The sequence below is a fragment of the Abramis brama genome, assembly GCF_963993115.1.
Source record: "Abramis brama genome assembly, chromosome: 4".
Lineage (NCBI taxonomy): Eukaryota > Metazoa > Chordata > Actinopteri > Cypriniformes > Leuciscidae > Abramis > Abramis brama.
In genome coordinates, this window is record NC_139966.1 from 41392552 (window position 1) to 41680909 (window position 288358).

Consider the following 288358-nt stretch of genomic DNA (forward strand, 5'->3'; position numbering starts at 1 on the left):
TTACCTGAAAATGTTTACTGAAGCCTGTATGATTATAACAGTATTCATACATACTATTAAAAAAAAAAATAATTATATACTGTAGGCCTATATATATATGGATGTGGTGTAGCCTATGAAAGTGCTGATGAAATAGAGATTTCTGGCACAGTGCTTGAGAAAAAAAACTGATTTTGAGAAAATAACCTTTAAATATATGTATTTTAATTGAAAATAGGAAATGTGTATCACTTCAATGTGTATTTTGGAAGTTTTCTTTCCACTAGTGAATGTTTTTGCCTTTAAGTTACCATGAAATCAAAATTGACCATTCTTATAATGGAATGCTGCAGTATTTATTGTAAATTATTTGTCTGTGCACATGTTCTCTCATAATCTTTAAGTAAATTAACTTCCCCTCACTACATTTTCAAGCCACTTCTTACATTTTTTTTTCTTGCTCGAGAAGCCATTTCACTTGGATCACAAAAGGGAACTTCCAAAACATTCAGTTTATTTCCAAGTTTAAATGAACAAAGAAATTCCATTATTTTCAGACTTTTGGACTCCACTGTATGTCCCTAAACCATAGGAACAGATATTGTTATTTAGAAGGTATATGGGATTACAATGGTCATGAATGTGAACTTGAATCTTAAGGTCTAATTTTTCCCCTCCCTGCTCTGCCTTATGCCTTACCTTATCTGCCATCCAGGGCCCGTATTCATAAAGAATCTTAATGCAAAGAGTAGCTCCTAGTGACAAAATTCTAAGAAAATTCTTAGAAATGTGGGCGTTTACTCTTAAAATTGAAGAAAAAATCCTAGTAAAGAAAAAAGTAATTCAGAAAGCATCTTAACCCTTAAAAGAGGTCTTAAGTTCAAAAATGTTAGGAGCATGGATGAGGACTTTTAAGAGGCTTAAGAGTTTCTTTAGCAGAGGAGAAAATTACAGAAAGACAAAGAAGGAGAAGAAATGTGTTGCAGACAATGGATGACAGTGAGTTAATAAGAAGCTATATATTAGATCGTGCAGGGATTATGTTTGTGACTGATCTTATTAGAGACACGCTAACATCTCCGACACAGCGCAGAAATGCCATAGCGCCAGAAATGAAAGTAATCACTACATTACGATATTTGGCAACTGGGAAAATTCCATGTTTGATACATTAAAACCAACATTCAAACCACCACTTAAATAGACATGCCAGTAATCAGTGTAATTGGAAAGAGTGGAACAATTTTTTATCATTCTAAGCCAATCAAATACCTTATAGGAAATTAACAGCATGGTAAATAAAAAAAAAGGATTTATATACACATATATAATGTGTGTGTGTGTGTGTGTGTGTGTGTGTGTGTGTGTGTGTGTGTGTGTGAGAACGGTCAAATAGGAAAAATTACGCATGTAATTTCAAAGTGAAGGCTTAGAATAGACCCTATACTTAAAATCACTCTTTTTTTCCTTCTTGGTCAACCAACCAATCACAGTCGTCAAAAGATAGTGTCATACATAGCAACGTGGTCAACCCCGCCTCCTTACTAAGATAAAAGTTTTTGTATTTTCCTTACTCAGAGTTGCTCTCAGATCGGTCCCGAATTGCTCTTAAGCTAAGACTCCTACGTAAAAGTTTTTAAGCTAAATTAAGAGTTTTCTGAGAGGATTCTTAGAATCTTTATGAATACGGGCCCAGATTCTCAACCATCTTATCTCTCTTCTTGAGCTTGGAGCCCCTCTGAGACCATTGGAAGATGAACCAGAGGCATGCGATTTCACATAATGCAGTATATAATGTCTTTGACCTGAACCTGTGCAAACACTGAACAGACCTGCCTGACAGCAATACACACTCAGGGGTCGTTTGCCTGTTCGAGGCCCGTTCACCCCTAGTGTATGTACTTGGCGGACTCAGAGTTTTGTTGGAAGAGAAAATGACACTTTAATGTACACTACAGTCAGTAAGTTGTTTTTTTTTTTAATTAAAACTTTTATTCAGCCTGGATGCATTCAATTGATCAAAAGTGACACTATAGACTTTCAAAAAGTTTCAAAAGATTTCTATTTCAAGTAAATTCTTTATCACTTTCTATTCATCAAAGTATCCTGACCTGAAGAAACATTATATCACGGTTTCCATTAGTAAAATTGGTTTCCAATTTTTATGTTTCTTGAGGAGCAAATGATTTCTGAAGGATCATGTGACATTGAAGACTGCAATGGCTGTTGAAAATTCATTTTATAACATAAAAATTCACTTATGCATTAAATATAAAATGATTAAAAAAATAAAACTGTAAAACAATAAAATAAACCTCTTACTGCCCTCACTTATGTAAGTAGAGACTACTCATTTTAAATAGCCTTTTCACAAAAGCAAGCCACAAAAATCTATTTCTATTGAAACATTGTATTCAGAAAGCAGGATTCTCAGACACCTACTACCTGATAAAAGCTTGACTGATGGGAAGCTGATATAATTAATGTGGGTGTTTTAGAGAAACTCACTGAAATGGCTGACACCCTGTAATTTCCACCGACCGCTCAAGCTATAATTTACCTCATTATACCACACAAAGGCACTTTTTATTATTTCTGAAAAGTTGTTATTTTATTTTTTTATTTGTCGTTTTCATGAAAGCACTGCATGTTGTTGTTCATTTTAGATGATCTCATGGGTCTTTGTACATTATAATTATGAGCAACTGACCTCCCCGTCCCACAGCCCACTGGAAATGAGGGATTTAAAATGTTCTTGAATTATTTAGCATTTGATTAGCTCAACACACAGGAAAGTCGTGATCGTGAACTTTTTTATTATTATAATTTAATTTTTTTTGCATGGAGTTCGACTCTTGAGACTCAAAACTTTATGTGCAAGTAGTTTAAAAAAGAGCTTGTCTAGTTCGATCAGAGATGATCACTGGAAGCACTATGAAGTGCTATGAATGAAGAAAAACTGAAATATAAATAGGCCTATGTATTTTTAAGCAAACCTTACTACTATGTCCTGTTGTTCAGAAATAACAGGACATTTTTATTTAAATTATGTAATGGATTAAAAATACACTTTGTAATAAAGTTTCTCGGCTGTGTCCCTAGTTTTGTCTTCGTATTAAAAGGTCTCTTCCTATATTTGACTATTTTATAGTCCAAAATCCAATCATTTTAAATAACTGTGCTTTCACAACCTTATGTAAACTCCTATTCCAATTCTTAGTTAGCAACACCAAAATCAAAATTTCTAGCAAATTTAATACATGAAATGAATAATACTGTTATTTTATCACAGCAGGATTTTTTGTCTGACTGTGATGAAAATGATTTGCCAAATCTAGCGTATTTGTATCAGTATTGTGACATTCTGTGTATCTGAGATATACGGCTTCTCAAACAGGATAAATTGTACCGCCCTTGCACCAGTAAACACATGAACAGAGAAGAGAAGAGAAGAGAAGAGAAGAGAAGAGAAGAGAAGAGAAGAGAAGAGAAGAGAAGAGAAGAGAAGAGAAGAGAAGAGAAGAGAAGAGAAGAGAAGAGAAGAGAAGAGAAGAGAAGAGAAGAGAAGAGAAGAGAAGAGAAGAGGGGAAGTTGATTAATGTGCATGGATAAATAATAATAAATACTAATATTACATAAAAAGATAAGAATTGTCAATTTTGATCATGACGACTTTACAGGGTGGTTTGTAGGTTAATTATTCCTTATACATAAACTTTTTTCCCCCCTGTAGCTTATTTCCAGTACCAATTTGATACCAGGAAATTGCCTTACTGAAAACAGGTGTTTTGCTGATGGAATTACTTTTTATTCAAACATAAATTTTGTTTTTCAGCATTTTCAACATTTCAACATTCAACATTTTCTGTGTAGTCTATTTGAAGCAAGCAGGTAAGATGTTCTAACTAATCAAATCAGCGTATGCCATCAACATGGAGAGAGTTTTAATCTACTGAAAATTCCTCATCCGCCGGAGGGCACGAATCTACTGACGTCTTTTGTGAACCAGAGAGAATGATTCACTGTGAGGTCGTCTCTTTTCCCAGCACTCTGAGACACAATGTTCCAGACTCATTTCAATTACACTGCCAACTCATGCAGATCAATAATCAGCTATTATGAAATTAGACACTGATAAGCCATTTATTTATCTGACAAGTGAAAGCCCAGAGAGACTGAAGCTCAGAGTGATGCTGGGAAAAGATCGGAGAGCATCAATCAGCACTACACCAGTTACACACTTACGTTTTCCATGACTTTTTCCATCAGTGTACTGTCCTGAAATGGAATCAAGTGGGATCTTGCCTCCTGAATAAGACATTTTATCTACTAGCCTGTTTGTATTAATGTCAGGAGAAGAGTACATTATGGACATTTACTCATGCAAAAGAAGTTAAACTCATACTTATGTAAGTAGTTAACCCTAAAGCAGGGGTTCTCAACTTTGGCCCTCGAGGTCCATTTAGGTCCAACCTTGATCAAACTTACATAGCTTTCTTGTAATCCTGAAGACCTTGATTAGCTTGCACATGTGCGTCCGAAATCACATACTGTCTGAGTATAACTACATTTGAATTTGAACTTACTTTGCAATAAAAAAAGTATCTTCTATGAATATAGGTAGAATGAATTAAATTAGGACGTACTACATCTGCCATGTTGTAACTTTCATGTGACCTACTAGCATCAGTTGCAGTTGCTTCACTGCCATTAAAAAATCCTCTCCCATGGCCTCATGGGATATTAAAGTGTCCATCTGACTGAAATCACTCTTTTGAGTTGGCACTTATTTTGAATAAGTACTTGGGCTACTTCACGATCGCTAAAAAAGTAAGCTCTATATAGTATGAATGTAATCTGGACGTACAACATTCACCATGTTGCGTCGCGTCTTCACAAATCCTCTCCCGAGGCCTCATGGGATAGTAAAGTGTCCATCATATGCACACTTCAGGATCTCGCTGGGAAGAAGTGTGTCATCCGGGTACTTTTTTGCCTATATGAGTACTGTGAATTCAGACATTCTTCTTTTGTCACTGTTTTTCACCTAGGGAAGTATGCGATTTCGGATGCAGCCAGAATCTCAGCATAAGTAGTAGGTCATCCGGATGCTTTTCACACTACTCTACTGTGGTGTATGTTTTTCGCATACTATAGTAGGGAAGTATTCAGTTTCAGACGCAGTGAAAGATTTCCTCACTGCAGTCTGTAGCACAATGATATACTGGATTAAACCCAATACATAGAGATTTTTTAGTCCCAAACCAAGGGGGTTAAAGGGGTTAGTATTTGTTGTAGCAGTGAGTAGGCAATCAAGACTGTGATTAACTTAGTAATGAAATCTTTATAATCGTCTGCGGGGTGGAGTTTGGGGAATAAATCATATATCCAGTATATTGTGTTTATTCCAGTGTGTCATTGTGCTACAGGCTACAGGGAGAGCAGAGTCCTAAACTCAGGAAAAAGACCTTGAGAGCCAGAGTTGAGAACCCCTGCTTTCTACACTGAACAAAATTATAAATGCAACACTTTTGTTTTTGCCCCCATTTTCATGAGCTGAACTCAAAGATCTAAGACATTTTCTATGTACACAAAAGGCCTATTTCTCTCAAATATTGTTCACAAATCTGTCTAAATCTGTGTTAATGAGCACTTCTCCTTTGCTGAGATAATCCTTAATCCTTAAATTATCATACTGCAACATAAGGTGATGGTCGTGGATGAATGGCACAACAATGGGACTCAGGATCTCGTCACGGTATCTCTGTGCATTCAAAATGCCATCAATAAAATGCACCTGTGTTCGTTGTCCATAACATACGCCTGCCCATACCATAACCCCACCGCCACCATGGGCCACTCGATCCACAACGTTGACATCAGCAAACCGCTCAACCACACGACACCATACACGCTATCTGCCACTGAAAACCGGGATTCATCCGTGAAGAGAACACCTCTCCAAAGTGCCAGACGCCATCGAATGTGAGCATTTGCCCACTCAAGTCGGTTACGACGACAAACTGCAGTCAGGTCGAGACCCTGATGAGGATGACGAGCATGCAGATGAGCTTCTCTGAGACGTTTCTGACAGTTTGTGCAGAAATTCTTTGATTATGCAAACAATTGTTGCAGCAGCTGTCCAGGTGGCTGGTCTCAGACGATCTTGGAGGTGAAGATGCTGGATGTGGAGGTCCTGGGCTGGTGTGGTTACACGTGGTCTGCGGTTGTGTGGCCGGTTGGATGTACTGCCAAATTCTCTGAAACGCCTTTGGAGACGGCTTATGGTAGAGAAATGAACATTAAATTCACGGGCAACAGCTCTGGTGGACATTTCTGCGGTCAGCAAGCCAATTGCACGCTCCCTCAAAACTTGCGACATCTGTGGCATTGTGCTGTGTGATAAAACTGCACATTTTAGAGTGGCCTTTTATTGTGGCCAGCCTAAGGCACACCTGTGCAAAAATCATGCTGTCTAATCAGCATCTTGATATGCCACACCTGTGAGGTGGATGGATTTTCTCGGCAAAGCAGAAGTGCTCACTAACACAGATTTAATAAAAATAAATATTTTTTTTTAATAAAAAATAAATAAAAGTGTCGCGTTTATAAATTTGTTCAGTGTATATCATATTTGATACATGAATTTCTAAGGCCTCTAAATTCATTAACACAAACATGATCAAAACTTTGCTGAAAAACCTGTTGCACACAATCTCCTACTTGTCTTCTGTTCATACTTTTTAGAAAAAGGCCTTTTTAATATAATTCTGTAAACATCACCCTTCAGCTTGTGGTAGATGTGCGTTTTTGCGGTGAAATCTTGAATGAATTTTATAGCAAGCATTTTAAAATAACTCCAAATAATTTGGCGAAGTGATACATGATAATGCAGAATGGGAACTACTTTATTGCCATGTGATAATAAATAATAATTAAAAAAATAATAATAAAAAACTGAGCATATGGCACTGTCAACCAATCAGATTTAAGCTTTTAACAAGCAGTATAAAATGTAATATAATTTATTTAGTATTTTTTTAGTATTCAGCTAGAAGCAAAATTTTGTAGCCTATATACTGTATATTTAAAAAAATTATTTCAAATTAAAATCATTGTAGGCCCAGTTTTGCTGCCAAAAGAAACAAACCCCTAACTAATAGTGTATTTGTTTTTTATGCAAGAAAAGGTAAATCAGGTAAATATTGCTTACTTAATGCGTGCAGTAGAGTTATTACAAATCTGACACCCTGAGACTTGATCACAAGTATAAAGATGCATTGAAAAGTACTGTGGACTGCTATTGCTTCCAGAACCACAAGAGGGCACAACGAGGTTCATGAGTCAATCATTTATTGATCAAACTGAACTGAATTTCAAATTGTACTTTGCAACAGACAAAATATATAAGACAAATATATACATATAAGACAAAACATAATTATAAAATAATTTATTTGATAAATGTATAAATAATGAATCGACACTCAATGGTCAGGTGACACCAAATACCATTTATTAGGGCTTTACAAAGACTACAAAATCCCCCAGATGAATTAAATTTGTGGTCTCTTTCTATTTACATGATATGTTACTTACAAATGTACAAAATATAAAACATCTACCAACAAATGTTCCACCTGAAAAGAAACATTTTCAAAGTAGTTCAATGTTATGCGCTCACCGAGAGATGTGTTTGCCATAACACGAAGAAAATTAAAAGAATATTTCCGATGTACCATGGACAATCACTATTTGTGTTTGAGGTTAGGGAGCATTAGGCAGTTTGAAACCTTTACTGCACTTCTTATAAATGTTTCTGTTGAGTACTTTTACACTGAACAATGGTTGACAAGCAAAGCATCAGGCACAGAGTCACAGAGTTTGGAGGTTACATACATATCGTAGCACCACTGTAGTGCTGAGGAATCAAAAAGAAACCGTTTCCTGAATCAACAAAAAGGTAGATTGGAAAGAATCAAAGGTTAAAGCCTGGCAGTGAGAATGAGTTACTTAGTTTGAGTCAGAAGGTGAAGCTGGATGTGGTAAAGGCCTGATCAAATAAGACGTAAAGCTTTTCAATGGTTCACCTATAGCACCTCGTATGAAACACCTTGTACCTCCTGACCATGTACATCAAGCTAACAGATTCAGTTACTGTAAACATGTGCAAACTCTGGAAAGTGAAAAGTCTTTCACAGTAACATTTCTGGGAAGTCGTGAGTGATTTATTCAGACACTTTAGTCACACTTTTATGTATGAATGCCATTGCATTAGACTTGCATCTTGATAATAAATTATGCTAGATCTTCAACTAACTTCAGTTTTCTGAGCCATTTTTTGCATTGATTTTTTTTTTTACATACATGTTCCACACTTATCTTTTTTTCACACAGAAGTCCTAGCAGAGTAACCACAGGTGTAGTTCGACAACTGGAAAGTATCCTGATATTTTTTGGGCAACACTTTATTTTATAATGTCCTTGTAACACGTCACATGTACTTACTATAGTAATAACAGTAAATTATGCATAATTACAAGCAACAAGCCCTAAACCAAACCCTAACCCTATAGTAAGTACATGTTGTCAATTAATATTACTCAGTTCTTAATTGTATTTTTACACTGTAACAAGGACACCTTAAAATAACCGTTATTTCCAAAATATATGCATGTTGTGTGATTTTGTTATCTAGTGCAATGACATTCACGCATTTTTAAAAGTCCACTGAATTCAAAATTAAGCGTTTTGTGGCTTTTGTCTATGTCTGCTAGTTTTGAGGTCATTTATATGCTCTTGTACTCCTTAAAGAACTTTATGCAGATATACACATTTAGAATTTACAGTATTTCTCTTTTAAACATATTGCAATCATAATGGACTATAAATATTAATGGCTTATCCTGCATTTAAGGGCGTATAAACATTTCTGTCCAATCAAATGCTCTTTAGAATGAAAACATCAGCTATTTTCGGCAGTCAGATTCTGCAATAACTTTTGGTTGTCAGAAAACATTCATGGGGTCTTTAAGCGTGGCTTACGTCCAAAGGGGCCAGTGTATCTGAAAACTGCAAGACAGGACCTGTAACAGTGTGATGCAAGTTAGAAATGGTTGATGCATTGCAAAGATAAAACAGGGAATCGCTTTGGATGATTTTGCGCCCTTGAACAGTAAACTGACACTAAAGTTTTCTGAAATTGAAAAACACTTCACCTCTCACTGTACAGTTCAGAGTTCTGTATAATAACCAGTTATTACAAGACATATAAGGTTTGGACAGGTTGCTGGTTTGCTTTTTTTTTTTTTTTTTTCAGTAAATCACGAGAGCGTAATGCTAGACAAGAAGAGCAGAAACGCAATACCGAGCGGGCAGAGTGCATCTTTAAGAGGCTGTGCAAGACTTGGATGTATTTACAATCACCTTTTCAACTGTGCAAAACCCACATAGCAAACCAAAGTAAAGGATGAATGAACCTCGACTACACGAACACTGGCGCACGGGAGCGAAAAAACGTTTCCGGCGTGCACGTACACACATATAGCAAAGAAAAAACAGCATGCTAGCGAAGCGACGCATCAGATTTGTGCTCTCGATTCAAGTGATCCCAGCTCAGCTGGGATTACATAAAGATCTTTTTTACTTTTATACATTTGGACCGTTTTATAATGGCATGTTTTGCACTAAAACACTAATTGTAACAAAAATAAAATATGTGGACGTGGCATTTTTAGGAAAATGGTTGATCGGTTCTGTCCTAAGCCATCGTTTCAGCGAAAAAGGACAGCGGCACCACATTTAAATGTCTTCAGAGCTCAGCACATTTAAGGCAGCGAGAAAGCACCATTTTCTGGTAATTTTCACAAAGCTGGTACACTCTCCTACAAGCAGTTGCCTCGTACCTGCGGTGAGGAGAAAACAACTACGCGCGCGGCCGTGGACTCGAACGAAAGAGGTCTGTGGTGCAGGAGTGCTGCAGGTCACTATACGCTTGGCAGTGAAACGAGTGGTGGACTTTTGCGAATGATTTCACAGTAGCGGTAATGACACGTTGCACGTTTTGTGCTTGTTGGCTAGAAGCGTTTCATGAATGGTGCCGGCGAGATGAGTGTAAACCACATGTTGGTTCTGGCACCACAGCAGCACCAGTTTGTTGACTGAGGTCAGAATTCAGAATGTTGCCCTTTAGGTTTTTAAACCTCAGTGAATTTCAGCTAAACACTCGCCTCTGTAAACATGTTTAACTTACGAATCACCTCCAACAAATTCAAATTCCAGTTGTTTTTTTAATAATTAAGTAAGCACACACACTTTTCCCCAGTGTCGTGTGTGCCACCAGCACCTTTTCATTCGCTGCATACTGGACAATCCACCGGAGGCGTCGGGCGTTTCATAAGCCTGTCTCATTAGCACAAGTCCTGTGGGCCCTTTGCTTTTTAAACCAATCAGAAGACTTCCTCTTCGAATGGGGCGGGGCTTAGAGGGCAGACTCCAATGAGGAGTCCAGCAGGTCGTCGTGGTGACTGGCGCTGTCGCTGTCACAGCTCTGGGCACTGGAGTAGTTTGCAGCTTCCTGTAGCCTCATCAGCATATTCATCTAATGGACAGAGAAGGACAAACACACATGTTTGCGATGCGGAAGATGTTACTCAATATCGCTGTGTAACAGTCAGTGCCAGGGTTACATGTTACAAGTAACAAATTGATGTAATTAAGTTACTTTTCAAGAGTAACAAGTTCGTAATTTGTTTTACCACCATTTTTTTCCACCATTATCCAAGTATACTTCCGTATTTATTTACTGACAAATACAATTTAAATGTATTCATGTTCTAGATCACTAGATCGTTGTAAACAATACAATTAAACAATGTTGTAAACTATAAAAAAATAGCCAAGAATAGTTTTACTGTTCTGAAAGAAACGGTGTCAGGCAGTGACTAACATCACAAAAGTTGCTGAGACGTTAAAGGGATACTCCACTTTTTTTGGAAATAGGCTCATTTTACAACTCCCCCAGAGTTAAACAGTTGAGGCGTAATGATATGACGCAGCGCCTGAAAATAGTCCCCAGTAACTTCCAACGTGACCGGGACTTAATTTGTCTAACCTATTAGACCTATTTTCAGGCGCTGCATCATATCATTACGCCTGCTGGACTCATGGTACGGCAGCAAAGTTTCTTGATTATTACGCAGGAATAAGAGTATAGTTCCTAGCCATATCAGCCTAGAAAATCGCAACTTTTCATTTTGTGTCGGTCTTAGTACACGATGTAACTACAGAAGAGTCAAGTTTTAAATAGGAAAAATATTGAAACTCTTTGGTCATTTTTTTTGAGAGAGATGCTAATGGTCCTGTCCGATTCAATGATCTATGCTAAGCTATGCTAAAAGTGGTACAGCCAGACCCGGAGATCGGCTGAATGGATTCGAAAAAGGTAAAACTCAACTGTTTAACTCTGGGGGAGTTGTAAAATGAGCCTATTTCCAAAAAAAGTGGAGTATCCCTTTAAGGTGTGTCACATTCGCAAAATTTCGCAGACAAAAAGCTCCATTGTTTATTGCCAATAGTATAGCGATAAATGAAGCTCAGCTCAAACAGAAGCCACTTTCAAACCAAGCAGCGTTCTGTTAGTCATCATGGCGAATTTGCCTGATCAACTTGAACGGGTTGCGAAATCTGTGAGGGAAATGTTTGCCCTCATACAATGGAATCTCGCTTGCGCTGATGCGACTGGATTTCGCTCGCGAAAATTCCCCGAACAATGGTAAATATGACGGCACCTTTCCACACAAAAGTAACACTGAATGTTTTTGAAATAAGTCCTTTTGATTAGGGCACATGCAATAGTTTACCATGTTACTTTGAAATGTAACATTCCCCAACACTGGTCTGTGCTGAACAAACAAACAAACAAACAAACAAACAAACAAACAAACAAACAAACAAACAAACAAACACACTACTACAGTTGTAATGAACTCAAACAACCACACTAGTGATGTTCAAAAACACAGCCACGAAGCACGAAACTAATGGTGTTTACACAACACTCATTTGACATCAATGACCACTGTAACACTAGTTGAACAGACAGACATTGGAACAAACACAGATAGAAGGAAACGTTTGTACCTCATCATTCACATAGACACAATAGAGAGAAACACTACAACATTAAAACCCTTAAATCTATAAACACAAGCGTTATCATACTGAACTAGATCAAACTAATCACTGATATTTAAACAAAATTATGTCACCTTATAATCTCTGAACGTCTGTTCTCAGAAAAAAAAAAAAAAGAAATGAGAGGAGACAGCAAGATGAGACAGTGCAATAATTGTGCATTTGTTTAACTTTTGACCTCAGGGAACCACAGTCATTATTATAATATTATGACAATGAAATTAGCACTAATAAATATGTGTAAAATGGCTTTTTGAGATTGGGCCTTATTTATGAAATACGAACAGAACAAAATTCTGTGTATAAGTGTTCCTAAAGCCATTCTCAGCTGAACTGAATGCAAGAAGTTACATACAAATGGTTTTATGTATTATTTACAAAGACTTTTGTTCTGCCCATGTGCACAGTAGGTCACATTGCATGTATTAAGTGCTGCCACCTAGAGGACGTTTATTTCGTATTGCTCATTCAGACTCTTGCATTACAGTTACGTCCACAGGAGGGTGGGAGAGGGCTGTTTTGTTTTAATTCTCTCTCTTTTTGTCACACACGTCTGGTTTACTATCTTTGTGGGGACTCTTCATAGACATAATGTTTTTTTATACTGTACAAACTGTATATTCTGTCCCCTTACACTAACCCTACCCCTAAACCTTTCAAAAACTCATTCTGTATGATTTATAAGCTTGTTTCCTCATGGGGACCAAAACAATTTCCCCACAAGGACAAGGATTTTGGATATTGCCATCTTTGTCCCCACAACTTAGGTTACATCTGCAGGGCTGCCAACTTTTGAGTTTAGCTTGGAGTGAGATTTTTTTTCTGTAAAAACAAATATTGCATCACAATAAGTGTAATTGTGATTGTCAAAACATTTGGTAACTAAATAGAATTTTATGCAGTTTAGTGACAACATGTTACAATGTTTATGACTGGTAGGATACAGTTTTTATTATTGCTTGACAAAAATTTCAAGATTTCAATTCCATTCTTATTGCTTGACAAAAATTTCAAGATTTAAATTCCATTCTTGTGATTTGATTCCGATTTTGATTCAATATTGACTAATTTGGATACATGTTTATTTTAAATTTTATTTAAAAAAATAATCTCATCTAATGCTGTACACATAGAGGGCCCAATCTGCTGGTATTTTTAAAGGTAAAAAATAACAAATTAAATTAAATATAATGCAGTTTTTGTTATAATAACAATTATTTAATGACATAAGTAAAAATATAATAAAAATGTAATATAGTGCTCAGCAAAATCTCCTCTCTAGCTATTTTTTCTATTCAATTAACATGCTATGGTCATTAAATGGCTTTCTTGAGGTAAATGTAACGTTATGTGACATAATTGTTCTCCTGCTGTTATATTGACCTCTTTCCGTGGTTGAAAAACACTAATTGGTCGATATTATGTATACTTTCGGTAAGTTGTACTGCATCTTTAAATAAAAAAGTAACAGATGATCGGTTCACGTGCACTTGAACTGAGGCGCTCAGCGATCTGTCACGTCACATTTACAAGCGCCAAACGTATTTTTTTCGTAATAAAATTGACGGAATCTAAGAGCTGAGAATTAGTTTAATATTAAAAGTACCTCTTTGCTCCGCAATTTTTCTGTGCGTGAGAAAATGGATGTGTGGCGTGAGAGCGTGTGAAAAGTGTCAATTGCGTGAGTCTCACGCTCAATGCGTGAGAGTTGGCAGCCCTGCATCTGAACACCCACCCCCACACACACTTTTCACTACCAGACAGGTTATCTGAGCCACTGTTTGTTTATGTTTACCAAGTCTTTATTATTCATGGACATTTTGGAAATATATGTGAGCATTTGATCTAGATAGCACTGTAAACTTTATCATTTCTATGCAGAATTTTTCAGTTCTCCTTTTTGAATGTGTATACATATGGATACATGTCAGCTATCCTTACAAATACACATATAAACGGTAACCTGAAAAATCAGCATACATTTCCCCCTACTCAAATATTGCCCATGTTTCACCTTGCTGCTCTTGGGCAGTTCCTAGTCTAGAAAAAGAGCTAGTTATTTTGCATGACTAGTGATTTAGTACTGTAGTTCTTATTATCTTATAACTTACAGTATACAATACCATTCAAAAGTTTGGAGTATGTTTAAAAAAAAAATACTTTTATTCAGCAAGGATGCATTAAATTGATCAAAAGTGACAGTAAAGACATTTATAACCTGTCAAAAGATTTACATTTCAAATAAATGCTGTACTTATGAACTTTATATTATCAAAGAATTCTGGGTGGAAACAAGTATCATAGTTTCCACAAAAAAAATATTAAAATAAGTTCTGAAGCATCATGTGACACTGCAGACTTTGAGTAATGGCTGCTGAAAATTTAGCTTTGCCATCACAAGAATGAATTATTAAATTAAGTTAGAACAGTAATATTACTGTATGTTTAATACCAACCAGACCCCAAACTTTTGAACTTTTGAATCTAAATGAACTGTGTTTTATGAAGCTATCTTTACCAGTGGGTCTCCCTCTGTGTCACTCTGAGATACTTGTTTGGAGGCGGCTCCGTCTTTAGAGGAAGTGTAGCCATCATAGCCCACGTCCTCGGGCCGCAGCTGCAGCAGAGACTGGCCTTCATGCTGCAGGGAGGCCGAGCTCCAAGGGTAGGTGTCAATCACCCATTTGGAAGGGTCCTCCCATGCCGCCCTCTTACCATACAGCTGGAGTGATAAACAAAAAAATGGTTTTAGGTATAAATTGTGAGAAATACCCATAATACATGAGTGTGTGTGGTTAAATGTGTACCTGCAGTCCTTCTCGTACTGCTTCCAGTAGATATGGCACTAGAGAATAGTTCCACAGGTCAGTAAACCACACACGTGAGCCGTCCGCATCCATTGGACAGGACAGGAACAGCCGAGGACCTGGAAGCAACATGATTTAACATCTCTGGGCAAACAACCAAATCAAATATGTTAATTGGCTTGTGTGTTGTCTTTATTACCGATAGTGACGTCTGAGGAGCTGTGAGCCTCTAAGAAGGAATTGAGGTGTTGCCAGGTTTTGGGGATCCAGTCGATGATTTTGATGAGGTCGTTGCTGCGCATGTTCTTATCAATCTCAGTTTCAATCAATTTTCTTTTCAGGAATCGGCCCAGGAAGCCCTTTACTGGCTCAGTGTGGTTGGCACACAGCACCCACCTGAGGGGTTGATGGTCGGATATTGCATTGAGAACATGACTGGAAAGATTTGTGTACTGTATGTGTGTATGTGTGCAAGTGACAAATGTAAAATATGATCACTTATGGCCCCCATGTGGAGAAAAGCTAGAATAACAATCATCAGATGCTGTGTGTCTTGTTCAAAACCATCTGCTACATTGACATTGAACACAGTACCTGAAGTTGTGATGCAACTCCAAGTTTGGAGATGAGGACACACCCTGGTTCATAGTTCCTATGACATACGGGCTGTGGAAGGGACAGATGCACATAATTAGATGCAATTCATCTGCTCAGTTTCAGAAACACAAGGAAAATCCACTATAATGGGTGTCAAACTGTGGTATAAAATAAACAGTTCCAGTAAGAAATGCTGATTGGGCAATACAGCTAAAATACATATAGGAAACAGTATTTACAGTAATATTGTGAAATATTGTGATCCTTCAGAAATCATTCTAAAAGGCTGATTTGGTACTCAAGAAACATTTCTTCTTATTATTAATGCTGACAACAGTTGAAATCAGATTCTTTGTTGAACAAAAAGTTAAAAGGAACAGCATTTTTTCTAAACAGAAATATTTTGTAACATTATAAATGTCTTTACTTTCATTTTTGATCAATTCAATATGTCCTTGCTGAACAAAAGTATTCATTTCTTTAAAAAAAAAAAACATTTGGAAAGTGCATATTTACAATATTGATGATCTCTTGTATTTTATTGCTTAAAAGCTAAATAAATATATTTAAAAAGTTTGGGGTAACAATAGGAATCATCACCATTTGTGGTATTTGCAGTTGAGGAATCCATTGAAGATGTCACTGAGGGAACCAATATGATGGAGGTTATCCAGAATAACTACGGTGGGGAGCTCGATCTCACACTCCTCTGTGTTGCACTGCTCGGCCAAGCTGGAGAGGTACTGCCGAAGATCCTGGTTTGAGCAAACACAAAGCACATATGTATTACACATCTGTAAACTTTGTCATTACATTCAAAGGTAACAATAAGTAAGTCATTCACAGGTTGATTTCCCCAAAATGTGTAAGTCTGTGGCGCTTTCGAAACATTGCTTTTTTATTTTGAGCATATTGACGAATGGTGTGGGATTATACATTCTACCAATAGCAAATGGGGAGAATCTTTGGAAAGACTTTTATAAAACAATTATTTTAGCAATTTTTCACTACATCGCACTTCTTCCGGATCTTGTGAACCTAAATGAGTACAATGCCGAATACGCACAAAAGCTTCTCCTGAGAGACGGAGCAATTACCATTTTACCATTATGGTCAGGGGCATGACATTTCCGTAACACGCTCTAAGCGGTTCGCCAATCATAACATGCTGGGCCAGCTGACCAATCAGAGCATATTTTCTATTTCAGAAGGAGGGGCTTCTTGAAACAGGAACTAAACGGGCATTTGAGTCACACTGGGAAGAGAGGAGCTGCAGTAATGTAAAATATGTGAAAAATAATTAGTTTTTTGACCAATCAAGCATGAAAACCTATTCTAGTATACCCCCAAAACAAAATCAAGACTTTGTATAGGGCATAATAGGAACCATTTATAATGAACGCCTCCCAGAATGTAAATACATACCTTGCTGGATTTCTGGTCCACGTTGAAGCTCGCCAAATTAGTGTCGGTTACCTCTCGACCAGTCTTGGAGAGGATGAAGTAAGCCAGTTTAGTGGCTAGGTAAGATTTGCCAGTTCCACTCGGACCGGACAAAATTATTCTACGGTGCTCCATCAGCAGGTTCAAATAGCGTTGAATGATGGGTTTAGGGATCAATGTATCAAACACCAAGTCATCAATACTACCCTCCTTCACACCTACAGTACATAAACAGAAAGACATTTGACTTACTTCAAATCTTTGCTGCACATTTGACCTCTTTTGAGGACCCTACAAGAATCTTTTGAGGTTCCTCACCTTTGAGGGTGACTGTGATGACGTTGTTGTCGCCCACCAGATATCCACAGGGCAACAGTTCAGGCACCTCAGAAGCATGAGATCGGACCACATCCCCCATCCTGTAGCACACTATACTATCCGAATTCAGGCCCAGACTGGTCAACGGGTCCACACGGAACACATACTCCTTAATGCAAGAAAATTAATCTGTTAGATCAGAAATATTGGAACTGAAATATATTTGCAAAAGGCTAAACTGGCACCTTAAACAAGCGTCGTATTACACCATCCAACACGTCCCACTTGGTCTTTCCACTGACGCCAATGGAGCCAATCAGATACACCTTCTTCTGCATAGCCTTAGATGACGAGATGATATGAAATGATGCTCATGAGGTATTGTTTATTAGTAGTTTCATTTCAAAACAGCTTCTGAAATTAAAACAGGATAGTTAAAATCACTCTATACCTTGGTCTTGTTGAAGTCGCTCTTGATCATGACCACTATACGGACGCTCCTGCCCTCTTTGCGTAGGTTGCCCTCATAGCCGTCATCCAGCAGAATATCTGTGCACACAAACACAAACTTCAAACTCACTGCATGACAAAAATATCAAAGCCTGAACAACTCAAAAGACTTATCGCCAAATGAGTCATTGAATCTGGGGGAGAAGAACCTTTTCAGCGCTGACAAATTCGGCAAGCAGAGACACTAAAGTGTAGTTTTGACTGTAGTTAAACGCCGACCGCTTTAAGCTTTGTTGTCTGCAGGGCTGAGCTGGATTTAAATAAAGGAAGAGGGCTGTTAGTGGAGGAGTGCGGCTTTGATGGGCCTTGTACGAGGAGCTTGGTGAATGGGCAGAAGGGGGGCGCTTTGTATTCATCCTGCACGAGGTTCTGCAGAGGAGTGATAACGTTCCTTCCACCACACGTCCACCCACGCTCTAGTGCTCCTCCACACATCTCTCCATCAATTAAGCAGCCCAAAGTCCTGAGAGAGAAGGAAGTCGCTACTTTTAATTAGCCGGAGAGCAAGCGAGTCCATGCCATCCCACCCCAAAACGTGGCCACAGGCACACTGTTCAAATCCTCCCTTAGAGAAAAGAGGCCATTTCACTCTTCGCTGCGTTCTTTCTCTTCCCGCACAGCTGTGAAATAGTCTTTCCCATGCCAGAGTTTTCATTAACGCCACACCAGAATCATCAATAACACAGACATATGCAAATCTACACTGCAGTCCATGAGCTGAGCACACTGGTGGAAAACGAAATCATCCGATTGAAAAATAACTTTCCGGACACTGTTGGCGAGATGCTTATATGTATCAAGTTTGCTTGCAACGGTTTTAATTGTGACCTCATATCCCAAATAGCATCAAGTCTCACAAGGAAACACCAATTTAACACAGTCTACCCATGTATCATCAAAACATTGAGCCATAAAAATAATCAATACCAGGATTCCAGAAAGGTTTGGATATTTTGAATGTCTTTGACAGGTTGTGTTGTGATTTGGTTGTATTTGTCTTAAGAAATTGCAGTTCTAAATGACTGTTCTCAAACTCTCTCAAACTCTAACAGAGAGAACAGAACATTTTCTTTTCAGTTAATGAGCTATAAAAACGAACCTGAGTATATGTACACTACAGTATATGTTGTTATATTGGACTGAGTTGAGAACAGCAATCAAACAAATTTATGTAATACATAAATGTCATCATATTGTCATGCTAGCTACTTTTATAACATATTAACATCTGAAGACAATCCAAATACTTTTCACAATCCCCAAAACGAGGTAACAATGGCTAAAGTGTCATTTTGATAGTGCATACTGGAAATAAACATTGTTAGACCCAAATAACAGCATAGCCTGACCTGACATAATGGTGTCTGTGATGTTGAGGTTGTTCAGCGACAGCCCCAGAGATTGGCGTGAGGACGAGGACGACGTGCTGGAGGTTTCTGAAGGTGGACGGGCTGTTTTGGCAGGTGTGGCCGCAGGTGTGGTGTTGCCACTGGACTTGAGTCTGTCATTCTCCGCCTTCAGCAGCTCAATCTCATTCTGCACATAAAAAACAGGTCATTTCAAAACTACAATGATAGCTACAATAAAACTACATTTCTCTAACTGGACATATATACAGTATGCAGTCAACAAATACTTTTATGTGACTAGAAAAAAAGGAACTTTCCCACACACTTCAAAACTGAAATACGCTTTTGTGACATACTAAGAAGATTAGGACTTGCTCTTTGTTGTCTAAGTTTCTAAACTGTTTCTAAGGCTTTTACTGACTGTGAGAAGTTAGTTTAAAGATTTTGTTAATCTTTAGATTAGACTTGTGTGCCATGCTCAGCAAACCAGTGCTATAAGGAAAAGCTCAGACAGATATTTCAAGAGTATGAACAACACAGTCTGGTTGTTTTATCTTGGAATTAGAGCAATTTGGCCCTTTTATCAACATTTACTTTGATCTTAGTCATTCAGTCACCTGGTTTCAGACTTTAAATGATTCAGTCCAAATGTTTTATGCAGTATAAGTGTTTGCTGGCAAAGAGTTCCTTAAACAAATCAACTTTGTGGGATTCTTTAAACTTCTGCCATGAGTGTTCTGTGTGGGTCCTAACAGAGTACTTTGATATAATATATATATATTTATTTTATTTATACAATATTGTTCGAAAGTTTAGGGTACACAGCACAACTGTTTTCAACATTGATAGTTATAAAAAAGGTTTCTTGAGCACCAAATCAGCATATTAGGATAATTACTGAAGGATCATGTGACATTGAAGACTGGAGTAATTGCTGCTAAACATTCAACTTTGCATCACAAGAATAAATAACATTTTAATATAATACTCTAATATTTTAATATAATACATAGATCACTGAATTGCACTAAGACACTGGAGTGTGTGTGTGTACCTGCATGCGATTCATGGCTTCTCGTATCTGGTCAAGGTGGTGGGCGGAGCTTAACGCCTCCAATCTGATATCAGTCAGCTTCAGCTCCTTCTCTCTCAGTTCGTTCTTCAGCTGTAGGATAATCTCGGCCTCGGCCTCTGTACATTCACACAGTCTGCACAAACACACACCGTACAGGGAGGAGGTGGGTCACAACACTGTTACACATCACAGAGAGCTACAAAACACAGGCGGGTTTAATGCACAACAAACTCCTGGAGAATTAGATGTGGTCAGAATATTTATATGCACAAACACTTTGATGCACACAAATTCACACACTGGGCTTTGTGTTTTATATTTGTGAGGGGCGTTTGCTGCATTCCATTCAAAGTTGGACGTGAGATATTCGTTCTTGTAGCATTCTATTGTTCACAAGTGTTCATCATTAACTGTATAAAGCTCCCTGGGTACCGCCATGTTAGCCTGACATACTTCTCCACACCTTGGTGAAACTCGAGTTGTGAATTTATGCATGGTAAGAAGTCAGACTTTTAGTGGAATTCTATTGCGTCGAAAAATTCTAAGTAGGAAATTCCAACATTTCGAGCTGAATGGAATGCGGCATTAGAGATCACACTCATGGTCAACACAAACAGGAAGTGGGAATCCGTCATGTCCATTATTAAGGCTTGTTCAAACCAAGAACGATAACTATAATGATATAATGATAACTTCACTAGCGTCCAGCCCACTGCACAATATCTTTCTGTTTATGACAAGCTCACTGCAGTTAGGTAATCTGCTGCTTTAAATGCTCAAGCTCTTTAAAGCAGGATGGATTCTGATTAGCTGTCATTGTTTTTATCATTCATAAGCTGTAAAAAAATCGTTATGACAGTGATTCCAACAATATCGTTCCTCTATGTTGTTACCGTTATAGTTGTGGTGTAAAATTCTCTGTTCTCTTAGAATTAGAACGATTATTAAAACTTAAGTTATCATTATCATCATCATTATCATTATAGTTTATCATCCTTGGTGTGAAAGGGCCTTTAAGCACAGGCAAATTATTGAAGTTAAAGCAACATATAGTAAGTAATATTTTAATAAATAGTGAACTATAATTTGATTCCTAAACGATTATAGACAAGTTTGACTTTTTTTTGTTAGCATATATTGAAATCTTTGTTTATTTTATTTAATTTGTTTTGTTTTTACAAAAATCTCCTTAATAAAATTTCCATTTTTTGAGCACATCTCCCATTACAAATTAAATTCAAATATATTGTTTATATATTTTTCTCAAATGAAATGTTTTGCAACTGAAATATAGGGGAAGGGATCTTTTGTAATGATTTTAGTCACTGCACACTCTCAATCCTTCCCAGCATGCCACACTGTGCCCGTTACCGAGATCTGTGCTTGTAGACCACATGACCGTTTGACTTTTTCTTTGGCATCCAAATGGGGGAGGACTTGCTATCACAAAAACACTTTCTGAAGACACATGAAATTGAGGAACAAGGACAGAATACAGATATGATTAAGGGGAAGGATGAAATATAAGTAAGATTATCAAAAAAAAAAAAAAAAAGAGAGCAAAAATAAATAAATAAATAAATAAACAAAACAAGCAATAAAAATCACTGAAACACAAGTGGAAGTTACTGGTGATAAATGTGTTGAATGTGTTATGGCCCATTATATGCAAGAGTGTAACTGAAACAGAAACAAATGACATTAAAACATAACAAATATGTGCATGTTTAAGCATCTACTGTATTTCATAGAGATGTATATGCATGTGCTGTATGTGTGTCTGTACTCACTCTGTGGTGGACGGTGATGAGAGCAGTGGTTGGATGGTGCTGGTCTGTCTGTTGGTGTGTTGTAGTTTGGGTGAAGAAGGAAGGGATGAGTCGGTCATCTCTTCAAACTCATCGTGAGGTGATTGGGTCTTGTTGGTCTTTTTCTTGCTGAAGGCCTGCTTAAAGGAGCTCCGCAACTGTAAGAAAAACCCCCACAAATTGTTTTCTGTGCTAACCAAATGCATGCCACATTTTCTGAACGTAGCCTGAAACATTCATTCAACAAATATTATTGCATTATATAATGCTTAAAAGATCATTAGGTAAGACATTCAAATAGCCTGGTAAACATCACATGGTTATTTTCAGTCAGCTTATGATAAAGGTTAAAAATAAGGTTAATGTAACATTTTGAGAGGGTAAATACCAGCCTGCTTGTGCAATTCACTGTGCAGAACTAATAAAGCAGCAGAAACATACAGTACTGGCAGTCAGTGGGACTGGGGGAAGCTGGTGGCATGCACATATTTCTATGAAAACACCTAGGATTTGGGGGGGGGGGGCAGTTGGTGGGGGAAGGGGGGGCAGTTGGTGGGGGAAGGGGGGTTGTTTGAGGTTATCAGAGGCAAATGGCCGCAGTGGTGTGGGACGTGAAAACACTAACCTGGGCGGGGATGGAATCAGCCACCTATGGATAAAACACACTCACTGTTACTATTGACTGAAACGTTCACTGCTGGACCAGAATGTTCAGGAACAGCAGCATCATTTATTCATTGTTCATTTGATTAGATTAGATCTGAATGGAGGCTGTGTCTGTCAGCATGGAACTAGTTAATTCCACATAACAGCATTTGATTGGAACTCTATTTCCTCAACTTCCTTTGACATCAGTGCACTCAACAATAAGGACATTTTTTCTGACCTGCTACTATTTGCACTTGTTCAGCTACTGCACTCACAACAAGCATATTACTTATGCATATTTTATATGTATTTTTATGCGATTTTCATTATTTTTTGTACATATACGCACAAATATGTATTATATATAAATTATGTATTAAAATATTTCATTAAAAGCTATCATACAGTATATAGGTCTATTATAAGACAAAAAACAACAACATACAAATGGTGAAGGAATTTCCATGTGTTAGAAACTACCCATCCATCCATCCATCCATCCATCCATCCATCCATCCATCCATCCATCCATCCATCCATCCATCCAACTAATTAAACTTAGAAAATACAGAAGGCAGAAAATACGGATTCTGCATTAATTGTGTTAAATATTTTTACGCGTTAAACTGGACAAAAATTAATCGATTTATATATATATATATATATATTTGTCAATATTTTTTTATTTTCTTCTCTTCTAATTAATTTCTTTTTTATAATTTTCCTTAAGCATTTTCATTTTCTATATGTGTATTAAATTATATTTAACAGAAGGCAAAACAAAACTGTCCCGCAACTCTCTCTCACAATGCATCCTTATTGTTGAGCCCTGCTGTGAATGTATTATTTTGCAACCCTCATCTCACTCGTTTTCTTTTTAGTTTGCTTTCTCACTGTCTTTCATCTTTGAGCAGCGTTTCCAGACTGTCTGAATCCAGAGACCACACTGCCTCAAACTGTGCTGATGAATAATTAATAGGCGCATAAATAAAGAGGTGATTGGTATTTATGAGCTCGGTTTGAGCTTTGCTCTCATTACAAGAGTCCAGGGCAGCTCGAGGAAAAGTTGCAATAACTGCTGCACACAATGCCAATGTTATTTCTCAAACAGCTGTTTACCTCAAGTGCTCTTGACTTAATGTACACCCTAAATGAGAATAAACAACAGCCCACAAGCGTTAGGAGATAATAAATCTGTAAAATTGCTGCGAGTGAACTAGAACAGCTGACTAGGAGTAAAACATGCAAAACTGCATCTTAATAACATAAATATATCACCGGTAATGTCTGCAACCTGAGCGAGATGTTCTTAATTAGTGCATTCTTCAAAGAAGATATAAAGATATGTTTTTTTAAAGGGCAAGAACAGAAGGGTGAGGAAGTTTAGGGGTTTGAAGGGCCACTGAGGGGAAAAAATGGGACGAGCATGTCGGATCCTCCATACGGGCATGCAGGAGAGTTTGAGGGGGTGTTATAGTCACCTTGTGTCCTCTATCCTTTCCCTGGTGGTGTGGTGAGGAAGTGAAAGACAGAGAAAGTGTGAGAGAGGGCGTAAAAGAGGGCGAGACAGCCGGAGGGGGGTGAAATGACAGAAATGTTTGTGCTACGTGTTCTTGATGTTCCCAAAGTAGAAACCGAGTTAGAGAGGATGCCACTACTAGAATGATGACTAACTAAAAATCACTTTATCATAGAAGAATTTGAAAAATGCATTATAGAATACGATAAAGACACCTTTCTTTCCTCTTACAATGTTAGTCAAGGTTTCACAGTTGCTAAATATGGAAAAGGCATTAATATCTAGATGCTAAGAATGTAAAGGTAATGAGTTCGATTCCCATGGAAAGCAAGAACTAATAAAATGTAAATATGTACATTGAAAATGTTCATTACATTGTCACTTTGAATAAAAGCGTCAGCCAAATGCAAATGTAAAATATAATGAATTTGTAATATACTAAACATAAAACTGTAAGATGCAGCCATTTATGCAGCCATTTATGCAACCGTCAAGCCGAACAGTTCTAAGAACGTTAAGGAACGGTTACGGTTATATTTCCACTTGAGCTTGGATCGGTACGGCAAGATTATAAACTGTTCTCAGCTCTATAAGCTCTTTAAACATTGACTGCAGTCGTAAATTTTTTTATATTTTGTCATCTAATGCAGTGATTCATATATTTCATATATATATATATATATATATTTTTTTTTTTTTTCACAGTTGTAGTCATCATTCTACAAGCGGACAAGCCTGTGAGGCTGAAGCCTTGTGCAATGACTCACCCAGCTTTTCTTCTTTTTCTTCTTGTCATCTGCGTCTTTAGCGCTACCCATACTGGAATGGCTGGCTGCACTGTTAATACTAGACATACTTTCTGACGAGTGCTGTCGACGGATCCTCAGGTCTGCCACACACACACACACACACACACACACACACACAAACAGTCATCATCACATAACAAACATTCGTGAGTTACAGTGGAACTTACAATGGACCAATTTTAAAAGCAGAACATTTTACAAAAGCACTTACATTTATTCTTCTGTTAAAACTGTAACAGTCTGTGTATTATTTATTATTTAGTTGTTTAAATTGTTATTTTATGGTTGTTTTAGGGCTTTAGGTCTTACGACGTCATGGGATTGAAGTAAAATGACATATACAGTACCTTTACACAGAAAATGTTAGTAAGTGTTTTATTTTTTTCATTCTTAAATCATGTTTAAAAAAATAAAAACTTTCAATTTTGTGGTAATTGATTATACCACAAGTACTGTCGATTGAGTTTAAAAGGTGCTGTCACATGAAATATGGTGGGCAAAAAAAGATTCATTGTTTATCATCAATAGTCTAAGGTATGATGCACAGCTCACATAGAAGTCACTTTCAAACCAAGTAGTGTTTTGTTAGTCAACACATCGAATTTGCTGTGTGACCAACTTGATATCATTGCGAAATCAGTGTGGGGGAATCTTTTGCACGCTCTATGCAGGGATTGCAAGGATTCTTACTAAAATGAATGGATTTCAACGGTAAAAGTGACTGCACCTTAACTTGAACCTGAAATATTCCTTTAATAATTGCGAAACAGAATGATTTTGAAGTAGCTACACAAGCAGCACCTTTATGAACGTGATCAGGGCCGTTGAGGGCCACTTGAATGGCCGTCTGAGCATCTGTGTTCTGAGTTTTCAATGCTTCAATGGTCTCTCTCAACTCCGCCAGCTCTGACTCCTACAACACACACAGTTACATTGAATATAAACACAACTGATTTCCCCATATCGCTTAGAAAAGTAAAAGCACACCTCCCCCCAACAAGCCACATGATTATGATTAATGTCTGTTGCTCAAATGATGCAGACAAGAGTTGCGCAACAAAGTTGAACACTTATGTTCAGAGGTTTGTTTAAATCCCAAACCCTAAATATGCACAAAAAGAATTGTGATGCTAGCAAGCATTGCTAATTAAAATATCAAATCAGCATTACATCTGAATCGCTAGAAAGAAAGTAAGCCGCATGGCACTTTCGGTTTTTGACCCTACACAAACTCTTTTGTAGGCAAAGCACAAACTCCCTCTCGTACCACCAGCTGTCTTATTCCTCTATCAGATGTTTCCTGCCAAAAAAGCACATGTGGAGATAAGCGCCCCGCTGATCCGAGGAACCGAGCATGTGTTCCAGCCCCGTATTCCATCACAATACAGTCTCTCTGTCGATCCAGAGCTCAAGATTCTAGTGCTCACGATAGGGTTTCAGCTTTAATTGAAATTGTCCCATCTTAACAAAGACGTCCCTCTGTAATCTCTGATGGTTTATTCAAGAGGGATTAACAGAGGCAGGAACTCATTAAGTCGATGATGGTGCTTTGTGCAAATTAAGGAAGTAGTTTCACATTTTAACCTGAAGGTTACATTTACATGATGACTGGATGGTTTTATTGGGTGGAACTGCTTAGACTGCTCAGTCCTCCCCCTAGAAAACGGTACAAATATCTCTTGATTGGTAGAATATGTGCTATTAAGTCTCAACAAACACGGAAAACATTCAAATATTTAAGTTATTGTTCACATTTGTGTGTGTGTATGTCCTTTCCTACCTTTTGCTCCGCTGTCATTGTTAGACTCTGCAGGCGACAGGTCATGTTCGTCAGACTCTTCTCAAACGCAGCCACCAGGTGTGCCTGTCAAAACACACACACACGCAGATTTCAACACAAGGTTCTAATAAGATACTTGACCAAATCCACAGGGAAATTGAGAAAGAATCGAAAAATTAAACTTCTCTGGGTTCGAGGCTATCAAAGCTCAGTCGCTGAACATCTAGAGGTACATGGATAAATAATAGTTATGCTAATAGTTTGTATGCTAACGTTCAAAAGTTTGGGGGTCAATAGGATTTGTTAATGTATTTAAAAAAAATATTATTTTATATTCACCAAGGCTGCATTTATTTGATCAAATATGGTAAAAACAGTAATATTGATATATATTATATATTTTTAAATGACAGTTTTCTGTTGTAATATATTTTAAAATTGTATTCTTATGATGCAAAGCTGAATTTTCAGCATCATTACTCCAGTCTTCAGTGTCACATGATCCTTCAGAAATCATTCTAATATGCTTATTTGATGCTCAAGAAAATTTTCTTCTTATTATTATCAATGTTGAAAACTGTTGTGCTGCTTGATATTTTTGGGTAAACGTCATACGTTTTTTTAGAATTCTTTGATGAATAAAAGGTTCAAAAGAACAGAATTTATTTGAAATAGAAATCTTTTGTGACATCACAAACGTCTTTACTGTCACTTTTGATCAATTTAATGCGTCCTTGCTGACGCTTGTTTTTCATACAACACAAAACCTGCTTTGCTTTCGGCAACACAAACCGATGAAGCCAATAATGTGAATGCAGTGGGTGTAAAACAAATATAAGTACACGGTGAGACCCACAGTATAGAATTTCAGATCTATTAAGTTTATCCTTCTGTGCATAAAAACTTACAGCACACTCTGGGCATCTGAGCTGGAAAAACTATCAACAACTATCTTGTATCCACCCAGTCTGAGCCTCTGGAGGATTCCTCCTAGGAATCTATCCTGCACAGGCAAGCTAAACAGTGCTGTGAACTCCTCAACAGTCACCAAGGGCTTTGAATCATGTTTCAGGTTTAAGCTCATGAGAAGGAGTTCAAAGGAAACACAATGTCTAAGGCTTGTCTGAACATAAGGCCCAGGGCTTTGGTGGAAGAGCCGTCTGTCCTGACCTCAGCTACACTGAAAAGACTTCTGAAGTCTGTGAATGAATATATATTCACACAACGAAGTTACGATAGTAACGAACGTACGTACATCCAAAATATATTTAATACATCCAAAACATCTTTTGGCCATATAAATGACCCAGTTTAACATCTGACCTTAGACTCATAGTGTTTTTAAAAACTAAGGGACAGAACAAAAAACAAACAATACAGTACGATAGTCAAACCTAGAAATAATAAAATAAAAAAATATTTTATTTTATTTATAATGCTTTTCTAAAACTCAAAGTGCTATGACAGAGTAATAATAATAAACAGTAATAATACAAAAATAATACAAACAATAAAATTAAATTAAATTAAAAAACCACAGATTTGAAAAGATGAGTCTTTAGAGATTTCTCAGAACAGTCCAGTTTTGGGGAATTTCTTATCACCAAAAGTAGAGCATTTCATAACCGTGGAGCTGAAACAGAGAATGCTCAGAGGCTGCTGAACAGTACAAGAACCAGAAGAGAGCAGAGAAAGGGTTGGCGTATAAGGAGTGACAAGGTTAAAATTGATGCGTGCCTGTATGGGAAGCCAATGTAATTTATAAAGTACAGGGGAAACATGCTGGCGAAGAGTTGTATGAGTCAGGAGCTGGGTGGATGAATTCTAAATATACTGCAGTTTCTTAATAGATTTATCAGGGAGACCAGAATAAAGTGCATTACAATAATCAAGCCTAGACATAATAAAGGCATGATTAAGCCTTTCTGCATCAGGCAAGGAAAGAGAAGGTCTAAGTCTGGAAATATCTCTGAGTTGTAAAAAAGCAGTTTTCGAGACAGTTTTGATATGGGCATTGAATGTGAACTGCGCATCAAAAAAAAAAAAAAGAAAGAAAAAAACCCCACCAAGGTTGCACACTTGAAGCAATCCAGATACTGAACGGCAATCAGTTAACAAATTGAAATTATCCCATTTATGCAGAGCTGTTGGCAAACCACCAAGCAGCATTTCAGTTTTTGACTAATTGAGAAAGTTGTCTTGCATCCACACTGGTAATAGATAAGAAGATAGAATGCATGGGTCCTAACACAGACCCCTGAGGGACACCCTGATGAATTAAAGTTGGTTTGGATTTATTTTTCACCAAACATACATACTGGAAACGATCAGTGAAATAAGATTTTAACCACTCAAACACATCACCAGAGATGCCTAGCCACCCACACATCCTTTCAAGAAGGATGGTATGGCATACTGTGTCAAAAGCAGCACTGATGTCTAACAAAACTAAACTGCTACAAGCACCAGAGTAGAAGTGAGAAAGTCATTCGTGACCCAGACAAGAGCGGTCTCTGTGCTGTGTCCTGATCTAAATCCAGACTGAAACTGTTCTAATAGATTATTTGTGGACATCATTTGTTGTAACTGACCAACAACCCATTCGAGGACCTAAGCTGATATCTATAGTCCTGTTGTTATAAATAAAATAAAAACATTTTAAATTCTAATATTTTAAGTTAAATATCACTGTTTTATAAAAGAAGTGTATTCAAAAGGTTCTTGGTATATACTATTTAAAATGCCTGCCAGGAAGTGAAGCCAAGCGAATACTGAGAGGCACAATGCCAAATGCTTGAGTGACTCTAATGGGAGAGTGCCTCTATAAACACACTTTTACGACATGCCCTGCCCTGACCTGTTTGTCCATCCATTTATATTCCTTCAACAATCTGTCCACACTGAGTCCCTCAGCCCAGTCAAGCACACCTGAAACAGGCAGCATTTCCACAAATCTTACACAAAGGAGCCTGACACATGAATCCCGCCAAGCAAACTCTTACCTATTAAAACCTCAAGGTGGACATTATGACATTCAAATTATTTTAAACTATGATATGCATACAAATGAAAGCCACATATTAGCTGTTTAAGCAACATAAAGCAACCACATATCTAAAGCTACATCTTGTGTTATCACCTTACCTGGTGTGGTTGTGATGAAATCCAGATGTTTTGCTGCTGTAATGACAATATCTGAGCAAAATGGTCTTGTCTCTTTGACCTTTCTTTACGCGGATAACGGTTCAGTTGTGGCCAAAACAGTGAACTAGCTAAAGCAGTACCCCTATTAGTCACAGCCATCCTTAAGCTCTCTCACACCTTAATACAAAACTACACAGACTCTCTAATACAAATGCACATGATACTGAAGGATTAACCAATGGGTGGGCAGGAAGTTTTGAATGGAAGAACAAGAGAAACTTTGAGGGTTCATACCTAATTTGGAAACTTAACCTACACTTAAATGGAAATTATAGACTTTCTGATTGTAATTGTAAGTTCAAACTGGTGTCAATGTTTTTAGTTTTTTTTTTTTAAATACTTGTGCTAATTTTTAAATAAATGCCACTAGGTTTGACATTGTGATACTGGTTTGATAACTAATGCAAAAGGATTCAGACATTTGTCGTAAGTGTCCAAATAATTTTTGGGTCCAGATATCAGGAAATATTTCAGGAAGTACAATATAATCTTAACACAAAGTGTCTGTGTTGCTGTGGGGCATCAGAATTCAACAGAAACAAAGATGCCCTCTTTCATCCCTGAAAACTGAACACCAACTGTCAAAAGTTGTTCTGACACTGAGAAGTTCAAAAACATCCAGCTGGAGAGCAGACATTTCAATCCACTCAAGTATTGTACGACTTGAATAGATTTAGTTCGCAGGCGTTCTCCCATACACGAATCCTGTCAAACACAAATCACAGAGGAGGTCGAGTGAAGAGACAGGAACTGTCTCATGCCCTGTCACACTTCTCACTAAACTGTCAGAGAGCAAAGCCCTTCATCACACCTGCCCTCATCACTCCCGGGACAGGACAAGTGAATAGAGTTCAGCCCGGTCCAAACTCTGCTCTCTTCCTGCAGTGCCTTCACACAGAAATCTAATGTGACACTGTGAAACAATGTGCCCTAGTTTGACAATGCAGGGACACAAACTAAAACTTCTCAGAATATCACAGAATACCTCAGAATCTGGGATTTTGAGATGCTTTCAATGCAAATTCCCAAACATGCTGACTGTTAACAGTTTATATTTTAGAAGCCACTCCTGTGCAGTTTAATTTTTTTTCTTATATCATTTTAATATGATAAAATAATAATAATTACATGATATTATATTATATTAATTCTATTGTAAAATCTGTTATTTTCAAAATAAAGATGATTAAATCTTCTTGGACCTTGCAATTCATCTTAATTTTACTGCAGCACAGGCATTATTATGTGTACTAAATTTAAAACACTAGATGAGATGCATTTTGATGCCTTTCTTTGTTTTAGCATCTAACTCACATTGGCCGCCAGCTGAGAGGTCAGGGTTGCCACTTTCTCCTGAGAAGCGTCCAGCTCTCTTCGCAGTTTTCTGATTTGCTGTAGGAAAAGAAGTGGTTTCTCATTACAAACCTCAATGAGCCGTGCACTCAAACACTGGAGAATAAACTGCTTTCATTTTCTTTGCTTAACAGTAACAAAAGAACCTAGAGATATCAATCAGTGGCCTCAGGTAAGCACTCTAGCATGTAAGACTTTGAAGTGCTTTCTCTTGTATTATACCAGAAGAGAGTGTATGTAAAATGGGAAATTACCGTTGTATTTTGGACTGTTTGGCCCTTGATTGAGAAAAGAAAAGTACAATTAACTCTATGTTGCATGTTCGTACAAAATGCAGCCATAACCATGAGACAGGAATACATTAGTCTTTAGTAGTTAGATGAAAAGTTTAGCTGTTCGTTACATGTTAAGCATTACATGACACATCATATATAGACGTCTGCAGTCTTGGACAAATATGACAACAGGAGAGAGAATATTAATGGCACACAAACACAAAATAAAGTGAAATCAAAGGAAAATCAGTGATCAAACGAACAAGAGTCCAAATAAAACCAAACCTGGGAAATTATGGATGTGAATTTTAAAGATGTTTGTCCATGACTGTATGTGAGCCAGTGAATACAAGTGAATAACAGATATTGATACCATAAGAGTGTTTCATAAAATGATGCAACATAGCGTTAAATTTTCATTTTTGAAATGTGTGCTGTTGGTAAATGTATTGGGGTGTGGTTGTCCGATTCAAAGACCCAACTGATTTTGGACTTTGTGAAAGTGTATCACTGTTTGACCTTTTATTGCTTTTACATATTACCAAAATTACAAATATAACTAGAACAAGATATTCTTACCTCAGAGTGGGCCTTCTCCTCCGTCTGTGGGAGAAAACAACAGTTAAAGAACACGAAAATAACCCGAATACAATATTATCAACATCCCAATAGTCTTTTTTTTTTTTGCATTCATAAAAATCTACAATCAGTGTTTCCTATTATATCCAAAAAGAAGAAATAATTAAGAAGCCAAAATCCACACCAGCTCTTTGCAAACACTTAAAGGTAAACCACAAAGCCATACAAATTAACCAAAGATCAGAATTTTGCCATTTGGATCAGATTTATGGTTACCCGTTAGTAGCAGCTGATTTGAAGCAAAACGTTAGACTGTTAGGGTTTGCATTTATCAAAAAATATGAAGTGAATACAAGCAGACTTTTCTGTATGACAAATTATTACCTTGTCTAAAAAGGCCAGCACCTGAAAGTGAGAAAATGTGTGTTCAAATAGTGGCAAAGTCACAATACTGAGCCACCATGAGCCTCTGAGATGAGTCTACCACCTCTCTAAATCTCGTCATTAGTCTTCATTTATAGCCTTGGTGAATAGTGGAGGTTACATATTCAACTTTGACGACTTCTCAAAGAAATTACTCTTTAAAGTTATTAGTTTGTCAAGCTCAGGCAAATGGAAACAGCATGTATGATGTTACAGTTATTCAGAGACTAGCAGTTAATACGAGTGATCTAAAATTACTTTTAATATAGAAAGTGAGACTCAGGCAAGGAAAATAATGTGTATCTATTATATTTTCAAAGGAAACCCAGCTCTAAAATAGAAAAAAAAAAGAATAAATATCAAATAAAAAACTAAAAAGGTATACAGGCAAAATGAAAGCACAAATTAGTTAAAATAAATAATAGCATGCGATAAAATCAATAGAAAAAATACACTTAAACAGAGTTTTTATCATCATTGGGTACACTGGGCGAAAGGCACATAGTAAGGAAAATCAGTTTTTCACTACTCCACTAGTATGATTGCAGAAAAATATATATTTTTGCGGTCCCTCTAGGGACGTCCAGGGACATGGTCCCCTGTCAGAAAACTTTACATTTTAAAAGTTCTAGGCATCAATATGGTGCATTTTAAGAGTTATACTAATAAGTATATTATTTTTGTATATAACTTTTGTTTTAATTTCTTCACCTGCAAGAGTTAAACCCTTAAACTTTTATTTTGGTGGAAGACTGTAGTCTCTGTAAAAACTCAAAAATGTTGGAAAATGTTGGTTTCATTATAAATATGGTGATTATCTCTAAGGTGGATAAACAGCTTAATAAATTATTTTGACCTTTTAAATCTAACCATGTCATGTCAACAATTGTAAAAGTCCACCAGTTATTTGCACATTAAATATTGTGCCATTAGTACTCAAATACCAATATTTTACTTATTCTTCAGTTTTTGAAAAAACGTTGATTTAATCAATTTGAATGGAAATATAAATCATTAATAATACTTTTGTCGGGAAATATATTTGGTAATTTTAATGTTTTGCATTTGCTACATAAATCTATAACTTAAAAAAACAAAACATTATTATTATATTAGATCAACTTAGCACAGAATTGACTTTGCATTGATGCGATCGCATCAAGGATCAGACAAAGTTGCACTTGCATAGTGAAACGTAGATGTTTAGAAAACTCTTGTGGTTTCGAGATGAATATAATAAAAATAAAATATGTGCCTTTAGCCCAGCTGTTCCATAAATATATATATATATATATATATATTATTATTTTTTTGAAAAGTACTATTGATTTATTTTTGTAAAACATTTTAAATGAAGAAAAACAATACTGGGTGCAAGACTGGCTACTTCTTTTGCAAAACTGAAATCTGACTGATTAGTCAATCACAAGATTATGTAGAAAGACTATAGCGTTACTCACCGCAGAATACAAAGATGATGTGCTCGAGACCAAAGACAGAGAAGAACCATGAACTGTAGACAGAGCAGAGCAACATAACGATATACATATTTCTGCTAAAGGAAACCAAAAGTTTTCAAACAGACATGCACACATACAGGTACATGCACAACTATATAGAAAAGGCATATCTATCAATGGTACGGATGTAAATAAATAAATGAATTCTTCTAAAGGAAGTAACGTCAATGCTAACCTTCATCTGTGCTGTCTCGGAAAGAACCGGACCGGCTCATCCCGCGTGGCCGTTCCTCCAGCGAGGTGGCACTGCCGCCCAAAGTGTGTCCCTCCCCGTACAGCTCGAATGAATCCTGTGCTGGAATACTGTTGGAACGGCTCATACTGGTGCTGGGAAGATTATACTGTGACATACTGGTGGGACTCACTGCAACACATATGTCATGATGTCACAAAATTATAATTTATCCCAATATCTGTTTATGGTGTAATGAGAAATCCAGAAATTATAGTTGTGTTCTATTGTAAAGTGTAAATCAGATATGATATGTGTTGACATACGCAGGTTTGAGTAGTGGTATTTGCCAGCGTTGGTGCTGGTTGTGCCCGGTGGTGAAAGTGGACTTCCTGTGTCCTGCAGACCTCCAGTGGAGTGAGAACGCAACCATTCCTTTCCTTCCTCATGGGATGTCTGTCTGGAGGATGGAGGGTACCTGATTGGAGGTAAATAGACAGTTTTAGCTATTCCATAAGGATGTACTTTCCCAAAATGCAGTATTTTTTTAATATTTATAAATAAATGCAACTGTTCCAATTATTGAGTCTATTAAACTAAAATCATTAAATCTTCAGCAGTGATAGGGCTTAACATGATTTATACAATAAAACTAGATAATAACAGCCCACACAGTCTCACATCCATTGTTCTGCAGTAATAGCTTTAGGCAGTGGGCAGATTTAGTGTGCGTCAAAGACGGTTTCCATAAACGAATGGAGACGAATGGAGATCACGTGGATCTTCCTGACTGGACTATCTTCAGTGCACACATCACTGCCTACCTGAGCCTTTAAAATTAAAATACCATATTGTGGCCTAAATGATTTGCTCACATTGCGATTTAACTCCAAATAGAAGGTCACACACGCATGTAGCATTTCCACAGTTTATCTTTCATCCTGACTGCACATTGATGGCTCTTTTATAGTGGTTTGGACACAGTCTGATTTCATGTAAATGCTGTGCTTATCTCTGTGAATATTTAATTGCTTCTTAAGAGCATGTTACTTTTTTCTGTGGTTGTCTCTTGCTAAAAGTGTTAATAAATGAGTGTTTAACAAATCAGTGAGTCACAGCTTGACAAGCCACTGTGGATATGTAAAACATTTTGCCAACACTAACATTGCTGAAGGTTGTTGTCTGTGTGTTGCTATGCAGTTGCTAAAGTGTTCTAAAATAATGGTTTTCTATCTTAAAATATTTTAAAATGTAATTGATTACTGTGATGGCAAAGTTGAATTTTTAGCAGCTATTACTCGTAATTTGCACAGCTCTCATCAAAAAGCCACATGATTTAAGGAATCATTTGTGTCTGTACTAGCACAAACTGTACAGGATGATGTGCTAAAGTTCAATATTTAGGGTTGGGGTTTTCAATTGCTAACTGTAATATGAGTATGAGTAATAATAGTAATGCTTTACATAGATGCACACATGTACTGGGTAAGTGACACAAATTCAAAAGCAGTTGATGAGAATATTAATGCTAGTTACTTGATGGAGGTGACAACATAAACAAAAACATATTTGTGAGGACGATTACATGGATGGTGGTTATATTAGTACCTTAATCCCTTTTTGGGGAGAGTGTTTCTGTCAAGAGGCATGCTATTAAAACAGAAGAAAAATAAAAGAGTTATCTAGTTAGGTAGTTTGATCATATCACGGCTAACAGATTTCAACAACAAACTAATGCTCCATTATTTCATTAAACATATCATGTAATAAGCAATACATTGTCATCTTATCATTTAATTAATACCATATGGATATCTGCACTTACCCCTCAGACAGGGTGGACTTGACACTGCCCGTGCGGGTGACCTTTGGCCCATGGTGATGTGGGAGCGGCAGGTCTATGGACTCTGAGCTTGTGTGTAAACTGGTCATACTGTGGCAGCTCAATGTATCTTTACTGCCCGCAGACGAACTGCTGAGGTTCGGGGGCCAAGGCCGGGCATTAGAGGGCAGAGAGAGGCCTGACGCCGGACTAGAGGCGGGGGAGTCAGTGCCCAGGTCGGGCGTTTTGCCATACAACGGGCTGCTGCCTCCGCTTTGCCCACCCATGCTGCCCAGACTACCTGTTCCTGAGGAGGGTGAATCCAGGCTGGCCTGCCGTGCCAATGTGCCATGAGGACTGCCCAGTGCCGATGGGCATTTACCAGAGTCAGGGGTGCCAGGGGAACTTGGTTTACTGCTAGTCTTGCTGCCAAACAACCTGGGCAAAGTGAAAACAAGACAACAAATTGTTCGTAAACCTTGCTTATGTAAACTGTCGCAATGAATTGAGTTGATTTCAGAAACAGTTTACACACATTTGCTCTTTCATGAAAGAGCAATGGATGTAGATGTAACCATGCAATCTCATTAAAAAACAAAGTATCATCACACAGTTTCCAGCATAACTTAATTGCTCAGCTTCAACTCCTTGTATATAATCAAATATGCTTTCAGTGGTGGATCTGCCCATGGTTCTCACTGTATGTCTCCAGCAATAACAGCCTGAGGCAAGCAAATCCAGCTATTACACTTCAGCTTCATGGAGCAGAGCAGCACACCATGTAGACATGTTTTTAAATGGACACGCCTACTAATAAAGAGATCAGTGTGCTGGAAATCCGCTCACTCCATCTGCTTTCATCAATGCTGAATTGAGTCTGATCAGAATGGCAAATCATGCTCCCTGAGGAGTGTTTCCATATATGCACTTACATTCCACAACCACCAGGTGGCAATCTGACCCTAATCAGTCTAGTGTGCAACTGTCCTCTGATGTGGGAGAGAGGTGCTAAGACAGACTGCTAAAGCTGCAATGTGATTTCGATTCTCAAAAATGGGTCGCAAGCTGTTATGAGACTCACAGACAACAGGGAGACAAATTCAAACTAACTGTATAATTGTGCAAATTAAACAGGCTTAACTTTTTAAAGGCTTCTCACATCTTTTGTTATTGATGTGAAGGTTGTGTCCGATCAAAGTTTACAGTGTTTTGGCAAAAAAGCAAAAACAAAAAATGGCTGTTTCTTAGTATAAGCTAACAAAATTAGTAAGTAAATATGGGCAGGTATCATAACAAGACCCCATCCTCGAAAACAATGAACAAACTACAAAAAGTATAAGAAAATATGAGCCAGACTACATTAAACATACAAACTTAACATACTGCAGAGGACAGACATAAGCTAATTTTTTATCGTCGGGCCAAACCGTTCTCTCCATTCCATGCAATTATGGTTTCATATAGGCTATGGTACGAAAACGGCTGATAACTGTAATATCACTTTGGAATGTAATACGAATGTGTCAGTCATTCCCTTGGTAACAAGACTTTACAGACAATAAAAAAAATTAAATAGTGACTGCATTATGGAGGATGATCGGATATTTCTTATAATTTTATTATTAATTTGTGTTTACGTCAAATAGCATGCTTAGCCAGCTACAGAGAAACTGGTAATCAGACAATAGACAAGTGACCAATCCCGAGTTGCGACATCAATACACGCATCTACCAGCACAGGAATTCCGGGTCGAGAACGGTTTGTAATTGGGCCGTACCAGGCTCAAGTGGAAATACAACTGGAATCGTTCCTTACTATTCTCAGAACCGTTCAGCCCGACGGTGGAAAAGCGGCTATAGATTGTTCTGACCACAATTTTGTTTTGTGCGGTATATCACTGCTTGTCAAGAAACCATCAGGATTCAGGAGACATTTAGAAACCCAAACTATTATAATAAACTTGCGATTTTTTTTGGCCAATGTCAGAATTCTTTCTTTTGCTACTACATAGGTCATCCCTTGATGTTCATTGTGAAATCTGGTTCTGTATAAAAACCAGTTGAGAACTAGTGATTTAGATTACATCCTTCTCTATTCATCAGAGCATCTGTGGGCTGCTGACAAGATTTCAGGTCATCTAATGGTGGCTGGGGGAAATACAAGAGTGAGACAGAAGGCTATGGCTATGACTCAATCAGCTCCGTAATCCATCACAACATTTCCTGGATCTTTGAGGCAAGCCTAAACTCATTGGTGGATCAAATCAGCAGTGCAGCGCAGCCTAAAGCAGCTCACGTTCATCTCACATACTTACTGAGGAAACATGCTGGAACGCTCCTCCATGCTGGCCAAGAGGTCATGTCATCGCAGGAGAGAGCCAAACCACAAAAAGCAATTGTTCTTTCTTACTGTCTGCTTGTGTCCATTTGTCTCAAGCTAACGGCCTATTTTGCTTTCATATTTTAGTCTTATCTCTGCTTATGTCTGCCTTGTGTCATCTTTGTCTAACTTTTCTTGTCCTCCCTTTACCCCAGTCATTTTATTCAGAAAGAAAGTCGGTTACCTGCGGAATGTGGGGGATGCAATGTCTGGGTATTTGGAGCCTGGCTGTCTGAGTCCCGATTGGGTGGAAGTGGGACTGGATTTGGGGGAGGTGGACAACCCCGTTCCCTCTTGATCCGACCCTGCCACTTTCTCTTTATCCGTTTGGTTGATGGTAATGGGACTAGAGCGTCCTGACCCCACTTTCCCGGGGTCTCTTCTCTTTGTGCTGGTTGGGGTTCCTACCACCCCTCCACTACCTCCAGCAGACTTCCCGCTGACATTAGAATCAATGCTGCTAGAGCTGGAACGATGCCCGCTGCGGCCCACCACGCTGCTTCCCCCACTAGATGACTTTGCCGGTCTAGGTAGGGAGCGATACTGGAGTGGAACCTTGGAGCCTCCACAGCCTAACAAAACGGCATCATCCTGGTGTTGAGCACCATCGAGACTTGTCTTCCGCTCATTGCCGATACCTGCACCCTTCCCAATGCCTGCAGACTTTGGTACCTTGCCTAGAGTCGCAGAACCACTGGTCAGAGTGGCCCCGCTGGCTGTGATAAGGGCTCCGGCGGAACCCGGAATCTTCTTAAAGCCGAAGGAGCTTGTGGTAGGTGGACGACCGATGCCTGAGGGTGGCTTCTTCCCTTCATCTCCGCTGCTCTTGCCTGCATCCGATGGTGAGCGCTGGATGCTTGGGCTCTTAGATGGGGCCTTGCCCTTCTCAGATGCCTTGGCATCGTCTGTTTTACCTGTCAGCACAAAGATGTTTGTTATGGCACTAGTACCTTCTGCTCAATCATTCAATACTGCTGGCTAGTTTTTTGCAAATAATTTCACAACCCAATCCATCATCACCAATGCAACGCAATGGCTGTTGTGTTCTAGCCAACTGCCCTTTTTTGCACAACTCAGCAAACAGCACAGATAAGGTACTCTAAGCCAAAATAACTTGTTCCTGCTGAGTGTCCCAAAAGAGCTTCAGCTGCAAAAGTTGGCTGAGATAAAGAAAAAGACAAAGACTCAAAGTTGTCAAAAAGCCTCATCTCTTTTTGATTATACCTTCTCTTTGAAGCTACAGTAAGCAATTATTTTGAATACCATGCATAAAATGTCCCTACTGACAGATATCACTGTATCACTGATATGCCCTTGGTTTTGACAACCAAACCAAACAACCAAAAAGGCATCTGTATCTTTCATGCTTTCTTACAAAAAATTGTGGGTTCCATTTTGAAAGTTCCTCCAGAGAACTGGCATTTTTGAAAAGGGTACCTAAAGGTTTTCTACAGGATTCTGACAGTGTCTCTCTCAGTGAAATCACAAATGGTGCTCCATGTATCTTTTCATATTTACAAAGTACCACTGTATGAGATTTTGATACCTGGTGATTTGAGAGAGGTGGATGAGCCTTTGGTCCGTGGTGGTGTGATGCCAACCTGGGCACTCATGCCCCTCCTCCAGGAGCCTGTTTGAGACATGGGCAAAGCTGTCTTCTGGCCAACGTCCTCAACCTGACATGAAGAGGAAGGGGATGAAGACTTCCACTTGCAGGAAGGGTCCATACCTGGCTCCATCTCTTCATCAACCTTCTTCAGATCCTCAGCACCAGCCCAGCTGCTACCATCCTGCTCGGTATGACTGTGCGTATCTTTATTTGACTGTGAATCACACAGACACACAAAATATAGTGCAAACACAGTAATCTCACATTGGCAATCCGTCTGACAGATGGCCAAACTTTTTTTACTAGCCAAAGCAAAATGTCCAAAACTCTCAGTCTGTTCAATTTGCTGTGGCCTACTGACAGACTGCTGATATAAAGCTATTTATAAAAATGTGTGTGTGAGGAGAAAAAATACATAAGACTAGAGCGTATGCACACCTGTGCTGCTTTGCTCTTGCGAGATGAGATGCCGGAATATGTGGGTGGATTCAGATCGTCAGTGCCGATGTTATCTAAAGTATCACTCAAACCACTGCTGACCGAACTACTGTCATCCCAGCTGTAGAGACAGAAAGAGAAAAGAATAAAATAAAATTATAAGCAGAAACAAAAACACCCAAAACTTTGGGGGCTTCCTTACTTATCGTGCCTGGTGACAGGAAATAGTGTATCATTTTTATCATTTTATGAAAAAAAGAAATTCCCTTGTGGAGATGGACCATTTGATTGTTTTTTTCAAGGTTTTATCTTCTGGAAATATTTAGAGAAAGTTTGTCTTTTATTAGACCTTTCCAAACATTCATCACAAGAACCAGAACTGAAAATATGATTGCAGTACACCTTCATTCATATTTCAAAGCCCATTATTGTTGACTCTCTGTCACCATCTTATTCATATTATTTCTCTTAATTAGTGTTCTCCGTGTCTTGCCACTTCAATTCTCATTAACTATTGACAATATTTCTCTTTTCTCCACAGTCCTTACGTTATCATTCTTCTCAATTTACCAGATCATGTCTAATTAATAAAGGTTATTAAACAGTAGCTTTGACACCCTCGACTTTGTTGACCCAGTTGAAAATCCAAGAGGAAAGCCAGGTGTGAATGCATATGAAGTTATTACTACTGCCAAAGCAGAATTGTACAGGCTTGCAAACTAATTTTATGTCTATTACACAAGATAAATCGTATACTGATATTTATCATCTACTGTCTTTCTCTTGTGTTGCTAAGCGAACTCTGTCATGTTTGTGTACGCATATGTCCTCAAATTAAATAAGCTCTTCAGATCTGATCATATTGTATTCAACTCTCTGATGACTGTTGGCTATTTGTTGTTCGGCTCTACAGACTAAATTGACAGCTATACCGACATGAAATCCATTTAGACAAGAGAAAGAGAGACATCCTGGCATTTACAGACATCTGACATAAAAAGAGATTGAAATATTCAAACCTCTTTTCTGATGTCAATATCTGCAGTTCAATTATTCATATCGATTCTAAGATTCTGAGTAATGCTTGCAGAACTACATTGGCATCTAAAATTCAATATATTCAAGTCTACCCAGGAGACATTCATGTCTAGGACATTTGGTCTTCTTCTTGAAATGTTTGACGAGCTAGTACATATTCTCTCTTCACTTTTATAATGTATGCAGGGCAGAGCGAGAAGGAAAGAAAACTTTGAGAGGCTGAAAGTGACTGGATAATAATTGTGAGAGACCCCGCAGGGCTCTTAACACCAGCATGTGGGTGTTTCTGAAGATTCTTGCATTAGAAATAGGCTTGGTGGGTGCGAGTATGTGCGCAATCACACTAAAAATATCATTATTGATTTTTCAACATCCTTGTTTTTCCCTTATTTAACTCCAGGAGCACTTGACACATTTAGCTTGAGATCTGATACTGTTATACAATAATGTAAATTAAAGATTAGAGATGACACAACGTCTATTACACAACAGAACTTTTCTAAAGTCTGATTGGATGAGCATTTGAAGCCACTGTAAAAAGTTGATATACTGTATGCATACATTTCACTGCAGAAATTCTATAGTAATACAGCAAGCTGCTACACAACATTAAACACCCAAAAGTAAGACAAATTAACTATACTTGGCAGAAAATTATTTCTTTTGATTATATTGCTGATGCCACCACTTCTACTTAAAGGGATAGTTCACTCAAAAATGAAAATTCTGTCTTCATTTACTCACCCTCGTGTCGTTCCAAACCCTTAAGCCTTTCGTTGAAAATATTTATGATCTGACAGCCACGCAACTGACACTTCAAAAAGTTCATAAAGAGATCGTAAAACTAATCCATATGAATTTAGTGGTTTTTCTGCTCAGCAACAATTTTCATTTTATTGAACACTTTTATAATATTAAATTACAAGAAGAAATTGCACTTTTATTGGGAAAAGTGAATTTAATAAGAATTTAGCTATGTGATTAAAACTGATAGCATTCTGGTATCCATTCTCTTTCTCCCTTAGTATCCTACTGAAACAAATACCATTAATTAAATTATTAATAATTTCTCAAGAATCATACCAATGCAAGATATATCTCATCCACAAAGTGCTATTCATCTTCTAATCATTGAACTATTATAGGAAATTACTATATCTAATGACCACAAATGTGATTCCGTCATTTAAAGGTCTCATATTGTACACCTTTCTGAAGTTTGATTTTAGGTTTTGATGTCCTTAAGAATATATATTTGCGGTATAAGTAGTACCAAAAACCATCTCAATATATTTTTACAGCTCCTTTCTCAGAAGCTCTGCCAATAAAAGGCTGATTTTGGCCTGTCTACTTAATATTCATGAGCCTCTCTTCTGATTGGCCTGTTGTTTTCTGAGTGACGCACGACCAGGCCAACCACAGGTAACTAGGGTCATGTATGCTGTAGCCTGCTGTGGCTTGGTGATGCTCACACGTAAGGTAAATAAAACACCTGTAATGATGGTGATAAATTATTTGTTATTAGAGCATAAACATTCACAAACCACTGTTAATTTAACATAAAAGCAAGCATAGGCTCAGTTCATCGCAATCTCACAAAGCTCCGTTATTATCAATGAAGCTGACTGCACAATAAATCTTTCATAATGTCAACACTTTGTTTGTTATAATCAGAGGATTAGCCACATGCAGAATTCAGCACTGAACAAAAACTCAGTTTTGAGCGGTGAGTGGATTCTATCTTAAATGCATCTCATTGGCCATTGCATTCAAGAAATCAACACATATGTCTGTGATTGGCTACATTGCTCAACGCTACAAACATGTTATAAATAGAACCTCGGTGACTGAGTAGTTCTGACGTCACATTTTTACAGAAGTCACAACGGCTTGTGAAAAGGCACAGCTACTTTATGCAGGCTGTGTGCATTTGTCTGTGGATTGACTGTTTTGAAACTTATATGGTAGTTACATAGCCCCTAGACCTCATGAAAAGCCAGGAAATTTCATTTTTGACAATATGGGACCTTTATGGGAGCAGATACAATTAACTGAAATTGTGATGTCAAGCATGAGATATATTAAAATCTATAAATAACATCAACAATGGTTGTGCTTGTCTAAACTACACATTAAGTGACACTTTTCAAGAGTAAAATGACTGCAGTATCCAGTGAGTATACACACATTAGCAGCTAATGCTTTAACACCTGGGTAGAGTTATTGACTTGTTGGTGCTATGATGTGCTGGTAGTCTTGAGTTCAGACGAATGTGAAATGAAGCTGTAAGTGGACCACAAACACAAATCAATAAGCAGGCCAGTTGACAATTTCCCTTAATATGCACTCTGCTGAAACCTTACCTGCCTGAGAGATTTCTAGGGCTTCCTGCTTTCTGTGCATTTGCCCTCCCACAATGCAACAGTAAACATCTGAAACTGTGGTACTCAATCTTAGTTGGGCATCCTTTGCCAGTTGGACACTTTTTGGCATGGGCTCACTGGTTAAGGTCACCTTGATAGTCTTGTTTCCACACACCTATGTCCCCGCTGAGTGTGCCCACTGCTTTGAGAGAGTGATTTCAGCAGGAATGTCACTGGTATACAGCCAGAATGGTGACTAAACCTTCACTTCTTGTGACTTCACAGGATGCCGAAAGTAGGAAATACATGATCTAATTTTGGGTGTTGGTGTTAAAAACCTTTGGGGTTTGAATGTTTCATATACTCAATATCTTGAGTATTAATACCATTAACATGGGCACCATTTCTCAAATATATATTTCTGTTAATTGACCATGAGAAATGAAATGTGACAAATTTTATATATTGAAGCACAATGTCGATGGAAGAATGAGCTGGGAATGAGTTCCCCTCTAGTGCAGTTTGAGATTACATGACTTTGAAGTCAGATTTAAACAATTTGACTGTTTAACAGCATACCTTTTTCTTCACTTAGAAGCAAATGCTGTCTTCTTATGCATAACAATTATAATGATATATAATAATATCAATTAATGCTTTCATGAATAGGGAATAATTAGCTCAACATTTGTTTTTTAAGATTGAAATTTGTCACAGTTAATTCAGCAGAACAGTCTTAGGGTGGGTGGTACATTATTCTTGAGAAATGCAATGCTCTACAGACAGTGGTGGATCCTGGAATAGGCAATATACAGTAGGCAGGTTAGTTGGTTAGGGTGGCTACATTCTCTGCATATAGTGAGACAAATACTTCTTACTTAACCACTGCTGTTTTACAGGGCCACGCATGTTGTTAGTTCCAATCATTCTTATTTAAACTGAATTGTGACTTAGTAGATACCTAGCAGATTTTCTGAGCATTGCCCTGTGCTTTACTTCACTGTCCTGTCCCGCATATAGGACACTATCTCTATGCATAATATATCTATGAAAAAAGTCTCTTTACCTGTTAAGAGTTAGTCCAAGTTAACAAATTAAATCAAGCACTAAATTGTGGAGGAGGCAGCAGACTACCACAATATGGCATACTTTATTGGGACTATACAACAAGATTCCATTGTGATTCAGTATAGTTTTTATAACAACAGTCAGAAATAATGCTGCTAGCAGGATAAAGACCCCAGAGAGCTGCCCTAAAAGCTTGCCCATATGGGTTGAATATTTTATTCTTTTCTGTGCTGTCATATCTGTGATGTGTCTGACGGTCGGACCATGTCCTTAGACACCGGTCCATTTATGACAGCAATACTAGTCAAAACGCCTACACTTGAATCACTTGTATATGTAAAACATGTTTCATGACTGTTGATTTTAGAACCTGTGATTGGCTGGCTGAATATCTTCCATGGATTGTTGTTTTTTTAATAAAAACGCCTCACAATATGAGTGGCGGCATTCGCTTGACTTTCACTCGATGTTCAGTGCAAACGTCCATTCAGGCATACAGTAACATTCTCATGAAATATTCAGTGTTGAAAGAACCATGAAACAATAACACTTAATAAAGCCAGATTTTGCATTCTACGTGGATCAAAACAAATCAATTTCTTTATCACTAGCTGTGTCTATTGGTCTGTTAAATATGTTTCATGCTGTGGCTTAATTATGGCAAAGCAACATATTTCCAGAGGAAATTAACCATCGTCTGTATGGTTGCATAACAGTCCTATGTAGCAACCTCAACTGAGTCCATTCAAATGCAGTTTTTTAAGAGCATGTAGCCATCAGCCATTCATTTTCTTCGTTTCTTCACCCAAACACTTAAGTACAAGAATTCAAAGATTAGCATAAGAAGTCTTAAGGCCACAACATGCAAATTCTTTTTATGACTTTCATTGCAAAGAAAATCATTTACAGAGACAATCTGCTATCCAATGGTCCCCAAAGGGAAAATTTACAACAATTAGCATTCTGTGAATGTTGACACTTATATAAAGACACAATATAAAGAATGATCCAATTTAACCCAGTAAGTCTTATCAACATACATTTGTAATGAAAACAGTATTCTGTACTAACCTAAAGTTCATATCTAGAACCTTAGCTGTATATTAAAACAAACGGTGACCAGCCTGTTAGAGTCACCAACATACCAAAGTATGTCCCAAAACCAGTGATTGATGACTCCCGAGTGAGCCGAAAGGGTGAACACTAACTCACCACCCTGCGATTGATGCTGTCTGGATTTCAGCAAGCTGCCCGTGTCATGCTGTAGCTCCAGGGGAGGAAGAAAAAGCAGAGGAGAGAGAAAAAAAGGAGGGGAAGAAGATGGAGGAAGAATGCAACCCACCTGCTTGGTTGCGAAACACGGGCTGGAGGCAAGAGAGCGACATCTCGCCACTTCTTACAGCTCCACCCCACCCCCCACACCTCACTCCTCCCCAGGGCCCATCATGCACTCTGAGAAATGCTTCAGACATCCTCAACCAACTGGGGCGTTGCCAGAAGACACAGACTCCAATCAAAGTCAGAGTCAGGGTCAAACTTGAAGTTGCATGCTGGGTAACACAAGGGAAATGATGCACAATGACCTTTATGTGCTGAACCTTTGGAAACTAGACATATCTGACTCATATTAATACATTCTTAATGTTCTTGATTAAATAAATGCATAGTGGCCTTAATATGCGTCATTCAAAGTAAAAAAAATGTGAAATGTTCTTCAGCTGTTGTATTTGTTCAGCTTAATCAAATCAGTTTGAATAAAATGACCTTGTGGAGGCAGAGTATGACAATGCCATCTTTTATGAAAGCAGGGACAGTCAAACGTCACTCCACTGGCTTGAGTGAAAAAAAAAATGTGTTTGACTTCTGCATTGCAGAGGAAACCGACAACCAGCCGCCACCGAAATCTGCAGAACTGAGCTGCAGATACACCCCTTTACTTCTGGAAATCAATACACTGGCACCACTGAGGGATGTAGAGGCTCTATTTCTCAAACAGACAAACCCACAATCAGGCATTCAACTGCATTCTTCATTGTGTGACATAAAATGTGTGGATAGGACAGTTAATGAACATAATGAGTGTGGTGACTGTGAGAATCACCACAGACATAGACAAACACACACACACACACGTTGGGTTTCCATGTTTTATGGGGACATTCCATAGACAAAATGATTTTTATACTGTACACACTGTATATTCTATCAGCTAACCCTAAACCTATCCATCACAGAAATGTCATTACAAAAACCATCACTTAGTCTGATTTATAAGCTGTTTTCCTCATGGGGACCAAAAATTCTCCCCACAAAGACAAGGATTTCGGATATTGCCATCTTTTGCGACACACACACACTCAGTATATATAAATGCGCAATGTGAATTATTAACAATTAGTGTGAATTAGTAATTAATAATTGCATTTGACTTTCTACAATAACATCACACATTTTTTAATATCACACTTACTACTTTTTTTTACACAGCATAAATGAGTATATAGCTGACTTTATACTGTAGGAGTCCTTCGCAAGAGGATTTTCATATTTAGGAACTTTGGCACTGAGAAGTTTGAAAACCCTTGAGTTAGGCATTATATAATGTAGTAATGCTGGTCGGTTTTCTGCCTGGACACTAATGAAACCTCTTGTTTGTTTATGTGGACAGTGTTTCTGTTTACATCCCCAGAGCAATGATCAGTCCTAATACTCAATTACTTACTGACTTTGAGCAGTGTTTGTCACTAGCAGAGTATTCCTATTAAATCCATTATCTGAACAGATGCACACTTTCTGCATGAAGAAGTCAGTATGAATCCCCAAAATTCAGACATTCTACAACCTGAGGAAGAATGGCTTAATTCTTTTATCATTTGTTCTAGAAAAACATGCCAATTGTTTTGGCATAGATGGAGCAGCAATGGCTCCTCAACCATGCTCCTGTATTGATCAGGACCAGCACATCAGAAACATCTAATGGTGTTAAAAATGACCTTGTCAGAGTTGCCATATCTGATTCATATCTAATTTCCAACGCTGTACAAAGGCAGTATACTTCAACGTAGAATTGACTCACAATTGATTCCAGTGGAGTTGCGAAGCTAAATTTATCCAAAGCGCTTTATAAATAAGGAAGTACAAAAAATACACAGATTACAAATCTTAAAAGGTGGCATAATTTTGCCTAAAAGTGCTGTCTAGGTAGGCATCTCACTAAGTTTTGAAGTAGAGCTAATGTGTCCACATCAAGTTTAAAGGCCCATTACACATCAAGAACGATAACTATAAAGATAACTATAACAATAAATATATTAGCGTCCACACCAACACGTGATAACATACTGTTTATGATAAGTGCACTAAAGTTATTGTCTGCTGCTTGTTTATGCTCTTTAAAGCAGGATGGATTCTGATTGGCTGTCAATGTTTCATTCATCAGCTGGAAGAAAAATACTCAAAGTGATTCCAACGATATTGTTTCTCTGTGCCGTCACAGTTATAGTTGTGGCGTGGAATCTGCTATTCTTTTACATTTAGCCTTAAGTCTTACAGTACTACAGAAACTTAGAATTAAAGACACATAAAGGACAAAAAGGAATATTGAAATACTGAGGCAGCACTCTTCAGGGTTTATCCCAGGTGAACACGCAGTAATTACTCTACTCTTCTGTAAATGCTTGTGGCTTGAAGTTCAAAACTTAAAAGTGCTGAACAACAAAATCAGTATCTGAGCAGCTTTCTCTATTTAGTTACTATTTAACATCCCTGGGGAGTTAGAAGAGAGGAGATTTACATAGGCACACCAACAAATGAGGATGGATTAGTCAGAAAATGCTCAAGAGTAAACTAAATGTTATTAACCTGTTACTACTGAGGAAAGAAACCATGTTGGTTGACCTCAAACTGTCTAGAGTCAGATTATAGTGGATTTGGTGGACTTTGATGGATGGTTTGACTGCAGCAGGAAGGAAAGACAACCCAGAAGGTTGGCAGGGGGGCTGAGTACGGGGAGTCGTGACATGGGATATTGTCGGATATTGCAAAGTGTTACTGGAGACTTCAAATACAGAGACAAACATACTCCCGGAAAAAGGGTATCAAAAGCACCTATCAACTTTTTAATCAGCAATTGACCTCTTTCATAAAATTAAACACACCTTATATAGTTGATGTATTTTCTACACAAATAAATGTTTTTGACCCATGTTTTGAAAAACTTCTTTGAGCTAATCCATCAGATGGATTCTGAAGGTGAAAATATTACCAATCCCTCATATGAATTTTTGAATCAAAACAGGCTAAATCTACAGCTTGATAGAATTGACTACTAACACTGAGTTTTGTGACACATTTTTGTCAAACAAAAACTTTTTTCCAGTTAGGTATATCTTCAATGTGCTCCAGGTATCTAGTTGACTAAACGCCACTCAGAATGAGTGTCCACAGGAAGATTTAAAAATCTGGACATTAAGAATTTTCCAAACTCAACGGAACATTTTTATTTGCAATCCTTTTTTATCACTCAAATTCATTTAAAAATGTAAACAGGTAATGAACTATGATCAGTAAGATGAGAATACGAGCACTGGACTGCAGCAGGTTAGTGGAGAAATAGATTTTTTCTCCACTAAAAGTTGGAAAGAAAATATATTTATAGGAACATCTCAGCAGGTTCAAGATAATTCATGTTAACACGCAGAGAACATGATTAATTGTTTTAATCAAGTGTCAGCCATAAAACGCAGTAATGATCTGCGTTCTCGTGAGTAACCGTCTGTACTGCGCTGAACGCTGTAACCGGAAACTCACGAGTAGTAATAAGAAGAACGCGGAAATAGTTGTACAAGTAGTCTATTACATTTTACAGAAGACAGTAAACAAACAATGCATCTTGTGCATAAGACAACACAAACTAGGGATGTCCCGATCAGGTTTTTTTGCCCTCGAGTCCGAGTCCGAGTCATTTGATTTTAAGTATCTGCCGATACCGAGTCCCGATCCGATACTTCTATAATGCAAAAAAAAAAAAGAATAAAGAAGAGCGAAAAAAACAGATCCAGGATGTTCCTTATTTTTTATTTAATTCACCTTATTTTAACATTCAACAACTCTGTTAACAAACAGAGCACTTCTGTGAGGTAGCTTGAACAATCAAGTAATAAATAAATTCTTCACTTTTGGACTTTAGTGCAACAGTAAATATTAAAAAAAAGTCTAATATATAAACAAATAGCACCTCAACTTAAAATATCCGGTAGGCATGTAAACAAATAAAAAATAAAAGTGCCAGTGTTTGCAAAGCCAGTAATGTGCTTTTAGGAACTGCACTCCTAACTCTTACGCCGGTTTCACACTGCACTGTTAGCAGAGCGTGCAGCGCGTATTTTTTTCGCCGCCCATGTTAACAGATTAAACCAGGCTTTAGAGCATTCACACCGCACGCAGAGGCGGCGCGGCAGTGCGTAGCAGGAGCAGAGCAGGAGTGCCGTGATCGTTTCGGCGCCGAGTCTATTTTTGCTGCGCCGCTTTTGCTGAATTAAAGTGACAATACATTGATCATGGCCAAAATACACCGCAGTTTTATCCAAAAAGTGCATTGATGATATCTATTGTGTTTTAAACAGTCAATCAAATGACCAACAGCAATTTAAAAAGAAAACAAATGTCCAAAAACAAACTTGTTGCCATAACAATAAAAACAAAGATGAACCAAAAGTTATATAAATGAAATTATTAATAAAATAAGCTTCTTGACAAGTCTTTTCTCTTAAATGTATTTGAAAACGAAAAAAAGCAATGCCAACTTATCCATTATAGACTCTGTCTGTACACAACCCGCGGTTCAGCCGCGCGTGACAAACGCTGCCAGTATGAAAGCAAAACGCGCGTGTCCTGCTCCTGCTCACCATACGCACTGCTCCTGCGCTGCTTACACTCTAATAACGCGTGCAGTGTGAAACCGCCGTAACTCTGTGTCACCGCATAATAGAGGTGTTAAAAAATAATGAGAATATAAATACATATATATCCGAGTCCTGATCGGGAGGTAACGTCCGATTCCGATCGAGTCTGAAAACACGCGATCGGGCCCGATTTCCGATCACATGATCGGATCGGGACATCCCTAACACAAACACAAGCATTTAGCACAATCAATGCAGTCCGATTCATGAACAAATCATCTTTTGAGATGCTTTGTCTAGTGAATCAGTCAAAAATACTAAAAAACTTGCATCAGATCAACTTAGGAATGACTTACTGAAACAGAGCAGTTACTGAACTACCATCTGATAGTTTCTATGTAATAAAAGAGGGGTTTAAATATAAAAACATTTCCTTTTTAATCTAATGGTAAAGAATCAATAATGAGTTAAAGAAGCAGCTTTTGGGAACAGGGCAAGAACAGTCATCCATGGAAAGCGGGCAAATGAATTTCAATTAGTGAGTGATTTCCTGCACCAAATGAGATAGTAAGGTGTTCATCTATAACCTGAAAGAACTCCATGACTCCATTTTATTGTGATGAATGAAGGCGCAGGAGTCTGACTCATGTCTTCAAATACGGAATCAGTCACAAAACCTCTTCTGTCTAATAGGAATCTTTGTCAATGACTGTAAAATCAAATCACTACAAAATCCTCCCGCTGTTTACCACAGAATAACAAAACCACAGATCATTTTAGCATCAGTCCTTCAAACAGACACAAACCCTTTGCTCTCACTCCCTTCTCACGAATAAACACAAACCGATCCCCAAAGCGTTCCTTTCAAGTACAAAAATGCAGAGCAAGCTGTCATAAGAAGCCAACCTCTTTCTCTTTCTCTGAGTCTGAAAGTGAAGGGTTTTACTTATTCATGTCTGCGCGCCGTCGTACTGGTCCTGCTTTCTCACAGAGCTGCCGCTAGCCATGCCTCATCTATGTTGCATGATGGGTGTATTTATAGCCAAAGACTTTTAGCAACCATTGGATTAATCGCATGGCAACTGACATCACCACAATGAGACGTACAGTATATAACTTTTTGTTAGACAAGCAATAAATTCCCACAACATTCAGCCTGCAATGGCTTTATGACAGTAATGTGACCTGTTTCCTGCAAGTCAACGCAATCTTTTGTCTTTTTAATGAATATTATTACAGGATTACTAAAAACAACACTGTGAGATTAAGATTTAGTAGCAGCAGTAGCCCACTTTTGTACTTCAGACCGGATTTCTACGACGCAAAATGATTGCCATTATACGGGAGACGTGTTGCTGTTGGCCGGGCTGCGTCGCTGCTTATTCAGCAGTCAGGGTTTTAAAAGGGCAACAGCAGATTGAAATAATCTAATTTTCCCCAGCCTGAGGGATTCAAACTGAGCTACACGCCACAGCAGGAGAGAGATGGAGTGAGCTTTGTTTAAATGCCCAAATCTCAGCAGTCACACTCTTTGAGGTACTACACACAGATGGCCGCTCAAAGCATATGACAGCCCCAATTACGCTACTACACACTGCCAATACGCAAACACGCTACTGACTGGCTTTTTTATTCAAACAGATGAAAGTTAGTGAGCTTCCAGCATGTGAAGCAATGATATTAGTTGCTAATATCAATTGCATATGTCGACAATTCAGCCTTGATGCTCGTGTAGGGCGATGCTAGTTCAAGTCTGAAACGAGGCTTACATATAACTCCTTATAATATAATATAATGTAATAGGATAGGATAGATGATTAAGGGTCTGTTCAAATCCCAAACCCATAATCCTTAGCAACACTACTGATATATCAAAAACAGCATATATTTTCACATCATTTTTTATTAATTAACAGTATTATTCAGATTTCTGCAGCCAAAATCAGAGTGATGGGTTTAGCTGTAGATTTTAAGTGCATTGCAAGGAAGAGTCAGAGACGGACTGGAACGACATTAAGCAGCAACTGTAATGAGTCCCTCTGGAACCTCCTGCTCTCTCCACCCTATAACATCACATCGCACAGAGAACAAGCGCACCGGGATCATGTTTACATTCCCAATTAGAGCTGGTAATTGGTCAGGGAATCAGGGGTCGGTGAAATACTAACCATAAAACACACAGGTACTGACTACTAAACATTCAGTAATCATTCAGAGCAATAGAATATGTGAGCTGCTATTAAAATAAACTGCTTAAAGAGTGAAAGCTATACGAATAGGAGAGAAAGAGAGAGAGTAACTTTCCAGTGCCAATCCAGAGTAGCAGGGGCCCTGAGCTGACAATTTTTCTCAATCACATCCCCTCTGGACAGGTAGGGTTCATTAGTCTGGGGACCGAGGTTCAGTCTGGGGACCTTCAGCACAGCTGATCCTTATCAACAGAGTAACTGACTGTTACCGGAGGCAAGACTAAAATACAGTGCCTCCCTGAGGCTTGAGACTGTGCCGTTGTACTGAATTTTTTGGTTGTGAATAACACTTGACACTGATGAGGAAAGGAAACAGCTCAAAAATTCCAAACCAAGAAGCAGGTACTGTAGTCTCAGGCCATACTGGTTATTGTGTATGGAAATAAATAAATAAATAAATACAAAATGTTTACATCGGGGCTTCTCATTGAAAATATATTGAAGGAACCACTTTTGAGGAACTACTAGGGACAAGTAAACATATTGTTTAGCACACCTATATTTCATCTAGTTCTCAGAATTAATTACGACTTTACATGTACAACCCTAAACGACTTGTAAAATATCTACTATTCTGATATCTTCATTTACAAAATTTAGAGTTGCCCATCCAAAACTTAACCATATATACAGTATATACATCATGGTCTGTCAGAATACTCGATTCTCATTGGCTGTAGTTCCAGTCAGCTTAATCACCGTTCTATATTAATGCGCTGCACACACACATACATCACTCACACACAGAGATCACTCACACACAGAGATCGGAGATTGCGCTGCGCACACACAGAAACATTCAGGAGCACAGACATGTATCAATGCTGCCACACTACTTTTGTTAATAAAAGTCTATACTGAATCACTACATTATATTTTTCAGCAAAAGAGGGGATAACATTGCTCTTTTTGACGTAATTAAACTCACAGCTTCAGAGTGTGAGAGTAGAGAGATGCTGAAGACACAGATAATTCACACACGCATCTCTCTCTCTCTCTCTCAATATCAATATTAATTCAAAGAAATGCAATAATTAATTCATTAAAATAAATGTAATGTTACCACGCTAATTTATCTCTGTGTCTGATTCAAAGTTGGGAGAATGGTAGATCTAACGAGCAGTAACTGATGGAAATATCAGTTATTATCCTTCCGGTCAAAAATTGCGCAGCAAACAATAATAACAGCTTTAACTTGTCAGTGCAGGCAAATGACCATGGTATAATCAGGATAATTAATGGCTAGCTGTGCATTAAACAATTTGAATGTACTATGTGTCGGGTGGTTCTTTGCCTCCACATCGTGCATTAAAATCGTTTCATGCACAGCTAGCCATGGATGATCCCTATATATATATATATATATATATATATATATATATATAGATATAGATATATATATAGATATATATATCGGTATTTATTTATTTTTGTACTTTTTTTATTATTACTATTATACATAATATAATAATAAAAAGGCTGAAATAATTTAAATCTGCTTGACGGCAGACAAGATGTAGGTTTTGATGTGATTGGCAGGCCGCTATGATACCGTCTGGACCTCATCAGTTAGAATCACTCCCAGTCATTATTAATATCTGCTCTCATCCAGCACAGGAAGCAGCTCATTGATCAAAGAAAAGTGGTATCAGGTCCGTCAATCGCTGAATCTCATTCATCACCTGATCTGAACTCTGCTAAAGTCCTCAAAGAGTTACATTCATATAAATCACTTGGATTAGAGCTTCTGCTAAAACATTTTTATGGGTTCTATTATCAAATGACACGGTGAAGGAGACCAGCAATGTAATGAACTCCATTTTCTAACATTTTGCCAATTTTCCACAGTTACGGAAAATGTCACACGTTCATTTAAATCTTGTCACAACTTCTTACTTTCTTAAATGAGCTTTCCCCTCAACCGGTCAGCACTTGGCTGCTTCATAGTCTGTCAGAGACCTTAAATGTGTGGAAATCCACTATCTCTAATGCTGAATCACACAGTACAGCTAGTTTTGTGAATGTACACATTTAAGATATTACAGGAAATATCTACAAAAAAAATATTGATGAATGATTACTATTTGTTTGATTCATAACAGGAAGTCTTACCTGTCTTCCCCTTGCATCTCTTTGACTCCTTTTTGAACAACCTCTCGAGCTGGCGTCATCTCAGGTGGGCGACCAACATTTCGAGAGTAAAGGTCGACATTCCGAGAGTAAAGACCTCCGTCTGTGTGATACCTTAATGGTTAAACAACAAATGCACAGTGAACTATTATCTGTGAGCCTTTGGGGGTTAATATAAGTGAGGTTCATTTTTCATCATTTACTCAACTTTGTTGCTAGATTTGACCATGTTTGTTAGAGTTATGCTATTGGTTCTTGCAAGTTTATGCAGTAGCACAAATGATATTTGAGAGCTAAAGACTTCAAATACAATGCATGAGCATTATGAACTACTTTTGTTGTCATTTCTGAAGCTTGATGGCTGCTTGACATCAGCTTTCATTATATGGAAAAGAGCAGCATTAACATTCTTCAAAATTTCTCCTGTTCCACAGAATGTAAGAATAAATACTGTATAATTTAATTTTAGGGGAAATTTAATTTTAGGCCTTTTATTACAGCAATAGTATATATATAACAAATATTTTATTATTATTTAACATGACAAAATTACTAAAAATGTTGCGTTGTGCATCTATGCAAGCATAATTTTACTTACAGTATGTAATACTATTTGATGAGAATCAGTGAATTAAAAACATGCCACAGATTAGAGAGTACAAAATATTAGCGTTCCGATAATAAGTGTAATACTTCAGCTAAATGCTGTTTTAAGCAGACGCACTGCCTGCAGGTTTGAGCTTCAATGTGTTTAGTATCCCCAAATCCATTACTTTCATGCGAGTTTCTTCAGGTTCAGGTACATACTTTGGTTCCCGTGTGAATCAGTCTCTTATAGACTTCATTTCTAGTGTTATTTTTCTCTCTCCGTCTATTTATAAGCATAGAGACAGCAAGGGCAAAAAGCAATAGTGCATCACACAGTGATGTATATGTGACCCTGAGCTATTCCTCCAAACAGAGACATATGGTGGTGTATAAGTGTTTCTCACCCATATAAGGATATTGAGAAACAGCTGTACTCCCTCTCTGCTTTGATGGAATGAACATCAATGTTATAAATCGATCATATTTTTTTTAAACAGCCTTCTGTTTATGAACACTGCATACAGCAACAGAAAAAGTGATCGATTGTTTGACTGGTCTGCTTAAACTATGAGAATATCATTGTTTAGTTTATGTATGTAGAAAAAAAAACTATATTTTTCATGATTTTTTCATGATTATAAAGAATAACATTAAATGTCTTTACTGTCACTTTTGTCCTTGCAGAGTACCAATTAAGCATTAATTTCTTGAAAAACACCCCCAAAAAGATGCTGTTTCTTCATGGTTTGTAATCCAATGTGGTTTCTAATTTCGTAGTTTCTTACCCACTGATATCGTCTGCATGTACATTCTTGGCGAGTATGTCCCCATCGCTCCCGTATCCGGTCACGTCCACCTCTGGTCCTGCCTCAGAAACCCCACCTTTCTCCCCCGGCTCTGACCCTCGAACCCCTGAGGCCGCCGCTCTCCTCAGGGGGGCAGTGTATAACAACCTCGATGAGTCACCATAGCGACCAGTGGTGCCAGCACTGGATCTGGGCGGGGTGAAGCTAGGAGCATCGCCGGCCTGAAGACGAGGATTGGACCCTTGGGCGAGACGCCAAGACATGGGGGAAGAGCGGCTCGAGAGGGCGGGGAGGCCACGACCGTTCACTTCTGTAGTTACAGTGGTGTCGAATGTTGTCTCAAGGGTACTACAAAGAAAAAAATGAGGAAGAGAAGGAGATTAGAGGAGAGATTTTGGGGACTGCAGACGGATTTGGGTAATTAGATCAATATCCTGCTTCTGAAACAGCTGACTTGCCTTTTAAAGGCGTACATATCTAACACCTGTGCCAAGGTGAGGAGTTTGCTTGACAGTTTGAGGACCAATCTGTACCCTGCAATGCAGCACTGTTTCTAAAGCAAAGTTTGGAGTTTAAAATATCCACCTACTCTCTTGAATATTGGCATGGTGCAAAAAACTTTCAAACTGGCTGACTTACACAAATGTGTTTGACAAGATGATTTGCTCCACAACTATTGTGCCTATGAGGAAAGATGGCAGATTTCAAATTACACTCATGGGGTCCAAAGTTTAGGGTTGGTAAGATTTTTTATGTTTTTTAAAGAAAATCTGCTCACTCAGCCAGATTTATTTGATAAAAAATTGTGAAATAATATTATGATTTAAAATAATAGTTTTCTATTTAAATATATTTTAAAATGTAATTTATTCCTGTGATGGCAAAGCTGACTTTCCAGCATCATTACTCCTGTCTTCGGTGCATGATCCTTCAAAAATCATTCTAATATGATGATTTGCTGCTCAAGAAGCATTTCTTAATATTATCAACGGTTGTTTTTGTGGAAACCGTGCTTTTTTTTTCAGGATTCTTCAATAAATAGAAGGTTAAAAAAAGAACAGCATTTATTTGAAATAGAAATCTTTTGCAACATTATAAATGTCTTTACTGCCACTTTTCATCAATTTAATGCATCCTTATGAGTAAAAGTATATATATATATATATTTAAGTCTGAGTGACCCCAAACCTTTAAATTGTAGTAAATACTAGGAGAGCAAATGCCATTGAGGTGAATAGAAATGCTAATGGATAGCGTTCTTCTCCAATACACAGAAGAAAGCTCCAATCCACAGATTCCAATTCAGTTTGGCTCCACAATGGTGAATAAATTACACTTCACCTTTAATGGTTCCAATACTTTTATATTTTGAGTCTACCCTGTGGTAGTACCATTGTTATCAGAAAGTAATACCATTCTGCATTGATGTTGATCCTTCATTGTCATATTCATAACTAGTATGATTTGGAAAACTGATATTAAACAAAAATAAATAGCTAATAATATATGTGGTATTAGTCAATTATTTTAGTTTATTTCCAGTTTTACCAATCATTAGTTTTTATTTCAGCGATTCCAAAACAAACTAAAATAAAAATGATCTTCAATATGAAGCTACAGTATGAAGTTTTTGGAAAAAACAATATATTGTACAGATTTTTTAATTTATAACCTACATGAAGATAGATGGATAGATAGATAGATAGATAGATAGATAGATAGATAGATAGATAGATAGATAGATAGATAGATAGATAGATAGATAGATAGATAGATAGATAGATAGATAGATAGATAGATAGAGTCTCTCTCCACAGCAGGTCTTCTATCTGTAGGTTGTGAGTGTTCAGCGTGGTGTGAAGGACCCAGCTGAAGCAGAAAGATTGCCAATGTGGTTGTGCTTGATTTCTGCTCTCCATAAAATGGAAGCTATTCTCATCTTTCACTTCAACTAGCATCAGCCCATCAACAAGCGTGTTACCGCGAGCAAAACTTCAGTCTGACCTCCTGACCTTTGTTAAGTGCTCCATGTATGTCTTTGATTGTGTGAATATAAATGTGTGAACTGATGTGTGTATAGGTGTCTCCACACATTCACAAGCTTGTTGATGCGGGAACGAGTGAGAAAACAACATATGGACAAATGCTCAAATGCAGACGCCCATAATGACACACCCGTCATACAAGAAGACAGTCCTGCAACAGCTCTCTCTAGTGGTGAGACAATCACATTACGGGCATATTTTCAATTTCTAGGGTACATTTTCAGGTTCTATTCAATTTTAGATTACACATAAATATCATTAAATATACAAATTCATGAATATGAAATAGCTTGTTTAAATAATGTCTACAAGCATATACCCAAAAAATCCCCAATAAAATGACAGTTATTCGCATGAAGGGACAACAGCAGGGGGTCAAAAACAAGTGTCACTTAACAAATAAGTCATCAGCGCCAAGGCGACGTTGTCATGACTACAGCACCGGCATATTAATATCCTCTCCATCAAAGTCCATTCAGAACGAATCTCATTAGTGGTTAGCCAGCATGTAAGCTGGTTAACAACATCCTTCGAAAGAGATACACTTTCATGTACTGTGAAAAAGCTAACTACAGTAGTATTAGTAGACCAAAGATACATGTATTGATTTGTATTGAAAAATCCAAGGGTCTAATTTACAGAAACAGCGTTCCCGCCTAGTGTTATTCTGTTGTGCTGTGGTATATTTAAAACCAGCATTAAGTGTGTAGATGCTCTTGTTATGAAATACACCAGAGAATTGTGACTCAGCAGTAATGAAGGGTGGATACCAAGCCAGGGATGGTCACGCTCATGGCTGACCGGTGTTTTTTATAGATAGGAAACAAACACGTACATATTTGAACAGTAATATTGAATTTCACAGTCAGAATACATTAGGTCGGTTTATTGGGTTGTTGTTGTTTATAAATGGTGCAAATCTGTGGACAAGACAAATACAAATGAGAAGCATGTATGTACAAATACACAAGCAAAAAAAACAAACAGAAGAGGGCCTTGACTTGGTAGTACTGAACAAAAAAATGGATTAGATGGATTTACGCAGGAGGGCAGGGATACTTCAAGTTTTGCAGTTCATATTTCTTGTGTAATTACTGTGGTACTTTATAATAAGGTTTGAATTGTCGACATGAATTTATGCATTAGATATCCTGAACTAACAATTAACATTTTTACAGCATTTATTAATCTACAGTAAATTCATGTGCCTGTATAATACATCAAATATGGCCACTTATACCAGCATTGTCTTCATCAACTAAAACTAGTGCTGTCAAACGATTAAAATATTTAATCGCGATTAATCGCATTAATGTCATAGTTAACTCGCGATTAATCGCAATTAATCGCACATTTTTATCTATTCTAAATGTCTCTTGATTTCTTTTTGTCCCATTATTTTTTCTCATTTTAATGCTCTTATCAACATGGAAAAGTGGATCGGCTTGCTTTGAGCAAATGTTTCTTTTTGAAATCAACATTGGCATACTGTAGTGTTCAATTTCACACTAACATTCTCACTTGGAGCAAATAATCTCTCACACAATGTAACACTGTCCATCAATAAAAGGGTGAAAGAAATACTGACGAGGTCCTAATATTGACGAGGGGGTGGAGAATTCGCATCAGCGAATCAGTGTGCTTGGCCATCAAGTAGTAGGCCATTTCAGACTGGACGTGCTGCAATGATAGCTCAGTTCACAATGACAAAACACACAGATTACTTTGGTCTTGTCAACTGAAACATTTTGGCCACTTTTTTAAAATTAAACTTTCCATTCAGAATCTTATTGGCATCCATTTCGGCGTCTCGCGCTCATCATTCATCCACTCAAAACATAATGTTAAAGGGGGTCGCACACTGGACGAGAAGCGAAGCGCAGCGCCTCGTATTTAAAATTCGAACACATTATTCTCTATGAGTGTACACACACCTTTTATTGCTGGCCATAAACTGAGAAAGTACGCGTCCGATGTGCGATACAAGTTGTCCATAGACGCGGCTTCTCGTCCACTCTTTGGCCGGCTCGCAAGCCCAAACAAGTGTGTGCGGCGTGCCTGTTGTTTTGTTTCCGGTCTAGCTAGATCCGGTGGTGTTGTACTAACGTTACTAGTTGTTGCAAAAGCATGTCAAAAAAAAAAAAAAACTACAAAGTTTGCTAGGCGTTAATCGCGGGATAAAAAAATTGACGCCGTTAAAATGGGTTTGCGTTAACGCCGTTAATAACGCGTTTAACTGACAGCCCTAACTAAAACTATAAAATAATTTTTTATTTTTTTAAAAAAACCCTAAAAATAATTTTGGGTAATCGAAATAAAGCTGAAATAAAATAAAATATTTGATTGAAAAATAAACTTAAAAAATGAAATAAATAAGTGTAAGCTGAAGTACTAAAATAACTGAAGTACTAATGGGGGAAAAACATGCTGTTTTTGTGCATGTATCTTTAAATGCAAATGAGATTCTGCTCCCCACCCTGCTTTCAGAAGAGGGCAGAGCCTTTACAGCTCTTGCCTCGGATACTCTGCGACAAACTAAAAAAATCTCTTTGTTTTTGATTATCATCTCTATCGCGGTCACTCTCACGTGACATTGCAGTTCTCACGTGACATTGAAAGTTCTCTTTCACGTCTTATTGTGCTTAAACTCTCAAATACACTCAAAGTTATGTCAAAAACACACAAAGTTCACATAAACACTGTCAATTACGTCTGTAAACGTAAACAGCAAGTAAATAAATTGCATGTGTATTTTAGATCTGTGTATTAAAGTGAAAGCAGTGTAATATACAGTACCTAGTGCTATTTGCTGTTAATATGAATCAAACAACAAAAGGAAAACAGAAAATCACTCACTGCTCTTGACTGAATAACTTTAATAAGAATACATTTCTTACATGAATGCTGCTGTTAAATGCTCTGGCGAGGAGATAAACATGGCGGACTTGTGTAAAGCTCACTTTAGACAGGCGGGGTCTAGCCTGGCTAACGTCAGACCTTGTCTCATTGAGATGTGGTCTGGGAACCACATGTTAATTTTCTCGTATTTGAGGCGTGGTTTACGAATGCCCAGAGCCGTTTATTGGGTGCTACGAATGTCTATCAAATGCGCCTGTACGTAGCTCATAGCCAATCGTTTCAATTATACCAGATGACGCATGTAGAGTGACAGAAATTCGACGAGGAAGAAGACGATGGGTCAGAGATTTATGTGTACACGATGGCGTTCAGCGACTAAACTACTTAGAACACTATCTAAGGCTGCATCGAAAGGTAACTTCGCGTCTGCTGCCATGTTGGATCCATAGATATAAACAAACTGCTTCGGTGTGTCGCATAGACGTCGTCATCGTCTTGCTGCTCCCTCCCCGTTCTGTGATTGGTTCCCTTTTTGAGGGGAAAATCTGGTCCATGGTGTCCAGGCTGCCTAGCAGCGTGAATAAAATCGCACTGCGCGCAAGGCAGCATGGGGAAACCCAGGCTAGGCGGGGTCTATGCTAATAGGGCAGAGTCCGTCAGCATGGGCGGGGCCTAAACAATGTGATGTCACATTGCATAGAAACTGCAAATGGCTTATTCTAAAACACTGATTATGATTTATGGGTATTAAAAAGTGAGTGGTGAGTGGACTTTTACCATTATAGTGTGGTTGTGTACACACTGCCGACACACATTTATGTTCAAACACCATGTAATAATGAATTTTGCATAATAGGTCCCCTTTAAAATAACGCTAATTGAAAATATTAATAACTACTATAATAGTATATAAATAATTCTAAAATAACACTGATTTATATCATTCTAAATATAAAATAAAAAATACACGCTGTCAAAGTATTGTTTATTGTTAGTTCATCACACCTAATATTAATTAATTAAATTTTATTGTAAAGTATTCCCATAATCAAGAAGCAAAACATAATAATATGGAAATACCATCATCATCATCACTGACTGGTGTGCAGTAACAGACTTTTTGGTCATTTTAAAGTCATTTTATTCACTGCCCTCTAGTCACCCAGTATTTTCTAAAAGTGGCTGCTGAACTGTGTAATGTGAGCGTCCCTGCAGTACGGTACACGTGTACTACTCCCAATAGTGTTGAATAAAGAACCCAGACCAACTAAGAAACAATGACTTCCTTTTTCGTCTACAAATCCAAGCCAACAGGAAGTGTATGAGCTGAGGTTTATGGCTCGCTAAGAACATAAATCATGAATCTCGAGTTAGTAAACGTCACTGGATGCAGCACATTTCGGCAGGTTGCTCTGTATAATCTATTGATCTCTCGAATCACCCTCTGGCCAAGTCACCAGCATTTATCTTCCTCTCTGATGTCACTCCTCATGACAGCTGACAGTTCCTCTATATATATTCCTGATGTCTCGTCTTTTCGACAACCCCTGTCTCTTAGCAACATGCTACCGCTACTGGGTAAGGGTAAGACTGCAGCATTATTCTGAGTCTGCCATCCTCCTCTGCTATACCTTGAACGAGCGGCTTGAAATCAAATGGCCTGATGAAATGGAAACACGATTATAAAAGCTACCGGTGAGAAAGTGCTAGAGCTTATTTCAACATCCTCTTACATCAGGAAGTATAATCATGCACGCTTGCTAATTAACAGGAGCTGTTCTGAAATCTTTTGACATTTTTTATCAATTCATAATGCACATGTTTTAGTGAATTTTAGGCAAACACTGTGTAAAATATGCAATAAATTAATTTCAGCAGTTTTATGTAGCCTACATCTTATTTGTTATAATTACATTGCATTAATATATACAGTGGTACCCAAAGGTCTGAGACTACAATGAAAATATGGGATAATTTTTTCACATAGTGTACAGACTTAGTCTGCCTATACAGTATATTGTATAGTATTTATAATGAGTTTCCATCAAATAAATCCCCATGAAGTCTGGATGGGATTTTCATTTTCTTTGAGATGCTGTATTGACCTTGAAGATCCCAAACTCATATACTGAGGATTTATTTTTTATTTTATTTTTTTAACATCAATCAATACAATATTTAAGGTCTGAGAACCTTCCAAACACAAACACAGGTTCAGATCAATAGAGCTTTGTGGCGTTCCCAGCACTGCAGTGAATACGTGTGTGCAGGAGTTTCTGAAAGAACATGGATACTCTATACTCTTCTGTATACCAACCATATGGTACTGTATGTTTAGAGATAAATGGAAGTCAATTTCAAAAGCTCCTGCGAGATGTATGATGTTTGATGGAATGCACATAGTGGGTCAACGTCTCAGAAAACGGCAGGTCAAATTCCTGACGACCGAACGATGTCACAATGGAGAAAATGGAGCTCTTCCCTACAATTAGCTGGATCGCTATCTTTCAGTCTTTGCAAGTCTGTTGTTTCTATAAAGTCTGTTGTCTTGCCCTGAATTACTTTGTTCAGTTTGTCACAGTGATTAATAGTTTTTTCCTCATCTTCATTCATCGAGTACACAGCCTGACAGCCGTGCATCAACAACATATACATCTAAGCATTATGAACTCCATACAAAGAAAGGTTGGAGTTTTTTGATTCATGGGCTCTTTACTGGTTAGGCTTACGGTGAGGGAGTGTGAGGAAGTGTCTAACGCCTTTTTGGCTCCTTTGAGAAGCAATGTGCTGTGAAAAAAAACAAAAAGGCCAAGCATTGATTTCCAAAGAAGATGCTCCCCATGAGGGAAAGAGAGAATGGGCCAACACCATCTGTCATGTCAGAGCGCTGCCTCTGAACCACTTTCCTGTGAAATTACGTTCACATTGTGAGTGAGATAAAGAGAGAGTCGCAGAAATAGGCCATCCCAGAGCCGGACAAATGTGGTTACGCTTAAGTATTTTCTTCAGTAATTGTGTGTTTGGGAATTTGGGTCTTACAGGCAATATGGTTTTAATAAATGATTATCTCGTCAAAAATAGAGAGCAGTTTTCATTTCACAATGAGATTGGTGAGCGTCTTTGTTAGCAAAGATGTTGGCACAGTGAGGGTTTGCATTGTTTGTGAGTGCCAAGCTGAGCTCTATCTTTAAAGAAATTAAATTGGCAAAAGAGTCCCAGTTTTTCAAAAGTGCAGCTGTCACTTTTTGGAACTAATGAACTTACTTTTATTATGTTTTACTCAACTGATATATATATCTTAATGGATAAGGCTCATTGCAAAAAGCTTCCCAAGTAAGACCATACTGGTCCACCAGCTTCACCACCAATATTTTGAATGATGAACTAACTAATGATGAACTAACACTCACCTGTGGCTTATCTGCGTCCCACGTAAACTGGACATGGTTTCTTCGAGATTCTGTCTCAGATCGGCGATGTTCTTCACTGTACGCATCCGTCTAGCCTCTGGATCCTCCCCTGGTGGACAAAGAAAAGAAAACATTGGTTACCCTGTTACAGACGCTTGCTAGTAAATAGTCTGGAAGGCAAAACAGATTCGGCATATGAACCAGTCAAACATGCTGTGGCCAGCGGTTAGTGAGAGGAGGCTGTCTGCTCTTGCATGTCAACTTAGATGCTGAAGTTACAGCCTGCTGTGCAGCTGATGGGATAAAGGGACAGATTTCACGGTCATCACTTTTTCGCGGAGCACAGAGTAATCCATGCGCTATGACACCACTTCTTAACCCCTAAGCCAGGCTCAAAGTTTGGCTGTAGCATGATTTGCCTATAAAGCAGAAATCTGTCAAATTCGAACAGGCCGAGTCATTTAACTGCACATATTTTCATCCTCATTTTCTGGACAGAAGTGAAGAAAATTCAGTATGAGCTCAATAGAGGTGTACATTTTAAATTGTCTCAATGGTTTAAATGATTTTAATCTGTTCCCCCAAAAAGATTCTTTCAGATTCATTCACTGATTCATTCAGTGAACCTTTTCTGCAGGTTACAGCATTATTGTTATCGACCAAAGAGTGTCTTTTCGTGTGTTGTGAATGCGTCATTGAATTATTCACTCAACTGATTCATTTAAAAATCTACTAAGAGACTCCAGCGAGACTGTTTAAACATAAGGGTTTTCCCCACTAATGTCAACAAAGCATTTTTATTAGTGCTGTCAAACGATTAAAATATTGAATCGCGATTAATCGCATTAATGTCATAGTTAACTCGTGATTAATCGCAATTAATCGCACATTTGTATCTATTCTAAATGTCTCTTGATTTCTTTTTGTCCCATTATTTTTCTCATTTTAATGCTCTTATCAACATGGAAAAGTGGATCGGCTTGCTTTGTCCGATCAGATGTGCGATACAAGTTGTCCTAGACGCGGCTTCTAGTCCACTCTTTGGCTGGCTCGCAAGCCCAAACAAGAGTGTGCGGCGTGCCTGTTGTTTTGTTTCCGGTCTAGCTAGATCCGGTGGTGTTGTAGTTTTACTAACGGTACTAGTTGTTGTAAAAGCATGTGAAAAAAAACTACAAAGTTTGCTAGGTGTTAATCCTGCGATAAAAAAATTGACGCCGTTAAAATGGGTTTGCGTTAACGCCGTTAATAACGCATTTAACTGACAGCCCTAATTTTTATTTATTTTTTTATAATAATAAATCAATCAATGTTAAATTGCAAAAACATCATTATGAAGCCAGGAAAAGACATCAAAGGCATTCATGCACTTTACAAGAAAGAAAACTTGAAATATTTTTCATTTGTTCATGGCCACAACACCACTAGAACTCAGACTCTGGATCTGGATCTGCAGAGGTTCAGTTAAGTGCTTCTTTTCCACTGCATTAAACTCATTGAACAAATAGACACTCATACAAGCTGATGATGGCAGTAAGAGGTTTAACAGCAGGTCTGCATGACTCCCACATCACATCAGAGACCTGCTTATTTGATCCAGTCATGTCTGGCTTTATCACACCCTGACTGTAAAATACTGTGTCCATTGTCAATGAGCTATGATATGAAACACTAATTAATAATAATAAAACTTATATCACTAAATAATAATAAAAAAATCTGCTATCGTACAGTATATGGTGCACTGATCTTAAGTGTGTTGCTCATGTGTTGAAGTTGCAGAAAAACTCATCAGTCATAATGTGGGCATTTAAAATTACAGTGCTATGCATAAGTTTAGACACCCATGCTAAAGTTGACTAAAAAGAGGAATAAAAAATCATCTTTTGGAAATTGAACTTAATGCCTTAATTTAAAAAAATTGGAAAAATCCAACCTTTAAGGACACCAATTTTCTTTGTGAATGAATAATGTATCGTAAATAAATAAATGTTCTTCCTTAAAATACAGGGTGCATAAGTTTGGACACCCCTATGTTAAATTCCCATAGAGACAGGCAGATTTTTATTTTTAAGTATTTTTTTTTTATTTTATTTTTAGGATACTATGCATCCTGATAAAGTTCCCTTGGCCTTTGGAATTAAAATAGCCCCACATCATCACATAGCCTTCACCATACCTAGAGATTGGCATGGGGTACTTTCCATAAGATCATCTCTCAATGCAAATCAAACTAGCTATTAGGCTAACTGAAATAAAACCATGCCAATCTCTAGGTATGGTGAAGGCTATGTGATGATGTGGGGCTATTTTAATTCCAAAGGCCAAGGGAACTTTATCTTTGCCTGCCTCTATGGGAATTTAACATAGGGGTGTCCAAACTTATGCACCCTGTATTTTAAGGAAGAACATTTATTTGTTTACGATACATTATTCATTCACAAAGAAAATTGGTGTCCTTAAAGGTTGGATTTTTCATAATTTTTTAAATTAAGGCATTAAGTTCAGTTTCCAAAAGATGATTTTTTATTCCTCTTTTTAGTCAACTTTAGTATGGGTGTCTAAACTTATGCATAGCACTGTAGCTTTAAATCAAAACTGATTGTATTATTTTCACAGTGTCTGGAAAAGTATTTAGCAAAAAAACAAGAAATATAAAAGGTGATTTCCCATGTGAACCATAATTTACACCAAGAACTATTTTCAACAGCCTTTCTCACTTCTCAAACACTTCCAGGTCAAACCTTATTTCTCTCCTGTGTTATTAAATGCCACCTCATATTTTGTTTCAGCATGTCTGTGCTGTTGCTTAGAGAGCTGGACTCTATACACAGATATTGTCAATCAATATTGTTTGGAAGGCAAACCATCTGACAAACAGAAGCAATCATGTAAGTGGGCCTGACTCAAAAGTCATCTGAGTGGAAGTTCTGTCCGAGAGGATTGAAGACATGATGAGAAGCACAACCACGTACTGTATGAGGTTGTCATGACTGACCATCAATACAGAGCCAGAGTGCAAACTTAGAGCGATATCAAAGATGCATATTCTGCCACAGGAAATAACTGACGAGATTTCTATGGATGTAACATTCTGGGTTGTAAAGATCCGACACTGCGTGCAAACCAACATACTTTCATATACGAAAAAGCTGACAAGCTGGTCTTGAGCAATGGAGCACATGTTTGCATGGGTTGCATTATTATGTTAAAAAACAGTTTAAAAATAATTGAAGGGTTTTGAGATGCATTTTAAAAAGTCAAACTGTTTTAGATACGGCATCTTAAAAACTAAAAGTTCACAGTGCAAAACACTGCAAGACATCTGTTTTAATGTGTACATAGACCAACATTCCAAAAATATCTGTAACTTTGTTCAAAACTATATTCCTTGCAGCTGACAATTTGATTCGTTACAAAAGATGACTGTGGCGGCAATTATGTAAAGAGAATGACTTTGAGAGATGCAACGGTTCTGAGACAGATTACCGTGTTGACATTTTTAGTCACAGTACCATGCTAAAATCCTCTTTGAAAGGGTGTATCTCAAAGTTCATCCCTTTAAAGCACACTACATAAAATATTAAGTCTCAAACAACTAAACAGAAAAAAAAACAGAACACTAAACCTCACTAATTAAACTAGTCGACCATCCTGATCCCTACAGCCCAGAGAGGCATAGCTCTGGAGCACATACAGTCACTGTGAATATATCAGGCCCTCTATTACCCAGAATGCTTATTTTATAGCATTGTAATGGACCATTCAGCCAACCTGCGTAAGGCAAATAAAGTCATTTCTCTTTCCTGCACTACTTCACATATAGAGCAAAGGGCAATTTAAAACCCACACACATATAGCAGGTGCACGGTGCATTCTCAATGTATGTGAATCCTAGAAATGAACAAACAATATAAGAGCTTCTGGCTCGGGTATTTGATGATCAAGAGGGCTCTGGGTGGTATAACTGCACTTGTTGCCCTCTGGGCGAGCAGACACATTTCTGTAAGCACCATTTGAGCCTGTCAGCAGCAAAGGAAGGGTGTGAGGACACACCGCTGGCTCTGTCTGATCAGATGTTAGCTGAGAATTTGCTTTGATTTAACCTAATTGTGCCAGTGTGAAAGCTAACCTCAGAGTCTACAGCTACAAACTGGATTCTTTGCAGAATGCATTGTTCTGCTTGTGTTTTGCATAATTCAGAGCTGTGTTGTACCGTATCACTCATTTCAAGGCAAAAAGGGTGACACAGCAGATTTCTGCGCCCTAATAGCAAAGAGTTTAGCCAATTAAATATACTGTAGTATTAAAGGTACAGTGGCAAAAACCTGCTTAAAGGGACCATGACATGAGAAATCAAATTTGCCTTCATCATATACAGTAAGAGGTCTTTGTACCATTAAAACATCCTGCAAGTTTCACAGCTTAAAACAACCTCCTCATTATAAACAAAGCATTTATTTATTCAAGCTCTAAAAACAGCTTGTTGTGATATCGGGTGACTTGTGATGTCACACGGGAAAACACATTTGCATATGACTGCCTGCAGAGCAAGACAGCGACAAATAGTTATACATCATCGCACCACTACTGGCTTTCAGTCGCTTAACTGCTCACATTTGCCTACACTGGATGGGAGCATTGTGTTGCATATATATATATCTATTTTATTTTATTTTTATTTTTTTTGAGGTACTATTGTCCGTAGAAAAAAAAAAAAAAACTGTGTAGACTGAGTTATGCTGGAGTTTATTACTTAGGCTTAGAGATTTGAACAAATCCCTTACTTAGAAGGGATAGTTCACCAATAAACTTAAAGTTCTCACTTCCATGTATTTTCTTGTATGCATTTCACTCTTTTGAAGATATTTCGAAGACTGTTGGGGTCTAAACAACATTGGACTCTAACTGACTTTTAATGTATGGCCAAAAAAGCACAGAATTTTTCCTCTAAATATCTATTTTTTGTTTCACAGAAGAAAGAAATGCTCATAGGTTTGGAATGACATCAAGTAAATGATTTTCAGACATAATTTGCAATTTTATGTGAACAATCCCTTTAAGAATTAGCACTAGTAACAGTGTCCACTAAAAGAAGTAAGAAATAACCCCTCTAAAACATTTCCTCAGTTAACTCAAATGCTGTGTGAAAGAATGCTGCGATCACACTGAACTACGGGGAACTGAATTACTTCAATAAGATGAGGTGGTGGGCTTGCGAACAAACAGCCCAGTGGTTGGCGGTTAATATTAGATGGGTGAGGAATAAAAGCATGGATCACACCGACGGGAGGGTAAATAGAGCTATTGATCAGAGCAGCAGACAGCATGGCAATGCTTCCACAGCCGGCAGGTGAATGTGGCTTCTAAATGTTCTCCTATAGCACAATCAGAGAACCATAATTCAACCTGACATCCCCAAGAACCGTTTCTAATGCAGTCACACACACGCTCGACTCGGAGTACAGGGATAAATATGACCATTACCACAGCAACTCACAAGCAAGGCACAAAGACTGTTACAGTATGTTACTGATGAGTTTGAGTGACTCTGTGTAGCTATACGGCATGGCACTTACGGCGTGTCTGCGGGTTTAAAACCTGCTCCAGGTCTCCCAGCATAGTGAGTATAACCTCTTTATCCAGCTGTGCCTGCTCATCTCTGGCACTCTCAAGCTCCCAGTCTCCCCCAGTGCCTGCTAGACCTGCCCGGGTGTCCTCATCTGATCTTCTACTGCTGCCCGCTTTATCCACCAACTCCGGCCGCTGCAGCTGATGCGCAGGTGCCATCCGGCTGGACTTCCGACCCCAGGGCACAGGTATAAGGGAGTGTTCGGACTGGGAGAGCATCTTGGTGAGGGACAGCGAGAGCGACCGAGCTCGGGTGCTGCTTTCGGGGTGTCTACGAGCGCTGGATCGGCCGTGTTGGGGCGAGGGTGATGAAGACGACATCCCGGATGCTGATGAAGGTGGGCATGGCGGTTCGTCCAGCTCAAAGGTGTAAACCCTCTGCTCCCCATCACTAAGCAGCACGAGGTTGCCGAGAGAACGTTGCTTGCGGAGGTTTAGATTGTCTGGGAGAGACTGCGGTGACTTGCGAGGTGGGCTGCCGCCCTGGAACACAGAAAAGTCAGCTCCCCGCTTCATATTTTCACACGTTCTTTAGGATCCCTCGCACTTTTTCTACCTTATCTCGAAGTTTGTTTCTCCTCACATGATCTGCGTGCCTCAGGTGGTAGCTGGCACACAAGCTCAGTCGCAAAACTGCCCCTTGCACCAGGGAGCTTCAAATATCATCCTGCCCACACACACGCTCGCTCGCCGCAGCCAATAACCAGCATCTAGGTGCACGTGCTGAGAGCACACTCCTCCTTGTCTTCCTCCTCTCTTCCTCTTCTATCACTTCTTTCCTTCAATGCAGCACAGAGGCTCGCGGGAAGCAGATCTGCACCAGATTACGGTTAAATTGTGATACATATCCTTCACGGCGTTTCCCTCTCTTCCTGTTTCTCTCCCAGCAACCGAGGACTCTTCACACACTCTGTCTATTAATTACCGGCTGGAGTGAGCGCATGTGGCTCGCTCCAAGGGACAGGAGCAGAGACTGAGTATGTGTGTGCGCGCTACGAGGTGCGAGCTCAGGGTCCGCCTGCTCCTTTTAACATGCTGTGAGCTGCTTCATTCTCTTTATCTATCTCCTCCTTTCCTCTCTCTGTGTTTCTCTTTGCAGCAATGATGGCTGGTTTCCTGTTGCTGTTAGCTACCGAGTCAGCACAGGTATTTGTGTGTGTGTGTGTGTGTGTTGTGGGAATAGCGCAAGACAAAACTGGCTTGTAACACTGTGATTTCTCTCCCTTCATACTGGCGAAGGGTGTTAAGATGATGCATTTGGAAATGCCGCAGCACACAGCTCAACTGGAAAAGGAAAGGAAATCATACAAAAAAAGCTGAACTAAGACCATAATATATCCCAAAACAGAGATTTTCAACCTTTATAGGTCTGACTCAGGGACCCCCAAAATAAAAAGCTAGATTTTAACATTAAAATTAATATCTTTCATCAAAAAAATTCTTATTATGCATTCAAAAATTAAAATCATCATTAAAAAATTACTAGCATGATTTTATAATGATGTAAGACAGATAATATAATATAATATAATATAATATAATATAATATAATATAATATAATAATACATTTATGAATTAAATATTTCATATAGACAATTGTCTGTATTATTATATATGATATTCTATTATTAATAATTTATATATATATATATATATATATATATTTTTTTTTTTTTTTTTATCCGTTTATGGACTCCGACAAGATATATTCACAAAAGTGCTTGCCTGATGTTTCAGAATTAACCAACAGAGATAGTTACCATAAACATAAATTCCGGATAATTCAACAAATGTAAGGAAGTTATTTTTTTCTTCTTTCTTTTTTTAATCAAACAGTGGTATAAACTTTACCAACTATCTGCATACCTCCAAACCAACCAGACATCTAAATGTGCAAAAACAAAGCAGGTGCATGCATAGATTTTGTTCTTGTCCTTGCATGGAGTAAAACAAATTTTACAACAGGGTGGAACCCACAATGCACTTTAACAGGAAGTGAGTTCTGAGGTTCACATCTATAAGTAGTCCATGTGAGGGTTTCCCTGACGCATCACTGGACAAACCACAGCATTTCAAGCATGCCCAGATGTAGAAGAAACAGCCTGTAGACATGCTATCCAAGAGGAAAAATGTTTTTTTTTTTTCTTCTCACATGCTCCCCTTACATAGCTCAAGAGAATTTTATGGAGTTCTAATTTCTGTTTAAAACAAAGTATCATCCTGTGCATACAGTAGGAATATAGAGCAATAAAATAAAAGGAACATTGGAGTTCATAACAAAAATTCTGACTTTAGATTTTAGCATTTTGGCAAATCAGAGCACAGTTTGAGACATGGATCTGAGATAAAGTCTAATCATCTTAAATTATTGTATATATTTGTATTTATTTTCTTAATTTGTTTTCAACAGCTCAGGGTACAATTACAATTGTATGCTTTCCTAAGTCTCATCAGCCATAAACTGTCCCAAACTCTCCCAATGAGTCACAATGTTATTGCTGCTTCAAGATCCATTTGCAAACAACAATGTCCCTCACCTTCAAAATGACCACAGCAGGGCTGCATTCTTATTGACATACAACGACTGACCACTTTGTGCTTATGTGTTCGTCTGCAGTTTATTCACTTTAATTTGACATTCCAGGCATTTTTGTGCAAGCTGGAGCACTCATTTATATCTCATTAAAGAAGAGGGGGCTGGTTTGAGAAAATATTTTTTGTTTTTAGCTTTTTTAGATGGTTAATTACGAACAAAATGTATTAAAATAACAACAGGGAACCTCAGGGATGCACACATGCGACCAGATCGCAAACCGATTAAATCTCATCTCGTACAGAATTAATGAAATAAACCCAAGCGTTTGCAGAGAGCTGTAACAACAGTGGCTGTGATAAATATTCACACAGGAAATGAACAACTAGGAACGTATGTCATAGTGCACCCTCCATTTCCAGTAACTGCAGCGCAGGTAAATGCAGCATTTGGGCACAATTTGCATTTATTTCTCACAGACTGGCTGTTAAAATATGTGTGCGAGCAGAGCCTGAGTCACAGGCACCTATCTTCAGCTATCAGCTGTCACATCATAGTCCCACACATGGAGAAATACACAGAAGCGCAAATAAACACATTCTGCTGCTTGGCCTCCCAAACAAGGCTAGCCTTTGTCCACCTGTCATATCTGACCTTTTTCTTGCTGCGATAGCAACATGGAACTAGAGGCCTGCAGAGAGAATCTGTGCCTGTGTGAGTGTATGTGTGTTGGGTGTGTTGAGTGTGTTTGACTGTGTGTAGGTGTGTATGTGCACATGTGGCGGCACTCATCCTACCTGAGATCTCCTCCAGGCACTGTTTGGCGGTCTTGCTGTAGACCAGGTCTTTTGTGGGACTGAGACATGGTTCAGTGGGGACCACGGTAGTGCAGTCATTCTCTGAATACGTCCTGAGTGAAGCAAAAGGAAAAATTGCATATGAATTATTAGTATTTTTACACAGAGAAGATCATGTTTTTTGTATGCCTGCATATCATCCTAACAATGAATGGAAACCACCAGTTGCAAGATAAAACCACTGGTTTAATGAAAAAGTGGCAAATGTTTTGGTCACATGTGACCTTTCTCAATATTTCTGTTTTCAATTTCATTTTAGTAAAAATTTTAGTCATTTTTATTAGTTTTCTGTAATTAGTATTTTATTTTCTTCAATTTAATTTTAAACTAAACAAAAATGAAAATGTTGCCTTGGCAACTATCTGAAATTTAATAAGTTTATTTATTTATTTATTTTTTAGTTCATATTTATTTTATGTCAAGTAATGCATTTTTATTTTATTTTATGGTTTTAGTTTTAGGTATTTAACAATAATACCCTGCCATTAATAATAACAATAACAATTAAATAATATATTATTAAATAATAAAATATAATTAACACCAAATACTAAATACCATTAATATATATATTTTTTTATTATTTTTTTATTATTATTTTTTTATTAAATTTTAAAATGAATGGCAAGTACTATAGACTAACTGTACTACTGTAGTCAAACCCTAAAATAAAGGGAAGACATTTTTACCTATAGAAAACTATAAACTAACCTATAGACACCTGGTACCCAAAAATATAGCAAAACCTGACAAACACATGCACATACGACGCTGTTCAGACTGGAACAGTTGGAACAGTCTGGGAGAAACTCTATGACTGTATGTATGCATAACAACCACATCTACAACAAAGTTGTCCCAGGATACCTGCACTCGCCCAGATAAACATTCCCTTCTCTCTCTCACACACACACACAGTCACACACATCCAATTCACCAGCCAAATATTTCAGTGGCATATCACACTGTTAGTTTCACCACGTGTTCCTGTGTTACCTGAGACAACAAACACTCACCCACGTACACACAAACTCTGCCTGAGAATGCAAATAAGCAAATGATGCAGAAAGGAAGAGGGCTTAAACTGTCAGGTAGGTGAACTGAATGAACAGACAGTTTCAACAGAAGGTCGGGTAAGGACACATACAGAGATTTCATGGGCATCAGACACATCATTTCATCGTTTTAATATAGTTTTCATGCAACATCATTGAAGCTTAGAGTGTTGATGGGAAGAGAGGCAATAAGGCACTGTTCTCCATGCCAGTGGAAAAAATATTTTAATCAAATAAATGTTGCTTTGTTGAGAGACTAGTGTATACATATTGACATTTACACAAAAATATAGTTTTGAGGCTGGTAATGCAACTTCATCAACTCACCCACCTTTGCCAAACATGTCAAAAAGTTTGACCCTATGTAAGTGTAGTTTTAAAGAGCATGGTCACCATGTGGACCCATTCACAATGCAGTGTACCATCTTGCAGCACCATTGAGTACTGTCGCAGCCCTGCAGGTTTTACAGTGCCAAGCAAAGCTCTCAAGAGGAAGATCTGCGGTGGTGGAGTGCGATAAAGGCTTCAGTTTAAAATTCCATTAAGTCTTTAGGTTATAATCCTTATGAGACGACACTGAGAATGCCAAACACAGCTTTAAGAAAACGCCATCATCTTCCTGTGAATAATGAACCTGTGGCAGGCCGGTAAGGTGGTGAGTGTGTTTTTATGAGAGCCGTTGAGCTCTAAAGGTTCAGTTTGTGCAGGCATGTCAGACGGGGGTCATCAGGTTTGAGAGCTCTTTATCAAGAGAAGGATTAAACGTTACTGAACATACACAATCGCTCAAGGACAATACTCTTCCTCTCTCGCTTTTAACACTCTCATCTTTGTCTTCCATGTCATAGGACCATTAACACCCCTCTTTGTCTTTTTAACAAGCTGACTCAAACTGTTATGAATGCCCTCTGCCCATCAATCACATATTCTCTTTTCTGTTCCCACTTCTTCTTCCTCCACTCTACCCTATTCACCCTCATTAGTCATCATTTGTGATGTCACTGGTCTCTTGGTGAGGACTGAGGGAAGCCACGCCCCTCTAACGAGGCGGTCTGGCAAACGTCTCAGCGGTTCCCACTCGGGCTATTAATACTGTCGAGATGAGACGTTTACCCACTGTTTTTTCTTACAAAGCTTTGCGCGAAGTGATGCAATGGACAGATGATCAGTGGGTGTGGGTGTGTGTTTGTGGGTTTAAAAGCTGGTTTGATAAACTGTGTATATAGATGATTAGTTCAACATTTATTTGTCTGTAATTAATGATGCTTTATGTTGCTCTGTTAGCCTATGTGTGTGAGAGGGGTCTCACCCCGTCTGGTCAATACAGGACTCTTGTCTAGACAATCTATAATGAAAAGAGATCCATCCTGCTAACATCACCCCCCACAGTCAGATTTAACAAGACATCCTCCAGATTTCTTTCTGCCTTTACTCTGACAGGAGAGTGAAGAAATGATTGATTTGAAAATGACTAAAACTCGGGTTGCCTGCACAGAAAAACCACTGTGCAACATGTCGGAACATGTGCACTTCCCACCAGGCCAACTCTATAACATTCAGATCTTTCATGCAGATATTACTTTCCACATCTAAACAAAAACTGGATTTTGCTGTACTTTGTATATAGTTAATGGTGTATCTTGTGAACAACTAGTGATTACGAATACTGCCCTACAAAGGCAAAAGACCTTAAGTCGCTAGAGTGTGGAACTGAGAAAAATGACTTTAAAGATTTTTAGTTGTCCCGTCAAATTAATTATAGGTAGGACACTGGAAATCTGGCAAATAGATGTTTTAGTAATGAAAATTATATGCATAAAAAAATCTTGAGCTCAAACTTGACTTTTGACCACTATTTTAAAGTTACTGTACTCTGCCTTTGTATTGTCAGCAAAAAGTGAGAAGTCATGCCAAGGCAAAAGGCAGTAACTTCCACATTATCAATATTTGGTTGCTGATCACCATTAACAAAATCATTATAGTAACACCTGTATAAAATCTAGTGATCATGGCATTTATTTTGTATGATTTACAATTATTTATAGCCATCTACTTATTGCTATCCTGTGCTTTGGTTGCATTCTGATGGCATTATTAATACATTTGACATGACAAAATACCTCCATAGATATATTAGTCCAGCGTTGGCTCGACCGCGTTTAGGGCGGGGCTGAAGGTGCCAGCGAAGTTTTGGCACTCTGCCAGCTAGATGCATGAGTGTTTCAACCAGGTCCAGTACCCGAACTGAGTGAGGCGGGGCTTTAATTCTTGGTTGTATTCATCTGATACGGCAATGTGTAACGTTTTTCTGTCAACTCTGCATAATCCTTCGCGATCGCTATCGCACGTTTGTCGACGGCGGGTTCAGACCATATACTAAATGTTCTGACCACAGGACAAAGCTCTGAGGACATCAGAAGTTAGAGGGACTGATGGCAGCTGTACAAAGTACACAGGCTACACCGTAATTTTAATTTTAATGGACATTAAAACAAAGGCAGAACCGTACAATCTGTTAGGTAGCATTATTTGATAGAACACCGGCACAGTAACTTCATATTGACGCTCAGCTAAACAAAGGCAGAGTACCGTAACTCAATTTTGAGCGTTCCAAAACAAAGCCAAAGAACGGTAACTGATGTTACGGTGTTCTGCCTTTGTTTCTCATGGGCTTTTGGAAGTTACTGTTAAGACAACTCATTATTTTCTCGAAAAAACAACGGAATTGATTCAAGATACTTATCCACATGATAAAGGAGGTCTTGAATGTGCCAAAAATATAAATAACTCATTTTCGACCAAAAACGAAGTTACGGTCTTTTGCCTTTGCACGGCAGAATAGTACCTGTTACATTTGGCAAAAGCCACACAACTGGTTATCAGTGTGCAGAATGAGTAAAAGATGAGGTAATTATTCTGGACCTCCTGGGGATGAGGGTTTCATCTTTGCCTGTCTATTGAGGGTAATTACAGAGACATGGTCCTGCTGTCTCATGGATAATGATAATGATTTTACAACCCAGAATAGAACCAAGGAACCCAGATCTGTCTGTTTATCTGAGCCTTACACTTTAATGTCTCTAAGCGTCATCAGATGTATAGACCCCAGTAGCCCTGCCAGGACTAGAAGCCAGAAGGGTCTATGATGAGGACATAGTAAGTTTGAAAAATGTTGACATCTGTTTTTCCTACTGAGGGATTTCTGTCTAATTTTATCCAAAGAGACAAAGTACACTGATCACAAGCAAAGCCCACCTGCTCTTAATTAATTCGCTAGGGGTATAATGGTAAATGTAATATGACAGAGGTGGACTCTTCTGTGACTGAACAGGACAGATCCAGATCCTTAATCATTAAGCAGGTACCCGTAACTTCGGAAACCATCATTCACAATATGCAAAGCAAGATATTTAAAAAATGTAACAATCAAGTCCAACTGTGTTTGAGAATCACTCACCGGTACATGAAGGGGGCGACGGTTGCTGTGTTGGGATGGTTGTATTGCTGCTGCTGGGGAAGTTGTACTACGCCATTGCCTCCTAGAGCTCCTCCACCACCTAGCCCTGAAGTGGCGGATCCAGAAAGTGCTGAGGTACTGGTTGATGACACCATGCTGGTCTTACGATTCTCCAAACCTCCCAAAGATTTCTGCATATATATAGACTGACTGCCTTTACTATGTTTGGTCTTCTCACTTGTAGCAGGTACACTAGTTGCAGGTACACTAGGCTGAGTTGCTGCAGGCTTGGCGGTCGCCGCCGGAGCCTTCAGACCAGGCTTGGGGATGCCGCTGGAGGCGGGGATTGCACTTTCTTTCTTCACAGAGGCTGCAGATGTTTTGCTTCCTTTGGGGATGAAGCTGGCGATCTTTGAGCCTTTCTTAGAGGGCTCCACTATTACTGGCTCCTCTTTGGGTGGTGTGGTGGCTTTGCTCTTTGTCTTGTTCTTCTCCTCTTTGTCTTTGGGGTGCGGCAAGGACTTATTGTTGTGGTTCTTGCAGTTGTTGGTCTTGTTTGGGGGTGCAAAGGAGGATGCAGGGGTCTTCCCCTGCTGTTTCGAGATCCCGCAGGGTGGTGTGGGACTGCAGGTCCCCTCATCTCCAAACTCCGACAAGTCGTCCTCCTCCTGAAGAGCCATTTCGGCCACCGAGGGCGAGGTTCTGGATGCAGAGCGAGGGTTGATGAGCCGGAACTTCTCCAACATGGAGCGCTGGTTGCCGGGGGCTGATTTGGAGGCATCTGTGATTGGGGGCCGGAGGCGATCAGATGATAAGGGAGGAGTCGGGGAAGCGGTTGGGCTAGGCGGCTTGGTGGCCAGCATGGACGAGGTGGCACTGTGCTTTATGTTCATGGATTTGCTGCGCCAGGACTTTCCAGCTGTGGGAGAGGGGATGGCAGAGGCCAGCTGCTGCCCGCTGGTGCTTGAGGGCACCGAGCCACTGCCGTTCATGCTGCCTGGCAGAGGGATGCCCTTCACCGACTCTGTGCCAGAGAAACAGACCACACAGTGGACACATCTGTTAGACTGATAAAACTACACCCTAGAAGCAATACGAAGTTTGTGTTGTGAAAATTGTAAAAAAAATGATGACTGCGGCAATAATCAAATATTAAGAGGAAAGGGATTGTGGGAAAGGAATGGTAGAGAAATAGATAGTGCTCCAACCAAATCTTTACTCTGCAACCACCGCATACTAAAAATCCCAAGCAATGCTGCGATGCACTCAGGCAGAAAATTGGCTCCTAAATTGATTTTGTGGGATTTCAAATACTTTGTTGTTGCCAGACACTCTCTTGTTCTTTGTAAATGCAGTGATGTTTTGCAGAGAATCAACATGGCTCACAGAATTATATATATATATATATATATATATATATATATATATATAAACATACTTAATCCAATACAAATACATCATGTCCACAGATCTACATATATCAAGCCTTTTAGATCATGACATTGCACAAATGTAACATCATTTAAAATGCACTGACTATCAGTCCAATAATGATAACTTCCCATTGCAAGGCTCAGGGCACAGACTCAAAATGCTTTACAATGTAAGTGTATATAAATCAGATTACTTTGACTAGATTTCTGTCGATTGTACATTACTGACAAAAAAGTACCATTGTATTACCATGCTGTTTTTTCCTTCTTTATCTATGATGAATGACATTCTTTCTAGCACCATATGAATATGGTATATGAATACAGTAATCATAATCATGCAGTACCAACATACATACCAAATTACCATGGTTTTACCATCTGATTCTACCAATGTACTCAAGTACTTCTTTGTAAGGATATGTTTTACATTTTAAGAGTGAATCCCATGCAACCAGACAAAGGCATATTTTTTCACTTGGGTCATTTGTACTAAAAATAAAATTAAAATAAATAAAATAAAATAAATTTTGTTGAAAAGTAATTTCTTCACATATTTGAAAAATATAAATTAAAAAAAATAATATATATATATACACACTCACCTAAAGGATTATTAGGAACACCATACTAATACTGTGTTTGACCCCCTTTCGCCTTCAGAACTGCCTTAATCCTACGTGGCATTGATTCAACAAGGTGCTGAAAGCATTCTTTAGAAATGTTGGCCCATATTGATAGGATAGCATCTTGCAGTTGATGGAGATTTGTGGGATGCACATCCAGGGCACGAAGCTCCCGTTCCACCACATCCCAAAGATGCTCTATTGGGTTGAGATCTGGTGACTGTGGGGGCCATTTTAGTACAGTGAACTCATTATCATGTTCAAGAAACCAATTTGAAATGATTCGAGCTTTTTGACATGGTGCATTATCCTGCTGGAAGTAGCCATCAGAGGATGGGTACATGGTGGTCATAAAGGGATGGACATGGTCAGAAACAATGCTCTGGTAGGCCGTGGCATTTAAACAATGCCCAATTGGCACTAAGGGGCCTAAAGTGTGCCAAGAAAACATCCCCCACACCATTACACCACCACCACCAGCCTGCACAGTGGTAACAAGGCATGATGGATCCATGTTCTCATTCTGTTTACGCCAAATTCTGACTCTACCATCTGAATGTCTCAACAGAAATCGAGACTCATCAGACCAGGCAACATTTTTCCAGTCTTCAACTGTCCAATTTTGGTGAGTTCGTGCAAATTGTAGCCTCTTTTTCCTATTTGTAGTGGAGATGAGTGGTACCCAGTGGGGTCTTCTGCTGTTGTAGCCCATCCGCCTCAAGGTTGTGCGTGTTGTGGCTTCACAAATGCTTTGCTGCATACCTCGGTTGTAACAAGTGGTTATTTCAGTTAAAGTTGCTCTTCTATCAGCTTGAATCAGTCGGCCCATTCTCCTCTGACCTCTAGCATCAACAAGGCATTTTCGCCCACAGGACTGCCGCATACTGGATGTTTTTCCCTTTTCACACCATTCTTTGTAAACCCTAGAAATGGTTGTGCGTGAAAATCCCAGTAACTGAGCAGATTGTGAAATACTCAGACCGGCCCGTCTGGCACCAACAACCATGCCACGCTCAAAATTGCTTAAATCACCTTTCTTTCCCATTCTGACATTCAGTTTGGAGTTCAGGAGATTGTCTTGACCAGGACCACACCCCTAAATGCATTGAAGCCACTGCCATGTGATTGGTTGATTAGATAATTGCATTAATGAGAAATTGAACAGGTGTTCCTAATAATCCTTTAGGTGAGTGTATATATATAGCATTAATGAGAATCTAATGAGAATTCCAATTGAGAATTATGGTCCAAAATTCCAAAAAAGGAAGTAAAAATAAAACATTTAACTGTCATGAAAATAATATTAGAATGAAAAAAAGAAGAAAAAAAAAGCCAAATAAAACTTGTTTTTTATTTCGTTTTGTGAGATTCACTCTCAAGTGTTTTTAAATCAGATCGCTTTCTCTGAACTTCAATGGATTATACATGAAAATAACATACCATTTTAATGAGTTTCTGTGAATTTAAAAAGATCAGTAATACACCAATGCTTCAGCTGCCTTATAACACAACAAACTGCAAGTAAATCTGCTTAATCTCAGGCTGTCCCTAACTTTGATTTGCATCCAGATATATCAAAGTCTCAAGCTGAAAAATTCTAAACATAAAGGAAGAGAGGAGGAGATGGGACTTCAATTGGTTCCATTGAAAATCATGTAGAAGGAACAGTGATTGGACTATGAATGAGCGTTGTGTGGATCGGGCTTCAGTGCATGTGTCAGCTAAATTAACCCCGTCTTTGGAGATAACAGCAGCTTAAATAACAGCCTCTCTCTCGCACGTACACACACACCAGACCATCGAAACGTGGTTACCATAGCTACCCGTCTTTTCGCCACAACACTTTATACAGTATGTTGAAAGTGAAATTCCACTTTGGTCTGGGAATTCTGGTAGGATGCCATACACATTCCAAAACAAACATATTAACAGGTGTACTGACAGCAACTCTGTAATGAAAATACTTAATTCACTACTGTCTAATCCAGAATGGATCACATTAGCCATTTCATTTGCCTCTGGCTTTCTTTGTTATCTCTTCTGTCCAGTTCTGATATATCTCCACCGTCACAGGTGCTATTGTATGAAGCTATGCCAGAAGTTCATTGAGTCCACTATATAACAATGATTTCCTTCAAACTAATCCAGGAAGTGGACATGAGCTAAACATGCTGATTCACTCCTGCAGCCAGTGTGAATGGAGAAATTAGCTTTGTTATACAAGAGTCAAGACTACTTAACATGCAAGTGTTTGTGCCTACTAACTTGGCATAGGGTTTATAAACAGTGTGAGATTTGCATCCACAGAGAGGCTTTGTGCTAAGACACGCAGGTGACGGTAGCACTGGGTGCTGACAGATTTTGAGGTTAAGGATTAAATCAGTTAAAGGTCAAACTCCGGATTATGAAATTTGTATTCAAGCCTGCCATAAAATGAAAGACTACATGCTAGCTCTGTTCCAGAACCTAGCGAGCTGCCTAAAGGGCTACAAAAGCAGCATCCCAACCGTCATAAGTGCCTGATTTGGAACACTATGTAGGCAGCATAGAGTGCAAATAAAACTCATCTCACATCTTAATCTCATCTCACATCTTAATTAATTGATTGAACTCATCTCACATCTTAATTAGCAATTGGATGTTGCTAAGCTAACAAAGTTTATACAATATGCATAATAGATACATAACATACACAAGCTATTTCTGGCCATTTCTTGATCTATTTATATTTTACCAATATTATATAATATATATTTTATATTTAATTTCAGGGTTCCCCAACTAATATTTGTGAACCCCTGGGGGTACGTGAGGGAACTGCAGGGGTTTGTGAGCCGAAAAGCGTTTCATTAATTAATAATTTATAAAAATGTAAAAAAAAAATATTTTTATGAAAACATGAAAAATAAAACACTAACTAAAAAAAACTAAAAACATTTAGTTTACCTGCATCTCATGTAACCCTTACAAACTTCACAGAACCGTGAACACGCGAATGTGTTGTTCAATTATTGAAATATGGATTTAAAATCTAATGGGGTACTAAGGGGACAACATAGTTTGGAAATTCCTGATCTATTTGAATGTGGACCAAAATCTAAGTAACTGTCGTTTGAAATTATGCTTTAACAACACATTTCAAATCAGGAACAGAATTACACTACAATGGTGTCATAAACATAATGAAAGTTAGAATTTTTTTCAGGCTGGTCCAACTACTACACAATTTGCTCTTTTAACTGTATAGTGTGACTACAGTTACAATTTTTCCAATTCATAAATGTACCAGACCATTCCTGCCGCTTTTTCAGCTTCTCGTTTGGCAAAATGCATTCTGGGATAACCTCCCCTATGAAGGTCCAGCCATATTTACCATTTTATGACAAATTTTCACAGGTAAAATAGTCATTTCAATCAGGAAATATTCGTTTAGTGAAAGATTTCCCCAACTGGTTCAAGTTGGACACATGGATTCACCACATTGACCAAAATAAAGCTGTGTGAACTGCTTTATATATCGCTACACTATTGACAATCCACAATGGACCTGGTTTCATTAATGTGACCATACCTTTACAATTTGGCCAAAACATTAAGTCTCAAAAGGCAGCATCATTGTTCTGCCTATTGTTTGGAACAGCTTTCGTGTCAACAGTGCACCTATGGTGTCCTAAAATGCTAGGTAGGCAGCTCACTAGTTTTTGGAACAGAGCTCATTTTCTCCCTACCAGCCCCTCCCATGGTTCCTCCAGTGCAGCAGACTCTTTGGACAGAAGAAAAAGGAAGATGAGGAAAAAAAGGCAGATGGGAGTTTGCTTTTCTCATCTGTGGAGGTATTAGCGCAGTAGCCCTGTAAATCAAGGTTTTGAGTAATGTTAGGCCCGATGGAAAAGGGCAGCCATGGGTTTCAAGAGAGACGTCGCCTATTAGGACTCTTTGATTCATCAAAGCTCCGTCTGCCATGTGAGACCCTGGCTTTGTGTGTGCCGTCTCGCCCTCTCCATACCCAGTGTCTGGGAACACCAGCATCTGTGCTAACGGTGAACAAGGACCAGTAAAGTCCAGTATAAATCTAATCGGGCAGCACAGCCAAAACAAACAGTCTGCGAGGGAAATCAGTTGCGTTTTGTTCACCGATCGCCATGGATCCTTGCTGTGAAGGGTGAAGTAGGGGCGAAATACAGGTCACACGCCTTTGAACTCCCAATCCGACTTCAATCGACACACTCCATCAGGTCTAGTGCAGATTTATGAAGTAACCAACTAGCCTGTGGAGATTTACACACTGGTGGCTGAATGGCCGTGTGGTTTTATGAAGTCGGCTTTGAATGATGGTTCGGCTCTGACAGGAAGATGAAATCTGAAGTGAACCCTGAATAGGCTGGTTATGTGGAAGAAGCAAAAATATAACATTAACGTCATCTCTAAATATGTAGGAGGAGGACAGTGAATGCCTAGGGCAGATCACCTTTTCAGATGTGAATAACACACCACAAAGGAACCGCAGTGCAATATTATACTTCAGGTCCCGAAATTTTCCTCAGGAAATGTGTTTTTCTGCAGATTTATTTACATCATTATGAAAATGTAATAAGAAATGCATTTTTTTTACTGGGGGAACCAGCTTAGAGCATCTTGCCCGGTCTCACAGCTCTATTGTTTCTTAGATAGTGGCACCATCTAGTGGATAACATGATATAGCTGCTGCTGTTTCATGTTAGTGACATGCAGAAACCTTGATTTTAATATTAAGATAGAGATTGTAAAGTCTGTAAATTACTCACCTCTGTCGTTGCCGCTAGCATACTGCAGTGGTTTGCTCTTGTCAATACTGTTGAAGCTCTGGCTCCTTCGGTTCAGGTTTGAGGAGCCGTGGGCTTTACTGCTGCTACTGCCGCTGCCTGCAGCGGGGACTCTGGAGGGACCTGGTAACCTGTAACACACAACACTAACACATTAGTTTGGTCTTCAATCACTGGATATGAGCTGTATGAGATTACATATAACTATGACAGACAGACACACACACACGCACGTACGCACACACACACACACACATTCTTGTACATCTATCTTTGTGAGGACATTCATTGACACAATTCAATCTCTATCTTCTTGCCCTAACCCTACCATTACAACTAACTGCCTAACCCAAACCCCTACCCTAAACCTATCCTTAACGTAATTATAACCTGATAGTCTTGACCCTCAAACAGGCCTTTAAAGGGCTCTCAGAAAGTGAGGACCGTCCAAAATGTCCTCACTTTACTCTCTTTGTCCTCACTTTGATGGTCTAAAACTCAGACAGATAGATAGACAGACAGACAGACAGACAGACAGAGACAGACAGACAGACAGACAGACAGACAGACAGACAGACAGACAGACAGACAGACAGACAGATAGATAGATAGATAGATAGATAGATAGATAGATAGATAGATAGATAGATAATTTTACATTGCTCCGTTCTAAGGACAATTTATTCTTAAACTATAGGTAAGTAAACCCATACAAACATATGCATGCATTCCATTGAAATATTGTGAAGGTTTACTTCCAATGGAGGGTAGACATATATTTCCAACTGTTTATAAGCTCTAATAACATAGAGCTCTGGTAATGCCTTTTGAGTCAATAAATGAATGCCATTTAGGAATAAAACGGCTCATTCCTCAACATGTCAGCATAATAAACAGCTCTTAATTGCTCTAAAATCTGCAATGAAACTAGCCTGGAGTGTGTATGTGTGTTTTTTCTTTGCATTGCCCTGTGCTGTATCCACATTATTGATGATTTACTCCTGCACAAAGCTTGTTAATGACTCACGAGTGGTAGTTTTTAATTGGGAAACACAATCCCGTGGCACATCAGCCTAACAACATCTCATAAACATGTCGTGTGAGAACAGAAAAGGCAGGAATTTACAGGGACTTTGACATTGACAAATATATATTTAGAGCCGATTCATTTCTCACCAAAAAGAAATGTTCGACGTTACTCAAATCTGATTACGGCAAAAGTCAATTGATTTTAACAAACCAAATTGATAAACTAATAAAAGCATTTTAAATTTCCATCATTATTTGAAGCTCAACGCTGATCAAATATGTAAGTATTATTATAAAGAATCAGAGAAAATAGCTTTATCATGATGGATTGGAAACCAATGATTCAGGCAGATGAGGTGCATGTCTCATCAAGTATCTAATGACACTGCTTCATCACTCGCTCATTTCCCATCAGGAACTTCTGCTTTTCCCTATTAACCTGTTATGCAGGCCACCATTGCCAGCTATGATAATACACAAGAGTGAAAAGTGGCTCTGAAAAAACATATCTCAAGTTATTTCGCAGAGAGGTTATTTCTGTGAAAATCGGGGTGGATAGCAGTCTGAATTGAGATAAGCCTTTGAACGAAAGAGTTTTAGAAGTCTTCGTTATAACAGGCCCACATGGAATTGATGTCTATTGAGAGCTCAGCAGATTCACATCAGCCCTCATGTGTTTGTTTATTAAATATGTCGACTAATTGTATCATGCTTTCAGCTACCAATACAACCGTAGCTGAGCGTAACGCATTTTATCATGTTGAAATCTGCAGATTTTTCCCCTGAATTTGCAAAGCAAACACATCAAAAGTGAGCAGATTCAGTTCGCCCTGGTTCAGAGATGCAGACAACATCTGACATCAGCATTTATAAGACATTTGGGTTTCTAATTTGGTCTTGAAATGTTCCTTAGACTATGATTTGCATAAATATGTATCATGTATACATAAACACAAATATGCCTGAAGAGGATAGATTTGGTGCTTACCAGGCATTTGAAGATAGAGAACGTCGCTAAAATAGACCTGAATTAAAGCTGTGGTGCATAATTTTTTTTCTGCATGTGCGAAAATACTTTATCCTATCCTGACAAATATGACATTCATAGGCTCTGGGAAAAAAAATCGGAGGTATTTTTAAAGCATTACTCTTTTTAAGCATCCCAAAACACGCCGACACAGCCACACACTGGCTCAACCAAGTTGAGGAAGGACTATCTGATTGTTTGACCAATGGCAGGGAAGCAGGGAAACTTGTTTGAAATATTATATTTTTTATGTGGGATGGGGGTTGTTAAATGATGCTAAAGAAATGGCATATTCTGCTTTAGGGGCTGATATTGAAAAATCTATACCTGAAGCTGAAATGGTCAGCTGGAAAATCAGGTCTCCGGATCTGCTCCTGATTATTTTAGGGTAACAATTAAAGTGTCAATGGGGCTCAGATGAAAACCGTGAGCGTTTACGGGGTTATATGCACTGCTAAATAATAACTGGATTTTATTAAAATGTCACATCTTTTACAAACTGTGTCCTTCATACATAAAAGGCCTTATGGAAGATAAAAATCTTTCAAATTATGCCTATTAAAATTTAGAGCAGGGTGTTTCAGGATCAAATAAGACTGCTTCTGTCATCTCCGGTGAATCGTAATCTTTCCGACTGAAGTGCTTTGGATTGAGGTGGAAGTTTTGGATTCTAGAGGACAGCTAATTTATGCACTATTATCTATTCTGGTTTCCCCTTTTAAAAAAAACAGGATCATAGATTATTAAATTGGTCTCTCTAACCCAAATTACTACACAATAATCCTGTTTAATTAATCACACATAACATTTAATTAAGACACAAACAGGAGAAAGTGTGTACTTAGAGATACTTATATAGATCATTATATATATCTATATATACACAATTCATCATTTTTATAGTTTTTTTCTTTCTCTTTGGAGATATTTGATACAAGATTTTTTTTTCCAGTGCATTTGACCAGGCGTTCTCACTTACGACCACCAATAAATCTCATATCTGATCAGATTTTCAAAAGCTATTGCCAGTAGCCCACTGATAACATTAGGCGTGAACAGCCCTCTACATCTTAACAGACTATTTAAAAGTCTATACAATAAAATATACAGTACATCTGAACTTAGGACGAGGGCAGAGTCCAGTATGAAAAAAAGTTGCTTCAGGACACATTTTATATCAGTGCTGTGAGAGAAGATCCCAGACCTCATATAAGTCTGCAGCGTCTCCATTCCTGTCCCTTTCCCTGCAGGCACATATTGTCTTTGAGCAAATAATGCCATCAGTTGAACCTAAGCCATCAGGCTGTCAGTGGAGTAAGCACTATATCACACATAGTGTCCATCACATATCTCACATAGTTTGGCCAGGGGCTGCTTGAAATGCTTCGCCAGCACTCAGCTTCCCATCAGCTCTGAGATGAAGCAAATGCTTTCAGGGCCAGACAACTGCTGCCGAAGCTTCAAACTACAAAAACCTCCGGCTAAAGTGGTCAGAGATAAACAGCGTTCAAGATCTAGGGATGATCCAGGACGTTCTGCATCTGCTCACCTCGGCTAAACCAAGATATTCAGCTCAAAGCCCTTAGAAAAGCAACAGCAAGATTTTATAAAAAAAATCTAGACTACAGTTGAAGAACCAGCATGCGTATATATCATCTACCACTTCCATCACCCAGATCTGTTGCTACAGCTTTGAACATCAGTGGATCAGCTTTCCCAGTCTCTAGCCTGAAGGTCTGCGGAGAGTTTCAGGTGTCAGAACAGAGCGAGAGCAGGCAGATACTGTAAAGACTCTACCTTGTGTTTTTCTTCTGAGGGGCTGCTATTCCACTGTGACCTGGTGGACTTGTATATCGTGCGGTGAGACTGTAAAGAGGTAGTGGGAGAGAACGAGAGAGAAACGGGAGAGAAAAAGAGGGAGGGAGAGAGAGAAAGGAATGAGGTTAATGATTGGATTGAATTTTTTTTTTTTTTAAACTGTGGCATCTTTCTCTCTAATGCAATAAGGGCGGCACTTAGCGAGCCACAATCAGGGCTGGGCGCTTACGTGCAAACGCAAACAGCATGGCCTCTGTGTGCGACTATTCAGATTCACATGACATGTCACTCGTCTCCGACCACAAGTATGTGTACTTCCTCCAACCGTCCTACTGTTCTAGTAGCCATTGAATGCTGTAGATCTAAAGTTAAAAGCCAAATCACACTCTTTATAAACCTGTATCTTAAACTATGCGTGTGTGCGAATACAGTACGAGATTTATTCTTCGTAATGCTGAATCACTGATCCATTGAGAATGACCTCTATAACAACATATAACTCAAAGAAAGTAATCCCACATGACAGAGATGATATTCATGTAGGTCCAGTCACAAAAACAACAACAACAACAACAACAAAACTTCACACACTCACTCTCTCACACAAACACATACCTCTTCCAGGAACACTTTTACTGTGTGTATAAATAATTCATAAATATACACACCATTCAAAAGTTTGGGGTAAGTAAGATTTTAACTGGAAGCTTTAATACCAAGGTAAATTCCTTGGCAATAAAGCTCTTTCTGATCCTGATTTTGAATAGAGGAAGTAAATAGTTTTATTTAGGAAGAATGCAGTAGATTTGATCGAAAGTGACAGTAAAGACTTTTACACTTTACATGCACTTACTTTCTATTCATCAAAGAAAAAACGGTTTCAAGAAAAAACGGTACCATGGTTTGTACCTAAAAATATTACTGTTTTCAACTGTGATAGTAATAATAATAAATGTTTCTTGAGCACCAAATCAAGCATATTAGAATGAATTCTGAAGGATTATGTAACAATGAAGACAAATCTGAAAATGTAGCTTTGCCATCACAGAAATAAATTACATTTTTAAAATACATCAACATAGAAAACAGTCATTTTAAATTATAATAATATTTCACAATATAACTGCTTTGACTATTTTTGAACGAATAAATACAGCCTTTGAGAGCTTAACATTCTTTCAAAAATATAAAAAAACTTGCCAACTCTGACCGAACTTTATAACATTAGTGTACATATTATAATGAAAACTGTAAGTATAATAATAAATATAACTGAACTGATCTCTATAAGGACAGAGAAGACCCTTACCGAGGTTTGGATGAAGGAATACATTGTCAGATGGAATAAATGATAGATGGAGGTCCAGCCAGTAGGAGCTGTACTTACAGCACACACATTTAAAACAAAACCCAAACACCTCAAGCCAAACACAAAACACAGAACAGTTGGCTGTATAGGTCTCAAATCTCTCTCTCTCTCTCTCTATCCCCTGACAGCTGACTGACACTGCCTTTGTTCGTTCTGGGTGTGCATTTTTGTTTGTATATGTTTGTATATGCTGTGTCTAAGCGGTAAATGTGCCTTGACAAGTTTTTGCGTTTAGCAGGTTTGTGAGCGCTGCGTGATGGAACGAGAATGTCAATGGATGGATGAAAATTGCTGAAAGTTGAAAGATGAGAGAGAATGAGAAAGAGGGAATGTCCAGTTCACAACGGTTCAACAGTTACAGTAAGAAGACATCTATCTAAACAGCACCTAGTTGCTATCAACATCTGCCATGCTGGAAAATAACAGCTCATATCAGAAAAAGGTCGTCAATATGGTTTGTGGCTGGTCCAAAGTAGTTTACCACGACCAATCAGAATGGTTCACAATGTCAAAACCAGGTGGTAATAGAGCTGATCAACCATCTACACCATCTTGGATCATGAATGACCAATTTAGACCAGAACTTATCTTAACGTAACAAGTGTTCAGTCATTTGATTTATGTTTCTTTAGTGTTCCGTGATAGGCAACCCTGCCCACAGTGAAATTTCATTGGTTCAAAAACCTGTTCCACAAAATTAAATATCAAATATGTTCTGATTGGCTGTGATTGTGTCATGTCACGCCCATTTATACATAAGGTAAAACCAGCTTTATATTGTCGGATATCGTGTTGGATATCAACTATATCTATTCAGAGCAACATCAAAAAAGGACTTTCAATTCCATTCTTCCAAAAGTTGCCCAAAGTGACTAAGAAGGTGGAGTGTCTGCTCAGAAAGAGATCATTATGACCACCATGAATGTTTCTACGGTGAGTGCGTGACAAGGAGCTGGCTTGAGTCTAGCTGGCTAGACTACCACAGGTAAAACCCTGAGGAGCAACAAAGACTTCACCAGACTGAGAGAACGAGAGGAAGACAGTAAAAGAAGGAGGCAAGACAGCAGGTTAACAAGCATTGTAACCAAAGACAGCTCCAGTGAGACACTAACACTGTCTTTCACTCTCTCATTCACTCTCTCTCTCTTGAGAATGTGATCATGTCCACATGATTAATGAGGCCCACCGTTTCTCCTCCAGCTCAAAGAGGAACTCAGCTGGGACAGTTGCTCTACAAGCTTCTTTCTTTCTTTTTCCTTCACTTCTAAAAGCGTTCAGCCAAGCAGTATGAAAGTACGACAGTGGTGAGTCTGACAGTCTCAAGGATAAATCTTTTGCCGTGGGCCATTTAGACACACTTCACAGTGAGAAATCAAACACAGACAAAATCCGCCAAGGTCACTATTCTGAAAATCTTAAATTGAATCTAAACAATTAGGTTTAGTGAGGATTACAAAACCATTCACTATAGTTTGTCTAATGGGAATCATTAAATCTCAAGATTAGCCTACCTACTCAAATGTAAAAGCATCAAAATGATAAGTATGCATATGAAACATCTTAAATGTTGTGCAGTTTTCCAGTCATATAAGCAAAGGTGACCACGTCACATGGAATACATCCATGCCAATTGACTTCAAGACAACCGTCGTATCGACCAGAGAAATAAGACACATTACAAAAGCATAAATTATAAATCAAAACTTTCCAACTGACAGTAAAAATCTATCAAACAACATAGAACCACTGCAGATGTAACATTTGCGTTGTAACAAACTAATCAATGTCTATTCTGATAAATACCCCCATTGCATTTTAACATATAGTACATTTGATTATTAATTTAGATTAAGTTTCAGATGTTATGTACAGTTTTAGTTAATATTTTTTGACAATCCTACCTTTAAAATAAAAACTCTTAACTAGCAGTACTTTACAAGTTCTAATGCAATAATACTAGATGACTTTCAACAGCAAAAGACAGGAAGCAAAGAATGACCAACCTGCAGAAAAGTTTTAAACTGATAGAAGTGCAACAACCCATAAAAAGAGTTTCAACTTACCTCCCGAGAGAGAAACATCTCATTTTTCAAAGCAGAACAGACAACTTCCAAAAAAGGAACTAACACCTAAATATAAAATGTCACACTGTAGACCCAGAATAATTATCAAATCTGGAGGGACACAATAGCCTGAATACAACAGAACAGGACAGTCCAAAATCGCACCATAAACGATTAATAAACTACCACAAATTTAACAACAACCATGTTGCTTCCAGTCAAAGGACCTCTGTAACCCAGATCCGTGACACGATCAATTCTACTGTACCTATTGCTGTCAGACTTTCTCCCATAGGACAGTCGGCTCTTCCTGTCCCGTGAGCTGGGGGCAGGCAATCGTGAGCATGAGACAACCGAGTCGAGTTGTTCATCTCGGGACATGGTGCGCTGAGAGGGAGGGATGACACTTCACCCCCCATATCTTCCCCAGACCTAAAGGCACCGCGATGTCCAGCTATCCCCCCCTCTCTCTCTCTCTGTCTCTCTCTCTCGCTCTCTCTCTCTCTCTGACCAACACTCCAGCAGGTGTTGGCTATAGAAAGCCTGGATCTCTAAAACTGTAAATGGTAGCAGTGCCTGTGAGTAAAACCAGCCAGAGTGCATTATAAAAAGCCCCCCCCTCATTCCCAGGGATCTCAGACAGTGTTGTATTATGGTATTTACATCTTTAAAACAAAACAGATATCCAGCTGACTTGGTGTCAAAAGTGTTAAAAGTCAATTTCCCTTTTTAAAGCAACAGCAACAGAATTTTATATAATGTCCTTACCAGTAAAACGTGATAAAAGTTACTGTGTGTAAATCTATGTATTAGCACTAAATGCAGCAGTCTCATTGAAACAGGAAGATGGGGTGGAACTTATCGAAGGGTTTGTTCTTTTTGGTAAATAGTCAATAGTCTTTAGTTTAAGTCATGATTTAACTTTAGTTTAACCATGATGCTTTTGCTGGAACATAGCAAGTATGGTTAAGAGAAGGCATGCTTATTCTAGAAAACAATTGATTGGTTAAAAATTCAGGTATGCCCCTGAGTGCAAGATGAGTCATCATTATTTTTTTAATGCATATATCAGCTAAAATATAATGTTAACTTTTAGCAATACAATACAATATAGAGTATAGATGCACTCAAAGCTAAAAATAGCTAAAAATGAAGCCACTAAAAACTTAAATTGGGATTTTATAAGCATTTACACTGACAGTGTAATATAATGTAATTAATTAAATTTTATTATATCATTAAAAAAAGAAATGATCAAAAATGGGAGTAAATATAGTGCTGAGTAGCTGAAATTTAATTGCTCCACAAGTTGCTGTACTGTATATAACATGAAATATCTTCTGACTGGCTTCTAAATAAAATGTCTTGTTAGGCAGAAAATTTAAGTATGAAGTATGAACAGAAAAAATATTTAGCACCAGCAACTTGACGAATGGCGCTTGCTCAGGTCAGTGTATGGAAGACCGTTTTACACATTGAATTAAACATAATGAGTTTATTCACTGAGTATGTGATACGCTTCTGCCAGTAAGCTAAAATGCTTTAAGAAACTCCCAGGAGTCTGTTTAAGTGTTTCTGTGCTGTTGGCCAAAGACCAGAGTTGATGAATCACCAAGACCCCTGTGACTGATACAACACACACACACACACACACACACACACACACACACACACACACACACACACACACACACACACACACACACACACACACACACACACACACACACACACACACACACACACACACAATCAACCAGCCACCCATTTTAACACCTGTAACCCCAAGCCAGTAAACGTTTGAAGAAACATTTCCTAAACGCAATACAATAGCTTCCTTTTTACCAGACTGTCTGGACAGAACTGTGATAGTTATCTGAGGGGACTGTGTTTACAACATCCTCAAGGAGTACGGCCAATCTACAGCCCTCCTGGCCCAATTCTGCTCACTGATGTCATTTGGTGTGTGTGGAATTCTAAAGCTGTGTGTGTGTGGCAGGCTGGCAGTCCAATGCCCTCTGAACACCTGTCACTGCTGGATCTGAGTTGAGAGAGATCCCACGGGCCCCGGACAAGAATGAGGGGCAGCTGTTGTCTTTCTCTCACTCTCTTCCTCTCTCTCTCCCTCTTCTCTTTGCACTTGTGAATGCTGACAGCACAGAGAAGCACTACAAAACGCACACTCGTGCTTTTCTGCCTGTCCCACACACACACACAAATGCATTCTAGGCCAGGTAACGTGAGCCAGGCTGTGTAACGCCACTCATTTGCGGCATCTCCTCTCTGTAGCTGCTGCTAAGATTACTCATCTATTTACATCACAGTTATGGCCTTCCTTTTTTACCCACACACGCACACACACACACGTGCACACACACACAGTTCTATTATTCTGTTTAACTATAACTAGTTACTAACCATTTTAAATTTCAGTTCAAATAGTGTATACATATGACTTGTATATTTATATATATAGCCTACAGTATATACGTGTGTGTGTGTGTGTGTGTGTGTATGTGTGTGTGTATGTGTTTCTAGGTGATTCTTGGCTTATATACATAATGGTTACAACCCAAGTGTCTTTAGTGAAAAAGTCAACTTTTTATGTAAGGGATAATGTGGAGCGAGACGGTTGTTATAGCGAATACAACCCCGACAGGCTGTTATCAAGAAATAACAGACCGCATTCTACATTAGAATTCAACCAAGCCATGTAATAAATTATCATATTTCATTTTAATTGTATATAAGTATATAACTGTATATTTATTCAATTGTACTGTATTATATGATATTATATCAATTTACTTTATTTATTATCTTTACTAAAAATAATACATGTGATATTTATAAATTACTAAGAATTTTTTCTTTTTTTCAGAAGAACTCAACTAGTTTTGATCTAGCGATCTAACACATTGTATGCTACCAGTGTATAAACTATCTTAGTTACTGTAGAAGCCATATTTAATTTTATGTGAACAACTGTTTTGGTAATTATTTGTACCTTTATGTTGATTGTTAAGTAGACGAAACACAGAAAATACTTTGCAAAACATCTTCAGAATAAGCTCCAGAAAACATGGGTTGTGAAATTTTTTACGGCCGTTAGACGTTAAGAAAGTATAATATAAGTCTTACAAGGTCTATGAACATATAATTCAACTATAGCCAGCATTTTTTCCATTTATTTATTTAGCCATATATTTCATGACGAAAGATGCAGAACTCAAATAGAGGAGCGACAGAGAAAGGTCTCATCAGACGTGTCCTACCTGGACTGCATGTCTTGTGTTTTGTGCTGGCTCGCTGGCGCCGCCCCTGTGCTCTGATGCGTGACGTGTTGTTGAAGCTCCACCAGTGACTGCAGGTACTGCTGCTGGTGCTGCTGTTGCTGCTTGTAGCGGGACAGGATGAAGAACAAACCCAGGATGCTCTTCAGATTCCCATTACACACCTCTGAGGATCAAACACACCAGATTTAGAAAGTACCACAGGAAGAGCTCTTAAATCCTGTGAACGACTGCATTCCACTGATGCGCCCAAACCTTAAACGCATCATGTTTTTAGTACAGGATCAAGTCAGAAGAAACGGCCGTTGAGTCATATGGTAGCTAGCCTCATTATAAGGAAGTTCGAGTAGAGTTTACAATCAGTTGAGAATGTGGGGGAGATAAGTTCTGTTCTCTGAATGAGGAAGTAATACACAGCATGACAATATACAACTGTCTGGAGGATCCAAGTTTAGCATTGTCATTTGACTGTCTAGTCTTGTGCGTCATAAATTAGACGCTAACATTTGTAAACAGTCGCTGTAACGACTGGATCTGACTTTTAATTGAGACCTTTTACAAGGAGATACTGATTCAATAAGCAAAACGTTGAGGTGCCGGATGGAGTTTAGAAGCCCAAACGCTATTATCCTATGCACATTAGCGCTGTGAGGTGTGCTACGAGGAATTTGGAACTTTTTCCAAATTGAGGATGTGAGTTTGAATAAGTGCTAGCATGGCGTTGCTCTGATCACAGAGATAAAGGACTGAAGATGAAGGGAAGAGCATCGATTGTCTGCGCTCTGCCTGCCAGAGACGCTTTTCTCTCTTGTGCCCATTTATGAAATGGTCTTCATTCATAGTCACACACTGCTAATGGCTGGTGCAGAAAGCGACTGAAGGATGGCAGTGCTGAGGCAGCGCTAAAGAGAAGAATCCAGTTTATTTCTGACAGCCCGCCTGTTTGTTCTGCCTGTCAGCGATGTTTGGGGTTATCAATCTTCTCCCGGTTCAATTTGGGACCGTGCAGTGCTGTAATTTGTATTCCACATTATAAAGCACTTAGATGGTATGTTTTCATTGAACATACTTTTTGAGTCAGGCGACAGAAATTTGGCACTATTTGGTGTTGTTGCACTTCAGGTCAGTGCGGAAAATGAAAAACTAGCAGGCTAATTTGTAAATGCATTTTTGTTTGCATTAATGGAGGGAATTGGAGTAATGGAGTATTTTTCCTCACAACTGCTTTGTGCAATAGCATATGGAGAGCATTTAGATTTCATCTAGGGGGCTACATTGATTCACATTAAGCCATTAACGATTTCCACGAACACCAGTGAATTGAACATTGCTTATGAGATGTTACCATAAGGATTTCACTATAGAAAATAACATAGTTACTAGTATTACTAGTACTGTAAAATCATAATAAATTATTATGACATTTACTTCAAACAGTTGATGGGACCCATCAACATACTATGAAAGTCAATGGGACTTCCAATACTATGGAAGTCAATGGGGCCCATCAAGTGTTTGGTTACCGACATTTTTCAAAATACATTATTTTGTGTTAAGCAGAAGAAAGAAATTCATTCAGATTTGGAATAACTTGAGGGTGATGGTGATAGAATTTTCCTTTTTGAGGTGAACTATCCCTTTAAGTTTTACATTTTACACATAACATGCTGCATATTCAGTCTATGAAGATTAATGATACTTAAAATTGTGTGGCTAGTATACATTTATAAGCAATCATATGAACAGATTTTGCATTACAAATGATAAAATGGGTGAAAATCCCACAGATTTTCATGGAAATAGGGGCCCAAGACATATCTAATGACTAGAATATAATAAAGAAATGGTTCTCAACCACAGGTTAATTTTAAATAATTTAAACTATGTTAAAAATAAATCAATAAAATGCTATTAAAAAAATAACATTGAGATATGAATTTAAACTATATTAAAAATAAATCAATAAAATGCTATTAAAAAAATCAAGATGTAAACTGAAATTTACTGTAAAATATATTTTAATTGTCCCCCACCCCCCAAAAAACTCTTTTCAAAAAAACTCCAAAAACATTTTTTCATGACAGTACTGCCCCAAACCATGTAAACAAACACCAGTGAGTTAGGATGTACATTGGAAACTTGAAGTAAAAGTTGTATGCTAATGAACACACTTTAAGCAGAAGTTTAAATGTGGAGTCATCAGGCTCTTTCTGTCACTAGCCGCACAAGGTCATAGGCGTATCTGTTCAGCCGGGTTCATTAAGGGAAGCGAGGACAGGGAAGTGTGAATACATTATCTATTTACAGTGATGTGACCTTGACCACTTCCTCTGTATACAGTAGCGTTCTATCATTGCCTAGCCAAAAGTACCAGTAAACATGTAATACTTTGTACAGAATTACAAAGTGGATTGGATGTATATACACTACCGTTCAAAAGTTTGGAGTCGGTAAGATATTTCATCACCAAGGCTGAATTAATTTGATCAAAAATACAGTAAAACAATAATATTGTGAAACATTACAATTTAACAAAAATTACAGTTTAATATATTTTAAAATGCGATAGAAAATCTGAATTATCATCAGTCCTTACACCAGTCTGCACTGTCAACTGATCTTTCAGAAATCATTCTAATTTACTGTAGTGCTCAAGAAACGTTATTTTATTATTCATATTATTATCAATATTGAAAACAGTTGCGTAGTTTGGTCATTTCTGGAGTTTAACAGCCCCCATGCCTCTATTTCTGTGTTTCACAGAAGAAAGAAAGTCATTACAGGTTTGCAACCACGTGAGGGTGAATAAATGATGAGAATTTTCATTTTGAGTGAACTATACCTTTAGCCCAGCTGAGATTAGGAAAAGTGATTTCTATGAAAACAGGCTTCCTGTATTTTACATTTTAATGAGTGTCTTTCAGTTTGAATACCTCAGAAGGTCATGCTTGATCTCTTTTGTATGACTTGTGAGGATTTTTGATTTGAGCAGAGGGATTAAACAGCTCAGAGGAAGCGCCTCTTCAGTTATGCTGACGTCAGTTGTCTTAATACACGTGTGTGTTTCTTGTCATGGTGGGTTTCACGGTCAGGTCACCGGAGAAGGTGCCCCCTTTGACCCTATGAGAAGTCTTTAGGACTAACCTGCTCTTTAACGAACTGCAACTTTTCACCAGATCCTCACAGCCAATGAGATCAAAGCTCAGGTCATGGTGTGCCCTGCACTTAAAGCACTTAAAACCGGAATCCCGCTGTGCGTTCTGATACCCTACACACCGTGAACAGAGAGTCATGGCCAGTGCAGCAGGAAAAGGGATATTGAGATCTTGCACCTCTCATTATTGGACTGTTCTGGGGAAAGAGGGCTAGGATAACACTCAGCAGGGGTCGAGAGGAAACTTTCCCTGAGGACAGTTTTATTGCACAGATGATGCACTTTCATAGCGAAGGAGGTTGGGTTTCATTTAAGAGTCAACTTTGTCTCAGATGTTTCTCTTAAAATTCCACGAAGAGATAGAAATAGAAACAAATGTGACAACTGTACACATACAGTTAGAGTGGTATTCTATTAAACTACTGCCTTTTTAAATTTGGAATGGTGATTTGTTTTAAAGTACATTAAACATTCTGTCAGACAAAGAATGACATTAAGTGCTAATAGAATGGATTGAGTCTCGGAGTGTCTGAAAACCTGAATGTTGTTACTTCCTTTTCAAAAGAAGAGGTTCCATCTTAAAATTACAGTTTTCTATCATTTTGAGGTAAATAAGCCATGCGTTGTGGGAATTGGGATACATAGACATATTAATTAATTAGTTATTAATTAGACTGTGAATGCAGACTACAATGGCAATAATACTAACAATAATGATAATGGTATTTTTAATCGTATGTTTTTAAATACTTTTTAATTTATATATTTAAACTTGCAAAACAAAATTGTACTCTTTTTTTTTAATGACTTGCAGTATAGTGCTATTAAACTAAATAGCATAAGTGAATGCATTTTATTTAAGAAATTGAGGATACTTCAGGAGGAGTGAAATCTAATTCGCTCTGAATTTAATCTCGTTGTTTAGGAGAAATAATTTAATACATTCAAAAATAAATAAATTCAAAACTGACAGAAAAAGAGAAATACTATATGACATAGTGTCTGTGGTTGAGACATTATTACATTTATTTTCCTAGGAAAACTCCTACACAGTCAAGCACATCAAACAAAAAAACAACTTATTTTATAAAGGTCTCGAGTCGGCATGCCTCATAAAGTACTAAACACAAGCGTATGCAAGCCTTCAAAACCCAAACTCTGAAACCTTAGCTAATTTAATTAAGACAACTACTCACAGCTTTAGGAAAGATGCTCAACACACACACACACACACACACACACACACACACGCTCACTCGCTCACTCACTCACACACATACTCACTCACTAACTCACACACACATACACACACCCTCCATCACTCACTCACTCACTCACTCACTCACTCACTCACTCACTCACTCACTCACTCACTCACACATACACACACCCTCCATCACTCACTCACTCACTCACTCACTCACTCACTCACTCACTCACTCACTCACTCACTCACTCACTCACTCACACCCTCCATCACTCACTCACTCACTTACTCACTCACTCACACACACCCTCCATCACTCACTCACTCACTCACACACACACACCCTCCATCACTCACTCACTCACTCACTCACACACACCCTCCATCACTCACTCACTCACTCACTCACTCACTCACTCACTCACACATACACACACCCTCCATCACTCACTCACTCACTCACTCACTCACTCACTCACTCACTCACTCACACATACACACACCCTCCATCACTCACTCACTCACTCACTCACTCACTCACTGACTCACTCACTCACACCCTCCATCACTCACTCACTCACTTACTCACTCACTCACACACACCCTCCATCACTCACTCACTCACTCACTCACACACACCCTCCATCACTCACTCACTCACTTACTCACACACACCCTCCATCACTCACTCACTCACTCACTCACTCACTCACTCACTCACTCACTCACACATACACACACCCTCCATCACTCACTCACTCACTCACTCACTCACTCACTCACTCACTCACTCACTCACTCACACATACACACACCCTCCATCACTCACTCACTCACTCACTCACTCACACACACACACACACACACACACACACACACACACACACACACACACACACACACACACACACACACACACACACACACACTAAAAGTAGGGGATGAGTGTGTGATGAAAGCTTGAGAAACCCTATACACTGTATATTTATGGACCCTGTGCACTCATGGTGCTGAATTTAGCGGGACAGTGAATACAGTATCCAAGCTGCTTTAGGTTAATGATATCATTCCACACAGAATTTAGTACACTTGAGCTCAGACTGAAAAAGAATATCAAGGATCTTTGTGGTTTGTCAGTGCAGCCGTTCTAAAAAACCTAAAATTATTTTAAAATAAGGTTCAAATATCAACTAGTATCTATGGGCTCAAACACTCTGCCACCAATGTATATATATAAATATATATATTTCACAGTAAATTTCAGTTTACATTTAGATTTTTATAAAATTGTATAGATTTATTTGTAATATAGTTTAAATTATTTAAAATCATCCTGTTGCCCCATGGTTGAGAACCACTTCTTTATGATATTCTAGTCATTAGATATGTCTTGGGCCCTTATTTCAATACAAATCTGTGGGATTTTCACCCATTTTATCCTTTGTACTGCAAAATCTGTTCATATGATTGCTTATAAATGTAAACTAGCCACACAATTTGAGGTATCATTAAACTTCATAGCCTGCATATGCAGTATATTATGTTTAAAATGTAATACTTAATGTTGGTGATAATGAAAAGCCATTAATTCTATATATAAGCAGTAATGTAGCAATAATACTGATGCAAACACCACCAATCATAAAAATAGCAGGCCTATTTGTGTATATGAAGGAATTTAACAGTTGTTATTTAGTTTCAAGCAGACAGAGGGGTCTTACCTTCAGCAGAGAGCCCTTGAACACTGACTCCTCTGGCCCCTAAGAAATTCAGACAAGCCTCCACATTCTCAATCTGAAAGACAAAAACAAAGAGATTAGCCATAGAGCAAACTCACCAGCACATGGCCATTACACTGAGGATGTGGACGGTTAATGTGAGTGACCAGTGGTGTCAGAGAGGCGGCTATTGAACCTCACACACATTCCTTTCAGTATTAAAAATTCAACAAAGCCTTTGACTGCGATGGTTTCTTCTGAAGGTCGCCTTCAGTAATAGCATACTTCAGTATGTATGACAGCTCAACTGGTGTCCGTGTAGCTGACGTGCGCATGTCGATGTTGTGTGGGGACACGTCCACGGATTTATTCCCACAAAGGCTCTATTGTCGGGAGTCAGACAGTGTCATGACCCCTGGCTAACCTTTGTGGGTCGGACCCGGAGTGTGACTCTGGGACGGCAGTGTGTCACACCTACACACACGCTGACAGACGGACCAGGCATGACGTTGCGGGCTGTAATAATACAGCACTTGACTGAAAGTGTGGTATTATCATGGCGCCTCCACTCATGGGCACACAAAGGGACTTTAGCCATGTGATACAAATGGCTTGCATATTTTGCACTAGTATAGGGCAGAATGCTGAAGAAGTTGTACAGTAGGGTCAGATATAGTCAATGGGCCAGACCGCACTATATTATTATGCGACAAGCTCAATACTATGTGGAATGCATTGTGCTGTGTGCTGGACCCTTGTGACAGAAGCGAAGACAGTTGACTCAGCTCATACATGAGACCCTGAGGGGTTGCCCTTGTGCACATTTATTAATGCGGTCTATAATACACAGTCTCACAAGGAAATGTCACTCTAGTGGTGATTTCCACTATTTTATTACTGTTTTTAATGCTGTTTTGAAGGGTATTGTAAAGAATCCTCAGTTTTCACTTTAGATGACTGTGTAATATAGAAAGTGTTTATATGTCATGCTGATACATAAAGAACTAAAACAATCTAAGTCACATAAATAATAAAAAATAATATTTAACGGTTATATCAAATGATTAAATTGTATAATTAATTCAAATGATTTTGTTGAAAATAAATACTGCAATACAGATAAAATGAGAAAAAGTATCGTAATACGATACTGAGAAGTTAAGAAAAATGTTAAGAAAAGTTAAAAACTGTTACTCCTGTCACATTATAATATGAATGTTAGCTAATGTGTGTGTTTCATTAAGCATGTTCAAATTAAATTCAAGCATTCAGAGTGAACAGAAATCGAACAAATTAATTCATGCAGTGCTTTCATTAAAAAATCTGACCTTATCACACGGCGAACACTATTCTAATTGGTCAATCACAGCATTTTATGGTTAAAGATTTATGTGTGTGTGTGTGTGTGTGTGTGTTTTTTGCGTGTGTGTGTACAGTATAATAAACACTGTAATGTTGTCACCTAATTACCTAGTTTCTAGTTTCATGTCACTCATATTTTGTCTCGCATTTTTTCAAGTAGCCATAATACATTGGATAATATACAGTCAGTGAGTCCTAAAATGCTGTAGTTCTGCTGTGAAGGCTGAAAGGAACACGATTTAATGTCATTCTCACAGCTGTCACAGATTTACAATCTTTCACGCAACTCCATCCATCCATCCTCTGACCTCAGTGCCCCACAGCATCCAGCATGGAGCCAGAAAGATCCACACAGATCACATACAGTATTAACTCCCACACACACTCGCAAACACACAGAATGACGAATGAATGAGCAATTGTTAATGCGATCCGTATCGACAGCATCTTGTTTCTTCTTACATCTGTCCCGATGGCAAGTAGCCTGTTTTTTATATGACACACATCCCACACACAGCCGCACACACAAAGAGCCTAATGCGCTTTGATTATCTTCTCTCATAAACCTCTTCTAATGGCAACACAGTGCAGAACATGTGTGGTGCACCAGAGATGGGCTGTTTTTCATTGCAGTCTCATTCAGACGACGGCACCCGTGCACATGGGCACCCGACTGTGAGTCCTGACCAAAAACTGATTCAGACATTCTCAACGAAGATGAAACGTACTTAACACTAATGCGGTCAAACGCTAAACGCTTGCCTGGTATTTCAACCGCATCGTTTAATGCTTTTCTGGAGTGTTTACGATATACGATAGCTTATAATGTCTCAGCAATGGACTGGACATTTGTTGCCGTCACCAAAAGCGCGAGTGGATGCTGTTGATTGACAGACGTGCACGAACAGACATATGGATGGGGTTTGCGCTCTAAAAGCGAGAAGATCATCAAGTTTGGTGTCCGTTACGGATATAATCCCATAAGTACGGTTGGAAATTCCACCCTCCTTTTAATAGCAGTCCCATCAACCCATCCCTCTGTTTATTTTTAGTCTGTCTTTCAGCCTACAGTGATGTACACATACAGAAACCGTGATTCTATACGCTAATGGCGAGCAGAGCTCTCGCCAGCTTTAGATGCCGAACCGCGCTTGCCGAGCGGTTTTTCAAACCATGTGGGATTTTAACAACTCTCCGGGAAAGTCAGATCATCTGTTTTTCCGACATAAACAGACATTTTCCAGCACCAGATATGCCATTAAACGCAATTAGGGAGGAGAATGTTTTGATGAGGTATATTTTCACAAAATAATATTGAGAAATTTATAAGCAAGCACTTTTCAGGGCTGACACGGATGCAAACGGGATGGAAAATTACCACGAGTCGGCTTACATCCCTTGCTCGAAATGACAACGGCGAGCTGTTTAAGTTTACTGTCTCTGCGAGCTGCAACCGTCATAAATCTGATCATGTTTAATCTATACAACACACTTATCAGAGCGAGGCTTTAATGCAGAGTAAATGTTTGCACTTGGGTCCGGCTGTGTGGATCCAGATGCTGAGGGGCCCAAGCTAGCTGCGCGGGGACCGACTCCAAGCATATCAGATAACCGTGGGGTGAGCGCTGGCTCTGGAAAGTGTTGCTGCTCCAACACTACTATGAAATACAAATGGTCTTTTGCCTTAATTATATGGTTTTCACTTAAAAACCACTCAGAGCAAAAAGAACAGATAAATGCTGTTTTCTCCGGCACTTCTGTTTTTTCCAGGGAGACAGCTGCAGTCGTTTTGTACCATTTAATTTCCTCTGATCATAGTGACCACATACACATGAATTTGATGAGCTGCCCATAGGTACAATTATAATAAGGTTGGCTATAATAGCCAACAAAACATTGTATGGGTCAAAATTATCGATTTTTCTTTTATGCCAAAAATCATTAGGATATTAAGTAAAGATAATGTTCCATGAAGATATTATGTAAATTTCCCACCTTAAATATATATTAAAAAAATATTTTTGTGAGTGGATGGGTCAAAATTATCGATTTTTCTTTTATGCCAAAAATCATTAGGATATTAAGTAAAGATAATGTTCCATGAAGATATTTTGTAAATTTCCCACCTTAAATATATATAAAAAAAATATTTTTGTGAGTGGATGCAGCACAATCGCCAATAGAAATGGACAACTTTAAAGGCGATTTTCTCAATATTTCGATTTTTCTGCACCCTCAGATTCCAGATTTTCAAATAGTTGTATCTCGGCCAAATGTTGTCCTATCCTAACAAACCATACATGGTAAGATTATGTATTCAGCTTTCAGATGATGTATGTGTTTTAAATGTCATAAATGTATGCAGTTAATTAAAAATATTTCAGCCAAACAACCGCTCTATTTTTTCCATACAAATTTTTTTTTTCTCTTTCTTTATTCTTATAATAAGTTTACTATCAGTTTTGCTGATAAAGCTGTTTAATGGCAGGTTCCTGTCGTGACAACTTACACCATAAAGTGTGTTAAATAAACTGTATCTTAATACAAACAACAATAGCTAAGATGAAAAATTGACTAGGAGAATCCCCCCTTAAAAATGTATTTACTGGAGTAAAAAGTGTGACAACTAGTCCCATTCCCCCTACATAATATGACTGGTTATTTACCAACAAATTATACTACAGATTTGCCATTAGGCCTGTGTATAATTGAAATTACAAACCAAGTGAAAATAATTTAGTGCTACTTTTTTCACTTTGCTCTTCAGGACTTTTATTAATAACTTTTATTAATTGTTTTAATTCATGCAATATGACAGTTATGTCTGCACTAATAGTGTTATGGTAATGCTTGGCAGGTCCATTTGTTAAAACCATCTCAGTGCCAACTTCAGCATGCCATTCTCTGTGCCCAGTGGCATTGAGACAAACAACCGTAGCTGAGCTATTATGATGCCAGCCAATGAAGACAGCCGTTAAATTCCTGTGGCCTCCTCTATCTAATTAGCAGCTAAATGGATCAGGCTGCAGCCGCTGCCCTGCACAAGACTGGTGGAGGTACGGCACCAGCAGGATCGACCGCCTGCAACATGTGCTTTGAAGAGTCTGCTCTCTCAAAACATCTGAGAATGCCAAGATTTCATACTGCAGGTCCACCATTTATTTTCTTCCTTGAAACTTAAAAAAATAACCCAAAAGCACCAGAAAATATCATAAAATTGGTCCATGTGACGTGGGCACTATATTTCCAAGTCCATGGTTTGTTGTTTTGTCAGTGAGAGATACAGTATTACTCAAGAAATAACTCAATAAATAAGAGATCAGTTTGATTCATAAAAAATGTGAACTGTAACAACTAAATAATAGAAAAGATCGGAGTCAGAGAATTCGTTTTTTTCCTGAACAAGCAATAGAGCAAATGTCAATGTTTACAGTAAATAATGACTTAAATTTTAGATGACTTGGGATGTAGCGCACAAGCTGTTTACTTTAATGATACTTTTTTCATTTTGAAAGCTCTAGTACGCTTTCATTGTAAATGCATTGTAAATTCTCTCCTTTTGCGTTTAACATAAGCATGTCATATTGGTTTGGAATGACATGAGGGTGACAGAATTTCTATCAATTTAAGGCCATCATCTCATAAATTAATAAATCAAAAATTATCTCATGAATACTCATGTATTTTTGAATAATGTTTTGGTTGACAGATTTGCTCTTTTAGTCACGTCACACAACCGGTTCTTTCATGTTACCACCGGAAACCTCTTTGCTGTAGTTATCCTCTTCACAGTCTGTTTTATGTTTGATCTTTGTAGATTTCTACAAATTGCTCTGGGATTTAACAGGCTTACTTTCATAGTTTCCTCTGTGTAGAATTATTAAGCTTATTGTTGCCGAGCAGAAAAGCATTCAATGAGATGTAATCAGAGGATTAGACTCTCTGTTTTTCACTCTGGGAGACCGGATATTTGGAGGTCCATTAAAATGTCTGTCAAATATGTTTGTTGTCGCCATAATGAATGAACATTTCCTTTATTCATAACTGTGAAAATGTCTTCGAAGACATGATTACAACAGGACAGGGAAATTAGATTTTGAAAGCATGTCAAACATGTCTGAGGAAGGAAAAAGACATCAGGGCCCGCCAACCTCAAGGTAATTTCTAAGCGGATTGAAATCTTTATAATTACTAAAATGACTCCCTGTCAAAAGTATAAAGCAGAAAAGCCATCAATCCAAAAACAGATCCTCACACAGCAGAGGTCAAAGCACAATCACAGTCCAGTGGGAGTAAACATTTCAGATAGGAAACATTCAGAACCATTTGTGTTATGTCTACAAGCCCAAGTGGAAAGGTCATCACTAATGTCAAACGCTAAACGTCACAAATCAAATGTGAACGTAGAGTGTCACTACAGTATGTGGCGTTAAACACACGAAAAGACAAGGTGAGAAATGTCCTATGATTCTGTGCAAGAGGCACTCAGTCATTAAACTTCTCAACCCCTCTGAGCAGGCTAAGCACAGAAAGAGAGTGAGACACAAAAAAACAAGTCTGCAGAAAAAAATCCATCTTAAATAAACCTAAGCTATTTTTTCTTAAATGGTCCAAAAATACTACAGTACACTATGCTATGCTAACAGGAAAAACAAAATAGAAATATATACCCATTTCAAATACAAAATAATACTCATTTGTGAGTTACTTTAGATAAAAAAGTGTCTGCTGAACGATTAGATGCAAACGTGTTCTGTTCAGAGAACACTTCTTTATATTTACTTAGTTATTCACTAACCAAACTAACTCAATCAAGATCCAATGTCCAGCCTCTTAATAAACCAACTCACCAACCAAACTGAATTAATCAAGACCATCTTAATAACTCACTAACTTTCTAAATAACTAACTCTAAATTACCAAACCAAGTCAATCAAGACCCAATGTCATGCTTCTCAATGAACTAACTCATTAACCAGAATAACTAAATCAACACCAAAAGCCCATTCTTTTGATGAACTAACTCGCAAACCAAACTAGCAAAAAAAAATTCCAAAATTTTTACCTAAAAATCCAAAGTGTATTAACTCATTAACAAGCCAAATTAACTCCACCAAGATCCAAAGGCCACCCTCTAAACTAACTTACAAACTAACCAAACACATTTTTATCAATTCCAAAAGACCATCCCCTTGATGAACTGACTAACTAATCAAACTTAATCAAGACCCAAAGTCCACCCTCTCAATGATCTACTTACTAAACAACAAAACCAACTCAATCAGGACCCATTGCCATGCTTCACGATGAACTAACATACTAACCAAACTAACAAAATCAACACCAAAAGTCCATTCTTTTGATGAACTAACTTGCTAACTAACCAAACTAACACAATAAAGTTCTAAAACAAACTCAATAAAGACCCAAAGTCCATCTTTTCAATGATCTACTGTAACTCACTAAACAACAAAACCAACTCAAACAAGACCCATTGCCATGCTTCACAATGAACTAACATACTAACAAAACTAAAAAAATCAACACCAAAAGCCCATCCTTTTGATGAACTAACCTACAAACTAACGCAATAAAATTCCAAAACTTATTTTCGAGGAACTAACTCACTAATTAACTAACTAAACTAACTCGATTAAGTCGCACAGTCCATCCTCTTGACGAATTAATTTTCTAACTAACCAAACTAACTCTGTAAAAACCCAAAGTTCATCCTCAATAAATGGTTCATTGATCCTGACATGTGGACGAGCTGACATCCAGAAGGGTAAACCAGCTGAGCATCTGAGGTCTCTCTAACGACCAGTTGGGTAGATGCTGTATTAATCATATAAAGATGAATGCGGTGTGCCATCAGAGGGATATGCTGATGTCTGCGTACGCAGCGAGGAGCGAATCTCTCAGCTGTCAGCTAACAGATGGAGCCCAGATGATGCAGCCACTTTACAAGCCCTAACACACTTAACTGCACTGGTCCTCCCACAAGACCTGGAGAGGTAACCAATCAGTCAGCCTCTCTTGATGGCCACAAAATCAAACCTGCAAGAGACACTGACAGCAACTCATATGTGTATAGACAGACTTGAAGTTTATGTGGTGCATTCTGGGAATTGCAGTCCAATTGTGTGCCTAGTCATCTGTAGCCTTTTGAAGTGCAATGTGGTTTATTATTGATGTTTTTTTATTATATAGATTAGTAATGCAACACTTTCAGTTGAATGGCTTTTTATGGCACTGTTTGGATTTCTTTCTGTCTTCTTCTGAGCTGGAGGGCGTCTGGTTGTGTTCAACGGCGCGCTCTGCATGCACAGTTCCTGTGGTTTCCAGTTTTAGGGATGAGACAACACTGTCAGACTGAATTTGTCCCAACAATGCCTGATAGGAGAGGAAAGAGGTGCAAACAGGGATTTGATGAAGCAGCCGTCAGCCACAAAACATCCACTAAGAAGCCAACAGTCTCCTCAGTGATAGCTTAATGTTTATACTAAATGAGATCACAAAACTGCATATTAAATTTTAAATTTTGAATTTTCCAATATGTTGCCTCTGATGATCTTCAGGATCTGTCTGTGCAAAATAATTTGTGTACATGCCTCGGGGATGGCTTCAAATGTTGCAATCCCTGAATCTGCTAAGAAAGCCAGGCTAATGGGATATGCTTGTGTACAGGGGAACTCCCATTCTGATGCATAACCTCCCGAAATAGCTGTCTCTCACTGACTACGCTGCGAATGGCAGAGAGGGCTCATTTGGTATACCAACATGTTCAGAATTCCAGACTAATCCGAATACCAGCCTTGGGATCATAGCCATTCCTTATGGGAAAAGTGGGTCCTAAGTGGGTCCTACCTTTTTAGCTTCTTGTGCAATTGCGGTTCAAAAGACAAACGTTTCCATACGGGTCAGTGAATGAACAGACAGCCTGTAGCAACGATTTATCTGCCTCTCTTCATGCCAGTTTAATTAAGCCCCGAGAGACCAATCAGATCAATGAGAGAGAGTTTATTACGCATGTAATTTAGCAACCATCTTCACTGCCTGGGAAAGCACCCAACAGTACACTCATTTAACTGAAGCTGAGTCACTTTTAACAGGTGCTTTTAATGGACACGAGCAAGTGGTTTTTTTTTTTTGCTAATGCCAAAGTTGTAAAGTTTTATTGGTTCACAGCGGAAAATGCATGGAGGGCTATCTAATCCTAATCGATAAGGAATTTCCTTTCTGAATGATAGTTATAATTGATTATTCCTCAATGGCAGATTGCCGACTCCCTGAGCAATGAGGCTTGACATGATTTACTGTTTAATATTAACTGCCACACAGTAACAAATACAGGAAAAGGGGCACAATAGATTAGCTTCCTGACTTATTCCTGAATACGTTAACCAGGCTGAGGGCAGGATATTTCTTATCCTCTCATTTAACACACATAAATGACCCCGTCCTACACAACTCCCAGAAAAGACCATCTTAAACTAGCATGGATTTTTGATGGTGAACCAGCAAAAAATGCTAGTTTCCCATACAATGACGTTACTCGCTGCATAACTACCATAATATGGTGCATCGGTGAAGAAATCAACTAGCTAGTCACAACTTTTTCCCTAAATCGTATTGTCACAAATTTGACGTTCAACCACGCTTGTTAATGATATCATGCATTTGAGATTGAATTAATGCCAGATTTTTTGCTATGAATTAAAGACGTGGCATCAGAGGACTATATCTCCTTTTTTCTCAGTTATCTTGCTTTCTTTCCTTCCAGATTCAATCAGTCAATTCAATTCACCTTTATTTATATAGCGCTTTTTACAATATCGATTTTTTCAAAGCAGCTTTACAGTTATAAATGGAAAATAATGCAAATAAGTTTGTTTCGGCTGTACAGATCTAGAAGAAAATAGTGTCATAGTCCAGCTGATGTTCAGTGATGGTTCATTTTTGTTATAAAAAAAGTTATTAATTTAGTTCATTTATATATATCTATAGTCGCTCTGGAGAAAACAGTAATGTCATTGTCCAGCTCAGTTCAGCTCTCATATAATGGGGTCAATGCAGGAAGATCAATAATATTGTTGAATATTAAGCGTCCCCAACTAAGCAAGCCAAAAGCCAAAGGCGACAGTGACAAGGAACCAAAACTCCATCAGGTGACAGAATGAAGAAGAAAAACCTTGGGAGAAACCAGGTAATTGTGTGCAAAAGTTAAAAAAGGACATATATGTATCATAAAAGTAATCCAACTCCAGTGGTTTAATCACCCTTCTGATTACTTTGAATGTATGCATCTCACATGACTTATAAGCACCAATGAGGTTTGATATTCCTGACATGTGGCCAAATTGACTTTCACTGCATAGACAAAAACAACATTTTCATTTCATTCACTACTCGTTTAAGATAGGTAAGAACCCTGTACACCAGCATCCCATTTATAAAAAAGGCATGCTGCTTTAGCACAATAACCTGTTCCTATCAATCAAACACTGACAAAAACCTTAGCAATTACAGACAAGTTTCCCAGCAATCTGCAACATTGTGCTGATAGGTTACTCTTGTGAAGCTTGGCTGTGATACAGTATGTGTATATCAGATTCCTCTATAACCTCAACTTCCCGTAAACAGTTTTATAAACAGGCACGCTTCCTCAGTGTAAAACCTCTACATATGTGTGCACACACATGCTGGCCGCAGGTGCAAGATCAATGGCCATTGAATGAAACCTCCTACAACTCCCCAAAACACTCAGCCTTGAACTTAAAACTAAATCTTTTACTGCAGTCTTTGTGCTCTTCCAATTTGACAAGCATACCTACATGGGAGTTGTCAGGAAAAGTCCACAGCAACTATCCTAGCATTCTCTGCTATACTCATTGACATGCAGAGAGTTATAGCCCAGTGCCCGGTCGGTCCATTCTACTGCAGAAAAGACCTGTGAGGCCATTAAAGCCTTTACTGTATTACAGCTTAGCAAGAGTTTAATCACTGCAATGCCACAGCAGAAACACAACATAAGCATAGAGGATCTTACTTACATGTATAACAACAAAGAATCATTAGTTTGCAAAATCATCAGCAAAAACATTATCATTTCATGAGACTGGTTTATTTTATAGTGACATGCGCTGTTTATCATAGAAATGCAATGACAAAATAGCTATATAATACTGTTGTGACAATAAATAAATAAATACCAGTCTAAGGTTTGGACACATTTTATAATAATATATAACAGTTATGTCATCATAACTACGTAATAACATATAGGAAAGTATGTGAATTACGTGAAGATCTAAAAAATGTTAAACAAGCATTCTCTCAACCAACTTCATGAAAAGCATCCTAGCATGATTTGTAAATACTACTGAAGAAGTTTTCATGTAATACTGGACACTTGTTTCCTTTACTATCAGTTTCAGTTAATGTAATTGTTTAAACTTATACGTAGATACAATTTATGTTTGTCTACTAAACAAATTTAAAGTATTTTCACCTTCTGATCAAAAGTTCTGTAAGAATTATTTATAGCTGCTAAAGTAAAAAAAAAAACCTTAATATGTCAGGACTTTGTATCAATCATCATGCTATTACTCTATTTACATTGCATAATCACAAATGGACTAATTTAACCAATGAAGCAATGAATATTAAAGCATTATTGATGAAAAAAGACACTTACCATTTGAGAGTGAGTCTTGGGGCAGATGTTAATATCTTCTACCTTTTCATTAGCTGCAAAAGAGATATTTCTTGATTAAACCTCTGCAGCACACTGGTACACAACAAAAAAGCATACCATAACCTCTGGCCTTTCCATCCACGGGTTACCGTCATGAGGCAAGAAAGTTTGCCTTTGCAGTTTGTGAGAATTTGTGATTGAATGGGCATATGTATGTTCGAAGTGTGGGAGAAAATGCTGAGAAAATGAACGGCTGTTAATTCATCAGCTGTTGGTAGCGAGTTTGTGACATAAGATCTGCCATTGTATGCTGGAGGTTCATAATAACGTTTCAGGACAGCCCAGAGGAGGGGAAAATGGGATGGGGGTGAAGAAAGAAGGAAAAATAAAAAAGACAGACTGACACACATGCACACAACGCAAACCACTCTGGGCTCACTAAAGTGAACACATGGGAGACACATGCTTTAATAGTGCAGAAATAGAATTCAATTCTCATGTGACTGATTTTCTACGGCTTCTAATCCAGTTTAACGTGAGCAGAATAACTTAAAGATGAAACACTGTAAGTGTAGTTATGTTTTACACAAATAATTTTATCACTCAAATGAGCTGTGAAGATTTATTAGCCTGCACTGTGTGTCTGTGTGTGCATGCTCTCACCTATTATCTGGATGATTTCTGCCAGCAGAACTCCATCGGGTATGTCCTGAGTCAGGTCCTTAATAAGCCTTGGACAACCGGACTTGGCCAAATAATGGTTCGCCCAATCAGTGTAGATCTATAGGGAATGAGAATTTTGTTTGATAAGTAACAGAAGATGGATAAATAAAAAAAAAGAGAGAAAAAACCTTCTAGACTACAAATTAATGAAGATTTCTATCCAAGAGGACCTAAGCAGGTAAAACGTGTTACTATAAGAGATAGAGATTGAGAAAAACACAAAACACATCTTTAATATGGACAAGTTGAGTTCAAATTAATCAAAACTATCAATGAGGCTTCAGCAATTAAAGGAGACATATCATGCTTTTAAATTGTTCCTTTTTACATATAAATCATATATTTGTAGTCTATATAAAGCGGAACTGCAATGCTTGGGTCTGAATTCCTCATTATTATAGCTCCACAGGCCCCTTTTCTACCCTTTTTCTGATGTGCGTCTGAGAGCAACTCGTTTTGGTGCGGTCTCTTTAAATACAATTGAGACACTTCATACCCCGCCCACACTCGGTTCAACTCCACCCCGTTCGGCCATTTTTGTAGTTTGATAGCAGAGATACGATAATCTAGCGGCACCGAAACTTTTTATTCACACGTTATTAACAAAATGTCAACAACGGAAGACTTGTCCAGCCAGCCTTACATGTTCGAGCCAGAGTCGGAGCAGGAGCGAGATGAAAATGAAGACGACGAACCTGTTAGAACAACGTCTTCATATGGATGTATCGCAATGGTGTGTACTGTATTTACACATGAAACTTTGGTCTTCCAACCTTTTACCACCGTGTCGATTTATTTTGATTAATATGTGCAAGGGAGAGAGAGCAAGACAGCGTCTAGTTTGGAGACGGTGATGTCTTGTTTACACTGTCGCCTGGCTCTGAAGAGAGGCAGTGAGCGCGCGCGCGACCAGGTCGCGATATTTTTTTTCCCAGGATGGTAGGGGAAGACTCATGAATATTAATTAGGGAAGTCATCCCTGATTGGTCTGATGACCTACCCCTAACCCCACCCCTAAACCTACCCGCCACTGGGGGTCTGATGATCTACCGCTAACCCCGCCCTAAACCTACCCGTCACTGGGGTTAAGACCAATCAGGGATGACTTCCCTAATTAATATTCATGAGTCTTCCCCTACCATCCTGGGAAAAAAAATATCGCGACCGGGTCTCTCTCTCTGCTCGTTCTTTCAGTTAAACATGCGTCCTGTAACAAGCGCGGCAGTTCATCTACATTAAACGGTGTAATGAAGCGTGTGGGTTACTACATCCAACAACCGAACATTTTAACTTACCCTCTCGTAACTTCTGCATCCTTTAGCTTGGACTACAAAATTGCAGCGAGAAATAAAAATGGCGGATTGCTCGAAGTGTTGGGCCGGAAGTCAATGTCCTTATTTGGCAGTTCCGCTGCAAATACTGTGACGTAATAGGTCAAAAAACGTCATAGATAACAGAAAAATCGGAACAGGTTGAAAAATATGACCAAAACAGAATATAAAGATATCAACGAAGCACCTGAAGAGAATAATTTCAAATTTTCTGTACTTCTAAACACTCCAAATATACAACAAAATGCATTTAAGGGCTAAAAAAGTGCATTTGGCATGATATGTCCCCTTTAACAGCTTATCTGGATTTTCTACTGGATAGAATCCAGCCCTAGCATGACATTGTGACACAGCTGATCCGTTTAATCAGATGTGGATTACACAGATAACGGGTAGCTACTTACAACAAATTAACTTTTCAAAATGTACAGTGAGGAAAATAAGTATTTGAACACCCTGCTATTTTGCAAGTTCTCACACTTAGAAATCATGGAGGGGTCTGAAATTGTCATCGTAGGTGCATGTCCACTGTGAGAGACATAATCTAAAAAAAAAAATCTAGAAATCACAATGTATGATTTTTTAACTATTTATTTGTATGATACAGCTGCAAATAAGTATTTGAACACCTGAGAAAATCAATGTTAATATTTGGTACAGTAGCCTTTGTTTGCAATTACAGAGGTCAAACATTTCCTGTAGTTTTTCACCAGGTTTGCACACACTTCAGGAGGGATTTTGGCCCACTCCTCCACACAGATCTTCTCTAGATCAGTCAGGTTTCTCGGCTGTCGCTGAGAAACACGGAGTTTGAGCTCCCTCCAAAGATTCTCTATTGGGTTTAGGTCTGGAGACTGGCTAGGCCACGCCAGAACCTTGATATGCTTCTTACAGAGCCACTCCTTGGTTATCCTGGCTGTGTGCTTCGGGTCATTGTCATGTTGGAAGACCCAGCCTCAACCCATCTTCAATGCTCTAACTGAGGGAAGGAGGTTGTTCCCCAAAATCTCGCAATACATGGCCCCGGTCATCCTCTCCTTAATACAGTGCAGTCGCCCTGTCCCATGTGAAGAAAAACACCCCCAAAGCATGATGCTACCACCCCCATGCTTCACAGTAGGGATGGTGTTCTTGGGATGGTACTCATCATTCTTCTTCCTCCAAACACGTTTAGTGGAATTATGACCAAAAAGTTATATTTTGGTCTCATCTGACCACATGACTTTCTCCCATGACTCCTCTGGATCATCCAAATGGTCATTGGCAAACTTAAGACGGGCCTTGACATGTGCTGATTTAAGCAGGGGAACCTTCCGTGCCATGCATGATTTCAAACCATGACGTCTTAGTGTATTACCAACAGTAACCTTGGAAACGGTGGTCCCAGCTCTTTTTAGGTCATTGACCAGCTCCTCCCGTGTAGTTCTGGGCTGATTTCTCACCTTTCTTAGGATCATTGAGACCCCACGAGGTGAGATCTTGCATGGAGCCCCAGTCCGAGGGAGATTGACAGTCATGTTTAGCTTCTTCCATTTTCTAATGATTGCTCCAACAGTGGACCTTTTTTCACCAAGCTGCTTGGCAATTTCCCCGTAGCCCTTTCCAGCCTTGTGGAGGTGTACAATTTTGTCTCTAGTGTCTTTGGACAGCTCTTTGGTCTTGGCCATGTTAGTAGTTGGATTCTTACTGATTGTATGGGGTGGACAGGTGTCTTTATGCAGCTAACGACCTCAAACAGGTGCATATAATTTAGGATAATAAATGGAGTGGAGGTGGACATTTTAAAGGCAGACTAACAGGTCTTTGAGGGTCAGAATTCTAGCTGATAGACAGGTGTTCAAATACTTATTTGCAGCTGTATCATACAAATAAATAGTTAAAAAATCATATATTGTGATTTCTGGATTTTTTTTTTTTAGATTATGTCTCTCACAGTGGACATGCACCTACGATGACAATTTCAAACCCCTCCATGATTTCCAAGTGGGAGAACTTGCAAAATAGCAGGGTGTTCAAATACTTATTTTCCTCACTGTAAATTCTTCTCTAAAGGCTGGTGTCATCTTGAGCTCATAAACCACCATTAAAATCTTTTAAATTAAGTCCTGGTTCATGAACGTTTTTACATAACAGTTTCAGAACAGTACCACCAGTGAAACAGAAAAAAAAGAAAAAAAAGAAAGTTAAAACAGCATACAGGGAACACTAAATAGAAAGTCCTTATTTATTGCGTAATATACCGGGTCTGTTCGAGCAAATGCAACCCCCTAGTGACTCAGTAATATGTCTAAAAGATTCCTTGGATATGGTGCTCCTCAGGGGTCTGTTCTAGGGCCCCTAAAAATACTCATGTCGCAAATCTTAGAGCTCTGCTCTTTCGTTGTGATCTTAGGATTAGATATCATTGCGCAAAAGGCAAGTGGTTTTCCATTTCCCACCTAAGTAAAAGCACTCCAGTGGCAAGGTACACTCTTAGAGCTCACATCCTCTTACTAATAGAGTTGCCTGTATGGGGCTTTTGTTTGTAATGTTTGATTTCAGTATGTGAATTATACAGTGAGTATCAGATAGGTTCAACTTTTTCAGATCAACCAAACAGCATGTATCATATCTGTTTTTTCAATGTGCCATTTGATTTTGGTCCTAGCGGAAAATGGTCAAACATCCTACTGTTGCTATAAACCTTTTGTTTTGGCTTCCTTTAGACCAGGGTTCACCAATCTCGGTCCTGGAGGGCTTTAGACAGTTTGAGCCTTAATTAGGGTGGTCAGACTTCCCCACACCCCCATAATCTGCACCATGCTTCATGTTTAAGTTATGAATGACGCACTGAAAGATTTTTCAAGTGGTAAAAGTAATTTACTCCCACGCACCCAGTAAAATTTCAAAGGAATTTTCATTCACATAGATTCACATTTCATTTTAGACCATATTATAATGCCTCATAAAATAAAATAAAAACATCAGCCACACTCTCTCGCCACCTCAAACACAGTAACCAATTAAACATTTCTGTCTTTGCCAGGCAAAAGGGAGCATTCCACTCAAAGATGCCACAGTTCAAAGGTTTCGTCTGTTGTGGTTTCAGCACATGAAGAGGAGTCGTTAACGAGAACAGGGTGATGAAGAACACTTTACTCACCATCCTACTTAAACACAACACAATGCAAAAGCTCACCACTCCAAACCACAGTCACCTCCGAGAGTTGAGTAAACAAAGAGCTACACTACCGCACATGCCAACACCTCTAGTCATGGCAGAGAAAACAGCAAAAAATATACACATTTCTGCAGCATCTAGTAAGCCAAGTTAATTCTGCTTTGGTTTGGCTATGATATTGATGTTTTAGTTCATCCTAGTGGTCCAGGATGTAGGAGGAAGACAGATATCTGTGGCTTAACATGAGTTCGTGAGGTAAACTGACGCAGTGGTTGAAAGGTCAGAAAAAGAAGTGGAGTGTAAGAGAGATTCTCTGATTCTCTGCAGCACAACGCCGTTCCCATTTTCCCTGCCTAGCAGAGGGCAGAGAGAATTAGGGATGCCACAGTGCCACAGTTGTTCATGGGCTCGACGGGCAGAAATTGTCCATCTGGACCTTTGAAAAGAAGGAAAGAAAAATCATTCTGTCTTCCTCTTATTGCCTCCAGCGCCCAAAGATCAACAAAGAAAGCAGAGAGAGACATGGTAAGAGAAAGCAAGATGACAGAACAAAACGACATAGAGAGAGAAAAAGCGGGAGACAGTGTGAGAGAGCAAAAACAACAGAAAAAGCAAGAGACTAGTGGACATTTCACATTTAAAATTGCACACAATGAGCAAACATCCTTGATAAAGTTATCGGTTAGCCAATCACCTGAGCTGTAAATGCCATGTGACTAATCAATGGCAATGCTGATTGAATGAGAAAGAAAGCAGAAAGAAAACAAATCTATTTAATGCTATTTCAAGTCAGACTACACAGCAACATTTGAATGGCCACCATGCTTTTTGTTGTAGTTACAGTAGTATAGGCCAGGGGTGCCCAATCATATTCCTGAGTTGCACCAGCCATTCTTTCTTAAATTGGAACATTGAAAGTCTGGGGCTTAGTAACTACTAGCTAGTTTGTAACTAACTCTGTACTTTGTTCATATCGAAGAGTCGCTAACAAAGTAATTTATTCACATTATGTTCTCTCTCTTAAAATGTAAGTGTGTGAAAATGTCAACATTATCATATATGTCTAAAGAATTGAAGTCTGTCAGGTAAAACAAGAGCATATTGATGCAGTTTTTATTCCAACTGTTAGCTACTCCTGATTGGAGCTTGTCTATACCTAGAGTTGTGCTTCAACTAAGTTTAATGGTGCAATGTGATTTTTGTTGTTTTTTTTTTTTTTGCAGTGTGTATGTTGTAACTTTACTTTATTTTTGATAAATTTATGTCAAAACTAGGTTAAGTTGTAACTTACGCACAGCTGGTGCAACCGGCCCCTGGAGATCTAATTGTTCTGCAAAGTTCAGCTCCAACCTTGATCAAACACAACTGATCCAGCTTATTGATATCTTTAGGAGCACTTGATAAATACAGACAGGTGTGTTGAATCAGGGTTGGATCTGAACTCTACAGGTAGGTAGATATCAAGGAACAGGACTGGGCAGCATTGCCCAACTGGAACAAGATAACAACCAAACACATTGACTTTTGGTTGTTGATTGTTCAATACTTTTACCCTTTCCCTCAGAACCCTTCACTCTATATAGTGTACCTTTGGGACTAATAAAGCTGGGGTTCATGACTTAGGGTTAAAATTATGCTAACACCTGTCAAAATGATACATGTAAAAAACAAACAAAGCAATGTTTTGAAAACACCACAGATACAGTGTTTTCACTCTTCAGGGAAATTGGTTTACTCACAGTTGTCTCTGTACATTAAGCTGGGATAAGACTTAGAGTATATATTTACGTCAAAGAAATTACACACTTCAGCTTTAGATTGGCGCTTAAAAAATGAGCAAAAAGAACAGAAAATTAAAAATAAAAAGATGACAGGTACAGGAAGAGGAGGTTCTCATTAAAATACGACTAAAGGAGTCTCCCTGTGTCCTATTAATGAGGACAGAAGTGGATACAGATGAAATCTCCCTGAGAGGACCATTACCACAGTCATTTACTTTCTTAGAAACAGATTGATTGATCTGAAAACCACCATTAACAATTTTATCAGCATAGGCAACGTACAATATATCGAGGAGAAGCTGGAATCTCTTATGCACATGATAACCAGCAGCACACTGTAAATGCTTTAATCAATGCTGCCATTAACACTCAGGCACAAGGGAGGGGGAAATGGGCCGGTCTGCAGCTGTAAATAAGCGACTGTTATGGCAGAAGGAAACTGGTTGTAAAGCAGTCTTTCAATCTGATAGTTTCATGGAGGGAAGTACATCGAGCCAAGGTTAAACAGTTTCCCGTCCCGTTATTTCAGGGGGAGAACTTGCTGATGTTTCCCACTGCGAGACCGGCAGAAGCTCACATGACACATCCAAAAGTCAGTCCCGGTGCTCTTCAGTCCCCAGATGTTTGCTGGATCCCATCTGAACAGCATTAATCTAGTGCCCTAGCAACCCTTGACTTCACTCACAGCTATTTATCATGCGTCACGGTTTCTTTTCTCGCGACCCATTATTTTCAATTCATACCAACAGCTCTGACACTGTGGTTTTGTCTCTATTAATGAGCAAGCGCTTGTTTGGCTAATGCATCACTCCGCTGTAAAACCCAACTATGCCACCCTCAGCATTCACACAGCATTAAACGGACACACACACACACACACACACACACACACACACACACACACACACACACACACACACACACACACACTCATACACTCATACACTCTTACAGCCGTCATTCATGAGAGCAGCCTCCTCCCCTCGCAAGTAGGTTGCCAGTGCACACATACATGCGTCCAGACACACACATCCATCAAACAAAAACACAAATCCCCAGGCTTTGTCTCTGACTCTAAGAAGCAGCCAACAGTCCCTGTTGTTTCAGTCTGCCAGAGTTAAGCTCGAGTGAAGTGTGTGTACCTCTTAAGAGTATCTGAGCCCAGGTTGTCCCCGTCCTCAGTGTCCCGCTGATAAACGGCAGCGTTCGGCTCTCTCTACAGTCTGCAGTGCCTATAACTGCGCAGGTACTGGAAGCCTGCAGTTACAGTACTCGGTCAATAGGGGGAGTCAGCTGCTGGGAAAGGCTGTCATGCATAAGCCAGAGGGGTCTGTGAGTTCACTGCCTTGCGGATGATCCAGAGACCGTATTTGGTGTTTATTTGAATGCTTTTAGATGAAGTTTACATTATGAATCACAGGACTGAGTGGAAAAGGAATGTAAATGTATTATTTAATAAAAATGAGGGGCTCTGTAAGCATATGGAATATTTAACGGCCCTGAAACACTTAAGGGCTATTGTGTAATGCTGTAAATTGAGTTATATGACTGTATGGGACTGTAAACCTTTATATATCTTATTAGAGGAATTCATTAAAATAACTAAAAACAATATCAAGGAAAAGAGATAGAGCTAAAAAAAAATCAGGAAGTTGTTAAACAGCAGGTTTACAATACAAATACAGTGTAAAATCAGACTTTTCTCAAGAAAATGTGATTGTGCTTGCTTGTTCTAAGTGGTTGGTAAGTCAAAAGAAGCAGTTGCACTTTATTTTACAGTGTCCTTGTTATATATGTTACATGTACTTAGTGTAGAAATAACAGACAATTATGCATAATTACATGCAACTAAGACTAAACCAAACCCTAACCCTAATTATATAGTAAGTACATGTTGTTAATTACTAATACACAACGCACAACAGTGCGAGACAGGTTAAACTACCACTAAAAAACTTTAAAAATGTTTTTAAAGAAGTTTCAAATTAAGAATCAAAGTCAATGGAGTCCAAAATAACATTGCACCCCAATGACTTTTATTATAGACAAAAAATATTGTGATTTAAAAAAAAAATATCTGACAGAAAAAAAGTCATATAGGTTTGGAACGTCACGTGTTTGAATGTTTTAAATCACATAATTTGCACAAAAAAATCGAATAAAGGTAGGGCAGGCTGCAGAGAGAGCGTACAGAATGAGTTTGCAGTATTCAGGGATAGAGAGACACCTCGAGGAAAGGGAATCATCATATGACATTGTAACTGAGCGATGAACAAGACTTTGCTGAATCAGGGCTGAGGCGGCAGCAAACACAGCTCACCGCTGTTTACCCATAACACACCAGCCGTCAGTCTGTGTGACACTTGAGTTTAATGCAGTTTCTCCATTGATTTCATGGTAGTTTTCCATTCATACTCAGGCACGGCGTTCCGCCACATGAATGGGAGCGCAGACTGTTGACATATGGCTGTGATTCCTTCATTTGGCTCAGGGGAGATTGGAAGAGGATGGGGACTAGGGTTTTATTGTGTGTACAGTTGTGTATGTGTAAATCAAACATCACTCCCAGACAAAACCCTCGGCGGAGAAGGGCAAGAGTGTTTGTCGTTTCTGCAAGGATGAGACGCCACTGTGCGCTTTGACAGGAAGTGCAGGCAGTTTGGCTGTCAGTACTAGTTTCCTGTGTGCGCGCTGGCCCTTGGCTGCTCCTCGTCCCATTGAAAGATGTGCCTCCTAAATGCTCTTCTCAGCCAGGACACCCACACACAGTTGAACCCAGCGAGACAACAAAAGTCCCTTCCTCTCACATGGCATGACATTATCATTGTTGACTTGGCACACAGCTGACATTTGGAGATGCTCTTCATGTTGAGACCTCATAGTGTCAGGGACGGTGAAATTAATAAGGTGCGAGCCCTACCCACTCTTTCAGACCACATTCTCATTGGCCCATTGATGAAATTTCATAATTTAAGAAAATACACTGGCTAAATACACTTCCTCCTAATTGTATATCAGATAAATACCAGCATGGAGGAAGATAACAGGTTTGCCATTTATGGGCTCTTGATAGAAGACCCACACAACAGACAACCAGGTTCATTAAGAGACCTGAATTAATCTGTGTCAGTAGCTGCCAATTGAGTTAATTGTGTTTGTCTGAAGGTTGATCGTACATCAGAATCTTCATGAGCGGCACAGAGACTCATTTAGTCTAGTTTCCCTTGAGAATCCCCACAGAGCAGCTAACATAAAGTGCACAGACAACAGAGAATTCCCTGCTCCAGCTTTTAGTAATTAAAGCATCTTCGCAGAATAGTGTTGAATACCATAAAAATCAATGGACGACGATGATGCGTGAGAAACAAGGTTACATAATGGTAAAACGTCCCTTTGTTGTTTATAATCAACAATGAAAGGTTCCCTGTTGGAGCCAAGGCTTAGCGGTAATTCATTGAGAATGGGTGCTTACATGAGGAAAGCAGTTTTGAGCCTATGTTGGAATATACTACAAACATTCTGCCTACTTAACATAGACAACCATTTCAAATGGTATATGCAAAACGGTTGTCTACGTAGACACTTTGAGATATCTACAGCATGAACCAAACTGCACCATTGCACACATCTGGAAGATATCACTACGCCAAACCTTGTTCACTTTCTCCTCAAAGCAACTTTAAACAGTTCCTGGTTTTCTTCTTTCCAGTACAAACATCATTATCTTGTCCAAGGGAGCCAGTAGCCCTTCATCTCATTTAATGTTCCCAATAATAGCACCTGTCAGCCCCATGGTCACTTCATTAAAGGTCCACAAACACTCACAGCTACAGCCAAACTCTTCTCCTTTGAGCACTGCACGGGGAAAATGCCTCTTTAAGTGGAAAATAATGCAACACGTTGTAAAAGCAAACACATTTGTAACCCTGCCACTTGTTAATGGCTGGAACTTCTGCCAAGCATAAAATACCTTTCCTCATATGCATATGCATGTAGTTTGTCTATAAAACATCAGGTGCGTCCTTTTCCCACACATACATGGCAAGAGCTAACTAACTTACTAAATAAGTATTAAATTACAATGCAGAAAAAATATAGATTGCTATATTACAGGGGAAAAATATGAAAGAATGTAAATTAATACAGTAATTATTTATTTTTATTATACAGTAATTAAAAATATGTAACAATGTTGTATTGTCAAAATGCAAATCCAATGAGAATCAACTTTGAGAATAATTGGAATTGGAAAGTTTTCCGTTGTTACACAGACATATGCCAACAAAGAGATCTCGTTTGATGAGAGCTGGAACGAAGATATGAAGGACCTCACGGCAGGGGAGCGAGTCTCTTAAATTCTCTTGCAGTTGTCAATCAGATGAAGTGAAGAGAGAGAAAGCAAGAAGAAGGGACAGAAAGATACAGAGATGAAAAAAACTGGGGATAGAAACGTGGGAAGAAAGTACATAAGCCGTATTCTTGAAGTGACTTTCAGGAGTTACAGGAAGCTGAAGGGAGTTCTGCATTTCTAGAGCACAAACAGTGAAGGACACAATGTTCCTAGGCCATTCACAGTCTATTCACTGACTCTCTGATGAATACTGCTCACACAAATGACAAAAGTTGATTTGACCGAATGTGATGAGCTGGTTCTACGCAACTTCCAGGGTCATGAACAAAAACTTAAACAGTGGTTGGTTGCTTTATATGTCTCTTCCTGCCTAAGTGGCAGATCTTGACCATAACAAAGGGCAATGAGGACCAGATTTTAGGTCGCAAGTCAAAAGTTTCCATGACAAAACTGACCTTGGCTGAGTTTGAGTGATAGCTCTCCGCCATTCAACCAGTTACCACAGAAATCATAATAAACACAGCGAGATATTTCTTATTATGACCTACAATGTGGTCACACTTACTCCCACTGTTGTTGAAGAGAGGAATCTCCCTCGGCCTGCCCCTTTTCAAAACATGTCATTACTAAAACAGGCAGCGTTTCCAGAGAAATATCTGTCATCTAATTAGTAAGCACATTTGATTCAGCAGAAAGAAATAATGAGAACTACATTCGAAAATTATATCCATTGGGATCTGGTGTGAAATAGAGCTTAACCATCTAAACCTTTAAATAATTATGTCGTCTCAAGGTGGAATGCAGCACTGAGATGCAGCAACACTCAGTAACACTTTCTATGATGCCTGTAGTCTATATATAATGCATTACATGTATTCATAATGCATTACAGGAGACATTGTAATATGGTTTATTTTGTCATGAATAATTGTAGCTGCAAGGTAATACATTATAATACTTGTATTTTTACATTCAGAGAGTACACTGCATTTTAACACTCAAATGTGGTGTTGAGTATGTGCTATAATGCCTTATACTCTTTAGAAGTCAAATTACTAATCAATAAGTATTTACAAGTATTTAGGATAACATAAAATGTATTAAGGTGTATCATTATCAATGCATAGAAAGTAAACAACACATTGGCACTGCATTTGTACACAGTTAATTGAAAGTGTTACTCAAAACGTTGGGGTGTAAGACATCTAAACTCACTATTTTATCTGACTAAACACTATTCATCTGCGTACTGTATGTGTGTATATGTGTAGCTTTGCTGGATCTGGCCTAAGAAATAGCATCTAAGCTCTACTAGCAACCCCTTTGTCTCTTAGCGACACAAAGCTATTCCTGTCTCTCAGCATGTCTCTATAATTAGCAGTAGACCTGTAAGAGCCACCTTCACTAAGTAAATTACCCAGTTTAGAAAAGTAAATAGCAAACGTGTAATTAGCCTCCATCAACTCGTTACTGAGCACCAGCTAGACTGCAACTAGCGACTGATGTGTAGGAGGATGGGGTAGCGACATTAGCTGTGTTCCAAATACAAGTGAGCTGCCTATCTAGACAACATTTAAGATTTCATAGAAACGCTCCCAACATGAAGGCTGTTTTTAAAGGCCAAAAAGTAGGATGCAACATTATGCTGCCTGGTTTTATTCAATAAGGATGCAATAAATTGATCAAAAATGACAATAAAGACTGGAGTTTGCGACATTGAAGACTGGAGTAATGATGCTGAAAATTCAGCTTTGCCATGATGCCATCACAGGAATAAATTATGTTTTTCAAAACAGATTTTCAAATTATAATAATATTTCACAACATTACTGTTTTTACTGTATTTTAAATCAAATAAATACAGCCTTGCTGAGCATATGAGACATTCAATAATAATAATAATAATAATAAATCTTACTGACCCTAAACTATTGAACAGTAGAGTATATTTCATTCAGTACTATTATTATTATTTTTATTTTTTTTGGAGTACAATATTAGTTAAGCAACATGCTTTTGTCAAACTCTATTGTAATCAATTTTGAGTTGCGTCTCCTTGCAATGTGTGTGGTCTATGTAGCGTTCTAAATCAGTCACTTTATAAGGTCCCATTGATGTTGTGAACTTAGAAGGCTGCTGCCTAACTGAACTGCATCCCATCTGCCCTGATATCATAAACCAATAGTTTTAGGATGTGAGGAATTATCGGTAATGTAGTTACCATGTGTATTTATGCTTGAGTTCATCTTTGGATTTGATGTGGTGCTAAACTAATATTTGATACAGATGGGGCTTTTCAATCAATTTTGAATCATGCCTCCTTGTGCTTCACATGATTTTGTGTGGTCTGTAGAGCAGTCACTTATAAGGTCCATTTGCTGTTGCGAACTAAGGCGGCAGCTGCCTATGTAGGTAGCTCTCTAGAATTTAAAACGGAGACCTAGATTTGCATCTCATTAACATTATCATCATCTTGCATCAAAAATGCCAGTAGGATAATAGGCTTTTATCTGTATTTAACAAATAAATGAAAAAACTGTACAAGCCATCCTTTGTTAATGCAGGATGACTGTGGAAAAGCGGAGGAGGGGGTCCGGTCCAGGTGAGTCAGCACACACTCATGTTCCAGTATCAGTAGTCTGACTTGACATCCCATAAGTGGGTATCAGTGAGAATGTATTGCATTTGGAAGAGCAGCGATTGCAGCATTGCTTCTTCCTGTGGGTAATTAGTCACGCTTCCTGCTAGTGTTCAATTAAGTCTGGCCTCATGCTCACCCGTGAGTGAAAGGTGAGTCAAAGCCTGTGGAGAAGCAGTGACACACACCAAAACAACAGCACACTCAATGCTGGCATGAACCTGTGACCTTGTGTATGGTGAAATATATGATATCACTCTGTTTTTCATATATTTGACTTTTTTTTCTCTTCCACACACACATTCCCTTGCAGTTAAACCACTTGTAGAAACATGGAAAGGTTACTGATTAGATTTAATGCACTAGTACTTTCATAAAATGAAGCCTTGAAAAAGTCAAAGTCCGCTGCCAGTTAACTGAACTGCATCCCATCTGCCGTTAACCAATAATGTTTGGATGTGAGGAATTATAGGTAATGTAGTTACCATGTGTATTTCTGTACCCAAAACCCCCTGATTTTCATATAACCATGATGCAAGAGGGATGCCACATGATAAGTGTCAAACCCAGAGCTCATCTTTGGTTTTGACGTGGCACTAAACTAATATTTAATACAGATGGGGCTTTTTTTCATCTACAAGGAATTTGCTGCAGTCTGACATTCCCGTCACATTGACTTAACTTTAATTGGTTTAATAATCAATAATTATGAGTCTGGTGATTTGGCTGGTCATTTGAGCACTTGACGTCCTCATGTTCCATGGACACAGAGAGTGGGATTATGGTTACTTTGAATTCAGGAGACACGTTTGCTCTCTATGTAAATCAATCTGTGCAACCTTCACAAATGTGATTTAACTCACTGGCTTTCTCTAATGGCTTTTTGATTTGCATCTTCACCCGGACTGCTTGGAGCCTGACTGTCTGCTTGAAACCCACTACCGGCAGCTCCCACTAGAGGGCCCCGTTTTCACTCAATCCTGTGATGCATCTAACGGAGGGAGAAAAAGCTTGGAATTTTAGCCTCACCGGAATTTAACAAGCAGGAAACCAAAATATGCTGAGTCATTTTCATTCACTTATGAGTCATTGGAGAGTGAAACCAAACACAAAGAATAATGGCTACAATTTGAGACAGAAGCCTTGCCGTATAGCAGTGCTGTATATCTCTGCGCTTCAGACACTATGAACCAATAAAACACGCTTTCATCACGTTAGAACGACCGCCTATCAGAGCCGTGGGTTATGTCATCATTCATACTGACAGCGAGAGTGGGGTTGAGTTTGGATTTGCTCTGACCTCCAGTCCACACACACGCACACACACACACTTTGTTACAGAGCTGTTCAGTTTGTGGTTAAAGGTCTGTGATTAAAGACCCAATTAAATCAAAATTAGAGTTTTGTGGCTTTAAGTCCATGTGCATCAGTTTTGAGACCATTCAGATGCTAGTGTACTTGCTGACAAAATTTACTTTTAGCACAATTAAAAATTACCGTCTCTCTCTTTCTGAAAAAAGGGATGAAGATATTGATTCATTCTTCTTACATTACACAGATTTTTATACAAGCAAATGCTCTCCGGAATGAGAATATCAATATTCCCTGTCCCAAAATGTTCCCTGTTTCAATAAAAAAAACTGTTAAGTAATTTCATGTTGCCTTTAATGTAACTTAAAGGTAGATTTGTCTTATAACATAAATAATACACTGTCACACCTTAAACATGGATTTTAAAACCCCACTTTCAAACAAGTTTCTACATAAGGACTACAGTACATCTACCTGGAAGTTGTCAGTTTATATGCTTGATGAATCGCATAACTGTTGTAGTCCTTTTATAGAAACCATTTAAAAGCCATGTTTTGAAACCACTGCAAGTATAAGTTGCTTACAAGTTGCTACAAAAGAACTACACCTACCACAAAGATGTCAGTTCATGTGCATGATAAATCAGACAACTATTGTAGTCCTTATGTAGAAACGTACAGTTTTAAAGTATGCAATGGTTTCAAAACAATGCTTTTAAATGGCTTTAAAAACACCCGTTTCTACAAAGAAACCTGCTATTCTAAAAACCCATTAGATATTCCTGAGGGAACCCAAGGCGGATTAGCCTTCCGGGTCGGGCTAAAAACTGACGTCATGATTGAACAGCTAATGTTGTCATCAAGGACAACATTACTCCACATACAAAGGACAGAAGCCAGACCGATTTTGTATGTGTGTTGATGGATAGTATGAGTCGGCACTAAGACTCTAAATCAGTGGCTGGTAGACACAAAGTTTTAGTCGACTGTGTCACATCAATTTAATTTATGTAATCCATAATGATGCCATTTACAGTAAAAGCTTCTTTTTTGGATGTTTGAAACATCTGCCAGTGAATGAGTGTGCGTGTTACTCATGTCTGACATACTGTGATTCATCACTGGTAAGTGACAGCTACTGATTTTTTATGTGTTTGCTTTATTTTAGGTTTTTCCTCTGCCTTTAATCAATGCTGACTCATTCAGGTTCAACCACACTTCCCGCTATCTGAGTCATGTGACTATCAGAGGTCAGATTTCTCGAGCCCTGCAGTCGTTCAGGATTTCCCTGGGACGCTTTTTGAAAATGCCTTGAGAACTGCTTCACCAGCTTTCCTGCATGAAATTCCCTCCTCCGCTCAACTCAAAGCTTTTGCTCTAGTTGGCACATGGCTCAGCCTTCCACTCCTTCACTCAGCACAGCTATAATAACAATATCATCCCAGGAAAGGAGAGGGGAAACACACAGGCACATGAGTGCACACCTGTCAGGGGAACGGGAAGAGGGAAACCCAGTCTTATGATCACTTCAAGGACGTTTATAAAGGCCAAACTTTCTGCTAGAGGGAAAAAGAAGATTCTGAGTCACTTGAAATGAATGTTCAAAACAAGGACTATTGAGAGCTTCTGAGTCATTCTTTTGATTACCACAAAAAAGTATAAATAAATTAATAGAAAATGTATTGTAAAATGTATGTAAATGTATGAAAAATAGCTAACTCATTCAATGTTCTAGTGGTATCCTGCAGTGCAATGGCTTGCTTCATAGACTTTCATTGCAGTTGTGCTTTACCGTACACAGGACTTTTGCTTGACTTTACAAACTAAGAGATGAGTCAAAAAAGTTTTAAGAGTTTAAGTTAAAGTTAAAGTTAAAGTTTTGTCTGTGACTTTCCCCCATCGCTTTTTCTTCCTCTGTCTCTATTGTTCAACTGTGTCTTAGAAATACAATTTGCCCCAAGACACTAAAACACACAGCAACTACTTCAGACCTCTAATATGATGTGGCTCACAGAGCAATGACTTTGGAGATGTGTACTATCTAAAGAGAGGGCTGTCAGAAGATGAAACCCGAGGGGGAAATCCCCCAAAAATCTTTCTTCTTTTCCTTCTTTCTGCATTTGGCAGGTGGGGAAATTGAGATGGCAAGAGCCCCCCTTATCTGGCTAAAAAATCGAGCATCACAAATCACATCAGTACTTTTAAAAGAACCCTGGCAACAGCTCTTTCTGTCTTTTTCTCGCTCCCCCCATCCTAAAGGTCTACTAACTTTTCAAATTATTATATTTCTTCCAGAGTGAACTGCAGTAGTCATGCCCTGGGCGACACACACACTTAGTAGATAGGATACAATGGCCACACCATTGATATTAGTTAATGGCCTGTTGCTAAAAGGCCCCACACACACACCTACACACTTCTTTCTCTAATCCGGAAAGGTTGAAGGTGAAGGAGAGTTGTCCAAGTTGTATGCTATATTGGCAGATTAAACACAATTCACTTTGTCTTGAACACACACAGACACACACACACACTCATCCTGAGCTCTCCAGCGTTTGGATCTGAAGACACTATATCCACTCTTAATCTTTGGCCTTCTCTATTTGCTGTCGGTCTAGACCCGCAGTCAACTCTGCAGTCCCAGCGAAAAAAAACCTAAGATCTAAAATTACAACAGTAATGACTTGTCAGTTCAGCTGGTCGGGTGTTGAGAACTTCTCAGTGGCCCTTTGTAGCCTTTGCACTGACCCAAAACCCTCCCCTGGAGTTAAACTCTGAGAATCGTAGGCCGTCACAGCTGAATGAAAAGCTTAAATAATATTCCAGCTTTCCTGACCACGTGGCTGAAACTAAATAAACACATTTTTCGAATGAGTCCTGTTGAGTACATGGAATACACAAGCATGTTGATTAACTATTAGTCATTTTTCAGTTATGGGCTTGATTAATGATCTTTAACTTGATATATGCCTGAATGCTGAATACATTAAAGAGAGAGGAAAAAAGACTGGATTTTCATCATGACATTTGGGTCCAAATATCTGTCACTCCAGATCTCAAGAGAATTTGTCACTGCCAGATCTACAGGAATGCACAGACAACATGAGCATGAATGAATGAAAGGACTAACAAACCAACTCATGAATGAGTAATTGGACTAACAAACTAACTCATAAATGAATGAACGGACTAACAAACCAACTCATGAGTGAATGAATTAACGGAATAACAAACCAACTCATGAATGAACGAATGACTGGACTAACAGACCAACTCATGAATGAATGAATGAATGAATGAATGAGTGAACTAACAGACCAACTCATGAATGAATCAATTAACTAACAGACCAACTCATGAATGAATAATTGGACTAACAAACTAACTCATGAATGAATGAACGGACTAACAAACCAACTCACGAATGAATGAATGAATTGACTAACAAACCAACTCATGAATGAACAAAAGAATGGACTAACAGATCAACTCAAGAATTAATGAATGAGTGAACTAACAGACCAATTCATGAATGAATGAATGAATGAACTAACAGACCAACTCAGGAATGAATGAATGAGTGAACTAATAGACCAACTCATGAATGAATGAATGAACTAACAGACCAACTCATGAATGAATGAACGGACTAACAAACCAACTCATGAATGAATGAATTGACTAACAGACCAACTCATGAATGAATGAATGAACGGACTAACAAACCAACTCATGAATGAATGAATTGACTAACAGACCAACTCATGAATGAATGAGTGAGTGAGTGAACAAACAGACCAACTCATGAATGAATGGACAAACAGACCAACTCATGAATGAATGAATGAGTGAACAAAAAGACCAACTCATGAATGAATGAATGGACAAACAGACCAACTCATGAATGAATGAATGAATGAGTGAACAAACAGACCAACTCATGAATGAATGAATACATGAATGGTCTAACAAACCAACTCATAAATGAATGAATGAATGAATGAATGAATGAATGAACAAACAATCTAACTCGTGAATGAACGAACGAACGAACGAACGAACGAATGGACTAACAAACCAACTCACGAATGAACAAACAAATGAATCAATGACTGAGGAAATGAATGAATGAGTGTAACAAACAAACTGATAAACAAATGAATAAATAAACAAACGAATGAACAATCAGATTAATTAATGAATGTATCAATAAATGAATGAGCAAAGAAACAGATGTAAAACGAATGAATAAATGAACAAAAGAATCAATAAAAAAATTCAGACAATTTCCCTCCGTCAGTGCATTTAGCTGCTCAGCATGTGCATCTGGATGTTCACTATGTGAATAATTTTCAAACACAAGCCCACCACACACACACACACACACACACACACACACACACACACACCTGTCCTTCATGAAGAGCACATCGCGTCTTGATTCTTTTGTAAATGTGAACCTGACCTGTATTTGAATGATGACGTTGGACAATGAGCTGAATGAAAGAATGACAGTGATTGACAGAAAATGAGGCAGTGCAACTGTCCTTAACCTCACTGTGCCGACACACTGCATCACCATGGAAACAAAAGAGACTATAAAATTCATGTGGAAAAAAATGACAGAGAGAGATGAAGGTCTACATCTCTGTATTATTACTTTACCGTCTTCTCCAACTTAAATATCAAATTCATGAAGACAGTCTCATCTCACTCCATTACTGAGAACACAGGTGAGACTGCGGCCAGGTCAAGGCAGGGGAGGTCTTCTGAAGTGTGATAGGCAAACAACAAAAACAACAACAACTGGCACATATTGTAAAGGTGCGGTCACATTTACAGTTGTTCGGCATATTTTCTTTGTAATTCTTTGTGAAATTTACTAGCAATTTCTGAGTAAAAATTGTTTTAAAGTAAATCCTTCAACCTTTTTAGTGTAGGACCAATTTTTGCAGATTTTAAAAGCAGAAATGTGAAGTGAACTTTTATAAAAGCACTTACTGTACATTAATTAGTGTATCATAAAAACTAGTGTATTATTTAAGCTACAAAGCTGTTTAAATCAATTAAATCAACAGTTTTGTTAGAGTTACACTGTTAAGTTGTAATGGCGATCAAAATTGGATATAACTTTATTCAAAAAAAGTTTTCTTTTCTTTTTCCTTTTTCTTAATATTTAAAGAGAGAGTATTCTAAAGTTTGCGAATTGGCCCCATTCACTTTCATTGTAAGTGTCTCACTGTAACCCAGATCGAGTGAAAATTAATTGTTTGTGGTATTTATACCAAAAATGCGGTTCACTTAGCTTAATTTTTCCTGATCCCAGAATATTTCTTTAATTATGTTATATACTGAACTCAAAACTTGATATAGTTTGACACAATAAAAATAAACCATAAACTTCTTTATTCACTATATAGTGTGCTATTCAGGGCACTAGGCCAGCATGTGTACTCTCCCATCTAACAGAGAGAAAGAAAAAAATGGGAAAGAGCAATAGGAGGGAGGGGGTTTGTCTGGTAAGCTGATGAGAGAATCAGGTGCTGAGTCGTCTGGTGACATAATATGATATAAAAGCCGTCTCATCCCAGACTGCTTTCTTTCTTTCTCTCTCTCTTTCAGTCTCTCTCTCTCTCTCTCTCTCTCTTTCACTCCGATACAACTGGAAACGTGAGCCACAGAAGCAATCGATTTTCCAGCTAGCCCTTCCTGCGTTTCTTTCTTCTTTCTTTCTTTCTTTGCAAAGAAGAAGAAGCAAAGCGTGTTTTTGATTTAGCATCTCAATCTGTCGGCGGCGGGGCACGAGCTTTAGAGGGAGAGATCGCCTTTCCCTTCCTATTAAGTTCTCACATAGCGACAGGCACTGACGCAGCAGGCGAGCGGCCCGTGTGATTTTGTATGATTACTTTATTACCGATTTGCTCCGGATGCACCAGTAAATATCCTAGTGATATGGTGGCGCAGGCTAATAGCCTGTAAATGTCTGTTTGATATAAATGAAGCTGGAATGATGGAGCGATGCTGCAGAGCATCTTTTGTGGCAAGTCTGACTGCACGTCTATCCAATCCAAATAGCCGTGGAAAGTGACAGTCGCTCGCAATTTGAAAAGTGGGGCATCACTGGAGTCATCAAACAAAGGCTCTTGAGAAATACATCCATTAGCTCTGATAGAAGCCTAAGGACAAAGAGTGTGTGTGAGAGACAGAGAAGGAGGACAGAGAGGCAGGCGGTGTCTGTGTAGTTTAGAAGTGTCTGTCTGGATTCACTGGCCAATGGCCATTAAATTTAACATGCTCATACAGGAGAAGACATTTGCCTATAGACTAAACACATAATATGCATGAAAATGGTGTCATGTAAACAGCCCCTTAAAGGTGCAGTAAGCGATTTTTGAAAAAGGCTGTTGAAAAGTTGTCTGACCGAGCACCACAACAAACGTGTAGCCAATCAGCATTAGGGGGAGTATGATGGTGGAGGAGAGAGAGTGAGCAAGAGGGAGATTTGAAGAAAGACTGTTGAAAGAGAGATGACAGACAATACAAAAGAGAAAATCTCAGAGGAATATCACTGGAAAAAGAATGGTTATGATCAGGCAAGAGCTTTATGACCTGCGTCAATATTATAAAAGCTTTCCAGGACAGTTTTGAGTGTCATTGTTTGTCTGGAGCTGCGGAATTGCTGGTGACTAACAACCAACTCTTTACTCTTGTGTACTGTATGTCCTTTTTTTGTGCTTCCCTGTCGTTCGTTCATCATCTTTGCTTCATTTTTCGTTTGCTTCGCTTCTGCTATGATAAATAGACATCCAGTCTTGTATTGTGTGTGTAACGGAGGCCAGCTAGTGACACTAGATTAGAGAATGCGGTGTTAAGCATCCTTGTTAGCACACCAGCCTCGCATGCCGGCGATTGGGGTTCGAGACCAGCTCAGAGCGAGGCGGTTAAGTCCGGGCTGTAAAGTGTTTGTGAATTTTGGAGGCGGAGCATTGAAGAGAGGAGGTGGGTTTGTTTGGGTTGATTTCAAATATCAACAGTGTTCAACAACAATTCTGTGAGATCGCATACTGCACCTTTAATTTATCACCTCAGAATTACCCAGTTACCAGACCTTTATTTTCAGTTTGAGTTTTCCACTAAATGACAACTGTAATTTCAGTTTCGTAAAAAAAAAAAACAACATTCAGTGCATCACTACTATTAAACGTAAATTACTTTCCTGCGTATTCAGACTTTCATTTTTCGCTTGGTAGACAATAAAAAGGGTAAAAAAGTCCCACTGAACTGAGCCATATTTAGGGATGAGACTAAAGACTGTTTGGACTAGTGATTAACCACCTCGCTACCATCCAGAACACCCTACTAAAATTCATTTAGAATCACATAACAACACCCACAAAAACCATCCACAACACAGCAGCAACGTTAAACAAACGAAATGACTTTAGTTTGTTTGTTCTTTTCGTTTATTCTTTTTTAGTTTCTTTTCTCACGCTTTTATCATTTTCCCCCCTTTTTCACTGGGTCATGTACTGCTTTTAGGCGGCTCTGTTGGAGGTTTTTCTAACATATGTATTTTGGTCGCTTTAAAGTCATTCATCAGACTCTAACTCTGGCCTCTTTGAACACGAAACGGCAAATAAAAGAAACTTTTTAAGAGCGTGATGATTTTCTGAGAGAGAGAAACCACTAATTACCACAAAACCAAAAACGTTCATCTCTGGCGATGTAAACTGGCACAGACTTTAAAAAAAAAAAAATCTCTAAACAACATGCATTAACAGTGGCTCTGTGAATATCTGCTCTCTGGCCCAACTCATGAGTCATACTGACCGATAAAAATGCAGTCCTGGGGAATGCTTTGTAAATGATACAGCCTGCTCAGAAAAGACCTTTAAATCTGCTGCCTGTAACTCAAACCCGACTGCTGGTTTCTGTGGTTCATGTCGGTAATTCTTCCCAATGGGCAGAAAAGTGATATTTTGCTGCCGTAGGGGTAATGCCCTTGTCACCACAAACCCATCTTACCCCTGAAACACACACACATACACTCACACACACTGCTGACAAAACTCTGTTTCTTTCATAATATGACATATCACACATGGGCAAAGCATTTGTCATTCCTATTCTACATATTAGTGCACCTGATAAAAGTGCTGTAGCTCCATACAGACCCGCAGTTCTCCCACACAAACTTGATATTTCGCACCTCACGGCTCATAGAAGACTCTGCACCTGCTGCATTGTTTTAAATGTGCCCTGAACGCAGAAGCAGAGCAGAGTCATCCGCGCTGGGAAACTCTCCGTATAATTCTTCACAAGTGCCATGCCCGATTTCCTCTGTGATCATGTGTGCAAGAAAACATGGACAAAAAGCCCCGAACACAATATCGCTATCAGATTCTACTCAGGACATGGCCTGTGGCTTTTTTGAGCACCATAAATTAAAATGAATCCTAATCTGTTATGGTACTATTACCAGTTTTCAAAGAGCACCAAAAAAATGAACCTCTTTAACTTTTAATATTATAATTTAAATATATAGGTCTTTAGAAAACCATCTGGTTACAATTTTTTTTTTACTGGGGAATGCAAGAGGGTGCTCGGGGTCCACATGGAAATAAATAAATACTAAATTGTATTTATATATGAATAGCTATACCAATTCATATATAGCTACCTTTCATAGGAAGGAAGTGCGCTTGCAAGGCCGTCATCATATTGTGATGACATCAAATTAATATCAAGTTTAAGAACCATATATAATAAAAAAAATAAAAAAATTGTCTAGGAAGAGGGATCTGTTTAATCTAAAATGCTAATTTTCCTGTCTGCCTTTCCTTTTCTCCAAAATAAGACTAAAAAAAGGTCAAAAGTGAAAATGCACAATGACTGAATTACATGAGAGGAGAAAAAAAACCTACAGTTTATTCAGTGATTAAGTACTTTAGATAAAGACTGCACTGCTCCTCACATTGTTCATATCAGCAATACAACTGACACACATTCAACTTTGTGTGTCTGTATGGAGCTCTGCTAAATATCCCCAGTGCCTCTGAGGCAGTAATGATCTCCTGTCTCTTTTCCTCAGAATCCCAAACCCCCCTACACGCCCCCTGAGGTCAGATGAGCATGGCAGGTATGCGGCCTTGGGCTGGGCTCTCATTGTAAATATTAGCCTTATCTCCTCTCTGTTTGACTTCTGCATTCATTCATCTCCCTCACCGTCTAAGACCTGCTACTTCGGTGAGCTGCAGAAGCACCTCATAGGTTAAATATGGTCTCAGCAGGCAGATACCTGTTAAACTTTCACTCGCGGTCTCTCGTTGGATGGATTAAGTTAGAAGATCTAAGAGTTTGTATCATGAACTTTCACATCATTTATCAGCAGTTGTGGACAGTGAGAGGTGAACCACCATGTCTGTGCTCCCACAATCAGCACATGCAAACGATTTAAGATAGGACCACCAAACAAGCTCTGCTCTAACTTTATCTTCTTTATTTCATCTCTAATATATCTGGAATGTGACCTATCAAAACTTCATCAATCTCCATTTCTTCACTGTCATTATCTTTTACACAAAGGATTTTTTTTATTTTTTTTTTATGGTAAGGACCCCCAAAATGGATGATTCCTTTGTGAGGGACCCTCTTCCTTAAGCACAAATAATTAGCTTTTATAGTGTCATTGTACTGAAACCAAAGAATATTATTACATATTTAATTAATATTTAAAAATATTATTATATCATTATTTATATAATTTTCCCCCAAACATTTTTTACATAGAACTATGAAAAAAACAGATGAACTGAAAATGTATGAAGTATTTCTATTGTGATTTATACATAATTTATGCAGTATACACAATGTAGCATTTCTCACTGCTGAAAATGAGGGTTGTCAATAGAATAAAATAAATCACAATACATCTCATAATTCCCAACCAATCTTTTAAAAGAATTAAGAAAAATGAAACAGTAATAATGTGTTTAAAAGCCCTTTTGTTCTTACCAAATTTTCTGTGGACCCCCAAGCACTATCCTGGGGGTGCCCAAGTTTGCATATATATATATATATATATATATATATATATATATATATATATATATATATATATATTTAATGAGGGGATGCAGCTCACTGGGAATGTAACGGAGAGCAAATGTCAGTGAATGAGCATGTGAAGACAATCAGGAGGGTCTGCAATGTATGGAGGAAGCAGAGTGAAGTCAGTAGATGTTAACATGGACAGGATATCAGTCTCCTGCAGAGGAAATGACATTAGACCAAAACTGCTCTGATCTATCAGGTTAATTTCCGCAACTAACAGAGTTTAATTAGTATAACAGGTCAAGATTTTTATCGAAACACAACAACATGGACAAATAGAGTTTTACTGCTGTAGTAAGACACAATCTCCATTGATGGCAATTGCAAGTGAGTGTCTTATCAGTCATCTTGAGTCTTAAACAGTATAACCAATGCAGTCTAAGACAGCAGCTCTCTGTTTTCTTAAGCAATGATAGAGCAGGTTATCTTATTGCAGCAGCAATGGCTAATTGAATTCAGAGCCACAGATACAATCAGCTCAGTGTGTCACTAGATTACTAGGGCTTTACGCACGTGGTCGCTACGGTAACAGAGGAGTGAACTTCCTTCCTGATGAGCGAACAGCATCAGTGCTGTGTATCAGAAGATAAGAGAGAGAGAAAGAGTCTTGAATCTGTTTATCAGGAGGAAATGAGGGAGTGAGTGGGAGTTGATGGGGATTTGTTCCTGATGAGCCGTGCATCAGGTGCTCCTCTGAGAGAACTGAGATCTGTTAATAAGATGCTTGTGGATGGATGTTTGATTGGGCCGTGTTGTTGTCCTTTTTGGTCCTTTCCTAATGATAAGAATGGAATACTAGAGTACATGTTACTATTTACTACATATATCTATATCTTTTAGCAGTCTGAATGAAAACTGAGTCAAGAAAAAGATCATGGTTAAAAAAAGGTCAGAATGGCAAATGGGATATACATTTTAGTGTGTTCTACATTAGAATGCAAACACAATGCACATACTAAATAGTACATAAATACAATTAGTAGTATGCTTTTCCGAACATACACTCACAAGAAATACAAGCAAAGCACATAGAGACCCACATATAGTCACACTCATAAACTATTCTCTAGTGCCTTAGTTGCAAAGTCACACTACTTGCTAATCCAAGTGGATCAAGTGAATTAATCAGTGGACCGCAAGCCGAAACCACATGATTACAGGCCATGTTCCACTCAGGTAGACAGCAAGCTCATGGCGCACTAAAACTCTCCGAACAATTCAAAACCACAGTAACAGTCTGGGGGATGTTTTTCCAAAAAGAATCCTCTCAGACAATCTTCCAAAAAGAATCCTCTTGGATCCTTCTCTCTTCGCCGTTCACATGACCTCGGCCAGCTCCCTCAGCTGACCCCAAACTAACTACCCTTCCTCCCACTCCTCTTCCTCCTTCTCTGCCTCTAAGGAGCCCAACAGTATTGAGAAACTCCAAGATATAGATAAACTAAAGAGAAATCCCTGGTCTAATGTATAATACATTAGGATCCTGACTACCTCCAAATCCAAGAATGTTTTCACATCGTTTTTGACAAATCCTCCCACAAGTTTGAGAAACGGTGCATACAGGTGGTGGATCAGAAGGGAAATTACCACTAACAAACACTTGAAAGACAAAGGACAACACTTAGCAGTTCAAAGTTTCAGTCTCACTCTTCATGTTTCTGGCTGATTTCCAGCAAGTATAAACCTCTTACACAACATGAGAGACATGAAAGCAAAAACAAGAGCGGTCACGGGAGTCTGTACTGCCCCCATTATAAACAACAGCTCAGGGAAAACAATAATCTGGATCTGGTCCAAACAGGTGCTGATCGTTTCCTCCCATCAGAAGCGACTGATCTGAAGGAAAGCACTTTTACGGCCTTATGGTTATGGTTTTATTATGTCTTTAATCGGCTTCCAGCTTATCGCTGCCTATCTGGAGTGATGGAGATAAACAGAGATGCTCATTTGTATCAGTTCCAGCTGAGGTGAAGAATAAGACTTCAAACACACAGGTTTTTCAGACAGGTATTGATGGCTTTTTTGTGTGTAGAGCCTTAAAAGAGTGCAGGTGGCTTTTAAAAAAAACTTATCTGAGGGGGAGATGTATGTACAATATACTCTCAATTGGCATTACATGTACATATACCATGTGGGAAATCTAATGAAACCCAACTTGAGGTGGTACACCTGGTTTTAATCTAATAGACCAACTTCATAAAGCTGATTTAATCTGGTAGACCAGTTTGGACCAGCAACTACCAACCATGTGCCAGAACCCACCTGGACCAACTTATGACCTGGTTTTCCAGCAAGTTGTGTGTTCCAGCATTACAACAAACTAAATATGGGATGGTTACATATGGTAACATAAGTTTTGTTAAGAGGGCCCACATACAAAAACTGGCAAGCACATGAATATGCAGGTCTGGAGACACTAGCACTGTTTTATCTTTCAGGCAATATATTATGCTCTTTTAATAGAACAAGAAAAGACTGGAAAACTCTTGTCTGGAAGCTGTGGGAAGGTGAAGGTGGCATCAAAGTATCTCTCCCACAGTGTCAGATCACACAGGGCTCCGGATGACCCTGCCATCTATCTGTAAGTGTACACCGGCAGATACAACTGAGAAAAACGAGAAAGCAAGATCACCCAGACGCTTGACTGAGACAGCAGTTTGTGTTTCATCAAAGCTGACACAGAGTCTTTGAAGTCAAATTTCATAAAAGCATAACATGTACAGTGCAGTTTATGTGCGTCCTACTCTCTGGGAATGTGTGTTCTTTAGATTTTTTACAAGTTGTACAGGCCAATCGAGTTAAGCCAGTAGCAACAGGAACCATCTTCAGTTTAGCAGTAAAACATGATACTAAACACTTTATTGCAACGCTAATTCAAGAAAACAAACTTTTCACGCATTTGGATCTGTGTTTCCTCTGAGACTTTGTGTAGATTCATAGTTTCCTGTGAGACAGTGGGTTGTGGGAATGAGGACAGAGAAAGCATGAATGCAATCACAGCAGTTTTAAAGAAGAGTTGGCTAATAACTTTCCTACCCTCTCTCACACTCTCTCTGCCAGATGATATTGCATAACTATCATCAAACCGGCTCTCAATGTGGGAATGTCAACGACCGTACCAAGGAAGTGCTTGTGTCAAGCAAGCTGCATAAGTTAGTTGATTTGCCTGCTTGTCTATGATTGTGAATATAGGACTATCTGTATTTGTCCAGCCTTGTATCTTATCATCAGCGACCTGAATGGATATTGGTGCATTCTTATCGAGCGCATATCCATGACTAAGCAGGACCTGTGCTGACATCTGGATGTACCCTACTCTACAGGACTGTGATGTCCATGTTCTTTTTTCGACCCATTAACACATACATACATCTGCACCACTTCACTCTCCAAGTAAGGCATCAAGGTGACATAAGACACTTTCAAAATATTTGAAAATTGCAGACCTGCCAAGAGACCCACAGCTGGAGATTAGAAGGGATGTCAGCAAATAATTCTGTGAGGCAGAAGAGGTCGAAAAAAAAGTACATTGGTCCACGGCATAGTTATTATCCGGGACACTAACAACTAATTATAAACACAACAGCACTGAATTCAGTAGCTCTAATAAGCTGTACTATGCTAAAACACTCCAAGCTCACAAACAAAGTTTTTTTCTGACTGCAGATTAGATTTTGCTTTTACTTTAACACATGGGAAAAACGACTTTACAGGGACACTTTGGCAGAGTTTTAAACTCTTGGCTTGGTTTTAAACAAGCAGACCTGCCATTTGCACCTTTATCACACTCTCTCTCTCTCTATCACATCCCCAATTAATAAACTCATATGTGAAGCTCAATGAATATTAGTAACCTCAGGCAATCTGTAAATAATGGCTGGAGATCATAGCTGGGGTACTTGAGGCTACAAGAGTAATTAAGAACAAACTATGAAAACTTCTTCTCTGGCCAGAGGGTCATTACTGTGTGCAGAATGCTTGTAAGAAAACTACTATATATGTTGCTCTCAAATTCTGAGAATCCGGTGAAAACACTTTTCTACAAAACCTATTAACTCCAATGATCTAGCAGAGCGGTTTTCAATGTCAGGGCAGGCTTAACAGGGAGATGATGACTGTAATTACAGGTAAAACTTGTCAATGAGGGGATAGATTCATCAGTCACAGTCTTGGCCAGGACTCTTTACACCCATGCAGTAAGGGCTGTCCGCTATCTAACTATCTAGAGATTTAATTATAGATTCAAAGGGCAAAAATAGCTCTCAGACTGTCTCAGGAGGAACAGGAGAAAGTGGAGACATGGGCTGTTCTGTTATCATGCCGGAAAAGTGAATAACCAGGCTTAGTGATATATGTTGACCCCACACCCAAACTCTCAGAGAGCTCTTGGGGACAAAATCAATTTGTGAATCTTTGGATTGGCATCCTTTTTTCTTGCTAGAGAACAGGAGTCGGACAAAAAGCTAGAGAATGTCTGTCTTGCTTTTCTGATTCTTATTTCTCTCTCACACACATTAAGAGTTCCCACCTGAGGGGCCCTGTGCTCAGAGACTGTCCAAATAGGGCAGACACGTATCGGTGAGTCTGAGGAAATGCTGCCAAGCACAACAGTATAAGGTTACAGCAGTCACCCTTGAGAAGCCATCCATTTTTTCACGAAGTCTCGAACCACACCACCGGCAGCAACCAGCGAGACCCTACTTCACTGTTTAACCAACACACCTCAGTAGGTCACTTTGAAGATTCTCTCCTTAGTGTTTGTATGAGTATGATTCTGAAGATGTATTTCTAAGTCAGTGCATGTACTGACTTAGATATACTAAGTTTATCTTAGTATATCTACTAAGATAAACTTAGTAGATATACTAAGTTTAGTACTTAGCTTTGCCCTATCACTCTTCTCCAGACAGGAAGGACGGTTTCTTAGCTTTGCCCTATCACTCTTCTCCAGACAGGAAGGACGATGTTTGGAGTGAAAGCAGTGGTTGCAGAGGCAGACAGTGTCTCTGAATCATGGCCCGAGTTGTGAACGTTTGCTCACAGAGGATCCTGCTGGGCCAGCATGAGGCCAGGGCCTTCACCTGACTTGCTCCTGTCCTCTTGCAGCTGTGTAAATACAGACTACGACATATTCGCTTGAATGCACATGGTACCTAGTGCTACACTGCTGGAAGCCAACATAAAAAAAAAACAGGTGGATTTTATAATAGTGTCTGCATGCAAGACATTTAGCCATTGTTGGTCTCGGTGTGTATATATATATATATATATATATATATATATATATATATATATATATATATATTGCAAGACTGTGTAAATCAACTTTAAGCTCAACAGAGCCTTGATTCACTATAGAAAACAGAGTGGTGAATGCTTTCACAAAGGTCCTGTGTATTGATGGCACAGGCAAGTGCTGCCTTCAAGTCGTCAAAACAATCGTATACAAAGTTTGTGAATGTGAATGACATCACAATGTCACAATAATCAATGTGAATGTCCATCCTAGACATAATATTGTTTCTAAATTATGAATGCTAACTGCACAATTCATTTTGATTGCCTTTTGATAACTGTTAATAATTTTAAAATGTCTTTTTTTTTAGGCAACGGCCTTAAGAGACCAATCTACATGGTCAAATGCATAAAGCATCAATTATATACCCAATTCACATATTTAGCACCACATTTTGTAGCAGTTGCATGAAAACCCGTGCTGTGCTTGTTGGTAGGTAAAACAAAAAAGCAAAAAAATTGCAATTGCTCAAAGCATTCATTGTGTTCCAACAAAAATATTTTTTGGGGGGGTTAATTACAACATCCAATCTCATTAGTAGGAACTTCCCAGGACGACTTGAGGACATATATTTGTTGACCTTCATTGAGACAGCCACGCATGTATCTGCATTCTCTTTGTAAACACGTTACATGCAGATGCAAGAGAGTCTGTAATGCTGGTTTTACAAATTGGATGAACTACTTAGCACTGATTAGTTTTTGTTTTTAAGCCAGGTGCATCTATTACACTATATTTTCACAGTTATGAGTCTGACATGTAGGAAATACACAGGGCTTCCTCCAGCATCTGACCTTTTTGTGTACAATCAGCCTTGGCTCGATGTGAACCCTTAAAGCCTCTTCTGAGGGAAGCAGACCACCCCTGAGTTTAACTACACTAAGTGCTTAGAAAATCCAGACATTAGGCTTGGGCCAGACAGCCTGTATGAGAGATCAAATCAAAAACATCCGACACAAATGTAACTTTTTTTCTGAGGAAGCCCAACACTGTTGTTAAATGATTCATTATGGACCACTGTGGAGCAATAGACTTCAGAGACCTGCTCAGTCATAGATAAACCAACGGCAATCAGCAGGTGACCTTTATAAAGATGGCGCTTAACTGCTGAAGAACTGGACAGCTTAGGAATGGCCCTTAAATGGTCATGTCATATAATCTATAGGCTCAAAGCCTGAGGAGGAGGTTTACATTCCAAGCCAAAAGTTGTGAAAAAAGACAGAGTCTCCACTGACCAAGCGAGGGGGTAGTGTAGAGAGAGCGAAACATAGAATCTAAAGAGCAAAACCCAAAAACATATGTACTCATCAATTACTCACAACCTCTGGGACAGTTCTTGTGCAATTTTCAGCAAGGACAAATAGAGCAGTGGCCAAACTCTTTCTACCAAGAGCCAGGCCCTTATGAAACGGATGCCAGCCGTACGAGAGAGACGGACATAATTGTACATGTCACTGACCATCAACAAGTACAACAAATAGTTGAACAAATTTTGTAAATTATAGTCTTTACAGTAGTGGGAATGGAAGTCCTGTTCGAGCTATCAGCAGGGGATCATGTTGGAGAGACCACAAATGCAATCCTGGCTTAAAGCGGCCCGATAGCTTCACCATTCTGCATAAGTCTATGTTCCGCATAGTGTAAGCGGTGTACCCCTCAGTGCAGATGTGGTCCAATCCAAACATTCCTTAAGGAGCTGTCTGCCAGGGTTAAGACTCTCTCTCTCTACCAGCATTGCCCTTCTTAAGGTCTCGACAGAAGGCTTAGCTATTGTTACGCCTGTCCTGGGTTCAATGGGTTCTCTGGTCACCATTACAGGGTACGGTTGAGTCCCATCAAAGCCAGACCTCTATATTGTAGATCACGCAATGGCTAACCGCAATAACAACTTTTCCTCTTTGTCCTCAATCAAGAGCATCACGTAAACCAAAGCCCAATCTGCTCTCTATTTCCTATGAGCAAGAGGAGATGAAAGATCAGGTGCATGTGGCATTCATGCTGCCTCTTGGCCAGACGTAAAAAGGTCCAGCTTTTGGCAAGCACACCTCTTCTTTCATCCCTTCTTCCCACCACTCACACTCCCCCACCGGACCCCCTGTCTCTTTTTAATCTATTCCTTTCAGGGTGCAACGGAAAGCTTATGGGCCCAAAATCTATTCATGCAACCCATGTGAATACAGCGTCTTTTCTGAGTCAGTGAGTTCACGGTGTTTGTCACCCTGTGGTGTTGAATAAGTCGGAATGGGGTAGACCTAAAACAGAGGTGGGTCTATTTCTCAAGCTTGCTTGCATTACCTACAGCTATTATAAAAGACAGGCACTTTTTTGGGCAGATTGTTAAAATCAGTTAGTAAGATGTGGTGGGCACGATACAACATTAACTTTACGGCTCAAAGCGTACCTGCCAGCAAGGAGGAGGGATCTAAACTAGAGTGCATCCAGAGTGGTCTGCAGAAAAGAGTAAACAACTGGCCTATTAAAGTGTAACTGCTTTCAGCCCGCAGCCAAGTGCTACTTCAGAATATAAACCTGAGAAAACAAGCTCAGACCCACAAACACACTCTCAACATGCACATAAACAATGAAGGATCAGGGCAAGCCTGGCACGCCTGTAGCTCCTCTGTCTGCCAGGTAATAAAAAAATTTAAAAAAACTATGACTACCCACAGTAAAATATTGTGCAAAAAACGATACTCCTCAGGTCCAAGTTTAAATGTTTGCCATCATACTCTGTTTCTATTTACGTGGGAACAATTTGATTGGACCACCGGGGATACATATTCAACTGGTTGACTAATCACTAGGCCTGCATCAAATCAAATGGAATCAAATGGAATTCTATGAAAAGTTATTTGGGTTTAAAACACAATTTGACTCCTCGTTTGATCTTTATACGTTTGTTTATTTTTGGTAATGTGATCATGCATTTAGCTAGCAATATAACCCCCCTCAACTCCTTTTACCGCATCCATTCCAGAATTACAGTTTTTAAGTCCAAAATAAATGCAAAAAAGGGCACAAATTCTGTCTGACCTTACTTTCTTTTTAAACTAATGCACTATTATTATTATTTCTGCTTGCCTGGTCAGGCTAGCAGTTCCAATTGTAACTTGCCCTGCCATCATTTTCACTAGCCTCACCACAAAAGTGGTGTAAAAAAATGTAGTTTTATAAATTTAATGAATTTTAGTTTTAAGAAATGTAAAAAATAATATACACACATCTACTGTAGATGCAGGTGCACAGCTACAAATCAGTGTAGAGAATATGACAGTTTTTTTTGTTTAAATGGCATACACAAATGGATGACCTTTTCATTGGCAACACAGCAAAGGCCCAAAACTCTCAGACTCTTTCTCACAGTTACTGTTGAGCCCTATAATGCATAACGGTCATGCAAAAAAAGAAACCTTGAACCTCCAGCCATGAGACAGGACACTCATTTACCCAAAAGTCACCTTTTTGATGAGTTGGTACAAAAAAAAATCTTTATCTTCCTTTCCCCGTCTCCCTCACTTCTCTTCACCTCGCCCGATCTTTCTGCACATCTGTAGTGCTGCACTCCAGCATCCTGTTTTTATGCAACTCTCAGCAAAACAGGCTTTGGCCCCTAAGGCAGCAAGTGCATGGAACATCTTTTGCCCAGAATATAAGAGGTGTCACATGCTGCCACACCTACGAACAATTTAACAGAAAAGCAAAAATTGTTGGCAAGTAGTTCCAGGGCTGTTGCGGTTTTGAAGTACATACAGAGATTTTTTCTCAATGTGGTGCTCTTTAGCCTGTAGCGATGTAACATAGCCATCCTCCACATGACTAATAGCTCCTGTCAACCTGGGAAAATGAATATCAGAACGCGCTTGGGCTATACGCACCAGCGGAACGGCCCACTTGGAGACTGTGCCAGTTCTATGGGTGTATGTGTGGCATATGTGTGTGTGTATGTATGAGATCAAAGGACAGAGAGCATGGCACACTCCCACCATGTACAATGTGCTTCTAATCTAACGCTGCCCCTTAAACCTCTGTAGCTTAATTAAACCGGATTTACTCCAGATTACTGCAATATTGGCTTACTTAGACTACACAGAAAGAGGGGCTGTGATCCATGAAAGCTAACTACTCATCCCTTTTCCTCTACTCCCTTACCCAGTACCTCCATCCTTCCCTTTCCTCAGTTGTTCCTTTATGAAGTCACAATAAAGCATGAGCAAGAGAGAGAGGAAGCAGGCAGATGTGGGCTTATTAAAGCTCTAAAAATCTGCAGTAGGTGCTTCCATCTGCTTCCAATGCAGTAAGTCTTCTTCATCTTCTTTCAAGGTGAGCGGGGGTGTAAGCCAAACACACATGACCACTTCAGTGTGCAACAAAGTGTGCAATTCAACTGAACTAACCCTTCTGAAAAGACCAGCATTGTGTGGTGTGTTTTAGATGCTGGTGTACTAAAATGACTAAAACTGAATAAAAATAAATTAAAGCTAAATAGAAATAAATAAATAAATAAACAAAAGCACATAAAATCACTAAAACTGAAACTTGAAAATATGAAGATGTTAATTTAAAACATTATTGAATTAAATAAACACCAATAAATAAAATGAATGCTGCTCACTCTTACAAACCAAACGTGTATGATTGCTTTTTTCAGGCTTGGAATGACATGAGAAAATTATGTCAGGTGACCTAGGCCTTTAAAAGGTCAGAGGTACCCATATTGCACAATGTACAGATTTACACAAGCCTTACAAAGGTGTTTTTTCCCCAGCCTTTTAAATTAATAGAATAACTGCAAAACTTTTCCAGAACTTGCCAGATAAATGGGCAGAAGGCAATACACACACCACAATGGTCTAAGAGCTTAAGCGAATGTGATTTTGAACCACTTAAAAAAGGATATTATGCAGTTCTGATGAAAATAATACCACAGACATAAACTAACATACCTCTCAGACAGCTTCAAGTGGAAGTGTGTGTTGAGGTACACAAACTAATCGATACCGGGATGACAGCAGTGGAGGGAAAGAGATAACGAGCTTGCGAATGACTTGAGTCACCATCTGTAATGGTGAGTGTGCTATCACACAACCTCAGTGAGATACAACGGACCCCTGTACCACTGTCATAACCGCAGTAATGGACCGTTCACTGAAGCATAACCTCCCCTCCGCACAGGATCATTATGAGAGAATATTTGTTAGCACATTTTTGGGGATATTCAAGGCCCATCAAACATCAACCACTGCCTTAATGGCTGACCAAAAGCATGCATGAACCAATTGGAGGAGAACCGTTTGTTCTCTATTTCTCTCTCTCTCTCTCTATATATTTATATATACTCAGTAAAGTTTAGGAGCATTATGCTATTAAGGAGATTACACCATAATTATGAGATTAGGAGGCTCTGCTATTTGTCAAGGAGGCACAGAGAGGAGTTTGTGTGGTGAGAGAGAGAGAGAGAGAGAGAGAGAGAGAGAGAGAGAGAGAGAGAGAGAGAGTCAGAGTTTGTGGTAATAAGCCAGACCCCTTTATGTCTGGTCACCCTGGTCTTGACATGTTCTGTTGTCAATAAGGCTGCACTTCTGTTTTAAACACCACTAATGAGGAGCTTAACACCTTCCTAAAATAATATTAACACCCTTTGAATGATGGGAAATACTTAACCTCTGGTCTGCATGGGCAAGTTGGTGAGTTGGGATACAAGCATAAATATTCAAAAAAAATATACAAAAGGCACATAATGGTAAATATATATAACTACAAGTAATTTCAGTGCCACTCGCATTACAAAACGGAAATGCAAAAATAAAATTTAAAAACATTTGTGCTGAGTTACAACAAATGTGCAACTGAAAATTGCTTATCTGATCTAATGCATTACTGCTTTCCTTTATTTTTTTATTTTTTTATTTTTTTTAAACTGGCTGTTGGCTGGTGTAACAGGACACACACACACACGCACATACACAGTGAGTTCAGAGTCTGTGTACTTCACAGTTCATTTGCTGCGATCATCTGGGGAAAACACAGATATAATCATTTAACCTAATGCAGTACTGGGGCAAACCACTCTAAAAGGCATTGAAACTTCAAAACTTTCTCACAACAAAATTATCACCTCAAACTGCTTCAATGTTCCTAAGTACTTCCTAAAACGTTTGGCAGTTCTGCATCAGTACAACATTAATTTGTGCCACTTCATTATTTGTACTTTTGTACCACATTTGAGGGTGTGCGCTATTTTTTCATGTTCATGAAAGAAGTCTGTTATGCTCACAAAAGCTGCATTTACTTGATCAAAAACAGTAAAAACAGTAATATTGTGAAACACTATTACAATTATTAACTGTTTTCTATTTGAATATATTTCAAAATGTAATTTATTCCTGTAATGGAAAAGCTGAATTACTCTAGTCTTCAGTGTCACATGATCCTTCAGATTTGTTGCTCAAGAATTTATTTTTACTATCATCAATCTTGAAAACGGTTGTGCTGCTTAATATTTGTGCTTCATTTTTCACTAATATTACAAACAGAAATCATTTGTAACAATATAAAAGTCTTTATAGGATCACGTGTGATCAATTTACCGAATCCTTGATGAATAAAAGCTTTTTAAAACTATATATAAAAAAAATAAAACTTCTGACCCAAACTTTTGAACGGTAGTATATTAAAAATTGAGTCAGACTGCAAGGGGGTTTCTGGGATCCTGTAATACTTGAAGAAGCATGTGGCATCGTCGATAAGAAAAATCCTTAAACAGTAGCCAGCAAAAGATTCCTGAGGTGTCCAATAACCTCTAAACATTCACGCATGTCAGTGCACAAACACTACTGAAGGGCTTTGGACTTTTGCCCAGGGGGGCAGAAAATCCAATGATTCTGTAGCGGGTCATGATGTTATCACGCAGTCTGACTCACAGAAGGGCAGACTAACTGAACTCTTTCTGTTTACCTCTCCTCTCCTCTAGGGATGAGCTCCCCTAATTATCGTTAGTTGTTTGAACTCGCACTAGCATTATTAAACAGGGTTTCCTTAGAATTACTAGTCAAGTTGTTCAGACAACCTGACGACTAGTCGATTATGAAAATATGTAGCTTTGCGCATCCCTCCTCTCTTTTCCTGGTGTGTATTATCAAGTATAAATACAAATCAAGTATAAATATACTTGATTTGTATTAATGGCATGCTGGGTTGTCCGCTCTGTCCCGGTCCCTGCTGATTGCTAATGAGCCCGATGCTTTGGTTTCACAGATGTTCCTCCTTTGTGTCAAGCCAAGAGAAAGTGTGTGTATGCGTGTGTGTGTGTGTGTGTGACCTCTGTGTGCGGCACTGGGCTCGTGGCGTGTAATTGGAGCCAGTTATACAGACAGTGCCAGGTGTGTGCACTGCCTCCATCCCTCTATCAGCACAATGTCAGTAAGAGAGAGAGAGAGAGAGAGAGAGAGAGAGAAAGAGAGAGAGAGAGAGAGAGAGAGAGAGAGAGAGAAAGAGAGAGAGAGAGAGAGAGAGAGAAGCACAGATTGTGAGAATGAGTAAAGGAGAGCAGAGGTCTGGAATGAAGTGAATTCTCCAGGAAAATGAGAGAAAGTAAAATAATAAGTGAGCGCATGAAAGAAAGTGAGAGAGGTGGGAAAGCTGTCAAAGTTTATGTAACAAATGACAAATGTGGCTGATTAGAGCAATGAAGGAAAGGGAGTGAAAGAACAGAAACTTTAAACTAGAAGACTGGAATTGGGAAAAGGAAGTGAAAGGTAGTAGACTAATATCAGACATGAATCACTTGAGTGCGTGTTCATACGTTTGATTAGCCACACATTGTGTGTCCCCAGAAGTTAACTAATCTGACAAAACCATGTTTTTAAAGTTAGAATTATGCATAAAAAATTGCATTAGTTTGTATTAATTATTATTAGCTTTCAATCAAAACAATGGAAATTTATAGAAGTTATTCTTAACATTTTTGACACCAAGGCTACCCATTGTCCACAACAATATTTGAAGGACCCGTGACTTTTTTCAATTGTTTGTTATTTACATTATAAAGAGGAAAAATACTCAGTATTTACTCAAAATTCCAATGTAATTTTATAACTTTAGCTATCTCCTACATCCAGGTTTTTCAAGACACAGGTTTTTAGAAAAGACAAAAAAAAAAAGTGAATGTTGTTGAAGGGGTGAATTAAAATATCTTGATTTTTTTGGTTGTTTAGCTTATTTTAACGCTTGTTTTGTCTTATTTCAAATCATTTGAAGTCATCTCGAGGCCCACGAGTGGACCCCAGCCCCCTGGTTGAGACCACTGATCTACAGAAGGCTATGTTATTAGATACATTTATGTAAATTTGCCTGTTCTAGTTGCTCCATTCTTTTTGTTCTTTTATGTCATTAAACAACACAGAAGTGGCAGTGTACAGTTTGTCTCCGTCTCTCTGATCATTTATTGGTCATACCTTTGAACTAGCACAATGCCTGGAGGTACTGTGTTTGTGGATATGGCCTGATGTGTGTGAGAAGTAGTATGCAAGCATGTGGGTAACTTCCGTCCATGGGCTGTACTGTGCAGAGCGGTAAGAAACTTTTCTGCAGCTCTGCAAGCGCTGCATCGATAAATACCATTCAAGAGATTCAGATGTGGCAGAAGTGCTCGGCCACTTAATGATACTGGTGAACAGAGGGAAACAAAATGATACATGCCAGATCGTTAAATGTTATTAGACGTAATTTTTTCTTTCGAATAGAGCTGCGTGCACAGAGTGTTTTTGGTCTCTGGACGGCTCACCCCTGTAAAAAACAAAAACACACACACACAAAAATGGCAAGATCTGTCCTTTAGGTTGCGCGCTGTTTTTCTCACCAGTTTTTCTTCCTGTTTTAACTAAAGGCTGATTTGGCTTCCAGAGACGTTAAATATAAACCTGCATGCACGGTTGTTTTGAAAACAAACTCCATAATGCAAAATCAAAACACTTAAAGAAAAAGTTTACAATTTTTTTTAACCCTCATGTGGTGTTCGGGTCATTTTGACCCGGAGAAGATTTTCTTTTTCCCGAAAATACTAGTTAATGTTATCGCTTTGGACTGAAACTTAGTGACTTGTTTCACAAATGGTATAAATACTTCTGAAATGTTTTGTGACAATTTTCTTAATTTTTTAGGGGGGGTTTTGTCACCTTGTCACTCTTGTGGTGTTAATATTGCATAACGAGTGATTTATAAGGTATTTTTTGTAGTCCGGTCATTTTTGACCGGGAACACCACGAGAGTGACAATGTGCCATATTGTACAAAATAAAAGTTTTTCAAAACAAAATTCCTGGTGAAAAATTAAAGTAGACTAGTGTGATCAACAGTGCCAATTTTCTTCAGATTTTATTTAATATTCCCAAAATTATTCAAAAATAATGTTTTTTTTACTCAAAAAATTAGATGCCTACTATCAAATAAATGAGGCCTACGATTAATCAGATGCAAATAGAAATATAAAACCAGTCCTAACTGAAAGAGAACAAGTTGACAAAAAGATTGAATCCAATATTGGGTGAAAATATAGTATAATGAGAGATTTATAAGCTATTTTTTATAGTCCGGTCATTTTTGACCGGGAACACCACGGGGGAAATTGGGTTGTAAACACCACACAAGGGTTAATTATTTCATTACTAACTCCCCCTTATGTTGTTTCTTTCTTCAATAGAACACAGAAGAAGAAATGTTTAATAATGAGCTAGTTGTTCTTTTCCATGGAATTACAGTGGATGGAGTAAAGCTTTCATACCACAACAAAAAAAGGATGTAAGTAAATAAATAACACAAAAGTGTTGCACAATAACAAAATTTCTTTGTTCAGTCTTCAATCAGTCTTTCGATCATCTTCAGAAGACAAACAGACCACGTTCATGATACTTTTATGGTGCACTTGCATCTGTTTTAAAGTTTTAAAGATTCTTCTTTTTCAATCTTAATTGCATATAATTGCAGAATATTTTTTTTTTTTTTGTTAATAATAATTGTTGTATTGGTTGTGCAAGTCAGTAAAGTCAATAAACACTTCTGTGCATGTCAGTTACTCGTGCAGCGCACTCTCTTTTACCCACGCACTTGTATAATAAACAGAACATAACAGTAAACCAGTCCTTGTTCATGGGAGTCAGAATCTGATTTATTTTATTAAAAAAAGAAATGAGTTGCGGCAAACAGTAAAGGCCTCAAGAAATAAACTGAACAGTGTGCCAAGATTATGCCTGATTTTATCTGAATAAACATCATCATCACTCAACCCTTGAGTAGGCACACTGGGGGAAAAAATATGAGTGAATTATTAGATTATGTAGGTTTTTACAAGTCACAACTCTTTAGGGAGCTTTTGGATAGTATGTTTCCATTCAAGTTGAGCTGTATAATGGCTCTGAGCCCCCATCTCTGCTAGTCTAAGGGGGAGCATCATCACTTGTCTTCAGTGTCCTGCACTCTTCCAGATAAGGAGTGCAGCACGCCAGACCACCCATGGCTATGACATGCACAGACGGAAGAAACACCCCATCCGCCGACCTCAAGCCTCAGTGTTTCACCACCGACAGCACCTCTGCTGCTGGGAAACGCTGGCACTGTCCCCTTGCACTCTCAACATTCCCCTCCCTTCCCCATCTAACACACTGTGAGCCACCAGTGGCCCGTTTACATTCCCTGACTTCTTAATCTCACACATACAAATTTTAAATGGGACAAGTACAGAGCTCTGGGGAACCTCGCTATTGGACCACACTTCTGAGCTCAGTAAGAATGAAGAGGATTATATACATGAGTGTGTGTCTGTGCCCATATGTAACGGGATACGCTGAGATGACAAGAGCCTCAACACAGCTAATGATAACGTGAATATATAATCTACATTTCACGTCGCTGTAAAAATTAGTAAAATTAAAGAGTTTGTTCATCTATATAAAGTTGTTTTGGACTCTTGTGTCTTTTATTGTATGGACAAAAACAGGTGGAATATTCTTCAAATTATTTTCCTTTGTGTTCCAAAGAAGACAGAAAGCATAGGCGCCGATTTACGTTCCTGCCGTTGGGTGCGAATCATTTAAATTAAGTTACGGTATTAAAACACAATATTTCTAACACAGAACAATTACATAACAAGGTGAATTAAGTTGTATGCATATACTTTGAAAATGAAAATGACCACTTTGACATTTGCAGTAGGCTTATACATGACACTTAATAATCAGGGAATTTTCCCGACATTAAATAAATAACCATTTACATGATTAGGATGTTTGCATTGTAAGAATGTACAGGGAGTTCAGATATAAAAACACTGATTCATTAAGTAACGTTTGCATATTGAAATCATATGGAGCGGTGGCTTCACTTGTTATGGCGTCAAGCCGTCGAGCACCCACACCCACACTTTACTTTTTTCAATTGTGACAGACAGGACTAGCAAAACCTCAAATTAATCTGCTTGGCGGGGATTTTTAAAGACTCTCACATCATTCATAGTGCCCCGCCTTCCTTCTGTCTCTGCTTCGGTTTCCAGCCAAATGTATGAACATTTCTATATTATAAGCTACTAAAAAGTTATACAGCAATGGAGAGGTCTGAGTTTAAGGGAGGCTGCTTTTCATTGGACAACAAATGAGTAAATATAGAACCTGCATTACATCCTGTTGTTGACAATCCAGTTTTGACAGTAAGGAGCATTTGGGGGATTTCACATAACTTTAATATAAAAGACTTACAGAGCACAAGAAAACAGATAAAATAAAAATGTAAGATGGCAAAGCAAATGGAAGATTTGCACAGGGTGGAAAACATGTGTCCTTCTGAGAACAGGGTTTTGCTGTCATAATTCTACACTGGATGCTAGAACAACATATCAGACAAACCTCATGCAGTATGGAAGACTATCTCCCCCAGTCCATCTGCATTCAAAGCCAAGCACTCAGAGGAGGATTTACAAAAAGCTGTTTGGGACAATAAATCATGCAATAAATATGAGTAATAAAATACAGCAGATGGATTCATCTCAACAAAACATTTCTGGATCATTATTTTGGATTTATATCAACAACTGTTTTATCTGATGATCTAAACACTATAAAAAATATGTTTACTCTTGAACAAGAAGAGAATCCATACTTTTAAGTCTTTATGTCCCAATTTCAGTCTTGTATAACAGTGAACAACACCCAGTGGAGTCATTCCATTTTCAAGTCAGTTAAGTAAGTGCTCTTTGATGCAGAAAAAATCAAGCTGAATTAGAAAACTGTTCTGATTTCTCATCTACTAGGTGTGTAAGAGTTCAAAAAATTAGGTCTAAATTAATAAACATTTCCATATTCTTCCTATTTCCTAGATACAGATTTAATTCAAATACCCAGTTGTTTCCTTCTTTTTGTTCATATTTTCTCACATATTATCTCTCTCATCAAGCCTGCCACAGACACACATTCTCAAACACACCTCCTCACTGCCCTTGGTCTCAGGTGTATAAAGTGTACAGCATAAGCTATAATCAGTTCACCAACCAGACCAACCACATATTTCCTCCATTTACCATGGGAAACTGCACTGAGAACTCTGTGGAGAAAGTGGCTGGAATGATACTTGCACAACCATCATTTTTTACAGTCTCTAACACTATCATGAGATAAGGCCCTTGTATACTGTAAACTACGCAGGCTCCCTTGGATGACTGCTCTTAAGGTGTCCAAAAGAGCTTCTACAGCACGCTCGCCATCTGTTCTCGCATTAACCGTTAAGTTGTTCCATGGGTTTACTTTAAATCTTGCTCTGTGGAGCTCCTGTTTGTTTGGAAACTTGATAAATAGCACAAGCAGATCACAACACTGCCAGCTGCGTGGTAGACTGATGTCCTCAAATGCAAAGTTTGACATGAGTTTGCTGTCCCGACACATGATTCAAATCAATCTGCAGCCGCATTGAGACTGTCTCAACACCAGACAAGGTGAATGTGCTGCCCTCTGTGGGAACGACTACAAACATGTCCAAACAGGCATGTGGGTATAAACCAATCCACCTGTGCTGAATGCACTGACATGCCACTACATTATGATCTTAGACATCTTCACTAGCCCCACCAAAACTAGACTGTCAGGAGAAAGCAAGTACTGCCTCAGGCTCTTCAGCCCATTCAAAGAGAGCTGCAAGACCTGAGTGGACAAGCCCACATTAGTACTAATTGTTCCCTTGTGACCAGTCATGAAGGGACAGGTGGGACATTTCTTTAGTTAAGGAGAAAGGAAGGTATTAAAAAGTCAGTCACATTACATTACATGCCATTTCTTAATAATATTGTAAAATAGTGCTTGCTCAGTTGAGTTTTATGATTAGTCTTAACATTCCTGCTGCATTTTTAACAGCAAACTAAAGTGAAGAGACAAGGCTGGTGATTTTTTTTTTTTTTTTTTTTCGCACTAAAGGGCATGACACTTGAGTTTGTCATGGAGCACGGAGTTAATAATAAAACACACTTCCCCTCTTTCTTGGCCCCACTGCCCTCCAGCAACCCCAAACATGCTCACAACCGCTGCACCAGAAACCCTGAGCAGTCAACCACGACCCTGCTTTGAAGCTAGCACGCACTTCCTTCAAGTTACAAGAAAACACAGCCTTTTCGGATCTGAATAGGGAGGAGGTAAATCTAAGGAAGTGACAAGTGAGACAATGGTCAAGATGAGCTTACTAAACAGGAAAGTATTTTTTTTTTTTACCTAAAGTTTACTTTTTTCAATTGTGACAGGCGGGACTAGCAAAACCTCAAATGAATCTGCTTGGCGGGGATTTTGAAAGACTCTCACATCCTTCATAGTGCCCCGCCTTCCTTCTGTCTCTGCTTCGGTTTCCAGCCAAATGTATGAAAATTGCTTTCAGAAATATTGGCATGCTTTTCTTTTGAATGGGTAAGAGTTCATGGGAATCCATACATGTCTATCATTCGCTAGCAATTTGATCTTTGCCTTTTTAATATCGTGAAGCCTGAGAAAAGAGGAAAAGGGGAAAACACCAGCCATATATCTGTAATGGAGCACCACACGTGGGGGATAGGGAGTTAGTGTGCTGCCCCGCTCTGTTTCACACAAGAGTTTCCTCAGGTGGCCGAGTCTCCCCCGCAAAACAGCCCCTAAAACTGCCCCCATGCTTCATTTCACAGATAGAGATCTTAATAGCCTCAGCAAAACTACAACAGCTCGTTCGTAAACTGGAAGTATTAGCAACATGAGAGACATGGTTTGTAATGATAAACAAACAGCCATGCTCAAACAGTGCGCATGATTCAGCAAAGTGTGAGTTTTCCTTCAGATATTAAAGGGATAGTTCAGCCAAAATAAACATTTTGTCATCATTTCTTTACCCTCATGTCATTCCAAAGTTGTCTGACTTTTTCATTTCTGGGTATATAAAATAAACAAACCATATAATTAATTCAATTTCTTTATGTAAAGCATCTAAATGCATACATATGCACTACTGCATAATTTCCAGCATGTAGAATAAAAATGTCCAGACATGACAGATCTATGGCACCTGCTAAAATTATGCAATAGTCTGCCAGGCATCTGGCTGATCTATTTCCAAACACGCATTGAATTATAATTCCACATCAATCAAACAAGAACTGTAACCAGCTTTCTCCTAGAGAAACATGCGAGTCACCTGTAGAGTGAACCAGTACCTGGTCTAAAGACCAACCCAAACATGGTACACACGGATGAATGCCTGGATTACATGTCATCATCTGTCTCACTGACCTTGCATATCTTGCTCTCTTCTGCCTGTCTGCTGCTACGTGCCAAAGTTGCGGCTGGAGCTGGGACCAAGGTTGACCTCCTATCATGGATCTCCGTCTTGAATGACAGCTGACAGGAGAGCATAGAAGATTCTGTGACCCTGAGCTCCGAGCTCCTGGGTGCCAATCCATGTGCCATGCTGCTTCTCCCTGGGTTCAGGATGGGCAGTGCAGTGTGGATGGGTTTGGACCCCACAGCTGGCTGCCGGAGTTTCGATGCAACGCCAACTACTGGCATAGTCCCTCAGAGTGCAAGTCGAACAGAGAAATAAGGAGGGGGAAAAAGTGGAGGAGTTGTCTCTCGTGGTTTTCTCACACAAGGGAGAGAGAGAGAGAGACAAGAGCCCTGTGTCTGCTCTTGATGTCTGGCAGGGGCTATAAGAGGTGGGAGGGGGGTATATGGTCTCTTAAAGAGTGCTGCTAGCGGGTGAGAGCGTGGACACGCTCATTCTGTTGCCGACAGCGTGTGCTGCTCTCAGAAACTGAGAAGGCTCCTCCACTACACATTCTCCCCTCCTCCTCTCTCTCTTCCACTCCTCCTCTTCCCTTACTGACAAAGCGCCACTACAAAACCAAACAGCTCTCGGGGGCGTGAACTTCCCGGGAAGGTAACCACCACTCTGCTCTTCTCACTGCCTGATTACCCAGATCTGACTGTGTATCTCTCTTACATACACACATGCACACACCGACTGATCTATCTCTCTGGTTCCTCCTCTGTCATTTGAAGAACATTCCACAGCAGCGCGTCACACTCCGACTGCAACTGTCAAAACAGTCTCTCCGTAACCCAGCTCAGATCGGTGGACATAGACACCTCACACTGGCTGCAGCTGGAACAACTGAATGCTGTGATGAAAGAATGAGTGCAAAAAGAACACTCGAAAGACAGTGGAAACATTTGGGGTTGTTTGGAGTAAAAGTAAGTCTGTATATATGTGACAGCCAACACAAACAGATGTTAGAAAAGGTCTACTCTCTTTTATCCCGGAAACAATCCACACTTAAGTTGTTTGTCTAGTTCCCTGGATTTAGCTGCCAAACTGCAATTCGCTGTCTCTCTCTTTCTTTCTTTTATTTTTTTGTGCTGTCAACTTTACTTTCACTCTCATCTCATCTATTATCCCCACCCAGTTTATAGAAATAGTTGGTAAAGGGTCAGAAAGACAGGAAGGCTTGGAGACAGTGGACTGTGTGTTAGACTTTTTGCATAGCATTTAGGAACTGGTGGAGAGAAGAACATGACAGCAATGCTGACAGCACTGACTTTCCTCCCTGCTAATTCATGTCAAACAAATAATCAGGGAATTTTCTTGTGTTTAGCCCAGGAGATACGATTCATTTCCCACTAACAGAGGACAACGAATCATTGCCCATGATCACTAAACAATCTGTCGTTTTGTACCTGGCAAAGTGCCTGTATACATGAATTTTCAACTGTGGTGTGAAACTGAGCAGCCCTTGATGTATTAAAGACTTTATTAAATGGGCAAAATATGACATGTACCATGGTTTTTAACAGCCGTTAGCCTGGTGTGAGACTTAAAAGAGAGTGAAAGTTTTATATGGAAAGAGCCCATCTGGTTCAGTTTAAAAGCAGGGATGTGTGGAGGAACAGCAAGGATTTCCACCACATCGGAACACTTTAACACAGCAACGTCCAGTTCCTAAGCCTATCCTGAGCACCTACAGTTTATTTAATACCTCATGGGATTGACTCAATGCTCACACAACTAAGCTTATATTCTTGTCTGTTTGGTATATTTAGAATCAAGTGCATTTAATGAGATGGTGAACACCTTTTTTTTCCATGTTTCTCCTTCATTAACAACATACTTTACTATGCAATCCACCAATACTGCAAAGCAATGAATGATAACTATACCTTCAATGTAAGAAAATTATATACAATTATATATTGAAAGAAACTGCTCTGATTTCCTCTCCAGGATTCCAGGTGCTCAGTGGATCACATGTAACTGAACGCTCCAGGCAGAAGGTCAGATTCAAAAAAACATTTCCGTGTGTGTTCCTACTTGAGCAGTGAAGCCCGAATTTAATTTTCATGTCTCCCTCGCAGAGTTCATCAAGCTGCTCTGGTGAAGCACTGCTGAACGATGGGCTTCCATGCACTGCGATAAATCGGAGCTGAAAGTTTGCCGCTAACTGCCTTAGAAAAGCCAAAGTCAACAGGAGCAGAGCAACCCCCGGGTTCAGTTCCATCGGAGCTTGGTGGGTCATGGCTAGTGTGCTGTTTAGCCATCTGACCGCTTTTCTCCACATGAGGGCCCATACTCTTAGCGGCCTGGTTAAGCGGGGACAAAGATCATAAAACATGATGAGGATGTTGATGGGAATGACAGCAATATTGTTGTTGATGCCGCAGGGTGATGATGGTAATGATAGAGTTCACTTCCTCAGGCTTGTCTAGCGAGGCACAGTCGACAACTGTGGCCTGTACCTCAGAAGTGCCATAATTCCAACAACAACCAATGTGTCTTTTAAGATCGGGCAATACTCGATAGATAGAGGCAAAGAGCCCTGATAAGAGCTACATTTACAGCCTCAATCTTTATTTCTGAATGTGGGCTCAGCAGAGTTGCTCCATTCTAGGTGGCCTCCAAAGCCACAGTGGAGTATCTTGTGGCAGGGAAAAAGGGCATTCCAACAGAACTGGGGAAAAGAGTGGGCTGAGGGAGAAACCTCAAGAAATTTGGGTTGGGGGAGAATTATGGAAGACCCAAAAGCCACAGCCCAAGAGAGGAAATAGGAACTCTGCATCTCAAGACTCAATCCTCCAGGCCAAACATTATAACATGTGATTAAGTCAACTTGCTGCTTTCCACGAAAGAGCCTGGAAGGAAATCTGCTGCTACAGATGTATGTATGTTTGTTGAGATACTCTCTTTTCTCTCTGACTGATAAAAGCAAGGGTTCAGCATTAATGAACCAAAGCGTGCATTGGGACATTTCCAGCTGACGAGCTCCTAGTCACCACCATTCATCCATGAATCTAAATGTTGTGTTTCTCCAAAAACAAATCCCACCGGTTACAGAAAAAGGAATACCAGGCAGAACCAAAGCAGTGGTTCCTGATTATATGGAACATCCATGCATGGAACCTGACGTCAGAGAGTGGCCTGCACTCCCTGTGAAAACAAGCAGGGGGGAGAGATGGGCAGAATGAAAGACTGAAAAAGAGAACGAGAGATGGGTTGACCCTCTTACATCCCCTCTGGACCCTCCCCTGTCAATACAAATCCCTTGAGAGACAGATAGTCACGCACCTGGTCCCCACCACAAGCACATGCTTATCTCAGCTCTGCAAATAGGATGGCATGGAAAAGAAAACACACACACACAGGGTGCTGGAGTCATGGATTCCTACTCCCCAGTCAACCTTTGACGCCCTCCATGGGCTCTCACTCTCTGCCTGATGGGCTACAGGCTTGAGAGATAAGCTTTATGTGGCACTATGATGGTATTCATTTTTCATCATTAGCATCAGAAGAGTGCTTTTCAAGGTTCTCCTACCATGCTAATCCTTGCAAAGACTTCTAGTCTGGAGTGAATCAGAGATTATCAGGACATGGCAGGGTTGGAGGTGATGGAAGAACTTCCATTCGATTAGTCACCGTTTCTTTTTCATATTGAAGTCTTGAGCCCTTGAGGCCACCGTGATGGAGACGAGTAGTGAAACAGATTGAAACAATTCATTTTAGTGGGAGCAATTGTGCTCCATTTCGGATTCAAAGGGGTCGGAACAAATGGAATGTGAACTATCCCTTTTCAAACAGCCAAACTTATAAACACACATTTAGCAAAAACGTCAAAGAAATTCCAGCTGCCCGGAGAACATGTTTGGAGCGGGTGGCTTGGCCACATCCCAAAAAAAGAGTGGGTGGAAACAACACTACATTGAATTAAAGCCGCATCCTAATCCCAGCAGGAAATCTTCTACTTTCCCCCAAAAACAGTGCTGCCACTTTCCTACTTAGTGGTCAACTTCAATAACAATTAAACCTCATAACTTACTAAATGATCAGGCAAAAGTGTCAATGACATCTAAAATTGTCTATTATAGAAAAAAAAAAAAGTTTAAAACATGTGGCAAGTTTATGTTGGATTCATGTAGTTTTGAAACACTTTTATACTTTCTTCAACAAAACTTAAAATGTATATTTTGTTTTATTCTATTTTATTTGTAAATTTTAAAGAGAAAATAAAATCAAGTATACGCATCAAAGCATTCCTAAGAAAAAATTATAAAAGACTGTACCAAACTACTTTGGCGCAATCATTCCAAAAATGTCATTCTTTTAAGAAGGCGTTTTTCCCCCTTAATTTTGATTTCAAAAAAGTTGTATCAGCCTGATTTTTCTTTTTTTTACCATTAAATGGCAAATTGAATTTGAATCTGAAAACATGATCATCATAGATGAGGTGGTTTCAGGTCATTGTAGGTATAAATTGCATTTTAATAGAATCTTTATATATATATATATATATATATATATATATTTTTTTTTTTATGATTGAACATAAGACTATATAAGGTCATATAATGGGGGAAAGTCATGCTCTGAGTATACTGCACTTGCGCAACACTCATTCCTGACACAAAACTGCCATAAAAAAAGCTATTTTCTGTACAATATTTTTAGATATTAACTATGGTCTTCCCTCATGTCTTGCTCACTCCATCTCTTACTTTATTTTTGGTGCAAAATTTGGTCTCTTTTGAAACATTTTGCAGCTGGTTTTGATTGAACTCAAGCAGGGAATCAATGCACACTTACCAACCAGAACAATAAGCAAGAGGCAGAGATGTACAGTAAGTATAACTGTGCCTATTGTGGCCTAAAAATAACATGAAAGGGAGGTCAGCCATCAGCCCGAACCAGAGGAAGAGGCCACCACAACACTGGGCTCAGTCCCAACTAAATATCCCAGCAGAATAATACTAACATAGACAAGCACAATAGTAGATCAATGAACACTCAGCTGCCCAGGAGTCAGCAGTTATGTAGCCAAGGTTAGAATAACAAACACAGACAAACTGTTAAGGTCCAGTCCACTGCAAAACTGACTGAGGAACTATTGGGTCCAAAAATGTGCACGCCAGACATTGTGGAAATTAGATTCTCTCTCACACACACACAAACGCGTTGTGTTTTCATGTTTTATGGGGACTTTCCATAAACATATTGATTGTTATACTGTACAAACTGTATATTCTATCCCATTACACCCACCCTACCCATAAACCTACACATCACACAAAACTTTCTGCATTTTTACATTTTCAAAAAAATCACTTAGTATGACTTTATTATTATTATATTATTTTACATTTTATTTATAGGCACCTTACATGACACTCAAGGACACCTTACAAACACAATAAAACAATAAACAAATACTCATTATTACAGCCTGGATACCAGTACTAAAATGTAAAAGTAATCACATAAAAGCCTGCCGAAAAAGATGGGTCTTAAGGCGAGATTTAAAAACACAAAGACTTCCACTGTTTCGCACATCCTGTGGGAGCAGGTTCCAAAAATAAGGAGCTGCATGACTAAAGGCCCGGGACCCCATGGAAGTAGCGCGAGTTTGAGGGAGAACAAATGTGAGTGAAGAAGATGATCTTAAAGTCCGAGAAGGAGTGTAAATATGAAGAAGGTCAGAGAAGTATGAAGAAGCAAGACTGTTGAGTGCCTTGTAAGTAAGAAGAAGAATTTTAAAATTAGTACGATATTTAACCGGGAGCCAGTGCAAGTTTAGTAATATGGGAGTAATGTGTTCAGCTAGGGGAGTTCTGCAGATGATTCAAGCAGCCGAGTAGGGGTAAAAGATAAATAATAAATAAAAGAGGACCCAATACTGAGCCCTGTGGGACACCTGTATTGACATACGAAGGCTTTGAACAAAACTGCTACAACTGTACAAATTGAGTACGACCCGTAAAGTACAGTATAAGACTTATAAGCTGTTTTCCTTATGGGGACCAAAAATTGTCCCCACAAGGAGAAGGGTTTTGGATATTGCAACTTTGTGGGGACATTTTGTCCCTATAATGCAGGGTTTACCAGGCCACAAACACACATACCACACACACACACACACAAATCACAAGTGCATTATGAATTACAATGTTTAAGCTTCATAATCATAACCAATATTCACACAGCAGCTTCAACTTCTTCTTTTTTATTAGAAATAAACATTACTTACATTAAGCTGGGCAGGTCTAATCAAAGCTATATACATAACTGAACTATACAAATACACCGAACATTCAGAGATACCTGACCAGACCAGGTTCCTGCATTGCTTCTTTGAGGCTCAATATCAAACCCTAACAGATTACATCCACACACACAGCTGGCTCATCAGCGAGTAGTCTTTTCACATCAACACTAACACACCAGCCTGCATTCCAAGGTGGCTTATCCTGGCACTAGTTGCCTTTAACAAACAGCATGGAGTCACGGCCATCCAATGCCTTACAGGGTAAAAGCATTCACCAAAGCCAAGGATGGGTGGCAGACAAAAAGCAGCTAAACCTAACCTCATATAGTAATAAAAAAGGTGAGATCTTTCAGCACTGAGTCATTAAGTATATTTTATATTTCTTTTTTAAAACGCAACAGAGGATATCACAAAAAAAAGAAAAAAAAAAAGAATAATGGCCAAATAATCACATGTATAAAAAAAAAAAAAAAAAAAAAAAAAAATTAACAAAATAAAATAAAAATCAATAAGAAGATATCAGTACATAATAAAAAAAATTAAAAAAACACAAACACTTGTAATATTAAAAAGGAAAGAGAGTGTGATATACTCTCAAAATATCTCAAAGTTCGTTTCAGACCATAACACCAATCTAGGATTCAGAACAAGATGTCATTTACATACACATCTTAGCTAAAGTTGCGAAAAAAATCATGTAAAAGTTCAACTTTATTAATGAGCTGTAAGGGGAGAAAGCTACAAAAAACAAGTGGCCCCTGATACATGACATCTCTATAAAATGTTTATCCCTCCAAGTTGTGTTTACGGCACAATCTATCCCTATGTAAACAGGTCTGTTGCATCTGTTCTTATTTCAAACATTCTTTAATACTAGAATGGCCCTCCTCTCCCCCAGCTTCATTATAGTGTTTGCTGTGGATATCAGCATGTGCGCCTTGTAAATAGCACTCAGTCCCACAGTTTCTCCATGCGATAAACATACAGTGCTGTCACCTGTGGCTGCATCTCCTGCTCATTACAGATCGCTCATAACACTGGAGCAGTGCTCCTAGAGAGAGAGATTCTGATTAAAGGCTCAGAATACAAGCCTGCGCTCCTGTGGTACTCCACTATCAGTTCCTTGCTTAGGCCTCAGCTCAGCAGCTCCAGATGTGGAGACACTAGGTCATTACTGGAGGCCTCCCATGTGGTGTGTGCTAACTCTCTTCCAGCTCATTACATTACAAACACTCACTGCTCTACGCTGGGGTGTTTGGCTCGTCTGGAGGCTTCGTCTTGATGAGTTTGCGGTTTTTGAGCCCAGTCTGCACACACTGACCGCTTCAGGTCTCAGACGGCACACCCACAGACATTTATGAACCGTGTGATGTGCGTTTGATGCTGGTGTTTCTGACAGGCTTCTTAACTAACTTAACCATCAAGTTTAACCATAATGTACATGCTGGTCGACCATCTGTAGCAGCTAAAATCTTGTTGGTGAACAGCATGGCTTAAGGTTTAAGAACTAGACTACTAGCTAACTATCATAAACAATGTGTGGCATTAAATCTTTGAAACATCCAAAGGTTTGTTTGAGACACTTATCTTTTCAAATCTTGAAATATACTTCATCATACTCGTAAACTCTGTTTATATCCAATTTCAGAATACTAGTCCCAGAAAAAGGAATCTGTGGTTACCAAGCGTGCCGCACAAGCCCTGAAAAGTGAAGCCAAAACGTCTCGATCGCCCCCCGGTGACTGGTCCTAGTATAGGTCATAAGCCCCGCCTCCCCGTGTTATTCAACGGGATGTGAGACCAACTAAACAATTAAATTACACTTCAAAAATCTTTTTTCCAAAGGTGGTTTCTTTCATTTGCTGTCGTTTTTATCACGCTGATGTAAGTTCAAGTGTCTGTTTCAAAAATAAGTTGGTTTTTAGTTAGTTACGTGAAGTTACGTAGTTAGTTACGTGATGCAGTGGTGTCACGTCATGATTGACAGCTGTGATTGACAGGTTCTCGAGCGAAGTAGTCACTGAAGCACCAACGGACATTTTTTTCGGGATCTTCGGAGGACTGAGGAGATTGTATTTACTTTATTTTAACAAGCCTCTTGTCGTACTGCAATCAATTTTTTTAAAAATGTGCAGAATTGACTCTCCCTGAGTTCGTTCTGCGAGAGTGAGGGCGGAGCGTTGATTTCGAGGCTTTACTTCCTGCTCACTACAGCGCAGGTCTGGTCCCAAGATCGCTACTGCGCAGACTCAAGTTCCAATATGTCAGCGCCATATCAGGACACTGGCGGCTTCAGTTCTCATCAATGGAAGAGAGCGAAGGGGCGTCGTCCATCTTTTTTTACAGTCTATGGTGATTACCAATATACTGTGCATCCTTAACGTAAAATGAATATTATATTAAATAGTATAAATTTTCATTAAATTAATTTTACATATTTCAATAATTGTAAAAAAAAAAGTATAACATTTCTTAAATATATTTACTTTGGCCAATCAGGGGCCAATCCCCTATTTTAATGATTTATTTAAATGTCAAATTCTAATATATGTTGTGATAATTATGTTTGAATGTCCATTTTATGCTCACGCAACTATTTACTTTTGTTTTCAGTGTGTACTAGAGCCCTTTTTTAAAAAAAAAAAAAAAGCCTTTTTGTTTTTTACCTTAAAAAAAACACACAAAAAAACAAGTATAGATGTATAATAGCGGAAATTTATTGGTTATAATTGTCTACAACATAAAAATAATTATCAGCTTATCAGTATCATAATTTCAGTGCTTGTGCATCCTTAATTCATGTCAATCAGTCGGCCATTTTTCTGTCTAAATATAGGCAGTTGTGTGGTCAATGTGGTCAGAATTAGCACCCCTCCTAAGAGGGAAATGGGAAAAAGAGTTTTTCCCATTTGACAAACATATCACGCAGCTTCCTGTTTGTCTTCAACGAGTTCGGGAAGCTGTTTACCTGCAGCGCAACAGGATCATCATACAATCATCACCCCCAAAAGCTGTGATACAAACAGTCTCAGGTTGGCAGCATCAGAAGACAGTTGCATACAACATGAGCATGGCTGTGTATAATCCGTGTAAATACCCCTATATGGGATGGAAGCGCTGACATTTAACTGCAGAGTAAATGATCCCTCTTCACTCTGTCCCTCATTAACAGATAGGTGTTGTTAAATGGGGGTTAGAGATTTTGGAGTCATCGCTTTGGCCTATGTATGTTAGCATGCTAAAAGCTTAATGGGGCTTTGCTCACACAACTTACACAGATCAGAGCCTTGCGTGTGCTTGAGTGAAGAGCACGGCTCTTTCATCTACAGCAGTGTGTTTACGAAGGGCCTCTGCTCTGTGTTATCATCAGCTATGAGTGTCTCAATCCGCGCCTTCCTCTAACTTAAAATGCCCAAGTGGCCGCGATGCAAGAAGAAAGGCCCCTCTAATGGATTCTGACTCATTAGCTACGAAATACTGTATTTACATCAGATGCATTATGCTCTATTACTAATCACCCACGCACACAGTTCACTGCTTTGAAGAAATCTTCTCCGCTAAAGATATTCAAACATCAGATTCACAAAGATTAGGGAACTTCTTTGGAAAGACATTTTAGCGTGACTTAGCTTATGCTTGATATTACAAAGAAAGTTAGGCCAAAAACACACGTTACATAACATGGTTGGGCAAAATTCAGAATGGAAGAACTGGCCCTCTTTCAGTTGTGAGTGTGAATCTAAATTGTATTGACCATGCTAAAGAGTTAAAAGAAAAAGACGGGTGCACACAGGTGCATTCTGGGAACTCTACCTGTGAGGCAAACTTTTTAAACTTTTTTTCAAAACTTAACTTAAACAAGGCTTTGTGAAGCCACGTTCAAAATCGTTCCTTTTCCAGCTAAACATTAGTTACATACATTTTCAATTAATTTTAATTGTACTTGCTTTACATTCAATTTTGAATTGCCATTTTTTAATCCTTTTTGTGACCTTGTGAAACTAAAATTTTTGTATTATTTATATATTATTACAGTATTTTTGAATTAGCTTTTATTTTTAGATTATCAGTTTTCATTTTAAAATTAATTTAAGCTTGAGTAATTTTGCCAAGTGCTTTATATAATTTTTTCTATATTTCTATATTGCTTTTTTTTTTTTTACTTTAGCACTTCAACTTAAACATTTATTTCAGTTAGTTGTCAACTAAACATTTCTTATTGTCATTTAAGTTTTTTTAGTTTTTTTTATTTAAGCTGTTTTCACAAATTCTGTCATGACAACTCTCAAAAGATTGGTATGGTAATCGAGATTGACATGGTAATGGATATGGCAATGTTAATGTATTTGGTCTACGCTGCTGCTGCTGCTGCTGCTGCTGCTGCTGCAGAGCAAGTACAGAGATTTGCTACTGCCAGTACATTACAGATATGGTGTTGTGAGCATGTAAGACATGCTGCTGCACATGTAACGTACATGATTTAACCCCTGTAGCAGATCTATACAGGTGGAGCTGGGGAAGGTGGAGGATTTTTGAAAGCGCGCTGCATACTGCTACCAGAAACACCCCGGTATTTGTTTGAAAGTTCATTGGACGCTGATGCAATCAGCTGTGCCATGTAGATAATGATGTGATCGCTACCAAATGAGTCAAAGACTTATCAGCCTTGCCCCATCTAGAGTTTCATTCCAGAACTAGGTAAATATTCATATCCCATTTTATTTCATCTTTATTTTAATTTAACAATAACACTGTTGCAAAGCCATTTTCAACTCAGTTCTGAATGACGCACAACCCTGCTATAAAATTGTAAAACTGAATAAAATGACTGTTGGGATACAAAGTGGTCCTTTGCCATCACAGAAATATGTAAATATAATAATCAATATCCAGGTCTACAATCTACTAATCTCATAGCCAATAACATCTGGCTTCTGCTTGCCAAATGTCGTGAATCTAATAGTTAAAGCAGAGAATTTCAGAGCCTGTTTGCTTAACTCTTGGAACCGTGTGGCCTCCAGGACATGATTACATGAGATGCTGTGTTTTCTAATACTGGATGTATTGTGTTTGGCCAGGAAGCAGGTCCGGCCTCTGGAACAGCGTCCAGCGATGTGTTAGGTTTGGCACGACAATCCCACCTCCGTCAACATATTCAGATTGTCTTGAGTTCCCACTCCCATTCTCCCCTTACACATGTACTTGTTCACTTGAACAAACTCTTTTGCCTGGGCTACCCCCAAACTCACGGCCGAGATTAACAGGATGTAAACTGTTGTGACAATCTTATCAGACCTTGACTTGCCTCCAAAAGGCAATAACAACACAGTGTTTTGGATTAAGGGGTCCAAAGGTAATTAATCAAAATCTGCTTGAACGTGTCAAACAGATAAAGTCATTAGAAGCAATATTTCCAATTGCACCCAATTTTGAGAACATGGCCACCATGTTGCTGTTGTTACAGGGGCCCTGTAACAGTTTCTAAGATGGATATGCCATGGCCAAGTTGTGGCCTGAGAGACTCTGAGTTAAAGTTCAGGGACCATGTGGCTAAGTAGTGTGGTGCTGAGAGGTGAAAGCACTCACTTCATTTCTCTTCATTATGGGCTGCTGACGAAAACCAAATGGGAAGCTGGAACCGGCAGGAAGCCAGAGCGCGTGGTGCCCAATTAAGGGCCTGAGCGGGGAACAGGGCATGGCATTGCCAGAGCATAAACAGCAGTGCTAATCTGTGCCATGTCTGCCTTATGAATGACCCAACACTTCATAATTTATGGGTGGGCACTGGCGCGTGGGGAGAGACCTATAAAAGGCCTGAGAGAGGATGAGGGCCGTCTAATCCTGAGTGTACGTGTGCAGCGCGGCCCCTAGTGAAAAACTGAAGGGGAACCGTAGCCATTTACTCAAACATAAGGGCTGAAAGTGCCAAATTTTAAAAGTAGGATTTAAAAGTAGAAATGTGAAGCTTATTTGAATAGCTTCATTGAAAGCTTCTTTTAATGTAGAGGAACCTAGAGGACAATCACATCTCAGTGGGACTGTATCATTCCAAACAATCTCCCAGTTAAAGGACTATTTCAATATTCAAAGAAGCTTTCTGAAGGAGATTGAATCATGCAAATGGTTTGACATCACATTCGTAAGTCTGTTCAGTTTTTCCACACAACAGATTACATTTTCTTATTATGCAGAGCTTTCCTGCTGTTTGTTTACATTAATGCGCTTAGAAACTCTATGCGAGGTGATTGATACTAAAAAAGATTGGCTGGAGGAGAACAATCAGTTTTGTCTGTCTTCAAAAGAGCCGATGAATGCATTATCTCAACATCACAGAATATTCGGTCCAGCATGCAATTTGTAAAGTGCTTTCATCCAATGAGGAAAATTAGACTGTCTGCAGGTCTAGACGCACAGTGATTGATCGAGTCAGATAATTTCGCAAACACACCACGGCGTTCCCGCAGATTCAGGGTTTTCTCTTCCTGCATCGGCTCATCAACCTCCTGTCGTTTTAAGACAAACCAGAATGTTCCTGGTTTCATTTTCTTGGCCTCAACAAAAGCCCGGTAAGTAATTAGTCCCACTTTTGGGCTTTTCTTACTTATCTGGAAAGAATGTGGTAGAACTCGCTTCACATGTTTGGCTTTACTGATACGGTGGCTCCAGCAATATTCTCCACTCAGCGACCCGGACCAATCAGTTGTGTCCCTTGCTATTGTACCTGTTTATTCAAAGACAGAGACGTCATGCTTTGTTCTTGATAAAAAAAAAAAAAAACGGTAACCAAATGCTTGATTATTCTTCACAAAAGCCTGCAAACCTGCATTCTGTTAAGTATTTACAGGCTCTGTCAAAACGTTGCGAATCCTTCATTGGACTGTGAGCATAATGACTCTGCTCTGCTGTGATATGATTTTCCACCAAAACAAATGCTGCCATGGCACATATCAAGCTAGCAGACACAAAACATAATAGACAAAAAGAAACACAGCTAGCTTACCGTTCAAGCTAAAATTGAGCCAAACCAGGACCTTTTGACCAAATGATGCTGCGAGAATGAATTCATACAGTTGTTAAAATCACATTGTGATGACACACACCTGTGCTCTGGACTGAATTAACAAGAGGACTGTCAAAAACAGGTGTATAAAAATGTATCATGTGACATCTGACCAATTAAATTCTTGTAGCAAATGAATCATACACCTTTTTTTGTTATTTAGCATATCCGCATGAATAGAGATTAATAACACTGCTAAATGTAATATTTAGAGATCTAAAAATCAATGTGTCTTTCATACTTTTTAGGGTGTTCATTTACTTACTTATTATTTCCACAAAAAAATATTGATATTTTGATATCTGCCTTTGATGGGTAATTGGCCAGTCAAAATAAAGAGTGGCAAATTGGTATTGGCCAGAATTTTAAAAACAGTGCATCCCTTCTCATGAACAGTTAATTCCATTTTTTTGACGTTTGCTCATCTATTTGTTGGTAATAAATGCCTCCCCAAGGTTTGGCACCACACTCATTGACTTCTCTCTTCATTTTACACCACAGATCCTACTGGATTTCCTGGGGAAAATACAATTATAAAATTCTTAATTGATCTCTTTCAGGAATAAATATTATGACAGATATTCCATTAGCATTCCTGTTGGATCTTTTGATTAGGAAATTATCACAGGTAGCAGTCTCCCAGCAGCAACTTGCTCAAGGGTGCAATAGTGATATAAAGATAGCAGTATCCATCAAGCCCAGATATTTTACCTTAATGTACTATAAGATATAAAGCAGTATATACAGTAAACACTAAAAAATGCATCAACTGTATACATTACATGGCCAAAAAATATGTGAACACCCATGTCTAATTACTGGGTTTGGCTATTTCAGCAACACTGATGTCTAACAGGTGCATAAAATCAAGTATACAGCCAAACAATTTTAGTAAAATAAAGTATATTTTCTGTTCCAGAATTACAGTACCTAGAGTGGAACTTGTTATGGCATCAAATGGAGAACCTTTTAATGGCAATGGTTTTACAATGAAAATCTCAATAGGTAAATATGAGCATCCATATAATAGTGTTTTAGTGTCTCTAATGCTTGTAGGGTAAACTTTCTTAAATTAGGACCAAGTCACATGAGGGACTGTGCTTGAGTTTGATTTTCAACAGCCAGTAAGATCTCAGATTCAAAGGCAGGAGGCTCTCTGGGAAATACTCTGATCACTGAGCTGTGAAATTACCACAAATACACAAGAAATCTCTCTTTTTTTTTACTCTCAGAATGTTAATTTCAAAGAAATCCTCCCGAGTGTTATGCTTCGATTGCAGATTTACCATTTTCAGCACTCCATACACAGCACACATATATAAACAGAAAAAATCAAATAAAAACATACTATAAGTTTCATTCAGAAAAAGAACGAGATGTTGCAAATAAATCAATAAATGCATGTTCTCTATGTAGAAACAGAAAGACATTCATTGATACATTGATGCACTGAAAAATGTTCATGCACCACAGAAAAGCTTCAACACAGCCAAGTGCAAATGACAGAAAAACACAAATACACTAACACATGCACAAACAACAAAAAGGCCATGAATAAATGTATAAATCAGCTAAATATGGCTTACAGAAAACCTCAAAAACAGTAAATGCAGGGTGAGACAGAAGCCATAATTAGATCCACGTAATGATTTTCCTCAGTCGTTTGTAGTTTTCCTTCTTTTTATTTCTTTTAACCCAGAGCAACATTCTCTGCACACCCACTTAAACATGAGGTCAGTGGGGAGCTCGGGCTTGGCCGGGCCTCATGAGTGGGAAAGAGCTTCTCTCAGCGTAATACCACTGGAGACGCTGAACGGGAGCATGGAGAAATACACTCGGCAGGCAGCTAATAGCAGAGGGGGGAAACACTTTTGGCAAATGCAAGCGAGATGCTCCACTGAATGTTTGCACAAATGGGATTGCACCTACTAATTATGGTAACAGAGTACACTTAAAGGCTGACGTATGGACAAACTGTTGTGGTGAGCTGGCATGGACAACAGATCGAGGTCGTGAGGTTCCAGGGCTAAGCCAAGGCTCTGTTATCCTGGTGCAACTCTTTTAGTGGCAGAAATTTCGTAGTCCCCATGGCTGACGTGATGATCAGTGTGTGAGGTAATCTCACGAAACCTGTCAAGAACATATCCGGGTCATATCAAAAAAAGAAAAAAAAAAAAGTGTATTTTAAGATGCAATTCTGACTACTGCTATTATTTATACCTCATTTATTATCGTAAAAATCATTATGCTAAATAAATATATTACTGCTGTTAAATGATGCTGGTTTAAAATAAAATAAAATACTTTATATTAACTACAAAATAAAATAGTACATTCAATTAAGAGAATATCTTTTGTTTCTGTTTCAAATTGCAACAGCATATTTAAAAAAAAATAAAATAAAAAATAAAAATAATAATAATAATTTATAATAGCCTATATATATATATATATATATATATATATATATATATATATATATATATATATATATCAAGTTCTTTTATTTCTTTCCTGTTGATTTTTGAGTGATTTGGTACATGGTTTTAGCAGGTTTTGTGAAATTCATTGGGCAAAATTAGAGCAATGTCAACACATAAGGATTGCGTTCCATTGCAACCAAAATCCAACCTCAGGTTACAGCATGTTATCGAGTCAAAGCGTGACGGATACACTGCTAATTTGCTTGAATGATACTGCTATCCCTTCCATGGCATGAATCAGACTGCAGTATCCAGACAAACTCTAATCTAATCATTTTGGGGCTCCAAACACAGCTGGGTATCTGCAGAAATACAGATAACAACTGTTCTAAACACGAAAGCCTGTGACTATTCCAGGCACTGAACTTCAAGGCATTATGTCTGCTTGTAAAACACTGCAGTCCACCATTAAAAACAAGACTGTCTGCGTTGGACTATAGAGTATATCTAAAACTGGCACTGACATGCTCGCAGAAGAAGAAGATCTTTCCCCTGTAGACCTCTGCTGATCCAATATAAATGAACAGAGACTGTGTGGGCTATAGATCTGAAGGGAAGACTTCTATAGCAGAAAACTCAGTGGACAACTTTGCTCACAGCAGCATTGTGTAAGCCTGTCCCTTTGAATGCATAGTAAGAATGGATAGAGAGGCTGATTAAAAACGAAGTTCTTCTGCAACCAAGCATTAAAAAGCATTCTGAGCGTTCATCCAAAAAATAAACATTTTGTCATTTACGTACCTTCATGTTATTCCAAGCCATGGAATTGGACAAGTGACAGTTGAGAACCATTGGAGTTTAGTGTCACTGATGTTAAATAGTGGTTATATGAAAATCATATTTGAGATTTTCATATTTCATATTTGAGATACAAAACTTTTGCATGGCTTCAGAAGAATTAAGATGCATGCATTATATAAAACACTTTTGCGGTGCTTTTTTAGCCTAAAAATATGAGATATGACAGTCAAGAGGAAGAAAGTATTCACATTATACAAAATGTTTTCTTTTTGTGCTTAACGGCAGAACATAAGTTGTATGAATTTGGAACAATGTGAGTGAGTATGGAAATTTTCATTTTGCATCAAGTATTTGTTTAAGGACAGTACGTTTGAGATTATAAAAGCTAAGTAGACATGCCAATGGGGAAACGGTCACATGCTGTGATACAAAGCATAAGCAAAGAGTCTGATCTGTCGATAGCCTGCCTAATGTGCGGGTAAACAATTAAGAAAGCTACGTGTATTTTGCATCTTCAAACACAGATGAGAGCTCACAAACTTGATGGAAAGCAGTTGTAATGGTTAACAGGTAAAAAGGATGATGGGGAAAAATGAGAGTGACTAGAAAAAAAGAATTGTAAAAATGCATGTCTGACAGAAACACACACACACACACACACACACAAACACACACAAAAATCGCATTCCAGAAGTGCTAATGAATGGGATCATGTTCTAAAAAGCACCTATGTATAAGTAAGCTTCATAATGGATGCCATATAATATCCACAGAGGTTTCCCTTAGTATCAGAAGGAGCTGGTAAAGCGAATGGCTTAGTTTCTCTGTTCTTTAAAACTTGCGCTCTATAGCTAATACTCTGTGGTAAAAAGAGCTGTCATAACATGGATTAAAACCACAGTATTCTTCAACAATGACACTTGAGTCTCATGCTGCCAAAATAATTACAAACACATTCTCGTATAACGTAACCGGAGCGTTTTCTTGTGTGAAACAAAGCCTTGTTTTCCGTATTCCCATTAGAACAGACAAAAGACAACCAAATAAACATATATTCACACACAGAGGTTGACAGAGACCGCACTGGCTGATATCTATAACAGGTGTCAGTCCCACAGGAGTCACACTATGAACAGGAAGAGAGAATGGTGTAAATCTGCTTATTTATGACAACTTTTATTTATGTGTAAGCCTTTATTTATTGATTTGGTGGAAAAATGTTACTGCTTTTGTTACTGTGCAATGATCAAGCAAAAATTCAATCTAACATATCATATGAATTAATTTCTCTCTCTCTTTTGCTCATTTCATTCAAGCCCAAAAAAGCAAGTAAGTAAATAAATAAATAAAATTTACTTTTGTCTGGAAAAGTTTTGTCAGTGTAATATATATATTTGTATATATATTTATAGAATAAATAAAGAAATACTCTATATTTACCACAAGTATTGTTACAGTTAGGAAGAACATAAGATATTTTTTTATAAAATTTTCCCAATTGCTGGCAGGATTTCTTTGCAGCAATTGGCACCACAACGATATAATTACCTAAATAATAGATGATGGTTTGCATCTTTTTAAAATAAATGCTAAGAGCAGCCAACTCTGATGTCCAATAAATTTCAAGAAACCATGCTTTTTCATAATTTCCAATTAAATTCATGTAACTCCTTTCATTACAGCTGTTTTTCCTCTATCAACTTACAACACGGTAATATAAATGTCTGTCATTTATCAATGTGTTTCCTATCATATTACTGGAATACCGTCAACAAAATGCCTCATTCTGTATTGCTAGAATACTGTATCATGAAGCTCATTTATCTATACGACAGTCAGGAAATGCCTGGCTGCAAGTAACCAATGTAGACATCTTTAAGCTGAACTATGGTGACTTGATTGATGCGAGTACATATATATCCAGGCCTCAGGCAAATTAGGATATTTTGGCAGTATATAGTTGTAAAATGCCACAGGACGTTAAAATAAGGACTAAAATCAAAGGAAAAGGGAGGGAGTGAAGAGAGAGAGAGAGAGAGAGAGAGAGAGGAATGCCATCGAAACCTCAGAATATGTGGAATATCCCACTTGCTCTGACGGAGTAGTGAGTCAGAGCTAGTCACACTGCCACACGGCAGCTATTCATTCATGAAGTGCTTTTTAATGAGACCCTTGTGAGTGCGGATTTCACTCTGATTATGGCCTTGGAAGGTGGCCTACAATTTCGAACAGTGTTTAAGCCCGCTCGCGAGAATATAGACAGTTTTGAAGAATGTTGGTGCATCCTGGTTTAAGAGAAGACCTGGGCATCTGTGCGGTAGAGTCCACATCACACTAGACCAGTTCATCCGAGGTCGGTATCGTATACTCTGGTTGGCCCACTTTTGGGAAACAGGCACAGACCACTCAAACAAACCAGCCATGCTGGGAAAGCTTGCACATAATCATCTTCAAACCCACACAATTTTATTTAGCGGCACACTGGAGTGATTACACAAAACTTTCCCAAGAACAATGCATTGCGTAACATTCACTTTTTCTTCCTCTTTCACTCTTTCAGTAGCCGATGCTTCTTTCCAAGCCATTGAGAAGGCATGAGATTTAGAGACCTTGTCGCAAGGCACTGTGGGTTGGCTAATCTGGGATGTGCCGCATGGAGGATTACATGAAAACAGGGGAAGCGCTGAACCGAGGACGAAAAGAGAGGGATGAAGTTCTTCCCTTCATTTGTTCCTTGGAAAAGATCAGCACAAGCTCACAGCAGCTGCGGAGAAGAGCTGCAAAAAGAAAACACAAAGATGAGCCAGGAAGCGGATAAAGAAACGCAGCTGCATCCTAACAACCCACTGACACGTGTGACGAAGCAGTCGCACATGCTGTTAGTCAGCATCCAGCGTCCCGGAGAGCTTCTCCACACGAAAGCGAGGAGAGAGAGATGGACGTGGCAGCACCATCAAGACGTCAAGCTGTGCTCTGCAGAGGCTGGATGAAAAACTGCAGGGTGCATTAAACTCCAGGCAGATGTAGGGATGACAAATGCAAGACTTCATGGAACACGACAAAATGAAGTATTCCAGTCATTGGACAATAGCTAAAATCAGATATTTTAGGGCTGATGCTTTTGCCTAAATAAGCATCAGGCCCTTTTTGCCTGGAAAGGGAAAAGAGCAGAGAGTTGAAGTCAAAGGTTAATTTTGTTAATAGCCCTCATTTACTCCGCATAATGCATTCTGAGGAACTGGAGGCTCATTGTGTGTGTTAGAGGTTTGCACAGGCATTGAATTGAAGCCTGAATTCAGCCTGTAAATGAGGCCCTGTGACTTAACCCGACCCGACCTGACCCGACCAGACTGGTAGCGTCAAATTGAAAGACCCAAACACAAGTTAGCTCACTGTCTTTAATTTCCTCTCTGAGGTAATGACCTAGAAGCATGGAGCCATTATAGCCTTGAAAGCAAAGTGAAATCGGACTTTACTCCTTTTTTGTGTGAATGTTTTTAGGTGGTAACTGACTGAAACCAACCCAAATCTTCCTCAAAACCAGTTAGCAAAGGCTAGCTATTAGAATTCCCATTCATCTCATTGGCACTGATCTCCCATGATTAGTCTCAGGTCTGGCAGCAGACCTCCCATGTGTTGAATGTTAGAACAAGAGAGAGTGAACAAGAGAAAGAAAGTGGCTGAACAAGATGCAAAGAGAGTAGAGTTTATTTTGCTCCCTCCTATCTGTGAGAGGCCCGCTAACATTAGTTCTGGGTGATTTGGGTAATTATTCCAACAGCAGCTGAAAGTGCTTGAACAAATAGCAGCAGTGCCGCCAAATCTCAAAGATGCTGAGTGAGCAGGTAGCATAACTTTCTTGTAACCAAACCAGGACTAACCTTCACACCCGGTCTACAATGCAATCAAATGATCAATAGGCATCATTGACTGCATGTGTCCAATGCGACTCCTCCAAACTACTGTAAACAGGAACGTTTTATGATGTATGCTCTTCAGCTTGGGCATATAATGAGATGATTTAAAGTAGCACTGACTCAGCGTTTTCTCCCATGAATACGTAAATGGAGCAGAGCATTTTCTGGCAGAATCTAAACTGAATCTAGTGTTGTGGTTGACAGTGATGGACAAGTGTGGTAGTTACAGAGGAAAAAAAAGAAAATAATGGTTGTTAAAATCTGGCTAGAGTACTCATTCCTTCGAGGTTAGTGAGTAGAGGGAGAGATTGAGTAAAAATGGACTGTGATAAGAATACAGACACTGACAAAGAAAGTTCATCACAGTTGTTATAAAATGATTTGCAATACATTCAAAATATATGCTTTCTCGGAATGTGCGTTATACCTGGGAATTGAACCCATGACCTTTGTATTGTAAGTGCAGTGCTCTACCTGTTGATCTATAACAGACAAAGCATTTTTTAGTGTTGTAGTCGAGACCAGATCATTCAAGTCAGAGTCAAGAAGAGTGTAGAGTCTGGTCAAGGCTGAGTCCACATCTCGATTCAGACTCGACTGAGCCACCTTTAGATCCTTTACAAGACATTAAAGGACCAAGAACAACAACTTTTCTTCTACTCTTTCCTCCTCCTTTAGTTTCTCAAACTTTTTCTCTTGGGATATCATACAAACATAATGAGCGATAACTGAATTATTATTTTTTTTCCCAGAAGTGGTTTTTAGACATCAAGGTGATTTGACGGTAAGAGGTCATAAATCGTTGATGGTGGGTGTGCTGGTCCTGTGCTGAGTGGGTTGTTGAGCTGTCATTATCCGTCATTAGACTAATGCAGGCAGGCGCTAAGCCCTTGTCAGACCTCGAGTCGGTTCCTGTAGTCCTCGTCTGGGAGAACACAGTCAATTAACATGTGCTGGCTGATCTTCATTTGCCGTGAGATTGTCCAAACATGGCACAAACCTCACCACCCACATATCTCAACACTCAAACTCACATTTCAATGTCCACATGTGATGCCTAATTGACATTCCTGTAACACTAGACAAAAATCTGCTTTTTTTACACATCAGATGTCTTTCAGATGTGTTTGATACTATATTTTAAGGCTGAAAACAGTGTCTAATCATTTCTAAGAACTAAATTAATACAAATTAAAATTTGAAATATGAAATTATTGATATAAATTAATAATAGTAAAAAAAAAAAAAAGTAAAAAAAAATATACATACACATACAAATGGCAAGTAAATATATTAAAAATAAATGAAAAAATAAAATAAAATAAAATAAAATAAAATAAAATAAAATAAAATAAAATAAAATAAAATGAAATGAAATAATTGTCACAGAAACTAAAAATGGATGGTCCTTGACTGATCAGGGCATTGTCAAATGAAAAATGAATAATAATAATAATAATGTGCTGCAATACTGTGTGGCTGCACTTTGGCATGAAGCTCTTAATGTTAAGTATGACATTGAGGGAAAGGGGTATTAAATTTCTGATTGAGAATTTATGGGTGCTTCTCAGAGATAAGCCTGGAAGCCATAAAGATATTATCATACAATAAATGTGTCATCAACCAGCCTGCAGGACTTAAAGCATTTGAAGCACGCCGTGAAATCCAGACAAAGCAAATCCAAACAGAGCGCTTACGATTAAAACACACATATACATGCGCACATAGAGGGACTTTATGTTCTGTACAAAATGACTGATGCTTCATGGATTAAGGTCGCTAACAATCATCATCAGAATGCATTGCAACTATGACTGCATAAACTGATCATGAGTTTATGAATTTGTTGCATTCTGAGCTAAAAAATATATACATATGTTTATTTCAAAAATAAAAATCTGAATTTATTTAAATTATTATTATTTATTTATAATTGTTATTTATTATTATTTCCCAAATGAAGCATCACATGAATCCAGCACTAAAAACTTATATTAAAAATCTATGCCTGATCTCTGTCCCTTCTAGTCTCTTACCTGCTTGGCCGAGTGGTCTTTCTTTGAGGGCATGCATGGGCTGGAGGTGGGGGTCACCGGGGCACTGCGACTGCCCCCTTTAAACAACGATCGTACTGTCTCCAACCACCTCATCCTGGACAGGACCTCTGAATTCCAAAAAGCCTGGACAGCTTTAGCAGGCCCGACGAGCTTGAAAGAGCAGTTTGGAACTGTGAGATCCTCTAAAGAAGTCCTGCTAGATGTGTCCAGAGGTACAGATGGAGAAGAGGCCAGATACTGGAGCAGATTACAGAGCGGACTGGTTATGATCTGCTTTACAGGTCCTGTCCTTCTCTGATCCCCCCTCCTGCCTTTACTCAACCAGCCACCAGCAGAGTGACACTCAATCCTTTTCCTGCATTTCTCCTTCCACCATCTGTCGCTTTCCCTTTCACCCCCTCCCGATCCCTGTCTCTGTCTCTCTCCCTCTCTGCCACCCCCCCCTTTTCTCACCCTTCCAAAGACCCCATCTTACTTCTCAGTCTCTGACCGAGCACAGTCCCCTGGGGTGTCCCATGTTGTAATTGCGATCACTGAGTTGATTCAGTGGCATTCAGCCTGACGCTCAGATTCTTGAACACAGATTAAGTCTCAACACAATACAATCACATTGGGAAGCGGTATCTTAGAGCTAGCATAGCACTGGAGGGAAGCACTGTAGACAGACTGTTTAAACCAGAACAGACTGGAAGTATGGGCTTAGGGTGCACTGGACAGAATGAAGAATGCTAAGCCGCAGATATGGGCACTCAGTAGTGAGCCAGACCCCCAACCGTTTCTGACACAGCCTGAACATAAGCTTAGTCCAAACCAGTAAAATCTTTCCACTGGCTAACAAATATCTCAACATGCTCTCTGTTGTTCCAGGCATTGTTCTTTTGTGTTTAAATGACTTCAAATAATTATTGAGAAGAACTAAGAATACAAAGGGAGATATGATATAGTTAAAGGGGCAGTTCACCCAAACAACTTATTTTTCTCCGAACAATGAAAGTCAATGGGGTCCAATGTTGTTTTGGACCTCATTGAATTTCAATTCATTAAAAAGCTGGAAATTTCTTCTGTGTTAAGAAGAAGAAAGAAATTCATACAGGTTTGGAACGACATGAGGGTGAGTAAATAATATAAAGTTTTTCATTTTTGGTGAGCTACCCCTTTAACTGGGTATACAGAATAGCATTGTATGCATGGATACACTCAGTCCCAGCGGTGTTTATTCTTCAATTAAATGCTGTCCTGAAGCATCTTGTCAAACTCTCTTATGCTCTACATGCCTTCACAGTTTCTTTGTACAGACATGAAGAGAGACACATTGGAAAACTTCTGACAAGGACACAATAGGACATGAGCCCAAACAAAGACAATATTATAGAGAAGATGAATGTAGATTAATAGTGCTCTATATTAAAATATATATTTCAGATTTGGAACTGACAATACAATACAATAAAATCAACATTTATCTTGACTCGTCCACCATCCTGAATGTTTTTTCTTAAAAAAAAGAAGAAAAAAAAAGAAACTTGTCGCAATGCATTGCAATGGAATTGAATTTTCTGTGAGCAATACATGCAAAAGGTATTTGGGCAAAGGTACCTTAGAAGCCAACATAATTATGCAATACCTGTTTTTGGAAGAGCCTTTATATAGTGGGGACGCTTTGATGCCTTAAAATGTTGTCTATGTGAACAGCACACTTGGTTTTGGAACAGTACTACTGTGACCTATAACCTCTTTTGGATAGACATCCTACTTAAAAAAAATATTAAGGGCTATACCTGTCAAAAACATCTACAAAATAACAAAGAATAAGAAAGTTGGCATAAATGGAGCATGGCCATGATCTAAATGTCAGTTACTGCTTAAAGTGCATATCTAAAATGACCTGTTTTCAGTATGCGTGTCATAACGTTAATAATTCTGCGTTAAGAGAGGCATGTTTGACAGGGGCAGACATGCAGGCTGCACCATCTGTGGCCCATGGCTCCGGCTCTACTGTCTGTGGAGAGCTGGATACTACAAAGCAGAAATCATATGGAAAGCTTTGGCTTAACTTGTCTGGGTAATCTCTTTCATATACCACCACGACTTCACACTGAGAATGACTGTGCCAAACCGCATTTTACTTGCACTTTTGGAGGGATGAACGTGAGAACAGGGAGTGATATATTTTATGAGGCAAATAAGATGTGTCAAAATGTGGTTATTCACCAAAGAATAGAACAAATCTTGCAGGAGAGACGCAAATCATATCCTCATCTTTGTCTCTGTGGGGTTTACCTTCTCATTTCCCATTATTCCGTCTGTTAAGCATCTAACCGTTTCAGACCGGTCGCGGGGGATACGCGTTTGTCATACGTAATGTGTATTGTGTTTACATGCCAGCACGTAATACACTTGCTCTGTATGTAAAATCATTCAATTCCGGCCTTGTAACAATCCAATTAAGCTTTAAACGAAGCCAAACAGAACAATATCCCAGTTTAAATTGGCCCAGAGGGAAGGCAAAGAACAATGGATGGAGAAAGTATTCCTCAGATGCTTCACTGCTGAATCTGTTTTAGATGTTATTATGAATATAACTCATCCAAAGCCCCTGAAATGAATGGATTTGTTCTTGGCAGATCCATATCACTCAGCATAGGAAGACCCCATATCTGCTTCATTTTCAGCATCTGCTGAGCTAAAACAAGCGAAAAAAGCTTGGCACGAGTGTAAAAATAAATCAATCGATTTGCAGTGCGGGCAAGTGAACATTTTAAAGTGAGAGGGTATGTGTTAAGACTTCACACATTGTTGAGCGCTTTCAAACACAGATGGTCTAAAGATCGGTTGGAATAGTGCACTGTTTCCAAACTCAACTTTCAGCAATGCAATTATGGGCTGAATCTGAAAAATCAACTTATTTAGATGTGTGGTTAGATGAATTTAGAAACATCACAGTGTTTACAAACTAAAAGACAAGCAGTTGTGTTCCATAAATCTCCCCGCAATCTTGAGTTAGATTTCCAGTTATGCTACTTCCAAATAACACCACAAGCATCTGTTGACCAAACAGTGATTTTCAGAAGTTCAATACTATTGACATCATAGAGCAAAATGGAAATGCAGTTTCCTCCTTACAGTCCATTACAAACTTAAAGGTCATAGCAAAACAAAAATGACCCTATTTACCTTGTTAGTGCACACATTACTAGTCTTGTGGTGAACAATGAATCTGTGCAAGTTAATACAAAGAATTATTATTTTTTGTTTGTCTTGGTAATCTTTTATCAAGATGTCTGAAGACGTCAGTTTGACGGCTTGGGTTGAATATCCCCGACCTTAACCACTCCCCTCCAACCGTCAGTCTGCTATAAGCGAGGGATAGAGAGGAGGTGTGCTAAAATAAAATCCTGCCCTCTATTCAATATTCCGTTTCACTTGGAAATACGTTACAACACTGAAGTAAAGTCGGTTGCAACTTCCGGTTCATGAGAACCTTTTAAGATCAGCCAGAAATAATCAGGGGCTTTTGAAAGAAAAATAAAAAAATCTTCAAGTGCTAATTTTTAACATTGTGATCCTTCAGAAGGATTTACAAAGCAGAAGGTGCTACACTATTGTCAGGAACTGCACAAGGTTTGGCAAACATTCTCGAACACTGTTTTACCTCAGCATGACTGAGCAGACCAGGTTTCTAATCACCCAATATTTATCACTAACATGTAAAAGTGGGTGGTAACTGAATCTCTGTGAGGTCACAAAGTTGCATAAGAGACATTTTTGCACTTTATTTTCAAAAGATTCAGAATTTCAGTATGTTTTCATAGTACATCAAGCTATTTTATCTCAAAGGAAAATTTGATTCCTCATGATATGACCCGTTGAAGCAAAGGCCAGGATGTAGAATATACTGCCAGTTCACTCTTTCACAGAAAAATAAACACTATCTTCACCTAACCAACCAGGACTATGGCTGCTCCAACAACAGCAAATGGTGGTTAGGCTTTGGCTCCATTTCACGAGGGATCCGGCCAGGCTTCCCTCAGCCTCCGCAGACCCCAAGGTAAAGAGGGCCTGGTCTGGGGACTTTGGTTTGGATCCTCTCCCTGCACTTCAGCTATCCCACCGCTGCTTTTCAGCACTCACTCTATAGTAAGCGCCTGCCGGGGACCTGCTCTTTCATCCTAGGCCAGGCGGCTAGAAGGAAAATCAATAGGGCCGTAACCATCTCCCCATAAGAAAGCTATTAGCATAAACCAAGCCATGCAGCCCAATTCATTCACATGCAGAAAGATGACGGGTCATTTCTTTTTAACCTCAAGTTTAAAAATGACAGGCTTTTGTTAAAGGAAGAGATTTATGTGTATGATATTTTAAAACAGAAAAGTATTTTTCAAATTGTAATAATATTTCACAATATTACTGCTTTTACTGTATTTCCAATCAAATAAATGCAGCTGAGTATTGTATTGCTGTATTTTAAAGAAATAAAACACGACAGAGAGCAAATAGTACATAAGCACACAGAAAACCTGTCTGATACAATCTGGCACAATTTTAAAGAGAAGTAGGCCTCTAACAAGTTTCTGGCGTGTGATCAGAGTAAGTAAACAGGTCCTTTTATTGGAATACAGTCCGAGCGTAGCTTGAGCAATCACTGAAGGGTTGAAAGTGTTGAGTTTTGCTTAATATTCAAGAGTTTATATTGTTACCAACCTTGATGAGGCCCCACGCATACTTCAAAACAGAAGAACAAGCTAACATTTCTTTCTGCCCTACAATTTGAAACCTTTATCACACAAAACTCCCTCAGAGTTCCTCATCTCAAAAGACAGACTTTCATCTGCAACCCCCCCCCCCCCCCCCCCCCATCCTGTAAATCCCATTAAACACCACACACTCTCAGACATCCCTATACATCAAATGGGCAGCGCTGTCAAGAAGGAAATGTCACGGGTTGCGTCTAGTCCGTGCTTCAGACAATAAAAACAGCCCGTATTTAATTCCACCTCATAACCTGGATTTGATATACGGCTTTTTGAATCCCGAGTGGCAGGTTGTTTGCTAGCAAAAGCGATGCAGATCAGCTTAATTGAACGTCCAACAATGCACAAGGAAGGACTTTCGATACCATATGCAGCACAAACATAGATACCACAAATTGCGAGGTTACAGATGTGATAAACAAAATCATAAAGTGAAAATGCCTACACAGCCTTGTTGTCTCTCTTATCCTTTGCCAGCGCCTCCCAGAGACTTTCAGCAACAATCCACTTTTTGATGACGGCTCATGGACACACACACATATGTAAACAATTACACAACTAAAGACAAGCCGACACACATGACAATTGGAAATGGGCTTGAATTAGTGAAACTAAAGCCCCAGTGTTTGCATTGATTGAGTCCTGCTGTTAATAACTGGACGGTGACCTCAGACGTGTTTCCATCCCAGAATCTCTGGAAGAGCCCGTCCAATTCCTGCCACTGTGCGGCCGCTCCAAAGAAAACAGAGGCCAGATAAACAACAGAGATCACTACACGGATTGCGTCACTCAACAGAACTTTTGAAGCAGAATTTTCCGGTGTAAAATGTCACTGGCTTTATTAGTGCTAATGATGTCTCGGGGAGAGAAAGCGTCATGACAAAGAACTATATATATATATATATATATATATATATATATATATATATATATATATATATATATATATATAGCTGCATTCTTTACAGACTTTGAAGTGTTAATTCTAAAACTAAAAAAGTGTTAAATGTTATTCAAAAAATCATGTCAAAGAAAAAATAATAATTAAAAGGCTGAAATTCTAGGGGGGGAATGTTTGGCTTAATTTTTTACTGGTATTATTATTATATTTCATTATAAGTATTTATGTAATGTCATAGTAAATCTGTAAAACAGGAAATTATGTCACAGCGAGGTCCCATGCAGGCCCTTCTGACTGTGTCAAGGTCATTTTCAAATGGTATAACTGCAAAAACATCATGAGGATTTAAAGGAAATATAAATTCAATATAAATTGATACTTTTATTTGTTCTTTTTTATTTACTTTAATAGTTTCCCCCCATTTCTTCATTTTTCTTCAACTTTTCATCAATTTATTTTACAAAAATGTATAAAACCAACAAAGAGTACATTTCTAAGAACTTGTCACATATGTTTTAAACTAAAATTTGAAAGATGTTAGTTTTCCTTTTCATCACCACAGACCATTTTTATTATTTAACCCCTCCCCTTGTATAAAAAAAATCCACACTGTGAGATGTACATTATATCACTTCATATCTAAAAGTGACTAAATTAATTTCCTTATCAAGTTTATTGCAAGACATGAAATATGATGCATTGTTTTGTTTTTTTTTACAGTTTTGTCTTTTCGATAAAGAATATCCTGAACTTTTCAGAGCACAACTTCAAGAAAATTTAAAACAGCCCTGATTCTTCTGTACTAAAAAAAACTCGAAAAATAAGCTATGAATGCCTCTCTGTAATCTGAATTTACTACTCGCATAAGATTTACAACACTGCCAGATCTAAAAATAAACGGGCAGAGCCTTTTTCATATTTTCAAAAACAAAACCAACCCTCAGTTACAAAACATTGGCACGGCAGCAGGGTGCAGAGCAGATCTGGGTGCAGTGTAATGTGTTTGTGTGTCTGCAGTAAAGGGCAGGCGTTATCGACAGCATCCATCATAGACAATAACCCATCTGGGTGTAGAAGCTGGGACGGCCTAGAGAGGGATGGGTGACTGAAAGCAGAAACACGGGCGGATTTGGTCTTCCACACCGCAGCTGGTGGAAACGGAGGTCCTGCCAAAACAAACTACATCAAAAACAACACAGTTGCCCTGTCGTACACAGGAAAGACAAACTGGGGTTTCGCCAAAGCATATTATCAGCATATTAAAGATTCCAATAGATTTCTCTCAATCTAATGCATTAAAGATTTAACTTTTTTTTTTTCTTTGTGCATTTCTTGCAGCATGATGAAGCTACACTGAAAGAAAAGGTGTTAAAAAACATTTTCACTGAAACATTGCAAGTAAATTTCACAATTAATTAGGCCTAAAAACTAAACAGTGTCAACACGTTGTATTAAACATGACATTTTGAAGAAGAAAGACTGAGAAAAACATACATGAAAAATATATGTTTATGATAGGCATTTGATCTGTGAAGACATGCCAGTCTTGCTCATGAGCGAGACCTTTCCATGGCCAGACAGTGGAACCACGCAATCCCACAGGACTCGGCTACAGACATTACACTCACATTAATCATTGCATTTCTTGACAATGCAATCAGATTAGTAAGACATGTTCCCCATCTCACAGTTTTTCCCTGCACGTCTGGCAGGTGCAGCTTGGGAAAAGTGGCACACCGCAGTGTTTGTGTAGTACATCAAAGCCACACATGTGTGCGTCCACTTAAGTGTGCGTGAGTGTGTGCACGTCAGGTATTTACTTATGCTCTGAGCTGCTGGTGAAGTTTCCCTGGGAAAGTTGCTAATGTGATTTAAATGAGCATGTATGGTACAAACAGCATCTAGGATCAGAGCGCAGTAATAATAGCATTCAGAAGCAGAGCAAAGGGTCAGACGATACACCCCAAACCACACAACTTTTACTTAGATCAATGCACCAGGGCTGCTCCAGGATTTCACAAAGCAGAAAAGAAACACAACCTATTTAGAAGCACTTTCACTCGCTTTTCAGTAACGGGCAATAAGGGAGAATAAACAACCTCCCTTTGTCCTTGCAATGACCTGGCGGGACCTGTAAGTGTTTTCAGGGCTTGAAAAAGCACAAAATACAGGGCTTCACAATACTGCAGGTGTGCAATCAAAGGTATATCCCACCACTCAATACTACACTCAGCTGTGTTATCTTTGTGTGTTTAATCTGTGCGATTAAGACACTTCCTGTTGTATCGCCTTGATAACCCTACTGGAAAATCCAGTTTGAGATGGTAGCTGTGTTTTGGAACATGATACCTGATTTTACCTTCAAATTGATCCTTAGCTGGTCTGAGATGTTCACTGGATCTTAGCTTGTCTAAGCTGCACATTAACTGGTCTAAGATGGTCTCTGCCTGATCTTTACCTGGATATTAACTGGTCTAAGATAGTCATTAGCTAGTCTAAGTTGGTTCAAGGTGGTCATTAGCAGTGTTGGGTAAGTTACTTTAATAAAGTATTTAGTTATATTTACTAGTTACTTCTCACAAAAAGTAACTGTGTTAGTAACTGAATTACATCATTACAAAAGTAACTAATTACCAGGGAAAGTAACTATTGCGTTACTTAAAAAAAAAATAATTCTTGGATACCCCCAATATGAAATGTTAAATGAATGAAATGGACACTAAATAAAACATATTATTATAAAACATTGTACACTAATCTACACTATTGTAATGTTGCTGTGGGACAATGTGAGAGACACCTATTAACTTAAATATTAAAATATTATCATTACTATAGTGGAACAACAAAACACAATAGATGGGTTAGAACTTTTAATATTTATTGCACAGACCACAACTGGCCAACAAATAAGTCTAAAAATAAATTATGCTTCTTAAGAAATGTACCAAAAATAAATAAATAGTAAAAAAAATATATACATACGCATACACTAGTGCATATAATTAAAATTATAAAACTCACACACCTTTACAACTGGTAGACATACTGTATAGCCCACTTGAAGTATTTTCTTCCTCAAAATAGTAAGTTTAACAAAAAGTGCTCTCAATATAATACTGAACAATGTACCAACATAAATAATAATGATAAAATATAATCTTTTGGGGGTTTATTTTTATAGAGAACTCTGCAGACTCTGTTCTCTGCAGGTTATTTTGGAGTTTTATTTTATAACCATGTTATATAAACTAATTAAAACATTGCATATGATACCAATATGCTACAGAGATTATTCTAATGCTGAAATGTGTAATTTATTTATAAATAAAGTATTTATGCTCGGACACATTCGGTCTCTCTCGCGCACTGTCGAGCGCGTTCTCGAACACACTCTCTCTCTCGCGCACTGTCGAGCATGCTCGCGGCATTCGCCTCGCTTTTGTCCAGTCCGGCGCCTCATAAACACACACACACACACACACACCAGAGAAAAAAATTTGCAGCTCCTATGGCTGAGAGAGAGCCTACTTGGATGAAAACCGCTTCAGTGAGCTCAATTATAGTAACGCCACATTTTATTGACAGTAACGGTAACGGCGTTGTAACAGAGGAAACAGTAATTAGTTTGATTACTCGTTACTAAAAAAAATAACGCCGTTATTCCCATCACTGGTCATCAGTTGCTTAAGATGGTCAATGGCTGATCTAAACTGGTCCAAAGCGGTCATTATCTGGTGTAGGCTACTCATTAGCTGGTCTAAAATGGTCATTAGCTGGCCAAGGCTGCTCATTAGCTGGTCTAAACTGGTCATAAACTGGTCTAAGAAGGTAATTACCTGGTCTAAGCTTCTCTTTATCTGGTCTAAAATGGTCATTAGCTTGCCTAAATTGCTCATTAACTGGTCTTAGCTAATCTATGCTGAGTATTAACTGGTCTAATATGGTCTAAAATGGTCAATCGCTGGTTATTACCTGGCCTAAGATGGCCCTTAGCTGGTCTAAGATTGCAATTAGCTTGTCTAAGGTAGTCATTAGCTGGTCTAGACTGCAGATTAAGTGGTCTAAGATGGTCATTGACTGAGCTAAACTGGTCATTAACTGGACTAAGATAGTCATTAGCTAGTTTATGCTGGTCCAAGATGGTCATCAGATAGTTAAGATAGTCAATGGCACCTGATCTAAGCAGCTCATTAGCTGGTCTAAGGTGATAATAGATTAAGTTGGATTTTCCAACAGGGAAGACTCATTGGGCGCATGCTGTTGCTAATGCTAACTTCTCAGCTGGGCTAACAGACAGCAGCCAATCTCTAATGAGCAGCCAAAGTGGCCTGCGAGTGGCGCATCTGTTGTGGTTTTGGCATGCACGTTAGAAACTGCCACAAAGAAAACTCCCATCCATTTTAAAAACCATAAAAAGACCGCACTGTGCTGGAGGGAAAAAAGAAAAATGAAGGAAAAAAAACTGCTGGCTAAACATATTGTTATTGAATGGAAATGTCCATTTTCTGAGAAGTGTTGAAAAGGCGCCACAGAACCGATGTTCTGCGTCCAAGCTGAGTCTGATAGACTCATCCCTATTATTAGTCAAGCATGGTTACAGTGCAGCACAGATTTCTATGATGGAGATGAGTCAGCCGAGATATTGAATATGGTGTAATACCTTGTCATCTGGGCCCTGTGCGTCATATATGAATTATGTATATGTGGTTGAAAACAGCAAGAACATGACTATTCCATTGATTGCGATGCATAGGTCATGCCTACAGCACACTAATGCTATCTATTACACACTATCAACTCAAGCACAGGGCCAGAAAAAAATCAGAGAGCTAATTGATGGAGAGCCAAATTATTTTCTCTCTTCCATGAAGCCAATTCAATAGATCTGTGTGAGGACAAAGAACACAATTTAACCAGTTATTTCCTATAAATATTCCCCTCCTCCTCCTGTCTCAAATGTCATACTTGTGCATACTGCAGTCTAGAACCAAATTATGTTTAAAAGTCAATGTCATTCTTGATTCTTGAGTGCCTCGTAAACAGACTACGAATCGCATTTGAACATTTTAAATTGAACACAATGAATTAAATAAAGTTTGAAAGCAACTGTCCTAGTTCACTTTCATAATCTGGCAAAAAGCAGCTTGAACATTCTGTTGTATATTTACTTTAGTGTTTGACAAAAAAAAAGTTTGAGGCAGTTTTTGCTTTCCCTGGGAATCGAACCATGACTTCGGCATTGCTAGTGCAGCGCTCTATACTATTTGAGTAACAGGAAGACTCTTTTTTGTCATTAATTTATTATTTATTATTAATATATATATACACTCACCTAAAGGATTATTAGGAACACCTGTTCAATTTCTCATTAATGCAATTATCTAATCAACCATTCACATGGCAGTTGCTTCAATGCATTTAGGGGTGTGGTCCTGGTCAAGACAATCTCCTGAACTCCAAACTGAATGTCAGAATGGGAAAGAAAGGTGATTTAAGCAATTCTGAGCGTGGCATGGTTGTTGGTGCCAGACGGGCCAGTCTGAATATTTCACAATCTGCTCAGTTACTGGGATTTTCACGCACAACCATTTCTAGGGTTTACAAAGAATGGTGTGAAAAGGGAAAAACATCCAGTATGCGGCAGTCCTGTGGGCAAAAATGCCTTGTTGATGCTAGAGGTCAGAGGAGAATGAGCCGACTGATTCAAGCTGATAGAAGAGCAACTTTGACTGAAATAACCACTTGTTACAACCGAGGTATGCAGCAAAGCATTTGTGAAGCCACAACACGCACAACCTTGAGGCGGATGGGCTACAACAGCAGAAGACCCCACCGGGTACCACTCATCTCCACTACAAATAGGAAAAAGAGGCTACAATTTGCACGAGCTCACCAAAATTGGACAGTTGAAGACTGGAAAAATGTTGCCTGGTCTGATGAGTCTCGATTTCTGTTGAGACATTCAGATGGTAGAGTCAGAATTTGGCATAAACAGAATGAGAACATGGATCCATCATGCCTTGTTACCACTGTGCAGGCTGGTGGTGGTGGTGTAATGGTGTGGGGGATGTTTTCTTGGCACACTTTAGGCCCCTTAGTGCCAATTGGGCATCGTTTAAATGCCACGGCCTACCTGAGCATTGTTTCTGACCATGTCCATCCCTTTAGGACCACCATGTACCCATCCTCTGATGGCTACTTCCAGCAGGATAATGCACCATGTCACAAAGCTCGAATCATTTCAAATTGGTTTCTTGAACATGACAATGGGTTCACTGTACTAAAATGGCCCCCACAGTCACCAGATCTCAGCCCAATAGAGCATCTTTGGGATGTGGTGGAACGGGAACTTCGTGCCCTGGATGTGCATCCCACAAATCTCCATCAACTGCAAGATGCTATCCTATCAATATGGGCCAACATTTCTAAAGAATGCTTTCAGCACCTTGTTGAATCAATGCCACGTAGAATTAAGGCAGTTCTGAAGGCGAAAGGGGGTCAAACACAGTATTAGTATGGTGTTCCTAATAATCCTTTAGGTGAGTGTATATACTCTTTAGTTTTAGTTTTTTTTATTATTATTATTTTAGTTTTTACTTATTCCCAGTTAGTTATTTTAGTGCCTCAACCTAAACTTATTTCAGTTATTTGCCAAGGCAACAAATCTAATTTTCATTTAGGTTAAGGTCTTCATCTAATATTTATATTTTGGTATGTCATATAAGCTGGATTCGAACCTGCGTCCCTGACTGTGACAACAGCTCTAATGTGTCATAAGTATATACACTCCATAGAATGGCACAGATTGGACCTTATCTGTTTTTTCAAACAATGTTTTTTACTTCTGTCTTTATTGTTTTCTTCTCTCTCTTTCTCTTATTGCTTTGTGGTGGAGTGTATTAGCATAGACGATTCCAAAATTGTGTAAAACCATTTCTGTTTGACATCAAAACAAACTAGAGTAAATGAGCTAAGGGCGTCTGCCAACAGAAATATGAGAAAATATGGGTACACTCGCTCTCTCAGTGATGGAGTACAGCAGATCCAAAAGAGTGTGCCTTGCTTTGAGCCCTGTGAGGCTGGCTGCGGTCCCTGCATGCTGTGTTAGCGAACAACGGTCCTGTAGCAATCCTATTCCTTCTCTCGCCGTCCCTCCGCTCTGCTATAAAGAGATAACACACCACAATCCTGGCAAAACCGCTAATGGTGCTGTAAAACTTTCTTTCCCGACTGGCAAAGACACTTCAGCAGGATGCATGGGCGAGTACATGTAGAACTCCCCTATAATGATAATGCCAGTTTAAGAGTGAATACCACTGCAAACAATGGGATACATTCATCATGGGCAGATACCACACAGATGCTGGCCTAGATTTAACACATCCTCAACATACGGTGTGGGCGAGGAACTGCATTTTGTCAAGAAGTCTTTATGTGTGCATGCCTTTGTATTTTACAGCTCTGTAAAGCAGATTCACATCAGTGGACAAGGGAAAGAAGCTATAAACGAAGAACAGGGAGACAGACGTGATTGAAGGATGTCCAACATCATTACCAGCCCCAAATGCCCCTTTTGATTGGATTATTTCTAAATACCACAATAAATATGCATCAAATTGACAAAAAAAAAAAGAAAAAAAAAAGACATCTGTTCCATATGGAAGTAAATGGCTAAACCAGCTCTGTTCACCCATCATGTTGTATTTATGATTTTCTTCCTTCAATGGAACACAAAATATCTGGGCCACGTTTTAATACAATAAAGGTGAATGAATGAGAACGGGGGCTTTCAGGCTTCAAATAGGAGGCAAAAGTAGCTAAAAACGGCCCATACAACTTGCACACTACATTCAAGTCAGGTGATGACATATAATAAATTGTGTGAGGAACAGACCAGAAGTTGATAAGCGAGTTGAAAAGATCAGTTAAAATTGTGAATGAATGAATCATTTATACCGGTTTTGTCAACTGATTAATTTAAATGATCAGATTCAAAATAACAATTTGTTCACGAATATGCTACTTCTCATGAATTAGCTATCAAGATTTGATAACTGTTCCCCACAAAGTGCTTCAGAAGACTATAGAGCACAAGTCATTTGGATCAGTTTTATTATACTTTTATAGTAATTTTTTGTCACTTCACATTCATTACACAGTATATATAGCATCCAAAACTCGATATGTTGGGGACAAGCAATTTTGGTCTTTTTTTTCCTTCTATCAGATCAGTGATCTCCATAATCTCAGGGTCACAACAGACAGGCCCTGCAGAATTCAGTACGCCAATTACTTTAATCAAACTAAATCCCTTTGTCATGCTGTGACAATTTAAACTATAAGCTTTCATTGAGCGTTCAGCACCCAGACTCATCTTCCCTTGACCTGACACCGATAAATATCCGCCCTGGTGTTTTGTTTCACACGGAGGTTGCGTGGCATGGTGGCAAGGAGTGAGTTATCATCATCTAGAAATAGAAGCATAATTCACTTTCTCCATGCAGGTGATGATTCAATCAACCACTGCTTATGTTTTATTCATCTGCCCACCCACAGTTGCCTGAAGATGGAAATGCTGTCAGGATTGTGAAGGGTCAAACTGTGAGGCTACCATCAATCTAATGTTATTAGACTATTTTTTAATAATCATTGTTCATGTTTTATAATCAAATGCAGGAATATATTTGGACACAAAGCAAAACATCAAACAACAGCAACACAAAACCTTTCCACTGCATTTTATTTCAACTTTAAAGTGGACTCAGATTTCTTTGTAGTCTTTTCATTTGCAGTATTTTTTTAAGCCCAGTAAAATAGTATACTGTTAAAGTGCATTAATAATAATAATACATGTGAATTAATAATTGTACATGACCATATTTGGTTTTGATTTCCATAGATGAACTGTGCAGACCTAACTAAAAAAAGTTTAAGAAACTTGAAAAAGCTGAAACTTGTATGTTCTGCACTTTCAACATGGTAAGATCTCAAACCACAGCTGGCGCTAGAGGTGGGAAAGTTAAAAACGTACTCCGCACAATACATCTTTTGTCTTTTAACTCTGCTATACTTTAAATAATTCAAGTATTTGAGAATTACCCAATGGTGTTTATAATGGGTACTGTATAGTACCGTAATTCCACATCCATTACTTCTGCAGACCACCTAAGAGAGAGTAGACCCCAGAGCGGTGAGTGTACGTTAACAGCAAGGACCACCAGTTCAGTTCAGTCCATTGCGGGTGACATTTCCTTTCTCTGACCACAAGAATGCCCAGCATCTGAGAAACAGAGCGCATAATGGCTGTGGCCAAGCACAAGTATTCATCAGCTCTTACTGTTTCAAGCTGTTTCAACTTCAGTTCACACTCACTGTGTCAAAATCGTGTTTCACAGAACATTCCATTTCATTATTCTGTTTCCATCAAATGTGAAATCTGGTGTGGATACTAAAGAACTAGCTGTCTTTGGCAGTTTGCACACTTGGTTTGCGGTTTGCTGGTGTGCACCTGAGTTTGGAAAAGTGCTTTCACGCCGACCGAACGAAACTAAAAGCTCTAGTGTGAAAGCAGCCTTTATCTCTCTCTGAACGCAATGCTCTGCATGCGTTATAAAAACATGCACCACCACCAAAACCAACATGACTCAACACATAGGGCCGCTAGTCATTTTTACGGTCCTGTTTAATAGAAATGGGTGGTAGCAGCGGTTAAGCATGGGCAGCAGATCCAAAGGGCTCTTCAAATGGACCATCTGGTACTACTGAGCATGCAAAGGCACCAGGAAAAAGATCGGAAGCGCTAATGTTTGTGGACTCAGTCACGGTCCTCACTCCAGACACCTGGGGGAAATCAAGAGCTGCCAAACACCACCCGGAAAAAACGACAAACAGCATGATTTATCTGAGTATGGGGTCAGCTTCCTCTTCGCTCAACAAAACTAATTGCTGTTAGTCTTTCGCCGAGTGCTTGTTTTTGTTGTTTTGGAGGTTAGATGAGAGGAAACGTGCTGCTCGGCATAAACACCCTGCCATAAATAGGTCATTTGTGTCAGATGTTATCAATAGGACAACATTTTGTGAGTTCAGATAGGTGTAGATGGTTGAAAATAAGACGACCAGAGCAGCAGTTCTCCAAGTCTCTCTAGAACATCTGCCACAAATTTGCCAGGCCAGAGGTGTCTTGGTTTAGCCAGGTTACACAATACTGATCCAATGGGTAATTACTGTAATTGTGTGGCTGCATATACAAGGCTAAATGTCTTGGCCTGCCGCATCATTACATCAATTACTTAGGCTTTCTGGAACCGTGTCTCTTTTGTGTAATTACATATTTAGGGCATTATAGTCATTTAACAGCAGTATAACATGGACAAAAGAGGGTTAGTAAAGAAAACAACCCTAATGCTGTGTTAAAACACATGTACTTATCAAATACTGTGTAATATGTTAGAATTAACTGATTTAACAATCTACAGAGGCTTTTCAAAGGTAATATAGTGAAGAATTAGGCTTGTGAACCAAACCTAATATGGTTCAATAAGCTATAAAAATGTATATGTAATGTAACTATATTCATAACAAAATAATAACATAGAATACTTTAGCCAAAAATTTAAATTCTTATGATATTTACTAACCATCATTTCTTTTCACAAATGTATGAAAGCATACAGAATACGCAGTGGCACAAATGAGATTTACTGCGTGAATATAGCAAACTGGTCATATAGACTATTATTATGATATGTATGAAAAACATCACAAGGGAGAATCTGCTAAACATCTCCTTTTGTTTTCTAGATAAGAAAGACAACCAAACTGGTTTGGAACAAAATGAGGTTGATTAAACGATGACAGATTTTTCATTTTTAAGTTTCTAAGAAGGTCACCTATGAAGCAACCTGAGACACTGCTCGTTTAAACAAGAAATCTTTTGACAGAAAGCAAAATTTGTCAAGGTTGGATGATACAGTATGGCTACGCTCCATTCATTTATTCATCATTATTGAATCAGCAAGACCTTGCGACTGTGATCTTCTCTTGGGGTGAAACTAGAGAAGAATGGAACTGAATGAAAGCTATTTGTGCCACAGAAGTAATCTTGTTGGAACCTGTAGCTTGATCTTTGTGAAGGATGGGCTGTGAAGAACGGGCTCGCCAGTTTTAAAATAATGCCTGTCAAAATATGGAGGAATAACTCACAGACTGACTTGCACTCCCACCTTGCATGCAAAGACACACATGTTCACATATACAGAATGAGAAAAGTCAAAACCCCGAGGCAAACAACTCCCAAAACTGAGTGTAGAGATTAAGTTATGTAATATCACACAATAAGGATGGATGGACGGACAGACGGATGACAGAGAGCTAGACAGACTGACTGACTGACCGAACGAACGACAGAAGGACAAATAGTTAAAAAGTTGCATTAACAGTCAACAGTCAAACTAACTAGACCTGACAAGCTGGCACCATCTTCAAATATAAAGAGCGTGAGAGAGTTTTTAGCGTGCGCCTCCAGCAGTTTCTTTTCTCTCACTTTCTGTCAGCGTGTAGGTGTATGCTCGTATTTTCAGAGAAAATACGCTGAAATATCAGTTTAACTAAGAATCACCTTCGCCTTCATTCATAAAACTGTCCATCAAGAGCGCAATCTTCAGTGCCTCGAAAACCAACTCGAGCAGAAATCACGCAATGTTGGGCTTTAATACAAAATAAAGTGACAGAATACATATGCCACAGGGGAAAAAAGTGTCAATGACATCCCCATAAAAGGCAAAGCTAAAGATCACCATCTCAATGAAGACAAGGTTTCTAGTGTCAACTCGCAGACAGACGGTTAAATTGCTATTCTCAGAGCTGACTGGGTCCGGCAGAGACATCAGCCTCTGGGCTACATGTCTCATGCTTAGCTCCAAAACCCTCATTTCCGTAGTCTTCATCACTGCACTTCCCAAAGCACACACTCACTGCCACTGAGACAGAGGCTGTGTAACATACCTTCCGTTTCTGAAAGAACAAGGTAAACAATAACGACCTTTGTCATAAAAAAACCCCAATATAAAATAAAATTGTTATTATTATTATTATAGATCAAAATCAGATATAAAATGAATGTAGGGAAAAGAGAATTTTTGGATTTATTTTATATATTATATTATATTATTTTTTGCAGTATTCCCATTCAATAACCCCTCTTTCTCCCCATAACGCCGTGCTGACTCTCTTTATCAAAGCATCACAACCTCAAAAATAAAAGGTGTAAGAAAGCTGAATTTATTAGTTCATTACTGTCAGACATTTAAAAAGGTTGCGCTGTCTATTAATTGAAGTAGTGACTAATGATGGTTGTAAAATTATGTGCGAGTGTTTCGAATGAGGTGAGAACAGTCATTAAATCAAGCCGATTGATTAATGCCCTATTGGAAAGTAAATCCATTCTGTATCCCCACAGGAATGTGTGTGTGGCCACACGCAAGGTCCAGTGCTGCGTCCATTTGATATAGCTCCCTCTGCTGGTAATGGTGCAGTGACATGAGAGTCAAACCAATACAGCATCCACACGCACGCATGCACGCACACACACAAACTTGTATATTTGGCTTACGGGGACTCTCCATAGACGTAATTGTTTTTATATTGTACAAACTGTATATTCTATCCCCCTACAATAACCCTACCAAATAAACCTACCCATCACAGTAAACTTTTGCCATTTTTTTCAATTTCAAAAAACACGGTTAAGTATGATTTTAAGCCATGAGACATGACTCATAAACAAGAACACACACACACATAAGATTTAAGTAATGCTTCACAATAGGGTGCACAACTGTGTTAACATTAGATAAAGTCGTTAAAATCTATTGATTTCTACAAGTAGGCAAGAAATGACCTTCAGTCAGGTGAACAACAGTGTCAGGAAAGTAAAATAAAGAAAGTCTCTCAAACAAAATAACATTACCGGCAGTCATCAAAACCATAAATGAACCTTCAAGGTGCTATAAGTCGCTTTGCTAACTTCTGCCAGTTTCCTAACATTGACCACCTGCCAAACTCCAAAACTAAGCAAACACAAATGTGTGAAAGTATTGACAGGCAGAGAGTGTTTCTGACTGGCTAAAAAGTGTGGGCTACACCCCTAACTGTTTTTTACAGCTTAAAATGCCTTGGGATTTCTCAGGACACCTATTTCAGTCACGTCTGTCAGGCTGAAGGGCAATTTTATGTGTGCTATTCAAAATAAATCAACTGCAAAACCATTAATCACGCTTGAATCTCCCTAAAAATAAATGAACAATTGCGCCTCTTCAACATCCACTCAGAAATCCTCATACTTGAAGTCTAACAAAACAAAATAAATAAGTGAATAAATGTGTCATTACAGTAAGTATCATGGCTTCGACAAACAGTTCTGCTCATCAGATCCAGAAACTATCCGTCCAGATATTGTCATTCACAGCACTATGTTTCATCTCTCCCTCTCTATGCTTGATATGGTAATACACCATCTCCTCTCTCAGCCTACCCCTCTTCAATTAATTCAAATCCAATTAACTCTCCCACTAGCTTAACGAATGACTAATTCAATTTAGACAAAACAAATAAGCATTGGATGGCGCCCTTATCATCGCTTCCATGACATTCTTCTTTTTTTTCTTCAAATTGCCATCTAGCTCTGAAAATCTGCGGAGGCTGAGGTTTATTGATGCCCCGTTATCTTGTTAAATCAAATCAGTGTGACATCAAATGTAAACCCAAGCCGATAAGGATGAAAACACGGGAACATCGCCAGCATGCGCACATACACGTGCGGCCACACAGAAAACCTCTCAAGCTCCTCCAGGGCAAACAAGTCATGGCATTTGGCAGCATGGGTTTCTGTAGTATGAGTCACTGACAGTGTAAAGCCTTGCAAAACCGCCAATCTGTTTTATTAGAAACCTGCAGTTATCATCGTAAAGTTGTTTACATGCTCCTGTCAATTGTCAAAATTGGAGGCTGGATGTAAGATGTCATTCCTACAGGTGTCCTAGCAGAGTAACCACAGGTGTGCTTCATTACGTAATGCTGGTGTTTGACAACCACAGTGTTGAAAATGTCCTTTAAATTGAATCAATATATCATTGATAAATTTGTTTTTTTTTTACTCTGATTAAAATGGCATGTAATTTTGATAATAGAATATGAATTTTAAAAAACACATTAATAAAACAAGCATTAACATTAAATATAACATTTAATATTCAACTAATATTTTCATTAAGAAATAATTTATATCACTTTGTTTATGTTGTGGATAATGTAAAAATTCTGGAAAATACACACAGACACGCACACGCACACACACACTTTCAGCTCAAGCAGATCAATCTCCTATACACCAATCATTATTTTTTGTATATATATTTTTTTTTTTTCCCCAATAGAAATTAAACATTCTTCAATACATTAATTAGGTGTAAGATCCATAAGTTATTTGTATACAGTAGATGTGGATTTAATACCTGTAAATAAAGTGTAATTCAATATTTAAATATTTCAAAGGACTATTTAAAATGTAAGATTGGAGCGATACATTTTTGGACTATGTAAAAAAAAAAAAATGTTTCCAGTTAATTTTGTTAATAATCATTTTTATTAGTTACTGTTGCTACAAAGTTGTTGGAATATTGGATATTCTTTGAGTTCAAGTCACCCATACCACAGAGGTGTAAAGAAATATGACAAATTGTAAATACAATATTGATATTTTGTATATTATAATATTAATATATGAAAAAAATATTAATATAATATATTTTTCATAATATATTTTTTCATCATAATATTTTTGACAATAGTAAAAAAAAAAAAAAAAAGAATTGTCACAGTAATTTTTTTTATGTCAGAAATGACTTTTTTGCTTGTATCCTTTAAAATAAATGCTAAGTGGTTCGGTATTTTGAAAACTAGACGTTTTTAAGTGAGAGTTGTAGTAATAGTGTTATTTTAGTGGCAACTTCAAATCTTTTTAAAAACTGTGTATATTAATTCCATTTATTTGAAATAAAAACGTCAGCACAGCAAGAATCAACGCACATAAGGCAAGAAATACAGCTTTGAGACACATCAGCTTATATTCAGGTAAGGGTCTGATTCCCCTTTAAGACTGAAATCCTAGAATCTCTGGTTTAATTCCTACTGTACTGCAGCGATTGTGACAGATCAGCCCCTCGGCCTGGATTGAAAACTCATAATTAATCTCGTCTTTGGTTCGAAGATCGGGTCAGCCTGGCCTCTGGTTCGGGATACGATTGATTGATGGCAGCCCTGCTTGCGCTCTCCAGGCTCTGATCAGATTTACTGTGTGTAATTGAAGGTTGGACTCAAGTACTTCCTCCGACCGCGACCAAGAGGGTTTCTGCCACCGGGTCTCCTCAGAGCCAAAAGTGGTGAGTGATTTGTGAGGTGAACTTCCATTGCTCTGAAAAGTGCCTTTACGGTGACTCGGCGTTTGCATGAGAAAAAAAAATCCAAGAGTACAATGCTTTTACACATCGGAACAAAGTGGCTCATTCATTCAGAACCTCTCTTTCTTTCTGATGAGGTGAGCTCATAAATAAAAGAGGGATGAGAGCGAAGGGAGGAAAAGCGGCCTCCCCATTGAAAGGCGACGAGGGAACGGTGTTTGCTTTCCAGCGAAAGGCGAGTGCATGCAGGAAATGCCCCACGGCTTGACATGTGTTTTCTTACAGTCGCTAAGCTTAGGAAAACAAAGAAAAGAAAATGCCATGAGAGAATACCAGACAATGGAAAGATCGTTCCTGACACACGCCTGTCCTTTAAGGACGAGACGGTAGTGAAGGAAAACACTGCAAGAAAGACAACAGTCCGCGGCTATGAATGGCCTCTCATTTAGTTCTTTCCTAAATTCCTGTTGAATAAGTCAGGCCTGTCAAAGATAAGATTAATAAAACGCAGACGGGCCTGCAACTCGCATTGAAGAGAGTGGCGGGGTGATTTTTCCGACAGGTTGCTGTCTGCTGGGGCTTTGCTCTGATCTTCAGAAGCCGTTGGAAGCGATTCGTTGAGGTTCGGCTCAGCCGGCTGGATCCTGAATCATCAGCAGTAATCTTCTCTTATCCAGATCTGACCTCTAGTAAAAACTTTCTGCTGCTGGTTTATATGACCTAACTGTGTAGTTTCAAACAAAAGATGGATAGTGTTATGCAATAAGTGATGCAACAGAAGGAAAACATGGGTGGTCTGTGTTCAGTCATCAATAATTGTGCTGAATTCGTGGAATGAACAATGGTTTGTTAATCTCGCTGATAATGCAGTGAGCTACAACCTATGGTAGTATAATCACAGTGACTTTATGTGTAAAACACTTCAACTCAACTGTTTAAATCAAAGTTCAGGCTGTATTAACTTGATAAGTATGTAAATAAGCCACATATATGATGGAAAATCTGTAGTTGGAGAACAGAGAGACTGAAATATTACCTAATTTATGTCTGGGGGCTCATTGTGAGGCAAAATAACCCTACCCTTGTCTCTATGATCTTTGGAATAAAAAAGTTCTCTCTCTCTCTCTCTCTCTTTCTTTTTTTAAAAAGTCTGATGTCTTAGAAAAGTAGTTGAGGCGTCGTTAAATATCTGATGTGGGATGAATTATGCACATCAAAAATGATCCTTAGGGGTTTGAACATTCTCCTAATGCTAAGAGCAATAGTGATGGTTGCTAGCAAACACATCTAATGTGAACAAAGAAAGATTAGGACAGAGATGCAAGTGCATTCCACATAAAGAGCAGCTCTATCATATCCATCATCATTCAAATGACAGAGAAAGACAGATAGTGGATGATATGAGAACAAAAGTGTAGTGTGCAACTGATCATTGCTGTGGTGATAAGAGATGTAATTTCAGTTCATCTGCTGTAGTTGCTGTGAGGCATTTTTCAATAGAAACCTGGGCACAAACATAAGGCCTAAAGGGAAAATCACTCAAAATTAAAATTCTGTCTTTATTACTCAATTGAATGTTGTTCCAAACATGTAAGGCGATGTTCAAACAGAATGCGTTTTTGCATTCAAAACACTGCTTTTCTATCGTTTTTCTATGTAAACACACTAGATGGACGTGTTTGACCGTTGAGCTTGTGTCTTTTGCAATGTCTCGCTCAGACCTTTTCTTTTCTTTTCTTTTTTTTTTTCACTGCCCTGCAGTTTTTTCTTAAGTTCTGTGTAAATAGATCCTTAAATTTACAAAAGTCTAAGTTGACAAGTCTAACACAAAAGGTGAATCTGTGAAGAATATGCTGGCTACTATTTTCAAAGAACTAAAAATAAATGTGGACTGGGATTGTCAAGCTCCAAAAAAAAGCATGATAACATTTATATAAATGTAGTTCTTATGACTTGTGCACTATATTCTAAATCTTCCGAATCTTTAGAATCCCATGTCATTCACTAAACAAATCATTATTTTTTTGAGTCGGAGCTTTTCAATTAATCTTTTGGTCCAGTTTGCAAAGCTGGTCTGAACAATTCATTCTATTTTATTATAACTAATTAAGACATGAAATTGCAATATAGCAATTGAGTCGTAAGTAAGACATAAGGGTAAAGGTTGAACGTTTTTGTTAGTAAGAAACTGCAAAAGAGCAGCCAGAACATTTAGCAAAATATCTCCTTTTGTGTTCCTCAGGAGAAAGTAAGTCACATGGGTTTGGAACACAAAGACACATGCACACATACACACACTACTAAAAATCAAAATATTCATGCAATCAGTTTCTGTGAACTTTCAAATATCCCCAGTTGGAGACAGGTCTCATGATAAGCACCTGGCTGACAGAATGCGTGACCTTTTGTTCTTGATGAAACGCTTTGGTTGTGGTGCCGCCATTCTTCAGAACTCCTCTACTTCCTAATAGCACGCTCAATTGACCTTCACATAATCAGGGGAGTCATCCGAGCTTCCAGCAGCACAGCTTCACTGCACTCATTACACAAACCAAAGGGCTCCTACTTTTTACTGTCATTTCTGCTGGTAAAAAGTGTGCAAAACTCCACTTCCGTTTGACCGACACCGTTTGTGGGTCCATGCCGGTTGTTATGGAAATCTACGGAGAGGAAGAAACACTAGACATTAACAGAAAAATGGAGAAATGCCAATATGCACTGCTTGAACTCAGACAAACCTGTCATACCATGTATGTCCAATAGATGGCAGTGTTAAGTCTGTTCAGTCTGTTACAGGGTAACAGCGTGAGGTGGTGATTCTCTCTCGACACTTTAGATTGTGGTGTGCAGAGACACAGCCTCAAAGCAAAGGCGCTTTTTATGAAAGGAATCATCTAACAAGCCATCTTTCCTGATCAAGCTTTTCAAATATCGATCGCAATGCACGCAGACAGACAGCAGTCAGTGAGCAGACAGATAGTCTGACAGGCTCTAATGCCTCAGAGTCAGCAGTTATTTACTCTCGCCATCGACTGACTCGCTTATTTTAGAGAGCCAAATCAATCTTTCTCCTGCCAAGCTGGCACAAGTAACATGGACAACTTGGATGTTTAATGAAAGGTGCAAATTTCAGCTTATGAAAACAAACTTATGCGTTTGCTTATATAGAGCGATAGGAGCATTTTACACAATGAATCTACACGTATATTATATTTATTTATTTATTTTGTATCTCTTATGGTTCCCCTGCCTCCAAAATGTCACTTTAACCCTTGGGTATAACCATTACATTTGTCATATATGCATCTACCCATAAAATAATATGGATGGATGGATGGATGGATGGATAACAATTCCCCCTTAGTTGTACAGTATATTATTTAAGAACATGTGCTTGATGCACAGAGCTCAAAACATCCCTCATGCTCTCATAAGCATAAGCAAATCTGCATTTTCAGTCAGGAGTGACTAGGCTTATTTTCCTGTTCGCATGACTCACTGGCTAATACTAAAGCAGGCAGAAACAAAGTGATGCCCATTATTTTACTGAATTTCCCCTAAGGGATCAATAAAGTCCATCTATATGTCCATCCATGTCAGAGCAGCTCTATGAATCTTGACACATCTCATTCCCTCAGGAATAACGTGAGGTGGCTACAAGATGTCTGATGTTCCCCAGGGATCTGATCACATGTATACAAATAAAAGGCAGCCATGGTGAATAAAGCCCACTGTTGCTGACAACGGTATTTTGACAAACCAATGCACCTTTAGTGGTTAAATCAGGATATAATGTCATTTCTTTCATGGATCAATCTCATGAACATGCCCAGGCTGGATTTTACCCATGATAATAATAATAATAATAATAATAATAATATTCAAAATGTGTATATTGCATTGTATAACAATTAAAATATCATTTTAAGAACAATTAGTGTTAAAACTACAATAAATCTTAAAACAAATTTCTTATTTTTTTCTTTTAATTTTGATGTATAATGTGTTTGGGACATGGACCTGATATTCATCCATGTGTCAATTTAGTAAGAAATCTTTCGCTAAGCACATAAATGTATTCTTAATTGAACAGGCTTGGTCCGACTTATGTCTCTAACAGGAGTTTTAATGGGCCGAGGGGCTGAGTGAAGGTCATAAACAGGTTGACCTTTGGTAGAGCCACACACACATGCTCTAAATTATATATTAGGGGTCTAGATATTGGTTTCCGACCTTCCTTTCTAATTTTATTTTACTGTCACAGTGGAGGGACAAAGGTCAGTCTTTCACAGACCATCTGTCAGGATGCAATCTATTCATCATTTTGAAACCTTTCCAGTCTGATAGTAATGTACTATGATTTGTGTAAGTAAGCCCACCTATAGTAGAGAATACAGCCAGTATCATGTTTTCTTAATTGTCCAGCATCGTTAAGCATTAAAACAACTAATATTCTTCTACAATTCAAAATCAACAGGCTTTGTTGTGGCTTAGCAGTTAGCACATGTGCTCCCAAAAAACACTGAGATATGGTGCTCATGCCGGCCATAGAAGATTATGAAGAAATGCTGAAAACCATTTCTCAATCTTAAGACATTTGTATGAGGTATCATAGAGATTGAAATTTATCTTGTAAATACACTAAACAAGTCATCCACATTTTTATACAGTACTTAACATACATTAAACATGCTTATTATTCACTAACATTATGCAATCCATCTTAGCAAAATACAAACTGAATTGAAATAGCACTGCTGCATATTTAAGCCATTGTCCTTGTTTTTTTATGTTTGCTTTCTATGCAAATCAGTCTTATTATAGCATATGCCTTTTTCACCAAGTTAGCACTGTTGCAAAAAACAGCAGAAAACCAAACAAAACAGCAGAAAGTAAAATAAAACAGAATAAAACAAAATGGGACAAAATGGAACGGAAACAAAACAACGCTTCATGCCCTCTGTTTTTCCATCTGTCTGAACACTTAGTCCTGTCAGGAAGCTTTCTGAATCCCAAACACAGCTCTGCAGAGGCAGCTATCTGATTGCTTCTTCACTGCAGGTGTAATGAAGAGGTCGAGAGAGGGAGTGTGGAGGTAATGAAGTGGCTTTGAACGGCGCACAGAACCTGAGCCCTGTTCATCAAGTAGATTTCTAGTCTTGGGCCATTACAGATACATTAGACCAAAAGTGGCTGATCGGAAATGTGGTACAAACTCAAAGCCAAAGGACGGACAGCATCTAGTATGATAGCACATATTTCTGAAGTATTATCAAGGCCCTTTTTTTTAAAGTGTGCTGATACACATTTTTTATCCTAAATGTGAATGCAAGGGAAACAATGCTGCTAATTTGGGGTATTTTATGTGTCCACCAAAGCATTTTTTCCTGCGGCTAGCATATTTTTTTAATTGTTTTCAATGGGAGCATCGCGTTTTTAACCCGTCAGGAGCGTAACAAGGTGCTGACTGTCTATTTCACGCTGAAGCGCGGAGTGCTCTGGGTTTTTTACCGGTCGCCGAGAGAAGAAGAATGTTCAGCTTTGGGTAAAACCAAGCGGAAACCTTCCGGTCTCTCTCTTGAATCTAACACGTAAGAGACTTAAACTGCAATTCATCGACTGGCCACTAGAGACATACTCCAAAAGAGAGTCAATCCCATATACCGCCCATGTTAATATGACCAACTTTACAGCAGAAATAAATATGTTCACAGCCTGGTATAAAAAAGTGGTTTTGGTCTATATAGCTAATTTTGCCCTTCATGACAACTGTGAGGGGGATGAATATATTTATAAATCATCTGTTTAAATTATATTAAACCTTAAAGTTCTGCATAATTAAGGGCGTGGCCACTTGAGTGACAGGTGGATTGCCGCTGCTGTCACTACTTGTCGTTTTTCTGCTGTCTGTTAGACGTCACGTCTCCTCAGTTAATCCTCTTTGCCCATTTTCGGTTATCCGGGAGTGACACGCGGTGATGCGTTGCCAAGATGGCGACGGCCGGCTCCGCCCACTTTGGGCTTAAAAAATGCTCTTCAGAAACCTACGGGTGACATCACGGACACTACGTCCATATTTTTTTACAGTCTACAGGTAAAACGCAGCGCTCATCACTGTCACTTTTTACCTAGCTGTCCAATCACAGTGGAGGAGGGGCGGGACAAATACCACACCGACCAACCGTCACATTCTGCTTGTACAACGTCAACAGATGACAACAACAAGCATAATAACAGAACAAAATAATTTAAAACAAGAACCAGAGCAAATACTTTACATTGTATTTTTATATAGAAACAACACAGAAACAAACTATCTGTGAAATGAGATACTAGTAAGACTTCTGCGGATATTCCGTATCATAGCAAGCAAAGCGTCTCAACTGAAAAAAAATGCTGCGCTGCCAAAACACTCTCAAGCGCCCACAGCTAGGCGTTTTCAGCAGAGCGCCTAGTGTTTTCAGCTGGCTAAAAACGCTTTGGAGGACACGCGGTCTTAGAAGCACTTTATGGCCGTTATTCTTACAACTTTCATGCACACAGCAAAAGCAGTGAAAATAAAAAGATAAAAAAAATAACATTAATATCATATTATTTAGGCTAAGAATATTTTTTATTATTTTTTTATTTCATATTCCATTCATATTTGTATCTTAATATTTACATTTTAATGCACAACTTTATAATTATGATGCAGGTAACTGCACTGATACTGTAAACTGACAGGAAACCATGTTGCAGAATCTTCTCAACCAATTTTTACTGCATTTTTAGATTCAGACATAATCTGTCCCAAAGCTTTTATATTCGTTTAGCTTGTGTCTGGTTCTTAGGTCTCACTTTTGGTGGAGCTTCCTCCATGTCAATTTGACTGGCACCCTGCACTTAAGCTGTCAGTATTATATGATACTACAACATTGAATTAGATGCTAGAATCTGCAACGAAACTGTAATTTGAGTGTTGGTGAAGGAAAATAAAACGCCCTTCTTTCTCGAAAATCCATTTGCTTCGCTTGGAAACCTCAAGCAGTGCTGGGAGATTTGCTCTGGTTTGTCAAGCCGGGTCATTATTTGGGAGCGGAGGTGCGGAAAGGCCTGTACTGGTTTGGCTGAGGTTGGCGGGCACCCCGCAGACATCTTCGACCAAACGGCAGAGCCCACACCACTTCCACTCTACTTTACTTTACCGACTGACATGTGAGGTTACCCGCTAGCCACTGTGAAAACGCATTTGTAGAATTTAAATGGCGTATTTCCGGCGATTCTAAATATTCACCCGTTTTGTTTGCATTGTGGGGTGGATCCCTGCGTGTATATCCCTCTCAGGCTCAATCCGACGCCACAATGTCGGTACTCCCACTGCAGTGGAGCCGGTACATGGTGTGGGAGCGACAGACCGCCGCCCGGCGTGGTGCCTCACACTTCAGCTGCTGCAATCTGGGATCTCTCCTGATAGAGAGCTGAAATTGGGCATGAGTTCATCTGGCGAGGATGCCCTTCTTAACACAAAGTTGCACAGTTTGCTCAGCCATTCATTAAAATGTCACTGTAGGTTAGAAACATGCTAACATGCAAACAGTGAGGCAATCTCACAAGTAGTCTTGGACTTAGACAGCACCTGCATTCTGTTTGACAGTTCCATTTTTTAAATTGGCTGGCTCCTAGAAAACTTGAATACGCACATTTTTACCAGTCCACCTAGAAACATATGCATTTTTATAAGGTATCAGGCTGACCCAAGTTTAAGTGGGCGGCTTTAGGCCAGAATAAACTGCAAAATGGACCAGACTTTATGCCAACAGTCAAAATTCTGGTTGTGCGAGACTGATTATCTATTATAACATAATATGAAAACAAAGGGAATATTCTGACTGCTATAACAGATGACTTTGAGTTACTTTCTGTTTCAGTGTGGTTCTAGAAGGTCATTAGAACAATGTGCTTGAAGCGCCAAGAGAACAGATGTTCAGTCAAAGGTGAGAACTAACAACTCCAGAGCAGACCGTCAGAGACACACTGTAGAGTCCATTACAATAAAATGATCTGGCCTATGGCCAAAAAGACAAAATCAGGGCTGAGGAACTGCATTTTGCACTGTACCAGGTGTTTGCCTTTCTTTCAGTTGCCCTGACAGCACGACTGTAATTCGATTAGGAAAAGTGTCAAGATGCAGGTAGAATTAGGTTAGAAAGATTTCCTGAGATTAGATAAGCCTGCATGTATTTAAAGTGCCATCCACTGATATGGACTTGTACTGCTTATAGTTATAGAATCACAAACTTTCTACAACAAAAATGTGCAAATGTCAAGGGCTTCCAAAAATGATCATCTCCTTCAAAACTTTGAATCGCCGCTACAGTAATATTTTTGTGGAAACTGTAATATCTTTTTTCGGGATTCTTCGATGAATAGAAAGTTCAAGACAACAGCATTTATTTTAAATTAAAAAAATCTTTTTTTACATAACACATGTCTTTACTGTCACTTTTAAACAATTATATACATCCTTGATGAATTAAAGTATTAATTTCTTTTAAAAAAAGATTACTAATCCCAAACTTTTAAACGGTAGTGCATATAGTCTTAATTATGAGATATAAAGTTGCAATTGTTATATATTAAGTAAACTCACAATTATCTTCATAGTTACATATGTAAAACTAAAGAGAAGCATTTGAAATTAAATTCAAATGTGTTTGTATTTTTTTTTCTTTTTACTATAAATACAGGTCTGCAGTTTTAAAAGAGCATTTATTATTTCTTACTGATATAATAATGAATAAATAAATTGCAATTCCCCTCAAATATTCTGTGGAACCTGTTGCTCCCTCTTGCAGCACCCAGTTTGAAAACCCTCACTCTATTAGATTCCATGAGGGGCACAACATCTGAAGTTTGCATTCAAACAGGTTTCTTTGCTTAATCCTTCAAAACAGCCCATTTTCTTCACCAGCACATCAAGTCATGAAACATATCCCGCATGGACAGACGCCAAACACAACCTTAACCACCTCTGTGCTTCAAAAGACCCCGTGCTAAATGTTTAAACAGAAAACTAATGCAGTGTCACCAGGAGACAAGTTATCAAGTTTCTAAAGCCGAGACCAGGTAAGGGCCCGTGGTAAATCTTCACGTGACACCGAAAGAACTTGGGTTCAACAAGTCAGAATGAGAGCGACATTGTGCTTGCAGTGGAGGAGGACGATGAGGTACAACCGCTCGTTTTACACTTCAGAGGAGAAACCAGCCTCCCAGGGTTCCAGGAGAGCGGACTGGAAAAGGTAAAGCTACAGTACGGCCCATGGCTTGATTTATACCTCCCTCCTTTCTACAAGGCTATTAAGTGTAAGACAATATTTTCATATTGTTTTATTAAACACCATGTGGGCTTATTTATTACCCTAGTCCCCGGACGGCCATAGCCGAGGCTGCAGTCATTTACAGGGCCGTGCCCTCCTGAAAAGGCCCATTGAAGCCCCATTAGGAGGGAAAAGCAAGGTCTAAATGGATGTGCTGCATTAGACTGGCCTGTATGATGACGACGCCATATGGGTCATGTGAGTGTTTGTGAATGTTTTATTTTTGACATGTCAGCAAAAGATTTAAACTTTTCACATCATTACTGACATTTAATAGGCTTCATAAAAGCTTTTTCTTTTAAATTTAGGCTAACATGACATGAGTCAGAGCATTTTCTTTGAGGGAGAGCCAGAAATGGCACGTTAAATCAAACAGTGAAACATACGTCAACAACAACTTTTAAACACAAATATGGGGAAATATAAATCTTGCATTGCAAGAGTGGCTTGCGGTAAGACCCCTGTACTAAAGGCAATTCCTTAAAACGATTACATAATATTACAGATTTGAAGGATTGTTTGAGGCCTTGAAAATCAACTGATCCCAGGCATATAAATACAGTAGCTGTGACAGCTAATAACCCAGAATCAACAACCATAAGTGCCAATTAGTTCATATACTTAGGCACATCAAGAAGAGCATAATAAAAGCATGAACTCTAATAAATCCCTCTCACCTCTCTATTATACCCTCACTTGCAAAAAGATCTATGCCAACTTATTTGAATGATTCATAAGAAATTAGCATGTCGGCAATTAGCACTTCCTGAATCATTTATGTTCTGTGCCCTAGGACAATCTCACTGTCATTCCAGTCAGTTCATTCACTCTGAATGGTAATTTATGTGTGAGCCTACAGTACTGAGTTCTGAGTACAATACAGATTTACCTTATTAAAAAAAAAGTACCATGGTACTGTTTTTGGACATGGAAACAGCATAAAATATAAAGGTAATACCACGGCTAACTCTTTAAAGTACTTTGGAGTACCATGTAAATATTATAGCTATCATGGTTTGGTGCTCAATAAACATTTCTTATTATTATCATATCATATCATATTTATAAATATAAATTTAATTAGAAAATTAATTTAATTTGAAATAGAGTGGCTTTACTGTCACTTTTTGATCAGTGTCCTTGCTGAATAAAAGTAATTATTTCTTCTTCTTTTTTTAAAAATACTGATTCCAAACTTTTGAACACTTACTCATGAAAAATTAAATAATAATAATATAATTTAGTGTCAATAAAATAAACAGCATTTTTTTTTATCATATGTGTAATCACATCTGAAATAAGCCCATACACAAACCATAAACAACCGATAATCAACAAAGCTCATTTGTGGTGTCAACTGGTAGTGAAATGCACACTTTTTCTGATCCCAACCTCTAGCTGCCAGATCTGTCATCAGTTATTTTTCCGGGACCTCATCATTTACAAATTAAGCACCGCCAATAAAATATTGTCTACTGCAGGTTTTAATGAGGTAATGTGGCACAAAACACAGCCAGAGGCTTACTGAGAACAGGAAGTAGGTGAGAAAGAAAATCCAGAGCGAGAAAAAGAGAGAAAGGGGGGTGGATGGAGGGAGGAGGCTCATCATGGCGAGACAAAATGAAGAGCCTCCTCTTTTGGCCCTGTTCTCCGCATCAAACCATCAAGCCGCCCCGCTGACTGCCAGAGCAACACTCCTGTCACAACAGCTCACCACCTCCTCCATGTACAGATAAAAAGAGGAACACAACCACAAGGCAACCACATTCATTCCTCACAAAGCTCCAAGACACAAAGGCCATCTCACCCTGTCAACAACCAAGCAAATCTCTTTAAATTTCCAGGGTCTTTTATGGGCATACTTTAATAGCCTACCTATTATTCTGGCGAGGCTGGACAGACAGGTGTGTGAAAAAGATGAAAAGGAGAATAAGTTGGAGCCGACCGCATGCTCTACCTGTCATATTTCCTGTTGTACTGACAGATGAGACGGTGCAGAGACATGCTTGTCCATGTCTGGGACCGGAGCAAAACAGCTGCCACTGTTCTGCAGATGAGCTCTGTCAGTCACCGACGCCTGCTGCCTGTCATTGACAATACTACATCTGCAACAGTCACAAGGTGACAGTCAACAAATACATGTCTGTGCATGTGTGCCAGTGTGTATATGACGGTTTTCTGTTTATTTAAGTACTAGGAAGGAATAAAGAGGGTTTTGACACAAGAATAACAAGCGAGATGTAGGTTGATGTAGGTTGCAGGTTATTGTTATTATTAACAATAGAAACTCAAAAATATTTTTGCAAGATCAGAAATTCAAATTGTACATATTCAATGCAAAGTTATATTGTTATGAATTATGAATTATGGGTTATGAATTTCTGATATATATATATATATATATATATATATATATATATATATATATATATATAACATATTTTATATACACACACACACACACACACACACATACATACATACATACATACTGTATATGTACATATATTATACACATTTATATTAAATATATATATATATATATATATATATATACTGTATATATATATATATATATATATATATACACACACACACACACACACATACACATATATATATATATATATATATATAATTAATATAAATGTGTATAATATATAATATAAATGTGTGTGTGTTTGTGTTTGTATATATATATACAAACAAACACACACACACACACACACACTGTATATATAAAACACACAACAAAATAACTAAAAATATAACTAAAATGAAAATGGAAAATCTAAAAAATAAAACTAATTCAAAATATTAATAAAAAATATAATAGTATCTCAGTGATACTAAAATATCACTACTGTGAGCACTGTCTTATACAACATGCATTGACTGATAAATGTGAAAAGGAGTCTGGAACCTGCCTGACCTGTGTCATGTCCTGATCCCATTCCTCCCTCTGTCCCCAATAATTTCCTGTCTCTCTATGTTGTCCAATGTAATAATGGTAAAAATCTTATAAATAAATACAATTAGCCTGTATAAGGTAATAAAGCAACGGAGAGAGCCTTAAATCAATGTGGTCAGATCCCTGGCATAGATAAACAACTCCTAACACACAAACACACAGCTGATTAACTTTATCTCAGAAATCCATGGCTGGAAGACAAACAAGTATTTATTATAATTTTCTTTATAAGTGACAAGCTAATTATGATGCTATTAGCAGAGGCCCATTTAGCCTTGATAGCATCGCTACTGCTAATGAACAGCGCGGGCGAACCTCTCTTTACCGCATTACGACTAATTCAGAAAACTCCATTCCCCCGCTACAATATTAAACTGGTCTCTAAAAGTATGGGGGTGTGATGACTTGGAACTACAGAAAGAAAAAATACCTGAATTAAAAAAAAGAAGAAAAAAAAGAAGTCTACCAACACACTAGAGTGAATAAACTCAGAGGAAGATGGGCCAGGTCGGATTTATGGGTATTGATTTTGGTCGGTTCAGCTACAGGTCACCCCGACACTTATGAGAAGCGGATCAGATAAGACTAAAACTGCTACATGCAGCATGGAAAGAGCTGCCATGCACTACTAATGAGGGCACGAACTCTGAACGTGTGACAATCTGAATGCATATTCTGAAGATCTCACGAGTGTGGATTCACTCATATTATGGTTTGCTAGTTTGCTGAAAAGACCACCATTATTTTACATACTGTTTGAGGCCAGTTTATGCTGGTTGCTGTTAGTTTGCTGTTAATATAGCTGGTGGACAACCGTTACCATTATCAAGTGAGTTTCCAGTACAACAACGTAACTCGCTGGTAATTACCAAAGTATGATGCGGAGTATGGAGTAATTTTCATCATTCATCATTCGAACTGTACATTGGTTCAACAATGTAGAACTGTCGTTAATGAAGTCACACAGGTGGTGGTGTAATAAATTCCGTTAATTAATCTGTTTGAGAACAACTTAATGTCAGATTATTATTGTAAATAACAAACATGGCATCATAGAACTACTCAAAACTTTTGTTTTTGCATTTTGCTTTATTTACAGATGTTTGATTCAAACCTTAAGGCATACTCCGGGCTTCCCCTGAGGATTTAGAGAACGTACACACATGCACACTTTTATTCTCTTGAAAAACTAAGATATAGAATTAAATTTGTATATATTTGTGGAACGAAAGATATGGATTGCACTGCATGTTAGCTTGCTTCTTTTTCCTCAAGAGCAATGATCTACTTAAGTCCACGTCATATTAAAAGGAAACTATGCTTCTAACCAGAGGTTGAGAGCTGAAGTTTTCAACCATACAACTTTGCGATGTTGTTTGCAAATGTTTCTTGGAACACTGTTTTCAGAAAGTCAAGTCAAGTCATATTTATTTAAATAGAGCTTAATACAATACAGATTGTTTCAAAGCAGCTTCACAGTAATTAACAGGGAAATAACAGTGTTAATATTGCAAAACACATCAATTATGAAACCAGTTCAATTCAGCTATAAAGCAGCTCTACAGAACAGTGTCATTGTTCAGCTCAGTTTAGTTCAATGTTCATTCCAATCAGTTAAAAAACTGGCAGCACTGCAGAAGACAATCCAGTTACACAATGTTGGTAACAACAGAAATTGTGACCATAAATGGCTAACTTTACCTGCCCCCCTGTTCAGCAAAAAGGCAAAAATGGGTGGAAAAAGACTGAAATCAAGTTTCCAGGGGGTCTTGCGGCATCTGAGCAACTGTCACTAAGATGAATGAGAATGCTATAGACAACTATCTCCAGGTATTACAAACCTCCTAAGGGTGAACCAGCATCGACCGCCATGATCAGACATTGATCATTGTGAATGCCACCAGAAAAGAAAGCTGCCGGGAAGACATGTATGTTGATGAATTTTAATGAACACAAAATGCATAGTTTAGCCTTTACAGGGGTGAAGGTGTCTGCCACAACAGGAGAAGTGATTCATGCAGCTCCATGAGATTGGTCAGGAGCGATTGTCTTCCTGCCTGGTTAACAAAGTACAGGCCAGCGGCTGCACTGTGGAAGGTTAGTCATGGCAAATTTGAAATGACTTGACCTCTCCACCATTGTCAACATGTAGAACATTCCCTGTGGCTTGTCATCTCTCTGCTGAGTCAGAAACAATTGAAGCATTGTGACAAACACGCACAACTGAAAAAATAAAATAAACTATTACCTCTAAGCGAATAACAGCTTCAAGACCATATTAATATTTGCGCAAGAGTTTATTTTATTCTGTCTAATTCCAGATTAAAACAATAGTTCCACTCACACTTGAGAGTAAAAGTCAGCAAGTACAGTACAGTGAGCTTATGGAAGCTAATATAGTTTAATTCCAGACCTTGGGAAGAACGACAAAGCAAGAAAAGTAATTTTTCAAAGGACGAGTTCAATTATCTTTGTAGTCAATCATAAGCTTCTTTCCAGCAAAAAGGCTGTGATCAAATCTCCAACAAAGTGTGGAACAGAGAAATTACACCGACTGGACCCGCTACTTTTGCTTGGACGTTTGACACACCAGCACAAGGCAAAAAGGGTGACAACGTGACCTTCCAGCTCCGGCTTCATAAATTTTCCCTCCCTTTGATCAAACAAGTTGAAGCAGCAGCCTGCATGGAGAGCTGATACGGCAAAAGAGCTGCCCTCATTTATCCCTGCTAGACTATGGCAGTGTATCATGACAACTAGAGGAACTTAATCTTCTGGTTCACTCACCTTTATAATAGTGCAAGGTCAGAAGTCTTTACTGAAGTTTACAAACTTAAACTTTATTCTAACAAGAGCGCTAATGTGAGAAATCCTTAGCATAAATTATTTAAGAGATCTGATTCATCAAGTCTTTCCAGTGGCTCCCTTGAGCATCTTAATTATAGTGCATTTATAATGATTTCTGGGATAATGCAGATCAAAGATACAGAGTCAGAACCGAGGCCTTAAGGGGCGTTCACAGCGATGAAATTGCTAGCTTGAAAGTTGGTAGCTAGAAAGTGTTCCTACGAGACTACCATATCCAACTTTATAACATGATGGATATCTGGATATCCCTATCTGCACTCCTATTGGTCACTGCATGTTGTCATTACTCGTTTGTATAACGAATTCCCCCAATGGTTTCTGTCACTGGTTTCTTGCCAGAAATCAACAGCTCATTAAATAATGATTTATTTGTGATGGGACCAGTGATGTTTGCAAGTAGAAATTTTAACTATTAACCCAACTGGGCAAGCAGAATAAAATACTGTTGAGCTCTGATTTGATGAACCCCATTAAACTTTGCAAACTCAAGCCACCTTATATGCGAATTCCTGAAGAAAATTGGGGAAATATTTCTGTTCACTTTGTTGCTGCAAATTGCCATCCCTCACTGAGCTGTTCCTATAACACAGGATGGGGTGAAAGAGTTTGAATGTCAGAATGTTTGAGTCATCTGCACTGGGTCTCTTCACTTCAAAGACAGGGCGCCTGTGGACTTTTGCCAGCCAGACCAGTTTACAAATGACTGGAGTACCAATGTCATTCAGCCAGTGCTGGACCCTATGCGGAAGTCTCTGGTCTAATAAACTGAGACATTAGAAAACTGAGGCACCACATCTAGTAGTGAGGAGCCGCTGTTATTTGCCTTATTTTCTGTCAGAGTAATGTGTCTATTTTTTCAGGCTCTACCGAGAAACATCATGATGAGATGGAAACGTATCGTGAGAGATGGAGAGACAAACACGCTCATTTTCCAATCCCTCTGTCTCCCTGTGGGTCCCCACATGGTTGTCTAGCCAGAAAGCCACCACATTGTCCGTGTAAAGGAGATGATGAAGATGACTGGAAAGGTCGGAGAAAGCAGTGCATGTCATCTCGAGAGAAAAACACAGTTGGCGGATAGCACTCAGCAACACTGCAGTAGCTCCATTTAGCATTTCACAACTGGCGGCAATGTAGCTAACAGCCCACTGTAACCTGAGTGAACTGATGTGATTGACAAGTGACTCAGCAGAACCAATGAACGGACAAACAGCACAGTCACTGTAATACTGTGGAAACATTATGTATATTTGGAAGGGCATGCTACATATTAGTTTTTTGAAAGTATGAAGTATGCAGAATATTTTGCTAAACTTCTGGATTAGAAATGCAAATAATAATAATAATTGTTTTTACTGTTATTAACTATTATTTATTAGGCTATATGTATTATTATATTATTATTATTACTATATTCAAGCGTTAGCCAGTATACAATATATATTCTACAATATGCAGTAAGCATACTTACGGCTGTGCTTGGGATAAATATGAAAGGCAACTGTGATATTCACATTCTCCTAATTACAAAGCGCATGAATTGTGTTGTCATGCATATTTGTAAATCCCAATTGAATTGACTTAAGCACTGCAGCAGCTATACAAGAGCAAGTTCATGAATATAAACAGAGCATGTTCAAATATCTAAAGCATCTGATAAATCAGAACAGAGGGAAACTACAGAGAATGTGTTTTTCCATTTTCTGCAGTAAACTTTTGATCTTTCCCCTTGCGCCAGCAAATAAATCAAGGGTCTGATCTTGCCTGTGACTTTTCTTATATAGATCAGAGCAAAGATGTTGATTGCTTCCATGGATATTTGTTTTTCAAAACACTCTACTCTTACCTGTCCTGTTCAATCTTATCTTTCATTTGTCTGGTACAGGCAGTTTAATGCTCAGCACATCTAATAAGAAATTGGCTACCCTTTAGGAAGTATATGAGGTTAAGCCATGGGGTACATATATGGTGATGGATCATACTGTACAAAGATGACAGTTTATTGTGAAACTTAACCTGTCAGTTAATCAAAAAGTTTGAAAAGCCTGCTTAGCCACTGCTATAAGGTAATAAACCAGAAAGTTCTGCTAAATGATCTGTTTGACAGAGCAGCAACTTAACTCCCAAGCGGCAGACCTCTAAACTGTCTGAAATCTCCTTACTTTTAAAACTGAACCAAAGATTCAAGTGTCCTATTGGCGATGGATTTACTTGGGTTCATGAAGTCCAAGGTGATTTTCTACGTGACTCAGATTTTCCACCCAATCTCTTTTTAACACTAGAACTGCCATGGCGGTCATTTTGACCGTTTTGAATTTTATATCTGCAATAACTTTGTTGAAAAAATAAATACAATCCTGCTGGTACCTGACTTTTCCTAAAAGTGTCTGTATTTTCATTTAAAATGTTTTTTTATATAAATTACACATAAGGCAAAAAAACAAATTAACATATTTACCTATTTCGGCCAGACGGTCATATTGACCGCACTGAATTTCGCGGTATTATTATAGGCTATACCAATATACACAACAATAAAATGTGGTAAAAAATACACTAAACATATTCAACAACAAATCATTTAAATGTAATGATATTCAGAACAGAACAAGAATGAAAAAATAACTATAAACAAGCCAAAATGAAATACTTTATAAGCGAAAGTGAAAGTAAGTGGCGTTAGGCTCACGTAACTCTCTAACTAGAATCAAAATGTTTCAACATTTGCGATGTATTTGGATGGTGAACTATTCTTTATTATAGGCTTTGTACTTCACTCACGTTCCAATATCGACGGAAAAAATCATCCTCTTCACATGCGCAAAAAGGTACGAATTGTACAAGGCTACTGACTAAACAGAGCAGTGGAATTTTTATATGTTAGGTTGACTATTTTATTATTATATTTTATTATGGCTATAATGAACAGGCTGCAATGTCAAGATTGCAATGCTGGAATATGGTGTGTGTGTGTGTGTGTGTGTGTGTGTGTGTGTGTGTGTGTGTGTGTGTGTGTGTGTGTGTGTGTGTGTGTGTCGGCGGGCGCGGGCGCGATCGAACAGTGGAAACATGAAAACATAGGCTACTCCGTCATTTTGTTCAGGACATCTACGGATATTATTTATTTATACATGTATAATTAAACTTGTTTAAAAGTACAGTTTGGTGTTGTTTTGTTTTTAAAAGACATCCTAATACAATAAATGCATTCATCTCTCAATTGGGTATTTATCATTAAAGATATAGAGTTTGGAATCTAGCGGTCAAAATGACCGCTTGCGGCAGTTCTTGTAGTTATAGAATTCTGGCACTTCTAGTGTTAAAAGTTTGATTTTCTGTAGTTTGGACATCACGGATATATAAAGGATAATGAACCAAACTCAGATTGTCCCAAATCCCAATTACCACACTGATGAGCTAATTTGCTTTTTTTTCTTTTTTTCTAATACATCCAGTACCATATAGAAAAACACAACTAATTGTAGCACGCTGTCTTGTAAGAACACTATCCGACTTAAATATCTAACAATTGTATTACTTCTCATAATTTGACTACTTATTTATTTATTTATTTATTAGGGGGCGCTATATCTAACAATCTATTTTAAAATTACGATGTAACGAAAGTAGTGACAGATCTTTTTTTTCCATATTATGACTTACATCTTAGTGTAACTGATTATCAAAATAGAATAAAAAACTAGAGAGGTGACATGGTTATATTCTTTAGAAGCAGATCTGAATGTGAGCTTGTGAAATTGGTGTGATTTAAACAGACTAATAATTGGCATATGTCCAAATTGACCCCTTTGACTTTCATTGTATTGACAAAACAGACATTTCTACAAAACATTTTCTTTTGTGTTGCTATATCATACAGGTTTGGAACAACGTGAAATTAAGTAAAGGATAAACTATCCCATTAAACCTGTGCAACTGTGTGATCAAGGAAGTTGAAACTTTCCACAAAACAACAATCTATAACAATCTATAGCATCTACAGGACCTGTTCTTTATATTTTAGCAAATGTGGTTATTTCGACCCAGATGATTGTCTCTCTCTCTCTGGCTAGATTCAAACCTGCATCCCACAATGATTGTTATGTGTCAAGCATGTTGCTCATGCGTCCTGAAATATAACCTGCATCCAGAGCTCTACAATAGCCAGAATAGAACAGAATCCCTCCTCCTCTCTCTCTCTCTCTCTCTCTCTCTCTCTCTCTCTCTCTATAGTGACGACCCTTATTTCAGTGTTCATGAGCTCTAGAGTCTCTTTAATTAAATCTGCCTGAGTCTGGCATCGGGCCTTGTGACTCTGGCAGGTGGGCTTGAAATATTCCTTGTTGCCAAGGTGAAACAATGCGACGCTATGTGGGCGCATTCTCATGATGCGCTGCAAGTGGCATATGGACGTATTAAAAGAGACCGTGGAGGCTGGCTGTACGACTAACCGTGGCGAAATGGCTGCAGGAGAGATAACAGGTCCCAGCGCCTCTGCTGAGAGGAAGTCTAGGCCAGTTGATGTTAATTGGATGGAAGAATGAGCATGTGTGTATTTGGAATCAGGGGAAATGTGTCACATTTATCATCTCTACAGGAAGAGGAGCTGGTATTGAATGATTGAAGCTGAATATGAGTTAAACCTTATTTCTACACATAGCAGGGGGGATATGTAGTGAACGGGTCTTCTTTGCAAGCAATAGGCAGTAAATTACAGCGAAAAGTTGCATGGCTGCTTGTTCATAAATGAACTTGACAGCCAATTAAAGATGGCTGGATAAAAAAAGCAGATTAGCTGGCTTGGCTTGAGTATGTGGCGTAGTTAGGAATTGGTTAGGGTGTTGAGTAGGAAGTAATCAGTGACTGTGATTGGACCACAGGGGTAGACAACACTTGCTCATTACTCTGAATGTTTATATGATGTTTATTAGCTCATATTAAAGTCATTAAAAGTAATCACAGAGGGCATTGCCTTCCTTTTCTGCAGGCAAACAAAAAGTTGTTATATTAATAGCAATAATCTTACAATGAACATCTCTTTTAAACATCAAATAAAATAAAATAAATCAGATTCAAAGTGCATTTTTGAGTAGGTTTTGAGGCTTTGTAAATTTTAATAGCATAAATGCTGCAAATCTGAATCCAAAAAGAAGTAATTAAATGTTTATTATGTGTTTTAGGATGTGCCATATTTGCATATTGAATTCGCTGATATCACGCTGTGTTCACTGAATCATATTAGCAAGAATTATCTAATTTCCCCAGGTTTCTAGGTCTTCATCTAAAGTGGCTCAATGCCATTAAAAACACTGTCTGCATATCTAAACAGCTGACCGAGCTTTCGGAGGCTTTTTGCATTAAACTGGTGCACTGTGGATTTCAGAAAAGCACCTGAGGACATGAGGATGTTTGCCATGCCTTGAGCTCTCTTGTATGAATTAATTAATTTTTCAACAGATGGACAGGGGAATCTACAATGCCTCGGGAAATTACAACCAAGAGCTTTGAATGTAATTTAATATTAAAAACAAGCTAGGTAACAATTTTTGTAGATTATTTTTGTTGTTGTTGTTGCTTAAAGGTGTATTCAGTGTTCTGCTAATTAAGAAAAGTTTTACATAAAAATGGGGAAAAAATTGTCATTTTTAGAAACAGTTAAAACGGTACAGATGAAGACTCCAGTCATATCCTTCTAGAAAAAGCAGTTTTATTCTACATGGAATGAGTTGTCCTTTAATGGGCACCACCATGTTGACCAGCCGTGTCATGCAATTGACTAGTAATAATAATAATAAAGTTACTTTACAAAACAAGAAAACCAAACAATATAACAATATAAGAATGAATCACCAATAATGCATGAAAATGGGATTTAATCCAAGAATGAAGTGTAGAAGTGAAGTGAAGAAGACCCAGCGACTAAAAACTTACAGAGAGCACCTGAAAAAAAAAGACAATAAGGACAAACTTTGGGTGAGTGAAACTTTGGGTGAAGTGTATGACCTTCAGACAAAATATAAGATTAGTCTTAAAAATGCCCATCAATTTATTTGCCAAGCCCACAGAGAATATCTCCATCATGTCAATGATGGATAGACCAGAGATGTGTTTCCAAAATAAAATGTCACGTAGCCACATCAAGTTTGAAAAGCGAGATTTCACACCTGTCTTCCAAAGCACTGCAGTCATGACACATTATGGCATATCTTCTGCGCTTTCAGCACCCGTAATGCACAGGCAGTGTGACAGAGCCGACTGCATCTCTGGATATGTGTGGCATCTCATGTTTACATAAGCTAAGCATTCGCGTTTGACTGTTCTCACCGCCATGAAGACACAACCCCCCCCAAACCACTCAGCCACAAATATTCCATGGCAATACCATACGAGTTGACAAGAGATGAGCAAGATGATTATTCTCATTTGCTTTCTCTTCATCCCTCTGGCAGAAGTGAGAAAGTAAGGCATTCGGATGTTTAATCCACAATTAGTCGCGCTGAAAATTGATTGCTGGGGGAAAAGGAAAGAAAAAAAAAAAGCCTGGGATGAGCTTGGAAAATTGACATCATTATCAAATTCCTCCAAGAAAGAAAAGAGAATCATAACAAATTCCTTGTATGCCTTTGTTAGAGAACTGATATTCCCCTTTGAGGGACTGAGATGAGGACAAGATGAACCAGAGATTTGAAGATACTGTTGAGAACCCACAAAGAGGTTTGATCATTATATAATTACAAGATCTGTATTCAAATGAAAAAAGACAATGACATTGGAACATTAAAGAGCGATTACAAGTAGCAGAATTGTGCTGTCACATCGCTGACGGAATCAGACCTCTGAGGTTGCTGCCTGCATTTTCTAATAACTTTTGATGCTTCTTGTCTTAATTTGAAGCTGAAGTGACATAAAAACAACAAAAACAAACCAAGTATCAGACCCAGTTTGGGTTTCAGGGACAATTCAGTCGCCCTACATATGTATCCCAGCTTCTGTATGTTACGTAATGAATCTTGAGGTGATGTATACGTGCAGAGGGCCACAGCGGGTTAGCTGTTGTTCAAAAAGTTTACTATGATGTTGCGAACACTTGAAGAACTTCAAGTATAACAAGAGCAAATCAGCTCCCTGGGACGAGCGTGTCAAGAAACAAGCAAAGCCCTACGGTTAAGTGACACAATGTCCCTCAGAGGTTCACTTCCTGATGCTTTCTCTTGTCCATTGTGTACTGTTTACTAGTACGTACACCATTTACAATATTAGATGAAAGACTGCACTGTATACCAAAAAAAGCTGTGTCCTACAAATTTCTCTGAAGAAACTTCCCACACTTCCCTGACGGCTTACGACTTCATGCATGAGTGGTCAATAGTTCTCATCATCTACTGAATGCCTGTAGTTACTTTCCACCCAACAGGTCTTCTCCAGCCTCCACGCTCCACAAAGTATAACTGCTTTATAGCTGCTGCTCACAAAGCAGGGCAGAGGTTGCCACAGCAACAGTGAAGTAAGGGATGGACGCGCAGCTCCTATCGACAGAATCTAAAATTGAACTTTCACCAAAATAGACTTCTTTCATGCTTGAGCTCCAGAGATGAGCAGGGAATAGGTGTTGGTGGAACTTTTTTTAAAGACCTCAGACATCCTGCACAACTTTAACTAACTTAACTAAACTAACTTTAGGTGTGTCAAAATGTCAATTTTGTTTATTTGAGATAAAGCCTTACTTGAGTTCATAGACCTAAGAGGAGGGGAGTTTCCCAATGCAAAAAAAACCAGCTGATTTTGCAGCAGATTTGACAGAAGAGCAACACTATTGTTGGTTTGAGTAGTTTGAACTCGAAGGGCAGCAGTGGAGAAACATCTGGTCATCTGAGCACAGAGCCTCTTTATTTTCCTTCATGACTATACAGGAGTAATAAGAATAACATGACAAGTCCTCAGCAGTATGTGTTTATCTCTGAAACTAAATTCATTTCCATGTAGACTGCATGACCTTTCAATAAAGAACCACCTCTGTTCAAAAACATCTCAATAACAGACCTAAAGGCTCTAAATAATCTGAAGACAAAACTATGTGTTTACATGTTGTATAAATAAATAATACATGTATTCAGGTTTTCAGAAACATATACATAATTGTGAATTGACAAATCACATGATTTTATGATTATTTAGTCAATTCAAAATTAAAAGTAAAAAAATCTCAATTAATAGTAAACAGATTATGAACACAGAATAATTGTTAACATCATTTGCATGATTTTATTCACATGAATTTATCATTACAATCAATCTTAATATCATATTCAAAATTAATTGAGTTTTTTTTTAACTTGTGAATAATTGTGAATTGACTATATATATGTATATATATATATATATATAATGTTTTATATATTATGTTATTTGCATGAATTACGTCAATTCACACTATTAGATTAAGTGATAATACATTTATGTAAAGAAAATCATGTAAGTAATGCTATCAAACAGATAGCAGCTTTTAACCAACAGACCTAATTAAAACATAACAGAGTCATGTATGTGTGTTTGAGTTGAGAGGTTGGTGAGGGCATGCGCTGCATGTCGGTGTATTGAAGTGTCTGCTAATTGTGGGAGATTAAAGGGGGGATTAGTCCGCTGCAGCTGGTTTCTGATGAGGAACGTTGCAGGTGTGCTCAGATGATACTGGGGTCTGTATTCATTCTCCCACTCACACACGCTCACTGTTTCCCACTGGTTCAGTCCACTAGGCTTGTCTGTCTTCAAGATGCTAACGCGGCATACATCTGGAGAGAGCAAACTAATGAGGGAGATGACAGCTGGAGATGCTATGAGTATGAATAAAAGACTGTGAGAACATGTACTGAGTAAGCCAACTCAAGTAAAGTTATATAATATGTATCAGCACTAGCTGTAAGATTTCGAAGTTTTAGGAAAACAGGTTACATGATTACTGTATGATGCTGTCAAAGATATTCTTGTCAAAGGATTACATTTTTGTCACACTAACAAAAAGCACTAAAAAATACCAAGGCATCATCATTTTTTTTTTTTTTGGACTGGCTGTTCTTGCAAATGAGGATGAATGTGGTAACTAGGGTTATGTAATATGTGGAAAAATATTACATTAGTATTAGTAATTTAATATCACGGGAGCTGTTTTTTGGTAGTAATTAATTAATTAATGAATAAGTAAACTCAACATTTCAACAACTAAATATTTCAGATAATCAGACCAATCATATCGTCCCTTTAAATGGGAGGGTGTTGTAATCACTAAGCTTGTGACACGTTCCGCCCGCTGTGAGGAAAAAAAACCGCTGATAATATAGCTAGCGCTATTCGCTATGGAAACCGCAAGCAACATTAATGAGGTAATGTATTATCCACTTTGTTTTCAAGATTAACTTTTAAAGAAAAGCTGGAGTTAAATCGCAAAGGAAATCCTACACCAGAGCTTAATTTTGTGCAGAAAGCCAAAGCTTTTTAAAGCATTTCAACCCCAGCAATTATGAGTGATACCCTTGGATGACAGCATCAATCAAGAAGCTAAAGCTTTACTGCTGGAACTGTTTGCTGTTTGGGTACGTTATTTAAAATCGAATAGGTTATGTGACTGATTTTATTCTGGCCGCCGCTGCCACTGTTTTATATGTTAAGAAAACAGTTGAGAAAACAGTTATTTTGCAGAATTACTAGTTAGTCTGTAAATGTACTAACTTAGCGACCATGCACATTTTCTGTATATCTGCATAATAGTTACATTTTTCCCAAATCATAAGTTTAATACGGTCTGTTATACACATTTAATCAGCTGCTGTGCTTATGTGTTTTTTGGCCAATTGTCACCATATTCCACTGAAACGACACACCGATTGTGTGATGATGCAATTCTTTGTAATGTCAAAGGTAACTTGTGCAGTACTACAGAAGAAGACACAGTAAGCTAGGCTTACTAGGAGTACTTTTTTCCCGACGAGGGAAGGGGGTGAGAGGGCCAAGGTTCAAGAGTCACGGTTCACTACGGACATACTATATATCAAAATAACATGGTATTACAATCTGACCATTACTGTAACATGGTACTTTGTAAGGACAGCTAGTTCCATTCCTAACCACATACAGTAATTTGTTAGAAGAGAACAAATTAATCTAGAAAAGGAATTGATGTATAACAGTAACTTATCCATTTGACACATGATGGTAAAACCATGTGAGGACATAGTGAACACTGTGATAGAAAGGCTACATTCAATTTAAGTAAAAGCTTTTATCAACAGATTAATCTTATCTTCATCGGGGTTTTAATGTGTTGACGCATGAATCGAACGTCTCTTATGAATTGCTACAATAAAAGTAGAGTAGAGATCAATAAACAGAAGCCATTTATTTGAATAACAGTCTAAATGGGAGTTTGATATTTCCCTTCATTTTGAGTCCATGTACCCATTATGCATGGCTACAGACACTGGGAACTAGCAATCAGGCCAATTTCCTCCTATTCAGAGATGTCCTACCCGATCGATTTCTTTCTGAGGGGAAAAATAGCATATGACAGTGGGGGGCTGTACTTTATTCTTGTTTGATACAAACAAACACTATTTTGACATGATGCATTGTCATTACCGCATCTTCCATCCAAAATCCTGCAGCGATTATATGATGTCTTGCCTGAAGCAAATTCTTAGGAAGATTTTCTAGGATCCGTGCCAGTCCTCTAAATGTTCCCCCTCTCGCTATACTTGAAAAAGATGATATATTTTTCTCCCCAGGTTGCACGCTTTCCATCCATGGAAAAATCCAAAGTGTGCCATGGCACCTGACTAACGGAGAAAACCTGAATACTTTCTGGTATCTGCACTGTTGTAGGCCAAATTCAGACTGGAATAACTTTGGAACACAGATTTTTTCCATAGTGTTATGACTCTATATAAGCAGTTCCTCCCATAAAAAAAAAAAAAAGAAATATTGATTTACACATTAAAATTATATAAAAACATATACAATTTTTTAAAAAGTATTAATTTAAAACTTTTAGTTTACAAAACTGTAAACTGTACTGTAAATACTCTTATTCAAGGTCCCATTGCATGAATTATTTTATTATTTTATAATGTTTCCTGGGGTGCCCTTATAATGTTAGTATACTTTTTAGATCAAAAGTTGTTATAATTTAGAAATAAAAGGCATATTTCCTAGCCTGATTTTAGCCTCTGATTTGAACGCTCTGTTTGAAGGGGCGTGTCTGCTGTGAGACGTCAGTGTAAACGCCCACTGCTGTGATTGGCTGACATGCTTGCATATGAAATATCTAGCATTACATGTGGAACTCTCTCGAAAACTTTTACTATCACAGCTATTATACATTTTTACTATTACAGCTATCGGGATTAACGAATTGTGAAGTTTTTTTTAAGTATTTAGATCTATTCCCATCACATAAAAGGTTGCAGTGATGAGCATTGAGCAGATGACAGCCTGTTGATCGCGTGAATGAAGATCTTATCATTGCAACGCAGTTTCTGCACTCTCACTAATGCTTTCACCAATGCAAACATGAGGTAAGTACAGTAAGAGCTTCACTGTGCAGTGTAACAGCGTCATTGATTTCATAACGAGTTTTGGCAAGTGTCCAGATAAACTCGCGCTGTGTGATTGACAGCTTGGGCGATTGGAAAGGGATTGTTCTTTGATCGCTTTCTGTATATTAATCACAGTTTAAGTAAGATTATTTTCATCCTACTAAGAGAATCGACGTGAAGTTGATCGTTTAGTCACTGGCTTGATTTACTGATGCATAAACAGTATTGAACGACTTTGAGAGAAAGATTATCTGTCTGAACTTGAACAACTACACATCAGAAATTCACATAATCCACTGGTTCTTCAGAGGCTCGGATGAAGGAACTAAAAAAATACTTTTGTGTTCATTTGTACATCCAAACACTGAGCAACTGCCATGCTTCACTCGTTTGCAAGCCATGATGTCTCTCGAGGAAAAACCAATATCGCGCTCGCGCAGCTCATTTTCTCATGGGCGGGCCAAATTATTTTTGCGGGCAAAGAAGAGAAAGGGGAAGTGACCTTTCCCCTTATGACGACATAAGGGGAAGATTTCTAGATTCGCCCGTCTGAGCTTTCATTTTCTCAAAAATACACAGGGCTTGGTTTACACCCATCAAAACGTCTAGCCACTGGGGGACCATAGGCAGGCTAGGGAAACTCATATTAAGGTTAAAAAACCTTAAATAAGTGAAATTTTCATGCAATGGGACCTTTCAGCAAGGATGCATTAAATTGAACAATGGTGATAGTAAAAGACTTTTATAATGTAACAAAGAATGTTTAAAATAAATGTTGATCTTTTGAACTGTCTATTCATCAAAGAACCCTGAAAAAATGCATCACGGTTTCCACAAAGATATTAAGCAGAAAAACTATATAGCATTATAAGATTAATAAGAAATCATTTTTGAGCACCAAATCAGCATATTAGAATGATTTCTGAAGGATCAGGAGACACTGAAGACTGGATTACTTACTGCTCAATGTTCAGCTTTGCCATCACTGAAATAACTGTTTAGATCTGCTGATTAAGACAATACTGAGGTTGATTTCTCCAGTGCTGTGGGATTCACTCCATTATTACGCTTTTCTTGTCTCTGATGACATCCGCAGCACAGATTCAGGCTCCGTCAGAGTGCAAATCTCTTGCTAGAGGGCAATTACAACAGTACAGCCAGATGCTGAAGTGCCTGAGGTTTACTTCTAACTTAATAGAAGCATAATGCTATTTGAATGGCAAGAGAAGGAGGGCAGAGCAATGATGGGGGATGTGGGCAACTTTTCCAATCAAACCCTTCTGAAAACACCCAACTGGTTTGATTCTGGCATAGTTTGTGTTAAGGCTTGTTCACACCAAGAACGATAACTATAAATATAACAATAACTTTACCTAATTAGTATCCACATCAACACGCAATAACGTTCTGTTTATGACAAGTGCAATGCAGTTATGTCATCTGTCGCTTTAAATGCTTGAGCTCTGGTTGGCTGATGGATCCCGATTGGCTGTTATCAACTGGAAATGATATCGTTCCAACGATATTGTTCCTCTGTGCTGTTATCATTATAGTTGTGGTATGGACTCTGCTTTTCTTTTCAAATTAGAATGATTTTTAAAGACATCTCTGTATCATTATAGTTATAGTCCTTGGTGTGAACAGGCCTTTACATAGCAAAAGGCATCCTAATATAGGTGACAATCATCTGACACACAACCTCAAGTCCTAAACTGCAGCTGTTTTACAGAACTGCACAATTACTGACAATGAATTGTGATCTACAGTAGAAGGTCAGTGATGCTGTTCTTTTCAGCAGGGACCTGCAATACTTGCCCTCTGTTGATTTAGTAATTCACTAGTTGTTTTACGTGACGTAATGGCTCAACAGAAGCAGCTCACACTATAAATAAATCTAAACAAACCATTTGACCTTTTGCATGTGGCGAATGAGAATGTCAAAAAAGAGATTAAGCCGGGCATGAGGTGCTGTGGTAATGAAGTCTGTACTGTGGATGACAACATTAATGAGCATCAGCTACTACAGAGTAAAAATTATATTAAAAAAGGACTAATCAGTAGGATAACACAGTAATATGGCACTATTTGGATGTCTAGAGAATGTTCTTATACAGCTAACCATCATTTTGATGCTCTGCTACTTAGTTGTTGTTGTGCCGATAGTATATTAAGATTCAATTGACTGCAAGAACTTGTCCTTGTTTGGAGTGCACCAGTAAATCAAACACTAAGAGCATGTAGACATGATATGTGGCTACCAACTCCGTCCTTTTCTGCTTTGTAAACAGTCTTTATCAAATCTATCAGCCATTGTGGTAGCAAGAGTGAGCAGCCATCAGTAAATAAACCAGCAAAGCAGCCATCTCATCTCATTATCTGTGCACAGCACAACAAAGGTGGCAAGAGAGCGTTGACTGGCATATCTGTGCCCTGAAATCTATACTGTTGAATGAGGTTGTCCTTCAGGTATGTTGTATGTGGTATCGCAATTTTAGTCATACAATAGCTCTGTTGCAATCCTAGCAGGTTGCCTACAGTACCTAGGCAGCATTGTAAGGAATCAAAGACAAAATACAGCGCATTGTATACGCTTTTAAGCAATCACAGAATGCATTGCAGTAATGCTGCCTTCAAGTGCAACACGTACCAATGTGTTAGGCATTCATTAATACGTTTAAAATAGCCCCAAGTTTGATTTAGTAGGACTATTTTTATAGATACATTCAAGTATTTTAATGTGTGTCTGTATATTAGATGCGTGCAGGTCTTAAAGTGACAACAGCCAATTAGTAAACATGCTGCCGCTTGTCCTTAAAGGGATATTTCACCCAAAAATGAAAATTCTGTCATTATTTACTTACTCTAATGTTGTTCCAAACCTGTATTCATTTCTCTCTTGTGCTGAACACAAAATAAGATATTTTGAAGAAAGTTAGTAACCAAACAGTTGCTGGCTTCCATAGTAAGAAAAAAACATACTATGGGAAACATCAACTGTTTGGTTACCCCCATTCTTCAAAATAAATTTTATTTTCAACAGAAGAAACAAACTCATTCAGGTTTAAAACCATTTTCATTTTGGGGGGAACTATCCCTTTAATGTTAATAAAACAACAAAAGAAAAAGAAAATCACTCACTGCTCTTGATTGAAGAACTTTAATACAGTAGCTTTAAAGGGACACTTCACCCATTTGCATTAAGCTTTGCATTGTTAGAAACCCAGTCATACTATTGAATGGTCGTGCAACACTCTCTCATTTTCCCCTGAGACGGGAGAAATCCATTATTTACCTCTTACACTTCCTCCTACAATGACGCAAAAATCGTCATTTTGCGTCATTGTAGGAGGAAGTGTAAGAGGGGGGGATTTCTGTTGAGACTACAACACTCGTTCCTCATCTTTCCCAGGGGGCGGGACCCGCTCACGCTACAGACCTATTACAGATCAGTGGGTGGGACTTTACTCTCTGAAACTGAAAGCAATATCCTCCATCTTGTTTGAAGCTAAGCTAACAGGCGCTGTGGAGACAGATTAGATAAGTTATGACAATAGCGGAGGAGATTGCTCAATATGATATAGAAGAGGATTTCGGAAGTCTGATGCTTGAAACAGGTGTTTGTGGCTACCTTTACAAGCCGCATTATAGCGAAGAGCAGCCGAGGCAGAAGACCTGCCTGCCGCGGACGAGGAGCCCGGACTGGCTCGAGTTAGGGCGGACTGGTGGCGCCGGTGATCTCACTATGCAACTACGAACCGCTACGAACACAGAGATAGAGTCCGTCTGCGGCAAAGAATTTCAACGATGACAATTTCTCCTGGACGAAATCTCTGAATCAGACGAGGACACGGACGTTTGTGTTGTGAACTATCCTAGTTTCGCATCGCATGTTCTGACTGAACATCCAGGTACCATGCAATAATTCACCTTTTCGAAAGAAATACAAACGAGGAGTAATGCACTAATGAGTTCGCCAACTAACTAGACATTTTGTGTGAAATGAATTTCAAGCTCTGGTGGTAGCTAGCTAGCCTTGTAGACGGAAGAGTGATTTCGCTTTCTGGATTAGTGGGAGTGGCTTGCGGAGCTGTGCAATGTGGTGCATTGTGGGAGTTGTTGTCTTTCATACAAATGCGTCCTGAAGTTATTTTTTGTCTTTCCTCGGTCACGAAGGCACCAAATTCAAAATTTATTTTACATTTCGACTACATATATGACCCACTTTAAATAAAAAACAATGTTCAAATGGGTGGAATGACCCTTTAATAAGAATCAATGTACAATTTATACAGTGACGTTTATGCAGTGTTTTATTTTTTATAGCTCATTCAATTTCTTGAATGCTACTGTTAAATATACCTACTGTAGCTGAAAAAAAAATAAAGCACTGTTTATTTCATTTGTATATTATGAGCTTAGCAACATGCTAATAAACTCTATTGGAATCAACCGTAAATGCGAGGAGAGTTGTTACCTTTCTAGGGCATTCAAAATATTTTACCCATTATTTGTGTGTACAACATACTTATATGTTTTTTGCTAATTAGATCATCACATCAGTAGCTTAGCTTCACAACATGCTAAAAAAATAAAAATAAAAATAAAAACTCTGGAATCAGTTAGCTTACCCAATTCCTGATGTGCCAGGATCTAGTTCTTGAGTGTACAGGAGCTACTTTCTCATCATTCAAACCTTCTATAATTTGATGTTTGACAACTTAAAACCAGTTTTAATTGAAAAATGGTATTGGTCAGCTGGGATCAGCCAGCCTTATGTAACTGATGAGCTCATGGATGACAAGTCAATGTCATAGACACTAAAACTTGTTTGCTTCAGAGCTTGAAAACCATTTGGAGATATTATGGGGGAAATGGATATTATGTGGCTTTACCCAGAAGTTGTTAGTGTTGACCTAGAAGGATCTTCCCGCAAACCCAAAATGTGCAGTGACCACAGGCTAAGAGAAACACTGTCTTAATTCGCAGGGCCATTTGTTTTCCACAACTCAGCTACTCTCCCAAAACCCAGGCTGCCTTATTAAGATGATCTCTATATCTCCGTTCCACTGTGTTTCTCTCACTAATGGTTTCAAATGTCACTGACATGTCATGATGACCTTTTATTTTTCCTTTATGAAAGCCAACCAAGCAAACCTAGTATAATATAACAGTTATGAAACAGCTTGGCTTCAAGATATATTTATGACTAAGTTCAGACACATTTAGCAAACACCTCCATATAAGATGAGATGTAAGTTTAAAGGGACTGATTTGATCTCTTCAGAAACCCTGATCAGTTCACTGGTAAGCTGCCAACGCACAGCAAAAACATCCCACAAGAGGTCAACATTACAGTATTTACTTACTCATACCAGCCTTAGAGTGCAAAACATCTTGAACTATGGAAAACAAAACAAAACAAAACATTTCACCAGTTTATAATGAAGAAAACAAGAAGAAAAGTACTTTTCTCAAGTCAGGGGTACCCCACAGGGGTAGAAAATTGTCTTTAGACAAAGGCTCCAAAACAATCCAAAAAGAACCCTATAAATGATGAGATTAGTTGATGAGAAAGTTGGATAGTTGAGGTAAGAAAGTCCCTATAATAGAAGTGGAACCTCCATTTGTGCTTTAAGTGCACTTGATACACATAACACATTATAGACTTCTATAATTCAACGTTAGGCTGCATAGTTTAGATCAGCCGGAACCGGGAACACTTCACATAAATCCTGATGTACTCGTTACATCAGAAAAAGAATGGCATCTACGCTAATGTTGGTCTCTCTGTTTATCCCAAGGTTTACCGCAGTCCGCCGGATCCAGGCCGTATCCAGATCTGATGAAGGACCTGTGCCTGGATGCGACGACAACGCAGTCCTGAAGTGTCAACTAGTCTCTCCCCTGTGAAGGCCTCCCTCCCCTCCCTTTACCTCTCTACAGATAAAGATAATTCCGTTGTCGGGATAATTCTGGCTACGCGGAAGCGATAAAAATTCTGTATTATACATTTTAAGGCCAGACAAGTAGTTTGTTGAGGGTTGGTTTGTAGGGAAGAACTACACACATGCGCACATACAGTATATTCAAACGTGCATCCCTATAGACTGAACTCGTAATATGCATGTGCACGCCATCAGCGTTCTCACAGGTTCGTGTTTTTAAAGTTTGCGTAGAGAGAACTTCAGAGTTTTCTGTTAAAACGGTGTCGTGTAAGTGGCCCCTAAGTTAAAAACTAATGATCGTTGCGATGGAAGTGAATCAATCAAAACTAAATTTACCTGGACAATAACTTAATTCTAGAGCTGCTATAAAGCCAAAACAATCTCTGTTACTTTAATTTCCTATTATCAATGTAAAGCCGCTTTGGAACAATCTACATTGTTAAAAGCGCTATATAAATGAAGATGACTTGACTTGACTTGAATCTTTAATCTAAAGTTAGTGCTAGATGACATTCAATTTAATCTAAAATTGAAGGCAAAAAAAGTGTCCACAATTAAATATCCGATACAGATCAATTAAAATTACTAATATTGGCCGATATGGATCCCAATATTGTGTTCTTACATCTCAATAAAGTATAATAAAACTAGTCCATATTACATTATTGACTGCAAATATTGTATTGATATATGGCTTAGGCCTAAGTGATATTAGGATGAGTAGATTGTGACAATTTTTATTTTTTGATTAAACTATTTCTCATATTGCTCATTTATGTAAAGAGACAGTTGAGAGGGTGTTATTTTACAACTGGAAGGGCAAACCAGACACACATGACTCTTCACCTGACAGTCTGTCAGCCTCAACACATATGACCACCACACAAGTAGTGCAAGTACAAGCATCTTTCCTCTGACGCCAGTAGTGAAGAGAGAGATAGAGAGTGTGTCAAGAATAAAACCTTGACAGCTTTGTGCTCTGCGTATGAGACGGACGGTTACAGTGACATTCACGGCAAGTAAAGACGATTTGCCCCTAAATCAGCCGTTACGGTTCTGTTGTGATCCTGCAGCCCTGGCGCTTATTCCATTGTAGAGTAGGACGGTTACGGGCAGGAGTGAAAAACACTGATTCCGTGTCTGTCAAAAGGGCCGATGAGAGTAATGGATGCTCATCTGTGGCAGCACAGCTATGCGATTAATAACTATTGATGTGACGCCGCTAAATGTATCTAAAGACCCTGATGGAAATGGAATGATACTCAGAGTGACGCCAAGATTACATTTCTAACTGACATCCTTTAAACAGAGGTGAATTAAGGTGTCTGTTTTTTTTCTTGAGTGGGGGGGGGGCACTGAAGTTGAAAGATTGTTTTGTGTCTTTCGAAACGGTGTGTATTTTAATGTATTGCTTGTACTAAAGGTCTTGCTATAATATTAGTGTCATCTGATGATGGTAAAGTGCTTTAAATGGTACAATACATCTTGGTGTATTTTGCAAGTTTAAAATGTGCAAGAGTGAACAATTTTGGCAGACGCGATGGATCTGAATGTCAAGTCTAGAATGTCAATGTCACTCCTGTCAGATAGTGCCATAAGGACACACACAAATTTCCCTCCAGCTTATCTTGCGCTATATCCCATGGTGCAAAGTGCCCCCACAACTCATGAGTCACCTGTGACAGATGTAATTGTGGTTATGCACAAACACACCAATCCTCAAGGCACAATCCCCCGTGACCAGGGATTCTGACTGCAACAGATGGGAAGATATCAAATCATGCAACCGTGTTTCTACATTCTAGACTTGCAATTATTCTCAAAGTTTAAAAAAAACACTCTACTTGAGACACTATAAACTTGAGATCTGTTTGCTGAGAAAATCCATTATTTAAAGATATTGTATTATTGTTCTTCTTCAGTGTCACATGGTCCTTTAGAAATCATTCTAATATGCTGATTTGCTGCTCAAGATACATTTCTTCTTATTATTATTAATGTTAAAAACAGTTTATTAATATTTTTGTGGAAACCATGATGCTGTTTTTTCAGGATTCTTTGATTAATAGAAAGTTCAAAACATTTATTTGAAAACATTATTTTGTAACATTATAAATGTCTATACTGTCAAAACGCACAACGTAATGACGAAAGCGGTTGTCCAGTCCTGTTTGTTTGAACCGCTAGAGGCGTCAATAGCCGTCATTACGTTGTGCGTCCAAGTGTTACTCTTTTGGCGTAAATCGATGCGTATGGCCATCTGCCGTCTACACGAACACATCGCTTCACTTCAGAAGACCTTTATTATCCCCTGCAGATCCATGTCAAGCACTTTAATCATGAATAGATGCGCTTTAATGGACTTCCAAAGTCAAACAGCCATTCACTCTCATTATAAAGCTTGGAAGAGCCAGGACATTTTTTAATAAACTCCAATTGTATTCATCTGAAAGAAGAATGTCATACTGTATATACCTAGGATGGCTTCAGGGTGAGTAAATCATGGGCTAACTTTCATTTTTGGGTGAACTTTCCCTTTAATGACATTTTAATAATGACTACTATTCTCAGTTAGTAAGTGATTAGCACTATGTGCGCAAAAATGTTAGTTTACATTGCAGTGTGGGACTCAGAGCTGTCAGAGAAAATATATTAATAACTAACTAGACCATCCATTCCCCCCGGAAGGAATAAAAATTAGTGACGGGTGAACTGGAAAAGAGCTGAATATCTAGCCTGGTTAAAACCAGACCATTCTCAGTAGTAACTGAGTTATGGTCTGGCAAAGCTTCATTAATAACTCATTTCCAAAGGGGCGTCACCAACGGACGTCGCTCAAATGCCTCTGGGCGCAACTGGATAGACCTAAAACCAATCAGAGCGATCGTCATCGTGTAAAGCCATATGCTGCGTCCCAGTTCGCCTAAGTTACACTACGCCATAAAAGTGTACTCTTTTTGTGAAGAAAAGGTATTTACTTTTGAATGTGTAGCAAAAAAGTAGGCAAGCTTTGGGACATACTACTTCGTCATCTTTATCGGACGGATCTGTCGCGTGCATCCTGTCACGTAAACTGCCCTGTCAATCATCTTGTCACAGTTAAAATCCTCTATTAAATCTAATTTAATTTCCTACCGTTTCGTAGAGAAATGTAGTAGTACGTTCATCTGCCAGTGGGTCTTTAATAGAGACTGTCCTCATGTGTTTGCAATTTCAATATAATAATGCATTTAAAAGTTGGTGCGCTCCACCAACGGTCGTCGCTCAAATGCCTCTGGGCGCAATTGGATAGACCTATAACCAATCAGAGCGATCGTCATTGTGTAAAGCCCGCCCCAACGTTTCTGATTGGTGCCGCGATTTCGATGGATTAGAAATGGGCTTGAATGAGCTCTTTGCCAGACTACTTGCAGAAAAAATTGTCTGGGTTTTCCCAGGCTACTGAATATCTAGAATATGAATATGAGTGGAATATCTAGTTACCCAATACAATCTTTTTCTATACACTTAAAACATATAATAAATAAACCCACACAATGGGTTGTATACTATAAAATAATTATATATGTCATATTTTATATATAATATAAATACACAATTCAGTCTTTCAGTGAATTACCCCTCGGAGTTCAATTGCAATACATTGAAGGACTTATTCAAGTATATATGAATGCAAATTCCATGCACTTAATGTTCATAACTAAATGAAGAATCATCAACCAAGAGAGTATTGAGGTCTGAAATCAAACCGACCACCTCTTGAGCGCTCAACACCTGCATAATATGCTCTAATAAAGTGTGCATACAGTGAGTCACAGTGTTCAGAGTTTAACTCGTTGTACGGGTCACTGAACCATGAATTTTCCCATTAGGTGGGAAAAGAAATATGACAAGATTTGTTGAATTATGATTACCCCAATACTGTCAGCTCTGATATCTGATAGGGCATCCTAAAACTAGATTTAGAGCTGTGTGCTTTTTCAGGCACTTTGATTACCGTGAGAGAGTGCGTGTCTGAACCCCCAAAATGATTACCATTTATATTGGATGCAACATTAGATACAAATTGTTCCTTTTTTTTATATTCCTCTGCCCACAATGAAACTCACTTACACTTTCGCCTCACTAGTCAAGTAATGGTATTCTATTTCAACAACACATTTTGCCGACTTAGGTTGCGGTTTTCCTTTCTGACATGCCTATACTTCAGGAAATCAGCATGTTAATGTCGATATGGCTGGAGAAAGGCTGCTATGAAAGTTTATGGTTGACATACAGTATACTTTCCATACAGCTCTGGCGATCCATTTGAAATCCCAGTCCCGCTGTAAGCACAGATGCTTCCCTGTGATTTAAGACCGGCCTCTAACAGGCGCAGTGTTGCTGTATCTCAATATAGGCACAATCAATGAGGGATATTCAAACTGGAGGAGAAAGCAATCTCATCTCCTCACCACAGTGCAACCAATAACCAAAGAGAATGGCATCATGGGTAAAGCAGAAAGGACAAGGATTCTTGGAGCATTAGGAAAGCTATTTGAATTATTTGGTTAGATAGGGCAGCGGGGGATGTATTTCATAAGATAAAGCTCCCTGGGAGGAAAAAACAGTGACATATGAAACTCAATTAGCCATTCAGGCGGAATTTCAATCTAGAACCGATCTATGTGTGAAAATATGGTGTTATAATTTGCTTTGTGTCAAAGCAAATAAGACTAGGTTCATGTCAGGACATTTCTTGAGTCTGGATTAATGCTTAGGAAATAAATAAACAAACAAAGAACTAAACTTTTACATTTTATGAAGAAAATGTGAGTGCAACAGGAACTAGAATGCTAGGGTGTTGTGGGATGATGCTAAGTGTGACCCAAGACAAAAGAGCCCACCCCAAAGTCTTTATGATATTCTAGTGTCTAGAAAATCACAAGTCTGATTTCTTGGTAACAGCTACTTCTGATTAGTGATGCACAATATTTTGACTCACGTCAGTATAGCGATAAATGTTATCCTATTAAATTAGATAAATTAGAGCCAAATGATCAAGGGACCCACATTATTTCTAGGAGGTCTAACTATCGTTAAACACAAACAAAATAATTTTAAATATAATATATAGATATAAATAGTCATACACCTTAAAACTGTAAAATAATAACTTGAAGACAAACAGCAAATGTGCCAACGGATGTCCTAAAAAGAAACTGACACCTTATTTTTTTTCAACACTCAAAACAACTGCCAAGGTTAAGAGATGTGAAGGAGAGAGAGACAGACAGAGAGTGAGACAGAGTGACAAATGTTGACAACAGCAAACTGACGTGTGTGTGCAACAGTGATGTTTCTTTTGAAAGTCAACTCTGAGTGACAGATTCTTTCTTGTTGAAAAATGGCCAATGTTTTCTTTCTCCTCTCACATTTTCACAGTTTCCTGTAAGCTGCGGGTTACATTTTTATGGTGATTCAGTCATATTGTGACACCCAGACAGTCCGACACTTCGGCATGGCGCCAATGGCACTTGTGTGACCAGCTAATCCCCAGCGGCTCAGACCCAGACCAGCAACAGACTTGCATCACAGAGGGGGAATGTGGCAAAGGGGGCTTCTTTTGAATTAGCATGCTAGCGCCACGACATAGGGGAGTGTTGCTCTTGCCAGCAGCAGTTGCCCGAGGTCAAGTGGGTTCATTGCTTCTACGCCGCCCTTTAGACCGTGTGCCAGCTCACGATAAGAAGATTAAACACCCCAAAACCCATCACACACCTGCCTCTGACTGCAGGTCCTTCACGTTACACAGCACCAAATCACTATTTAACCCAAGATAAAACACGTTTGTCATGCAGTGAAGCAGGAAACGGGTTTATAGCTGAATAAAACTGAATAAAAAGGAAAGATTCAGAGTTACATGCTAACCTTTAAAGAAAAAAACAGGCTTGTTAAAAAGACTAGAAGCAAATTAAAAGCGACAAGCTGTGTAATAGGGCTGGTGAAATAGTTTTTAGAGTTGTTACAAAGGAAAACAATATCCTGTTTCAAGAGTGGTTACAGTAATGTTACGAGAAGCAATGTATTTTTATGACTGTGAAACACTAAAACTAGACTCTTCAATTATTCATTCGACATCTACTAAAGACCCAGTTTATTAATGCTAAGAGCATACATTTGCCAACGACGCAGGTACAGCAGCATCACAGCAATGGTCTCATAGACAATGATTATACTTGCGTCCTGTGACAAGACCTCTGCAGTGAAATGGAATGCTAGCATACTGCTTACTGCAGTGCACAATACATGGTATACTGCCCACAATTGTACATGAGTATAATTTGAAAAAATATAGGGCATTGGTTCTTAAACAGGGGTACTAGACAGACTAGGGGGTCACAGGATGATTTAAAATCATTATGCTCTTAGGCTCATCAATCCTGCATTTATTTGATCAAAAGTACAGAAAAAACTGTAATATTGTAAAATGGCCACAGTTGTATAAAATATAGTGTTTATATATTGTTCATGATATATATATATATATATATATATATATATATATATATTCATATGGAGATCTAGGGGAAACAAGCATGAACAATTAAATACCAAATATTGGCTGAAACCAACAAGGTACTAATATATCATGAAACCTTAGTAGACTTTTAGTAGACTTTTTAAAGAGCCAGTGGTATACAGTTATCATCAACATTTTACATTTTTAATCCACTTTTTGAGTTTAAAAAAACGTATGGTTGGTAGTATGATAAATAACGAGTCAAGAAAAAGATATTGCAGTCAATGTTGCTTTGACTTCATATATTGTACTGAAAAAGTATGTGTCATGTCAAGCACATTGCATCATTGGAAACTGTATTCCTCGCTGTCTGCTCTGGTGAGTCATGCACATTTTGGCAAATATACCAGACATAGAGAAAATACACATAACATGCAATATACATACTGCATATTACAAAAACTTTGAGCAGTATTGTGACATGCTCTTCTGAACACAGCCAATGACAGTGCTAGGTAATGGTGGCGCACAGCAGGCATTTGTCAGACAAGTGTCAGCAAATCCACAGCTCCTTCTGATTGGTCGCAGAGCTCAGGGAGGCCTTGATAATTGCGTGCAACTCCCTGCCAAGTTGAACTAATGGGCAGCAGGTGTGAGCGGAGACAGAATGTGGACCACTGCCTCTAAGCTCAAATATGCAGAAATATCCACCTATCAGATCTTCCCAGCATGCACAGGAACGGGCAGCTGGAAGGTGGGCTATGCTAGAGAATCTACCTTTCTCCAGACAAGATAAATGGGAGCAATTAACCATATCATATACTCACACTCCCTCAGACTCTATTCATAATGTAATATAAATCGCTCATTGTAGTCGGCGCGTCCCAAAAGGGGCCACAAGAATTAGTGCTCCGAAAGGGCTGATAAGAGCAAAGTAGGCGGCAGGACCGCATACGGTTTTAATAATCGGAGCAGGAGACACAATAACCCCTATAAGAGCCACGATGCTGTGTTTAAGTGATTGTGCATTTATCCAGCCGTTTATTATAAAGCTCGCTGCATTCTGTACAGTTGGGCACTCTGCTGGGAACACAGCCCTGCAGATCTGCCAAACGCAGCAGTTTCCTCCATTCAGCCCGGCTGTATTGCTGGAGGTTGCTGGAGGCAAAAGGAAAATGAGGAACTTGGTTTCCCTTCGGTCCAATTTAAAAGGGGAATATGCATCTGGTCAAATATGGTTAGTGTTCTGCACATGAGCAGATTGTGCAGATATGCAAAGCAATGGGGTGTTTTAGTTAATTAATGCATGGGCGCATTCAGAATCAGTCATGACATTGTATTGTTCAAAATGGTGCAAGCCCTCAAACAAAAGCAGATAAAACTGAGTAATATAACTTAAAACTTCTTTATATTAATTGTTATCATTACTTAAAATCATTGTTTAGTTTTAAATCTCCAGAACTATTTAATATATCGCCCAGATGTAACTGATATCACACAGTCTAGCATACATAACTCAAGCACAATGAAAAAATGGAGCATCATGAAAAACCAGTAATGATGACACAGTCAGAAGCAGTTATCTCAGCTCACTGGAGATGGTTTCTCATGTGAAGATGTAAGGAAAGCCAGTAAGAAGGATCTCTTTGATGCTGACATTAGCGTTAAAATGTGTCGCATAAATTATTCATGAGACGTATGTCATGCGTTACTATAGCTGCACATGCTTTCCCCACTGATACTAGAGAGAACTGACTGGGTCAATTCACTTGTGCTTTTATAATGAAAATATTTTGCACTTGCAGAGCAAATGAGAAACCTGCAAGTCTTGTACTTTCCACAAATGCAAGTTCTATGATGTTTTAATTAATATTTTTCTCATGGTACATAAAAGTAGTATGGTACATTTCACATTCATTGTATGGAAAAAGAGCAGCATCAACATTCTTCAAAATGTTTCCTCTTGTATCCAATGAAAGAAAAAGAAAGTCTCATGGGTTTGGAACAACCTAAATAAATAAGGGTAAATTATAACAGTACTTTCATTTTTGGGAGAAATATACAGGTTGCTATGACATCCACTAAACAACAGCACAGATTTTGTAACTGAAGTAACTAAAATCTAAGCATTTGACCAGATAATCTGTTTCAACTGATAGGCTAATAACTGTGTGTAGCCCAAAGTACTTGCAAATCCTTATCAATCCAATGCTAAAACCATATTCTCAAGTACTTTCGAAATACATAAGTACTGTCGGCTGACAACAATCATGTCTGGATGAGAAACCACCTTCTCTGGTATGACCCTGTAAGTCTTTCAAAAACGAAATGCCTGTATTCTCCTATTTTCTCCTCATGGACATCTCTTGAAACTGTCGCTAAACCTCTAGCACCACACTTGACGGTCAGTCTCTCGCATGAATATTCAACAGCACTTATTGCCCATTAGCATACAGTGTTTCCCTGCTTTGAGCGCAAACACCTCTGGCCATCTTAATCTCAAATTCAAATGAACAGTCGAAAGCTGTAGAGGACACTTCTTCATCAATACTCCAACTGTCTAATTCAAGCAAGCTCTCAATATTTACATTGATTTTTTTTTACCTGCTTCTCTCCATTAGCGTAAGAGTGTATGATTATGATGAATGAGGAGGACATTGGGTACTCCGCAACTGATGATCAAAGCCGTCTGTCCGCACAAAGCTTTTATTCACTTGAGATGAGAAAATGGAAGGAAAAAAGCAACTTCTTCAGTATCTTCTGTTCTTCCACTTACGTCAGTGTTTTGTGAGAGCCAGAAGGTCTCTGGGTCTAAATCACAACTAAAACAAACGAAGGAGGAACGGTCACTATATCATATATATATATATATATATATATACACACACACACACACACACACACACACAAGTTGTATATTTATGCTCATTTATACTGTGTCTTGTCAAGTGTATGAGTAGTGTGGTTTTGCCACTTTTGTTGTATACTTGTGCTTTTTTGGAATTTTATATGTCTATTGAGACTGGTTGTGACCAGGTTAATATTGTAAGGGCTTGATAATAAGGACTGCCCGATGGCTCGGGGCCAGCGTGAAGGACACTCGGGACCGTTGATGGAACTGTCACTTGCCCAATCGGGCCAGCAGCGTCGGCAGCACGAGGGGGCCTGGCCAACTCGGTCACTGTCCCCCCTTACTTACCTCTGCTCCATTAGCAGAGGTAAGTTATTCTAGTTACTAGCAATTTGTCTGAACGTGAAACTGTAACTGTACCTGGTTACATTTACACAAAACAACTCTTATCCCTTATCATTTTATTAAGTCATGCTCATTTCTTTTCAAACGTGTGCATGTTGCAATTTGTCTACTTGCACAGTATTTTGCTCTTGTGCTGTATATAACAAATCACAAATGCATGTAATCTGTACAGTAAATCTCAACGTCAAATCCAAGTGATGTTTTCTTAATGAGAATGCGCTGTCCAATTCCATAATCTGCCACAATAAACAATTCCAAGAACTTCCACAATTGCTTTTAAAGTCTTTGAAACTGCATTTGAAATAAGTTGAATAAAACTGACTGTAATTGTGATATAAATAAACAGTTTTCCAAAAGGTAAGCAGAAGCTTGCACCTGCAACACACATATGCATCCATCTTTCTTTGCCCCTGCTCTGCCGCTTGTATCATTAAAGAGCTAATATGGGACCTCCCAGTAGATGTTGGGTCTAAAACAGAAATAAAACCCCAATAAAGTCTGGTTCCTAACTTCATCAGCTCCTAATGAAGCTGCAGGTGTCAGGCCTGATAGATTACTGGGTGTCCTCTGCAGGTTAGGGACTCTGGCAGAAGATGGCTTATCATAGGTACCTCATTAGCCAGAATCAGGTCAGCGGGACTCCATCCAGTTCAAACAGCGCACACACTTCTCTCATGTCCAAAGGCGAAGTGTTAAAAACTAATCACACTTTAGAGCAGGAGCTCCACTCTCACCTGCAGTGTGAGCGACAGAAGGACAGTGTCCTAGATGTAGAATGTAGAGCAGACCTGAGGCACTAAACAAAGTTCCCAGTGCTTCTCCAAATCTCAATGAAGTGTTTCAGTTCTGCTAACCAGTGCAAACACCAGTAAATTACATATAAAATTCTCATAGTACCTTCCACCAAACTTTCATCCCCTCTCCAATGCTTAAGTTGATTGTCAACTTTTTTCTAAATAAAAAATGCCAAAGTCCCACAGAAATTAACGAATAAAAGAAGAAAAATACATGATCAAAGAAATAATAATAGAGTAAAATGAAATTTAATAATGTGTTAATATTTTTTTCAATAAATTATGAATAATAATACATAAAATCTCTCCATCATGCTTATGTTGATTGTTTTTCTAAATAAAAAAGCCATATTATATATATATATATATATATCTAGAGAGAGAAATTACAATATAATAATAATAAGACGAAATATGCAATTATTTATTCATATTTAAAATAATTAATATTTAATAATATTATATGAAATTCCCCATACTTATGTAGATTTTTACAACTTTTTTTCTATATAAAAGATGACAAAAATTATGCATATATAATAAAATAGTAGTAGTAGTAGTATATAAAATAATAAATATATATTAATATATTATGTTATATAATAAAACTAGTTATTATATATCTATTTTTATACACTGTTCCTTGTCTGGAAAATAATACTTTTACTTTAAACATACTTTTTTTAAGGTACATAAATCTGCAATTTTAGTCAAATTAGGTAGGACTTCTTGGCCTACTGAACATAATTAATATTCATGAGCACAGCTGATCATAATTGTGTTATAATTGTGTTCCTTCCTCTTTTCAGGTCATTCCTACACCCCTGTAGAACTACCTAAAAATCTGCTTATAAATAAACAACAGGATATACAAAAAACACCAACAGCCGCTTTGAGCACAGCAAGAAAGCTGGCGTGGAGAATCTCATCCATTCTGCACTGCTGATGGTCTTGAACTTTCAGCCCTGCGGAAGACCGCGGAAGTGGTAGGAATGAACCACGCGTCTTACCTTTTTCTGATCCTCCAGCTTTTGACTTGTGGACTTCTTTACATGCTTGCTAGTTTCAGGCGGTACATCCATCCCCGGTGAGAGCGGTAATATCTCCAAGAGAGACCGAGCGAGAGAGAGAAAGACAGAGAGAAAAGAGCTACGAGCCAAACGTGTGGAAGAAAGGGAGGGGGCTACAGGCAGCCAGATTATTCCTTTGCCTGGGTCACATCTTCTCTCAGGCTGAGGTGGGCCTTTCTGGAAGAACTGGAGATGGAAAATGAAGAGGAACGGAGATACACCCCAATTCACAGAGACCACGTCAGCAGGATGAAAAGACCAGCATCCTCTCCGCACGTGAAAACATCCATTCAGAAGTTTGTAATTTCCAGCCAGTAGATCCCAGTGTGTGTGTTCTGGTAGTCCACCTCAGGGCTGCATCCTTGGTCCTCAAATCTGTAAAACAAACACATCTTATCAGACTCCAGATATCCAGATAAGAAGGCATAATAAAAAAAAAAAGTAATCAATTGACATAAGCAATATGAATTCATTTTATCAATCTGTATATTTTGCAAAATGTTGAAATCCCATGCATGCCGATTTACCTCTTGCAATAATCCTTTCTCAGCATGTTTTAGTCAGTTATGAGCTGAATGCAAGGCCAAACACTAGTCAACACAAATAAATGACAAAGCATTCATGTGACCCACTACCAGCACTAAGTGCATCACGACCTGCTGATGCGTGGTGTAGATCAATTTTCAGTGGGTCACACATAGCCTACGGTTTGTTCTCTTGGTAGTTTTCAATACTTGATATAAGTCACCATTATTATTATTTAATGTTTTCAACCCAGCAGTTCTACACACATACTACAATGATAGTGACTGAAAATACATACAACTAAGGGAAAAGATGCATTCAGGTGATCGATACAAAACAAATACATGACAATACAGTAAAATAAACAGTTCAAGTAATGTAGTAAACAGTAAAAAAAAAAAGAAGAAAAAAAAAGAAAAAGAAGAAGAAGAGTAAAACAGTACAGACAGATTTGCCACATTATTTCATACCATTAGAAATGGAACAGTGATTAACGGGTCAGTGACACATGAGTGTCAAAGATAAAGAATGACTCTTTTAAAAATCTATTTTAAAACCACATTTGCATTTTCATGTTAGTATCATGCATCATACCATTTTCAACAAATGTTTAAATGTTTAAAAATACCATGTGATGTAACTACCAAGCAAAAAGTAATAATAATTTCCTTCCAACTTCAATACACAAACATTACATGAATCATTAGTTTTTGAATATTTTTTTTAAGGCAAACAGTATATTTTTACAAATACCATGAATGAAAAATTCATAAACGTTTTTGGGGAGTTGCTTTTTGTTTTGAATTTTGTTTTGCTTTTTGTTTTTGTTTTGCTTTTATGTTTTGATTTGTTTGTTTTACTTTTTATTTTGTTTTGTTTTACTTTTTTGTTTTTGATTTGTTTTACTTTTTTACGTTTTTTCTAGGTTTGTTGTTTTATTTTGCTGCATTTCCATGTTGGTTGCTGAATTTGTATTTAAATATGTAAAAAATAAAAAAAATAAAAAATGTATCATAAAAGAGATTTATTCAAGTCATTGTCTGCAAGAACTGAAAATGGGTCATGTCATTGACCTTAATAAGAAAATGAGTAGCACTTAAATGTCAAAAAGGATGATGATAATGTCACCCTTTTCTATAGAGCATCTTTTGCAATCCCAGCATTCCAAATGTGAAGTTTCTTCACCGAAATAGCTAACACTACTAGAAAGTCAATATCCCTTGAGCTGTTTCATGCAACGAGTGTAGGGAGGCAGTGTATCTGCATATCAAAGTGAGTTTTGCTACTAGTGTTCTTCTCCATATATGAATAAACACACGTTTGTTCTTTGGCACATGATTGTTTTCACCCTTCTTCTCCAGAAAACAGCTAAAGAAAGGAAGAATTGAGTCATGCTGAGGTTGTAAGAGGCATTCTGGGAAGAGACCAAGCTCTGAGCAATTACCACAGGATCGATGGTTGGCCTTGTCTGCCCTTTTGGCACACTTCAAAACATTGGCCCGTCAAAGGGTGTTTGACTTGCAAGATGTTAGAAGTTCATGGACACCACTATAAAGTAAAATGACACGGATAGACACTTTGGCCCGTGATTCCCAATTTTCATCTTTAGGATTGAGATATACTAGGTTTTGGGTTTCATTAATAATAATTCTTTAACCTCAGAATGCACTGACTTTGCTATTTGTGTAAAGCCAACCTCCCAAGGCCAAAAGTGTTTTTTCCTTTTTTTGTCTAGACAATTATTGCATCTGATTCTTGCCAAGTTGTGTGCGTGTGTTTGTGTGTGTCTGTTTGTGTGTCTGTGTGTGTGTGTGTGTCTGTGTGTGTGTGTGTGTGTGTGTGTGTGTGTGTGTGTGTGTGTGTGTGTGTGTGTGTGTGTGTGTGTCTGTCTGTCTGTGTGTGTGCGTGCGTTTGTTTTTACTTCAAATTGATTTCCTGCCACTACATCAAGAGTCACACTTAATCAAATCAAATTTTTAGCCATGACTGAATCAAATTTTTGAACTAGTTCATCAGAATTGAACCGATTTACTTCCCCAATGCTTTTCAGTTGTAGTCGACTTGTTTTCCTTTATTCAAAAGCGTAACAAGCAGCAGTCGTTTTTGTCAAAACTTGAATACAAAAAGGAAAATAAGAAGTCATTTTTGTCAGCTCTGACTGCCCTGAACACAGATAGAAAGAACAATCATGAGGAATCCATGGTGGGATAGTATTATTATGCTATTGTTATTTTGTCAGAGAGCAATTCTTAGAAAAAAAATAGGCCCAGGGTCTCTCAGGATTTGCAAAACAATAGCTTGATTGAATCAACAAATGCACATAAATCTACATGGTGCATCTGCCTTACAAGACACTAAACACACAGCATCATTCGAAGGCTCAACTGAGTGCTACCATCTCCTGCATTATTCATTACTCTTAATTTCCCTTATGTTCCACTGAATAACACAAAAAGAAACATTCCTGCAAAGGACTGACACACTTTACTCTGCATATATCCATGGTTTCTGACAATTATTCTTGATTTGGCTGTGGATTTTACAGCATTTACTTGAATACCTCTGTCAGTAAGGGCAGTAAGTCATTTTTCAAATACATATGTGATATCCGAGATAAAAACCCACAACCAAGCTGTCAAAATGAATAGATCAAAGCACTCATGATAATGGAAATACTCCACTCTGCTTGACAGGTAAATTGTTGTTGTTTTGAGGTGAAGAACAATTGCAATTATTACGAGAGCAAAACATATTATATGCGCAGTTCACAGCTGACTGTCAAATTCAGAAAAAGCATTTCCATGTTGGGTTCATGTATATGATATATCTAAAATATATGTGGCCTTGTAATGGATAAGTTGGCTTCCTATCTCTTGCTGGAAGCATTAAATGAGAAGCCAAGCACAATAATTACAGAATTTAGACCATAAGATTGTATGTCCCAGTGATTAGAAAAAGCGGCGAAAATATAAAGCAAATGAAGCAGGAATATGTATAATATCTCCCTGTCTCTAATATACATCCGCTACACTTGAGAATAGAAGCCTGTTATTAGACCAATAGGGTGGAAAGAAATCACATTTGCCATCTGAATAACAATGTGCTAATTCAAATAGGTCAGGCAGGTGCAGGTTTGATTCAATACCATTATTCATCCTTAAAATATATATATGTACGTATGTATGGATGGATGTATGTATGGATGTATGGATGGATAGATGGATGGATGGATGGATGGATGGATGGATGGATGGATGGATGGATGGATGGACCTGTGAAAAAAGAAATACTAAAAAGTCTTTCTGATGACTCATGAAACAAAAGCAGTATGAATTTCTGTGTAAATCATTCCCAAATTTGTTCTGATTGAGTTTCATGAATGGGGTGCAATGAGCACAGGATATTAGTAGCACTTCTATACTAGTTATTATTGTGAAGTCAGTGTGATATCTAGAGTAACTGATTATTGAAGAGCTGAACTCTTTTCCTCTGCTCTTTTCCTGACATTTTATTCACTGAGCATTCATTGACAGTCAGTGAGCTAGAGTATATTCAATAAAATATGATTCATTGGCTTAGCCCCTGTGTCGCCACTTTAATTTTATGTAAAGATGTAAATGTCTATGGTGGACTTCCACTGATTTCCTTTGGGAGATATGATCACGACACAGAAATGCCCCTGTACTGTCTCATAACTGATCAGAGGTCAGTGGCAGTAAAAAAAAGCCAACTGAGGGCATCCTATAATACATCAGGCATCACATACTGTAGGCCAATTAAAAAGCGTTGTATTATTCTGTACTTCTTTTAAGTGGTAATCAAAAATAATAATAACAATAATGAAAATCAAGTATTATAAAAATGCTAATTTCCCTTGAATTAGATTCAAAATCGACTAGCAATTAAACGCTTGGCCACAGCATGCACTGCAGATGTGCTGGAGTGGTAAAGACCGTGATAAGACTGCACTCTAGCTTTACGAACACAATCACATATACACACATAATCCGCCCAACCTGGCATGTGTCCATCAGGGATCAACCGACAGCAATGAAACCCCAGACAGACGCATGATTAAAACATAATAAACGTGTAATTACTAGTCGAGCTTTCGTACCTGTCCTCCCTGCACTCGCAAAAACAAAAGATGAGCTTTATTCCGCACACAATAAATTGATTTCACTGCTGTCCCGAGAGTGATTTATTCCCTGTTCCCGGTTTATAGAGGGAAATCTGCAGAGAGAGCGACCGTGAACGAGGCACATTTCAGAGATAAACGGGAGGAGCTGTAACATCACTCTAAATACATGCCAAGCAACATGCTTTAAATAAAACTGGACGGGCTATTGAAACCCTCATACGACATAAACGTGTCAGACTGGCTTGTGTCTGTGCCAACTGCTTGCCTCAGCATTACTGAGAACAAATGCAGCATGATCAGATAGATTCATTCATTTGTTTAGTCCTTTCACATGACTTGAGTATTGATTGAAAGTGCTCTGGCTGATGCTTTCAAAAAATGAATATTATAAAAATATTGATGTGGCATGAACTCGTCTCACAGCTCTCTGCCTCGTATGACTTCAGAACTTTTCGTAAGACTTTGTATGGACCACTTTCAAGGTACATTAGTGCATTTAGTCAATTTTTTTTTTTACTTGACAGCCCATGTCCCATCAGGTTTATTATCATTAACTAAAACTAAAACATTTTATTTTAATTAAAATAAAGCTGAAATAAAATAAAATATAAATATTATTGGTAACACTTTTATAAAAAGTTTCCATTTGTTAGCATTAGTGAACTATATTAGTTAACATGAACTAACAATGGAAAATCCTTATTAGCACATATTCTTTAAAGTTCATTTCAGCATTTACGTTATTAATATTAACCTTATTACACCCTGACCTTAAAAGTAAGGGCTTATAACTTACCATAAGGTGGCATTAAGTTCATGGCCTCATTTAATTGAAAAATTTAAAATTTGAAGAAAATAGATTAGCTTTAGCTAATAGCTTTGGCCAAGCAGCATATTATGTTTTTACATAGGGATTTTCTCACAGTCTACGTATCGTGTTATGTCGTGTATGGGCTCATTTGAATCAAGACCACCTGATCTAAATAAAGATATGCGATCCACAATGGTTACATTTTTTGCAAAGTTATAAACCAAAATGCGGCACCAAACCTGTGTGTATGCTGTTTACATGTGCGCTGGCGGCAATTTTTCATACAAAAACTTGGTATATTGTGGTCTCTAACTAAAACAAATATGCTTTTAGTTGAGACCTTTTTTTACAAACTATGACGCAAGACTATCTGTTATGTATGATGCTTTTACAGATTACATTTTCAAGTAGAGTCATTTATTCATGCTATGAAAATGAAGCACCTCCAAAATTGAAAAACACCTTTTAAGAGTTGGTCATTTTTCTTATATTTTCTATAAAGCCAAGCTTCTAAGCTTTAAAATGATAAGCAAGTGTATATGAAGTAAAGTGATGATAACTTTGCAGCGCCCCCCGAAGGCCCGGTACCGGGTTTAAGTAGTTAAAAGCTGTATGTTGTTGTAAATATTATTTATACCATGGTCTGTCTGAATACTCGATTCTCATTGGCTGGAATGTGTGCAATAAAACCGTTTAATATACAGGTAGTTCCAAGTCAGTTTAATCACTGTTCAATATTAATGCGCTGTGTTCATTGAAGCACACACACACACACACATCCGTCACTCTGAGATTGCGCTGCTTACACAGAAACATTCAGGAGCACAGAAACGTAAATGCTGCCCCACGACTTTATTAATAAAATAGCTTCGCAACTGAATCGAAACTGGAGGCCAGGCAACAGACAAGTTACAAATCCTGAGTGGGGACGTCACCCCACGCATCCACGGTTAGCCAACCGCACTGAGAATTGCGGGCCGAAAATGGTTTGTAATCATGCCGTACCAAGCTCAAGTGGAAATATAACTGGAACTATTCCTTACAGTTCATTGAACTGTTTGGCCCAATAGTGGAAAAGCAGCTAAAAAGATGAATAAATGATGTCGCCAATGTATTGCTAATTGTTAGTTCATGTCAGATAATGCATTAACTAGCGTTAACTAATGAGAGCTTATTGTAAAGTTTTACAGTATAATTTTACTTAAACTAAATACAAATTAGAAATTTTATTTGCTTTGGCATATAACTGAAATACGTTTAAATTGAAGCACTAAAATTATTAACTGGAAGTAAATAAAAATAAATAAAATGGGACTAAAATTAAAAATACAAATAAATTCAACCTAAATAGTAATATTTAAAACAAAAACTAATAAAAAATGACAAATGCACATAACAACATTGCTTAAACTAAAATAAAAACTGAAAAAAATAAAAGATACTTCAAAATATGAATAAAAGCTATAATAGCATATAGATAATACTAAAACATCACTGTGTCCCATTAATCTCCTCAAACGCCTCCTTTAGAAAGTCAGTCATATGGGTTTGGAACAACATAACGTTTAAGAGAAACCATAACAAAATTTCAGGTGAAATAATAATTTTCAGGTAAATTATTGCTTTAAATTGCACAAAATATGTCGGCCCCAAGGCTATATGACAGATTCATATGCGTATGTATACAACATTATAGTGCCTACACAGGTAAAAGCTAAATTTAGATGTCTGTTTGAATACATTTTGTGGGGCAGTTTAATTGGACAACACTGTCATAACAGTCTCAATTTGAGTCCCAACTGTGCCCATTTACTACAAAAGTTTCCAAGCAGCCTCAGGCCTCAGCTGAATTTACAATTCTGTTTACCGAGCCCTGAGCCCTCAGGCAAACAGTGGAGTGTCTTAAACTTTAGCCCACATACCTGCATGGCCATCCTACTCCATGCTCAAAAGAATACTCGAACAAACAGAAATAGACAATTTGAGAGAGATGGAACATGCAGGGTCAATACAAAAGGGATTATAAAACAAACAGTCGTCCATTCATCACTATGCGGCCACCACGGGAAACAATCTGGTCAGTGCCAGCTTACGCAGTTACATTAGTAACACTTCTGTTCATATCATTCATAGTGTGAAAACATCCCTCCCTTGATACAGTTCATTGGAGTCCTGAACGCAGTCTACACATTTTGTCATTCCCTGACAGGGTTGATTGGTGTGGTGCCGTCGGAATGACCCTGGTTTTCCTGTTGTCACGGTAACAGAGGTTGAGGTAGGTAGGTGGAAGCGATGAAGGTACCCAAGCATCCCTCTCAGTATTATGTACTGCTCTTATTATATCTGAATATCTCTACCTTTTCTAAATGATATCGGAAGGTAATACCATGGTATTGTACAATTACCATATTTATACATCATGGAATTTTGGGATTGAATGTAATACTTAATTACAGTTGGTACAGTATATCATGGTATTACCATCATAGTAGTGGCAAAACATATGGTATTATTGCCTTTTTAAGAGTCGAAAAGGAAATTCTTAAATGTTTAAATGTATTATTTTATGATCATATTGATGAAAGGGTGCGCACTTTTCCTCTAAGTTTTATAAATTAGCCACAAAAAGGTTTGTAAAACTTGCTTACAAGGTTTGGTTACAAACCTTGTTGAATACTTTTGTTACAATCATTGTACATTCAAGTTGCTTCGGATCTATACGTGTTGTGGAAAGCTCTACTGTATATTGTACTTGTTAAAAACAAAAAAGGCTAACATGTAATTTATGAAGGTTGCCCATACTATATCACATTTTAGAAATACTATGAGCACTGTTCTACCTTCTTTTTCTGCATTTTCTTGTGTGAAAACATGAAGCCAGCACTCATTTCTTTGTTCTCTTCACCATTCTGGCACTCCCTTTCTCATTCAGAGAACAGAAGCAAGAAATATTCTGAGCAACAGTCCCCGCCTCATTATTCAAGGCAGAGCAATCTCAGCTCGACATAAAACACCTTTATTCACTCATTCGTTTCAATGGATTTCGAATTAGAAGCCAATTATACTAAGATTACACTAAAACCAAACCACAGAACTGCCTTTCCCATTCAGTTCCTGAGCAGATAATCTGGAGATCAGAGAAATCTAGCGAGATTACGGAAGGATTACGGTAAAATCCCATTATGGCAAAATGGTAGAACCACATAAACAGGGAACAAATCATAACATGAAATCTCAGTTTTAAGTGTAAAGTGTTAACATGTAGAGCGGGCAATGATTATATCCCATGGAGGGATTTCTCGTGTTCTCTCTTGCCTGTTTTCCAATCAAAGGGTGTTGGGCGTTTCACAGCAGCTCCAGCCTTTTTCCAGTTTATGTTATATAGCCTATAAATATCCAATGGGCCGGCACAAACGCGGGTCAGTTCTGCAGGAGGTTTGCTACAAAAACCAGCACCACTTGAATAGATTGTGGAGCCATCCAGTCAGTGAGGTCAGAGGTGAGACGGAACAGTGGTGATTTTTATCCTTATATCCTCTTCACCATAAGCATCTCTTATTCATGCGCTCTGTCTGCATAAAATCACTTTTATTACACGGCGTAGCACTGAGGTGTAATTGCCAGTGTGATATACAGCCTCCCTGTGCACTCGGCTCAATTTTTGGTGCATTTAAGATGCTCTTCGTTTCCATGGTCTCCTTAATAAAACAACTTCTTCTGTCCAATGGGGTCCAAATCTCATTTCTACACACATCCTTTGCCCCAGGGGTATATATACACTGCGCAACAGCCTGTGACCAGAGAGCACACACACACACACACATGCACATTCTTCCCATCAACCCCCCATCGTTCTTTCCTGGTCATGGGTATTTATTGAACAGTGTGAGCCTTACCAAATCACATGAACGCGTCAAAATGACAGATAAACAGCGAACTGAAGGCAGGCATGTTATGGGTGCAGATTGCGGAAGCCATATTCTTATTTTACTCATTACACGGGTAGGCGAGGCGATGCCACTTGCTAAACCGCAAAATACCTGGGAAGGTAATGGGAGGGAAAATTGCACATGTAACACAATCAAAGCTGGATGCCGTGCATTGTAAAAGCCCTGTGGTGATGATTACCTGAAAAAGTACCGTGAGTGAACTGCACTGAGAATCTTCAATGCGTTCGAAAAATCAGTCTACAGCAGAGTAAACAAACTCAATCCCACACTTTACACACTCAACGGCAAAAGGAAACCGCTTGAAGTGTCTCAAGTCATGCAGACTGCTTGAAAGCTTCGCCGCACACATTCAAGACTTCAGTTTCGTTTAATCAAATGGGCAACTGGGTAATCTGTGAAACTGAGTAGATTAGACAAATTAGCCATTATCAAGATGGAAGTCATAAGTACATTCCATGAATATGAAGGCAGCCGCTGGAGCAACAGCAGGCATGGGGGTGGAGTTTGTATTCATTAGACCTGTTACTGACTATTAATCATCCGCAACCTCAGATTCAATCCACCGCAGAGCCATTGACCCATAAGAGGCAAAGTGTTGTCGCCATGTGGATTAGTAGTGTTCTCATGTGATCTGGGCTGAAGTCCTGATCTGTGCAGGCTGTAGGTAGGATATTAGGTGAGCGTGGATCTGTCAACTCGGCAGAATTCTATTATCCTGACTGTGATATACTGCTACCAGCAGGACCCCTCCTTTTTTCTCTCCCTCTCTCTCTCTCTCTCTCTCTCTCGCTCTATCTATCCCCCCATCCTCAGAGGTGATCCATCATGGAACGGTGCAGATCCAGTGTCCCACGCAGGTGAATTACCTTGCAATCATCGCCTGCTCGACCACACGTTCCAACATACCACAAACCATTACTGACCTGAGAGATATTCATCAGCTGCTTACTGCCGCCACAATAAAGTGAGGAAAGCAGAAGGACAGAGATAAAAGAACGTCTAGGTAAGACATTAGAAACAAAGCAGCATATGTGCAGGGAGTGGCAGATGCCAGGCAGCTGTGCTTTCTGACTTTCTCAGAAGGTCCTCTAAGGAGACAAAGTGGCACGACATGTACAGTACAACGCACAATGCACACCTTATGTTGTGTGGAACATGTGTTCATGAAGAGCTGGAGTTAAAGTCATTCAGACTACACTTCAGTCTAATATCCTCATTTATCAATATTACAAAACACATAACAAACAAAACACTGCATCATAAATCTGCCATGACTGGGGATGGGCGATTTAGCAAAAATAATCTGTTTTTTTTATGTATTTGAAATGGTATAGAAAAACCAACATTTCAATTAAACTGTTGCTCAATATTCTGGTGAAACAAGAAGATTTCTCTTTGGTGACGTATGCCGGACTTCTCCAATCATTTTGCCAGCTTAAACCCCGCACCATTCTAACAATCCGCAGCAAGCTCGCATTGAGATCTGCGTCCATCCAATCAATAACCAATGGACAAAACCAAGTTCCTGCTCTGCATTTTCATACACTCGGATGTACATCACAAGATGAAAAAAAAAAAGATCTGTCGCTACCTTCACTTCATTGCAACTTTCATTGCGACTCAAGCATTGACAAAGGCTCACAAAACTAGTTTAAAGACATAGCCTTTAGAAAATGTCATAGCAAAAGATACTCTCAAAAAAATGTAAGCCTTTTTTTAAGATTTATGCATTTAAATTAATAGTAAAATTCCATCAAATTGATTTGAATAATCCTTACATACTTTAATTTAATAATTGATTAAGGATTGTTCAATTTATTCAATTAAATTACATAATGATTATTCAATTCAATTTGATGGAATTTTACTATAAATTAAATTTAGAAAATTTTAAAAAAGGCTTACATTTTTTTTGAGTATAAAATAATTGCAAGTGCATTAAAATAATTGCAATATTGCTTAAATTTAATTCAATAATTCTAAAATATTTTACAATTATTTTTACAGTGAATATTCATTATCGCCAGCCCTAGTTTTCACCTCACATGCAGAAACCAACAGGTAGAGTTTCATGTAGAAACACCAGGCACCTATCTTACCTTCCCATCCCCCAGCGTGTCTACAGCATCCCTTCCTGCAGGAGGTGGGCAAGGCCCACATGGAGAGCCAGGTAGTACTACAACGAGTGCCATAATGTCTAAATGTGGTGGAAAATCCGCTTGGTCCTCATTGACCCCTCTTTTAGAGCCCCCGCCTGTGTGCAGCAGACTCTGGGAACAGACAGCTCACTCCGTACAGGAAAAGGGCCACTCGATCACTTCCATCACAATCTAAGGGTGTGTGCCGCCCTCCACGTTTCCGACCAATCCAGGAGTGAGAGAGAAAAAGAGAGAGAGATGCTTTCCCAACCCCCTTCCGCATCCCAGCTATGCTTTGGTCTGTGTGCAGAAACGGAGATTGCGTTGCAGTGATGAAATTTTAATGCTTCTTTTAGGAAGAATAATGAACAAGCTGGTCCCCAGGGGTCAAGATCTCTGTATTACACAAACCTACATTGTGAGCGCACATACATTGGCTTAAGGCAAACGTGCACAGCTGAACGCACAGGTGAATGTCTGACACAAAGACATACAATACAAAAATGCCTAAAACACATTCTAACGTAGACACAAGCTCGTAACTCCGAACATCAAACACTCCTCGCGACAGCTTCCCCCTCCCTACTCAGAAGCATTGGGAGTGTGGCGCCAAACACGGATCCACCCTCGATCAAATGCTCTCCAGACACCCTTGTACGCACACATGTGGCATGGAACAAAGAGAAGGAGTTCAACATTGATACTCTCATCCATGTCAGAGTGGATCGCTGCTTTGATAAGAAATATACAGTCTATTTCACTCCAGATCCCTTCTCTGTCTCTCTATTTATCACTTTCTCCCCCCTCTTTCTGGCATAAATAAATAAAGAAAAGAGACAACGCGGAACCTCGTCAACCATCTGCAGCCACAGCCGATCGCAGCTACATTGATTGACTCATGAATCAAAATAACCCGGTGCTGGGTTATTTACTATGTACATACATTAGGAGAAAATGATTTCTGTTCTGGCACAAATACATCCTCTCGCAGCGAACATGAATGTCATCTATATTTTCAGCTCATTTACAATGGTTTTCCAGGTTTTTTTCTTTTTCTTTTCTTTTTTTCTGCTCTGATAAATACAATGCTTTTGTGGGACTTAAACAATTTTTGTCTGCCTTTAATAAAATATCTGAGCTCAGAAGCTGATAAGCTAATGCTTGAGAATATTGATCTATGACTGATCACGTCACAACGCAATGGTGGTTTTGTTAGCCATATAGATAACTGGTTTTGTTAGCCATCTAAAGCCAACTTCCACCAGATTTAGCCACTGAATTAGACCACTACCCCATCACTTTAAACACATGGCTACTCTTTCAAAACCCCGCCCTCTAAAGATATGTCAGCCAATGCAATTACACAAATGACAGAGAAGCACAGCCAGTTTTTTAATCATAACCCTTTTTTACATTAAAAAAATGTACAATACATTTTATGTAAATAGAATGGTTGAGAATTTACATAAAATTACTTTAAAACTTTTTAAATGCAGTGTTATTTTTTGGGGTGTGAAGGCTGAGCTCAGATTTTTTTTGCCGTTCACAAAGCCTAGGGCTGTCACAGAGTCACCAACTTCAGTGATTTCTGTCAGGTGAAAAATAAATAAATAAATAAACTTTTACAGCAGCTTTAGGTCTGCTGTCTCTGAAAAACATGCCTTTCAGAAGTGTCATACTTGCTTTTTTCTGACAGCAAGTGTATGAGTTTTTTCAGTCATCTTCAAAAAGGTGCAAAATAACAGAAACACAGCAATTCCTCAAACATGACTGTTATATGATTTGAAAAATGACCCAATGAAATTTCTGCGAGCACCTAACACAAACACAGACAATTGAGCCTATTGCCAGGAATAAACAAAAGCCTGCCCTTGCTGAAACTGAAAATGATTTATGAGCAAAAAATCTGATTTGAGAGGGTAGTTTGATGAACGACTTTTTATATTTCAAAAGGTTTCACAATGCATACTAAGACATTTTAGTTCAAATCAAAGATGGTAAAGATGTCCTTACATTGAGCAAAATAACCTTTTTTTCATATGATGCCCTCATGTATTTCTTCCCATCACTAATATTTCCACCAGGATGGATTCAGGAGCGCTGTGGAGCATATAGGCAATTTCAACCCCAAAAATCAATTACCTGCAGCTCTGCAAGTTCTTTTCCCTCTCTTGCCAAGAACAGACAAGGATCTTAATTCAAACATATGAGAGGAGACAAACAGCTTCTTCCTCCCTTATCCCCATCACGTCTTTTCTGACAGGTGGGTCTCAGGTGGGCATATGGATGACTATCGCTGACTAAATCCACAACAGCATGACTCCGCTCAAACAGATATAATTCCCCTCGGCCCGCAAGGCAAAGACACAACATGGAAAAACAGCTGCACTTACAGCACTGAAGAGACACGGAGGCGTTTAGATTGACTAGCAGCATTAGAACTTGTTGAGTTCATGTGATTCCTCCTCACGTCACCAGAACATCAGGACTAAAGAGACAGCAAAGTGGAAGACCGTTTGGCATGTAAGGAACAGCCTAGAGGTGTGTTTAAAGCATTGTACAAGAATTGATGAGGAGTTTCAAAGGGTATTCAGATGTTTTCTTGCTCTTATCCAAATAGAGAGCATCACAGAGTCACTATTGAACTTCAGTGAGAGCTCTCTTTTGTATTCCGCCCCTCTATAGTAGCATTCAGTGCTTTAGCAAATTATGTTTTTTTTCTGAAATGATGGGGTGCATTAGAAGATAAGAGCTCAATAAATTAAGGAGTATGTGAACAGAGAAACTCTGATTAACAGGCTGTCTGTGAAACTGCATTTTAAAGGCCACAAATAAACAAACAAGGTCTAAATGTAACAAAACAAATGTAAAATGACTTTTATATAGGCAAATCAATACCAGACTGAAATTCTTGCTGAAACAATCAACATTGTTGTCTGTCTGTCAGTCAGTCAGTCAGTCAGTCAGTCAGTCTATCTATCTGTCTGTATTCATTCATATCTATATTAATTTATTAATTTAACTACACAATTTATCCATTTCCCTATCTATGTACCTATCTATCCAACCATCATTATCCATTTATCTTAATCTTTATCTATAGCCATCTATCTACATCTATTTATTATAAGTTTCTCCAATAGAAGCAAGCTAAAACACACTTCACATGTGAATTGCACAAAGGCAGCGTTATAATTCCAGACAATTTGCAACAGGGTCTCAGACATAGACAGCCTGTTGCTAGGAGAACTGCAGCTCTTGGTTTTATTTCAATCTCAATTTCCATTGGACTCAAAACAGCAACAGCAGAGGGATTGATTTCAGCAATTTCCTATTAGCTTCTTAATACTGATATGAGGTTTCATAAACGAGAGAGAAGGACGGTGTGAAATTAGCAAGTGCTTTATTAAAAGGCTAGCATGTGGCAGAACAAATAGCCACGCCACAGTGTGCGTTCACACACCAGTGATCTAAAGCAGGTCACAATGGAAGCAATAGAGCAGTAAGCTTGGAAATCGGATTGGAGGATGCCCTGACAGTGTTATTAGCTTTTTTCAAATGGTTAGGACTTTTGTGGATAATTTGTGGATAAATGTTGTTCACTGAGGTTTTTAAGAGCTTAAAAAAGCATTATTAATTGAAAATATCCAGTCCACTGCAGCTCTTACTATAAATGTATTTCTCCATTCGGTATATTTTCAAACATATGCGCCATCATTTGATAGTGATACATGCAAGAAGACAAGAGGGGGGTACGTGATCATGTGCATTGTTTCCACATGAATCAATTAAGTTAAATCAATATAGGGAATATTTTCCCATGTTTAGTTCATAAAATTTGTCAGAATTTTTTTTTTCTCATGTAAATATACTATAATATCTAATATAATATATAAACCATGTAAATACTGGAATACGTTTATTTTAAGTGACCCAGTTAAGTAAATGTATTGGTGATTCATGATCTTCCTGTGTCATATATTTTATTGCTACTAACACTCTAGCTAAGCAATAAAAAAGGCCATGTTACCATGCTAAATAGTCATTGCTCATTGAGTAAAGCAACATTCAGCATTCTCCTAGTGTACCCATCCTCAACTTTAACAAACTACTACTTTTCACCTCAACGGAAACCCAACATATGAGAAAATGTCCTAAATCTCAATATATAAAAAAAAACACTATAAAAAATCTCTTTTTCTCATCTTGCTCAAATACTTAAACATTTATTAAACAATGTCCCATGGAACTACCAACTTCCTATCCAGTTTCAGTTAAATGTAAGTAAATATGTAAGTAAATGTAAATGTAAGTAAAAATTTCCATTTTCCAGATAGAATTGGTCACTATAAACTGTGATTTCAAAACAGCATATGGGTTTGGATTTACATGAGGGTGAATAAACAATGCCAGAATTGCCATTTTTTGGTGAACTACTCTTTTAAAAGAAAAGTTATTACAGTGCATAAATAACCAGGCACCATGGGAAACGTCTTTTGTAAACAGCAAGGTTTCTGGATGCCAGGGTCTTCTGTTACGCCTACTGATATTAATTAGCCATCATTAGCCATCTCCCCTGGTGGCCATAATCAAACAGACATTTGCCCTCCAATACGGAACCTGCCATCTCTCAGAATCCTTGTCCTGGGTTCCATACTGGCAGATGTCACCAGAGACGTGACTGGCATTAGAAACCCACCACTACTCATAGTAGACATCATCTTTCGAAACGCAAGGGCCGACAGATGAACGGATCAAGAAATGAAGATGAAGTGGGAATGAGATCAGGCCCAAGTTCAATCGCATGACTGCTAGTGTATATATCAGCGCTTCCTTCATGCTGACAGGCTTTCGAATCCGGCTTGGCTCATATCGCTGTTATTAAATTAACGTGTCGTATGAGAGGGATTTAAGTCTGGTGGAATGACATGCCGGCATCTTCTTCACTTGGGTACCAGCAGGGTTAACAGATTTCCTTAATGCACATTTATACTCTCGCGCCTCGCTTAAGTGAATGTTCAGCCGTATGCAAGGCTCTTTGCGAAATTGGGTAGACGGGGAACAGGGAGGCCAATGGGGAGTTTATTTCTTCGTCATTGGCTGAGCGAAGCCAGAGATGCAGTAATTAAAGGCGTAATGTTATACGAGTATCAAATATGCATGAGAGACATGCAAAGGACAAGGACTTATCACACTCATGCCTTTCTGGACGAGACGCAAGCCACTAGAGACACCGGGCCCCTTTTTACATGATCATTATTCCCGCCTGGGAATTTGGGAAGTCTCTTGATGAATAAATGCATGGGATGTTGGAGGGGAATAGCTCTCCTACTGTGAGTGACACTGGATGACACCAAACCATGCAAAGTGGCGGCACACATCTTTATCGAATCCGTCATTGAAAAAGATGGAAATCGGGATCCAAATAATATGTCTCTTTTAGTTAATGGAAGGGAAAATAGAAATGTAGCACTGTAGTGTGGAGACTTTCACGCCTAGATGGTAATGACAGTGGGCTGGATCCACTTACCAGTTTCCAGTAGATGCACCGCAGCAATGCTCTGCCAGAAACAGGCAATATCCTGCAGGAGCCAATTAAGAGCTGCGGCTGAATTTGTAAAGATCAGTTGGAATGTGAGGAATCCCCCCCCCACCCCCCCAGTTAATTAGCTAAATAATGGTGTAACAAGGAAATTGCCTTACATAAACTTAAGCTGTCATTTCATTTCATGTCTTGTTCCTTAAAGGAGTAAGAGGCACTGAAAAGAAACAATTGCTATTGTGCAAATCTCTCCCTTGTAAGACACATTAAATAATGCTACATATAATGAGCTAATAGGTGTCACATCAAAAGAATTTACTCGTTATGAATAATTGAGAATGCCGTTGAAATACCTTCCGGAGGAAAAGCACTTGCCTTGCTCATTTCCCCCCACAAACAGCTCGTTTTGCTCGTTCGCTTAATAAACAACACCATTAGACCTTTGGCATGATGTGCTGATTCCAATTACCATCAGTGTAAAAGAACGCTAAAGTGATTAAACAAAAAGTTCTCCCAATTTTCTCCCCTTCATGTCCTTACAAACCAGTATGACTTTTTTGTTCTTCTGTAGAACACTTTGAAGAATGCTGGTAACCAAATGATTATGGTGATCATTGCCTTCCATGGTATGGAGAGAAAAAAACAGCAGGAAATTTCTCGAAATAGCTTTGAATTCATCCTCTCAGAAGCCACAGGCTTGTACATGACATAAAGGTTGTTGCCATCCAATTGGACCTCATTGTGTAAAATCACAAAGGCAGACACAAACAGAAAACATTTTTTTTTTTTTACATAACAAAGCATGATGTGGATAAAGCTGAATGAGTCCTTAAATTTGAACAAACCCCTGTTCCACAAGGTCAAACAGCCTTTTCACGTCAATGATAAATAGTCCCCAAATAGGGAATTCATGCACCAGCCTCAATGGGTGGCAAGGGGAGGAGAGATTGGATTTGAGAAGGAGGGGTGGAGCGAAGAGACATAGGGGTCCCCTGGGTGTACTTAATCCACTGACGACAAGCAACAAGAGTATAATTATAGGGCTAAAACGTGAGAGGATACATGCCGTTGTCACATGAAATGACACATTTTGATGTATTCCATATGGCATCACCTCGGCAATCTGGCAAGATCAATTCTCGGCAAACTGGGAATCAGATTGGCCAGTTCCCCAAGGACCACAGTACTAAATGTATATGCGCATAAATGTAACTAGAGGTGTTTAATTAATTGAGGGTGACCGAAACACCAAATTGATACTAGATTGATAACAGACAAGACCAGCTATACATTAAAATACTAAGGCTTAATTTGTAACAAGGGTGAATATCGAACGAATAACCATCTGTTAAGCCAACCAGACTTTAGAAAATAATACAATATCGTAGTACTCTGTTATACACTATGGCATAGCTATGGTACCATATCCAAAAAAAACATGGTAAAATGATGGTAATTTTTTGTTAGAGGTGTCTGGTTTTAAAAACAATGGTCAGTGTTACTGTTCGTTAGGTTCTGAAATGAAGTAAAGGACACACTGTTCTGAAAATGAATGAGTATCACAAGCTTCGCATCTCAGTACTGTTAATATATGCATACTTACTTGAAAGCCAAAATTAACATCCGCCTTGAGCAGAAAAATGCAAATCGTCTTCCAATAATGGATGAATTCAGTCGCAAAAGCAGGTTAATTAAATTGTTGTGCATGGTCGCATTTCTTAAACTGCATGACAGGACCATGCAAATGGGAAAAAAATACCAGTACAAACTACATGGGATGTCTCACTCTGTATTACAAAAATATATTTTGAAGTGTCAATTTGCTGTAAAAAATATTCATGTTTTTGTTATCTTTCTAAGCTCCAAAAAAACTGTACACTAGAGTCTAACAATATGTTTGACCATCTACATGCTAATTTCTTGTTGTTGCTGTTTCCAAAATATTATTTTTTTCCAACGTCTTTGAGGATGCTGTCTGTATTGTATGTTGGGGCACTCAAATGGCATTTTAACATTAAATATTGTGAACACTGGGCATAAGGACATTGGAAGATCAGCAATGGGGTCAGCAATTATGAACCAGAGAACCCTTTTAAGCCAGACTTACACAAGAGAAAGGTCTCTGGGAGATTAAAAAGAGGTTAATGGACACAGAAGGTTGTGATAAGCATGAATATGAACTGAATAAATAACAGTGTGCTGGTGACATAAGTTTGTTTTCATACTGTATATGGTACAGCTCTTCCCAGAAATAAAAACATATTTTCATTTTCAGTGTGATTTTAGTGACCACAGGTGTAGTTCACCACATTAACTATGATCATGAGCATTTGACTACCACAAAGTGGTTACTTGTCAAACTTCTGCAAATGTTTTGCTCGAAAAGTGTGCATGTGCAATGGCATTCACACATTAACTGTGGTGCCCTATGTATGGCTGCTAGAGCACTTTGCTCTATGAAAGCAAACAAGCGCAAGGGTTCACCTGCCAAATGTAGGTAATTTTTATAAAGCTAGATGCACGCTGTGCGTCATTGTAAAATACGAGTGAGGTATTGAGTAAAAGCCAAAGCAGACTGTGCAACATCAACAGTCTTTCATGTCAGACGGTCTAATATAAATCTCAGCCAAGACTTTGGTCACAATAGACAGCACTGACTGGGCATTTTAATTTATCAGTCCACATGAATTCTGACAAAGATTTTTTTTTTTTTACAAAATTAGATAAATAAAATAAATATAAATAAACAAATAAATACTGTTCAGAGGATTACAAAAGTACTTTCAAGAGGTTTTTTTTTATGCAGAGAGTTTTCTGCTGTTCCAGACTTGGGTCGGGCTGCAAATGTGCCAGTGAGCGTTTGTAAATGAGGAGCAGTCTGTGCAAAAGCTGTTAATGCCACAAAAAGGAACAGAGCATTTAGCATCCCATTCATTACAAATCACATTCACACACTGTACACACTTGACTCTGAAAAAAGTGACATTATGTGGGTGGTTAAGTTTCCTAGCAGAGCTGATTTGGAATTTGTTGAGAATTGCCTACTGTATAATCTCAGGATACAGTCATAATAACAAAAGCTGATCTGAGATCAGATCACGCTTCTTTGAGCTATCTATGCACCAACTGCGGGATTTCTGTGCTGAGGCATTTGACAGGTTGTGAAAGGATAACTGGAGATATATTTTGGTCTTCTTAGGTAGGTGCACATAGTCATCGGTGCTGTCAAGGTATTAATGCACCCTCTTTTATATATATATATACTGACATGTGCATTAATATTGATGATGCTTTCTGCATGGAAACACATTGGCCGCTGATGATATCACTCTCCCTGCATGCGGCATGTGAACAACGCAGAGAGATTTGTTTGACCTTCGTGTGCAGAAAAGAAACTTTCCTTTTTTTATTTAGCAAAAGGAAATCGATATACAGATTTGCAGATAGAAGTGCTAACACAAGAAATAAGATTAACTTTTAGCAGCATGGGAAAACTACTACGGCAGATTTTTCCACTGTATAGGCTTTTTAAAAAGTATTCTGCGAAATGTATTACAGCCCACATTGTTTAATAAATAAATTTTTCACTCTTCCCCTGCCATTGACGGAAATTTCCGTCATTTATGAGACAACGCTTCCCCGAAATTAAAGAAAATGTACAGCTTTCCGTGTTTTCACTGTTACGGTAGGGGGTGCTATGACACATCTTCTGAAAGAGTACTGAATGTCCTGATCAAAAGACATGTGAAGAAGAAGCAGAGACAAGGGATAGCATATGTAAGCAGATGCATATTTAAAATAATGCGATCATCAACATTAAACAGCATATAAATCCAAACTGCCTATGTTACTGAATGAAATGTTGACCCAGGACAAACTATAGGATTGTGAAGCTTTGGGGCTGTTGATGGACTCGATCTACTCCATCCATGTTTTGATCATCGTTCTGAATCCGATCTAGATGTAGTCTTTGACAAGAATGTGTTTTTTTCAGCTTTTTGCTCAAAATGCTACTTTTTTTAAATGAAAATGTAACCACATTCAAGTGTTGATAAAAAAATAAAATAAAAAATGCATGAAGCTAGAATAAAACAGTTGGGGTCTGAGCTGTTTTCTGGCCCTGGAGGTGTTCTGACATGCTCTGACATTTGTGCTTATTTCTGTTACTTGTGACATTTTCATGGCTAAAGTCTAATTACACTGTATTCAGCACAAACTCTGCTACAATAATATATCAGCAGCATGTATGTAAAAGTTTGTAGTTTTGAGATAATGACATTTATGCGTGGTTTGTGAAAATACAAAAAAAAATTGTCACTGAAATAAGGCCATGAAACCCATACTGATTATTTCTTCACAAGACTTTTTGAATAGCCTAGAATATTTGCTCCAAAACTATGTGAAAATCACCCTGACTGCTCATTCAGATTCAAGACAATATATTGATTTAAAATTTGTAAGACGTGTTTTCTGTAAGAAAGCTTTATGCGAAGAGGCGTGATCACATCATTGCACCATGCAGAAATCATTAACTTTTTAGTAATGATGTGACGTGATCACATCATTAATAAAAAGTATGGCTTTCACACCTGAGAAAGACAAAGACCCTCCCCTAATGGCCCTATTAGGAGCTATCAGGCCCTATCATTCTGAGCAACCTTGCACAAAGAATGAGGAGATTTAAAAAAGAATGGCTTTTAGATTGTTTGGATTTATTTACAACACAACATAATCCAAAGATACACAACAAATTACAAAAAAGCACATCATTCAAAACAATGATCCAAAGACAGAGACCTTTGTGCCATTCCTAAAAACATTGTACATACCTTTCATTTCCAAGGTGTTTGATTTTCACTTTACCATGTTCATGTACAGAGACTCATGTGAATGTTGAAGTCAGCAGGACCAGGCATCTGGTCCCTGTAAAAAAAACAACAACAAAAAACCTGTGAACATACTGATATCAAGAGAAACTATAGGGCTGCACGATTTTGGGAATAGATTTTAGATTTATCTGCTTAAAATTGCTTTTTAAAATTCACAGAATACACACACAAATGTTTCCAACTATGTATAATGATGCTGCATAAAATAATAATAACAATAGCCTATAGCAGCCTATAAATTTTCCAAAAGATTTCAGTAACAACTACATTAGAGAAAAATATATTGATTATCATATGTTACTTCAAATGTTTCCACTCGTTATGATGATTAGATTAAAAACATGAAGGCTTTGTTTGGTGCATTTTGCTTTTCAAACGGAGAGCGTGCTCCAAAATATGATATATTCAAACGGAGAGCGCGCTCCAAAATATGAAATATTATGGTTACCATAATATCTACGTTTGAGCAGATATCCACAAACACAGTATTTAACAGTAAACACGGGTCTAAATATTATAATATTCACCTTATATCTAGCAACAGTTCAACTGCAATGTGAAGTTTATGCAACAATAACATAAACTAATAATTAAGAATTAAGAATTCTTACCTTACATCTTTCTTGTCTTCAAATCGCGTTCTTCTTCTTCTGAGGTAAATCCAATGTAAGCTCACGGCGTGTCTTCCCAACTCGACGAAAAGCAGAGACTTGTGAAGTTTTTTGGTGTTTTGTTTTTGAGGTAATGAGCGCGTTCGCGCTCCATGTGGACGATTTGCATGTGAATCTCTTTTGCGCGCGTGGGCGTGGTCGAATTAAAAATAATGAGCAAGCGTTTGAGATACTGGACATCTTGTTGGTTTTATACAAATTACTTAAACAGAGAATATTTGTTTTCAATTTGAATCCAATCATTTAAAAGTACACACTTAAATGTTTATAAATGTTTATAAAGATATATGGCTCATAAATGTGTGACAAGAATTCGCTGAGTTTTGTTTCAGTTTATAGACGTGCTCAAGAAAAAAAAGTTCACCGTGACGGAGAGGCAGAAAGCACACCCTGTTTATTTTCTTTATTTTACAAAAGCACAATATTTTTATTTGATTGTAAGTGGACACATACAAAAGTAGAAATATCACAGATTCTTTTTTCATATTTCTTTTTTCTGTATGACCATAAATGACGGAGTAATTTAAGTTTATTGTGCTACTATGTGAAGAAAATCCAGCAAAACGCAGGGGCGCGTTTGCCGACCTCAGAGGGTTAAAAGCAGAGGCTTTGTTCTTTCTTTTGATATATTGCATCTTCAGATATTCATACAACAAAATATTCTGGGGGCCATGAAGATTTTGTGAAAATGATCAAAAATGCTGGCGATGGCTGGCAACTTTATTAAAAACTTTGGTGGGGAAAGAGTTAAAAGATTGTGAAATTGTTTTACATGTAACAAAAGCATCCCTGCTGTCCAATATTGTTATTTTAAACCTCATATAGTTGAGTTGCAGAGCAAACATTTATTTATTTATTTATTTATTTATTTATTTATTTATGTTTATTATTGCTTTTATAATTTTTTTATATTACTCTTATTTTATTTAGTATTCTTAGCTTTTACATTTTTCTATTACTGTACATCACTTTTCAGTAGTTTTTAATAAATATAAAAATGTAGAAATGAATATGACTTGAAAACATAGTAATAATAATTTATATATTTATAATATTATTTTTGCAATTTATTATAAATAAAAACAAATAAAAATCATAATACAATTATAAAAAGCACTCTCCTGTGCAGTGTTGTGCGTGGGTCAAGTGCAGTAATGTGATGCTCAGTGTTCATATTAGATATCATATGCAAATTAATAAATAGTACATTCACGGATTATGGTAGAGTTTGACTTAGGCTTACGGATATGATTGCTTGACAGGAATTTTGTTCCACAACCAACAAAGCATACTGATTCAGGAAGATGTCCTACTTGCCAAATCTTCATGTTCCTTTACAATATTATGTGACTCGTATCAGAAAAGAGCATGCCAGAATCTTGGGTGCTTTTTAGTTTGATAAGCAATTTACCGCTAGACTGAACATGCATCTCAGCTAAAACAGCCATCTTATTTATAAAAAGCAAAAAACAATAAAAAAAAACCCATAATGCTTGCATCGTTCTCTCCATTCAATAAACTTCAATAGGCCAAGGCTGGCCTTTAAAGTCCGGCTGACTACACCCAAGGTGAGCCGTGCTTTTTCCATGGACATGAATGTTATGATATTGGGTAATGTCTAGACATAAGCAGGAAATCCAAGCTTTAGCATAATGACCTAATTAAAGTGAACTAGAGGTGATTGTTCAGATTGTGTATGCTTCATCAGTTCATCCTATACCCACAAGCCATTCTACTATAGTTGGTTTAGTTTCCACAGGTGGGAAAGACATGCATTACCTCATGTTTCAGAATTTTTTTCTTGGTAGTAGCACCTTTTAATGAATCAAACCCTAACGTGGGGATATGAGGATTTATGAAGATTTTCCATGTGAAGAGGCCACCTCCATTGCCTCACTATAAGAACTGAGTTATATATGCTTTTTTAAAGCAGAGGAGTTCTTCATAGAACATATGATTATGCCCGCACAGCGAACAGCCACTTTGAGTGAAAGTGGCCCGTGATAAACACTTACTTAACATTTATGGAATACATACTTTACTTTGCCAACTCATAGATCTGCCAATGGCTTGGAGTGTGATGGAAGTAGTCGTTTGTGCAGAGCTGACACACCGCATGAGCTCATCTCTAAGAATAGAAGAATAACATCATCACCAGAGTCTCTCAGGAGATGTGGAGTAGAGCAGATGCTCTCTGATGACCCCAATAAAACTGATCTCTCCCTCCTCCAGGCACGAGAGGTAGGAGCTCATGCACGTAAACACAGACAAGAGCGCAAATCCACATGAAAGCGGCCGGAACTCGGCACCCTTGATTGAAAGATACAGAGAACCTGTCTCAATAATGCACTTTCCTTTTTCAGTGCACAGTAAGCCAAAAACCTATGGCAAATACCCTGCTAGAAAATCCACCTTGGGGCATGGTGACTGGTAAGCCAGTTTTGACCAAAAACTGTTCTGGGGCACCATTGACTTCCATTGTATTCTTTTTTTCCTACTATGAAAGTCAATAGTGCCCCAAAGCGGCCTGGTTACAAACTTTCTTCACAATATCTTCTTTTGTGTTCAGCTTAACAAAGACATGTTCACAGGTTTGGAACAACTTGAGGGTGAGTGAATTAAAGAATTTTCATTTTTGGGTGAACTATCCCTGACTATTTCTGACCAGCTAATGACTAAAGTTTGGACCAGCTTGGACTAACTAATGATCAGATTGGACCAGATAATGACCAGTTTTGACCAGCTAATGATTAGTTTTTGACCAGGTAATGACTGACTAAATTAACAGTTTGGACCAGCTTGGACTAACTAAAGACCAGCTTCGACTGGCTAAGGACTAAGTTAGACAAGCTTATTACCAGCTTAGACCAGCTAATTATCAGCCAGTTAAGGGCTAGATCTGACCAGCTAATAACTAGCTAAATAAACAGTTTGGACCAGCTTGGACTAACTAATGATCAGATTGGACCAGATAATGACCAGTTTTGACCAGCTAATGATTAGTTTTTGACCAGGTAATGACTGACTAAATTAACAGTTTGGACCAGCTTGGACTAACTAAAGACCAGCTTCGACTGGCTAAGGACTAAGTTAGACAAGCTTATTACCAGCTTAGACCAGCTAATTATCAGCCAGTTAAGGGCTAGATCTGACCAGGTAATGACTGACTAAATTAACAGTTTGGACCAGCTTGGACTAACTAAAGACCAGCTTCGACTGGCTAAGGACTAAGTTAGACAAGCTTATTACCAGCTTAGACCAGCTAATTATCAGCCAGTTAAGGGCTAGATCTGACCAGCTAATAACTAGCTAAATAAACAGTTTGGACCAGCTTGGACTAACTAATGATCAGATCGGAGCGGCTAAAGACCAGTTTTGACCAGCTAATGACTAGCTGGGCTTTGACCAGCTAATTACCAGCTAATGACCAGTTAAATAAACAGTTTGGGCCAACTTGGGTAACTAATGATCAGCTTTGACCAGCTAATGCATAGAACAAGCTAATGACCAGATAATGGCTAGTTTAAAAAAAAAAGAAAAAAAAGCTAATTACCAACTTTGACCATTTAATGACTAGATTTGACCAGCTTATTACCAGCTAATGACCAGCTAAATAAACAGTTCGGACCAGCTTGGGTAACTAATGATCAGTTCGGACCAGCTTACGGCTAGTTTAGACAAGCTAATAAACAGCTTTGAACGACTAGCTTAGACAAGCTAATGACTGGCTAAATTAACAAATTTGGACCAGCTTGGACTAACTAGTGATCAGCTTGGATCAGCTTGGATCCACTTGGACAACCTTTAATAAGAAATTTACAATCTTAGATCAGCAAGAAACCAGATACTACATTCCAAAACACATCTACCAGCTTAAGCTATTAGTGTGTTTTTGCTGAATGTGTTTGGCAAGGATGACATTGTAGATGACTTATCACTGCATCATGGCATTTAAAAGACTCAAGGATCAATATAGTTAGCACATTCTCTGAGTTATTTCCACAAATGGGTTCAAATCTGAACAAAGCATTGCGCCGCTAAAGCAACCTGATGTGAGAACCAGCCCAAAAACAAGCAACGCTAAGAGTATTTATCTGTAATTATTGTAATTATGTACTAAAGACTTGATCTTCTAAAGTCTGGTGCTTGTATTGCTTGCTGTGCCTGTTTTGATTAAGTTAGCATTTTTGATGTTGGTTGCAGCCATGTAAGGTGGGGCTCAATGTCACATGGGCTGCCGAGCAATCATTATCTCCTGCTGTAATGATCCAATTACATTGCCCCGGCACCTATTAACGGGGCTAAATTACAGTGCTGACCTTTGATTCAGAAATTAAACTCTTCCATTAAAGACCCCACTCTGTAATTCAAAACAGCGAAATCAAGCCCTACTGCACCCTATGGTGATAGCGTGCTCATCCTGCTCTCTATATATATATCTTTCTCCCTCCCCTTTGTTTAGAACAGCATACTACCTTCTCATACTATTTCTGCAGTATGTATACTGTATATGTGTATGAAAATTGTATGCAAGCATAGAACACTATGCTTACTATAGTACATTTACCAAACTGTTCAGTATATATTATCGAATCCAATCCACAAGACACTATATCCCACAATGCAATGTTCTTGACTCAATCATGCATTACTAGTCAGAAAAATAAAACGTAATAAAAGTCACAATCAAGCATCATTTTTTTTGTACTCATTATTTGCAGTATTTGTAAATTGCAGCCATAATAATATAATAATAATAATATATATTTTTGTATTATTGTTGATTAAAATAAAGATAAAATAAAATATGACATGATATGTTTAAACTTAGAAAACTTAAATGAAAATTGGAAACATTGTTTTGGCATGTAACTAAAATAAAATAATTTGATATAATAATGTGTTTAGTGATCAATTGATAAAACAATTATGTGAAGTATTACAATACTAAAACTCAAAACAAATCAAAATTAAATAGAAATACTGCAAATATACAACTAAAACCTAATTCAAAATATTTATAAATACTATGACAGCATATACAGTAAATAACACTGCAAGAATAATACATGAACCTAAAATTGGATTAAAATGCATAAATAATAAATAATAAATACACAAATCTATTAATAATTCATTAATTAAAGTTTTTTAATTCTAGGTTGGCATATGGATACTCTATCATATTACTGTTTTAATTGATGCATAATGCATGCAGTTTCTCTTACTATTTAAAAAAAATAAATAATAATATGCAGGATTTGTATACTGTGCAGAATGCAGTAACCTAGTATGCCGAATGGATTTAAATATGCTAGAATGTGTTAACCGCAATTAAGAGTACTACATTTGTAGTGATAGCCCAAAGTAGTCTTACATTTGCCAAAAATATTAAACATATGAACATAAAATGCCAATTAAGAGAAAATCAGTGATGGAAAACAAGTGAGACCATAAAATGTATGTTTATCACACTCTTATTATGACAGATCGGTAGGCACAATACTACAACAATGTTGCTTTGTTTCATGTGGCATTTCTAGCCAATAATGAAACAGTATATTAACATTTTGCTGACTTGGTGTCCCTTCCTCGTCTTTTCTTCATACTATTAATTCGCTCTCTTCCATCAGAGGAGCAGCAGCAAAGCACTGGCACAATTCACATATTATACTCGGAATGCAATCTGACAGGCTAGCGCCTGAAGCCTTGTACATTGTAGCCTTTGTAATGTCCAGCCATCAAAAGCATGTCTCACTCTCTCAGTCTCCAAACCACAATCCCAAACCAGTCTGCCTATGTGTGTTTGAAAGCAGCCAATCACAGCCACCATTCACCTGTCAATAAATGTGCATGACATCAATGCATTTCCGAACTGCTGATTGGTTTCCATTTGGTTGTTCATGACTTTTAACAGGCCGGAATATCCCTCAAATTTAAGCACACAGGGGGTTTTACTATAAAACGTAAAACCTTGTATTTGTGTGATTTGTAAGCTACAGTTTATTCATGTAAGGATGTAAAGATTTATGCTCAGGGATTGATATATATTTTATAATTATTTTATTTACTGGCAGATTTTTTTTTAATATAAAGTCATTTTAATATTATATTATATTTTTTTATATTATAGTCTGAGCCTTGTCTCAGACTTTTAATCTTAAACTATGAACATCATCATACAAATATTAAATATTATATAACTATGATATTCTAAACAAAAAGTTAAATAAACAAACCATTTCAATATTTATTGTTTGATTTATATAAATTTTTAAACAAATTGCAGCCTTTTTAACTGGTATTTCTACTCTAGAGGTTTATTTACCACTATAATCAGTGAGTAATGTCTGAAGACAAATATGAAAACAAATCTGAAATGTCAGTGTGGACATTATGGATGTCAGTCCATTTTCTATTTGAACTGTCTTTCATGCACACAAAGACAAAAAAATCAATTTCTCTCTGCAGTCTGGCTTTGCTTTAATTACATGGACAAAGCTGGCAAAGAACACGAGAGCTCATTGCTTGCTTCGTCACATCGCGCTGATGTTAACTGGCTTCCAATGAACAGCTAAAAGGAGCGATTTTCAAGAAATGCAATAATCTTTGATCTAACACAAAGATTTACTTTAATTTGTGTAATATAAACACGGCGCAAAAGCTCCACATTATACATTTATTCATCCACTAAATCAATATCTAGGTTGTGTAAAGAAAATTGGGAGTTTTAATCTATACATCCATAAATGACAGTTAGATAAACACAAGCAATAATCACAATCCAGATAGCACAATCAATTCTTCAGGTGGACGGCAGCCCTGGGAAAAAGAGAGGCAAACAAAACCATTTATGATAATTTGGCCCCGCTAAAAAATAATGCAACTTGTCATGGCAAATGAGCGCAGCGGTGAGGTAATTCCACCTCCCATGCATACTGATGACTCCATTTCCACAGCAAGCAATATGGAAAATCCCTTTACGGTAAAAAACAAAACAAAAAAACAATGCTCAGTTCATGAACCTACATGGGACTACATGTGTATGTGTAGGCATTACAACTCTAATTTTATTGACAAAATTAGTAAATAAATAAAGAATATACACTATATACAGTATATACACTCAGTGTACATATAGTGTACGTATATCTGCACATTTGCACTACTAGTGTCCTTCATGAGATTCTAACAGAAATTTACCATTTCAATGCTGTGTAATGGTCCCGTCTCATTTCATTCACATTGCACATTGCTGATTCCAAGCTAGAGACCTTCATTTAGCACATGAGATGGCTAGACTGACAGCTGGTTGATGCAATGTGTAATAGACTCAAGGTGAGTACTGACAGAAGCTCTTTTTTAAACATCACTATAATGGTTCCTGGATACAGTGATCGAACGTCATTTATAAAAACAGTGAGCACAAACTTGGTGGTTAATGGACTGTTATGGTAAAAATTGACAATTTGCTATATTTCTATGGATAATGTATACTCTGATGCATTTTTTTCCAGTATATCTTTTTCATGGGATCAAAACCAAGACCTTAGCATTTCTATTGCTATGCTGATTCAGTTATGCTACATGAACATATGTGATTAACAACATGTGATCAGTCCTTCACCCACACAACGAATATCATTAGCAGTGAGATGGAATGTATTAGATGAGTCCAAGTATATAAGTGCGAATATAAGTTATATATATATTTAAGTATCATTTTCTCTCAAAGAGACCCTCAGAAAATCACTTTCATGATACATATACATGACCGACTCTCCCAGTCCAAATGATCCCAGAACATAAATTCAAATTACAGTCCATATTAGAGTTTTTTTATACATTCTTGGGGAGAGAAAATATCCAAAATCAGTCATAGACTCTTGTTTGCATTTTTATCCAGAGAAATCTCATTCCGCCCGGCACCGCCAACACATTTATAAGAAAATTATTGCACATAAAACGTGTGTAGAGTTTTTATACTGTGCATTTTATTAGATCAACTATCTGGTCTGACACAACACATTCTACCACAGGGGTAATATAACCATCTTCTTCAGTTTTATATGTGTCTTAGAAAAAAAGTGAGTTATTTTTGTTATAACTGGGCCTCAGACTCTAGTGTGACAAATCAAAAATGCTGAATATCAATGAAAAGACCAAATAGAAATATCCCTTTGGCTGTGGCTCAAAAAAATCTCAGTGGAGTAAAATCACTCTAGATAGCCAAATCTAACTATATTTATGGTATAACGGGTCCTCACAAACTCAGTTTAGATGATGTCACTTGTGAAGAGGAAATTCAAATTCCCACAAGGCTTTGAAAAGAAACTGACTGAACGCAGAGTGAATGAAGTCTACTCAGGTAAAATGAAGTTCAATGAAGCAGAATGGTACATGAACCATCTGGGTGGAGAGGAAAGCAAGACATTTCAGCAGGGAGGAAAGAACGTGAGAAAAAGTAATTCCTGACAAAACTTCCTTAAAACTTTGTGAGGTAGAAGTAATTTACAACCGATTAACTGCACTATTCAGTTTAATGTCGTGCTGAGTAAACTTGAGAGGAAATTGCAAATAAGAAAAAGAGAAAGGAAGGTGAACTAAAGGAAAACAACATAACAGTGATTTCTTAATCAGCTTTTGCATGTTGATTATGTGCATCTGTCTCAGAGTGAGAGGGAAGCGAAAAGTGAAAGGCAAGACAGGCGAGAGATGAAGAGACTGATTTATAGAGAAATCAAGAGAGACAGGGAGAGAGAGAGAGAGAGAGAGAGAGAGAGAGAGAGAGAGAGAGATTCCTTTAGCAGTCTGCTTGACTCTCTCCAAGGTAATGTACTGTGATTGAGGGTAAACGTGCTTAGGGTAAACACAATGACGATGAAAAATAAATAAATAAATAAAGAAAGAAAGAAAGAAAGAAAGAAAGAAAGAAAGAAAGAAAGAAAGAAAGAAAGAAAGAAAGAAAGAAAGAAAGAAAGAAAGAAAGAAAGAAAGAAAGAAAGAAAGAAAGAAAGAAAGAAAGAAAGAAAGAAAGAAAGAAAGAAAGATCTTGCTGACCCCAAACTTTTAAATTGTGGTGTATACACTGGATTATGTCAATTATATAATGGTGGAGGAATCCTTAAATTTCCCAGAATGCTCTATTATCGTTTCATTTTTCTACATTGATTGCATTTATTTGCCCAACCTTGGTGACGCCTGTTCCGAATTATCTAAATGAGATTTCAAATACATGATATCTGTCAGTTTGCACCAAACTGTGTCATGTTTGCTCAACAAATGCTCAACATTTGAACTCCATATGGCAGGTCATCCCGAGAGAAATCGATGCTATAGCCTAGTTGTTGATAGATCCTATCAGGTCAGAGGATCGAAAACAGCCAGCCCACTGCAGCTCTGGTGTTGATATCAGGACCCGGCAAACGTGTTCAGCCTTAGCCTGAAACAAATAGTCAAACATCATGTCTCTGTGACATACGAGACAATCTCTGTTATTACCAAACAAATCAGCCTAACAGGTGATTAGGGTGTTTTACTGCAAAATGTGTCCATCAGCCCAGTCATCCAAAATAAAACGTTAATGTCTAAACATGACATAATGAAGATTCAGACATCCTGGAATATGCTGACAGCACTATTAGTGTTGTCAAAAGTACCGACTTGGTCGAAATTTTAAAAAATGTGCCGCTTTGAGCGCTGTTGAGCGGAATCATAAACACCTCTGATTGGCCATTGTGTTCACGAGCTCATCGGATATGTCTGTGAATGGCTACAATGATCAATGCACGGGAGCATTTGAGAGCACACGGAAGTGTTTGGAAGTGTTTTGAAAGCAGGAGCGTTTGAAAGCACAAGCAGGCATCTATCAGCGCCAGCGGACCAATTCGCCGATAGACGCCTGCTTTCAAACGCTCGCTGAAGAGCGTCTCTAGGCGCGTTTCCAGTACAGATTTGCACAAAACTTTTGTGATTTGGAAAAATTTATTGAAAAAAGTCAAATTAAAAGGCGTGTTATCCAAGCATTTATGGTAAGGAAAGCCCCTTATACTTGTGAGCGGCACATTTGAAGTGTTTCTCCCTCCTATCTGCTTCAAGCTCTTGATTGTGGCATTTCTTTGAGGTTTATAATCCAGTATTTTTGCAATTCTTTTGTCTTTTATGAATTTAATAAAGAACTCTTCTGTCCAAAACATACCACGCCATCTATGTCAGCTGACCTGTAAATGCGCAAAAACTGTTTCCATAGCAGTTTTGCGAAATATTCCTTTTTCGAATTGCCTGAAAAACCACCTCATGCGAGCGTTTTTTTTTTGGGGGGGGGGGGGGGGGGGGGGGGAGTTTTTGCAAGATGTATGTGTTTCCATTGGCCGTATTTTCAATTCGCAATTTCAATTTGTGCAATTTGAAGGGTAATGGAAACATGGCTATTGATGTATATTTACAACATGAAGCGCTGATCATTGTAGCCAATCACAGACATATTCGAGGAGCACATGAGTACAATGGGCATTCCGAGGTGTTTACGATTACGCTCAACAGCATTTAAAGCGTCATATTTTTTTAAAATTTCAGTACTGAAGTCGGTACTTTTGACAACACTAAACACTATATTTACCCCAAGACATCTTTTCCTCCAGTGACCTTGGTCTCTACCACTAAAACACCCCTCATATGTAGAAACACAAAGCCGATGACGCTGAAGATAAGTTACAGCAATATTGACAAAAGAGATGGGAACGTAATTCAACTTCTTTCAAACAACTACTTTTATTACCCTTTTGTTTTTTATGTGTGCATGGGTGCGATTGATTCATTCCAGTAACTCAAAAAAGATCTGCAAGAGATTTTAGAGTTTCAAACCACAAAAGAAGTTTGTGTATTGACTTATTAAAATACTTGAGCACCTCTCGAAGACTTAATCATCAGTTTGGAAAAAAGCAGAAGGCAAGCCTTTTTCTTCACTTGGATTAGTTTCTTAATAATAACGCATTTGGCAGAATAATTCTCAGCCGATGTTTCAAATCGCTTCTTTGCTGGTGAGTTGCCTAGACAAACTATATTAGAGTGAAGTCCATTTGTCTATTTTGCAAACCACTCTCCAACACGACTCTAATGTATCCGGCACGACTACAAGCTGTTCGTCCAATCAATGAATTAGAGCCGGTTGCATATGAGGGCGGAACGGCTGAGGTTTAACTCAGCTTAATTTGGTGCAGTAGCAGGGGGCTGTGTTTTTTAGCCTGGCTATTTTAAGATGAAAAAAACAAAGGGCTCTGGAGATTGCAGAGATGAGAAGAGAGCTCAGTGTAATTGGTAGAGGGTTTCAGCCTGGGTCAGGGTGTGTAATGTGAAAATGCATGATGCAAACTGCTTGTTTGTTTTTCTCAGAATGCTTCTATAAGCACAAATGTCATCATTGTTTAACAAGGGCAGTCGACAAATGCAAAGTTAGTGTAGATTAAGCCCAAATGACAAATAGCAATAGGCTGACAGGAGAGAATGTAATGTTTGTGGGGCTCGCATGGTGCCGTAGGCAAGATCAGGCATGAGGCGACCCCACACCTCGGAACTAAAATAAACACAACACAACACAACTACTTACCGTATTTTCCGGACTATAAGTCGCTCCGGAGTATAAGTCGCATCAGTCAAAAAATGCGTCATGAAGAGGAAAAAAACATATATAAGTCGCACTGGACTATAAGTCGCATTTATTTAGAAATTTATTTCACAAAATCCAAGACCAAGAACAGACATTTAATCTGGAAAGGCAAGTTATTCAACTACACAGTAGCACACAGAACAACAGGCTGAGTAGGTGTCCGGTGTGTTAACACAACACACTAACAGTTATTCAGCTACACAATAGCATAAAGAACATATACCTGGGAGGCTGAATAGGCTAAATTAACATAAGCCAGTGAGTCCAACAAGCAAGTTACCAGTAAACAAGTTCACCAAGCACCCGCGATCTCATTCCACATCACTGAATCCATTGAATTTTCTTCATCCTTGGTGTCGCTTCTGAACAACTCCGCCATAGAGCGCCCTCTCGTGGCTGTAGACGGTAATGTTTTCATCTCAGTCTGAATTAATTTTGATATATAAGTCGCACCGGACTATAAGTCGCAGGACCAGCCAAACTATGAAAAAAAGTGCGACTTATAGTCCGGAAAATACGGTATGTGCCGTATACCTATGTATGCAATAAAAAACTTGTATTTCTTACCGTATTATTTTAATGCATTATTGTAATTATGAACAACAACAAAACAATTTAGACCCCACACCTCAGAACAAAAATAAACTTAGAGTCACCCTGTAATCATCAATCCCTTAAAGAACTCATCTTTGATCACCAAAATAACATTTAAATGTTTTTTCCTGTAAAAAAAAGTCTTTATGCCTTAAAATAGCTTGAAGTGTAACTCTACACTCTTTATTTTATATATGCGGATCTGTGAATATGCAAATTAGCCCCACCTCCACACCAGCTAAGAATACCTGATCCACTCGGTCAACTTTACAGTAGTAAACGTTGCACAATGGTATTAGTTTTTACAACGTTGGACACATAACGGTAATTAATATGATTAAACTTTTGCTTGACTACGTTATCAAACAGCTAATGTGTTGCTAATGTTACACAAACCATGTTCCTGTTCACCATCTTAGTCAGACAGCTGCCTTCTAACAATCAGTATCAAACGCTTACAAACGCTTTGAACAACTTAGAACGTAAGTGGAGAAAGGCATATAGTTTATCATAACATCGTTTTATACATCATATACAAAATTAACCCGCTAAATGTACCAGATTTTTCATTTCAACAGAAAAATATACCAGGATAACCTGACTTCTCTTGAGACTCCCCTGCCTCACAGCAGTTCATGATATGCTAAAGCCCACCGGCACACTGACGTGATTGGTTACAAGGTAGTTTGTGATGTAAGAAAGATCAGTTATTTCAAACTGTGTTTTTGAAACTGTCTTTGGTTCACTGCAGTTTTAAAGTGAAAATACTCAGCAATGGTGTTGACTTATAATTTTGCACATGATTTTTTTTAAAAGCATAATGAAAACACCACATAGACATATAAACAACATTACAAACTTGATTTTTACCACAGGGGGTTTTAACAATTACTTATGTCCTGTGTAGCTATCTATGCTGTGAAACAACAAAAAAAGATGCTCAACTAAAAAGTAAGATTTCAATATAGGTCATGAGGATAAATCTTGAAGGAATGCTCTTTTTTTAATAAAATGTAGGCCACTTGTTATTTTGTAATTGGACTCGGCTGACCTCAATTCGTTTCTATCAGGTAAAAAAAAAAAAAAAAAAGAGCAACAGATAAGAATGAGGATAAGGGTTCAGATAAGAACTGAATGTCTGAGAGCAAAAAATAGTAAAATGGCAAACGAAAGGGACAGATCTGCACTGTATGGATAGAGGTTAGGAGCAAACTCAAGCCAAGAGGAAGTCAGCGATAATGAGTTTCATCCCTGTCGTCCAGAAAGTGGATGTGCTCAAAGGAAAGGAGGGCACACTGGAGGCTGGAACATAGGTCATGTCTACAAAATCCAAACCTGAACACGCAGAGTGAACCGTTGTGGGATCAACCAGGTTTTCCGCAGCCCGAGAAGATGACCCTCTATAATTGGAATGCCACTGTGGTGAGATTTGATTACAAGGGTGCTCCATTAATCAGCCAAAATCACCTCCATCTTGAAAAATGGCTGCAGGGCTTGGTTTGCTAAAGCACTGCTGGGAGTTTGATAGAGAGGGAAAGCATAGAAGTGGCTATGACTGTAGGGAACTGCAGGATGATTTCATTGCCTTTGCCTGTATGATTATAGCCCATTGTCTTGTTCGTGCATGCACAGCCTTGATCGAGCGCTCGCGCTCAATGAAGCAGGGGGGAAGGGGATGGAGACACACACACACACTCACATACGCAAACTGGATGAGAGACGGCTGGCTTTCACGTGCTGCCAGACACAGTCTGGTGGGCTCGAGTCAAACAGGGATGGGCAGCGCTTGTTGCCCAGGGTAACAGGGAGAGAGTGGCACACTAAGGCACAGGTTGGTGAGCATGGTGAAGGACACTGGCACAAAAGCACCATGTGCGGTGAAGTCAGTGCATGGATGAGAGAGGACAGACACCCGTTTGGCCAAGGACCTCAAAATGTTCAACCGCAAAATGTTTTATATAATACATAAATCAATGCTAAAGTAGACAATAATTCTTTTTATTTAAATAAGCATTTGCATCTAAATAAATTAATAAATAAAAAATAAGAATTGGAACTAAATCAAATCAGCATATTAGACTGATTTCTGAAGGATCATGTGACACTGAAGAGTGGAGAAATGACTTGAAAAAAAATATATGGCAGGGACATTTAGCTTAAATCAAGCTTCTTAAATTTAGCTTTAAGTGAAGTGTTTTTAATGTATGTTGTTTAATGCTTACAATTTATTTCATAAAAACCTATATTAAACAATAGTTGGGAGACCCCTTGCAGTACCACCGTGAACTTCCTAGGAAGCAAATGCATAAATGGTACAAGGAAATAAAATATAACAATCTAAAACAAAAATAAACAGCCTTCCAATTGATTTTTTTAAGTTTCTCACTCAAACTCACTCAAGTTTTCATCACAACCCCTGAAATAGTACCTGGGAAACACCATGTCCTAAATATGCTCCTGCCTCTCTTACAAAATTAAATGATTCGTCATGGGATTTGATTTGACATTTCAACTGGCGGCGCTGCACAAAGCCAAAACCCCAATCTTGGTCTGGATCTGAGTGCTCACAGTGCTCCTACAGGCACTTAACACGACCACAGAGCTGGTGGATGACAATCCTCATGATAAAAAAAAAAGGTCAAACACAAACTTTCGGCCTCTTTATTCCACCAGGCAAACCAGATGCGACGTCAAGATGAAAGCATACGAATGCAAAAACTAACTGATTTGAAAGGCAAAGCAATTTATCAATATAAAAACATTCAAGAGATATGCAAAGGTCGTGGTAAAAATAAATCTCTAAAGAATTGGGCTTGTTGTGGCATTTGAGTGCTTCCGTTATTCTGTTCTGCATTTGGCAGTGGTGTGACTTCTTTAGCTTTATTTGTTTGAAGTCTCATTTGCAGGGATTGAATGCAGTGTGAAAGCTTCATGAATAAATATGATCTATGCTTTTACACAACACTTAATTTATCACAATTTATCCTAACATGAAGACATTGCCGAGGCCCAGTACGATTTCCATCTGGTGGAATGATTTATTGTTTGGGTAGTTGGGAGAGCAAGGTTATAAAGAAGACAATAATAAAGAGGAGGAGAAAGAGAAAACATGAAAGAGTGACAGGCACGTTTGTAGATGCGGGTCACGGCACCAGATTTTTCCAGGTGTAACTTCTGATGCGTGATGCTCTCAAATCCCTTAGGGATGATATAATCCATGACTCCAGCAATGAATTCCGGCCCAAGACACACTGTCTCTTGGCATCTGAGCTTTTTGTTGTCCTTTGACCCTCTGCATCCAATTACATCACTGCTGTAGTCCCAAAGTTGCATAGATCAGAGCAACACACACTGGGGAATGTCTGGCTCCAGTCATGCAGCTGGCACTACAGGCTCCAATCGCAGGCCAGTGTCAGTGATGTGGCGCTGTGATAATGCTTTGTTTGCACACAGTGGCATTGTTGCATGGTGCTTGTTGCATAGAAAACGATAGTGACTGGTATCAGATAAAAATCACCTCTAGCTGTGACTGACAGTGTTTATGTAGATGAAACTGTGATCTCATTGCCAAATTGGACATTATCATAGGTGTTGAACTCAGACATGGAGAGCAGTTTTCCAATTAAGACTAATGAAACTGGAGCCACTGCCTCAGTTTGCGCACACATTTTGACACATATACATTGTGCTGTGGTTTTGTGAGTTTGAATCTGCCTTGCGATGCTTCCCAATTCCATTTCCCCTTCTTTTTACCCATATTTTCCTATGTTCTCTCCACTATTTTGATTAAAAAGTGGCAAAAAGCTAAGAACAAAACAAAAAAGACCAGATAATACCAGCATCAATTTTCATGGACCAGTTGAACAACAGCCAAAAAAAGTTACACTTTATTTTTAGATGTCCTTGTTACAGTGTAATTACACAAATAAGTACTAAATAACATTAATTAACAACATGTAGCCTACTTACTATATAATTAGGGTTAGGGTTTGGTTTAGTTGCTTGTAATGACACACAATTTACTGTTATTAGGCCTACTATAGTAAGTACATGTAAGATGTGTAACACTAAAAAAAACAATTATGTTGTTGACCTTAAATTCTTGCCACAGTCTACCTGGATATGTGTAAATCCATGTAAAATGAGTTAAATGTTAATGCAGGGGATGAAACAAGCCACCAATGGATTACATGGAGCTGAGCAGGAAGAGGATCAAATGTGACCTCTCGCTTCTTATGTACCTTTAATGATGAGCTAGGGTAATGGCCCAACATCCTGGCATCTGAGAAAGACAGAGATGCTTGAAATCTTTCACTGTGAATTTCTGAGTTGCTCTATGAGAACCGTAGCCGGAGGCTTACTTTGAATGGACATGATCAGTGTCCGACATTCATCTGTATTCAAAGACATCCATTTCCACTGGCCCTCTTCCTTTCTGTCCAACACTCATGTATTTTTTATGTTTCCACAGAAATGGTATACAAACACAAAAAAGAAGAAGCCTTTCTGTCTTGCCTGTGAAACCCTTACCATACTGCCAACAGCACAACATCCAGATACATCAACCCACAGCAAATAAATAATTGTGTGCTGCCAATCAACAGTCACTTCATTGTAATTTTCCTTTTGTTGGAGCAGGATAGAATACATCCATGACCTCAATGCCCTGTGAAACAACAATAGATATCAGGCTGGTGTTGGGCATGTTTGCACTGAAGGGTAGTGTTGGTAAGCATACAACAGAATAATACATATCATTAATATGCAATGTTGCAAATATACATGATAAACAACATGGTCAGCAGAACATCCCATAGGACAGAAAAATCAGCATCAATTTGTTTTTAATCTTAATTGCTTCTCCTAAATGCAGAAACACTTTTTTTTCTCAAATATTTTTCCTGAATAAGTTTTGTCATTTCTGAAGAGACTGAAAAGGGGACAACCATGAAATGTTTGCAAAGATACCCAAGTTTGCAATCAAAAATCAGGAATTTTGATATAAACTCAAACATTTCTTATCAAATTCTTCCAAGCTATCACATTCTTATCAAATTCTATGATTCTTTTTACCAATAGTGGTCTCATTTGTGTCCATTTGTTATGGATTTTTAAGAGAGATATCTGAGGAAAAGTTGATAATTAAATGAAACAACTGATAATCTACTGAACTATGAAAGAACAACTTCTGATCAATACAAATGCATCAATTTCATCATTCTATGATAAATAGCAACAAAAAAAAACATGAACTATTAAAAGCTAGTTTCCTGTCTTTGCCTCTCTCTCCCTCTCTCTACTCGCAAAAAAAACAAACACAAGGAACTTTGGCAACCCAAGAAACATCCTGACAAAGTGAGGAAGTGTGCGTACAGGCTTCAGGCATGTGAATGGGGATGTGCTATAAAAGCCCAAAACAAAAAGAAGCAAGAGGAAGAAGTAGAAGAAAATAGAATGTGAAGTTATTCTCCAGCCTGGAGCAGGACTGATATATCGTAGAGATGGCTTCACATCAGTACATGCTGACAGACTTTTTCTTCCTCGTGCTGCAGTTTTACTGAGGTTGCATGTTGCTCCAGGTCTGAGATTGTGCAAATTGTGACAGCCAAAGAAAAAAAATGTAGATGCTAATTGCACTAGCAGATCTTTAGAAGGACTCTGTGAAGAGGGCAGACAAACTTCATCAATTATGAAGTCAGACATTCCATCTTGTTGGCATGGGAGACAATCAATTTCAAAGGTCCGTCAACATAAATACAAAAAAATCCATTGCTGAAAGCCAGCTGCAGAACGATCCATTCACTTTGGCCTAGGCCCTTTTTAATGAGCACCATTCAAGGATATTTGCTACGCTATTGCTCCAAAGATTAGCACTGTCATTAAGAACTAAAAATGTAGCAATGATAACTTTTAAAGGCACACTATGCAGTTTCCGTTTTTCTCAAACAGCGACCCCTAGAGTCGCTGTGGAGTACTTGTATTTAACGTTACTGTCGTAAATACCACTCACGCAGAGCCATCTCTGCACTCTTCCTACCGCGCTTTCTTCGTCAACTCTGCCATGATTCACGTCTGAAATGCGTGCTAGTGTCTTCCATAGAGGCTGCTTCATATGTTGTTGATGTATGTGACATTGTGCCGTAAAGCAAGTCGTGATTCTCGTGAGATTTGGCGGGGCGCCACCTCTCAAACTTACATTGCTGGTTTTGCCAGAGGAGTCTTTGCTATTGGGATGATTCGCCCTACTACGAGTTTGTTTACCATCGAAATGATTTCGAAGCTGAAGGTACAAATCTTGCATAGTGTGCCTTTAAAAAATGTTATACTAGTTTAGAGAATTTTTTTTAGGTATAAGTATAGGTCACCCAAAACTGAAAATTGTTTATAATAATAATACTACTATCAAAACAGTTATTCCTTTTGAGAACAGCATTAACCATCAGGACTAAGAAAGTATTTGGAATGAACTAACAACATTACATGTACACCACACACCTTGTCACACATTTCATTGGCATACCAATGAAATGCCAGAAGTAAATTCACATCTAAAAATTCACTCAAGTCTTCAGTCCCTAAGGGGACATTTAGTACATCAACGACAGAGAGCACCAAAACAATGCGACCCATATACAAACTAGAAAAAAAAAGGAAAACAGGAGACCCAAATACAAAGCAGGTACTCTAAGTGATGAATGACTTTAGCGTGTGGAGACAGGGCACACGCTAACAGCATCCACAA

At 38.4% G+C, this 288358-nt stretch overlaps 1 protein-coding gene and 1 long non-coding RNA gene across 3 annotated transcripts; one reads left to right on the forward strand and one right to left on the reverse strand.

Moving 5' to 3' along the window:
* Nucleotides 1-8340: 8340 nt before the first annotated feature.
* nav3 (neuron navigator 3) lies at nucleotides 8341-159266 on the reverse strand. Of its 2 annotated transcripts, none has more exons than XM_084110693.1 (42): nucleotides 158680-159266; nucleotides 113864-113981; nucleotides 113201-113253; nucleotides 102145-102217; nucleotides 96045-96228; nucleotides 89317-89385; nucleotides 85446-85594; nucleotides 78603-79626; nucleotides 74031-74143; nucleotides 65072-65180; nucleotides 56737-57105; nucleotides 55346-55477; nucleotides 40613-40733; nucleotides 40112-40388; nucleotides 38750-39479; nucleotides 36189-36623; nucleotides 35972-36013; nucleotides 34690-34841; nucleotides 34367-34555; nucleotides 34132-34184; nucleotides 32633-32653; nucleotides 32249-32272; nucleotides 31649-31672; nucleotides 31356-31433; nucleotides 26838-26921; nucleotides 25859-25970; nucleotides 25016-25137; nucleotides 24211-24231; nucleotides 22707-22730; nucleotides 22064-22239; nucleotides 20253-20406; nucleotides 19199-19385; nucleotides 17791-17888; nucleotides 17585-17680; nucleotides 17340-17508; nucleotides 17004-17239; nucleotides 16179-16333; nucleotides 15576-15647; nucleotides 15181-15377; nucleotides 14982-15100; nucleotides 14693-14896; nucleotides 8341-10579 (listed from the first exon to the last, which is right to left on the reverse strand). In XM_084110693.1, exons 1-42 carry the CDS (start codon nucleotides 158953-158955, stop codon nucleotides 10460-10462), a joined length of 7161 nt encoding a protein of 2386 aa, XP_083966819.1. In that variant the 5' UTR covers nucleotides 158956-159266; the 3' UTR covers nucleotides 8341-10459. The 2 variants fall into 2 exon arrangements, with proteins under 2 accessions (XP_083966819.1, XP_083966820.1); XM_084110694.1 differs by lacking the exon at nucleotides 158680-159266 and adding an exon at nucleotides 121338-121473.
* Nucleotides 157451-162956, forward strand: LOC311080640. The gene is made up of 3 exons (XR_014605667.1): nucleotides 157451-157624; nucleotides 160667-160716; nucleotides 160798-162956. It is a non-coding gene; the product is annotated as an uncharacterized lncRNA (long non-coding RNA).
* Nucleotides 162957-288358: the final 125402 nt, after the last annotated feature.

Excerpts from the sequence above, each read along its gene's own strand:
- nav3 (XM_084110693.1), bottom strand. The coding sequence starts at position 158,955 with ATGCCAGTAGTTGGCGTTGCATCGAAACTCCGGCAGCCAGCTGTGGGG. Across the intron at positions 39,480-40,111 it reads CACCTCTCTCAAATCACCAG|GTAAAACAGACGATGCCAAG; the intron begins GTATCAAAATCT and ends TTGTGCTGACAG. Across the intron at positions 24,232-25,015 it reads AGAAAAAGAAGAAAAGCTGG|GGAAAGGATAGAGGACACAA; the intron begins GTGAGTCATTGC and ends CCACACCACCAG.